General features: G+C 33.0%; 17 protein-coding genes and 4 long non-coding RNA genes across 55 annotated transcripts; 11 read left to right on the top strand and 10 right to left on the bottom strand.

The window, feature by feature from the left end:
- The first annotated feature begins 7,753 nt into the window (after window positions 1–7,753).
- Window positions 7,754–9,652, top strand: LOC145321683 (uncharacterized). Its single transcript, XM_080163204.1, has 4 exons — window positions 7,754–7,814; window positions 8,149–8,212; window positions 8,788–8,976; window positions 9,399–9,652. Exons 2-4 carry the CDS (start codon window positions 8,150–8,152, stop codon window positions 9,555–9,557), a joined length of 411 nt encoding a protein of 136 aa, XP_080019330.1. The 5' UTR covers window positions 7,754–7,814; window position 8,149; the 3' UTR covers window positions 9,558–9,652.
- Window positions 9,653–9,982: 330 nt separating this feature from the next.
- On the bottom strand, window positions 9,983–11,933 carry LOC145321682 (uncharacterized). Its single transcript, XM_080163203.1, has 4 exons — window positions 11,856–11,933; window positions 11,428–11,506; window positions 10,709–10,777; window positions 9,983–10,301 (listed from the first exon to the last, which is right to left on the bottom strand). The coding sequence occupies exons 1-4, from the start codon at window positions 11,907–11,909 to the stop codon at window positions 10,027–10,029; spliced, it is 477 nt and encodes a 158-aa protein (XP_080019329.1). The 5' UTR covers window positions 11,910–11,933; the 3' UTR covers window positions 9,983–10,026.
- A 5,121-nt stretch (window positions 11,934–17,054) lies between these two features.
- Window positions 17,055–24,606, top strand: LOC145321681 (uncharacterized). The gene is made up of 3 exons (XR_013880377.1): window positions 17,055–17,169; window positions 23,414–23,600; window positions 24,110–24,606. It is a non-coding gene; the product is annotated as an uncharacterized LOC145321681 (long non-coding RNA).
- An 802-nt stretch (window positions 24,607–25,408) lies between these two features.
- Window positions 25,409–26,744, bottom strand: LOC145321680 (uncharacterized). The gene is made up of 4 exons (XM_080163201.1): window positions 26,609–26,744; window positions 26,133–26,211; window positions 25,834–25,902; window positions 25,409–25,689 (listed from the first exon to the last, which is right to left on the bottom strand). Exons 1-4 carry the CDS (start codon window positions 26,660–26,662, stop codon window positions 25,418–25,420), a joined length of 474 nt encoding a protein of 157 aa, XP_080019327.1. The 5' UTR covers window positions 26,663–26,744; the 3' UTR covers window positions 25,409–25,417.
- Window positions 26,745–35,350: 8,606 nt separating this feature from the next.
- On the top strand, window positions 35,351–39,619 carry LOC145321679 (uncharacterized). Its single transcript, XM_080163200.1, has 5 exons — window positions 35,351–35,438; window positions 36,367–36,449; window positions 38,078–38,190; window positions 38,676–38,883; window positions 39,318–39,619. The coding sequence occupies exons 1-5, from the start codon at window positions 35,364–35,366 to the stop codon at window positions 39,484–39,486; spliced, it is 648 nt and encodes a 215-aa protein (XP_080019326.1). The 5' UTR covers window positions 35,351–35,363; the 3' UTR covers window positions 39,487–39,619.
- A 1,617-nt stretch (window positions 39,620–41,236) lies between these two features.
- LOC145323241 (uncharacterized) lies at window positions 41,237–43,847 on the top strand. The gene is made up of 4 exons (XM_080165683.1): window positions 41,237–41,306; window positions 42,088–42,168; window positions 42,652–42,718; window positions 43,267–43,847. Exons 1-4 carry the CDS (start codon window positions 41,247–41,249, stop codon window positions 43,437–43,439), a joined length of 381 nt encoding a protein of 126 aa, XP_080021809.1. The 5' UTR covers window positions 41,237–41,246; the 3' UTR covers window positions 43,440–43,847.
- Window positions 43,848–63,704: 19,857 nt separating this feature from the next.
- LOC145321677 (uncharacterized) lies at window positions 63,705–66,755 on the bottom strand. The gene is made up of 6 exons (XM_080163198.1): window positions 66,623–66,755; window positions 66,279–66,351; window positions 65,969–66,008; window positions 64,936–64,962; window positions 64,480–64,534; window positions 63,705–64,313 (listed from the first exon to the last, which is right to left on the bottom strand). Exons 2-6 carry the CDS (start codon window positions 66,343–66,345, stop codon window positions 63,783–63,785), a joined length of 720 nt encoding a protein of 239 aa, XP_080019324.1. The 5' UTR covers window positions 66,346–66,351; window positions 66,623–66,755; the 3' UTR covers window positions 63,705–63,782.
- A 42,836-nt stretch (window positions 66,756–109,591) lies between these two features.
- On the bottom strand, window positions 109,592–111,152 carry LOC145323240 (uncharacterized). The gene is made up of 2 exons (XM_080165682.1): window positions 111,023–111,152; window positions 109,592–110,703 (listed from the first exon to the last, which is right to left on the bottom strand). Exon 2 carries the CDS (start codon window positions 110,700–110,702, stop codon window positions 109,716–109,718), a length of 987 nt encoding a protein of 328 aa, XP_080021808.1. The 5' UTR covers window position 110,703; window positions 111,023–111,152; the 3' UTR covers window positions 109,592–109,715.
- Window positions 111,153–121,001: 9,849 nt separating this feature from the next.
- Window positions 121,002–122,831, top strand: LOC145321645 (uncharacterized). The gene is made up of 2 exons (XM_080163135.1): window positions 121,002–122,068; window positions 122,745–122,831. The coding sequence occupies exons 1-2, from the start codon at window positions 121,331–121,333 to the stop codon at window positions 122,829–122,831; spliced, it is 825 nt and encodes a 274-aa protein (XP_080019261.1). The 5' UTR covers window positions 121,002–121,330.
- A 2,017-nt stretch (window positions 122,832–124,848) lies between these two features.
- Window positions 124,849–131,484, top strand: LOC145321676 (uncharacterized). 2 transcript variants are annotated; one of them, XM_080163197.1, is made up of 4 exons: window positions 124,849–124,887; window positions 127,423–127,514; window positions 128,458–128,951; window positions 129,600–131,484. In XM_080163197.1, exons 3-4 carry the CDS (start codon window positions 128,944–128,946, stop codon window positions 131,482–131,484), a joined length of 1,893 nt encoding a protein of 630 aa, XP_080019323.1. In that variant the 5' UTR covers window positions 124,849–124,887; window positions 127,423–127,514; window positions 128,458–128,943. The 2 variants fall into 2 exon arrangements, with proteins under 2 accessions (XP_080019323.1, XP_080019322.1); XM_080163196.1 differs by lacking the exons at window positions 124,849–124,887; window positions 127,423–127,514 and having other exon boundaries at window positions 128,299–128,522; window positions 128,884–128,951.
- A 6,252-nt stretch (window positions 131,485–137,736) lies between these two features.
- Window positions 137,737–143,143, top strand: LOC145321675 (uncharacterized). The gene is made up of 2 exons (XR_013880376.1): window positions 137,737–142,766; window positions 142,974–143,143. It is a non-coding gene; the product is annotated as an uncharacterized LOC145321675 (long non-coding RNA).
- A 2,215-nt stretch (window positions 143,144–145,358) lies between these two features.
- On the top strand, window positions 145,359–155,607 carry LOC145321674 (uncharacterized). The gene is made up of 16 exons (XM_080163194.1): window positions 145,359–145,441; window positions 146,277–146,312; window positions 146,984–147,057; window positions 148,196–148,278; window positions 149,278–149,341; window positions 149,965–150,081; window positions 151,043–151,083; window positions 151,455–151,561; window positions 152,525–152,616; window positions 152,908–153,097; window positions 153,605–153,709; window positions 153,922–154,001; window positions 154,175–154,321; window positions 154,577–154,656; window positions 154,982–155,056; window positions 155,433–155,607. Exons 1-16 carry the CDS (start codon window positions 145,400–145,402, stop codon window positions 155,540–155,542), a joined length of 1,443 nt encoding a protein of 480 aa, XP_080019320.1. The 5' UTR covers window positions 145,359–145,399; the 3' UTR covers window positions 155,543–155,607.
- Window positions 155,608–163,905: 8,298 nt separating this feature from the next.
- On the bottom strand, window positions 163,906–178,822 carry LOC145321673 (uncharacterized). 8 transcript variants are annotated; one of them, XR_013880374.1, is made up of 5 exons: window positions 178,768–178,822; window positions 165,096–165,187; window positions 164,738–164,899; window positions 164,164–164,368; window positions 163,906–164,006 (listed from the first exon to the last, which is right to left on the bottom strand). It is a non-coding gene; the product is annotated as an uncharacterized LOC145321673 (long non-coding RNA). The 8 variants fall into 8 exon arrangements; XR_013880371.1 differs by having other exon boundaries at window positions 163,906–164,522; XR_013880372.1 differs by having other exon boundaries at window positions 163,906–164,493.
- Window positions 178,823–179,498: 676 nt separating this feature from the next.
- On the bottom strand, window positions 179,499–200,318 carry LOC145321672 (uncharacterized). 4 transcript variants are annotated; one of them, XM_080163189.1, is made up of 9 exons: window positions 200,174–200,318; window positions 199,723–199,784; window positions 199,345–199,395; window positions 197,985–198,039; window positions 196,443–196,534; window positions 193,539–193,618; window positions 180,989–181,103; window positions 180,314–180,384; window positions 179,499–179,623 (listed from the first exon to the last, which is right to left on the bottom strand). In XM_080163189.1, the coding sequence occupies exons 1-9, from the start codon at window positions 200,270–200,272 to the stop codon at window positions 179,514–179,516; spliced, it is 735 nt and encodes a 244-aa protein (XP_080019315.1). In that variant the 5' UTR covers window positions 200,273–200,318; the 3' UTR covers window positions 179,499–179,513. The 4 variants fall into 4 exon arrangements, with proteins under 4 accessions (XP_080019315.1, XP_080019318.1, XP_080019317.1 ...); XM_080163191.1 differs by lacking the exon at window positions 179,499–179,623 and adding an exon at window positions 179,940–179,988 and having other exon boundaries at window positions 180,271–180,384; XM_080163192.1 differs by lacking the exons at window positions 196,443–196,534; window positions 197,985–198,039.
- Window positions 187,838–191,640, top strand: LOC145323239 (uncharacterized). The gene is made up of 2 exons (XM_080165681.1): window positions 187,838–191,299; window positions 191,480–191,640. The coding sequence occupies exons 1-2, from the start codon at window positions 190,757–190,759 to the stop codon at window positions 191,591–191,593; spliced, it is 657 nt and encodes a 218-aa protein (XP_080021807.1). The 5' UTR covers window positions 187,838–190,756; the 3' UTR covers window positions 191,594–191,640.
- A 133-nt stretch (window positions 200,319–200,451) lies between the features above and the next one.
- Window positions 200,452–210,800, bottom strand: LOC145321671 (uncharacterized). The gene is made up of 10 exons (XM_080163188.1): window positions 210,698–210,800; window positions 210,191–210,249; window positions 209,686–209,736; window positions 209,029–209,074; window positions 208,274–208,371; window positions 203,031–203,119; window positions 202,296–202,419; window positions 201,710–201,797; window positions 201,310–201,378; window positions 200,452–200,879 (listed from the first exon to the last, which is right to left on the bottom strand). Exons 1-10 carry the CDS (start codon window positions 210,776–210,778, stop codon window positions 200,751–200,753), a joined length of 834 nt encoding a protein of 277 aa, XP_080019314.1. The 5' UTR covers window positions 210,779–210,800; the 3' UTR covers window positions 200,452–200,750.
- A 993-nt stretch (window positions 210,801–211,793) lies between these two features.
- On the bottom strand, window positions 211,794–216,015 carry LOC145321670 (uncharacterized). Of its 2 annotated transcripts, none has more exons than XR_013880366.1 (3): window positions 215,650–215,981; window positions 213,977–214,021; window positions 211,794–212,953 (listed from the first exon to the last, which is right to left on the bottom strand). It is a non-coding gene; the product is annotated as an uncharacterized LOC145321670 (long non-coding RNA). The 2 variants fall into 2 exon arrangements; XR_013880367.1 differs by lacking the exon at window positions 211,794–212,953 and adding an exon at window positions 214,440–214,773 and having other exon boundaries at window positions 213,975–214,021; window positions 215,650–216,015.
- Window positions 216,016–216,208: 193 nt separating this feature from the next.
- On the bottom strand, window positions 216,209–242,889 carry LOC145321668 (uncharacterized). 20 transcript variants are annotated; one of them, XM_080163174.1, is made up of 6 exons: window positions 242,513–242,826; window positions 241,373–241,604; window positions 238,989–239,386; window positions 238,421–238,535; window positions 220,703–220,962; window positions 218,482–219,590 (listed from the first exon to the last, which is right to left on the bottom strand). In XM_080163174.1, the coding sequence occupies exons 1-5, from the start codon at window positions 242,660–242,662 to the stop codon at window positions 220,706–220,708; spliced, it is 1,152 nt and encodes a 383-aa protein (XP_080019300.1). In that variant the 5' UTR covers window positions 242,663–242,826; the 3' UTR covers window positions 218,482–219,590; window positions 220,703–220,705. The 20 variants fall into 20 exon arrangements, 19 of the variants coding, with proteins under 19 accessions (XP_080019312.1, XP_080019299.1, XP_080019300.1 ...); XM_080163178.1 differs by lacking the exons at window positions 218,482–219,590; window positions 220,703–220,962 and adding exons at window positions 226,282–227,585; window positions 228,570–228,807; XM_080163185.1 differs by lacking the exons at window positions 218,482–219,590; window positions 220,703–220,962 and adding exons at window positions 229,995–230,098; window positions 230,936–231,070.
- A 612-nt stretch (window positions 242,890–243,501) lies between these two features.
- LOC145321667 (serine protease HTRA2, mitochondrial-like) lies at window positions 243,502–246,141 on the top strand. Of its 4 annotated transcripts, none has more exons than XM_080163164.1 (3): window positions 243,518–243,611; window positions 244,024–245,517; window positions 245,753–246,141. In XM_080163164.1, the coding sequence occupies exon 2, from the start codon at window positions 244,039–244,041 to the stop codon at window positions 245,485–245,487; it is 1,449 nt and encodes a 482-aa protein (XP_080019290.1). In that variant the 5' UTR covers window positions 243,518–243,611; window positions 244,024–244,038; the 3' UTR covers window positions 245,488–245,517; window positions 245,753–246,141. The 4 variants fall into 4 exon arrangements, with proteins under 4 accessions (XP_080019288.1, XP_080019290.1, XP_080019291.1 ...); XM_080163165.1 differs by having other exon boundaries at window positions 245,707–246,141; XM_080163162.1 differs by lacking the exon at window positions 245,753–246,141 and having other exon boundaries at window positions 243,502–243,611; window positions 244,024–245,672.
- Window positions 246,142–246,147: 6 nt separating this feature from the next.
- Window positions 246,148–280,607, top strand: Acf (ATP-dependent chromatin assembly factor large subunit). The gene is made up of 31 exons (XM_080163161.1): window positions 246,148–246,636; window positions 247,574–247,690; window positions 248,433–248,537; window positions 248,992–249,132; window positions 249,853–250,008; window positions 250,614–250,726; window positions 254,881–255,019; window positions 255,473–255,630; window positions 256,056–256,083; window positions 256,678–256,770; window positions 257,195–257,290; window positions 261,800–262,014; window positions 262,438–262,575; window positions 263,320–263,638; window positions 263,932–264,120; window positions 266,110–266,184; window positions 266,538–266,651; window positions 270,284–270,410; window positions 270,737–271,047; window positions 271,301–271,395; window positions 272,310–272,460; window positions 273,326–273,475; window positions 273,983–274,128; window positions 275,657–275,753; window positions 276,050–276,145; window positions 276,480–276,599; window positions 276,849–277,071; window positions 278,019–278,102; window positions 278,406–278,514; window positions 278,956–279,037; window positions 279,323–280,607. The coding sequence occupies exons 1-31, from the start codon at window positions 246,283–246,285 to the stop codon at window positions 279,470–279,472; spliced, it is 4,491 nt and encodes a 1,496-aa protein (XP_080019287.1). The 5' UTR covers window positions 246,148–246,282; the 3' UTR covers window positions 279,473–280,607.
- A 3,097-nt stretch (window positions 280,608–283,704) lies between these two features.
- LOC145323238 (uncharacterized) lies at window positions 283,705–287,859 on the bottom strand. The gene is made up of 4 exons (XM_080165680.1): window positions 287,731–287,859; window positions 287,196–287,410; window positions 286,544–286,632; window positions 283,705–284,220 (listed from the first exon to the last, which is right to left on the bottom strand). Exons 1-4 carry the CDS (start codon window positions 287,804–287,806, stop codon window positions 284,142–284,144), a joined length of 459 nt encoding a protein of 152 aa, XP_080021806.1. The 5' UTR covers window positions 287,807–287,859; the 3' UTR covers window positions 283,705–284,141.
- Between the last annotated feature and the right edge of the window lie 499 nt (window positions 287,860–288,358).

Raw genomic sequence — 288,358 nt, 5'->3', positions numbered from 1 at the left:
TATTTTAGTTAAAGAATATGTAATTAACCTTACATGATTCAACGCATACAAATAGCTATCGCTAAGCTATCCAAACATAAAACTTTGTTTTATTAGATTCAATTAAGTTAAAGAATATGTAATTAATTTTACATGATTCAACGCTTAAAAATAGCTATCGCTGAGCTATCAAAAACATCTTCATTATGATGTATCAAGCAATTAAAAACTTATGTACTAGCTAAATCTGAATATTTTCAATGACGTTTTAAAAAGCACTTTCGATAAAGCTAGCTAAAATATAATTTTTGTAAGCGACCATTTTGAAATAAATATGGTTGAGTTACTCGTAACGTAAATAACCTATCAATTAGCGTCATTATAATTGAATTAAGTAAACAGAAAATCTTATTTTAAAACCTATAGTAAAATTGTTTTAAAAAGATTTCAGTCAAGATTTAATAAATTTTGATTATAAAAAGGGACGCTGTAATCAAATGTTACAACGAATAAAATGATGGAACATATCTGTATCAATATAAGTTTTGCTTACGATGAACGAATTTAACTTTTGCAGACGGAAAACGTAAACAAAGCAAGGTACATCAATTTACCCGATGATTCAGATATGTCCTATCAAAACTACCAATATTATATAAAACAAAATTGTCATATATTGAAGATGTACCCATATTGCTTCTAACCCACTTTCGATTAAGAATACAGTGATAAAGGCCTTATCGACAAAGAAAATAAGATTCTTGAGTCTTAAATAGAGGCTAACGAATGCAATAATGGGCATATCAACAATCTATAACATAAAAACATTCATATAAAACAAACGGGTTACTATATTTTATCACTTTTATATAAATTCTCTTGGAATTTAGCGGTAAAATTAAACACTCGAACGCAAGCTCCGCTCGCAAAGACAATTATTAATAAAATGAGCATAATTACTGGGCCGCCAGCTTTTTATAACCTCGCTCAAATCCAACCCCTATCACTTTTGACCGCCCAAACATAAACAAAGGGTTGACAACTTATTGTTACGCAAAATTTAATTACGGACGACGAACGATATATTTTGTAGATATTAAATCTAAAAGGTACACTTGACAGCGACGTAATGTAAGATATTAGTCTTTAAAATGATTAAAATTTATTCATGTTAAAAATAACATAAATACAGCTAATGCCAACAATGGTATAAACCATATGTACATATACAAAATATACAACCAAGGGTTACCAACTATTGTTAGTAAAATCTTATATTTTTACATACATACGAGTAATGTAACCAAAGAAATTAATACGATATGTAAATACTAATTGTACTTATACATTTTTATATAAAATATTGTTTAAATTCAGGAAACAGTTATATTTAACAGAAATAGAGATAACTAACCAATCCATTATAGGTCTATCTGTAACGAAAAGAATTTCTAGAATATCCCAGGGATAAAATGATTAATAAAAGATTATTAAAATTTCTTTTGTTTAGATTACCATAGCCAGGATACCCCAAGGAACCGGTTGGAGCACGCGCACTAACTCTTTTTAGGATCTACCATGGACCAGCCTGGAGATAACCTAGATGATCATGGAGTATTGGAGCCCTACCACCACCCTACCTTGGACGGATTGCGGTTGTGTTCCTGTCAACACCTTGACACTATAGACGAGAACAACAACATTATCACCACACCAGAGTACGATGGATTCTCAGAGAACCTGTCCATCACCATCAGGAATTTCTTGTTAAATACAGCCCTGAATACCACAGAAGATAGTAGAGTGGAGACCGATAGTGACATCAGCTCCAGCAGCACACTATCCCTCTCTACAAATGACCTCAACCAACTCTACTATGACCTGGAAAATCACTCAATCACCTTGGACGAGAATGGAAACGAGGTAGCACAAGTGGACGCCCTTGGCTACACATCTACCTCACCCCCAACCTCAACCTACACTTCGAAAGAGAGCACTTCACCACCTAGTTCATCATCAGAGGAAGCTGAACTATCCAGAACAACCAACGCAAAAACATTTATTGATGTGACAATGTTAGATAAAACTAAACCCCTCAAGAAAAGAATGTATTCTATTTGGGAGGTTTATCATCTTGTATACCCAGCTATGAAAATACGCAAAGCATACTTTCTTAATGGAAAGCGTATTTAACTTAGCTTGGAATACATTTATAGTTTATTATATATGCCTATATACTGGGACTACTAAACTTTTTCTTTTTCTCTTTTTTCTTTTTTAACAACTTACCCCCATTGGAGATGCGATCCTCAATTTTCAAATTCTTTGAACGTACATATGAGACTTTTACAGAAATGCTTCGCATCCACAACTATCTATCTATGCTTGATATAAAGTCAACACTTTATAGATCATATTATGAACCTTTGATTGACACGTGCCCTGCAATTATCTAGTAGCACTCAGGGGCAAGACACAATTACTTTAGCTAGGCCCAAGGCATTATTTGTATCAATTTATGCATTCATAGGCCTATCTTTACCTATATGACACCATATATGGGTAACGCTAGCCTATTCATGGTAATCTGTATGTGATTTGCTAATAGTATATGTTTATTAAAGATATTATGTTTATAGTTAATGTAATCATATAAACAACCAGTTCAAATATGTATGCCTACAACCATGCCTGATTTACGTCACATATTAACACACAGATATTTAATTGCACAGACAAACACTAAAATCCTGGTCCAGAGCTAATGTTATAGCATGTACCTCTTGAATTTATTCAGTTATTTATTAACTCTCCTACCATCAACTTCTCTTTCTGGCTTTAAAAGGTAATGACTTAGTTGTTTGGCATGCATTGTAGTTTAAATTTAGGCCCCTTAGTACTTAGCATGAATTGAGCTCAGGCCTTATGTTAGAACTCTAACACTTAGCACAATTCACTGCTTGGGACTTAGGGCACATTTCTGTCCTACTCTACTTATAATTTTAACACTTATCCTGTAAATATTTTCATACTTAACTTATGCACTTGTAATATAAATACACTTTATAAAAACATTTTCCTTCCTTAATACTTAATATACTTATATAATTCTGATCGAATATCAAAACCAACCATTTATTCTTAGGTTAAAGCAACATAATACTTCGCGTGGGTCTTTTGTTGAGCTTCCACCAGCTCAACCAAATTCGTATTATACTTGTGGGAATAGAGGGTTAAGCATTCTAAACAAACGAACCGACGATGAGAATGTCTATGTGTATTGCATTAAAATTAGGTTTTAGTAGTACTCATAGAAGAGCGGTCTCCATACCTAACTATGGACAAACGCCCCATTCGCACACACAAGGAACTGATATATCTGTCTTCAACATTGAACTGTATGAAACACCCTGTATTAGTACATCCATAAAGAAACAGAGCACCCTGTATATATATGTATATATATATATATATATATGTGTGTGTGTGTGTGTGTGTATGTGTGTGTGTGTGTGTGTGTGTGTGTGTGTGTGTAAAGGAACTGATATATCTGTCTTCAATATTGAACTGTATGAAACACCCTGTAATAGTACATTCATAAAGAAACAAAGCACCCTGTATTTATGTGTATGTGTGTGTGTGTGTGTGTGTGTGTGTGTGTGTATGTTTAAAGGAACTGATAAATCTGTCTTCAACATTGAACTGTATGAAACACCCTGTATTAGTATATTCATTAAGAAACAGAGCACACTGTATATGTGTGTGTGTGTGTGTGTGTGTGTGTGTGTGTTTAAAGGAACTGATATATCTGTCTTCAATATTGAACTGGGTGAAACCACCAAGAGACGATATGACGGGCGGAATTATTGAAAATAGCGCTACGACTCTATGAATGGGGTTGCAAACCTAAAGATCTTAAATCATGACACCTTATAATGAAAGGTTTTTTGGGTGTAGTCCCTTTCGTTGCAACGCCTCTTAAGGGGCGTTTTTTCTAATTTTCACAGTAGCTTTTTTTCCTATGTCAAGCCCCTGCGGGGTGCTCTAACCCTGCGGGGCAATCACCTAACCTAAAATAACCTTTAAAAGGCTACTGTTAAAATACCACAAAACGCCCCATAAGAGGCGTTGCCACGAAAGGGACTATACCCTTTTTTTTATAAAATCCATAAAATTGCTTTGAAAATTTTTTTTATCCATATTCAATATAGTTGGGGGGAAAATATATGAATACAAATCATAAACAGGTTAAAATTTTGATTACCAAAATGCTTAGCACATTTTAGCAAAACTTACTATTTAAATTGAAATGTCGCCCGTCATGGTATTGGTAACCGAAATATCGCTACACCACATACACACAAACGAACATATTAATATGTAAGATACACAAATAGAATCATAGAGGGATCATATAACATTAGCGAGCCTTGGGTAAAAAAAAATTATTATTTGACTATGTTTAAACGAAATATATCTATAATTGAAAGTAAATGAATCGTTTTGAACATTTACATTTTATCTGCGTTGCCTCACTTGATTGTTAGTACCCAATATAACAATCTATAATACAAAGTAGTACGATGTCTGTCTGTCTGTCCGTCCGTCTGTCCGTCCCTTAAGATCTCGGTAACCACTGTACCGATCGGATTCTACTCTTCAGGGTATCTACCTATTGGTCCTGTTGTGGTTTAAAGCTATTTTCTTGGGTGGGTGGGACACCCCCAACCCCCCCCAAAAAACCAAAAAATCCCCCCCCTCATTTTTTTTTGTTTTGTTTTTTGTTTTTTTGCTGAAAATTTCCTTGGTCCTTTATTTTTTTTTGTAGAAGATTTCTCTGGTCCTTTTTTTTGAAGGAGATATCCATGGTCCTTTACGATTTTCGCCTTAATTTTTTTTTATCACCTCTTGGGGCAAAGCCCCTAGAGGCTAGGGGCGAAGCCGCTAGTATGACATATATAAAAAAAACTTCTACCCCCCCCCCCACACACCCCCTCAATTTAATTCTAAAATATTTCAACAAGGCACTTTTGGTGAAAAAACGGTTTCTAACCCTATAAAATGTAACATAGAAGATAAAAATTATCTTGCGTTTTAAGAAGAATTCAATCAACCAAGGCGAATATCTTTAAAAACGCTAAAGAAGTGGATATTTAAAACAAAAGTTTTCCTTATTCTAATATACATATATGTTTGTGAAATGAAAGATATCTGTCTGAAAGAAGCAAAGCTCTGATCTTTATATCATTCCAATAATATGGTATGCACATACTTCCGCATATGTATTATATTAGCAATTTTGAAGCAGCTTATAGTGCTTACTTTTAACATCCAACTAAACGCAAGACTGAAGAGGGTGCAATGTCCACCGAAATATATTTCAATAAATAGCTGGGAAGTATCAAAGACTTTTTCACTCAGTGAATTTATCAGCTAATAAAAAGATTTCCTTACTCTAATATACATATTTTTAAAATACTGACATACAGGCATACTGATATGAATTATATCATCAGAATTGAATTCATTTATATATTGCCTTTTCAAAGCGAAGTTTTTCTACAATATGGGTTAGTCAGATGTCTTATTAAGTAATCCGTCCGCTAGCCCGTCCGTACGTCCGTAACATTTTTCTGTTATGGTTACTTCAGGCATGTTGATCTATCGATTTCTAACCTACAACATACATATAAAAAAGATGCCATGTAAAGTCCGTAAGTCTATTCAAATCAAATTGCCCTTTCTTCTTACATTTGAAAAAAAAGTTTTCCAAGCGAAGCATCTCTATAAGCAAGTCTTCAAAATTTATGCCATATGTCTATATTTATGCAGTTTACAAAATATTTACGTACATTTTTTAGACTTTACTTATATGGATGATATGATGAAACAACCGTCATAATGCGGATGTAATTGTAAGCAGATATGAAGGAACAGTCAATAATAAATATGGTTTCAACAGCCGTTTCTACTCACAGAGATATCATCACAAAAACGCGATATTTTTGAAAGCGAAGCTTCTCCACAATAATGGTTGGTCCGTTAGTCCGTAGCAGGTGGTTCTTGTTGTTAGTTTAGGCAAATTAGAATCATTGCTAATATTTTAATCTTGGCAAGGGGATTCCTATAACAGGTAGGTACAATTTAGTACCTGTAGAGAAAGCCCATTCTTTCAATTTTGACATGTTTATTTTTAGATTTTTATAATCATTTTTTAATATCAATATAATTCTACAAGTCGACTTGTATTTATATACCTATGATATAATCACAATTTCAAAGAAAATTTACTAAAAAATAAAAATATATGAATAAAATTGAATGTCATGAACAAAAGTCTGGGGTATATACCATGGATAAAGGGGTGGACATTAAACTAATCTTCCCCCAAATTTTGTCTTTGATATATAACTTAAATCAATAGGGGTCACATTCCAAGGAAATTTGATTTATCTGCCACTGTCCCTTCCCTAACCTGGTTGAATGCAGGGAGGGAGAGGACATGGATATGTTTATTACACTAGTCCCCAAAGTTTTATAGTAACATTTGTTTATTCATTGGCTTGATAACTTTAGGGAATTTGCATTTTGATGTGTTAGTTTATTATGTTAAGTGTCATAACGTTTCAACCACTAACCGCAATTTGTGTTTCATCATTGTTGATGTGCAACAATTTATCGTCCATTGTCTTATCCCTTTAGATCCCTGGTCTGTATGTATTGATGTATTATAAAACAAAATTGAGTCATAGGACAAACGCTGGAGTGACAAACGTCTGAGTGCACAAACGAAGTAGACACTTAACCTAACCTAAATAAACCATCTCATATGCAATGTTGGTTTTTTAAGTGCCAAACCTCTGTGGGAGAATTTTTTATATATTTATATCGTAACCTAACCTAACCTATATAGAAATACTTACTTAACTTAAAATTTAAGACACTCCTGTGTTTGTCAACTCCGACGTTTGTCACTCCTGCGTTTGTCCTGGAGCCCAAAATTGATCATATTTGGTTGCCCATCATTTTGGATTTGACATATTAATTTTACTCGGAAACAAAAACAATTTTGTCAATTTCCTTATTGGCCATTTCATATTTTAATATTTTATGTTGTCAGAGAGAGGACAATGGGCAATACACTAGTCCCCAAAGTTTTATAATAACGTTTTCTTATTCGTTGGCCTAACAATTTTGGGGACTTTAGTGTAAATTTTGATTGGTTGATTCATAAATTAAGTTGAGTGTTCAAACGTTTAAGCCACTAATTTCAATCAACAGAATGTATAATTTAACGGTCATTGTCTTATCCCTTTGAATCACTGGTTGTCGTGCCTTCGTCTGTAGACTCTATATGTGCGTGTTAAAATCGTTCTATAATTTTAGACAAACGATTCGTTTTATCCATTTGAAGTCATAACAGTTCAACATTAGGAGAATATAATGTATTGTGTTAATCTTTAATTTGAAATTTTGTAAGATTTTTTAAAAATATTTAGAATATCTTTAAAAGTCACATTTGACATTAGATCTTTGTAAAATATCTCATAAATCAATATAGAACATTAGGTGTTAAATATAATAAATTTACATTATGATTTGATAAAGGCTTGGTTTTTAACATATATTTTTTTATTTTTTATTTTATTTTGTATTTGCAATGTTGTGTGAGCTTTTATTTCTATAGAGAAGTCTCATAAATAGAACACTTATAAGTGACCTCTTAAGAGCTTTAAACAATACTGAATAAAAAAAATGTTTAAAGACCAAGCCTAAATTTCTACATATATTTGAAAATATTTTAGTCATTACAGTTTTAGAATCGCACAAGAAAGGTAATATTTGAATGATTTTTATTAGGAATAATAAATATTTATTAAAGACAAAAAAATTCTCATTGTGTAATTATTGTACTTAAATTATACAAGTCCAGAGTTCAATAACCATATTCGTTGCCTTAAAATCTTTGATTGGTTGGTTTTAAAATTAAAGCTGTCTAAATAAATAACAAATAAATTAGTAAGGGGTAATTTTGTTTGTCATCATGGGAAGTGAGTTCATTTATTTATCATTTTTTGTTTATCTTTTGCAATATCTGAAAAATATTTAAAAATATAATAAAGTAAAAATCTTCTAATTTTAAAAAATTTATTAATTAAAATTATTAAGGATGTTGAAATTATCAGTAATATGTGTAACAATTTGCTTTGTTGGAACTTTAGCTGCCCCCAAGGTAAATTTTCTTACATCAAAAATTCATCTTTTTAGACAAGTTATGCTTTTGGTGAGTTTTAAAAAAGTTTCTTTACATTTATAAGAGAAGTAATGCCGAGACAATAAACAGTTTCACGGCATTCTCGCATTTGAAGTGGCCAAGTGAAAGAAACTATTTTAAAATTCATCTCTGTTTTTGACCAAACGTCTCTAGAATTACGCAGCATGCCAGAAAACTCATCAGAATTCTCCCTGAAAGCAAGCCAATAGATTTATAAAAAAGAAGATAGGCTGTCAGACACAGTAGTTTTATACAACTTCAAATAGAATTTCCAACAGACGAACTAAATTATTATCATTGAGTCAAATACGATTTAATCCAATAATGTGAGCAACGAAATTTTTAGATTATAAGATTTCTTAAAAACTAGCTTTACATATGAAATTCAATTATTTATCAATTATATTTTGATGAAATAAAAATGTAATTGCGGTTTGATTCTTTCTTCATTGTGTTCTTTTTGGTCCAATTTATTGAGTAGGAATCTAGAATTCTGATGCATAAGAAATAATAATACTGAGATTTTTTTCTAGGATGATGTTGAAGCTACTACTGATTATCCTCCTTTGGATTATCCTGAAATAGATCTCGGAGACAATGCATTGGATATGAACAGACCAGTATTTCAAATTGTCACAAGTCCTCGCCCTTCATCCAACAGAGCAGGAAGATCCTGGTGGGAAGATTTATATTGTGGAGCACTGGCAACATGGCAATGTCAGGTAATTTTTCATAAATTTTGATTTTAACTATGGCCAGCTTCTGTAGATTCTTGATGCTTAAGGATCTATTGACTTTTGCAGAAGAATAGCTCTTTTATTTCTGTTGAAGTACATTAAAGATATTTTGAAGCAATTTTTCAAAATCTATTTTTAATCATCTTAAAACAAAGACAATATTTGTAAAGATTTATCTCTAATTGTCATATATCCATCGATATAATAAAACGTTTTCTGCAAATTCATGAGCACTTTAACAGCTGTTTAATAAAAATTTTAATAAAATATGATGCATTCTCACACACAAAATAAGACTTGCTTTTGACTATTATTAAACTTCTCTTAAAACTTTGTATCAATCGGTTTGGCCAATTACGCAACAGACATCTTATTACATAGGTAATATTATGATGATTTTGTTATAGAATGGATGTACAGGAATACCATGTGATGAGATCTGCACAGCTGCCTGTATATTTGGTTCCTGTCCACCTGTTCTATGTGGAACTATTGCTGAGGGATATTGTATTCCACCAAACACAACTACTCCAACGACCATAAAGAGGATAACTCCACAAAAATAAATTTATGAAATTGTCCTTGTAATTCAACTAATAATTTGTGAATTTACTTTTTCAATAAAGAATAAAGATAAAATATATTTGATCTTTTTATGGTGTTTTGTAGTTTTTTTTGTGTAGGGCTTAATATTGCAACCCTCAACATTTTTTTAAGTCTTATATAAGTAAAGTAGATTATCCACTCAAACTCCAAAATGACCATCTGGCAGACCAAAAAGTCGTAGAATGAATGCTCTTTGATAAGGGGAATACTGACAAAAAAAAACATGATTATATCTTGAATGTCAGCCTGGGATATAATTTCTCACTGGTGGGCAAAGTAAATATAAAGAGGTTGAGGTACTATATAGTGAGCTATAAATAATAAAAATTGTTGAAAATCTTTAAAAATACCTTGCATCAACGAATAAAGTAATACAAAGAATAAATAAGGAGATGTGATAAATTTATTTACTCAATCAAATAAAATAAATCAAATGCTTGGAGCTTCTGTAACAGGATAACACATAGTTATAATTCCTGTTTGATGATCAATAGCACAAACTTTACCATCTGGAGGCAGTGATATATCAGGCAAGGCAGGCGAGGTTATGATGGGGGCATATGAAGTAGTTCTTACTGTGGTGGGTCTTTGTGTTGTTATTCTTTTTGTGGTTGTAGTAGTTGTGGTGGTAGTTGTTGTTGTTGTAGTTGTGGTGGTGGTTGTTGTCAAACATCCATCAGGTGCAACAGTCCCACAAGTCATACCTCAAAATGCAAAGATGAGTAAGATAAAAGGTACTTGGAGGGAGGGGACATTGGTTTGTCACATTAGTACCCAAAGTTTCATAATAAAATTTTCCTAGTTTCCTAGGCTGAGCAACTTTGGGAACTTAAGTTGCATTTTGATTTGTTGGTTTATTGATTTGTGTGTTCAAACATTTCAACCAATAATCATAATCTACTGAATGGGTAGTTTTGTATATCATCCTTGGAGACAGATAACAATTTATCCTTTATTGTATTATCACTCTAGAGACATGTATATTATCCCTCATTTCTAAAAGACAAATATTATAGTTATACAGCTAAATTGGGGGTTGACCTTTTTCCCCAACACCATATAGAAATAGCCTTAAACCTGTCATAAAAAATGCATAAAGTTCTTTTTTTACCTGGACAATGCCCAAATGGACATCTACCATTACACTTTGTTTCACAGGGCTGTCCTATACATCCTTTCTGTTATTTGGCAAAATAAACAATGTTCAATTAAGCATAATATAAAGCTAGTTGTTTCAATTCCTATAAAAATAGCCTAAAACATGTAACAATTAAAGCTTCTCTTAGAATATTATTAATGACTATACATTGGTATCTTATTATGAGCTAAATATCATTGTTTAATTTTTTTCTTATTTTTACAAAATGGTTCATGATCACTTTAAACCTTTTAATTGAGTACAAAAAGGTTTTATTGTTTATTTTCTTGCAGGCCATATAAGCTGTAACACAACACAATGATCTTTTTTTTAAAATGGTTCATAGACACTTTATGTCTTTATTAAATACAAAAAAAGGTTCATATACACCTTACGTCTTAATGAATAAAAAAAGGTTCATAGACACTTTATGTCTTAATTAATTACAAAAAAGGTTCCTAGTCACTTTAAGTCTTAATCAATCAAAAAGAAAGGTTCATAGACACTTTATGTCTTAATTATTGTTTATTATCCTTGCAGGCCGTGTAAGCTGTAACACAACACAAAGATCTTTTTAGAAAATGTTTCATAGACACTCTATGTCTTAATTAATAACAAAAAAGGTTCATTCACACTTTATGCCTTAATTAAATACAAAAAAGATTCATATGTCTTAATTATTGTTTATTCCTTGCAGGCCATGTAAACTGTGACACAACACAATGATCTTGGCACAGAAGGACCAATATCAACATTGCTTAAGAACAAATCCTAAATTCAATCAAAAAATTTAATTTTGATCATTGTAAAATATTTCCAAAGACATTAAATAGTTGTAAGTCTCTCAAGTATGGCCAATTAAAATTTTTATTTTACTATCCGCAGAAACTTTATATATATAAATGCTGGTCCCTGCATATAGGGGCTCTGTACTCAAGGGGAAAAGTGGCATAAAAAAGCCCAAATCCTTCCCAGCACTTATATTAAAATTTTCTAATTTGGAGAACAGCCCAGTTCTTAGGTTAGCATTCAACCGAAAAAGCCAACTGCACTATAAGATAATTTTATTAGATTAGAAGCCCAATTGTTTTTGTTACAATAAAATGATCAAAAAATATACCTTTTGATAAGTTAAACAAATTATTTGACTGAGTATGAATATTACAGCTCTCATTATTTCTAACTGAGACAATTTTTTTTATCTGATAAAACATATGGTCCGTTTTAAATCAAAATGTTTTTTTGTGCTTTACAAAAAGTATCTGTGATCACTGATAACCCTCTCCCACTGATGCTTTTTTCTTATGCTTTAACCCTGGCTCATAATGGCCATCTTCTATTTTTTGGAGCATAGGATAGCTAAAAAAGGAGCCCCAAAGGTCAACTATGTATTTCTTAAGATTTATCCAAAAGAGAAAACTTGCAGTTCTATATTGTATTTAAAAGATACTCTAAATTGATCAGGAAGGGTGGAAAATTTGGGCTGTTTATTACACAAGTCCCTAAAGTCTTATATTAACGTTTTCTTATTTGTTGATCTAACAACCTTAGGGACTTTTATTGAATTGTGATTGGTTGTTTCATTTAGTTGAGTGTTCAAATGGTTCAATAACCTATCGTAATCTACAGAAGGGTTGATTTTGTGTATCATCATTTGGGATATAAATCAATTAATCAGCCATTGTCCTATTTCTTTAGACAACTGTAAAATGATTCTATATTCATAATATAATTAAAAACTAAGTCTTGTTACATAAGATTACGAAGAATATAAAAGTTTTTATTGTCATCAAATATAAAAAGTAAGAAATACATCATAAAAATTGAAAAGAAGACATTTATTACCCAACTTTTTTATATAAAAGTCATCATTTTTTCTCTTCAATGTACTTTAGTTATGTCATATTTTGCCATTTTTGTCGTGTTTGTAAGAATAAAATTTTTAAACTTATGTAAGGGTTCAAATACCTCAATGATGATACACAAACTTACCCATTCTGTACATTACATTTAGTGGTTGACACGTTTGGAAACTCAACAAAATAAATCAACCAATCAAAATGAGAAAAGAAGTACCCAAAGTTGTTAAGCCAGCGTGTAATTAATAGCCCAATGCCCCCCTCTCTTCCTGGGGTAAATATCAAAAACAAATCATTATGATAAAAATTGCCAAAAAGAGTCGTCTGTACTATTCACCATTTTTTTCTTTAAAAATTCTGTTAATAAAAGCTTTAACACTGTGCATTAAAATATATTTTTTATATGTAATAAAGAATTAAAATTACAATAATAATTCAAATTTTTAATTGCCATAATGCCAGGTAGTTGCCCTCATATCCTTAATACAAACAGTGGAGGCAATTGCCCCACATTTTACGGATGGACAGCTGCCGAAAACACATATAGGTTTACAGTCTTCAGTACATGCCGCTCCTTTGCATATTGTCTGTAATAATAGATAACAAGGATATTTATGTTAATATAAGCAAGTTTTCATATAATTTGTAAAATAGAGTTTATGGTAAGTATATTATAGTACCTAGTCGTGCACAGACCTTCGCCAACCACTTATTTTGAAATAAAAAAGGATGACAACATCCATAAAAGCGAAGCACTGAAACGGTAGGACAAACGGACATTTACACTTAGTGTCAAAACTGAATAATCAAGATATAAAGTATAAGAGTCGAAGCAAAATTGTAAGTAAATTTGTTGAAAAACTAATTGATACAGGATAATGTTTATGGACATACTTACATTTTTAGGACTTGATTATAGAGTTGCTTCGCTTAAAATGTTGTACTGTGTTATCCTAGGTATCAGTATACCAAAAATCAGATCATTTGGATAATCATATCACATAAAAAATGTGTTGTTAAAAAAGTAAAAAAATCAACATATTGAAAATAAATGTAAGTACATTCTGTTAATAGTTATAAACCATACATATCTACTACAAAAATCACCATGCAAAGTTTGAAATCGATAGGACAATTCTAACATGCCTAAATTAACGAAAAAAGCTATCCGTCTCGGACGGACGGACGGACCGACCCTAATTATAGAAAAGCTTCTCTTTTAATAATTATAGAAAAGCTTCGCTTTTAAAAATTATAAAGAGGTTATAGATTCATTTTACTTTAGGTCAGGTTAGGTAGGGTTATATATTGGGTAAAGAGTAGTTCCGTAGTGTTAGGCCTTGCAGGGTTTTGGATCTCTGGAGTGGTTAGATAAAATAACTTACCCACCCCCTCCACTTATTTCCAATTTATATTTATGACCTGTGCTCGCTACTTTTAGGGAAAGTACTCCAAAATTTGCTAATTGAAATATTTGGCAGATATTGACTTTAAGTTCCAAACAAATAAAAACTTACAGACAGAAATATTAGGAATAAAACTTGCCTGACACTGCAGATAAGATAAAATACTACAATATGCTTTCGATAACTCATATTTTCTATTTTCTGATTGTTCATAAAAAATAACATCTAGAATATTCAAAGAGAATTTATTGAAACATTCGACAAAGTTGGAAGGGATCTATAAGACAATGGCTGACAAATTTATGTACATCCCCAATAGTTATACTCATAATTACCTATTCTGTAGATAAAGTTAGTTGTTGAAACGGTTAAACAATCATTTTAATGAATCAGCCAATTAAGATTAATTTAAGTCCCCAAAGTTGTTAAGCAAACCAATTTGAAAATGTTATCATAAAACTTTGGGGACTAGCGTAATAAACAACCCATTGTTCACTCTCTTCCTCTACAAAGCCGATCTTATAAAAAAGGTGACCATGGATTTCCCGGATTTTTACCTGTCCATATATAGCACAAAAGAGTATACTCAAAACCCAAATCTTCAAACATTTCAACATTTTTTACGAATCTAATAAAATACTCTGTAAAAATCAGAAAAAAAGAAAATCATAAATCATAAAATAAATAAAGTTATTTTATATTATACAATTTTCATAATGAGGGCTGCTCATGCAAAAATAAGTTAGGTAGTGACGAAGCCTTATTTTAATACCTATATTTGCAACATCATGTACTGAATACATTGGGTTGCAGTTTTAGATTTGTAAAATTGATGGATAAGGAAAAAGGAGGAAATAAAGGGTTGCACTAACATCAAACTTGTAAACTGATAAAAGAAATGGAAGCAACAATTTTTAAAAAACTACTGAAATAAGAGCATTTTAGGCTAAAAGAAGTCAAAATCAAATTTGACAAATGGGAGTAAGTGTTAGGTTTCAAGTCTACCTTAATGGAAATCATTTCATAGTGTCAATAAAGAATTGATTTATAATGAACATAAATTAATGTAAAAATAAGCTTAAAGATTTTAAAGATGTACTTTTAATATTTTGATGTAAAAATGTCATAAGCTTTATAATCAAGTATTACTTTAAAGGTTTGTGATTTAGAGATGTTCAGTGTTAAATTTTCATCTTAATATTTAGTTTTTATAAAAATTTTATTAAAATGACAGCACATTACAATTTCTAAAGAAACTAGCGGCTACGACCAAAAAGGCGTGTAGGGGTTGTCAACCACCCACTTCCAATTTAAATTTTATAAATAAAAAGTAAAAAATTGGAGGGAACGTAATTTGTTTGTTTTTTTGGGGGGGGGGCCCTTTCTCTTTTACATATATGGGTACTGGCACCTTCCCCCAAAAAAGTTTTTAACATTCCACCTATGAGAAGCGTGATTGTAAAGGAGAACCTTATTGGTTCCGCAGCTGGTAATCAAGATCTTTTGCTATACATATACGCACAGAGATACACACAAACATCCTGTTATAAAAGGATAAAAAGTTATAGAAGTTATCATCAGTTTTCTAAGAATCACAATGAAGGCTACAGCAACATTCTTAGTAGTTTTTATTTCCAATCTTTTTGTAAATGAATTAAAAGCAGATATAAAGGTAATATAATTATTTTCATTTATTTATCAAAATATTAAAATGCTCAATTTTTGGAGAAAATCGTTAATCACTTTTCCAGTATTGATTCGAAATTGTTAAATATCCGCTGGATTAGAACCGGTTCTCAGCCACACTGAAAAATATGTATAGCATCATATCAATGACAATTTTCTACAAATAATAAAATAAAAATGATAAATTAATACCTGTTTTGTTATCACAGGCCTTTGGTCACTCGGGGCTATCAATACTGGTTTTAATCCTATAATATTCAATTTTAATAACAGCGGAAAGCTGTTTACAATACGTTGCGATAATAACTATTATGGTGATTCTCTTTTAAATATACATAGATGGACACAAACATCCCATTACTTATTTAGGTTGATTTATTGAATCCTGTAACTGGAGGATCTTTGTTATCAAGATCACTGTGTAACTGTGTAACTGCTAATATGGTCTGCAAGGAAATATTTGTATTTTAGAAACTTAACTTTAATTATCCCTAACAGTTGCGCCCCTAGAGGCCTGTAGGATCTTTGTTATCCAGATCACTATGCTGTGTAAATGCTTGCATGGCCTGCAAGGAAATATTTGTATTTTATAAACTTTACTAAAAGCTGCGCCCCTAGAGGCCTGTAGGATCTTTGTTATCCATGTCTCTATGCTGTGGCCTGCATGGAAATATTTTGATTTTATAATCCTTACTTTGTTATCATATATAGAATTATGTCTCTACCTTTATATGGAGGAAGGGGACATTGGGGTATTTATTACAATAGTCCTCAAAGTCTTATAAAAACGTTTTCTTATTTGTTGACTTTAAAACCTTGGGGCCTTGATTGGTTGGTTCAATTAGTTATGTGTCTAAAGGTTTCAATCACTAATTTTAATCTACAAAAGTGGTTATTTTCTGTACCATCATTGGGGATATACATCAATAAATGGCCATTTAGATGTCTGCTATTTTTAGCTACAGTAAAGGATTTAAAAGTGCTAGAATATTTGGGTTTTACTTTGTAGAGAAACTTTCTATTGTCTTAAGCTGTTTTCAAGTTATAAGCATTAAAATAAAGTTTAGCCCCCAGCATGAAATGACTGTCCCCTAATAAAAAAGTATTTAGCCTTAAAGAATAAGAAAAGTTGTAACCAGTAATAAGGTATAGCCTACAAGCGAAATAAAACTATAGTAATATTTGGAAGGCAGGTAAAAAGGTCGTCTATTCTAATAAGTGTAGCCCCCCAACGACAGCTGAAAATCATGTATAGGCTTTATGATGTTTTTTTAAAATAATTTCGTTCTTGTTATAGGCTGAAATGTAACTTTAAGCTTTACTAAATTAGGAGTTCTAGTGATAATTCCCTATACAAATGTTTGTGAAAAGGATGCATGTGTGGGACGATCCTGTCAAACTAGATGCAATGGCAGGTGTCCTTTTGGATCCTGTCCAGCTATGAGCTGCTGGTCTATAAACCCAGAGAAATGTATACTCTACGGTATAATCATGTGGTAGGCGGCATACAGACAAGCCTTTACCAGAGTATGCGATGCTCCGTGTTCACCAAATAACACCCAGACGCTAATCCCCAGCTTATCACAATTCTACCCAGCCCATTTTTGGCCATTGTCTGCACTTCAGAGACGGCGGTCAACTTATACACCGCTGATAATGGGAGGGGCACTGCCCCTCTCCACTTCGTGCCCCCAGCAACCTACCCTTTTCCGGGAGACGTCTACCTTACCCCCTACGGGAGCCTACCACTCTACTGCTCACCTGGATGGGGCTTCCCCCCATCTCCCCCACACCCTTCTCTACCTAACCCATTTATAATCTGTTTTGTATATAAGCTATTAACTTTGTTGTATGTGCATTCAGTTCAAATATATCTTTTAAACAGTAACTACTTGTAGTACTTTATTGATAGAATCCTTAAGGCTAGGGGCTCTTTTGAATCGAACTCGCTCAGTAGGGTTGAACTGCTTCACCCCTACCACAATTTGGTGTCAGCGTGTTTCAATCGAGCCCCGTTAAAATAGCCGATTCTATCTCTGGCCGAGATATTGGACCCTTTTGCAAGTAAGGGGACAGTCAACTGACAACCTTAGAAGCACTCCTGGCAGAGAGATTGGACCCTTTGGCAAGTAAGGGGACAGTCAACTGACACCCAACAAGACTTCAAGAAGCCAACTGACAAGAGAGACGGCCTTTTTAGGCAACTTTTCCATCATTTTGCACGCACCACGCAGGTATTTTTACCTGCTGCGAGTAAATTTTTGCCTGCTGAACGCACCACAGACAACCTGATTCTAGGGCTCAAAGGACCAAAGGTCTAGACACAACTGTAGCTGAAAGCCTTGTTCCCGAGCAGTTACACTAGCTGACACTCCTAAAAGCTTGGAGAATGCTAGCATAGTTGTAGTCGCCTCCTGCGAGTATCAAAGGACTAAAGGTCCAGACGCAGCTGTATTTTTACCTGCTGCGAGTAAATTTTTGCCTGCTGAACGCACCACAGACAACCTGATTCTAGGGCTCAAAGGACCAAAGGTCTAGACACAACTGTAGCTGAAAGCCTTGTTCCCGAGCAGTTACACTAGCTGACACTCCTAAAAGCTTGGAGAATGCTAGCATAGTTGTAGTCGCCTCCTGCGAGTATCAAAGGACTAAAGGTCCAGACGCAGCTGTAGCTGAAAGCCTCGTTCCCGAGCAGTTACACTAGCCAACACTCCTAAAAGCAGGGAGAATGCTAGCATAGTTGCAGTCTCCTCCTGCGAGAAACAACCTAGAGGGGGAGTCTTAAATAGAAACGACCACATTTGCCGCAATGTTTTGCGATTACACTTAGGAAGGAGCATATGAACGCATTGTCGGAAGTGTGGGGCACCCTCTGCGGGGTGTAACAACTGCTGATTCCAACACGTACGCGTATCATGACTGCAAATGAAAGGGGGCAGCCCCTCCAGGTAATTGGCAAACTAAGCGAGCTCTATATGGCGGTGAGCTATACGCTCATCCTCCATTTGCACCACGTGACTGTGGTCAGAAAACTCTCGCACCCACTGAGCTTAGGGGGGGTCTTTCTGTGTGAGTTTGGAACTAGGCTTTGTTTCGACATGCAGACCCCCTGTCTGTGGGTGCGTGGGGAGTTTATCCCCCTCCACGGTGTCCAAGTGGACCGCGAGACCGCCAAGAGAGAGTTAAGCTACGAGGGGCCCCCAGAGGCCGAACCTGTCGAGTCGCCGTCAGCTAAGTCCGGGACCAGGCCCGTCAAGTCGCGGCCTGATGACCCCAGTACAGTGGAGTCCAGCCACCCCTGGAACCAAGCCCATCAGGTCGTGACCGGCTAACTCCAAGACCAAGCCCGTCAAGCCGCGGCCAGTCCCCGCAAAGTCCGAGCCCGTCAAGTCGCGGCCGGACGCCCCTGGTGCCGGACCCGTCAAGTCGCGGCCGGCCACCACCGAGCCTGTCAAGTCACGGCCAGACGTTCCCGGTGCCAAGCCCGTCAAATTACGGTCGGCCACCCGTGACGACACTGAACATGGACCAAGCCACAAGGAGCCGCTGCCATGCCTGCACCCAGAATCATCCCATGTTGATGAGAGCAGAACCCACTGGGTGGACACGGCCCTCACCGCTAGCAAGGGAACCAACCTGCTGGCTGTGACCCTTCCACCTGTACCAGACACGCCCATGGTAGAATCGCCAACAGCCTTCCCGGAGACCTATTGTCTCCCGGGAGCCTTCCTAACTGCGGATACTTTCATCAACGGCCAACCTTGTCCTCCCGGATCCATCCCCGAGTGCTCCTACCAAGCCGAGCCCGTCAAGTCGCGGCCGGCTACGCACACCTTGAACGCCGTGTTCCCCTTGAACGGGCACGTGGCCCAGCTGATCACAGCCAAGCAAGTCACCCTACCGACCTGCAGCCTCACGATTATCGCCGTCCAGCTACTTGGCCAACCCGTTCAGGCCGCAATCCGCTTGCCTGCCCCAGCGCAGCAGTTTGGGGAGTACCTCATTGTACCTAAAAGATCATACGACCGTCGGCCAGGATCAGCAAGCGTCTTCCAAGTCCTGGTGGTAAACTCAGGGGAGCACTACCTCCTACTGGATGATGGCCTCCCTGTGGCTGGGAAGCTAGTTAAGCCTGATGTGCTGGAGGTTTCCACAAATCCACCCCAACGTCTACATGCCAGGGGAGAACCTGTAGGACCCCAGGCGGACCTGGAGCTGGACAAGACTGAATTTTGGGAGACAGACCCCATGCTCAAGATGGAGGTACCAAGCGCTCCAGGACAGTGCCAGGACGTCAATTACCCTTTTAACCCAGGAGGATGGAAGCTCCAGCCCGATACAGCCCAGGGCCGTAGGAAGAGGCCATCACCCGGCACCAGGAGTAAGGGAGAGCCAGCCCCCCTGAGGAGAGTCCAGGCCCCCACAGGATCAAGGCCTGGGGAGGACCCCAACCTCAAGCCTCAGGACTGCCCGCCGGGGGAGCTACCTGTGACATCAACCCCGTACAATAGGGTTGCCCCTGGATGCCCCATTGCAACCGTGTCCTTTCACTCGGACCCGCAACTACCTGGTCACCTGGCCCAGCTTATCGCCTGCCTTGGACAAACGAGACGTCCCACGGTGCAGCAAGAAGTCAGGGATGGCCAGCTTGTGACCCTCAACCACCTGGCATCAATGACCACTGCCTGGCTGCCGGTCATCGTATTGTTAATGTTGAGTGGTTGTACCTGGCTCTTACCCCTACATCTCTCGATGTTCTTACAAATGTTCACCTGGATTGGAAAGTCAGCAACTGAGTACCGCAGCGGTGGTATATGGCAGCGTGGGAGAGACCAGGCATCCAGGCATCCAGAAACCCAGAAGATCCCCTGACCAAGGCTCAGGGGGTTCGAACCCATGCCAGAGAATTGGTTGCCTACGAGAGAGGTACCAGACCCCCAGGACGGGCCAGAGGCCACCAGAGGTTGATCACCAGGCCAGCCCCGAGCAGCTGCCAGCCACTGCAGCATCTCAACCTGCCCTGACCCAGTGCCACCAAGGGACAAGCCCCCCAATGGGAGATGTGATGAGAGGAGAGGTGACCCCTGTCACCACCCAGGAGAGGAGAGGGGCAACAACCGTTGCCGCCACGGAGAGACCAGACCTACCGTACGAGCCAAGAGGAGGAGGGACCACCATCGCCTCCAGGAAACCAGCCAACGAGGATCTACAAGAAGTTGGAGACCCTGCTTGGAAGCTAGGGCCCCAGCCAGATGAACAGAAGGAGACTTTAGCTGAGGCCACCACCCCTAGCTGTGGACTGGGTCAGAGGTGCAAGGGGATAGCAGAACACCACTCCCCAAGAAGCCTAGAGGCCCCTGTGAGACAATCGGCAGCCTGCCTCTGCACAGACCCAGTAGCAACCAACCTGCCTGTTCCTGGGAAGGGTTCACCAACTCTACCCTCAACTGCCAATGAGTGGTCATCTCTAGCCAGACACCCCTGTCCAAGGCCAGCCAAGAAGAACTTGCCAGCCAGGGGAGACCTTCCAAAACCTACGCCTCCAGCTGATGATGTGTGGGACCCAGGAATACCGACATCAGCCACCTCCAGCAAACTTGAAGAAGCCGCCGCCATCGCCTGGAGAGAGAGAGGAGATGCACCCAGTAACGAGCCCAATGGTCAAAGACCTTGTCCTAGCCCAGATGGAAACAGAGTGCCAGGTCACCTCCCGGCTAGGGGAGAGATCTCAGGATGTAGTACCTTTAGTCCCCTCGCAGCAGGGACTGGGGAGCTGCCTGCCCAGAGGCCAGCTAGACCCCTGCCGGACCTTCAGACCGGCCCCAACCCCTACATTGAAGATCTGACTGCCAGTCTCCTACCTGCCCCCGTCCAAGACAACCCTAGGGGAGACAAGGTGGCAGCCAAATTGCCACCACCACCTGCCAGCGTTGTCCGAGACCCTAGAAGCCGGATACTCCTGGACCAGTCCAATGGTGGAACGGTTGCAGCAACCGTACCAGCTAGCAGTCAACCTGGAACCATTGGCCAACTGCCCCTGTACCAACCAGCCAAAGTCACTGTCCTGCCACCGCCAGCTGTGGACAGGAGTCTGACCAGCAACCCTACAGAAGGAGGAGAGCAGTCTGGACCTGCGCCTGTGCCGCCAGCTGGCGCCATATGTAATCCAACGGACAAACTAGAGTTGGAGATACCTGAGAACCGGACCAACCACCCTGGAGGAGAAGAAGAGAACCTGACCAGCCAACCTGCAGAACTGGGAACAGCCCCTCCGGCGCTACCTACCGACCCGATATGGGACCCAGATGCCGACATGGAGCCTCTGCCAGCCAGCAGCAAGCCCCCAGGACGAGAAGCAGCCACTGAGATGGAAGTTGCGGCCCCCGAGGACAACGCCGAAGCGATGTGCCCCCTCCAGATGACAGCCATACCCATCAGAGTTGGAGCCAAGGCCCCCAGTAACCTGGACAAGGCGGGCGCACCCATGGAACTCTATGCGCCTACTTCCATCGCCGTCCCCCCGCTAGGGGCCTCCAGAGTGAGCTTGGGCCTCCATGTCAGATTGCCAGCTGAGACAGAGATAGTTCTCCAGACCAGACAGAATTTCCAGCACCGAGGCCTGACCATCACCAACCCTCAGCTGCGAGCCGACAGGGAGCTGACCATGCTGATTACCAACCACAGCCAGACCGAGCAACGAGTATCCCGAGGGGCCTGTGTGGCCCGAGCTGTCCTACACCGTGCCGTGCCCCAGGGAGAGTATGCCGCCCACCATGGTTCAAGGCCTGATGTCCCGATGGTCCCGCAGCCCTTGAAGGGGAGGTTGTGGTAGGCGGCATACGGACAAGCCTTTTCCAGAGTATGCGATGCTCCGTGTTCACCAAATAACACCCAGACGCTAATCCCCAGCTTATCACAATTCTTCCCAGCCCATTTTTGGCCATTGTCTGCACATCAGAAACGGCGGTCAACTTATACACCACTGATAATGGGAGGGGCGCTGCCCCTCTCCACTTCGTGCCCCCAGCAACCTACCCTTTTCCGGGAGACGTCTACCTTACCCCCTATGGGAGCCTACCACTCTACTGCTCACCTGGATGGGGCTTCCCCCCATCTCCCCCACACCCTTCTCTACCTAACCCATTTATAATCTGTTTTGTATATAAGCTATTAACTTTGTTGTATGTGCATTCAGTTCAAATATATCTTTTAAACAGTAACTACTTGTAGTACTTTATTGATAGAATCCTTAAGGCTAGGGGCTCTTTTGAATCGAACTCGCTCAGTAGGGTTGAACTGCTTCACCCCTACCACAATCACACAAAGCTTTTTATTGAGCCTATATAAAATAACATCATACTGGCCTATAAACTGGTCAATTAAAATATAAACTGGCCCGCCATTGATTTGTGCATTGGCCTATGATTGAACATTTGTATTTTATACCGTAATATTTTATAGGCCATTTTTAAAGCTTCATAATTATTCATCTATGAAAATGTCTTTGACTTTCTGTTTCTGTTGCTGGACTTACGATGGCTGATTTTTTAAGGAAAGCAGATAGTTTAACACTTGGTTATAGGAAATGGTTATACCTTACTTGCAATAACCTACCAATTATTAAAACCAATTACACCCTAAAAGAAATCTCAGTTAATTTCATTGTTGTGTACTTTTAAGATTATGAAAGGGCCAAATTATCAGTTCTGAAATTATCTATGTTTTAGGTCCACACTCATTAGGAACACCACCAACAACCAGTACCCAAGTGCCTCCATCATCCGGCACAACCTGTGCACCAACTGTCACCTGTCCAACTTGTCCAACATGTCCAACACTACCATCTACAACCTTTACACCAGCTACATCTACAACTACTACAAAAACTACATCTTCAACTTCAACTACACCTAGGTCATCCAGAAAATAATAGTTTTTTTATGGCATCGTATTATAGACAGCTTTCTGCAGATATTTTTTTAAAAATTATCAGATAAAATTATTATTAATTGTATGATTTTTTTTTATGAAACAAGTGTCTGCAAAACAATGTACGTCATGATTTTCTGAGAACTATTCTAGCTTATACTAATCAGCTTGGAAGCCATATTGGAAAGATATCTTTAAAATGCAGAGCAATTCTATACTATAAGCTTAATTTTAAAATTGTGTACCTAGGTGTCAATGGATGTAGGAAGACAGGAGTTTCTTGTTTAACATGCAGTACCTAATGCTTTGTTTGGTTGGGGTTTAGTCAAATGCTCTTTTTGAGTAAAGCTGTTCTTAATTATTACCATTTTATTTATACATTTGGTTCTGGTTAGGAAAAGTTTGGCTTAATAAGTGCATTTGACTAAACCCCAACACCAAGCTATACAGAAAATGCGCAAAAAACTATATATTTATTCTGGATCAACCTGTAGGATAACTACAACAATTGCTTCAACAACTGCAGCAAGTTCTACGACAACTACTAGTTCCTCAACAACTACTTCAACTGTTCCAACAACAAAATCAACGGATCCAACAATTCTATTTTAGATTGTTTTTTTTTTAACTGTTCCAACAACAACATTAACAGTTCCAACAAATAAATCAACTGTCCCAACAACATCAAGTGATCCAACAACAAAATCAACTGTTCCAACAACAAAATCTACTGTTCGAGCAACCAAAACCAACTGTTCCAACAACAAAATCTGCTGTTCCAACAACAAAGTCAACTGTTCCAACAACAAAATCAACTCTTCTGACAAAAAAAGTCAACTGTTCAAACAACAAAAATCAACTGTTCCAACAACAAAATTAACTGTTTCAACAACAAAATCTACTGTTCCAGCAACAAAATCAACTGTTCTAACAACAAAATCAACTGTTCCAACAACAAAATCTACTGTTCCAGCAACAAAATTAACTGTTCTAACAACAAAATCGATTCTTCCAATTGCAACATAAACTGTTCAAACAACGAAATAAACTGTTCCAACAATTCCATTTTAAATTGATTGATTGATTAGCTATAGTCTCTTAAGGTTTTGACCTAAGTTGTCATGGAGTTGGCTGAAACACTTTTGTATAGCCACTAGGGCTATCAAGCTCCACGTTCAAGCACATTATGATTTGAACTGCTATCTCATGAGAGCTACTCATTACTACCTCACCCTTGCCGAGTATGGCAGGTGTCCCAAATTAAGTCACCGTAATGAATGACGCTCTCCGCAGAGGAGCTTGTGACAAGGGTAGTACTGATATTATGTACTTAACTATTAAGTATCCAAACTTACTCAATAATCGCTAGTATTACAATAAAATGCTCATTATTTTAAAGAAAATAATACCTTTGGGTAAGCTGTGTAAAATATTTGACTGAATAATAATATGAATATCACAGCTCTCATTTTTCAACTGATACAATTGTTTAATCTGTAAAAACTATGGTCTGGTTTTAAATCTAAAAAAATGGTATTTTCTCAACACTCTAAAACGTAATACAAAGAATAAAAAAGGAGATCTGATAAATATATTTCCTTGATTAAAAAATATAATTCAAATGTTTGAACTTCTGTAGCAGGAAAACATAAAGTTAGAATTATTTTTCATGATCTACAGCACAAACTGTACCTCTTGGAGGCAGTGGGGGAGGTTATGGATGTAGAGAAAATAATAATTGAAAATAAATAGTTGGTGGTGGGGGGGGGGGGGGTGATTAATATATAGGCAAATTGTATAGGTTATTGGATATAGCCTATGATAGAATTTGGTGGCATTGGGGGCAGGGGGCATCCAGGGCAGGCAGGATATTTGAAAATGGAAGGATTTGTAGTAGTTCTTTGTGTGGTGATAGCTGTGGTAGATTTTTGTGTTGTACTAGCTGTAGTAGGTCTTGTTGTTGTGCTAGCTATGGTAGTTCTTCTTGTTCTTATACTTCTTCTTGTGGTTGTACTAGTAGATGTGGTTGTTGTTGTCAAACATCCATCAGGTGCAACAGTCCCACAAGTCATACCTAAAAATGCCAGATGAAAGTCACATTGAATCCCCCATTTCTAAAAAACAATTCTTATATAACTAAAGGGGGTGTTAATATTTTCCCCCATATAGAAATAGCCTTAAACCTGTCTTAAAAAATGCATAAAGTTTTATTTTGTACCTGGACAATAACCAAATGGACATCTACCATTACACTTTGTTTCACAGGGCTGTCCTATACATCCTTTCTGTTTTCCATCAAAATAAACAATAGTCAAGTATGCAAAAAAATTACACATTGGAAAATAATACAACGTTTCTGTCTATACATTGTTAATATACATTTACAAATTCAATTGCTGTCTATACAATCTTATTTTGTTATACAAGATAAATATTAAAGTTTTTTTTTAATAAAGGTTCATGATCACTTTATGCTTTTTAATTAAGTACAAAGAAGTTTTATTGTTTATCATTCCTTGCAGGCCATGTAAGCTGTAACACAACACAATGATCTTGGAACAGAAGAACCAATATCATCATTGCTTAAGAACAAATCCTAAATTCAATCAAAATCAAAATATGATTATAGTATATTTTTTTCATATGTATTAAATATTTTTAAGATCTTCCATGTATGACTCAAAAAAAGATTAATTTCCTCTATTGAAAATCATATATTGTATCGAATTATAGGTAATTTTCCAGAAAAAGGATATATTAATTATAGGATGAATCTTGTAGGCTCATTAAATTTTCATTTTACTATCCGCAGAAATGTGAACATATAAAATATATGCTGGTCGCTATTCAAGGTAAAAGGCAAGAAATAGCCCAAAACCATTCTAGTACCAAAAAAGCCAACTGCAGTATAAGATAATTGAATTGTATAAGCTTAGAAGCCAAATTGTTTTTGTTTCAATAAAATGTTCATTATTTTCAAAAAAAATATATACCTTCTGATAAGTTATACAAAGTATTTGACTGAGTATGAATATTACTGCTCTCATTATTTCTAACTGAGACAATTGTTTTATCTGCTAAAACATATGGTCCGGTTTTAAAACAAACTGTTTTTGATGCTTTTACAAAAAGTATCTGTGATCACTGATAACCCTCTCCTACTGATGCTTTTTTCTTATGCTTTACCCCTGGCTCATAATGGCCATCTTCTATTTTTTGGAGTATAGGATTGCTAACAAAAAGAGCCCCAAAGGTCAACTATGAATATAAGATTTATCCAAAAGAGAAAACTTGCAGTTCTATATTGTATTTAAGGTGAATCCTAAAATGGTGGGTCCGGCTCTCTGGCATATCTCAATTTTGGCGAACTTAAAATTTTGCAACGCCTTAGTAGAAACAAAATTAATTTATATTTAGAATATATACATTCTGTATTAAAAAGCAATTAAAGTTATCAAGAAATTTAATTTTGTATAACAAAAATATCAATTTGATTTTAAAAATTAGCGATGACATCGCAGACAACTTCGTATGAAACTAATGTAAAAATTCGAGTTACTTCTAGGATGTCATGACACTTTTTTTTAGTAGCGAAGCTACTCTATTTCCAAAATGTCCATCTATACTTAACTTTGTCATAAATGGAGTAGGGGAAAGGTGATTTTCTCAGCTACTATTCAAGATAGACACCTGAAACTTCTTGACACCATTCATATAATCATTTTTGAAAACAATGGCAGTTGTAGGTAGCTTTACCCCTTCCGTTTTTGAGTGGGGAGGAGGGGGACGAGCATTGAACGCTTCCTTTAACCTTTTATATCATCCTCTATTACAGCAAGAAGGTTGTGTGCATATTCCCTGGTTGTTAAAAAATTTCCGACCGTAAGTCGTTACCTTGATAAAACAAACAAATAAACTATTAGGAAACCATTGTTCTAGAGTTCCTCAGATGTTTTCTATCAAATTTTATGTGTGAGAGTCCACATCTCCATCCTTGGGGTTACAGGATGCGAACAAACAAGGCAGGATCATGCAGGTGAAGAACAAAAATATTTTTTTTTACTTAAACAAAGCTTTTTACATTACCAATATATTAAAAGATCCTATAGTAGTCCATATCAATTTAAAATATAGGGTTTAAAGTCATTTTCAGGTTTTGGGTATGACCTGCATAAAACTTTAAATGGCTCCTATGAAAGCACTTTTAGACTAAGATAATTTTATTTTTAAACTCCAAGCTTAAACTAACATGTTAACATGACATATTAAAATGTCATAAAAATCTGCCGCTATTTTCCCACCAACCGCTAACTGCAGTGGCAGACAGCTTCCAAGTACACCACTGAAGTTTATATTTTGAGAATTCTAATACAAAATAAACTTTCTTTTTGGAAAAATTGCTCTTCTACCATCAAAAATAAAGAAAACTACAGCAGCTTAAAATCTTTAAAAAGGGCCTAACAAGGATGACAACATCCATAAGTAGCGTGGCACAAAAATCGTGGATGGGAATACATACAAATAGAATGAAAGAGTAATCTTTAAAATCAAGAAAAGATTCACTGGAAAAATAAACACAAAACCTTATTTTATTTTCTATAATGATTGACATACCAACGGCCAAAGTAAATTATATGCTGGATTTAATTTAGATATCAATAACTAAAAAAGATTTGAAAATCGGACCATAAACACCAAAGTTATGGTGAAAAATTTGAAAAATACAAATATAGCCTAAAACCTGCTAAAAAGCAGTCCGACCGCTATGAATGTGTTAAAGTTAATTATGCTCGTTAGTGTTGGGAATGTTGACAAAAAGTTTCAGCCTTCTATCTGTCATAGGAGCCGAGAAAATCACGTTCCCCCCACTTTGTCTCCAACCGAAATACGGACATTTTGAATTATAGAGTAGCTTCGATACTAAAGTAAAAGGGTAGGAAATACAGAAATTCTTTATAAAACAAACACTCTTTTAGACGGACTAAAAGACATTTTAAATTATAGAGTAAATTGCAAACAAATAAAAGATTCATTTTTCAGCTCAATTTGTTCCTGCAAACATTTTAAAAAAAGCCTTTCTATAATTTTGATCGGTCCCCCCGCCCGTACGTCCGTCCATACGAATTAGAAAGTGTAGCAACTCTACCAAGAAAGTCTGTACGTTCATTTAACCCTTAACGGTCGGAGAGGGGGGGGGCGTTGAACGCCCCCTCATCCAGTTTTTTCTATCTCATTTTCTGTGTGTGAAAGATAAAGAGCCCATACTGCTTGACTTTTTAAGTGTGGGTATGACACATAACTGAGAGTTGGAATTTTTTGAATATCTCCATCCTGGCGGGCACAGGATGCCAGCAAACCTGGCAGAGTCATCCAGGTAAAGAACAAAAATATTTTTTTAATTAAACAAAGCATTTTATCTTACCAAAATACTAAAATATCCTTTAGTAGTACATCCTCATATTAAATACAGGTGTTCAAGTCAATTTCAGGTTCCAGGTATGATCCTGCAGGTCCTGATCCTCCAGGTCTCCAGAAATCTTTAAAAGGCTCCTGTGGCCGCAATTTTTGACTTAGAGACTTCAAACTTTAAACTTAAGCTTTTCTTACATGTCTACATAATGTATTAAAATTTCATAAAGATCCGCCGCCGTTTTCCCGCCGACCGCCGACTGTGGCGGCTGGCAGCTGCCAAATATAGCTGCTGCCGCTGAAATTTATGTTTTGATATTTCAAATATAAAATTTACATAAAAATAAACATTTTCTGCAAAAAAAATTTCTTCTAGCTTCAAAAATAAAAAAATTACAGCCGTTTAAAATTTTTAAGTAAAAAAGGACCTAAAAACAAAGGTTGTTAAATAAAAGGGTGAAGGAAGCAAAAATTGACTTTGACTTACTTAAGGTCGGAAATTCATCATAACACAGGGGACTTGCACAAAAAAAATTAGCCCTCTAGCTCTAATAGGAACTGAGATAATAAGGTGCGGCAAGGGGCCCGACTGTTAAGGGTTAAAACATGCTGATTTGTAACTTTTTTGACAACATTTTTTGTATAAAATAATAATTAAAATCGACATTTTAGAATTGTCATATCAATTTCGAATTTTTCATAATGATTCCTATGACAGTTAGGCACAATTTAGAACAGTTTTGTACGAATAAGAAAGCGTAGCAACTCTATATTATCTATCAGAAAGTCAGTAACTCCATTAAAAGATGCTGTTTATCCTTTTTATCTGGTTTTTGGAATAATGATTCCTAGGAAAATAAGTTAAAGTATTATAAGCAAGGCATCTCTATAATCAAATCCTAAATATGAAAGTATGTCCTTTTACTGATTCCTATATTTATGCAATTTTACAAAAAATGTATGTACAATTTTGTTTAGACTTGGAAATTAATGTTCGTAATTTATTGTTTGACTGTTCTTCCTTCTGATTTTAGAGCTTTGATTTTATGGATGTTGTCATCCTCGTTTTACTTTAAAGTGAACACATTTTATATTCTGCGAATAAATTGACGCCTAAGCTAAAGTCACCCGTTACTGTTGAAATGAAAGATAATCAGAAATAAAATATGATACATGTATAAAAAATCAATATTTTTTATATTTTTATTCTCAAAACTGTTTAATTAATGGTGGTGAATTAACCACTTTTTGGTACGCCCCCCTTGAAACGCCTCTATTATTCTACATTCAAATTGATAATAGTACACAATGTTATTAGGTACATTGTTGTATTGATTTTTTAAAAGAAAAAAGAAATTTAATTTTAAAAGATAATTTAATAACAACCGTTCGAGATTATATTAATCAATAATAATTTTTAGATTTTTTCGTTTAATTAAATTCTTTGAAATTTTGGCGATAGTTCTCAGTGAGTAAACATACAAAATGAATGTTGTTATATATTTTTGACTTTAAACAAATGCTTTAGTTAAGACAAATTAGTTGTACCAAATGATTTTTTTAGTAGAAGAACTACTCTATAACTCAAAATTTTAATGTGTTCGTCTGTAAGAATTGGTATTTGAAAAAGCTAAAGATTTTAACTGCTATATAATAAAGATGGCTAAATTTTTATGGAAAAATTATGGTTTCCTCAAAGGGACTAGTTGAGCAAAGAACACCGCAAACACTCTAAATTACAAATAAATTGAAAATAATGAATTCGGAAATTTTTAAAGTGAAGCTTCTCTATAATTATGGTCGATCGGTCAGTCTGTCTGTCCGGCCGTGACGGTTAGCTCTTTTTGTTAATTTAGACATTTTTTCTTATCAATTAAATAATTTTGTATGTTGATTCCTATATAAGTCAAATACGATTTAGGAAGCATAGCATCTGTTAAGTAAATGTTACTAGAATTTCTGTATGTCCATTTCAAACATGTTGATTTTAAATTTTTTTTTGCGATAGTTGGCGATAATTGAAATAATGATTCCTAAGACAACATTGTACAGTGTTTTAGCCGAAGCTTCTCTATAATTAAGTCCTAAAAATGTAAGTATGTCCTTAAACAGTATCCTATATTTAAGCAGTTTTACACTCTACAAATGTTGATGTGCGTTTGACCTACCACTTCAGATCTTTGCATTTATAGATGTTGTTTATGAATGTTTTCATAAAATCATAATGTTATTATAATTTACTGTATATGCACAAATTTATATCCAATAATATTAACCGTTCCTAACCTCTCTGGAGGGCCTTAACCCTGTCAGGATTATTTAATATTTCCTAAACTAATCTAACTCAATCTAACCTAACCTAACCCCTGGGAAGGGGGGTAAATCCTGGAGGGTTTCTGTTATAACTAACATAACTAAACCTAACCTAACCTAATTTTACTGAGCCAAAGTGAATCTAACCCCTACGGAGGTTTCAAACCCATTAGGCTACTCAATATTATCTGACCTTACCTAACCTTACCTAAACCCTGCAGGGAGCCCTAATCCTGCGAAGCTACTCTATATTATCTATTCCTATCTAAATAAACCTAACTTAACCTAAACTAACCAATGCAGGGGACCCTAACCCTTTTGGGATACTCAATATTAATTAAACTAGCCTAACCTTACCTAATTGAATCTAAAATAGCCTGACTCCTGGAGGCAGCTCTAACCCTGCAGGGTTACCCAAGATTATCTTACTAAACCTACCCTACCTAACTCTATCCTAACCCCTAACATAACGGGTCTACTCAATATTACCTAACATAACCTAGCCTAGCTTAGCCTAACCTAATCTGACTTAATCTATCATAACCTAACCCCTATGGATGTGCTAACCCTTCAAGGGTACTTAACATTACCTAAACTAACTTAACATAGCCTAACCTAACCTAACCCAACCCATGTGGAGGGCCCTATTTCAGCGGGACAACTCAATATAACCTAACCTAATTTAATTTAACCTTGTTTAACCTAATCTAAACCCTGTGGGAGGACCTGACCCTATGGGGCTACTCAATTTCATCTAAACTAACCTAACTAAACGTAACTCAATCTCTGGAGGAGGCCCTAACCCTGTGGAGCTACTTAATTTTACCTAAACTAATCCCTGTGGAGGAGAGCCCTTACCTTGTTTAACCTAACCTTACCCGTGCAGGGGGCCCTAACTCAGCGGGGCTACTAAACTTTACCTCACCACTGCACTGTGGAGGGCCTCCAGGGCTTTAATCTGATAATTTTTCATTTTTAATATCCGAGGAAAGCTGTCTATAATACGATGCGTTAAATAATTATTACTCAGCTTTAAAAGAAATCAGATTTCAAGTCTTTAACTTCCCTCATGTCCAATTGTTGAAATTTTGAAAGTTTTTTTAAATCTGCCGTTTGAATCATATTGTTTGTTACATCTATATTTAAACCTTTAAAGATTTTACTTTTCTATAAACCATTTCAAAATTAATTTATGATATACATTATTTAATATACAACATTCAAATATAATTTTTTTATTTCATAAATAACATTTTCTACTTTTCATCCCTATTGTCCTTAAAGTGTTAACTCAGTATAAACTTTGTACTTTCCCCCCAACTAATTTGTCTAACTACGCCTCCCACAATACAAAACTGTATAAAAGTCGTAAGAAATTAAGACGGAAAAAACTCGAGATATTTGTCATGCACGTAATACGTGGACCCACCATTTTAGGGGTCACCGTATTTAAAAGATAATCTAAATTGATCAGGAAGGGTGGAAAAATTGGGCTGTTTATTACACTAGTCCCTAAAGTCTTATATTAACGTTTTCTTATTTGTTGATCTAACAACCTTAGGGACTTTTATTGAATTGTGATTGGTTGTTTCATTTAGTTGAGTGTTCAAATGGTTCAATAACCTATCGTAATCTACAGAAGGGTTGATTTTGTGTATCATCATTATGCATATAAATCAATTAATCGGCCATTGTCTTTTCCCTTAGATCCCTGTAAAATGATCTTATATTCTAAATATAATTAAAAACTAAGTTTGATTTCATAAGATTACGAAGAATATAAAAGTTTTTATTGTTATCAAATAAAAAAGTAAGGAATACATCATAAAAATTGAAAAGCAGACATTTATTGCCTAACTTTTTGATATAAAAGTCATCATTTTATCATCATGTCATATTTTGCCCTTTTTGTCGTGTTTTTAAGAAGAAAATTTTTAAACTTATGTAAGGGTTCAAATACCTCAATGATGATTCACAAACTCACTCATTCTGTACATTACATTGACACGTTTGGACACTCAACAAAATGAATCAACAAATCAAAATGCAAAAGAAGTACCCAAAGTTGTTAAGCCAGCGTGTAATTAATAGCCCAATGCCCCCCCCCCCTCTGCCTGGGGTAAATATCAAAAACAAATCATTATGATAAAAATTGCCAAAATGAGTCGTCTGTACTATTCCACCATTTTTTTATTAAAAAATTCTGGTAATAAAAGCTTCAACACTGTGCATTAAAATTTATTTTTTAAATATAATAAAGAATTAAAATAACAATAATAAATAGCATTTAAGTTCTTCAAGTTTTTAATTGCCATAATGCCAGGTAGTTGCCCTTTTGTCCTTATTACAAACACTGGAGGCAATTGCCCCACATTTGACGGAAGGACAGCTGCCAAAAATACATATAGGTTTACAGTCTTCAGTACATGCCGCTCCTTTGCATACTGTCTGTAATAATATTAGAGTAAAACACTTGAGGGAGAAAGGGTTAAATAACTGCATCTCCCCATCGCATCAACCTTGTGCAACCTTTCTATTGGGTCATTGAGAACCAACCAATGGTGTCGCTTATATTAATACAGCCAATTAGCAGAAAATAATTTAGAAGCAGACGAAAAAGGTCATTGAAAAAAAAAGGGAGCTAGTTGTCTGTATATAAATCTATATTCTATACTATTGATCTGTTATATCAATAATTAGTTAGCACAGAACTTTCCCCACCCCTAATTTTGAAATAAATTGAAAGTTTAGTGATAGGTAGGGTTAATTGTGGTAAAGGGTAGCCCCGCAGTGTTGGGACATCGCAAGTTTAGGCCTTGAAGGTTTTTTTGATTTCTTGGGGGGCTAGACATAGGGGAAAAAACACTTATCCCCTCCCTAACTTATTTTCAATTTAGTTTTAGGACCTAGAGGTACTTTGAGAAAGTACAGAGTGTATTTAAAAATGCTGATTGAAATATTTGGTAGACATGGACAATAATTATAGATCCAAACAAACAAAAAATTACAGACAGAAATACAGATATCCTACTTCTTTGTGAAAAACACTTGCCTGACACTGAACATAAGATAATATACTACAATATGCCTTTGATAACTCATACTTTCTATTTTCTGATTGTTCCTAAAAAAAATCATGTAAAACATTTCAAGAATATTTATAATCATACAATAAAACTGCTTATTATAGACCATGGATTTTTACCTGTCCATATATAGCACAAAAGAGAATACTCAAATACAAAATCCTAGATACTCTTAACATTTTTTATAATCTAATAAAATTCTCTGTAAAAATTAGAAGAAAAAAAAGAAAATCATAAATCATAAAATGAATAAAGTTATTTTATATTATACAATTTTTATAATAAGGGCCGCTTATACGAAAATAAGTTAGGTAGTGACGAAGCCTTATTTTAATGCCTATATTTTCAACAACTTCTATTGAATATATTGGGTTGCAGTTTTAGATTTGTAAAATTGATGGATAAGGAAAATGGAGGAAATAAAGGGTTGCACTAACAATCAAACTTGTAAACTGATAAAAGAAATTGAAGCAAAAATTTTTTTTACTGAAATAAAAGCATTTTAGGCTAAAAGAAGTCAAAATAAAATTTTACAAATGGGAGTAAGTGTTAGGTTTCAAGTTTGCCTCGATGGAAATCACTGCTTAATGTCAAAACTGAATTGATTTATAATGAACATAAATTAATATAAAAAGAAACTTAGAGATTTAAAAAGATGTACTTCAAAATAAAATAAAATTGTCATTTATTCTAAAATTGATTTTAAAGTATTATGGATATGAGATGTTCAGCGCTAAATTTTAGTCTTAAAAATTAAAACCAAAATATTGTAATTTTACAGCAAATTTAATTATTCTATTAGAATATAATACCAAATGCTACTAATATAAAATTGATTTTATAGAAATAAAAATTTGTACATCCCTTCTTTCTGCTACTTTTGTACATCTTAATTCATAAAACAATTAAGAAATTTCTCATCAGTTTTCTCAGAATCACAATGAAGGCTACAGCAACATTCTTAGCAGTTTTCATTTCAAGTCTTTTTGTAAATGAACTTAATGCAGATATAAAGGTAATATAATTATTTTCAAAAATTGCTACACAATTAGGCTTTAATGAACAAGTTTAAGGAAATATTGCTAATCCCTTTTCTAGTATGGCATCAAAACTGATTAATATCCGCTGGATTAAAACCGGTTCTCAGTCACACTGAAAAATTATGTATCGTATCACAGACAACTTCCCACAAATATTAAAATAAAAACAATAAATATGTTGCATTAAATAACTATCACTGTTTTCCAACTGGCTTACAGATCACACATCCTATTACCGTCCGACGAAGAAATTGACAACGCAGTAGTTTCTGAATCTTTTATTTAAAGTTGAAAACTGTTCAACTGAAAAAATATAAAAACTCATTAGATAAAGAATACAAACAAATACAATAATTAAAATAGGTAAATTATAATAAGATCATTAATAGCAAAGATAAATACAACGAGATATAAAAGTGTAATACAAGATATTAACATGTTACATAGGTACATTTGGTCTTTTCATCAAACAGAAAAGGAAAGGAGATCTGCTATTATTTTTTATTTGAAACATTTTGCAGTTAAGGCCCTATGCACATCATGCATGAGCTGAATCGTTACCTGGTTTTTTTTCCGTGCAAGCAGGACAGTCCAGAGGATGGATTCTTTATGCAATTGCGGTTTCAATGACAAACAACACACATCTTATGTCCCGCACATTTTCTCAACAACAGAAGAAAGCGCACTTGTCGGAGCCAACGCCTGTCTCACTAGGAATGCTGCACTTTAGGAAATCTCTGACTCTGAGGAAATGTCGTCGTCGTTGTATTGGTGTAAGGATAAATGGCCAAAGGACTTTTCAGGATAGTGCACATTACAAAGGACACAAATGCAGCTTCCCTGCCGAGACAATCACGGTGATCCTTTTTTTAAATGCACACAGACATACCATTACTCTTTCAGGTTGATTTGTTGAACCCAGTTACTGGAGGATCCTTGTTATCCAGGTCTCTATGTTGTGTCACTGCTTACATGGCCTGCAAGGAAATATTTATATTATATAAACTTTAATCTAAATATCATATAAAGGCTAACGCAGGGATCTAAAGGGATAATACAATGGCCGATAAACTCATGTACAGGGTGCGCCACATAAATCCGGACTTTTTTCAAACGGCCATAGCACCAAAACTACTTGACCAATCATGACGTTTGACCACACTATAAAAAGCTTGGGTAATTACCTTTTTGCCCATAAAAATTTTTAGACGATGGAGGACGTGTTCTCCGAGCTGGCAGCGCTTATGTTCAACATGGCAGAATCGAAACGCGCAGATAGTTTACCCTGGATTCTTGACTAGGGCCCACTAAATGTGACCTCAGCCCATCTGTAGGTGAGGTAGAGTTATGCAACTTGCTGGGGATACTGTTAGATACACAAGTAAGACACTAGAAAAGACTAGAGCTCTCTATCTGAAATGGCTTGGCCGTAGTACTCCATCAAAGTGAAACGTGGCAGATTTTGAGATGTCAAAAACGTCAAAAATCGTGAAAATTCGTGAAAATTTCTCGGTTCTCGACTACATGGGCCCATTTGTAACCTTAAAACTTTTAGACTATGTGTTGCGATGATAACCCTAGCTTAATCTTCATGCCATTTCCAAAAAAGTATTGAACGTTGTTCTAGCTTAATTGTGGCCCAAATGAGAGCCGCCGTGTCGAAGAGTAGCTTGAAAGATGGGTGAATTTGGATCTTGCAGTTACTCACGTCCCTAAGGAGATATGGCCTCCCAGCAGCCCCGATCTTCATCCAATTGACTTTTGGGCCTGGAGCGCCATTAAAGCATGAACTAATAGACGCGCCCATACCACAAAGACCTCCCTCATCGCCACTATGAAGGAGAACTTCGCCAGCTTGGACAGGGACATGGTGACCAGGGTCTGAGGGCGGTTCAGGGGGCGGGTAGAGGCGGTGATTGAGGCTGGCGGCGATTTTATTGAATAATCTAATAGTCATATAGCTAGTTTGCTTCCCAGTTTTTAAAATTCAATAAAATCTTTAAAATTGACGATTTTATGTTCATTTTTTTAAAAATAAGAAAAAGTCCGGATTTATGTGGCGCACCCTGTACATCCCTAACAATGATAAAAAATTACCTCTTTTGTTGATTAAAATTAGTGGTTAAAACGTATGAACACTGAACTTAATGAATAAACTTTCAAATTTACTAAAGTCCCCAAAGTTGTTAAGCCAACGAATAAGAAAATGTTATTAAAAACTTTGTGGATTATTGTAATAAAGAGCCCATTGTCCCCTTCTCTCTCTGAAATAATGTCTCTACTTCTAGCAAAAGTAAAAAATTCATAAATTACTAAAATGTCTGTGTTTGCTTTAAAGAGAAGCTTTAAGCTGGTTTTAAGATATTAATGCTGGAATAAAGTTTTGCCCCCATTTTGGTGATTGTCCTCTATTAAAATTTTGAATTAACTTTTTATATCATTCTTATAAAATTCTGATATTTATTTGTATATAGCCTTTCAGGTAATTATGGCTAGGATTTTTGAGTTTTTTCAAACAATTTGAGAGAAAGAATATCTTAGAGAGGGTTTTATTAAAGCTTATATGGAGGCTTAAGGTATTGATTATTCAAAATACAAATGTTTGTGGATAGGATGCATGTGTAGGGAAATCCTGCCGTACTAAATGCAATGGCAGGTGTCCTTTTGGATCTTGTCCAGCAATGACCTGCAAGTCTGTAGCCCCGAGGAAATGTATAAGAAATCCAGGTATAATGATGCGAAGCTTTTTATTGTGCCTATAAAAATGACGTAATACTGGCCTTCCATTGGTCAATTAGCATTTATACTGGCTTTTTATTGGTAATTCAGTCTGTGCATTTGCCTATCATTGGTCTTTTGTAATTCATGACGTCATTATTTTATAGGCACTATAAAGAGCTACATAATCATTCATTAAAGAAAATGTCTCTGACTTTCTGTTGGTGGACTTACAATTCCTGATTTTCAAAGGAAAGCAGAAATCATCCTATTCTTTTAGAAAGATCTTAAAACTTTTAAGGAGGAGCTGATGTAAATTAATATTTACCAAAATAAAAATTATTCCTGACCTGCAAAAGTCTAATTATATACAACCAAATACACCCTAAACAAAGTGACTCAGTCACTTTCTATTTTAGATTATTTTCAAGTTTCTTTATGGGCTAAATTTAGATGTCTGAAATAAAATATAAAACACAATATTTATGTTTTAGGTCCAGCAAACCCTTCAGGAACACGAAAACCTCTGCCACCACCAACAACCAGTACCCCAGTGCCTCCATCAGGCACTACCTGTGCACCAACTGTCACCTGTCCAACTTTACCATCTACAACCTCTACACCAACTTTACCATCTACAACCACTACAGCAACAACATCTACAACTACTACACAAACTACAACAACTTCAACTACATCTAGGTCATCCAGAAAATATAGATATTTTCAGTATCGCATCGAAAACGATTAATAGTCGCTGGAAGAGAACCGGTTCTAAGCCATACTGAAACTCATGTATAATATCGTATTGTATCCAGTTTTCTACGAATATAAAAATCACAACATTTTGGCATAACAAAAACTGGTTTTAATCTTATTTGTACATTTTATATCCGTGGAAAGCTGTTTATAATACGATCTAATAAATAACTATTAAAAAATGCATAGCAACTGTATAAAATTAGCTTGATTTCGAAATTGTGTACCTTAATGTCGAGGGATATAGGAAATAGGAGTTTTTTATTTTCTTTTTGAATTTACAATTGCATTGATTCCTGTGTAAAAGTTTTATTATAGGTATCTCTTAAAATTTAAAAAAATATTAAGAAAAAAAATTATTCTGGATCAAATTGCAGGATAACTACAACAAGTGCTAAGACAACTACAGCCAGTTCTACAACAACGACTGCAACCAGTTCTACAACAACAACTAAAACAAGTTCCTCAACAACTACTTCAACTGTGCCAACAACAAAATCTACTGTTCCAACAACAAAATCAACTGATGCAACAATACCATTTTAAATTGGGTTTTTTGTTGCTGTAATACTAGCGCATTTTTTAATATGCAATAAATGTTTTTTTACTGCATTTTAAATTGATTTTTGTAATGCTTGTGCTTAATTATTTTTATAATAAAACTTATATTTGCATCTTATTGGATCTTATTGGACACTTTTTTTTATAAGAGAATATCTTGGATTAGTTTTAATTTGATATTGTTATAATAACTCTTATAATTCAGATGTAAACTTTTTATTTAAATAGTTAAGTCAAATAAAGAAGTAAATAATAATAATGATTTGCTTCAGTTATAGGAAAATTAGTTTGGTTAACTTTAATGAGTGTTAAAAATGAAATAAACGGACTGCTCTTGGAAAGATCTTAAAAACCATATGAAATAGAAATACAGAAACTAATAAACAATTCTTTCAAATTGAAAGAATAGAGTGGGGGATTCGAAAAGTGTAATATACACTAGTAATATAGTAAGGCATAAATGTCATCTAATTTATGTCTGCTTAAAAAAGAAGTTTGTCTATAATTAGGGTCGTTCCGTCCATCCTTATGTCCATAACGGTTAACTCTTTTCATTAGTTTAGACATCTTACAATTCTTATGTCTATTTTATACTGTGCACGGTGATTCCTATAACAGTTAAGTACGTTTTAGAAAGCGTAGCAACTCTTAAATCGTTACCATTTAAAACTTGCTGACGTTTAAGTTTTTGACTATAAATTTTGTATGGTATGATTATTTCATAGATATGATTTTTAAAATACTGAATGTTAGGAACCAACAACGTATAATATTATTAGCAAAGCATCTCTTTTATCAAATCCTAAAAATTTAAGTATGTCCTTTTACTGCAATTTGCAACAAATCTATGTATAATTTTAGAGTTACAAATTTATGAATAGCTTAACAAGCTCTGACACTCTACAAGAGTTAATATATGATTATCCTTTCTTCTGACTTTACAGCTTCGCTTTTAGCGATGTTGTTATCCTTGTTTATTCTATGACACAAGAGATTTTAACGAGCAGGGAGTGAGGGGATATTGAAAAGTAAATTATATATATAAACACAGACTTTCTTTCTCAACATGTTCTTTAATTCGTTGGCTTAAAAAATTTCCTTAAATCTGAAATGGTTGGTTCGAACCTTTCTACAAATAATCATAATCTGCAGAAGGGATAATTTGGTTTATAATAATTGAGGGTGTACACTCTACATCCATTTATTGTTTTTGTCTTATCCCTCAAGATCTGTGTTCACTAGTAATAATCATACTACGTTTTAATTTTTGATTTATTAACGTTTTATTATCTTTTATGAAATTTGTCTAACTATTACATAACTTTATGAAGTAAGAAAGTGTGGAATGAACAAGGATGACAACATTCATAATAGCGAAATATACTGTTTAAATACATTTTTAAGATTGATTGCAGATTTTCTTAGCTTAATATTGTTTTTTGTTGTCCTAGGAATCAGTGTTCAAAAAATCATGTTTTATGCTTTCAAAATCGTACCAAACTACTACAGGAATCGCCATACAAAGTTTGAAATCGATAGGACAATACTAATATGCCTATATTAACGAAAAAAGCCGGAAGCACGGACTGACTGACTTACCAATTAAAGAAAAGCATCACTTCTAAAATTATACTACGTCATTATAAAGATAAACAGACGCACAGAACCCAAGTGTCAAAAAGATTCATTTTTAAAAACTTAACCATATGTATTGAAAGATGAAACATTTGTCTCAGTTGAAAAGGATGAGAGGCGTTGTAATCATATTTATACTCACTCAATTATTTTATACAACTAATCAAAAGGTACTGTTCAATATAAGTTCACTAGCGGCTTCGCCCTTAGCCTCTAGGGGCTTTGCCCCAAGAGGTAATTTTTAAAAAATTTAACAAATTAAAATTAAGTACTACTGGAGCTGCCAGTAGTTTTATGTGAACTGACTTCCCCATAAACAAAAAAATGGGAGGGAATTTTTTTGTTTTTGGCTTAAAACCACCACAGGACCAATTGGTATATACCCTGAAGAGTAGAATCCGATCGATTCAGTGGTTTCAGAGATCTCAAGGGACGGACGGACAGACGGACGGAAGGACGGACGGAAGGACGGACAGACATCATTCTACTTTGTATTAAAGATTGATAATAGCAACATATCAATGTAGAAAAATCTACATTTTTTTAGTTTAATTGTCGTCAATTTAGGTTGCTAACATTAACATCATTTATTGCTCAGTTCGTTTATACCATAAGAGGGGAGGGGATTGGGTAAAGGGGGTGGATTAGGGGGTTCGTTATTTTGGCCAGCTATAAGTTACACTTTGTTAGAGTACATGATAATCTGGTGTAAGATGCAAGTAATATATTATTATGTTATCCTATGTAATAAGGTTTTTTCTGAAGTTTAAGATTTTGATAATTATTAAACTGATTGAGTTTCATTTCAAGGAAGCTTTATGTAGGTCTTGGGAAGGTTTTTGGTTATTTTTCAAATCACTTCTCGCCCACTCTAATACAGAGCCCCTAATTGAAAGGGACGCAGACTCTATTTCTTTTAAAAGATTTCTATACTGTCTTACTTAATTTAAGGATTTGTTCTCAATTAATGATGAAATTGGTTCTGCTGTTCCAAGATCATTGTGTTGTGTTACAGCTTACATGGCCTGCAAGGATAATAAACATAAAAATTTAAACTTAAAGTGTTCGTGAACGTTTTTAATGAAATACTTATGTTTTAGAACTTTAAGACTTTGCATACAGCCCCTAGTGGGGTCGCCCCAAACAGTGATTTGTTGGTCACATTTTTAACTCCGCAAGAAAATAGCTCAAAACTATGGTAAACCAAATTCAGCATTTTACAAGATTATAAAGTTCAAGCAATCATTGTTCTTCTTGTATTATTTTTTTTTTTAATTATGGGACGTGTTATAAAGGCTCTAGAACATTTGTAACAACAGCTTTTTAGTTCCTAGTCATTCTATAAAGTTTTTTTTTCAAAAGGTTTTTTACCAATCAATCAATAAGATTTAGAGATGGCAAAAGCTACCTTGCAAAAGCTCATACATAGAGGCATATGACAAAAAACTAGAATGGAACAATATGATTAAAATGAGAAAGAAGATAAAAACAATGTTTATAATGTCTAAATTATAGAAAGGGTGCATAGGACAGCCATGTGAAACAAAGTGTAATGGTAGATGTCCATTTGGTTATTGTCCAGGTACACTTTCTTATTAGAAAGGACTTCCAAAGGGGGGCAGGGGGTATATTAGGGCAAGAACCCAAAAATATAAGTAGGTTTGAAATTATTTCACCATAAAAGACTTCAATATTATTCAATAGTACCCATTGTATGTAATGATCATGAAATATAGCATATAACAACAAACCATGTAAATGAATGTACAATTTAAACGAAAAAATAAGGGTAAAAAAGAGAGAAACGGAGGTTATTTAGATGGCAATAAAAAACAAAAATAGATACTTGAATTGTTGCACTGTTTGCAAAAACAAACTATACTTCAAACCTAATCTTTACTTTTTCTGACGCTTTACAAAGTGTCTAAAAAAATTAGCCATGTTACATCATAAAAATGAGGGATTATCCATCTCTTTTATAGGGGTTTTTGTTCCCACACTCCTCTCATCCTTCATTTTTATGACGTCACATGGCTAATTTTATTAGAAACTTTGTTAAGCTTCCTTTTTCTGGAAAGGGAGGTGATTAAGATGGCATAAAAACAGAAATAATATAGATTCTTAACTTAGGTATGACTTGCAGGACAGTTGCACCACAAGGGTGTTTGACAACAACAACCACCACCACAACTACAACTACTACAACAACCACAACAACTACTACAACTACAATTACAATTACAAATGCTCAACACATGGTTCCAGCCCCAGCCCCCTCTTCTCCAGTACACCCTTACCATTAATAAAGCTAAATCAAGAAGAGACAGCTTTCCGTGGATATCAAAACAAAAAATTATAAGATTAAAACTGGTTTTGTTATCCCTAAAGTTCGAAACAAAGGCCCGGGCTAGCAAAACTTGTTTTAATTCTATGACTTTCATTTTGATATTTTTGGGAGATTGTTTGAAATATGATGCTATACATGATTTTTCAGTATGGCTGAGAACAGGTTCTAATCCAGCGGATATTAATCAGTTTCTAAGCCATACTGGAAATAATATTTTGGTTAATTATTTTAAATATTCATGGGGAAAAACCAATTATACAAAAAAAAATTGCCTTTTTAAATAAAATAAAATTTGTATTACACCAAGAATTATTATATAATTCAAAAATTAATTTTATTTTAAATGCCGTTTTTAGGTTTAATGTACAAAAAAAGCAGTTTGAGTGCTATAAAACAAAATTATCAAATTATTAGATAATAAAAATTATGATGTAAAATTTAAATTGCTTTATTCATGACAAAAAAATGTTGTTGTTATTGTTTCAACATTTGTATGGAGATATTACTGTTACTTTCTGGTAACAATTATAGAGTTGCTACATTTATAAATCTTAACTAACTGTTACAAGAATCATCCTGCAAAGTTACCAAGTCAAAATTAACATTTCAAATGTACATTCTAAACCTAAATTTAGAAAAGCTTTGCTTTTATCAGTCAAATTTTTATACAATAAATCTTGATTTTATTATTTTTTTCTAAGATAAACTTCTGTATGCATTGTTTATATTTTGTTGCATAGATAAATTCATTTCTATAGTAGCGCAGCTACTCTATATTTACGACATTACCATGTCTTATTTCTATGACTGATGTTAGGATTTAGGAAGCATAAAAATTTATAAAATGAGCTATCCATTAAAGTATTAAAATCTGTAAAATAAAAACAATACCTAGATCCTATACGTTTTTGGGTTTAATTTCAAGTATTCAGAAATCAGATCATCATTTTCTAACGCGCCATTGTAGGATATTAGGTTAAGTAACATTTTACAGACAACCGACTCTTTGATTGAATTACTTTTGTCTGTAAGTCCTGTACTGTGCTGTACATGGTAATTAATTGCGCCTGTTTCTTGAAATACATTGCCTTTAATCTCATTATTAGCAGCATGTGCCAGACATAGCAGCAGTAAGTACTTGTTTTAACGTCTCTAATATGTTGCGGTGTGGACCAGACTCGAACCCAACACGTAGCCAACAGCAAGCCAGGTCGCTATCATTTACGAATGCCAAGGATTCAATTCTAAAATATTGTTTTAGTTAGTTGCGCCAATTGTGGCTATAAATATCCTTGTTTATAATAAAAATAGCCTTTTTGTTGCATTTGTATATTGAAAATATGAAGATAAATAAGACGGATGGTTATAATAAATGTGTATATAAAGAGTTGATATAAGATATATTCTCTATATACAGGGTGTCTAAAATAAATAAGATGGATGGTCATAATAAATGTGAATATAAAGAGTTGATATAAGATATATTCTCTATATACAGGGTGTCTAAAATAAATAAGATGGATGGTCATAATAAATGTAAATATAAAGAGTTGATATAAGATCTATTCTCATTATACAGGGTGTCTAAAATAAATTAGATGGATGGTCATAATAAATGAGATTATAAAGAGTTGATTAAGATCTATTCTCATTATACAGGGTGTCTAAAATAAATAAGATGGAAGGTCATAATAAATGTGAATATAAAGAGTTGATATAAGATCTATTCTCATTATACAGGGTGTCTAAAATAAATAAGATGGATGGTCATAATAAATGTGAATATAAAGAGTTGATATAAGATCTATTCTCATTATGCAGGGTGTCTAAAATAAATTAGATGGATGGTCATAATAAATGAGATTATAAAGAGTTGATTAAGATCTATTCTCATTATACAGGGTGTCTAAAATAAAAAAGATGGATGGTCATAATAAATGTGAATATAAAGAGTTGATATAAGATATATTCTCAATATACAGGGTGTCTAGAAATAAATAAGATTGGTGGCCATAATAAATGTGTATATAAAGAGTTGATTTTAGATAAATTTTAAATATACAGGGTGTCTAAATAAATATAAAGATAATAAGACGGATGGTCATAATAAATGTGAATATAAAGAGTAGATATAAGATTTATTTTCAATATATAGGGTGTCTAAAGATAAATAAAGACGAATGGTTATAATAAATGTGTTTATAAATAGTTGATATGAGATATATTCTCAATATACAGGGTGTCTAAAAAACTGAAAGAGAAAAAGACCAAATTCGCCATTATTTCTAGTTTTAGAATTAAAAGAAAAAACTTTGTTGAAATTAGATAAAAAAAAACATGAATTTCAGAGAACTTTTGATAAAAATGACTAAAGGTCTGTCTTTGTGTCTGGTATCTAACGATCTAGCTACTAACCGCTGGACCAATATGTCTCTCTTTCATTGTATAGCTTTTAAAGTTTTCATATTTTGGGGGGAGAGGGGTAACTTCACCTTCCCGGAAGAAATTTTCCCTTAGAAACCAACCTGCCTATCATAAAAAAAGTATGGTAAAGAGTTTACATACCGCCCTACTATATTACACATGAATGACAAAATATTCTATTAGCAATTGATGAAAAATCATTATATCCGAGTATTAATATTGCAATTTAAAAAAAAAATATACATTAATGTAAACTATTTCTTTTTATCTTTTTCACCCTGTAAATAAATGTAAATATATGCAGAAAGTGCGAGACAATGTATATTATGAAAGTGTTCAAGTACTTTAGCAAAGAATCAGATTTGTAATAAATCGTATATCAAACAAGGATGACAACATTTATAAAAGCGAAGCTCTGAAACGGATGATAGACGAACATAGAGTGTTAGAACTGAATATACAAAATATGAATATATAAGTTTTGACAAAATTAAACGTAAATTTGTTATAAAACTTCTTAAATACTGAATTCTTTTTAAGGACATACTGACATTTTCAGGACTTGCTTATAGTATAAATATTAATATCGTACCTTAATGTAATAGGAATCAGTAATCCAAAAATCAGATGTTTAAAATGGACGTACGGACATTCTAGTAACGATTATAGAGTTGCTACGCTTTCTAAATCGTACCTAACTACTACAGAAATCACCATACAAAGTTTGAAATCGATAGGACAATTCTAACCTGTTTAAATTAACAAAAAGAGCTAACTGTTTGTGAATAAAAAACAGCTAAGAGTCTCGTTTGAGTTTGTGATTTCTTATTGATTACGAATCGATTCAAAGTTTCAACAAAGTTGAGCAATGGATTGTGAGAATAGATGCAGGTAGAATATATGTGAATATTAGGACAGGAGAAATTTAGCTTGCTATTTCAGCTGTTGTTTATTGATCAGTACGTTCATTCAGTAGGAGGGAGAGAATGTGACAAAGCGGAGGATGGGGGAGATCGTTATATTAGCCTGCTACAAGTTTTAATCTATTGGAGTACATGAAAATCTGGTGTAAAATCTATGTAATAATAAAACCATTATTGTGAATTAAATAGAAACAGATTAGATTAGTATCACAAAAAAAAACAAGGATAGAAAGAGATAAAACAATGGCCGATAAATTGATGTACATCCCCAATGATAAAATACAAAATTTTCTGTAGATTAATATTAGTGGTTGAAACGTTTGAACACTCAACTTCATGAACCACCTATTCAAAATACACTAAAGTCTCAAAAGTTATAAAGCCAACAAATAAGAAAACGTTATTATAAAACTTTGGGGACTAGTTTAATAAATTGCCCCCTTTCTCTCTCTCTGATTTTTTTGCGACAATAAAAGCACATCTATTATGAATGCATGCATCTTAAATATAAATAAAGAAATCTTTTTTTGCTCTGAATCCGCTTATTTTACTCTGGATTGAAACCAGTTTTGAGCTAGACTGTGAAATAAAAAGAAAATCAGTATCGTATTATAGACAATTTTCATCAGTGCCAACAAAACAGTAATTAGATTACAAATTCTCATTTTCCTATCCGCGGACAACTGTCTATGAAACGATACCACAATCATAAATTTATACATGCATATGCATAAAAAGAAAACGAAGAAATTATCATATCAAGATTGGGTTCTACACAGGGATAAGACAATGAACGGTAAATTAATGTTCATCCCCAATCATAATCAACAAAATTATCCCTTATATTAATCAAATTCATTGATTGAAAAGTGTGAGAAAAACAAATTGAAATTAAATTTAAGTACCCAAAGTTTTTAAGCAAAAATGTGTTTATACAACTTTGGGTAAAAGGTTCCTTAAAGGCTATGGACAGATATAAATATGGAAAAAGTGTAATATAGAGCAGTGTCATACAAAAATAATTAAACTTGATGAAATAGAGATATCATGAAACTTTTAAAATCACGCAAACTTTAAATCATAAAGGCTTAAAATCTAGGAATCGATCTAGCACCGCAATTAATAGACAAATGAAACTTGATGGAAATATGTAGAATCTGAGCATATTTAATTCCTGAAAATTTCAGCTGCCAATCCTGAATAGGAATAGATAAAATCACAAAAACCTAAAAATCTAGGAATCGATCTAGCCCCCCAATTAATACACTAATATGAATGAAACTCGGTGAAAATATAAAGAATGTAAAATTAATGAACCCGTAAAGCTCTCTATCTTGAAAAACTTGAAAATCTAGGAATCGATCTAGCACCCTAAATAACAGACAGATGGACAAAACAATGTATAGATTAGATGGGCATATGGCATAGGAACCTTCACTAAAAATTTCAGCTGTCTATCTTGAATAGGAGCCGAGAAAATCACGTTTCCAACAATTCATTAATTACGGACAGACGGACGGACGGGCGGGCGGACGGATAGACGGACGGACATTTGGAATTATAGAGTAGCTTCGCTACTAAAAAATGATATTCGACTGGTATATGCTGAAAGTAGTCATATCTGACATATAATCGACATCCCGTCTTTGAAAGAGATAATTTGCCTTGCACCGAGGATATTAGGTTAAGCAACTCATCTTAACTGTGCAAGTTGATGAGTTGCGCCTGTTTTGGTCCAGGACATTCCGTCTGCTACAACTATTATAGTCACGCACAAAACATAGCAGCAGTAGAAACCATTTTTAACGTCTTTAGTTATGGCACAGTATTGAGCCACGGTCTCGGGTTGTTAAGATAATTTGCCCAATTTGTTTGTTACCATTAACTTAAACCAAAAGCTTTAATTCTTAATATAAATCTGACACTTAATGTAAATGAATTTAAAAATAATGAATAATTTACAGCATTATGTTGATATAATAACAGCAGAAAGTTTTATCTGGGTTAACCTCCCATAAATAGAAAACTCAGCGCAAAAATCAATTTCCTGAGTCTCGAGGAAATGGATAAAGTTTTGCAATCTATTCTTGACCAGTAGAGGAACAAGTTATAGAGAAACAGTTTAGTAATATTTTATTTTACAAATCAATCTTTCCTAGAAGACCCAGCCAGAAAAATCGTATTTCTATCAAACTAAAATTGCAAGCGAAATCACAGAGCAATCACATGAGATTTCTTGCAATATCGCTAGGTAATCGCACAATTCACATGCGAATGATATCGTAGTGTTTCCCTAGTTATATCCTAGGTTTCGCCGATATATAGAGAAACATGTATAGTAATCTCTTCTTGACCAGTAGAGATACAAGATATAGAGAATCAATTATAGCAATATATTCTTGACCAGTATACAGATACAAGATATAGAGAATCAAGTATAGTAATCTATTCTTGACCAGTAGAGATACAAGATATAGAGAATCAAGTATAGTAATATATTCTTGACCAGTAGAGATAAAAGATATATATAGAGGTAATATTTTCACGATTGATGCACTACACCCCTAGAGTCTATGGGCTCTGTATATGAAGGGGCCTAAAACAATCATGGGACATATGAGAAGATTGCCTAAAATAGAGAACCCAATCGGTGTAGCTGTTATTGAGATCTTAAGCTTCAGACAAAAATACATTACTACTTTGAAGCTTTTTTTGTTGATAGCTAAGGATCTCACTAACTGCTGAAGCAATATGGTTCTCCTTTATAGTAAAGCTTCTTATATGTCCTGAGATGGTTTTAGACTATTCTATTTCATAAATAAGTTTGGTTTTGGTTTTTGGCTATCTTTCTTCCTTCCATATCCCTTTGAATATAGAGCCCCTAGATGCTAAGGCCTTAGCCACTAGTAAGATTATAAAGGGTTTTGGGAAACATCTATTTTTTGCCCAATAGAGAAGCAAGATATAGAGAAAGAAAGATATGGAGGAACTGCAAATTACCTTAAAAATAGTCTCTTTATTTTGTAATGATTATTCTAAAAGTAGAGCTACAAACATATGTAGTAAGGAGAACAGTCTATAGAGAAACTTTGCTCCACCCATAGTATGGATGACTTTCCTTGTATTTAGGTTGACCGTTAACTGTGGCTTGGGACAATAGACACAATAGAACACAGTTATTTATGTTATTTATAGAACAAGCATAAGACCAAGGGTGGTTAAATTTACCACCTCACTAGCTACCATCTGCAGCCTGTCAAAGAACATCCCCCTTCGTGCCTTCAGCCTAAGAGAAATCTTAACCACCTATTTGAAATCATCTATTGTAATAAGCTTGTATTTATCTATTTGTTGTATATTTTTCAGTTGAAAAAGATCTATAACCTGCAAACAACTGTTTTTTACTTTAGGCGCAAAGCTAATCTATAACTAACGCATACACCTCAATCCGTAACGGACAGCCGTAGCATGGATTTGATTCCCCGTGCTACACATACACAATTATTGGAAATTTGAATTGTCTATTACTAGTAGCTGTATTGTATAATCTTTATTTCTAGATTTCTGTCTAAGATTCTAAATAACATCCAGATGAAATATCCTGTTTAGATACTTAAATATGCACCAACACATATACAACAATTCATTCTATACATCGGCGTATACGAGGGGGGGGGGGGGTGTAAGGTGATTCCTCTGGTTGTTGATGTTGATGATGATACAAGTTGGATGGTTGGGAGATTGTACTCGTTTGCTCTTGGCTTCCCCGCAGCTGCTGATGTTGTTGCTGTTGCAGTAGAAGGTGGATCCGCGACGTAGACACGGCAAACATAGGAAGAAGAAGAAGAAGTAAGGTGCTTCCTATTAGAAGGATATAATAGGGTTTTGATTAGAGACGTTAAATTGTTGTACATCCCCAATGATTTTAAACAAAAATACCCCTCATGTCGATTACAATTAGTGGTTGAAACTTTGAACACTCAACTAAATAAACCAACCAATCAAAATTCAATAAAAGTTCACAAGTTTGTTTAACTAACAAATAAGAAACATTATTATAGAACTGTGGGAACTTGTGTAATAAACAGCCCAATATCCCCTACATTCCTGAGTTTTGATATTTAATTTTAACATTTTTTATCAGTTGTTATTAACCTTTATAAGTAATGCTGTTAATTAAAATAATTAATTGTTTATAAATTAATTTTAATTAAAAGTTTTCATTTGTACTTTTCATGTAGATGTTGCAAGCAATTCCTGAAGGGGTCGACCTGCTTTAACCTAATCAAAACATTCTTTAAAATTCTCACGAAGTGTTCGAGTACTTACTTTTGTAAATGGAAGTTCCATATTAATTCTTTTTTTCAGTCAAAATTTATTTATTTATTATCTTATATATACTTTAGGATGACTTTGATTTTATAAGAAACATTCAACAAACGGTTTATTTTTTATTTAAACTCTAGATGGGTATAGCTACTTGATATGAATTACTGCATGATTCAGCCGTTTAAATATGTTAAATAAATATAAATATATATGAATTTAATTGTAATCCTTTATATTTAGTATAGGATTAAATCATTGTGCCTAAAAAAAGCTACAAAAGAAAATGAAAGTTTGAATTTGAAAACTAATTTCCTCACTAAATGTGAATACGAAGCAGCATATATTACCTAATAATAAATGACGTCATAAAATACAAATGACTAATGTTAGGCCAGTATACATTGTAATTGACCAATGGTAAAATGTATACTTGCCTATCTTTGGTTATTTTATTGTATGACGTCATTTTATTTTTTTCTATTTCTTCTTCTGTGAATACAAAATAAATATAAAATCAAAAAAAATAATAGCAAGTTGTTGACTTTAAAAAAAAACCATAAATAGAATGTTCATTATAGACCTATTTTCCAAAACCGTTAGATTTATGAATGTCGATATATAATCCGTAGGAACCATTTTTAACATCTTTAGTTATGACGCAGTGTCAGGCCAAGAATCGAACCACTAACCTATTCTACAACGAGCTGATGCAATGCGTATAATGTTAAATTTATAATTTGCTAAATTTGAATATAACAAAGCGTTACAATGAATAAACACTTTTTAAGTAGAACTTTCTACTTATCAAGATTGTATTTGAATTTCTTCACACCAAAAGTAAAGCAACTTTCTGTCATTTTAATTTAATTTTTACAAGACAAAGCTTTATCCTATTATATAAAGTATTATATTTTTTGGTCTGTAGCTTAAGATATAAAAACTACTGAACTTCTCTATTTTTGGGAGCTGTATATAGGTTCTGGGTTGGTTTTAGGCTATCTTATTTTTAAAATAAAGTCTTACGACGGTTTTATTTTATTTTTCTCTCCTTTCCTTTGACGAATTAAGAGCCCTTAGATGCTAGGAGCGCAAACGCTAGTTCTTTTGTTTAAAGTAGTAAGATTTTTTGTATGTAGATTCAGATTTCGATAACAATTGAATCGATTGAGTTCTACATTTTTGGAAGCTACGTATTGGACCCTGAATGGTTTTATTTTCATATCTAAGTTTGGTTTTATGCTATTATCCTAATTTTCTTCCTCCTTTAAAAACAAAGCTTCTAGGTGATAGGAGCGCATCCGCAAGTATGGGTAAGAATTATCAAAACTAAAATGGTACATGTGCTGCAATGTCAGATTCGTGACATCGACAATAAGAGTTAGCAAAATTAGTTTAAGACTTTCAAACAAACGTTTTTCAATAAAAAGAGTTGTTTTTTTTTTAAAGCGAAGCTTTTCTATAATTAGGGTCGGTCCGTCCGTACGTCCGTCCGTCCGAGATAGTTAGCTTTTATTCGTTAATTTAGGCATGTTAGAATTGTCCTATCGATTTCAAACATTGCATGGTGACTCCTGTAGTAGTTAGGTACGACTTAAAAAGCGTAGCAACTCTATAATCGTTACCAGAATGTCCGTACGTCCATTTTAAACATGTTGATTTTTTTTTACTTTTTTAATAACAAATTTTTATGTGATAAAATCATCCGATCGATCTGATTTTTTGATTACTGATTCCTATTACAATAAGGTACAATATTATGAGCGAAGCATCTCTATAATAAAGTATTAAAAATGTCAGTATGTCCTTAAACAGAATTCTGTACTTAAGGAGTTTTGCATTTTTGCATTTTGTATATTCAGTTCTGACACTCAACAAAAGTTAATGTTCGTCTGTCATATCGTTTCAGAGCTTCGCTTTTATGGATGTTGTCATCCTTGTTTATTCAAAATCTTGGTAATATGCCCTTAAAATCAAACACAATGTTATAGAAAATTATATTTCTCAAATGTAATGATAATATCAAACGTTATTTTAAAGTCAAATTGTATAAAATACACAATATTTTGTGTTTCATCTTTATGAAATCTAAGAGAGCGGAGACAATGGGCTGTTAATTACATTAGTTCCCAAAGTTTTATAATAACGCTTTCTTTTTCGTTGAGTTGATCTTATAAGGATATCTGGTCTGTGTCGGCCGTGGCGTCCGGTCAAAGTCGGTTAGGTGGCACCAAATTTAGAAAAAATTCTAAATAAATCTTAATTTCTATATTATTTCTTCTGTGTATAAGGTAGAAACCTAATTTTTTTTTGTTGTGAATACTTAGATATCAATGACCTTCTGAGAAAATTTTGTTATGACCGTTTGACCGCTCCCTGACCGACTTTATGACCGATTTTTGTCCGGCTTTTACTACAGACATATATCATGAATATCGTGGTTTCTATTACAGCTAGAGACCTATAATTTTTTTTGGTAAATCCTTGAGCAACAATAAACAGATAAAAATATAATTGGCGCCGCCAACCGCCGTTTTACCGCCGCAACCGCCGAAAATGGCGGTTTCCGTTATTTGCCGTTTTTCGGCGATGATCAGAAAAAGTAATTTTTTTATTATGAAAAATAAAACTTCGTCCTAAAGTTTTATCATCCTAGCTGCAAAATTGGCCGCTCTACAGCTGTTTTAATATTTAGCGGCTGGCCGCTAAAAAGCGGCTAAGGAGCGGTCTGACCGCTATGACTAGAAAAAGTAATTTTCTCTAAAAATACACATGAACCACCAGAAAAAAAATTTATGTCTCTAACTGTAACAGGAGCCGAGATAGAGGGGGGGGTCAATATGACCCCCCCCCCCCCCCCCCATCTATTAAGGTGGGAATTGGGGCCCGATCTGTAAGGGTTAACAACTTTTGAGCATTCGGTTAATTTTGATTGGTTGTTTCATAAAGTTGAGTGTACAAACGGTTCAACCACTAATATTAATCTACAGAAGGGGTAATTTTGTATTTTATCATTGGGGATGTACAACAATTTATCAGATATTGTCTTATCATTTTATATCCCTATCATGAAATATATTAACACTGCGGTATTTTTAAGAAGCGGAGTTTTTCTATAATTAGGGTCGGTCAGTACGTCCGTCCAAACGTCCGTCCGTTCGTAACGGATAGCTTTTTTCGTTATTTTAGGCATGTTAGAATTGTCCTATCGATTTTAAACTTTTCATTGTGATTCCTGTAGTAATTAGGTACGATTTAAAAAATGTAGCAACTCTATGATCGTTACAAGAATGTCCGTACTTCCATTTTAAACATGTTTTTTTTTTTTACTTTTTAGCAACTAATTTTTATGTGATATAATTATCCGATTTATAAAATTTTTAAAACACTGATTCCTAGAACAACAAAGTACAATGTTATAACGAAGTATCTTTATAGTTAATTCCTAAAAATGTAAGTATGTCCTTAAACATTACCTTGTATTTAATTAGTTATCTACAAATATAATTACTTTTGTTTCTACTATTAAACATTTATACTATTCACTATTCAATTCTGACACTCTACAAGTGTTAATGTTCGTTAGTCCTACCCTTTTAGAGCTTCATTTTATGGATATTGTCATCTTTGTTTCTTTTTGTTTTTATTGGAAAGCACTCTAAAATTTTGAGATTTTATATTATTAAAATATATTTTATATTTTGTTTAGTTTTCCCCTACAGGAAAATATTAAACATGGAATTAACAAGGTTACACGTGTCATTCCTCATGGATCTTAAGGGATAAGACAATGGCCGATAAATTGATGTACATCCCCAATAATGATACACAAAATTACTCCCTCTGTAGATTATAATTAGTGGCTGAAACGTGTGAACACTCAACCAATCAAATTTTAATGAAAATCCCAAAGTTGTTAAAGGCAGCAAATAAAAAAAAAAATTATTATAAAATTTTGGAACTAGTGTAATAAACAGCCCAATGCCCCCTTCCTCCCTGCCATTTTTCACAGTTTCAAATCAAATAAAAAGTTCGGGGAAAGTTTGGTCTATCAAGAGAAATCTTTTTCTGCCTAGATTTTCATATTTTCATTTTAATTGAGAAAGACCTCTCGTTGTTAGAAGATATTGTAAATTGTAACAAAATTACTGAGCTTTTAGATATGTCAGACATCAAACTTACAATAAAACAGAGAAAATGGAGATGGTTGGGGCACACTCTAAGGAAAGAGCATGATGATTTAATCAATCAAGCCTTGACTTGGAACCCCTTAACGAAAAAGAGGAAACCAGGTAGACCAAAAACAACCTGGAGGAGGGAATTCCTGGATGAACTAAAAGAAAAGAATCTATCATTTTTCAATGATGCCGCTACTGAGGCCCAATTCAAGAAAAATGGAGAACCATAGTACGTGGCCTATGCTCTGAAAAGAAGAGATAAATGGCGATGATGATGAACAAATGAATTATAGTAACTAGGGACTAGGGGGGCTGCCAATTTTACAATAACATCCATCAAAAGAAGATTGAATGTTTTATTGCCTGTACAATTTTTTAAAAGTATAGATGCATTAATGGCAAATTTGATTTTGATTACAATGTAATTGAAAAAAAAAATGGAGTAGTAACGCTAGTGATTGATGTATTTTTTAATTTATTATTAGTATTTTATGTACTTTTACCAGTGTTGGATGTAGTTTTGAAATGAGAAAGAAGAACATTTAAAATACTATTCTGTACTTTACTAAAGCAAGTTGCGTGCGTTAGGGGGATGTTAGGGGTGTTAACACTGGTTCAGTTAACTACCTCCCTAATATTATATTAGGGGAGCCTGCCCTCCCCCCCTTTTCCCCTTTTAATGATGAATCGCTGTGCACACCATTGGCTTAAGTTCTATAACTTTTCGGACAAAAGGACGTTAGACGTACATACCTTACATACAGCCACGCTTCTGTTTTTTTTACAAAAATGTTCTCATTTAGTTCTATATTTGACTACTAGCGGCTTCGCCCCTAGCCTCTAGGGGCTTTGCCCCAAGAGATGGTAAAAAAAGTGTAAGGTGAAATTTGTAAAAAAAAAATAATAAGGACCAAGGTAATCTTCCACAAAGGAAATCTTCCACAAAGGAAATATTCTACAAAGGACCAAGGATATTTCATACAAAAAAAAAATGGGGGGGATTTTTTTTGTTTTTGGGGGGGTTAGGGGGGGCCCCCCCCCCCCCTCCCAAGAAAATAGCTTAAAATCACCACAGGACCAATAGGTAGATACCCTGAAGAGTAGAATCCGATCGGTTCAGTGGTTACCGAGATCTTAAGGGACAGACAGACGGACAGACATCAAGCTACTTTGTATTATAGATATTGGGAAGGGTCAATTAAATCTGTTTAGAAATTGTTTACCGTTAAATGTTAGAATTTTAACTTGGTTAAAAATTTGATTAATTAATCTAATTAAATCCTTAATAAAATTGAAGATATAAAGAGGATGATAATATCAGGAAAGTGAAGCTCAAGCAAATCAACAATCATTATTATCCTATAATATAAAGTATAGTAAGCGTTTTTTGTCTGTCTCGAAGGATCTCGCTAACCGCTGAACCGATATTGTTCTCCTTTACAGTGAAGCTTTTTATAGGTCCTGGGAAGGTTTTGAACTATTTTTTGAGAGGGTGTCTTCACCCCCCTCCCCCCCCCAAAAAAAATTTTTTTTTTTACTCTTGAAACTCAAATTTTAAATGGGATGGGGTCGACTTTTTCCCCTCTTACCTTAAGTGCCCCTAGAGGCTTCTAGGGGTGTAGCCACTAGTATTACATAAAGTAGTAAGGTTTTTTCATGGTCTGTTTACATCTCGCTAACCACTGAACTGATTGAATTTCCAGGAAATCTTTACATATGTCATCAGAAAGGTTTTTAAATGTTTTATGTTAGAATTGAACCCCTAGATGCTAGGCTCTTAGCCGTTAGTCTATTACAAAGAACCAAAAAATACCACGAAAATATATTTGTATGTCTTAATGTAAATAGTCAATAATCAATCACAGAATTTACTATCATATCTATCAGTTACTCCATACAATCAGACATATTAACAGACACGTCCTAAATATAAAAATTTTACTATAAAAACTTACAGCAAGTAGATCATCCCCTAGACCAATATTGTAAACGGTTCAATTGGCATACCATTTTCTTATCAGAATATTCACCAGTCAACAGAATTTGCTTTATTTCTATCGCTGTAACGGCAGCACTCCTAGCATTTAGGTGATTAAGAGCAATAAAATAGCCTAAAACCATACAAAGACCGTAATTTAAAAACAAAACAGCATAAACCCTCCTAGGGCAAACAAAAACTTACTACTTTCTATAATATGCATAAGGTATAGGCAACAAGCGAAATAAATCTAAAATAATTTTTGGCAGATAAAAAATGTCGCCAATTCTATTAAGTATTGCCCCCAACGACAACTGAAAATCATGGTAGGTTTCGTGTTTGTTTTCGAATTAATTTCGTTGTTGGAATAAACTGTTTCTATGGTAGTATTGCATTAGAAAAATCTGCAATTAAAATAAAATCGTCACATTAACAAACACTGAAGGCAAATTTTTTTTCTTTCATATGAAATATTCATCTCAAAATGTGTGTATATATATACATACATATGTGTGTGTGTGTGTGTGTGTATATGGTTTATGTAAATGATACATGTCCAACTTAATTAAATCTTAGGTTCTTAGAAGGTAGGGAGGGGACATTGGGCTGTTTATTACACTAGTCACCAAATTTTTATAATAAAGTTTTCTTATTCGTTGGTTTAACAACTTTAGTAACTTTTATTTGATATTGATTAGTTGAGTTTCCAAACGTTTCAACCACTAATTGTAATCTAAGGGGTAATTTTTGTATCATCATTAGGATTTAGTTCTACATCAATTTATCAGACATTGTCTTATCCCTTTAGATCGCTGGTTCTAGCGTAGTAAACACGTATGCATTATGTATACAAATATTATTAATCTTACAAAAATAATATTCAACACATACTACTTACTTTTATACACAAAATACTTGATATAGACAAACTAACGTTATAGAGATGCTTTGCATGTGAAATTATACCTAATGGTCAAAGGAATCCATATTGCTAATATCAATAATAATATCATGTTTTTTTTAAAGCATAAAATTTTAAGATTTTTTTTTCTAAACTATACCTAACTTCATGCACACTTCAATATGTTTTTTTTTATAAATCAACAATAAAATTGTATATCATTCTAAAACATGATAAAAATGATATAAAATTTAGAAATTCATTTCAAATGAAAAGTAATTCTTTGATGAACATGAATTGAACATCAAACAGTTCAACATAAATTCATTTTACTTTACAATTAGAATAGACTAGCTAACTTATTATTAACCATAGACAAATATTTAAAGAGAACAATTATATTTTACTTTACAATTAGAATAGACTAGCTAACTTATTATTAACCATAGACAAATATTTAAAGAGAACAATTATATTTTACTTTACAATTAGAATAGACTATTTAACTTATTATTAACCATAGACAAATATTTAAAGAGAAGAATTATATTTTACTTGACAATTAGAATAGACTAGCTAACTTATTATCAACCATAGACAAATATTTAAAGAGAAGAATTATATTTTACTTGACAATTAGAATAGACTAGCTAACTTATTATTAACCATAGACAAATATTTAAAGAGAACAATTATATTTTACTTTACAATTAGAATAGACTAGCTAACTTATTATTAACCATAGACAAATATTTAAAGAGAACAATTATATTTTACTTTACAAGTTAGAATAGACTAGCTAACTTATTATTAACCATTTACAAATCTTTAAAGAGAAAAAATATATTTTACTTTACAAATTAGAATAGACTAGCTAACTTATTATTAACCATAGACAAATATTTAAAGAGAATAATTATATTTTACTTTACAATTAGAATAGACTAGCTAACTTATTATTTATCATAGACAAATATTTAAAGAGAAAAATTATATTTTACTTTACAATTAGAATAGACTAGCTAACTTATTATTTATCATAGACAAATATTTAAAGAGAAAAATTATATTTTACTTTACAATTAGAATAGACTAGCTAACTTATTATTAACCATAGACAAATATTTAAAGAGAAGAATTATATTTTACTTTACAATTAGAATAGACTAGCTAACTTATTATAAACCATAGACAAATATTTAAAGAGAAGAATTATATTTTACTTTACAAATTAGAATAGACTAGCTAAATTTCATTCCTTACTTGTCATGAGGTAATGGCCCAATGGGTAGGGTGTTGGCCTGGTAATCTAAGTGTTCCCGGTTCAAGCCCCGCCACGTGCAAAATTAACTCTGATGAATTCAGCCATACTGATGAACCCTAAAAGGGCGAAACACTGTGTCTATGGATATTATGTAAAGTAGTAAATTTTTTCTGTAGCTTAAGATTTCAATAAATACTCATTCGATTGAGTTCTCCATTTTATGAAAGATTAACACCAGTCCTGTAATGGTTTTAGGCTATTTTTCTGCTTTCCATACTCCTTTCAGTACATAGCTTTTATACTAAGGGCAATTGAGGTTGGAAAGGAGCATGTCACCCCCCCCCATATTTTTTTTTAATGTGGGTCTTCTTTTCCAGGATATATTTTTCTGAGACGTTGATAGTACCCTCCCCAAAAAAGACCGTGTGAAGCTACACTGTAAAGGAGAAACATAACGTTTCAGCAGTTAACGAGATCCTTCGGTACAGACAGCGAGATAGACACAAATCCTTTTTAAATACTCTTAAATACTTGCTCATTTGTGAATTTGATTGAAATTTTATTCTTCAGAAGAAAATGTAGAAAGAATATATTTCTTTTAAAAAATTAGCAAGAAAGCTCTTTGTAAATAAAGATGCAAAATAATTATCTAAAATTTCTTTAAGGATTTTTTGTAATATGTAGTAGCGAAACAAGGATGACAACATCCATAATATTGAAGTTAAACAAATGAAACAGTTGGAAAAACGAACTGTACCAAATAAAGCGTTCTTATCATTACAAACCCAGTGTGAAGCTTGCCTTAAATTAAAATTCAAATCGGTTTAGTAGTTATTGAGATCTAAAGCTTCAAACAAAAACTCTTACTACTTTCTATTATAGGATAGAAAAGTAAATCTGGAAAAAAAAATAATTGAACTTTATAAAAACTAAACAAGACTTGATTACAATAATGATTCACTTATAGCATTATGCCTAATTCTTCTAGGTATCGTCAATCCAATAATCTCAAAAGTTAATAGTTTTTTTGTTTGCTTAGGTTTTTAAGCCATTTGTTCCACCGCAGATAACTGTCTGAAATACCATGCGGTCTATTTAATTTTCGTTGACCATACTGCTTCAATTTCTGTGAATATGATAGCATATAATTTAATGAATATAGTCAGGAATATAAATGTTAAAAATTGGCTTCCTTTCAAATTGACGTTCGGTAGGATGTTCTAATAATGATAATTGATTGAGTGTTGCGATGTGATTAAGAGTACCTGGCTGTTACAGGAATCATAATGCAGTTCAAGGATGTTTTTAAACTAGTTCTACAGTGTGTTTTTTTTTATGAGAACTTTTTTGAAAGCAATTTTACCCCACTTATAGTTATCAGAATTTAATGATTAATGGCTTATTTTCTTCGTTTTTTAAGGGAAATTATGAAACAACCAAAAAAAATTACAGTTTTTGTTGAAAAAGTACAGTAAAGTTGAAAATTAAAAACTTAGGTGACAACATCTAAAAATGGTTTTAGCGCATTTTTCTTATGCTCAAAATTGGATTTTCAGTAGTCGCCAGTACTTTCTCCCTGATTGAGATATGGCCTTCAAACTTTGACCTATTCTAGTACATGTCCCCAATAGTATCTGTATAAATTTATAGCTCTATATCTCAACTTTGAGATTACTTTTTAATTTCGAAACTAAAATTAAAAGTGTAGTGTGAAGACTTTTCTTACCTTCCTTCAAGTGCCACTAGAGGTCTCTAGGGGCATAGTTGCTAGTTATGCTTTACCCCTGAGATAGTATTATGCATATCAGAGATTTAAAGGGATAAGACAAAGGCCGATAGACAGTCCCAATGATGTTACACAAAATTACCCCTTCTTTAGATTAGAATTAATGGTTGAAACGTTTCAACACTCAACTTAATAAACCAATCAATCAGGATTCACTAAAATCCCCAAAATTGTTATGTCGCTAATAAGAAAATGTTATTACAAAACTTTGGGGTCTAGTGTAATTAACAGCCCATTGTCCCCTCTCTCTCATTCTCAGTATGCATATAGTGTTGAATTATAAATCAAAGTAAGGTATACACGTGAGGACAATTTCAATACACAAATGTCATATTAATGCTAATTTTTACCAACCAGTTTAACATAATTTGTTGGAATTTTATGTATTTTTTTATGCCGCATCTACTTTTAAATATATCTCTTTTATTGTGAATAAAATTTCAATATTTTTGCAATTTTCAATACCTTTTGATTGTGGACTTAACAAAAAAAACAGGTTCTGTATTTTTCTGTCTGTACCGAAGGATCTCGCTAACCGCTTAACCAAACATATTGACCTCTTTTACAGTTAAGTTGGGAAGGGTTATAACAATTTTAGGAGTGGGCAGGTACCACCACCCTCCAAAAGAAATCGCCCGAAGAAAATTACCCCCAAAACTTTTGTTACGTTTTCTTTTTAATACCGCGTCTATCGTTTTTTCATAGATTGGGTTTTAAAGAATAATTTTGATATTTCAGGGGTAATTTTGTTTGTAATTAATTTATCCTCCATTGTCTCATCCTCTAAGATCCCTGAATATTTCCCTTTCATTTAATACGAAAAACTGTCCTTCGTTCTTATATGCATTATACAGATGGGCAGATAGAAATATTTCAGAACACCAAACTTCTAACCGACAAATATTTTGTACAATTTTAAACATCAAAAGGAGAGGGATTCTGCTGTTTTGCAAAGACGCTATGAATTACACTAGTCCCCAAAGTTTAACATTTCCTTATTTGCTGGCTTAAAAACTTTGGGGACTTTAGTGAATTTTGATTGGTTGGTAAATTTAATTGAGTATTAAGACGTTTCAACCACAAATTTTAATCTACAAGAGGGGTAATTTTGTTAATTATCATTGGGTATGCATTAATTTATTGGTTATTGTCTTATCCCTTTAGATCCCTGATAAAAAGCTTTAAAGGAAATTTTGATCTGCCTGTCTGTAATATTAAGAAGAAAAGCATTACATTTGCATATAACATTGCTTTCATTAATAAGAATTTACCCACAGAGATAGGGGGACAATGTGCTGTTTACTACACTTGTCCCCAAAGTTTTATAATAACATTTTCTTATTAGTTGGCTTAACAACTTTGGTAAGTTTAGTGAATTTTGATTGGTTGATTTATTAAGTTGAGTGTTTAAAAGTTTCAACCACTATTTTTAATCTACAGAAGAGGTAATTTTGATTATCATCATTAGGAATATACATCAATTTATCAGCCATTGTCCTATCCCTTTAAATCCCTGATATATACGCAAATATACATTATTCTGTCAGTAGACCAACTATCCCCTTGGGGGCTTTTTTTAAAAACAATTAAGAAATATGAACATGCGAGCATCCTGACCTAACCTATTCTAAAAAATATGAGAACCAATAATTTAAATATAATTCAAAAAGGGGATTATTAATCATAATTGGTGGTGCATATAAATTTATCATCCATTGTCTTAACCGTAAAGATACCTGGCTTTAAAAGACCTTCATAGATAAACATTTTGAAAATAATTCAAATTCCCTTGTGTTGGGAAATTAAAGCAGTAGGGAAATCAAATGTGGTTAGGGGGTAAGGAGTGACCCACCTATTAAGATTCTTAACTTTTCTCTCAAAAAAAAATTTGGACGTCCTTGCAAAGAAGGTTTAGGTAGATTAAGGGTTATTCTGCTGGGTATACTAACTAGGATTACTATGCCAGATTCACTTACACTATAATGGACGTACAATATACGTGGATATTATTGTCGTCCATCTATGTTGCTATTTATCTTTGTCATTTATTGGTTAGTTTATTCATCCAGGAGGAGAGGAGGGGTTAAGGGGGAGTTGGGGGTATCGTTATGTTAGCCAGGTACAAGTTTCATTTTATTAGAGTACACGATAATCTGGTGTAAAATCCAAGTAATAATAAATCCATTTGCACAAAACGTACACAACTACTTTTATTTTCTATTTAGTATTATTACCCAGAGATCTAAAGGGATAGACACCAGCCGATAAAATCATGTACATCCCAAATTGTGACACACAAAATTCCCTTATATAAATTACAATTAGGGGTTAAAACATTTGGACACTCAACTATATGAAACAATCCATCAAAATGTAATAAAAGTTGCCAAGGTTGTTAACCCAATTGATAACAGAAAGTTATTATTTAAGACTTAGGGGACTACTGTAAAAAAAGGATTTATTTTCTTAAAATTACTTTACATCTTTTATAAAATTTAAATATGTTTGTATTTTTATATTTAATTAGGAATTATTAAAGGTCGTATGGCCTCATATATTGTAGAATTCACTATTTTCAGATATTCTAACGCTTTTTCTATAGTTGTATTTCTTTGTTTCGATTTGGAGAATAATGTTGCATTTTTGGTTGTTGGTGGTGTAGTAAGGGTTGCGTTTGCTGTGGTTGTTGGAGTGATTGTTGATGATTCAACAGCCTCTGTAGGACCAGGTGGATCAATACCATCATCATCAGTTGTATCTGTAGGTGGATCAACTGTTGTTGTAGTCATATTTTTATTTGGTGTATCAGTTGTAGTCATATTAACAGAAGGAAAAGGTGTGCTTTTATTTGTTATAATTGGAGTTGTTGTTTCAATTTTATTAGTTGAATTATCAGGTGCTGTCGTTTTAGATGCATCTGTTGAATTAGTTGTTGATAGTGTTGTGGTTGTTGTTGGTAAAGTAGTTGTAGTTGTTGTGGTAGGAGGTGCTACAATACACAGTGGTTGTACCATAGAACAATTGCGAACGTGTTCTCCATAGATCCATCCCTTTACACGTAGGGGGACAAAGTGTCTCAAAAAATCAGCCATGTGACGTCATAAAAATGAGTTAATATTCATCTTTTTTTATGGGTTTTCTTTCCCACTTCTCCTCTCTTCTCCCTCATTTTTATGACATCGCATGGATGATTTTTGAGACACTTTGTCCCCCAACCTTTACACGGCACTCTGTGGGACATTGTTGCTCTATACATTGATCAGCACATTTTCTAAATATACAAATTTATAATTATAAATATATAAAATCAGATAATCAGTTTTTCTATGAACAATATGCTTGTCTGTCTGTGTGTAGCATAGGATCTCGCTAACCACTGAACTTTCGGATCTTTTCTCAGTTATGCTAGGTTCATGAAAATCAGCCATAAAAATGAGGAATTAGAGGAGAAGTGGGAAAGAAAACCCCTATAACACTTGGAAAACTTCATAAAGCTTCCATGAAAAGTGTATAACTAATTTAGGGAAGGGTAATATCTAGTCGAATTGTTTAATTGATTTTTAATTAAGATTTAATAAAATTAAACAAACTGTTCCATCCTCATAAAAAAGGATTTTTAATCATATAAAACTTTCACACATTTTAAATAAATTATAAAATAAAAAATATAACCTGTAGAAATCTCTAGCACCAAGAAACCTATATATAAGTAAGTTAAATCTTAACTTAATAATCTTTAATCTTTCTTCAAACAGTTCTGTCTTTTTTGAAGGCTTTTGCCAATTATAAAGCAATTAAGCATTAAAATGATAACTTACCCTAATTTTTTCCTCAAAATCGATTGCTATGCTATGTATAGTTTAGGAGATACGTGTAAAAATTGCCCAACTGTCTTAAAACTTACTTATTAACTAATCAAAATTCTAACATGCATAAATTAACGAAAAAAGCTATCCATCTCTGCCGGTCAGATGTACGGACGGACCAATCCTAATTATATGCAAATTTTATACCTAAATGGTTTTATTTATTTAATATCCTATTATATAAAGTACTAAGCTTTTTTTGTTTGTAGCGAAGGATCTCGCTAGCCACTGAATCGATATGGTTCTCCTTAGCCTTAGCATGGTTTTAGGCTATTTTGTTTTTACAAATAAGTCTAATTATGGTTTTAAGCTATTTTTACCCTTCCATTTCCCTTCGAATGAAATGCCCCTAGATGCTAGGGGCGCAGCCGCTAGTTTACTAAAAAGCTCAACGGTTAGCAAGATCCCGAACAGACAAAAAACTCTTACTACTTTATATAAATAAACGCCAATTATTATTTGCTAAATCAAATTCCAGAAAACTGAAAAAGAAAAAAAGGTTGTGTGAATATTTTAAACAATATTTATGAAAACGTTCCCAATTAAATTTTCAAAATTTTATTATTTTTCTACGGCCAGTGAACGTTGAGTTATATTCCCTTTTTCAATTATATTAAACGTCCGAATATAACTGAACGGCTAGATATCGGTCAGAAATAACATATTAGGCTTAAATTTCAACTTCCTGTGCGAAGGGTTATATTAACCCTTTCATTTTTGAATTTTACGGATTTTCTCAAGACGATTCTGGGGTGCGTAGGGGAATATTAATCTTGAATATATATTTATTCAACTAGCGATGTCTCTGATAAAAACTTATTTTTTTGTAAAAATTATACCTGTTTTGTTCAATGTTCGATGGTGCAATATCGTGCATGTCTAAACAATAAAAGATATTTAGCATAATGGATTCATTATTACTTGGATCTTAAACCAAATTTTCATGTTCTCTAAAAAAGTGAAACTTGTAGCAGGCTAAAATATTCCCCTTTACCTCATCTTCCCTAAAACTGAATGAACGAATTGACTAATAAATGACAAATGCTTTTTAATTGACGACAATTTTTCCCTTGTAATAATATCTATGTATATTCTACATCCATTATAGCATTTGAATTTGAATTTAATATTTTTACTTCTTTTAAATACCTGACTTTAAAGCTGAAGCATAATTGAAACAAACATTGAAAATTAATATGATTGAGGTTACAATCATTTTAATCTAAAAAAAAGAGATGAAAGTAAAACTCAGGGATCTAAAGGGATAAGACAATGACCTATAAATTGAGGTACATCCCCAATGATGATACACAAAATTGATGATATACAAAATTAGTGGTTGAAACGTTTAAACTTAACTAATCAAAATACAATTAAAGTCCCCAAAGTTGATGAGACAATGAATAAAAAAACATTATTGTAAAACTTTGGGATCTAGTGTAACAAACAGCCCATTGCCCCCTCCCTCCCTGCCAAATACTCCTAATAGTAACCTTTTTTATATATGTTAGTTTCTCTGGCGTAGTACAGCCTGGATCAAAAACACTTCATGACAACTTCAGTGAAAAGCTAACATTTATACATTTGATTATTTGAGATATGCTTCACATATAATATTATACCTTTTTGTACCAGTAATCTTTAACCTAAAAATCGGATGGGTAGGATTAAATCTCATACAAAAAATTATTATTAAAATGATTAAACATCATAGTGTTTTAAATGAAGGTACATACTTTTTTGTAACGTTTATATCGTAGCTATGCTTTCTAAATTGTACCTAAATGTTACAGGAATAAACATGCAAACTTTGAAATCGATAGGATATCTATATACCTGCCTAAATTAACGATAAAAGCTAGCTGTTACGTACGTACGAGAAACGACCGTAATTAGGGAAAAGCTTCGTTTTAAAGATTTAAATTAGTACTGAAGATAATACTCATTTCTTGCGTACAAGAATAAAACTAAACTGATCTTACAGTAATTTTAACATTTGGTTAATCTGTCATTGTAAATCATAATAAATCATTCAAACTAACATTTATAGAATATATACTGTTTAATCTTTTTTTTAAATATATGATTATCAAGAAATATAGTTAAAAGAACAAAAGAATAAGAAATGGGAAGCGATTTTTCTTCGAAATACTATCAAACGTTTTGTTAAGTTCTAGGTGTATATAAATCACTGCAAAAAAATTATTCAATGCTATAAAAGACAGAAGTACCTTACTCACACTGTTATATTATTACAAACTAGCGGCTTCGCCCCTAGCCTCTGGGAGCTTTGCCCCAAGAGGTAATTTAAAAAAAAATTACTTCTAGAGATGCCCCCACAAATTTAAATAATAATCAGAAGAATAAAAAATAAGGTACCTGATGAGAAGCCCCCACTCCACCACTAATTTTAAATAATTCAACAAAAAAGGGGGGATTTTTTTCATTTTTGCGGGGGGGTTGGTGGTGTCCTACCCCCCAAGAAAATAGCCTAAAACCACCACAGGACCAGTAGGTATATTCCCTGAAGAGTAGAATCCGATCGGTTCATTGGTTACCTAGATCTTAAGGGACGGACAGACGGACAGACAGACGGACGGACAGACAGACATCATTCTACTTTGTATTATAGATTAACAATATTCCTGTTTCTAAAATCCAATGTAGAACTGAATCTTTTTTCGTTTACCTTACTACAGTGTGTTTTTTATGAGAATTTTTTTTAAGCAATTTTACCCCTTTTATAGTTATCAGAATTTAATGATTAATAGCTTATTTTCTTCGTTTTTTAAGGCAATTAATACAACAACAAAAAATATTTTGGTTTTTATTTAAAAAGTAGAGTAAAATCTAAAATTCAAAAGTTAGGTGTCAACATCTAAAAATGGTTTTGGAGCATTTTAGTTATGCTCAAATCTTCTACCTTTTGTAAGAATGGCTGCAAAACGTTTCAAAGTTTGGATATAGAGCTAAAAACGTATACAGATTCTATTGGGGACATGTACTAGAACATTTAAAAGTTTAAAGGCCATATCTCTACCAGTGAGGGAGTACTGGCCCCCCAAAGTCGACTACTAAAAATCCATTTTTTTTCTTGCAAAGGTAGAAGATTTGAGCATAAGAAAAATGCGCTAAAACCATTTTTAAATGTTGACAAATAAGTTTTGAATTTTAGATTTTACTGTACTTGTTAAATTAAAACTGAAATATTTAAATATTATTAAGGGGGGGGGGGGGAAGTTTTGACACATTTGCGTAAACAGGGAGCATAGGCTTTATCTTTGGACTTAGAGGATAGGTTATTAGAGATAAAATCATCCTTATATAATGAATTTTCCCAAGTTTTAAGATTTTTTGGATAGGCCTCCAGGTTCCGGAGCTCCAGGCCTCCAGGTGGTTTCTGGACAGGTAAAAAAAATAAAAATTTCTTATTTGAAGAGTTAGAGGTGAGTTTATAAAACAAAATAAGCTTCTTTTAATATATTATTTACATATTTAAAGAAAAAATTACAATCGGCCTCCAGGTTCAGGTGCTGCAGGCCTCCAGGTGGCCTCTGGACAGGTAAAAATTAAAATTTCTTATTTGAAGAGTTAGAGGTGAGTTTATAAAACAAAATAAGCTTCTTTTAATATATTATTTACATATTTAAAGAAAAAATTACAATCGGCCTCCAGGTTCAGGTGCTGCAGGCCTCCAGGTGGCCTCTGGACAGGTAAAAAATTAAAATTTCTTATTTGAAGAGTTAGAGGTGAGTTTATAAAACAAAATAAGCTTCTTTTAATATATTATTTACATATTTAAAGAAAAAATTACAATCGGCCTCCAGGTTCAGGTGCTGCAGGCCTCCAGGTGGCCTCTGGACAGGTAAAAAATTAAAATTTCTTATTTGAAGAGTTAGAGGTGAGTTTATAAAACAAAATAAGCTTCTTTTAATATATTATTTACATATTTAAAGAAAAAATTACAATCGGCCTCCAGGTTCAGGTGCTGCAGGCCTCCAGGTGGCCTCTGGACAGGTAAAAATTAAAATTTCTTATTTGAAGAGTTAGAGGTGAGTTTATAAAACAAAATAAGCTTCTTTTAATATATTATTTACATATTTAAAGAAACAATTACAATCGGCCTCCAGGTTCAGGTGCTGCAGGCCTCCAGGTGGCCTCTGGACAGGTAAAAATTAAAATTTCTTATTTGAAGAGTTAGAGGTGAGTTTATAAAACAAAATAAGCTTCTTTTAATATATTATTTACATATTTTAAGAAAAAATTACAATCGGCCTCCAAGTTCAGGTGCTGCAGGCCTCCAGGTGGACTCTGGACAGGTAAAAAATTAAAATTTCTTATTTGAAGAGCTAGAGTTAAGTTATAAAACAACATAAGCGTATTTTTAGATGTTATTTACACATTTGAAGAAAAAAATACAATCGGTCTCCAGGTTCAGGTGCTGCAGGCCTCCAGGTGGCCTCTCGACAGGTAAAAAATTAAAATTTCTTATTTGAAGAGCTAGAGGTAAGTTTTAAACAATATATGCGTATTTTTAAATGTTATTTGCATATTAAAAGAAAAAATTACCATCAGCCTCCAGGTTCAGGTGCTGCAGGCCTCCAGGTGGCCTCTGGACAGGTAGAAAATTAAAATTTCTTATTTGAAGAGCTAGAGGTAAATTTATAAAACAATATAAGCTTCTTTTAATATATTATTTACATATTTAAAGAAAAAATTACAATCGGCCTCCAGGTTCAGGTGCTGCAGGCCTCCAGGTGGCCTCTGGACAGGTAAAAAATCAAAATTTCTTATTTAAAGAGCTAGAGGTATGTTTATAAAACAATATAAGCGTATTTTTAAATGTTATTTACACATTTGAAGAAGTAATTACAATCGGCCTTCAGGTTCAGGTGCTGCAGGCCTCCAGGTGGCCTCTGGACAGGTAAAAATTCTAAATTTCTTGTTTGAAGATCTAGAGTTAAGTTTTTAAAACAATATAAGCGTATTTTTAGATGTTATTTGTATATTAAAAGAAAAAATTACCATCAGCTTTCTGGTTCAGGTGCTGCAGGCCTCTAGGTGGCCTCTGGACAGGTAACAAAAATAAAAATTTCTTATTTTAACAGTCAGAGGTAAGTTTATAAAACAACATAAGCTTCTTTCAATATATTATTTACATATTTAAAGAAAAAATTACAATCGGCCTCCAGGTTAAGGTGCTGCAGGCCTCCAGGTGGCCTCTGGACAGGTAAAAATTAAAATTTCTTATTTGAAGAGTCAGAGGTAAGTTTATAAAACAAAATATGCTTCTTTCACTATATTATTTACATATTTAAAGAAAAAATTACAATCGGCCTCCAGGTGGCCTCTGGACAGGTAAAAAATAAAATTTCTTATTTGAAGAGCTAGAGGTAAGTTTATAAAACAACATAAGCATCTTTTTAGAGGTTATTTGCATATTAAAAGAAAAAATTACCATCGGCCTCCAGGTTCAGGTGCTGCAGTCCTCCAGGTGGTCTCAGTTTGTACCTTGAAGAGTTAGAAGTAAACTAATGATAAAAATAGGCTTAGTTTTAAATGTTATTAACATATTCACAATAAAACATTTATCTATAAAGGATGTGTCCATTATTTCAAATCTTGTGAATTATTCAAATCTGCCAGTTAATGCTTTTATGAAAATTATGCAAAAATTAGTCCCCCATCCTAGATAATCTGAAATTAAACATTATATATTATTAGATCATAGACATTAATTGAGTTTGTAAAAGTTAACCCTAAGTATTTTTAAAATATTATCTATAAAAGTAATAAAACTAACTATTGATAAAACTATGTAAATAATTTTTATAATTATGCTTAGTTTTGTTAAACTCACCTCTAACTCTTCAAATAAGAAATTTTTACTTTTTTACCTGTCCAGAAACCACCTGGAGGCCTGGAGCTCCGGAACCTGGAGGCCTATCCAAAAAATCTTAAAACTTGGGAAAATTCATTATATAAGGATGATTTTATCTCTAATAACCTATCCTCTAAGTCCAAAGATAAAGCCTATGCTCCCTGTTTACGCAAATGTGTCAAAACTTCCCCCCCCCCCCTTGTTATAAAAACGAAGAAAATAAGCCATTAATCATTAAATTCTGATAACTATAAGTGGTGCAAAATTGCTTTCAAAAAAGTTCTCATAAAAAAAACACTGTATATTTGATAGAAATCTAGTGTATCAAATGAAAAAAAATATTTGATGCTTCAGTAACTCCATTTTTGAAAAGCTATCTCGGAAAGGACGTCTAAGCTTTTTTGAGGGGTAAAATGAGGGTATCAAAGGTTTTAAGGTGGTAAGGTGAGGGGTTAAATGTTTGCGAGGGGTAAATGACCTCTTTAAACCCCTCCCGTCTATAAATAATGTCTATTAATATCAATTGAAAGTGGCAGATGTCATTTGTAGATTTATTATTAATTGCTATTTAATTGCAGCAATTAATTGTTGTTACCTTTTAAAAGGAAAACATTATGTTGTATGTGACTTGTAGAATACTTTAATAACAAATATGATTATCAGGGAGGGAGAGAACATTGGTATGTAATAAATACTGGTCCCCAAAAATTTCGTTGATTTTTTTTATAAATTTTAATTTGTTGGTACTACAAACTAGTGTCCAAACGCTTCAACTAATAATTTTACAGAAAGAGTTATTTTGTGAATCATATTTGGAGGTGTACATCCTATCATTATCCATGGTCTTATCCCTTAAAATCCCTGCTATTTTTAAATAGTTTTTTTTGAACAACATATTCCTTTATGCATGTTAAAGGCTTGCAATTATACCTAATCAGAAAGTTGGATTTAGTTCCATCAATCTTAATACATCCTGGTTCACTCATACAGTATACATATATCAGAGTAGTAGGGATATACAATGGGCTGTTTATCACACGAGTCCCCAAAGTTTATATTAACGTTTTCTTATATGTTGGGGACTTTTAATGAATTTTGATTTGTTGGTTCTTATAAAATTGAGTGTCAATACGTTTCAACCACTTATTGTGATCTACATAATTTTGTGTATTAGCATTGGGGGATGTACTTAAACTATTCGGCCATTGTCTTATCCTTTTAGATCCTTGCATTCTGAATATACAGAGAAACGAGGATAGTCATTGGGCAATTAATTCAGTTTTAATTAATGTTATTGATCAAAGGTCTTAAAACCCTGTAATCAGAAAATTGATTTTTAGAACCATTCAAAATGGAATTATTTCGATTTTTGTTCATTTTGAACTTCATTTTTGCTAATATAATGGATTTATTATTACTTGGATCCTACCTCAGATTATCATGTACTGCAATTAAGTGAAACTTGCAGCTGTTTATAACAACTATCACCTCCATACCCTTCCTCCGTCTGGATGAACAAAATAACCAATTAGAGAAGTCCATATTCACAACCTAAATTTTTCTCTATAGATAGATTAAAATATTAAATTTGGCTGAGTCACATAATCATATTACCCTTGTCCATAATCCCCCTCCCCCATAAACATAAGGTAGAACATGAAATTTCAGACATTTATAACTTGAAGAAACACTTTAAGGGGCCTATGGATTAAATTGGTATAAATAGGCGGAGTCACACAACCATAATCCCCTTGTCCACAATCCTTCTAGTGGACATGAAATACATGACATTTATAAATTTAAGAAACTATATAATGGGCATATGAATTAAATTGGTATAAATTGGCGGAGTCTAACAACAATAATCCCTAATCCCCCCCCCCCCTTAAACATAAGGTAGTATATGAAATTCCAGACATTTATAAATTTAAGAAATGATATAAGGGGCCTATGGATTAAATTGGTATAAATAGGCGGAGTCACATAACCATAATTCCCTTGTCCACAATCCTTCCCCCACTAAACATATGGTAGGACATGAAATACATGACATTTATAAATTCAAGAAACGATTTAAGGGGCATATTTCCTACCATATGTTTAGTGGGGGGGGGGGGGATTAATGACAAAGGGATTATGATTGTGTGACTCTGCCCATTTTTATCCCATCCCCTTCAACTTAATAAACTAACTAATAAATGAGGCCCATATTATGATAAAAGTCTAAAGTCTAAACTTGCACCTAAAATCTAGCAGAAAGCAACTTAAAGAATATTTGTCCCAGTTTTCCATTCCTACCTCCGCTATATATATCGAGGTGGGCATCCGTTCTATAATCATCGCAAATGCTACAATAGCAAATATAAACTTGGGTGATTAGAGTAAAACCCTAAGTATTTAAGTATTTAAATGACTGTATCTCCCCATCACAATGTTCTTGTGCCGACTCTCATTTGGGCCATTGAAATTAAAACCAATGTTGTCGGAGATATTAACACAGCCAAGTAGCAGAAAACAATTTTTTAGCAGACGAAAAAGGTCATTGAAAACAGAAGGGAGATAGTTATCTGTATATACTTTTATACTATAGATCTGTTATTGGGTGTTTAATGGCGAGAGAAAAGAAAAGAAAAAGAAGGCTTTTGTTATTGATACATTCGCGGAAATGAATGCACACTAATTTCCAAAACACTTCAGGCACACATAAACAAACCAGAGATATATAGGGATAAGACAATGGTCAATAAATTGATGTACATCCCAATGATAAACAAAATAGCTCCTTCTTTAGATTACAATTAGAAGTGGAAACATTTGAATACACTCAAGGTCCCCAAAGTTGTTAAGCAAACAAATAAGAAAACATTATCATAAAAAAACTTTGGGGACTAGTATATTACAAAATACATGTTCTCTCCCTCCTTGTAAAAAAAGCTTATCACTAGAGATCTTAATGGATAAGACAATAAACAACAAATTATGTACACGTCAAATTAATATAAACAAAACTGTCAATTCTTTTGATTAAGATTATTAGTGAAAAAAGTTTAATCACCTCTAGTTTAATAAATCCTTATACTAAAGTAACAGGATGTCTGTTTGTGTGTTTGTTTGTACCGAATGATCTCGCTAACCGCTGAACCGATCAGGTTCTCCTTAACAGGGTAGATTCTCATAGGTCCCGGGAAGGTTTATAACTATTTTGGGGGAGGGTACCACCACCCTACCAAGAGAAATCACAAAAAATCAAATTTTTCTCGATTTAACGAGTTCAGCGAAATATAACGTCAAACGCAACATAGAAATATTTAAATATAAAAAAATTTAAAGTGCCACTAGAGGCCTCTAGGGGCGTAGCCGCTGGTATTTAATAATAATCCTTAATGGTTTAAGCTAACAAATAAGAAAAAAAGCTTTTTATACAAAATAATTTTACACTCGAAGAACCCCTCCTTTCTGAATATTATAGTAAACTAAAGCAGAATTATTTTCTTTAAAACAAGGATACAACATCCATAAGTAGCGAAGCTCAAAAGTTATGGATGGATATCTGGAAAAAATAAACTTTATTGCAGTTTCATAAAGAAAACATTAAACTAAAAAATCACGAAACCTTGACTGACTTATTACGTGAAAATCTAGGAATCGATCTAGCATCTCAGCAAAATAGTAAATCTTAATGAAACTTTGTGGGGATAAGTAAATTGTGAACTTATTTAATCCCTACAAATAACAGCCGTCTATCTCAGATAGGAGTAAAGAAAATCATGAAAACCTAAAAATCTAGGAATCAAACTAGCACCCCAACCAATAAGCAAATCTCGATAAAACTTAATAAAGGTATGCAGAATATGAAAGTATTCAATTCCTGAAAATTTCAGCCGTCTATGTGGAACTGGAGTTGAGAAAACCATGAAAACTTAAAAATGTAGGAATCAATCAAGCACCCCAACCAACTGACGAATCTTAATGAAACTTGGTGAAAATATGAAGGCTATTAGCATATTTAATCCCTAAAAGCTCTCTATCTTTTATAGGAGCCGAGAAAATCACGTTTCCCCCTTTCTGTCTCAGACGGATGGATGGACGGACAGATGGACGGACGGACAGACGGACATTTCGAATTATAGCGTAGCTTCGCTACTAAAAATGTATAAATTTAATTTACTTTTTGTATGCAAAGCTACTTTATAAATCAAATTTCCACATGAATGTCTTCTTGTCTGTAATTGAGCATAGTTATTTTGTTATTGTTACACTACTTATTTTTACTCTATGTTACTCATTTAATTAATAATAATAATAATTATAGAATAGTTATCTTGTTATTGTTACACTACTTATGTTTTATCTATGTTGCTCATATAATTATCAATAATAATAATCATAGAATAGTTATCTTGTTATTGTTACACTACTTATGTTTAATCTATGTTGCTGATATAATTATTAATAATAATAATTATAGAATAGTTATCTTGTTATTGTTACACTACTTATGTTTAATCTATGTTGCTCATATAATTATTAATAATAATAATTATAGAATAGTTATCTTGTTATTGTTACACTACTTATGTTTAATCTATGTTGCTCATATAATTATTAATAATTAAAATTATAGAATAGTTATCTTGTTATTGTTACACTACTTATGTTTAATCTATGTTGCTCATATAATTATTAATAATTAAAATTATAGAATAGTTATCTTGTTATTGTTACACTACTTATGTTTAATCTATGTTGCTCATATAATTATTAATAATAATAATTATAGAATAGTTATCTTGTTATTGTTACACTACTTATGTTTAATCTATGTTGCTCATATAATTGTTAGAAATGAGAATTACAGAATAGTTGAGCAAACTTTTATCTTTCCTAAAAAGTTTTTTTTTTAATGTTTTAGCATTCTAGTAAAAATATTCAGGCAATTAGAAATTTAGAAAAAAAAACAGGGCTCGGTAGCCGCTCGTCAGCCGCCTATAAGCTTCTAGGAAATCAAAATTTTACAATTTAAAAATTAGCTAGAAGTCTAAACCTTACCCAAATATGGCAATCCATTTTTCAAAAAAATTAAGATAATCCAAAAGGGGTTGAGGCAAAAGATAATGAATGATGATTATGATTTTTAAAATAATGATGAAAGAATAAATAGAATATTTTCAAAAATAAATTCCATTGACAATTCAAGTTAATGTATCTTTTGTCAGAAATTAGACCCTTTGATTGTATGACTTTTGATTGGAATCAAAGTTAGTTATGTATTAACCAATTTGAAATTTTATAAATTTGATTGTCTTTGGTTATAAAAATGACGACCCCTAGATTTGAACCAAACACCTGTTTGCTAAGTCAGAAATCTAAAGGTATAAGACAATTTTAATGAATTGATGTACATCCCCAATGATTATACACATAATTACTCCTACATTAGATTAAAAATAGTGGTTGAAACGATTGAACACTCAACGTCATGAACCAACCAATCAAAATACAATGAAAGTCCCGAAAGTTGCTACGCAAACGAATGGGAAAACGTTATCATACAAATTTGGGGACTAGTTTAACAAACAGCCTATTGTCTTCTCCCTCTCTGGTGCTAAGTATAGGTCAGTTGAACAAAAAAATTTGTTGTTTTAAATGTACACTAAAGTTTCTAGAATATAACTACTTTCAGATACACAAAACGTATACCATATATAATTGGGTATTCAAATATTTTTTTCAAAAAGACTTTTCTCGTAACATAGTAAAAATATTCACACAGAGAGGGGGCAATGGGCTGTTTTTTACACTAGTCCTCCAAATTTTAAAATAACGTTTTCTTATTCGTTGGCTGACAACATTTAGGATTTTAGTAAATTTTGATGGTTGATTTATTAAGTTGAGTCTTCAATCGTTGCAACTATTAATTCTAATCTAGGAGAGGTAATTTTCGGTATCATCATTGGGGATGTACATTGTACATCAATCTAACGGTCATTGTCTTATCCCTTACATCCCTGAAAAATATTAGTGGATTATCAAAACATATAAAATTGGAACTTTAAGATTATTTTTTCTCCCCTCCTTCAAGATTCAATATCATCTTATTTGAACATAAACTTAAAACTTTTGCTATCGTGATTTTTAATGGGTTTATATGGACACTTTATAATTAGTACCAGCCAAGAGGGGGGAGCAAAATAAATGGTAATATCCTTTTTCTTTTTCGAATCCGGTGGATAGGAACCGGTTCTCATCCATACGAAAAAACTATGTCTAGCATCGTATTATATCCAGCTTTCTACGAATAAAAAAATGTACAATCATAAGATTAAAACCAAATTTTTTAGCCGGTGCCTTCGGAACCTCGGGGCTAAAAAAACTGGTTTTAATCTTATAATTGTACATTCTATATCCGCGGATAGCCTTTTATAATACGATGCGAGAAATAACTATTCTACCTTTTTACCCACCTGTCCTAATCTAAAAAAAGACATAAATTAGCATTTTAAAACCTTCATAAACAAAGATATAAATGAAATCAGGAATACATAGTACCAGCCAACAAGCGAAATAATATTTGGGGGCAAATAAAAAGTGTTGCCTCCCTAACGACAGCTTAAAATCATGTACAGGTTTAGTGTTTTTTTTCAAATTTATTTCGTTGTTAGTATAAGCTAAAATAAAATTGATGCAAAATTGCGTAATACAGGACATACAAATTTTCTAGTAACGATTATATAGTTGCTACGCGTTCTAAATCTACCTAACTGCTACAATAATCATCATTTAAAGTTTGAAATCTATTGAACAATTCTAAAATGCCTAAAAAAAATAAGAGCTAAACAGAACGAAAGTAGGCCGTGTATTACAGATTTAAGAACTAGCAAATAAAGGCAAAAATGGGAGGGCTAAAACCGGTTCAACTAAACAATGATAGATATTATAAAAACTAGTTGTAATTGGTCCCTCAAAAGTATAATTTCATTACTGTAATTAGTCCTACAGATACTCGTGTAATTGTTTCGTCCGTAAATGTTTTTGATTGTTTTCTTTCTGTTTTATTTAGAAGTTGACTTAGATATTGTTCTGAAGATATCCTCTCGGGAGGGAGGGAAATCGGACTGTTTATTATACTAGTTTCCAAAGTTTTATAATAACATTTTCTTAAACTTTGAGGACTTGTATTGAATTTTGTTTGGTTGGTTTATTAAGTTGTGTGTCCAAACGTTTTAACCACTAGTTATAATCTACATAAAGAGTAAGTTTGTGTATCATCATTTGGGATGTACACCAATTTATTGCTATTGTCTTATCCCTTTAAATCCCTGTATATAAACTCTATGATTCCATTTATAATAATGATATTGCAATAATATAATCTTGAGCTTAATCAAAATAAATAATCATGATTTTAAAAAGTGTATGTGCTTTTTCTAACAAATGATATGAAAAAATACACATGATAATTGTACACTTTATATTTTTTTGCTTAAACTAAATACTTTTTTTCCCTTTTTTGTATTTTATGAATTCAGTGTAGGTATTCTTTTTTGTTGTTAAAAAAGATATTCCACCTTTTTCAGTAAAAGTGTTTTTACATTATAGCGGCAACAAATGTTTTCTTAATCGAACACAAAGCGCAACACCATGAAAAAACAAGGATGACAACATCCATAAGTAGCGAAGCATAAAAATCGTGGATGGGAATACGTACAAGTAGATTTAAAGTGTATTTATTAAAATCAAGAATAGATTTATTGGAGAAAATAAACAAAAAACATTGTTTTAATTTGTTTGATGACGACAGTCAAAGTAAATTACATAAAAGATGCTCATAACAATGGAAAAATTATTTTGATACTTATATCCCAACAAAGTTTGAAAATTGGACCAAAAACACCAAAGATATGGGGAAATATGTAAAACATATAAAAATAGCCAAAAACCTGACAAATGGCAGTCTGATAGCAATGATTGTTTTCTTAGAACGACAGGAAATTTGATTTTTATATCCTTAATGATGGAAATGTTGTCAAAAAGTTTCAGCCTTTTATCTTTAACAGGAGCCGAGAAAATCACGTTTCCCCCAAAACGTTTCAGACGGACAAACAGACGGATATTTCAAATTATAGAGTAGCTTTGCTACTTAAAAGAAGTTTAAAACTTATTCCAGTCTGGCTTTAAAACCAATTGATATCCGCAGGTTTAGAACCGATTCTCAGCCATACTGAAAATTCGTGTATAGCATCATATTAAAAATAATTTTCCTTGAATATTAAAATAATAATCATAAAATTTCATTTTCCATCCATTGCAGTAAAAAAGACATACGGGTGGACAAAGTAAGCAATATAATAGTAGAAAATTTAACAAGGAAGTCATCTTTAAAAGTTCGGTGTCGTTTTGTTGCTTACGATTTTCTTAGGTAAATAAAAATGGTAATATCTTTAGGCTTTACCGGTATAAAAATTAAATATTCTACTTACATACAAAATTATGCATATTAGGGATAATAGAATGAATATTTAAAAAAAAAAAGCTTTTCTATATTTAGGATCCGTCCGTTTAGAATTGTCCAATCGATTTCAAACTTTGCATGATGTTTACTACATCAGCAATGAGTGACTATTTAGAAAGCATAGCAGCTCTATAATCTTCATGAGAACGTCCATTACTTTTTTGACAAAACTTTTTCGCGTGATAAAATTATCCTATTCCTATTCATATGATTTTTGGAATACTAATTCCTAGAAAAACATGGTACAATGTTATTACAGAAGCTTCCTAATAAACGTATATAATTAATATTCTGAGCTGGATCTTTAAATCATTTCAATGGTGCGCTAAATCACAAATGCAGCGCATTTTACGAAATGGGACGCTGTGATTGGCTGAAATTCTGCGCGGGGTGATTTAGCGCACCTTTGAAATGATTTAAAGATCCAGCTCTGCTTATTTAGTTATTACACTCTACAAGTGTTATTGTTTGTTTGTTCTACCATTTCAGAGCTTCGCTTTTATGAATGTTGACATTCTTGTTATATTATTTTTTTATTCATTGTTTTAATATAAGCAAAAATGTTATTCCTATGAGAAAATTTTTATTTTCTTTTAATTATTAATTACCATAATATTATAACTGGCAGATTTATATAATTACACAATAAATAGTTTTCTGCATTATATATCTTTTATCATACTATTATATAAAGTAGTAAGCTTTTTTGTCTGTAGTGAAGGATCTTGCTAACCACTGAAACAATATGGTTCTCCTTTACAGTGAAGCTTCTTGTATTGTATGTAAAGTATTCTGAAGCTTAAGATTTCCATAACTACTGAACCGATTGAGTTCTCCATTTCAGAAAAGCTTCACTCATGTTAAGGGGGTGTTTTAGGCTTATTTATTTTTAGATTTCATTCTTGAGATGGTTTTAGGCTATATTTATGCCAACTTCCTCCCTATCCAAATACAGATCCCCTGGATGCCAAGGGCAAAGACGCTAGTTTTTAAAATAATATATGAATTAAGAATTATGTGTTTATGTCCTTGTTTATTAAAAATCAGAATCTAAAGAACCGTTGTTTATATCTTTGTATATTTCTATTAATGATTCTTCTTTTTATATTTTTTTAGGTTAATGGACATCCTAACACAGTTATATACATAAATGGATTGCTATGTAGTGGGAAAATACAGGGATCTAAAGGGATAAGACAATGGCTGATACGTTGATGAACATATCCATACGCAAAACTACACCTTCTGTATATTACATTTAAAAGTTTGGACACTCAACCTAATAAACCGACCAACCAAACTTCAATATAAGTCCCCAAAGTTATTAAGCCAACGAATAAGCAAACGCAATCATAAATCTTTGGGGACTAGTGTAATAAACAGCCCAATGTCCACTCCCTCCCTGATTAGACCTCTTAGACCACAGTATTAGGTTAATGTACCTAACTGTAATATATGTAAAGAAATAAACATTTAGCTCTTCTAAACCACAGTGATGTGTTTATGTACTCAACTGTAATATATGTAAAGAAATAAACATTTAGCTCTCCTAAACCACAGTGATATGTTTATGTACCTAACTGTAATATATGTAAAGAAATAAACATTTAGCTCTCCTAAACCACAGAATACTGTTTATGTACCTAAGTATAATATATTTAAAGAAATAAACATTTAGCTCTCCTAAACCACAGTGATATGTTTATTGTTTATGTACCTCACTGTAATATATGTAAAGAAATAAACATTTAGCTCTTCTAAGCCATAGAATACTGTTTATGTACCTAGCTGTAATATATGAAAATAAATGAACAGTTAGCTCTCCTAAACCACAGTGATACGTTTATGTACCTAACTGTAATATATGTAAATAAATAAACATTTAGCTTTCCTAAACCACAGTGATATGTTTATGTACCTAACTATAGTATATGTAAAGAAATAAAAATTTAGCTAAACGACAGTGATATGTTTATGTACCTCACTGTAATATATGTAAAGAAAAAAAAATTTAGCTCTCTAAACCACAGTATACTGTTTATGTACCTAGCTGTAATATATGTAAATAAATGAACATTTAGCTCTCCTAAACCACATTATACTGTTAATGTACCTCACTGTAATATATGTAAACAAATAAACATTTAGCTTTCCTAAACCACAGTGATATGTTTATGTACCTAACTGTAATATATGTAAATAAATGAACATTTAGCTCTCCTAAACCACAGTGATATGTTTATGTACCTAACTGTAATATATGTAAAGAAATAAACATTTAGCTCTCCTAAACCAAAGAATACTGTTTATGTACCTCACTGTAATATATGTAAAAAAATAATTGTTTGGCTTTCCTAAACCACAGTGATATGTTTATGTACCTAACTGTAATATATGTAAAGAAATAAACATTTAGCTCTCCTAAACCACAGTGATATGTTTATGTACCTAACTGTAATATATGTAAAGAAATAAACATTTAGCCCTCCAAACCACATTTTATACTGTTAATGTACCTAACTGTAATATATGTAAGGAAATAAACATTTAGCTCTCCTAAACCACAGTATACTGTTTATGTACCTAGCTGTAATATATGAAAATAAATAAACAGTTAGCTCTCCTAAACCACAGTGATATGTTTATGTACCTAACTGTAATATATGTAAAGAAATAAACAATTAGCTCTCCTAGACCACAGTACCTAGTTAATGTACCTAACTATAATATATGTAAAGAAATAAACATTCTTTATCTAGAGTTATTTATCCTGGGTAACAATAGAAAAGATTCTTCATTATGTGTGTGTGTATGTGTGTGTGTGTGTATGTGTGTGTGTGTGTGTGTGTGTATGTGTTTGTGTTTTTGTGTATAAAATGACGGATGGAAAATGAATTCCTAAGTAAAACATGATAATATCTATTTCTTGCATAGTATTATAAACAGCTCAGGGCAGGAGGTACTTCTTGAAGTACTGGGGGATATTGACGTCCCTCCCCTTACCAGTCACCCTTCCTTCCAGGGATATGGAAGGTTTGCGTAGGACTAACTATCCTACCTGTAAAAATCCCCACAGTTAGCGAAAACACCCACAGAACCTCAAACACTAATGGCTTTCACACAGCCAGAGGTGTGCATGAAACAAGAACCGTTGGAACTGATGCTCAGTTTACTGAGAATATGAAAGATGATGGTGAAATCCGAAAGGAAGCTATCAACTTGATGACAGGACCAATAAGTTCTAAGCAAAGCTGTAAGATAGGAACCTGGAATGTTAGAACAATGTATGAGTCAACTAAAACAGCCCAAGTAGTTAAAGAAATGACAAGTTACAATATTGGAATACTTGGGATTGCAGAATGTAGATGGACAGGACAAGGACAAACTACAACCAAAGATGGCCACCTTATACTTTATTCTGGTCATGAAAGCCAACATATGTATGGTGTTGCTATAATTATTCAAAAACGACATGTCAATTCACTAATAGACTGGAAACCTATATCAGACAGAATAATTAAGGCTAGATTCCAATCAAGGCACTGCAAGTTGACCATTATCCAATGCTATGCCCCAACAAATGACAAAGATGGAGAAGTAAAACAAGAGTTTTATGATCAACTGCAATCAATCAGAAACTCAGTACCCAAACATGACATGTGCCTAGTTCTTGGAGATATGAATGCTAAAGTAGGAACTGACAGGACTGGAGTGGAGAATGCAATGGGACATTTTGGCATAGGTACAAGAAATGAAAATGGAGAACTTTTACTTGAATTCTGTTTAAATAATGATATGGTTGTAGGAGGTACATTATTCCAACACAAAAACATTCACAAATATACCTGGACAACACCTGATGGACAAACAAGAAACATGATTGACCACATTATGATCAATAGAAAATGGGTCAAATCAATGCAAGACTGTAGGAGCTATAGAGGAGCCGACATATTTAGTGACCATGAACTAGTTGTCAGTAAGATTAAATTAAAGCTGAAGCGTACTGGCCATGATAAAAAGAGTGAGATTGGTAGACAATATGATTCTTCAAGATTAAAGGACCCTGTGATAAAGAATGAATTTGTCTTAAAACTCAGAAATAGATTTCAAGTCTTAGAGGACCTAAATGACGAGACTGAGATCACATGGACTTCAATTAAAGAAAACTTTCAATCTACTGCTAAGGAAATCCTAGGACACAAGAAACCAGAGAAAAAGGACTGGATCTCTGAAGAAACATGGATCAAAATAGAAGAGAGAAAGAAGCTCAAAAACAAAATCCATAATGCTCAACATTTGGCTGACATGAGCAATTTAAAAGCTGAATATACTGCTAAAGACAAAGAAGTCAAAAAGTGCACAAGGAAAGACAAGAGAGATTACATTGACAATCTGGCTGAAAAGGCCCAGAGAGCAGCTGACTTTGGTAACATGAAAACAGTATACAACATAACCAAGCAATTAAGTGGCAAATATAGCAAAAAGAGTGGTGAAACTATCAAGGCTAAAGATGGTAAATTACTCACTACAGAAAAAGAAATTGCTGAAAGGTGGAAATCACATTTTGAAGAAGTGTTGAACAGACCTGAACCAGAAATTACTGCTGAACCAGAACCAGGACATGAAATAGACATAGATATAAGACCACCAACTATTCAAGAAGTTAAAGCTGCTATACATAGCCTAAAGAATGACAAAGCACCAGGACCTGACTTGATAACTGCCGAAATGCTTAAGGCAGACATAGATCTTTCTGCTAGGACTCTAACTGATCTTTTTGATAAAATTTGGAGGCAAGAAAAGATACCAACGGACTGGTCTAAAGGTATAATCATAAAACTACCTAAGAAGGGAGATTTGAACAATTGTGATAATTGGAGAGGAATTATGCTGCTTTCTATCCCAAGCAAGGTCCTATGTAAAGTTATTTTAAACAGAATTGATGAGAAAATTGACAATAAACTGAGAGAAGAACAAGCTGGATTCCGTGCTGGAAGGGGCTGTGTTGACCAAATTTTCACCCTTGGGACAGTTATTGAACAATGTGTTGAATTTAACAAGCCACTTCACGTAAATTTTGTTGATTTCTCTAAGGCCTTTGACTCCATACACAGACAAACACTCTGGAAAATACTAAGAAGTTATGGTATACCAGAAAAGATGATAATTATGATAACTAAATTTTATGACAACTTCCAAGCCTGTGTTTCAGTTGGAAACAATAAGACATCTGATTTCTTTAAAATAAGCACTGGAGTTAGACAGGGATGCATTCTATCACCTATTCTATTTATATTGGTCATTGACTGGGTGATGAAGAAAACCACAGAGGACAAAAAACGTGGTCTCCAGCTGGGCATACTAGGACACCTAGAAGATCTGGACTTTGCTGATGACCTGGCACTGATTTCAGAAACAATTAAACATCTACAAGCTAAGACAGATAGACTAGTCAAATATGCAGGACAAGTCGGGCTCTTTGTTAATGTCAAGAAGACTGAAATTATGAATATACCTACAAACCCTGATCAAACTATAACAATAAATGGTGAAAAATTGAAACAAAGCAACAAATTCACCTATCTGGGGAGTGTTATCAGCAGTGAAAATGGCTCAAAAGCTGATATTAAAACCAGGATTGATAAGGCTAGGGTTGCTTTTAACAGTCTACACAATGTTTGGAATTCAAAGAAACTTGCTCTGAAAACAAAAATCAGACTTTACAACAGTAATGTGAAATCAGTTCTTCTCTATGGAGCGGAATGCTGGAGAACTGTGAAAACTGAAACAAATCAACTTAATGCATTTCACAATAGCTGCCTAAGAAGAATTTGCAAAATATTCTGGCCAAACAAAATATCAAACCTTGAGCTGTATGCTAAGACCAAGTGCAATAGTATTGAAGCAGAAGTGAAATATAAAAGACTAAGGTGGCTAGGACATGTGCTCAGAATGGAACAAAATAGGTTTCCAAAAAAGTGCTTAAAATGGAACCCCACCACTGGTAAACGTAATCGGGGACAACCAAAAATGACCTGGAGGCGGAGCACTGAAAAGGACCTCTTTGATTTGGAATTAACATGGGGAGAAGCTGAGAAACTTGCCAAAGACAGCAGGAATTCATGGAGGAACAAGGTGTCCGTATTCTCTGGCCTTCACAGTCAAAAAGAGAGATGCGTCTGATGATGATGATTATAAACAGCTTTCCACGGATATAAAATGTACAATTATTAGATTAAAACTAGTTTTGTTATACCCGAGATTCCGAAGACACGGGCTAACAAATCTGGTTTTTATATCCGAGGAAAGATGTTTATAATACGATGCGATAAATAACTTTTAACTGATGTTTTGAGACTTATGTGTTTAAAAAATTATATTTTTTCCTGGGCTAATTTATATGGTTTAACCCTTAACCCTTAACGGTCGGGGGGGGGGGCGTTGAACGCCCCCCATCCGGTTTTTTCTATCTCATTTTCTGTGTGTGAAAGATGAAGAGCCCAAACTGCTTGACTTTTTAAGTATGGGTATGACACATAACTGAGAGTTGGAATTTTTTGAATATCTCCATCCTGGCGGGCACAGGATGCCAGCAAACCTGGCAGGGTCATCCAGGTAAAGAGCAAAAATATTTTTTTGACTAAAACAAAGCATTTTATAATACCAAAATACTAAAAAATCCTCTAGTAGTACATCCTTATATAAAATACAGGTGTTCAAGTCACTTTCAGGTTCCAGGTATGATCCTGCAGGTCCTGATCCTCCAGGTCTCCAGAAATCTTTAAAAGGCTCCTGTGGCCGCAATTTTTGACTTAGAGACTTCAAATTTTAAACTTAAGCTTTTCTTACATGTCTACATAACGTATTAAAATTTCATGAAGATCCGCCGCCGTTTTCCCGCCGACCGCCGACTGCGGCGGCTGGCAGCTGCCAAGTACAGCTGCGGCCGCTGAAATTTATATTTTGATATTTCTAATGTAAAATTTACATAAAGATAAACATTTTCTGGAAAAAAAATTTTCTTCTAGCTTCAAAAATAAGAAAATTACAGCCGTTTGAAATTTTTAAGTAAAAAAGGACCTAAAAACAAAGGTTGTTAAATAAAAGGGTGAAGGAAGCGAAAATTGACTTAGACTTATAAAAGGTCGGAAATTCATTATCAAACAGGGGACTTGCACAAAAAAATTTAGCCCTCTAGCTCTAATAGGAACTGAGATAATAGGGGGGGGGGGCGTGGAACGCCCCCCCCCCCCCCGACTGATTAAGGTGCGGCAAGGGGCCCGACTGTAAAGGGTTAAGAAATATGGGGTATAGTCCCTTTCGTAACATCGCACCTTATGGGGCGATTCTTCGTGTTTTTCACAGTAGTTTTTCTCCTATTTCTAGCCCCTGCGGGGGGCTCTAACCCTGCGGGGCCAATTACCTAACCCTGTGGGGCAATCACCTAACCCAATATAACCTAACCTTACCTTATATAACCTATAAAAAGCCATTTTAAAAATACGACGAATCGCCCCTTATGGGGCGATGTTACGAAAGGGACTATTCCCGAAATATGTTAACGCGCGATAGAAGTGCATCATTGGAGAATTGATGTGTTCGAATCTCGACCCAAACCGCGTCATAACTAAAGACTTTAATAGTTGTTCCTTCTGCTGTTTAGTCAGATGTGCAACTCGTTACCATAAAATTCGTGCAATCAAAGGATTGTTTAGCAGCTAAAGCTAATTCAACTACTGTAAAGGGTCATACTACGATATCTATAGTACAAAGTATTAATATATAGAATTGGCTAAAAAATCAATTAGCTGGAAGCTATCAAAACTTTATTTTTATAAGTATCCTTTTAGAATTGAACCTGAACCAAGTATATTCTTAACATCAGTTACTCCATCCAACCCCAATATATCCTTTGTTAATCTAGCTGGACATTGTATTCGAAGAGGGATGATGTATTTTTAAGTTGAATGTACAAGGAAATTGTTCATAAAGTAAGAAAGCAGGGATCTAAAGGGATAGGACAATGGCCGATAAATTGATGTACATCCCCAGTAACGATAACAAAATTATCCCTTCTCTAATTATAGTAGTGGTTGAAACGTTTGGACACACAACCCATCAAAATTCAATAAAATTTCACAAAGTTGTTAAGCTAACGAACAAGAAAACAAAACTTTGGGGACTAGTGTGATAAACAGCCCAATGTCTCCTCCCTCCCCGGTAAGAAAGTCAATTGTATTGATATGTTTTATCCTTTCTTTTGATACAGAGAGAGACAGACAGACAAATGATATATTATTATCCTTTCCAGGGAGGCAAAGGACATTGGACTGTTTATTACACTAGTCCCCTTAGTTTATAATAATATTTTCTTGTTCGTTGGCTTATCAACTGTGGGGACTTTTGTTGAATTTTAATTGGTTTGTTCATTGAGTTAAGTGACCGAAAGTTTCAACACTGTAATCTACAGAAGGGGTAATTATGTGTACTATAATTGGGGAAATGCATCAATTGTCTTATCCCTTTAGATCCCTGCTAATTATATATATTATTATCCTTATCAAGGAGGGAGAGGACATTGGACTGTTTATTACACTAGTCCCCAAAGTTTTATAATAATGTTTTCTTGGCTTAACAACTGTGGTGACTTTTGTTGAATTTTGATTGGATTGTTCATTGAGTTAAATGACCGAAAGTTTCAACTATTAACTGTAATCTACAGAAGGGGTAACTCTGTGTACTATCATTGGGGAAATACATCAATTTATCGGCTATTGTCTTATCCTTTTAGATCCCTGCAAATTATATATTATTATCCTTCCCAGACCTTTAGCCTAGGATATACACCTTTCCTTAATTAATAAAATATTTTTTAAATATGTTATAAGCAAGGCATCTCTATAATCAAACCCTACAAAGAAAAGTTTGACATTTTACTGTATCCTATATTTAAGCAATTTTGCAACAATTTTGTTTAGACTTGCAAATTAAGTTTTTACACGCTACAAGAATCTTTGTTTGTTAATTTTAGAGCTCAACTTTTATGGATGTTGTCATCATTAGTCAAAGTAATCACCTTTTTATCAAACCAACATTAGCATATGATAGCCTGCCTGCTTGCGTCGGGGAGGTATCAGGTTCTAGTCCATTGATATGTTAAAAATGATACCTACTACTGCTGCTATGTCCGGCGTGAGATACTAAGAGGCAGAGTAGAAGTAATGCATGAGCACTCAAACAGGCACACTTTAGTACCAAGCACAGCAAGGTTTTACAGACACAGGTCATGTAATCATAAGGTTAGCTCTTGGTGAAAGAGCAACACATAAAATTTAAATTAACCTTGCAATAAGGTCCTTGGACGAACGCTTAAAGCAAAAGATGACTTCGTCCTCATGTGGCCCTCAATAAGTTTGACACAAATTGACCGTAAATGTCAGAATAATACCAAGTCGAGTAACAGTTATATTAGTTTCAGATATAATTTCGAAATTCTATTTCTTTTTAACACCAACAAATTCGCTCCAGAAGCATAAGGATCATTATAGTTAGAGTGGAGGTTAAGAAAAAGAATTAGCAAAAATTGTCGGTAAAAGCACACAGATTGACTCATGGACTCATGGATAATAAAGGTATCCTGTTACTTTTTTATAATGAGAAGATTAAAGAAAATAGATTTCAATACAAGCGACCAAACCAATCAAATTTATGTCCATCGCTTATTTTAAAGAGTGAACATGTAAGATATTAAGATTTTATGGTTAAGGAAGGGTGTGTTTTTTATACACAGATATACTAATTATACTTTTTTTCCTTCTGAAAAGAAAAAGTATGGTTTTCCTATTATGGTATATGTGCATTAGTAACTTATATTCAATATTATTTAATTATCTTTCCAGAAGCGCAGCATCTTAGCTTGTGAGTAGAATTTTAAATCATAAAAGTATTTTGTCAACATATTCAACCGAATTTTTTGATGATTTTTTATGATGAAGGTATTCTTTTTCTAGGGGTCATATCTCCCTGGTTGGTTGGTGTTCACCCCTTTTAAATAGCTTAAAAATGGATCAATATAGAACTTCCATGAAATGAGTTTTTAGCTTTTATATACAAAGAGAAAAAGGCATCATGTTACTGTTACTTTAGTAAATTTGGATTAAGCTATTTCAATTAATGTTTTGTATAATAGTTGCTTCAACTGAATTTAGTTGGTGTAACCCCCCTCCCCCCCCCCCTCTTCTTTAATAGCCTAAAACCTTCTTTGGCTCAATGTAAATTTCTAAGAAACATAAAAAAAAGCGTTCTGTTACTTTAGTAATTTGGATTAAGCTATTGCAAAAAATAGTTTTTTTTTTAATTAGAATAAACCTACTTTTAACCAACCACCTCCCCCCTCCACAAAATTGGCGCTTTTAACTCCATTTAAATTTTTCCCCTGGTATAATTTTACCACTCCCCAAATCAAATGTAAACATACCTCTCCTCCTATTGAGATTTTTATCCCAATAAAAAACAAAGCTTGAACGTCTATTCTTGATTTTAATAAATACACTTTAAATCTACTGTTACGTAGTCCCATCCACGATTCTTTGTACTTCGCTACTTATGGATGTTGTCATCCTTGTTTTACATTATAGTAATATAAAAATATACTATACATATGCTTTACTACATTGTAAAAGTAAATTGATTTTATTACTTGTTAGGATGAAAGTTATAGTACTGAGAAGAGAGAATCATTAAATATACATCAACCACAGTGAAAAATTAACAGAACTGAACTTACCAGGGATCTAAAGGGATAAGACAATAGACGATAAATTAATGTACATCCCCAATAATGAACAAAAAATTACACATTATGTAGATTTAAATTGGGGATCTTGGACAAAGTAGCCTTAGAACGAAGTATCCTCCTAGGGAAAGTAGTCTCAGCTGTTAATAAAGGATATTGCTGTAGCACTCGGGCCCCTGGCCTGCCTAGCCGCGGGCGCACTGTCTCCTAGCCTTTAACCTAACCTAACGTATGTTAGCCTCAGGACATTTATTTAAGAAAAATATCTTCAACTTTTAATACAAAGGTGGTTTAGAATTTTGTTGATTTTACAAAAAGTGGTTGGTAGATTTTTTTAAAAAGTTTTAATATTGTTTTTATAATGTTTAATATTTTTTTTACAATTTTTAGGTTAGGTTATAGGCTAGGGGGCCGAGCTCGCGGCTAGGCAGGCCAGGGGGCCGAGCACTGTGGCCATGACCTTTTATTAACAGTGGAGGCTACTTTCCTTAGGAGGCTGCTTTGTCTGGAGGCTACTTTGTCCGAGGCTACTTTGTCCTAAAAGCTACTTTGTCAGGAAGCTCCTTTGTCGGAGGCTACTTTGTCCAAGATTCTTAAATTAGTGGTTAAGACGTTTAAACATTTAACTCTGTAAACCAACCAATAAAATTGCATGAAAGTTCCCAAAGTTGTTAAGTCAACCAATAAGAAAACATTGATAGATAACTTTGGGGACTAGTAAAAAAACAGCCTAAAGCGCTTAACTACAATTGCCAATTTTTGTCCATTTTAGCTTTGAGGTTGATTTTTGAGTAGTGTTAGATGTAAATTTATAAAGATTTCCTTCCATTATTTTTATTTGCATTCTATTATGTATTTTTATAAAATAAACTTTTTAGGATTTTTTTCCTGCTTCCATTTGAAATCTACTGTGGAGTATGTTTTTTTCAGGTCTCTACTTCATACTATTGTACCTGTTTGTTTTTTCTGTTTTAAGAGGTTTTACATTAGATACTTACTTACAGATGATAGTTATATATCACACCGTGTTATAGACAGATTTTAGAGGATATTTAAAGGAAAAATTATAAGATTAAAACCAGTTTGTTTTCTCCGAAAAGCCTCCAGGCCAAGGCTAGAAAAAACTTATGCTTATTATATAATTATTATTTTATTAATCGGTATGGCTGAGAACCGGTTCTAATCAAGAGGATATTCCCTTTTTTATAAGCCATTTAGGGCGCAAATGTCTATCTAAATATCTCTATTCCTTGGTTAATGTCTATTTGAATGAACATATGTTTGTTTAGGTTCATTAAGCATCCATATGCATTATGCGGCCATAGGAAATGATTCTTACTTTTTTCTGCTTATTATGGGTAAGGAAACAGATAGCCTGTCTCAGATAGCCAGTAATAAACTTTTTTAAGGGGGGCAAGAATATGTCTATCTAAGTATCTCTATTCCTTGTTTAATGTGTATTTGAATGAACATATGTTTGTTTAGGTCCATTAAGCATCCATATGCATGATGCGGCCATAGGAAATGATTCTTATCATGCAAGCTTTACTCTTGTCTAGCAGAGAGAGAGAGGGGACAATGGGCTGTTTATTACACTAGTCCCCAAAGTTTTATAATAACAACTTAACAACTTTGGGGACTTCAGTGAATTTTAATTGGCTGTTTTATTAAGTTGAGTGTTCAAACATTAATCTACAGAAGGAGTAATTTTGTGTATCATCATTGTGGTTGTACTTTCTGATTTTATTTACTGATTTGCTGATTTAATGAAAAACTAAAAAACGCATAACTTTTGTTGAGGGGCGGAGGGGATAAGTTTGTTTTATTGCCTTAGATCCAGCTTCTACCAATAACGAAATTAATTCGGGGAAAAATCACAAAACCTATACATGTTTTTCAGCTGTCGTTGGGGGGCAACACATTGTAAAATTGACGACCTCTCCATTTGCCCCCCAAATATTATTTCATATTTATTTTCCTTGTTGGTTATACCTATTCCTGCCTTAGACCTACTGATAGCCAAAAAATAACTATTCATACTCAAGCTCATAGTGATTTCTTATTTCTGAAATAAATTGAAATAATGGGTGTTATTTTTTTGTCCTTATGCGGGGCTACTAAGTATCCAATATAACCTTACCTAACCTAACCTAAATAAATAAACAAACAAAAAAGTGTATATCAATTGTTGTAAAGAGGTACCAAGTAGTCAGAAAATGTACAAAAGCTTTACAAGTACAATTTTAAATAACCAACGTTGAATTATCATAACGTATAAATAAACTTTTTGTATTCCACATTTAAGTAAATAACCCATTCTTGAAAAAAAATTAAATCTCAAGAAAAAAACTATATGTACAAAATATGTAATGTACAGAATTGTACCCTGACTTTGCCGATCATCCAATTGTAAACATAGTCAGTTTTGTTAAACAGGATAATTGATTAAATAATAATATGATATTCCAGTATGGCTTTGAAACCGAATGATATCCGCTGGATTAGAACCGGGTCTCAGCCATACTAAAAGATCATGTATAGCATCGCATAACAAATAACTTTCCTTGAATCACAAAATAAATACCAGTTTTTGTTCGCCCGTACTTTCGTCCCCTAGGTAAGAAAGATGTCTATAATACGATGCTTTATATAACTGTTAACATACAATACTTTTATGCAATAGAATCTTATATTCTAATATTTATAATTCTGCAAGAGTATATGACTGCATACATACTAATTGTGAAACTCACGTGAAATTGCACAAAATTTAGTGTGCAATCAATGTCACAAAATACCTAGTTTAAAAAACAGAAGTGAACTCTTAAAAAAAACTTTGACTTCACTAAAATTTTAGTGAGGCAAAATTAAATTATCCCCTGTAAATTTTTGGCGAGCCTTACTAATTTTAGTGAGGCAATTTTTTTTAATAATTCACCTCAAGTTAGAAATATGAATATACTTCAATTTAAATTGCTCCAACTTTCAGTGTTTCAATAATTAATTTAAGTTTTACTAATAACAGTAGCTGTGCCCCTAGCATCTAGGGAGCTCAATATTCAAATGGTTAGAAAGGGGACATAAAAATAGCCTAAAACCACCGCGTTATGTGAAGTTTCCTTAAAAAGAAGAACTCAATCAGTCTAGTAGTTATTAAAATCTTAAGCTTCTGACAAATAAAACCTAAATACTTTGTATAATGGATTATTTATTTCAAATTTAACAAGTTTAAGCTACTATTTCAATGCGATAAAGTATTTTTTTTAAACAGACACGATCTTCAGATTGGCAGAAACGTTGATCAAAACATTCATAGGTTTTAAGTTTGACAAAATCAGTTTTAGAACTTAGGATAAAAATTTGGGCTTTCCCAATATAAAAGTTCGGATCAACTGCAGTTGACGGTAAAATATTCCTGGTAACGAATATTTCATGATTTTTGAAAATATTCGTTACCAGGAATATTTTACCGTGAACTGCAGTTGATCCAAAAGTTCTAACATTGAGAATGGGTTATAAGTAGACTGAAGAAAATAAAAAAATAATCAAAGTAACAAGCACATTTTTAAACTTGATGCCTTTGCTGTCTGTTACATTCCATTACGAGCGGATGTCAATTGGTTCACTATTAGATAAAGTATTGGAGGAGAAAGTAATTGAACACCCAAAATTTGAATATTACAAACATACAGGAATCTGGGATATGAAAATAAAATAATAATACCCCCATGAATGATTTAGAAGCCCGCCTTTGCAGGGGTCTAAAGCAGGGAGTAAGGGAGGGGCCAATGGGCAATTAATTCAATTTAAGAGTTATCAAAGAAGGGCCATGAAATCCAGATTAATTCAATAAATTATGAGGAATTTTAAAGGAATTGTTAAATGAATAATAGATTTCCATAGCATCATGTAAAGTGAAATCACAACTTGTTTTTGATGAAATATATTGAGGTTTTATGGTGTGATTTTTATAATACAAGATTATTGGACCCGGCCAGCTGCTAGCTGGCTGGGCAAGAATATGACTGCCCCTTTTTATTCTGTTTATTTCCCTTGCCCCCACCTCCCTTCTCCCCGTCTGCTACATTCAAAACTAACACAACAAGTAGTTATTTTCCTTGCCTCCACCTCCCTTCTCCCTTCTCCTCGTCTGCTACATTCTAAACTAACACAATGAGTAGTTATTTCCTTTGCTCCCACCTCCCTTCTCCCCGTCTGCTACATTCAAAACAAACACAACGAGTAGCGGCATTTCATGCGCTAGTACCAAAACTCAGTCAGAAACTGCTAAATTCCTGTACATTCCCTTTAAGCCAGTACCCAAAGTCTGAGACTTCTAAAAATTGAATATTCGATCTATTGTCCCCTTCCTTACTCCCTGGATCTAAAGTGATAAGACAATGACGGATAAATTGATGTACATTCCCTTTAATGATACACAAAGTTACCTCTTTTGTTGATAACAATTAATGACCAAAAAGTTTGGACACTCAACTTTATGAACCAACCAATCAAAATTCACTAAAAGTCTCCAAATTTGAGAATCCAACAAAAAATTAAACATTATTATAAAACATTGGAGACAAGTGTAATAAACACTAAACAGCCTAATGTCCCCTCCATTTCTGTTACCTTTGATAGTTTAAAACATGAATAAAAAAACGTTTTTTAAAATTCTTTTTCCGAACAACTTAAACCAAAGGTGGTTTTTTTGTAAAGATCAAATGGGGTATTCCTGTCCAGTTGTGAATTAATGATGACCTATCGGTCCATCATTTATTCCCTCGGGTAAGAAATATTCATTCCTAAACAAAAAACTGGACAGGAATATCATTCTCATTTAAACAAAAACTCATTTTTATGCCAGTAAAATGTAGTTTAATTTTGGTTTTTAAATTTCATTTATTTCCCTAGTAAAATTTTTCTTTCTTTTAGTAATTAATAAAAATTCAAAAATCTTCCAAAAAAAATTAAAAATCTTCTAAAATCATACCAGGGATATAAATGAGATACCAGGGAAATAAATGAATATTTACATCCACTATTTAAGGGGTTGTTTTTATGGGAATGTGAATTTATTTTTCATTGCACTATCCCTGTACTCGTGAAATAAAGACTACATATTCTGTGCACAAATATTTGTAGATGGAATTTTTAAATAGGTTACCTACCATACATATAATTATTATATTAATAATAACAAAATTAAATAGAAAAACAAAACTATAGTCATAGTAAATATTTTCAATACTATTAAACATTACTACTAGCGACTACACACTTGCCTCTAAGGGCTCTGTATTCATAGAGGCAGAGAGGGGCTAGAAAATAGTTTTAAATCATCCGGATATTGAGATCTTAAGCTTCAGACAGACAGACATCGTTCTATATTGTATTATAATTACAGTGTACATCATATGATTCTCGATATTTTGCCTGATTACATAAAACTGTTAGTTGGTAATAGCTGTGTTACTTATGGAAATAATTGCTCTTGTTTTGCAAATACTTTACATGATTCAACAATCGATGTGTTATTACTTGGATGTTGCGCCATACATATTTTCATGTGCTATAATAAAGTGATGCACGAAGTTGGCTAAGATAACGATACCCTCTACCCCCCCCCCCCCCTCCCACATTAACCTATCCCTTCTCCTTCTACTGAATGAACGAACGAACTGACCAATAAATTAGATCCATGTTATACACCAAGATTGACTACAAATTTTCACCTGTTAATATATCCACGTATATTAGACTATATTAGATGGAAATAATTTTAATGTTAGAGGTAGATTTGAAATCTGCATCAAATTTTAAGGATTTTGTATAAAATTCGTTTTTTGTATAATTCTTTATTTAATAATGCAAATGTAGTTTTAGGTATTTCACCTTGACATCTGTGATTGGAGAGCTTAAGTGTCATACATCATTCAATCAATCAGAGCGCAGGTAGTTTTCAAACCATCAGATCTGCAAATGAATTACCTCAGAATAAAATACATTTTTCGTCCACTCTTTTGGAATTGTTAATAACGACGTACAGACTTTATTGTAGTATCAAGCCACTTAAAACGACGAAGCCCAATCTCTACCACTTTTGATTCCTGTGACGTCAAAAAATGAGGAAGATGAAAGGAGAAGTGGGAAAGAAACCCCCTAAAAAAGAGATGGAAAATCCCCTCATCAAAAGTGGTACAAAAGTGGTACAGAGCTGAATCTTTAAATCATTTTGATGGTACGCCAAATCAGGGTGCGCCGAATTGGCGCACCACCAAAATGATTTTAAGATTCAGCTCAGATTGGGCTTCGTCACTTAAAACTATTACATACAACCAACCCAGTAATCGATTGTATCTGTTTTGAGACAGAGCATTCCCCCATACTATTATTATCAATACAATGCACATAAATAGCAGAAATAGGAAACAATTTAACGTCTTTACAGGTTTAGAGCCATTTTCGGTCCCACCCCCTCCCCTACAAGACTTTGCTCATATGCGGAATCTATTATTTGCAGTTATGAAACTTTCGCAAAAGTGTAATAGTACCTTCAAAAATAATATTTCCTCGATTTTTCCAGGGATGAAAAGAGCAATTTTGGTTCAATTAATTTACAACCCTTAGTCGCCCCTTCTCTAAACTAGGCTTCGAAGCCAATTATTATATCCACAGGATTAGAACCGGTTATCAACCATACTTAAAAATCAACATAGCATTGTGTTGAAGACAATTTTTCTGGTTAAAATCTCAAAATTTCTCATTTTGATATTTAAGCTGTCTATAATAACATGCGATAAATATGTTACCTATAACTGCGAAAATTAAGATTTAAATATTGTTTTTAGAGAGATAATGATTTGTTTGTCTTTGTCCTAGCCCTGTATCTCTGATATTTGCCAGGGATCTAAAGGGATAAGGCAATGACTGATAAATCAATGTACACCCCCAATAATAATACACAAAATATCTGTAGATTACAAGAAGTGGTTGAAACATTTGGACACTCAACTTAATGAACAAACCAATCAAAATTTACTAAAAGTCCCCAAAGATGTTAAGCAAACTTTGGTATAATCCCTTTCGTGGCAACGCCTCTTAAGGGGCGTTTCTTCGTATTTTCACAGTAGCTTTCCTGCAGGAATAAATGCCTAGCCCTACGGTGCAATCACCTATCCTAATATAACCTAACCTAACCTAAAATAATCTATCAAAAGCCATTGTGAAAATACGACGAAACGCCCTTTAAGAGGCGTTGCCACTAAAGGGACTATACCCAAAAACATTATTATAAAACTTTGGGGACTAGTATAATAAACAGCCCAATGTCCCCTCCCTCCCTGGATATTTGCAGAAACGTTTTTACTTTGTCTATTTCCTCTAGCAGTGGAACTCAATTAGAAACTATTATAACTAAAAGCTTAATTATAATGGAAACAAGGATGACAACATCCATAAAACCCTTATAATCAGACGTTAAAACAAACTAATTACTCTTAATAAGCAGTGTATATTAGTCTTAACAAAATTATATATGTATTTGTTGCAAAATTAAAAGAACACAAGATACTTATATTTTTAGAGGTTTTTTAAAGAGTTGCTTCACTTAAAATATTTGACTGTGTTGTCTTAGAAATCATTGTTACAATAATCAGATGAATGGGAAAATTTTATACAAAAAATTGTCAGAAAAGTAAAAAAAAAACGGATGTTATAAATAGACGGATGGAAATTATAGAGCTGTTATGCGTTTAGATCCTAATCACTGTTTGGGGAATCATCATGAAAGGTTTTAAAAAGAAAGAACAATTCTTATATACCTAAATATTATAAAGTGGGTCTTTTAAAAGTAATTTACTTTAATGATCTAACTACATGACATGTTGATGTTTAATTTCAATTTTCGAGTAGATATTAAAACAAACAAAAAACTATGAAAAACAAAAATCCTTATATTTTCTTTCTTTTTCTTATCCCAATATCCCTGGTTATTTCTGCTTCCTGATCTTATTACACTATATATCAACTAAATTCTAATATATACCAGGAATAAACACATTTGTAATAATGTAGTTTCTTGATCTTATTACACTATATATCAACTAAATTCTAATATATACCAGGAATAAACACATTTGTAATAATGTAGTTTCTTGATCTTATTACACTATATATCAACTAAATTCTAATATATACCAGGAATAAATACATTTGTAATAATGTAGTTTCTTGATCTTATTACACTATATATCTACTAAATTCTAATGTATACCAGGAATAAATACATTTGTAATAATGTAGTTTCTTGATCTTATTACACTATGTATCAACTAAATTCTAATATATACCAAGAATAAACACATTTGTAATAATGTAGTTTCTTGATCTTATTACAATATGTATCAACTAAATTTTGATATTTGTTAGGGATAAACACATTTGTAATAATATAGTTTCTTGATCTTATTACACTATGTATCAACTAAATTCTAATATATACCAGGAATAAACACATTTGTAATAATGTAGTTTTATTGATCTTATTACACTATATATCAACTAAATTCTAATATTTATCAGGGATAAATACATTTGTAATAATGTAGTTTCTTGATCTTATTACACTATATATCAACTAAATTCTAATATATACCAGGAATAAATACATTTGTAATAATGTAGTTTCTTGATCTTATTACACTATATATCAACTAAATTTTGATATTTGTCAGGGATAAACACATTTGTAATAATGTAGTTTCTTGATCTTATTACACTATGTATCAACTAAATTTTGATATTTGTTAGGGATATATACAGTAAAAAGCTTTTTTGTCTTTAGCAACCGCTAACCGATATGATTCTCATTTACAATGAAGCTTCTTATTGGTCCTGAGATGGTTTTAAGCTATTTTATTTTTGTATCGTATGATTTTTAGGCTATTTTTCTGCCCTTTAATGTCCTTCGAATTTAGAGCCCCTAGATGCTAGAGGCACAACCACTAGATTATGATAATAAACACAAATAAAATCTTTATTTATTTAGAGATACAGAGTTAAGAGAAGGAATATAAATCAACCTTCCTAATATAAATGTATGAAATTTTGCCTATATACGGTGGAAGAATGGGTTGTAGAACAGATCTATATTATAGATGTATATACAGACAACTACCTCCCATCCTTTTTCAAACACCTCTTTCGTCTGCTTCTAAATTATTTTCTGGTACTATACCATTGGTTGACTTTCAATGACCCAATAGAAAGGTTGCACAAGACGTTTGCGAAGGGGAGATTAACCCTTTCTCCATCTAGTGTTTTCCTCTAATAGTTGTAGATAACTGTAATTCTCTTATTCTTAATTGCCTTATAGAACAATCAGCGACATTAGCGGACATGATAACGTGCCTGTTTGCTGTCAGTTTGCTGTCAGTGAGGTTTGAGTCATACAAGAGACGTTTAAAACGGTACCTACTGGTTCAATGTCTAGCAAGTGACAGGGACATGATTTTGGTTATCTGTTACTTACCCTAATAACCTAGTATGATTTGGAGTATCGGCTCCAACTAAAAGTCTAGATAATGTCTTGAAATTGGAGGAATTCCCCGCACCAACAAGGTAATTCAAAAATCAACCTTAATTAACTACAGTTTGACTTTAGCAAAACCTTTGACTGCCATAAAATATAATTTTATTGTATATCTGGTTTCAAATATAAAAAAAAATATTTTTGTCGTTCCCTTTCTTTTGTAAATGAAATAAAGATTTAATGTGAAGACTATTAACATTTTTAGCACGTGTACTCAATAGCTTTATATTATTGCAAGTAGCGCAACTTATATAAAAAAAATATATCAGCGGTTGTGTCCATAGCATCTAGGGGCTCCGTATTTCAAGTATGGACAGAAAATAGCCTAAAAACATCCCATGACTTAAATCTAAACGTAATATAGATTTATATTATTGCAAGTAGAGCAAGTCATAAAAAATGTTAAATAGTACATGTCCCCCTGGCATCTAGAGATTCAGTATTAGAAGGAGAAAGGATGAACAAATAAATAGCCAAAAACTATCCCGTAACTTAAATCTAAAAGTAAAATGGCCTACAGGAACTTATGTAATGATTTCCTTAAATTGAAGACTCGATCGCTTCAATATATATCAAAATCTTACGCTATATATTTTTTAAAAAACTTACTACTTCAAATCAACTAGCGGATTTTCTTGCGTAGATGGCGGCATCCTCCCCCAAAATAGTTATAAACCTTTTACTTTACTTTTATATAAGGATAATAAAAAAACTTTAATTTTCGAAATAACCCTACTTCACAAAATCTATATTTATATATTCGATTATAAATAAGTTAATCAAAATTGACAAATATGAGTCAAAATATTTGTATCAATTCATCTATAATAATAAAATATTAATATATATAATGTATGACAGGGAGGGGAGGGGGGGGGGGACAGTGGGCTGTTTACTGCACTAGTCCCCAAAAGGTATATATTAACCTTTCCTTATTTGTTTGCTTAAGAACTTTGGGAACTTTGATTGAATTTTGATAGGTTGGTTCATTAAGTTGAGTCCAAACATTTCAACCACATTTACGTCAATGTACATCAATTTATCGGCAATTGTCTTATCCCTTTAGATCCCTGATAATATATGTGGAGAAAATGGATATAAATTTTCTATACATCAGCTAAAAATTATTTGTTAATTAAGATCTCATAAACAACAATTATGGTAACTTTTACTACATACTAAAGACGTTAAAAATTGAATGGCTAAAATACAAATATAAGTTTGTTATTGCTAAATCACTTACAGAAAGTCTCATTATCCATTTATCTAAATAATAGATCACTTACCCCCCCCCCCCCCCCCCAAATTTAAATAAATTTATCATAAGGAAAACGTAGTTTTTCATTTGTTTGTTTTTTACTTTAGGTTATATTATTTTATACACTAGCAGCTACACCCCTAGAGGCCACTAGAAAAAAAAGTAAATTGGGGGGGGATTTTTTTGGACGTGGGTATTTTTTTTATAGGGGCGATTTATCTTGGGAGGTTGAAGGTAACTTCCCCCCCAAAAAAAGTTATAAACCTTCGCCGGACCTATGAGAAGCTATAACCCTGAAAATGAGAACCATATCGGTTCAGCGGTTAGTGAGATCCTTCGGTACAGACAAGCAGACAGACGAACAAACAAATAGACATCCTGTTACTTTATTATGAGGATGCTGGGTAGTAGGTAATAATAAATTAACTACCCCCCCCCCCCCTGTATTTTCAATCTATTTAAAAAACAAGGGGAGGGGATTCATGTACTATACAATGTCCTATCTCAATATTCCTGGAATAACCTATTTGTAAATAGGAAAACAAGATATCATAATATGAACCCAGGGAGGGAGGGAGGGGATATTGATCTGTTTATTACACTAGTCCCCAAAGTTTTATAACAACGTTTTCTTATTCATTAGCCTACCAACTTTGGAAACTATTATTGAAGTTTGATTGGTTGGTCCATTAAGTTGAGTGTCCAAACGTTCCAACCAAAAATTTTAATTTAAAGAAGGGGGTAATTTTGTGTATATTATTGGGGATGTATATTGTATATGTTTTTTCCTTTAGATCCCTGATATAAACATGTTTATATATTTTGATTAACATAAATATTAATATTATTATTTACATTCACATAAACTTATCTTATGTAGCTAGTACATAGTATTTTTTGAAAATATTTGCTGTAAAAATAATTGCGTATAGGACATACTTACATTTTTACATAGTACTTTATAGTAGAGATGCGTCGCTTAAAATAATAAATTGGTTGTCCTTGGAATCAAATTCCAAAAATCAGATAAATAGGATAATTATATCATACAAAAAGTTGTCATAAAAGTAAAAAATCAGCATTATAAATTGACGTTCGGAATTTCTGATTATGAAGTTGCTACGATTTAAAAATTGCTTCCACCTGAAACAGAAATCATCATCCACAGATTTAGATCTATAGGACAATTCCAACATTCCTAAATAAACTAATAAAGCTAACCGTTTCGTACAAATGTATCGGACGGAGGTACAGACCATAATTATTGAAAGCTTCGCTTTTAAAAGTGTTAAAACATAAAAGAATATTGATCAATGTGTGTTAGTGTGTGTTTATGTGTTTGTTTGTGTGTATGTGTGTTTGTGTGTGTGTGTGTATGTGTGTTTGTGTGTGTGTGTGTTTATGTGTTTGTTTGTGGGTATGTGTGTTTGTGTGTGTGTGTGTGTGTGTGTGTGTATTTGTGTGTATACTTTATATTAAAAACCTAATTCCAGCTAGTTTGAGGGTGAGATTACAAGCAAAGTTTTGTAAACTAATTAGTTTCTAAAAAGTTTTTACATCCATGCCTTCAATCATAATAATTTTGCCAGAATGGGGACAATGGGCTCTTACACAAGTCCCCAAAGTTTTATAATAACGATTTCTTATTCGTTTGATTAACAACTTTGGGGACTTTAGTGAATTTCGATTTCATGAATTTTTGAGTTGTGTGTTCAAACGTTTTAACCACTAATTTTAAGCTGTAGAATGGGTATTTGTGTTTATTATCATTGTGGATGTACATTAATTTATCGGCCAAATTGTCTTATCCCTTTAGATCTCTGTAATTTTGCAAAGGCCAGACCAACAAACAAACTACCCATTATTTACATTATTTTATACTTTAAATTTAGCGGATTTCGTTGAAAATTTTGGGGAAATAGTGTAATTTATCCTATTACATGTTTGTTAATTAGGATTCAATTAGTTGAAACCACTGAACAGATAAAGTTCTTAATTTTAAAAAAGTATGATTTTAGAATACATTAGAATGCATTAACCAGCAAAGAAGTTGTATCAACTTTTTTGCTTTTTGTTTAAGATAGCTAGCCGGTTCTTTCAGTAAGTAGTAGATGTAAAATTTTTCATAGAATTCAGATATGCAATCGGTTTTTTTGTAGACCTCTTATTTTTGAAGTAATTTAAGTTTTTTAAAAAAATAATTAAGTCGGTTTTAAGGTACTAAAACGCAACAAAATAAAAGAAGAAAATAGCCAGTATGAACAAAAATAGTAAGATCTTTAATTTGACACCTTACTTTTAAAATTCTGTTGAGTAATTGTTGAAAAAATCTATTTTTTTAACCTCGGTTTAATCAAAACATTAAACCTAAATATTTTCTCATACAGACATAAAAAATATGGGTTGATATATACCATTAGAATGAGAAAAATAATATGAATCCATTCTAAGCAAAATTGAAAAAGTTTAAAAAAATTGTAATAAAAAATAGAAAAAATAAAAAGTTTATTTTAAGAATTGTAACTACTAAACTAGCCAATCACAAATCGCAAAAATTGACGAATCAGGAAGCTTAACCTATAAAATTAACCTATAGAATTGCCAGAAAAAAAGGAGAACGTTCATACAATATATACAATAGATACTACAATAAATATAGTGATATTAAAGAACATGTAAAGAATGAACGAATATGCATCAGTCTGTTTATAAACTTCAAAACAATGCAGTTAAAAATACATTATTGTTTCTTGTGTTTAAAAAATATCTGCTACATTGCATTGTCTTTTGTTTAGGTTTTGTTCAGGTTTGGTTCAAGCTAACCCTTTAAAGCCGAAAATTATGATTCTTAAAATAAACTTATTTTTTTTTATTATAGTTTTATAAAACTTTTTCAATTTTGCTTAGAATAGATTCGTAATATTTTTCTGATTCTAAAGGTATATATGAACCCATTTTTTTTATGTCTGTTTGAGAAAATATTTAGGTCTAAAGTTTTTATTAAACCGAGGTTAAAAAAATAGATTTTTTCAATAATTACTCAACAGAATTTTAAAAGTAAGGTGTCAAATTAAAGATCTTACTATTTTTGTTCATACTGGCCATTTTCTTCTTTTATTTTGTTGCGTTTTAGTACCTTAAAACCGACTTAATTATTTTTTTAAAAAACTTAAATTACTTAAAAAATAAGAGGTCTACAAAAAAACCGATTGCATATCTGAATTCTATGAAAAAGAGTTATCAAAGAAAGGGCATGAAATCCAGTTTAATCCAATAAATTTGTAGGAAATTATAAAGGGATTGTTAGTTGAATAATAGATTTCCATAGCGTCATGTAAAGTGAAATCACAACTTGTTTTTGATGAAATATATTGAGGTTTTATGGTGTGATTTTTATATTACAAGATTATTGGACCCGGCCAGCTGCTAGCAAGAATATGACTGCCCCTTTTTATTCTGTTTATTTCCCTTGCCCCTTGCCCCCACCTCCCTTCTCCCTTCTCCCCGTCTGCTACATTCCAAACTAACACAACGAGTAGTTATTTCCCTTGCCCCCACTTCCCTTATCCCTTCTCCCAGTCTGCAATATTCAAAACATACACAACGAGTAGCGGCATTTCATGCGCAAGTCCCCAAACTCAGTCAGAAACTGCTAAATTCTTGCACATTCCCTTTAAGCCAGTCCCCAAAGTCTGAGACTCCTAAAAATTGAATATTCGATCCATTGTCCCCTCCCTTACTCCCTGATAGAAAAACACATCTTCATTTGTAGGATATTTTTTTTAACATAAATTCAACATGCATAATAACGTCCATTATAAGAAGCGAAGTTCTTAGATATAAAAGAAAGATTAGCTAAGGAAAAAATCTGATTTTAAATCTTTGCACAAAAAGTTTTTACCAATGTATAACTCATGTTTTCCAGTGCAATACCGACAAAAAATCTTAAGAGTATATGTGCATTGACCAGCAATTTTACCGTGAATTTAACCTTAATTTCAAATAGGAGAGGAGCAAAACACATTGAACCTCAAATGTATAGAGGTGAATTCTTTAAAAAAAACTTTTGTCCCACCTAAATCAATTTGCCCTACTAAAATTTTAGTGAGGCAAAATTATCCCCTCTAAATTTTTAGTTTGCCTCACTGATTTTAGTGGGGCAAAAGTTTTTTAAGAATTCACCTTAGAACTTTTAAGTTCTCTTTAGCATTACAAACAAACCGATGGAGTTATGGGGTTTATACAAAAGGGTCAAAAGAATCTTAACACAAAAAATCAGCCGGGAAAATCACTTTTCTTTTTAATGCATATGACAGACGAACATACTTTTGTAATTCTAGAGCAGCTTTTCTATTAAAAATATAAATTGTATAATAATGTGTGGAATTGTTCCCAGGGATCCAAAGGGATAAGCCAATGGCCGGTAAATCGATGTACATCCCCAATGATTATACACAAAATTACCTAATCTGTAGATTACAATTAGTGGTCGAAACGTTTGGACACTTAACTTAATGCACCAAACAATCAAGTCCTCAAAGTTGTTAGGCCAACGAATAATAAAAATATAATAAAACTTTGGGGACTAGTGTAATAAACCATCCAATGTGCCCTCCATCCCTGGAAAATATTCCCCTTTTACACAGCAATAAAATTGTAATGTGTACTGAATATCTAACAATGCAACAAAATTACCCTTTTTATATGCAAATAAGTATATACCTTAGCGGGGAACTTGTGTTAACTTCTGTGTACAGTACATGAAGGACAATATGAAGTTTATCACACCAATCGCCAAAGTTTTATAATAACGTTTTCATATTCGTTGGCTTAATAATTTTGGGGACAATTGGTTGATTTATTCAGTTGGGTGTCCAAACGTTTCAACCACTAGTTGTTATCTATCAAAGGGGTAATTTTGTAATCACCATTGGGGATGTACTGTGCATCAATTTATCGGCCATTGTCTTATCCCTTTAGATCCCTGACATGAAGGAAGAAATAGGAAAACAAGGTTGACAACATCCATAAGTATAGTGGAATAAAAAATGGATGGAAATAAAGAAAAAGCAGATGTTCAGTGGTCAATAGAAAAAAATCATGAAACTTTTCATATTTATTCTATTTATGGTTTAAAATCTTCATTTTTACAGCATGACAGATTGGTATAGGGTATCTTCACATAAATTAGAGCTGTCTGTCACAAAAAGACTGAGGGATAAACTGATGAAGTATATTATAGGGTAGTTTTGCTGCTGTATAGCAAATTTAATCAATTTTGTAAGCTTTTAAACTAATTGTCTTTTCTAATGAAATGAACTACATCTATTTTGACAATTATATCAAGAAGATAATTTTAATTATCATAGCATAAATTTTACCGACACAGAATTTTATTGAAACTTCTACACCTTGGGGCAATGTATGATAGAATTTGTAAAAGATGAAGCTCTAGTGTCTATAAAAAAAAAGACGTCATACAATACAAATGACCAATGAAAGGCCAGTATGACGTAATTTTTTATAGTCACTATAAATGGCCTCGTAAATGATACACAATTACAACACCTAAAAATATATATTTTATTAGCCACTAAAAATAAAAAATTTTACTCAAATTCCACACTGTACCTTTTCTTTACCTTTTCGACATTTAAGGACATGTATTCTAAAAAGAATTTAAAGATCCTCAAACATTACAGTCATATTTTTAAAAAGTTCAGCAGATAAAAAAGTAGTTTTATTTCCAGTATGGCTTCAAAACCGATTAATATCCGGTGGATTAGAACCGATTCTCAGCCATACTTAAAATAATGTATAGCATCGTATTATATCCAGTTTTCTAGGAATATAAAATGTACAATCATAAGATTAAATTTTTTTAGCTATTGCCTTCAGCATCTCGGTTTTAACGTTATAATTGTACATTTTAATATCCGCTGTTTATAATGCGATAATCAACTATTCCAGTATGGCTTCGAAACCTGTTAATATCCACTGCTAACCGCTGAACCGACCGGGAAGGTTTATAACTATTTTGGGGGAGGGTAACACCACTCTCAACAGAGAAATCAGCAAAAATAAAAAAACGCCGCCCTGCGGACATATTTTCAATCATAACTAACTCCATCTATCGGCGAAAAAATATTTCAATAAATAGCTGATTTTAAAATAGATTAAAAAAAACAATTTTACATGTCCTCAGAGGCCTCTAGAGGCGGTGCCGCTAGTAACTACTATTGAGTGATGCCGGTAAAAAAAATGTTTAGTGGGGAAGTTCTTTTATAATTAGGGTCAGCTGTCCTTTCGAAACGGATCTTTTCATAAATTTAGGCATGTTAGAAATATCCTATTGCTTTTAAACTTGGTATGATATTTCATGCAACAGTTATTATTTTAATTATTCTATTCATCTTATTATTATAATAACAAGGATGACAACATCCATAAAAGCGAAGCACTGAAACGTTAGGACAAACGAAAATTAACTCTTTATAGTGTGAGAACTGAATAATCAGAATATAAATGTTTAAAAGTTTAAAAGAAGGTGTATCAACTTTTTTTTTATAGCTAGCCGGTTCTTTTTGAAAGTAGTAGATGTAAAATTTCTCATAGAATTCAGATATGCAATCGGTTTTTTTGTAGACCTCTTATTTTTTAAGTAATTTAAGTTTAAAAAAAAAATTAAGTCGATTTTAAGGTACTAAAATGCAACAAAAAAAAGAAAAAAATGGCCATTATGAACAAAAATAGTAAGATCTTTAATTTGACACCTTACTTTTTCAATTCTGTCAGGTAATTATTGAAAAAATCGATTTTTTTAAACCCACGAGAATAAAAACTTTGACATTAATTTTATTATTTCACAGGTAAAAAAATATGGGTTCATATATACCTTTAGAATCAGAAAAATATTACGAATTCATTGTAAGCAAAATTGAAAAAAAAAGTTTACAATATAGTATATAAACTACAATAAAAGGAATTATATGAATATATCATATTATATTGTACAGGCAACGTCTTAATTCTTCAATTGAGCATAAAAATGGGAAGGGGGTAAAGAGGGGGTATAGAGGGGGTAAAAAAGGGAAGATGATAGTGTTGCCTGAACAAAAAATACAATTGGCCATTTGTTTAATTTTTAATTTTTTTACTTTTTTTCAATTTTGCTTACAATGGATTCGTAATATTTTTCTGATTCTAAAGGTATATATGAACCCATGTTTTTTATGTCTGTTTGAGAAAATATTTAGGTCTAAAGTTTTTATTAAACCGAGGTTAAAAAAATAGATTTTTTCAATAATTACTCAACAGAATTTTAAAAGTAAGGTGTCAAATTAAAGATCTTACTATTTTTGTTCTTACTGGCCATTTTTTTCTTTTATTTTGTTGCGTTTTAGTACCTTAAAACCGACTTAATTATTTTTTTTTAAAACTTAAATTACTTTAAAAATAAGAGGTCTAAAAAAAACCGATTTCATATCTGAATTCTATGAAAAATTTTACATCTACTACTTACTAAAAGAACCGGCTAGCTATAAAAAAAAAGTTGATACACCTTCTTTTAAGTAAATCTGATGAAAAACTGCTTAAATACAGGATATTGTTTAAGGACATACTTACATTTTTAGAACTTAATTATAGAGTTGCTTTGCTTATAATATTATTCTTTGTTGTCACATGAATCAATATACCAAAAATCAGATCAAACGGTTAATTAGATCACATAAAAATTAGTTGTTAAAAAAGTAGAAAAATCAACATGTTTAAAATGGAAGTACAGACATTCTGGTAATGATTATAGAGTTGCTACATTTTCTAAATCGTACCTAACTACTACAGGAATCACTGTGCAAAGTTTGAAATCGATAGGACAATTCTAACATGCCTAAATTAACTAATAAAAGCTATCTATCTCTGACGGACGGACCGATCTTAATTATAGAAAAGCCTCGCTTTTAAAAATTACTCGGACAACTAGGCACAATATTATTAGCGAGACATCCCAGTAATCAAGTAATTTATTTAACCAATTTTACAAGTATTTATGTTTCTCATATCTGAATTTGTTTAGATTTAGCTAATAGTTGACTTATATTAAAGTAAAAGGATGTTCGTTTGTTTTGCTGTTTGTACCAAAGGATCCCACTAACCGCTGAACCAATCGGGTTTTCCTTAAAACAATAGCTTTTAAAGGTCCCAGGAAGGTTTATAACAAGAAAAATCGCACCTAGAAAAAAATCCCCCCAAAATTTTTTTCTTACTTATTTTAAAATCTAAATAAAAAATGGGTTTTCGGTTCAACTTGTAAAGTGCCCCTAGAGGCCTCTAGGTGCGCATCATTAAAGTATCTTCTTGTAAATTTGACAGTTTGTCAAGGAAAAAATCAACAAAATTATCATTTTTTTCAAATTTATTAAATTTCTATAAGACAAAATATGGAAAACATAATATAATTATTATATACATTTTATAGATTTATATTATTTTATATAATATATAATTTTATAGATATATTGGTCTATATATATTTCTCTAACCTCTAACCAACAATAGTTCCGACACCTTTCGCAATGTTTCCAAAAACTCCCTTAACAAGGCCACCTAAAAGTCCACCACCCGCACCTCCGCCACCAGCACCTCCTCCGAAGCCACCGCCGGCACCACCGCCAATTCCTCCACCTGCTCCACCTCCAAAGCCGCCTCCAGCTCCACCTCCAGCGCCACCGCCAAAGCCGCCTCCAGCTCCACCTCCAGCGCCACCGCCAAAGCCGCCTCCAGCTCCACCTCCAGCGCCACCGCCAAATCCGCCTCCAGCACCGCCACCTATTCCACCTCCAGCGCCACCGCCGAAGCCTCCTCCAGCTCCACCACCAATTCCGCCGCCAGCACCTCCACCAAAGCCGCCTCCTTTACCCCCACCAAAGCCGCCTCCAGCTCCACCTCCAGCGCCACCGCCAAAGCCGCCTCCAGCTCCACCTCCAGCTCCACCTCCAGCGCCACCGCCAAAGCCGCCTCCAGCTCCGCCACCAATACCACCACCAGCACCTCCACCAAATCCGCCTCCAGCACCGCCACCTATTCCACCTCCAGCGCCACCGCCGAAGCCTCCTCCAGCTCCTCCACCAAAGCCGCCTCCTTTACCTCCACCAAAGCCGCCGCCAGCACCACCACCAATTCCTCCTCCAGCGCCACCACCGCCTCCAAAACCGCCGCCAGCACCTCCACCAAAGCCGCCTCCTGCACCTCCACCAAAGCCGCCTCCTGCACCACCACCAAAGCCGCCTCCTCCACCTCCACCTCCACCAAAGCCGCCTCCTTTACCTCCACCAAAGCCGCCTCCAGCTCCACCACCAAAGCCGCCTCCTGCGCCACCGCCAAAACCGCCTCCGGCACCTCCACCAAAACCACCTCCAGCGCCTCCGCCAAAGCCGCCTCCAGCGCCGCCACCAAAACCACCACGTCCCTGCGGGGCGGGTAGGACGCATGATATCATCAGACACAAAGATATGCACGTTATAGACCTCATCCTAAAATAGTTAAATGATATAAATAAACCAAAAAGTTTATCGTAACATGGGGCAAAACAATTTGGTATTTACTTTGAAATATAATCATTTATATATTTAATCTGGGTGTTAGTAGAGAATGCCTGTTATAGTAATAGACAGCTTTCCGCGGCTATTAAAATGAAAAATTAAAACAATTTCCAGGGACCGAAGTTGTAGAAAAGTTAAGAGCAGTTTAATTTTCAATCTTCAATATTTCTATAGATGGATGGACATGGCTATATGGGAAAAATTAAGATTAGCATTGAAATACAAAACAGTATTTAAAAATAAAACATACCTGGATTTATTTTTTCTGAGAGACTTGTAGTCCAATTGAAGGACCAAGAAAGACTGATTAGAAAACCCAGAAAAGCATCTTTTTATACAAGTTTTACAAATGAAGCGCTTATGGGATTAAGCTTAGTAAGGGGGCGGAGATTTTACAAAGGGGCAAAGTTATATGATACCAGTCATAATTATAGCATTTTAAAGGGCGGAGTTAAAATTTTTAACGTCTCGAAAATTTAATCCTACCACCCCCCCCCCCCCCTCCCTTTTGAAACATATCTTTTAATTAATATATAATTTGAGCATAATGATGAAGCAAGCAGTTGAAATTTTTAGAAAATATTTAAAATTGAGTACCAGCTCGTTGAAGTTGGCTACCTAAACGAGAAATTATCTAGATTCAAGGAATTTGAAGAATTCGACCTTATGTCAATTGAGCAATGTTTTAACATATACATAAATCAATTTTCTAGTCGCATTTTATTGTTAAAATCAGTAATGACAATGTTAATACTAAATTAAAAATCTAAAGAAGATATATTTTTTATATCATTATTTTGAATTAAAGGCATTTTTTCTAAAATGATTGTTTTTTCATATGTTTCATTTTTACGTTTATTTTATGTTCTTTAGGTTATTTCTCAAACCTTCCCACATACATTTACAATTGAGCAAGCTTATAATAATGATAAAAAAGTGGGTCCAATGTTTACCCAAGAGGCTTTTTTTCGTATATTCACATTTTTATACAGTCCCTACTTAGTGAGAAAGTGTGTAATATTTGACTTTATCAAAGCATTCTTTAATTTATCTTAGCAGTCATATTTAGCGTAGCAAAGGAAAACCAACATAAATAACCCTACTCCTTTATACAAGAACAATGAAAATACCAAAGGAAATATTTTAGGCCCATTTATTGAAGAGGAAGGGTGATTAATATTATCCCCGCAATGATTTGAAAAAGAAATTTTCATTATAATAAACTTATTTGAACACAGTAATAGTGTCTGACTGATTATGACGTAACAAAAACAAATTAGCCAATGAGAGGCCGTTATTGACCAATGGTAAAATTTATAGTGGCCTCTCATTGGCTAATATTTTTTGTTACGTCATAATCAGTCAGACACTATTACTGTGTTCACTTATTTGCAATCTTAGAAGCGAAGATACTCTTATGATTTCAAATTTCAAATATTTTTCTTAGGTGCTATTTAAGATAGAAAATTGATCTTTATTTTAACATCATTTATATAACTCAATTAGTCTGTCAAGAATGCTAAAAAAGTCATGGAAATTTTCTGTACAAAATACTATTTCCTTTCTTCTTTAGATTTAATGTTATATCATGGACATAAGGGTGAAATTGATCTCTTTAGTTGTGTATGTGTATAGATTGGAGAATTTTTTTACGATAAAAACCTCTGACTCAAACCTTTATGGCGCATCTACATTGTAAATCATTTGTTCGTCTGTTTGTACAATTTTTTAATATTTTTATTGCTTTCTACATATGGATATTTTCAATTTTTTTTTTATTCCAGTCACCTAGAAAAGAGGGAGTGGCACGACTTTTCCTGAATTTTTGTTTTGCATTTAAAACTTGGGTAAAGGGTGCGGTTTATCTTGGTAGGGTGAAGCAGTATACACATCATATTTTTATACATATTTTAATGTATTGCATATTAAATAGCAAGAATAATAAAGTTTATAAGTACCAGATCGATAGAAGAAAGTTATTCCTTGGGAAGTTTATTAATAAATCAACAAGTTTGACACTTTTATAAAGAGATTCCTAAGATAATTTTAAGTTATTAAGCATTTAAAGTTTTAAAATCTTTCATTAAACAACGAAGTATAATTGTTTTACTGCTAATCTTTTAGGGACAGATAGACCTACTGACTACCCCCAGTGGATGAATAGTTGTGGTACAAACCACTTGACTAGAGTAGAATGTTTTTTATTAAACAATTTTGTTTTATCTATATCTAGTATAGCGACTATGCCGCCCCCTGGAGGCCTTTAGTTGCACTTGAGATATTGGGGGGGGGGGGGGTGAATTTGACCCATCCAATTATTTGTTTTAGTTTTTAAAAATAAAAAATCTTTTAAAAATTTGTTGTAGGGGATGAACTTTTTTTTCTAAGGGCGATTTCTCTTGTGAGGGTGTTGTCCCCCCCCCCCCCCAAATAGTTATGAACCTTCCCAGAATCTATGTGAAGCTACATTGTAAAGGATAATAATATCAGTTCAGCGATTAGCGAGATCCTACAGTACACACTGACGCACAAAGATCCTGTTACTTTATTAAAAAACAAAAGTTTATGATTTATTTGAGGCTATCTTTTGACGTTGAAAAAAAAATTAATAATCAGAGCTACGCCAAAAAAAAGGATCTACTGTTTTCTCAATGCATTGGCGATTCTAAATTGTTATTATGCATTGATTTATCCCAAGAATTGATCGATTTATGAAGCTTTTAGTAAACATAGTTAAAAATTAAAATGTCAAAAAAAAACGTGCCCCCCCCCCCATTTTCCCCTTTCTTGCTGGGGATTAAGCTTACCGCTAATCTTAGTAAGGGGGCGGAGATTTTACAAAGGGGATTAAAGTTATATGTTACCAGTCATATTTATAGCATTTTAATGGGCGGAGTTAAAAGTTTTAACGTCTCGGAAATTTAATCCTACCCCCCCCCTTCCTAAACCCATTTTCCCCTTTTTTGCTGGGGATTAAGCTTACCGCTAATCTTAGTAAGGGGGCGGAGATTTTACAAAGGGGCTTAAAGTTATATGTTACCAGTCATATTTATAGCATTTTAATGGGCGGAGTTAAATGTTTTTACGTCTCGGAAATTTAATCCTAACCCCCCCCTTCCTCTACCCATTTTCCCCTGTCTTGTCTATAAAATGTAAATCACATATAGTTTTTAAATATCATCTTTAATCACTTGTTACCTGTCTTTTACTTTCCTTCAAGTATGGCTTAGAAACCGATTAATATCCACTGGATAAGAACCGATTATCCACCTTACTAAAAAATCATGTATAGCATCGTATTACAGACAATTTTCCGCGGTAAATAGAATAAAAATCATATAATTAGATTAAAACCATTTTTACACATATATAAAAAGCATACCAGAAACGCACAATCAATTCGGACCAACAATTTCCCTAGATATTACTATCAATATCCACTGGATTAGAACCGGTTTCGAAACATTATCTTTTATCGTATAGTATTATAGACAATTCTACATGAATAATAGAATAAAAATCCTAAAATTATTCTTACAATTTTTTATTTCGTTTTCCGCGAAAAATAACATATATTATGTCGAAGCTATTGAATTAAAACAATTATTGTTTCAAGAATCAGAATAAAAAGCTAATGGTAATTGACTTATGTATTTAATATAAGAAATAAGAAAAGCTATTTCTCTAAAGTGCTAAGTTAACATGGGTGACAACATCCATAAAAGCGAAGCTCTGAAAAGGTAGGATAAACGAACATAAACCCTTGTAGAGTGACATAACTTAATAATCAGATAATTGATTTGTAAGTCTAAATTAAATTGTACCTAAATTTAATGTAAAATCGGTTATAACTTTGTACCTTGTTGTAATAGTAATCAATATTCCAAAAGTCAGATAACTAAATCATATTAAAAATCGTTAAAAAGGTTAAAAAGCAACATGTTTTAAATGAACGCTTTCTAAAGTGTACCTAACTGTTATTGGAATCAGCTTACAAAGTTTGAAATCGATAGGACAATTCTAACATGTCTAAATTAACGAAAAGAGCTAAGTGTAACGGACGGACAGACAGACCTACAATAATTATAGAAAAGCTTCACTTTTAAAAAGACCTCGTGAGTTTTTTCAGGAATAAAGTGATAATTATTTGGAAATAGAAAATTGTAGAAAAGTGAAGATACTGAAAAGCCAAATAAACCAGACAAATAAACGAGCATTAACAAGGAATGGCATTGCTTTTAATATTTTGGATCATAGGAAGGAAATGAAGTCATTCCTAAAAAAGGACAGAAATTTCCTTCCAAAAAGGACAGAAATCATCTTCCTTTTTCTCAGATATGATCCAACTTTTTGATGAAACATTTAAATATATCTCCAAGAAGATTCAAAGTACAATGTCTCCTAAACCGTATATAGACTTAATCAATCTTATAAAGATGCTTTGCTTATTTAATAGTGCCTTCATATGAATCAACCCTTCAAAAAAAATTAATTATAAGTTATTTAATTATAAAATATTTAAACTTAACATACGATCGCCTTGGTAAAAGAATTGGTAGTAGAATTGCTATATTTTCTAATTTATGCCTAATTATAGCAGGAATAATCTTGCAAAGTTTGACATCGATAGGGCAATTCTAACAGGCCTAAATCAACGATTAAAGCTGTCCTTTAAGGACCTAGTATAATTGAAGAAAATATTATTTTTTTAGAAACAACTGCTGCTTTGTCAGACGCTAGATATTTTTAGTCAGAAAAAGAGCTAGACATTGTTGACTTTTAAGCAAAAGCATTAGCATGTACAGCTAGGACATCAAAAAAAGTTTAAGCAATTTAAAGGTTTACTGGGATGAAACAAGTGTTTGTTTCATTTAAATCAATGAAATAAAAGTTGCAATTGCTTGTATATTAACGACATTCTGTAATAAAAACTGGTTATAGTCTTATAACAGTTTGAAATCAGTAGGATAATTTTAACATGACCATATCAGAAATTTAAGCTCTCCATAACAGGGATCTTAAGGGATAAGACAATATACAATGACTTGATTTGTACCCCCAGTGATGATTAAAAAATTAGCCATACCTTTTTCTCTGTAAGGCAATTTTGCATCAATGGAGGGGACAAAAACAAGCCATTTATTTTACCAACAATTGTTGCCATACAAACAAGCAAATATAAAAAGTATCTTGATTCCAAAATTAGTCAAAAATAAGGGCTCGGCAGCCGCGACTAAGCCTAAAATTAAAGACCTTTGAATGCTTTCAATTTTTTAAAGCGAATCTTTTCTTTACTTATGGTAACGGTTAGCTCTTTTTGTATCGATTTTAAACTTTGCATGGTGATTCCTGTAGTAGTTAGGTAAAATTTAGAAAGCGTAGCAACTCTATAATCGTTAACAGATTCTCTGTATGTCCATTTAAAACTTTTTCTAACTTTTTTAACAACTGATTTTTATGGGATAAAATTATCCGATTGATTTGTTTTTTGGAATACTGATTCCTAAAACAACAAAGTACAACACATTTTATACATTTATATTATGATTACACTCTACAAGTGTTAATGTTAGTTTGTCCTACCGTTTCAGAGCTTCACTTTTATGAATGTTATTCTTGTTATTTTACTATTTGTGTAAAATTGTCTATAATAGGATATGATACATGATTTTTCATTATGGCTTAGAACTGGCTGTAATCCAGCGGATATTAATTGGTTTTCAATCCTTATTTGAAAGACTTTTTTAATATATATAATGGAGAATTGAAAAATGATTATTTTAAAACAGCTTATACCAATAACGAAATTAATTTGGGAAAAAAATCACGAAACCTATACGTAGTTTTCAGCTGTCGTGGGAGGGGGGGGGGACAACACATCGTAAAATTGACGACCTCTACATTTGTCCCCCAAATATTATTTTGGATTTATTTCACTTGTTGGTTATACCTTATACCTGATTTTAAAAACATTCTGTAAACACTCCTCAAGATTTACAACTACCCACCCCCCCTCTTTTTCCTTCCCCAATCCATACAACCCAAAATGAATTCTTAACATTAAAAGTATGGAAAATTGTAATATATTATAATGAAACTAGCGGTTACGCCCCTAATAGCCTCAAGGGGTACTGGTAGGAGGGGAAAAAATAAAGGGGTTATCTTGGGTATAATTATTGGGGATATACATCAATTTATCGTCTTTGGTCTTATCCCTTTTGATCACTGGTTTTAAAATAGAAAAAAATTCTTGTTTTTTTTACCGTAATATTTCCACCTTATATAAATATCATAATGTAAAACCTAAATGAGCAGAAATCTAAATACTAAATTTTATGGCGAGGGAGGTAGGGGTAGGGGTAGGCGGTCAAATGTCCCAGTAAAATTAATGACCGCTTCTTTGATTGTATTTAACATTGAGCATTAGTTAAAAAAGCATCATTCGATTAAATCTTATTGATAAACAGTCATCACATTAAATATTCAAGGTAAATATATTTTTAAATCAATTAATATCCACTGGATTAGAACCGGTTCTCCGTCATACTGTATATGCATTTAAAGCATCGTAATACAGACTAATAATGAAAATCAGTGTTATCTAATAATTTTTCATTTTAATATTCACGGAAAGATGTATAATGTATATAATACGATGCGATAATAGTTATTTCTCGCATCGTATTATAAACGGCTTTCCGAAGGCACCGGCTAAAAAACTGGTTTTAATCTTATGATTGTACATTTTTATATTCGTAGAAAGCTGGATATAATACGATGCTAGACATAGTTTTTTCGTATGGATGAGAACCGGTTCCTATCCACCGGATTCGAATGAATACGAGAAATAACTATTAGATTGAATTCATTAAAAGTTTTGATTATGTTTACTGTTTAGTAATCATATGATACAAAGTAGAAAGGTAACCCGATTGTTTTCTCCATCTCATTGGGCTTGGTATGGTATTATGCAATGTCATTTAATCTAGGAATAGTATTTTTCCTGTTGAAATAAAAACAAAGTCATTTATGCTCTAGTTTCATATGATTTATTATAGCAGCTACTCTAACTTAAATGATATTATTTTATGCTTTTCAGATGCGCCTTACAGCTATATACTCCATCCTCGCTTTTTTATGTCTTATGATAACGATGTCTAGCAGTTTGGTACATTTTAATGGAAAACTTCTGAAAGCTACACACAATAGTAAGAGACATAAATATGGAAAATTTAACCACAGACGTCGTGGTTAAAAAAATCATCTCAATTTACAGATTATAGTATGTTCTTCTTTGTTAAAATTTCTGTAATATATGATAACTTGTATATATAAAGCTAGAACTTTTGTAATGATTATTTTATAAAGATTTTTTAACGATCTGTTAAAATATTGTTGTTTAAAATAAATTTTGTACATTAAAATTTCTTTTTTCATATGTTTTTTGTAATAAACGCTCGTAAACCTCACATGTGTATAGGGTAAAGTTTTTATGATAGGCTTATGGAGGTAAAAAATAAGTAGTATTTATTATGGATTTACTATTACTTTGATCTTGTAAGCAAACTAAATTGACGACAATTTTTCCCCTATCATAATATCCACATATATTCTATATCCGTTACTAGTTTCAGAGAAGCTACTCCAGCAAAAGTTCAATTTTATATTCGTAACTAAATGATGTGTAAATTGTGTGAAAAAGATCTACCTATAAAGTTTTGAATAAAATATGCTTTCAGCATAGATTAATATGAATAGAACGTTGTTAGTGTTCAGTACTGAAGCCCAGAGAGAGAGAGAGAGAGGGGACAATGGGCTGTTTATTACACTAGTCCCCAAAGTTTTCTTATTCGTTGGCTTAACAACTTTAGGGACTTTTATGGAATTTTAATTGGTTGGTTTTATTAAGTTGAGTGTTTAAACGTTTTAACGACTAATTTTAATCTACAGAAGGGGTATTTTTGTGTATCATCATTGGGGATGTATATCAATTTATCAGCCATTATCTTATCCCTTTAGTTCCCTGGTTAATATATCGACACTGGTAGTGGTACCCAAAGTATTATCAACACGTTATCTTATTGGTTGGCTCAAAACCATTAAATACTTTGTATGAATTTTGATTGGTTGATTCCAAACTGAAAATTCAATCTTATCAATCGATGATATTAATCTACAAAAGGGGTAATTTTGTTTATCGTCATTGCGGCTGTACATCCATTTATCGTGTATTCTTGCATTTTTTAAGCTACGATTTCTTAGCTTCTATCCTTATATTTTTCCATGACTAAAGAAATAACAAATGACTATAGGATGATAGCCTGATATCTAGTTGCCGAAAGTGTACGCAGTTTCCTGGGTGTTTCCTCATCCTAGCTCAATATTTACTACTAGCTACAAATCTTCAAACTTCCCTTAAAAAAATCAAAATTAGATGAACTGAAAGTAGTTGCCGAATGTGTACGCAGTTTCCTGGGTGTTAAAATTTTGATTTTTTTAAGGGAAGTTTGAAGATTTGTAGCTAGTAGTAAATATTGAGCTAGGATGAGGAAACACCCAGGAAACTGCGTACACTTTCGGCAACTAGATATCAGGCTATCTATAGGATGTTTTATAAAGCCTATGTACTATAGAATAGACGCTCTACTTAAACTCAATTAAGACAGCTTTCCGCGGATATAAAAATGAAAAATTATAAGATTTTAAAAACACTTTTGTTAGCCCTGAGTGGCCGAAGGACCGGGATAACAAAACTGGTATTAATTTCATGATTTTTAATTAAATATTTAGAAAATTGTCTGTAATACGATATGTAATTAGTTTAAATTTACATTTATCTAAATAACAAAATTTATTCATTTTTAAAAGGATGGCAATAAAATTACTAATTGGTCTTTTGTTACTTTTCTAAAAGTCTTGATTTTATTAAAGGACTATGTGTTTCCATAAAGGGATAGGACAATGGCCAATAAATTGATGTACATCTCTAACGACACAAAATTATCCCAGCTGTAGATTAATATACTGAGCCTATCAAAATTCAAAAAAAGTCCCCACAGCTTAAGAAAACGATATAATAAAACTTTGGGGACTAGAGTAATAAACAGTCAAATGTCCCCTTCCTCCCTGAATATATATGTAATATTTTGATAAATGATAGCGGAATAGTTGTGGAATATGCCATTCTATTTGATTTATTCACCACAATATACTGAGAATATTGTCTCGCCTATGTATATTAGGTATTTATCGCAGAGTATTATAAACAGTTTACGGCCATATTAAAATGAAAATTATAAGATTAAAACAAGTAACGCGCATTTGGTAATTTTTGACCGCCAAACCTAGCGCGTCTTAAGGAGTTTGACCGCCAAACCAGGTGTGTCTTAAGGAATTTGACCGCCAAACGAAGTGCGTATTAAGGAATTTGACCTCCAAACCAAGCACGCCTAAATGTACTTGACCGCTTCAGCTAGCGCGGATGCATCGTTCATTCTAAGATTTGGGTATATAAACCAATACATTGCCACTTAATTGCATTAAAACCATTTATTATTTGTAAAATATTATAAAATTTATTAGTAAATATTTTCTGTACGGTTATTTGGTAGTGATTTATGTTTAAAAATTCTATATCACAGTCAAATGACCTTTATGGATTATTTTATTTTTCAGTTAGATTTTTGTCAAATTAGTTTTCATCAATTAATAATTTGCTTTTGTATCGAAGATCATGGGCTAGTGGTTGTTTCATGATTTAATCACTGGTTAATGTTCTTTGATATACGGCAAATAAAATCTCGTAGATTTACTTTTTCATTAGTCGCGGGTTTTGTTGAAAAAAAAATACTTTTCTTCAACTTTTATATATCTATAGATAAGGTAGTGTTTCTATAGCCAAGCCATGGCTATTTAATATTCATGACACTGCTTTATTATCAACCATCTACACTATAGTTATTCTATATAGCTATAAATAAGATAGTGTTTCTTGGTCATGACTAGAGTAGACACTGCTTTATTATCAACCATCTATACTATATATTCTGTATAACTACTATAGATAAGGTAGTGTCTCTATAGTCATGGTTATATAATATACATGACTAGAGTAGACACTGCTTTTTTATCAACCATCTACACTATAAACTACAGAAAAATAGCTTAAAACCATACCCAGACTTATTTATAAAAAAAATAGCCTAAAACCATCTCAGGAACTATGTGATGTATAGTCCCTTTCTTCCTGACTTAAGAGCAATGCATGTATTATATAGTTTAGCTTTTAGTTCTGGTATCCACGGTTTCGGAGCAAGTCATTGCTCTGCAACAGGATACGAACATAAAGTGAACAGTTGTCTTAATATTAATGTTATTATTGTATATTAACCTTGTATTGAATTAATACACTTTATAAGAATATTTAGCTGTTTGTTCTTGCTATTACTATACGTCATTTTGGCGCAGTAGTGTAGTACGAATCTATAGCTCAGATTTTCTTTTAATTGTATTATTTCTTTGCTTTTGGTTTTTGTTCAGGATATTTGTAGTGACCAGGATGGACATTTCTGAATGGAGGAAGATGTCTCAGGTGGAGAAGGATGAGTACATGATTACTTTTTGGGGTACGGTCAAGAATGAGATTCATGCTATTGGGACTAAACTTGATAATGTGGCGGCGGAGCTGGGTGGGCGTATAGCGCCACTGGAGACGAAAATTCAAGAGTTGACGGATAATGTTGTTACTAATGTTGCTGCGGTTACTGGACTGGCTACTCGGATGGACGATTTGGAAGATCGTCTTAATAAGGTGGTGGAGCCTAGTGTTGATAATGATATCAAGACTGAGGATGTGACCGTTGAGAATGAGTTTATGACTGGCCAGCAGCGAATTCTTGAAAAGATTGCCCAGCAGAATAGTTTGAATGACCAGCAGAATGGTTCGAATACCCAGCAGAATGGGTCGAATAACCAGCAGAATACCCAGCAGAATGGGTCGAATAACCAGCAGAATGGTTTAAATAACTCTATGCCGTGGCAGAGGACGGCTGGTGGATCTGGAGGATTTGGAGGATCAGAAGAGAAGCCTAAATTGTTTGCTGGTGGTTCTCGACCTATTTTTGGTGGTATGCAGGGAAATGAAGATAAGATCATAAAACTTTGGGAATTGTCTAGAGTTGATGCTGTGGATAATATCTATAATGGAGTTCTTATGTGGTGGCCAGCCCTTTCTGAGGTTGATGCGGAAGATTTTAATACGCTCAATTTTTTTGAAGCTGGACTGAGTGATTCGCAGGTTAGTTGGTGTAAATCTCTTGTTTATGTACCAGATAGATCTCTGTATGTTTCGCAGGGGGAGGAGAATGTGCATAGGTACAATGAAACGTGTGCTAAACTTGATGATCAGTTCAGAAAAAATGCGCCTGAATTTGCAGTTGACGATGATGTGATTTTCTTTGATGATTATTTGGAGAGATTTTGGATGACTACTAGACGTTATCATATGACTAATCATCAAGTGTGTAAGGAAATTTTGTTTGATAAATGTGTGGGTGTAAGAACCGCTTGTGGTTATACACTAAAACCTGCTGATATGGAGAATAGACAATTAACATTAAAGGGGTACTTGTGTAAGATGCGGGAGACATTTTTACCACCCGACATGAAAAATGTGTGTAAAGATGCGTATTTGAGTGTTAAACAACATGAGAATGATAAGATTGATGCATTTTTTGATAAGATACTATCTTTCTGGAAACGTGCGTATCCGAAACCAACTGATGATATGTTTATGGATTTCTATTCTCAAGTGTGTAATGTGGTTTTATCTCCACTTTTGGCTAATCAGATGCGTCAATTTGCATTGGATTTGGAACGTGACGGACAAGTGCGAATGATAACGAAGTTTCGGACAGAGTTAATAGTTAAAGCACAATTGATTGTTAAAGGGTTACAATTTAATCAAATTTCAGGGTCAATGGCTAGAGGATGTACAACAAACCAGATGGCTTTGGCTAAGACGATGGTTGGTGGCGTTGGTTCCAAGTCAAATCCTGTAACTATTGATGAAGATAATTTGTCATTTGAAATAAATCAATGTGAAATTGATTTAGCAGATGAATTTGGTGGACCAGCTGAACTTATTCCTTTAATTGGCGCAATTCAAGGTGGATTTATTTGTTATTATTGCAACAAAAAGGGTCACATGATGAGGGATTGTTTTGATATTAGAGATAAAAAGTTGCCTAATCCTAAAGGAAAATACTTTTTGCGATGGGGAAACAAGCCTTTTGTTCCTTATAAAACGGGGCAAAAGAGTTTTAAAAAGAATGAAAATAGTTTGGATAAAAAGAAATTGGTTGGTGAAATTGAAGGAGAGGTGAAAGAAGGGGAGGATACGAAGGAAGTGGCGCATGTCGATGGTTTAGGGGCAAACGATTATGAAGAAGACCTTGTAGCGGAAGTCGAGGCATGGAATAATGCTATTATAGATGACATTTTATGGTTTTAATGTTTTGAATGTATTATAATCATAAAACCTTATTCCATTTTTACTTGTTACGCGGCATTGTTTTGATTTATGCGCATTGTAAATAAACAACAACAAAGCAAAATTAATGATAAAGAGTGAACGAAGCGACTCTAATTTTGTGATAATTTATTTTGATGGTTTATTTTGAATTATGATAAGATAACATATTGTTTATAAGCCTATATGAAATTACGAGATTATGTTATAATGGAAATCAAAATAATTTATTTAGTTTTTGATTATGTTTTGTTGAAATTAGGAAAATTCATTTTTGTTTCAGACTGTTGTGGAGTCTAACAGAGATAAGAATAATAAAAAAGTGAAAATGAAAAACGAATTAGGAATACAATTTTGTAAAATTGCTATTGAAAAATATTAAATTGAATTTTAAATTGAATTAAATTTGATAAAAATATGAAATTAGATATTTGAAAAGTATTAAATTTTGATGAAATGTGGAAAATTGTTTTTAAAGATGAGTCAGTTATTGTGATTTAAAGTATTCGATTTTAAAACAATTATATTGCGATTTAGTGATGTTGATTCAGCAAAATTTTTAATGAAGTTTAAAATTTCATGAAGTAAAATTGTTATAATGCATTAGATATAATCATGGAGAAGTCTCTTTCTATGAAGGAAGGGAGGGCTGTCTCTCGGAGCTGGTATGCACAAATATGGTGGAGCTGTCTCTTTTGTTGGAAGAGAAAGGGGGAGTGAACATATTTGCAACGAATATTGCACTACCTCTCGGAGTTGGTATGCGCAGATATGGGGGAGCTGTCTCTTTTGTTTGAGAGAAAGGGGGAGTGACCATATTTGCAAAGAAATTTGCACTGTCTCTCAGAGCTGGTATGCGCAATATGGGGCGGTGTATAGAGGTAGCTGAAATGAGTGGAGCGCGCCATGCGCAGAAATTGGGCTGCGCAGAGAAGCAAAGCTGCGCAAGAAAGTGCTCTCAGGTATTGAGATATATAGTTAGTTGAATTTCGACTTTTAAACCTTTTATACATCTCAGTTTAATCTGACAATAATAGTTTTGTTAGGTAATATTTTATTGAATTTCAATGAATTGAACTTATGGTATTTGGAAAGATTAATCTGCTTGGTGATTGATAATGTTTGATCATGTCATATTTCTTAATACAATTTCTTTCATTTTGTTACAAGTTATTGGTTCAGTGAAACATTTATTTATTTATTTTATGGCATCTAAAATCATTGTATTAATTTTAGATTGGCTGAGAAGAGTGTTTTGTTTTGGTGATTGGGAGATACTGTCATCATTATTTATTTGATGGTGAGTTGTTATGATTTCATGTTGTTACCGTTTGATTACCGTTATATATATTGCTATTCGAAAAATAGTCTTGTAAATTGTTATGTATATATTGATATTAATATTAATTCTTATGTACAGTGATTTTCCGTCAATTGGCATCTAAAATTTTGTAATATTTTAGATTGGTCGGAGAGAAGTTTACTGATTGTGGATTAACAGTTTGGGGAGTTTCTGTTGGCCGGAGAATTTCTGTTGTTGATTGTGGATTAGGAGATATTTTCTGTTGGTGGATGAAATATTGTCGGTGAGTGAATTGTTTTATTCAGTTTTTTTGTTATTTGTTGTAGACAGATAGATAGTTCTTTGATAGACAATTGGATAGTTACAACCTCATAACTGTTGGTGTGAGTTAAATAGCTGTTTTATAAGTTTCATGAAGATTCTGAGATGGCGGCTGGAGCGGCTGAAGTCTATGTTCCAACAAAGATTGGTGGCATGGAAATCCTGACTTTAATTGATAGCGGCAATGCAAGAGGCTGCCTGATATCTCAAGTGTTGGCTAGAAAGCTTGATTGTGTGATTGAAGAAACGGAATCGAAAGCAACAGGCGTGCAGGGTTCCAGCATCAAGATTGATGGTGTTGTTCGGAATGTTGAATTTCAGATTGGAGGTCACAGTTTTCAAGAAGATTGTTTTGTTATTTCCGGTATGACTGTACCTATGAACCTAGGCAGTTATTGGTTGAACAAAAATAACGTGAAGACGATATTTGCCAAAGACGGCAACAGGATTGAGATGCATGGAATCAGTGTGAATTTAGTAGCTAAACGGAAAATTGTAGTGAAGAATTTGGTTCATACAGTTTTGGAGAAAATGGAGAAAGCAAGAACTAAGAAACCTGAGATTAATGTAGCTGAGTTACAAGACCAAAAATGGATTTGTTCATTGAAAAATCGAATAGAAATTCCTGCATTGAGTACAGTGGTGGTAGAAGTTTCAACTAAAGGAAATATGCCTGAAGGACAGTTGTGTTATATAGCTCCTAGACAAGGTTACTGTAGCCGAAACAACTTGTTGATAAACGAAGGAATTACTGAGGTGGGAAAGAACGGTAAAATTATGACTAAAATCACGAATTTTGAAACTGTTAAGAAATCTGTTCCTGCTGGTACTTTGGTTGGAAATTTGTTTGTGGCGGAGAAGATAGCAATGCTGCAAGAGAACAGGGTTAAAGAAGATGTGTCAACAACATTAAAGAAGATTCGTTTTATTAAAGATAAATTGAAGTTGGATAAAGTTCCGTTTTTAAAGGATAATGTTTCTTTGAAAGGAAGGATAGTTGGGTTGTTTTTAAAGAATTTCAAGGCATTATCGATTGATCCTACGGATATTGGATCTTGTACTTTGGAGGAGTATGATATTCAGTTGGTTCCTGGAGCTCAACCTTTCAAGAATAGGATGATTAGGCTCAATCCTCATCATGCAGAGAAACTAAAAGAACAGATTGATTTATGGTTGGAAACAGATGTGATAGAAGAATGTAATTCACCGTTTAATTCTGGAATTTTTGCTGTTAAGAAGAAAGTTGGAAATACTAACGAGGTGAAAGTCCGTTTTGTTCTGGACTACCGCTCATTAAATGAGATAACTGAGAAGATCTGTTACCCTTTGCCTAACATTGGTGAGCTGTTTGACAAACTTGGAGGAAAGAAGATTTTTACGTCTATTGACCTAACTTCAGCATACAATTCAATGCATTTGAAGGAATCTGTCAGGAAATATACAGCATTTTGTTCTAATGGACGGCAATATTGCTTCAAGAGGCTTCCGTTTGGATTGACCAATGCTCCAAGTGCATTTGTAAAGTTGATGGATAGAGTAATGGATTTGAGTCCTGAATTAAGGGCATTTTGCCTAGTTTACCTGGACGATGTTCTTATATATAGTATGAATGTGGAGGAACATCTGGAACATTTGAATATTCTACTACGAACATTCTGTGAAGCAGGCCTCAAGATTAATCTTGGAAAATGTACATTGTTTGCAGAGGAAGTGAAATTTCTGGGCCATATTATAAATGAAGAAGGCATATTTATGGACCAAGCATATATTGAAAAGATTAAGAATTGGCCAGTACCTGAAACAGGTAAAGATATTCAAAGATTTACTGGTTTCATAAATTATTATGGTTCATATTTCAAGAATTTTTCTGATATTACAGCACCATTGAACAAATTTAGAAACAGTAGTAAAATAGAATGGGATGAAAAAAGTATGGATGCTTTTACAAAGACTAGAGAATTGTTCTGTGAAGAAATAAGCAAATCGTTCCCGGATTGGAGAATGGAGGCTGAACCATTTGTGTTGGATACAGATTGGTCATCTACAGCTATGTCAGCGGTGTTAAGTCAAAAACAAAATGGACAAGAGAAGATGATATCGTGTTGGTCACGTGTTTGTTCAACTCATGAAGCCAATTATGCAGCACATAAAGGAGAATTATGTGCATTAGTAAATGCTGTTGAAAGATTTGAATGTTATTTGAGACACAAGAAGTTTATCGTGAGAACTGATTCAGCTGCACTGAAACATCTATCTACTTGGAGGCAGAACGGATATTTTGTTGGTCTCACCATAAGGTGGATAAATTTTTTATCCACCTTCAGTTATGAGGTTGTACATAGGCAGGGCAAGATGCATACTAATGTTGATATATTGTCACGTACTGCATTAAAGGATAGTAAAGATAGGATATCTAAATTATCGACAGACGAACAAGGAGAGTTAATATTGGATACTGTATATCAATTGGAAGATCCTAAATTATGTCTTATTGCAGGAATTGGAGCAGAGACGGCCAGTCAAATATCATCCAGATTGAAGGCGAGAGAGTTTAGTCGTAGCCTGGAGAAGGATCCTGTTTTAGTTGAGGTGAGGAAATTTATTGTAAATAATGTCAAACCTACGTCCAGAGAATTGTCTCAAATGCCTTATCGTGGTAAACAAATATTAAGATTTTTTGAACATCTGAGTTATAAGGATGGTTTAATTATCCTGACTTCACCTATGCGGCTTCAGAAAGAATTTCAATTTATTGAACGGGTAGTGGTACCTATTGGAATGTACAATAAAGTTTTCTTGTTAGCTCATGCAGATGTTACAGCGGGGCATAGGGGTTATTTGGAAACTTTGAGCAGGATTAATCGTCACTTCATTTTGCCCTATGTATCTAAATATGTAGCGGCGGCAGTTGCAAATTGTGTCATTTGTTTGAATAGACGTAAAAAACCTAAACATAATCATAATATAGAATTTTCTCCTTTGGCTGGGGAAGCTATGGCAGAGTTGGCCATAGATGCTTTAGGTCCTTTGAATGAGTGTGAATATAATGGAGTCATTTGTAAGCACATTTTAATAGTAGTTGATAGTTGTACTAGATATGTGTGGTTGTTTGCTATTGAGGATGTTAAAGCTGAAACAATTATTGAATGTCTGAAATTTAATTTATTTTCTGTTTGGGGACTATGCGAGCGAATTAGGACTGACAATGCACAAAGCTTCAAATCAAAAGTTTTTAGGGAAGTTTGTTTAAGGTTGGGAATTGAACAAATTTTTATCCCTCCAAGATCAGCAAATTCGAATTACAGTGAAAGATACAACCAATCGGTGTATTCGTTTCTTAAGACTGATTTACATTTTCAAGATGGAGATTGGGCTTATAAACTTAAAGCTACACAATTTTGTATGAACACTTCTTTCAATCGGAGGTTAGGATGTTCCCCATATTTTAAGATGTTCCTAAGAAACCCTAAGCTTCCACTTGACTCATTTGACCCGTTAACACGCTCGAAAATTAAACATATGAATTTTTCAGAGTTATTGGAGTGCCTTGACAAGAATTGGAGGACTGGACAAGAAAGAACTGAGAAGTATTTGCAGGTAGAAAATACAGAAAGGATAGGTAGGCCGGTAGCTATAAATTCCTATTGTTACATTTTTTATGACGTCACGACGATTGGTGTAGCTCGTAAACTCTGCTCGTTATGGGTGGGTCCGTGTTTAGTGACAAAAGCAATTTCTGATAGTTTATTCGAGGTTCAACCCCTTGAAAAGTGTAGATTGAAAGATAAAGGGGTGAGAATTGTACCAAGAGATAAAATATATGTTATTGAGAGTACTTTAGACTTGACTCCAGATGAAAAGATTGACTTAGTGATTACAGATGAATGTTTCTCTGTGGATAATACCTTGAAAGTAAACTATGACTTTCCCAATACTTTGAGAAATTTAACTTGTTCAGGCGTTTCTGAAGAGGAGAATAGTTGTGGCGCTAGTCCAGAGGTGGTTGGAAGGCGGAAGGATGGACAGGTAACACCAGAATTTTTGGAGAAATCTTTTTTGGGTGTTGGGTTGTCACAGCAAAGGTCAAATGTATCTCAGAATAATGAAAATTTAGATGATTTAGTTGAGGATCTTAGTGATACTTTGGAAAGTACTCATATTTCTGATAGTGTAGATTCAAATGATATGACTGACAAAACTAAGTTAGACTCTACATATTCTACTATTAGTAAGGATAGTGTTTTTCATGGGGATTATGCCTCTGATAATAGTTTAGTAGACAACAGTTTGGGTGTAGAGGATGTTAACATGGAATCTGCTAGAGAGTTAGAGTCTCGGATGAGTATTTTAGAGGACACTTTTCCAAAATTGCAAAGTAAAATTGTAAACTTGGAACAACGAAGGGGAAGTGTTAAACGAGGTAGAGATGTTGAGGAGGATGAATTAGATAGATCGTTAGATAATGCAAAATCGCAAAAAATGTCTGAGACTATTCCTGTTAAGGGTCGTCCTAAAGGTTCTACAAATGAAGTACAATTACAAAAATTAGAAGAGGATAGACAAAACAGAGAAAAGGACAGATTAGAACGTTATTCAGTAGCCGATGTAGTAACTAGGAATCTCGCAAAATTGATTAAAAAATAATATTTGTAATAATTTGTATAATATTTGCAGGAGAAGAGATTACCACGAGAACCGTAGAGAGCGTGATGACAAGAGAGGAAGCGGCGGTGGTGATAGACATCGTGGAGATCGTGGAGATCGTGGAGATCGTGGAGATCGTGGTATGCGCAAGAGATCACCGGACGCTTGTAGTTCAAAGAGTGGACGTGCTGGACCAGTACCTGTGAAAAAATCCAAGGATGAAAGAGGAGTCAGGTACTTGGATATTTTGTTATTTGTTGTTGTGATGCAGGTTTATTGTTTGATTGTTGTTGGTGGTATGTATACGTCACAGGATCCACGGTTAGCAGCTTATGATTGTTCTCAAATAAGTAATGTTGAACTTAGATCAGCTGCATGTTTGCATGATAGGATGGAACCGGTCAGATCTGTGGAATTGTTGGGGTTAGCAGAAACCGATTTTATATTGTCAGAAGCCATTAGTTGTGAGGTTAGACTAAAATTGGAACGCTGGTTTTGCGGTACCGCGAGTCATGTGCACGTATTAGACGTGCCACATGAAAAACAGGTAGAGTTGAGTATGGACGAATGTAGGAGGGTTTTTCATTCTGGCAAGTATCAGCATGATGGAATTAGTTTTAAAGTAAATATAGATTTGCCAACAGTTCACAGTTTCACAGTTAATGGAACATTGTCACCTTTCTGGGATGTTGGTGGTGAAAATATTCAATGCAAGACACTGGGAATATACGCGCACAATATGTGGTTCAATTTAGGTTTTGCTGTTGGGACTTTGCATATTTTAGTAAAAAATACACCCGTTTTGATCAAGGGAAATGTTGTTATGGATTATGATAAAAAGACGATTGTGGCGAATTTTGAAGATAATCATTTGTGGGCAACATCAACTTCTCCATATTTTCCGTATGTAGTACGAAAACCGGCCAGTAATTTTAAGGTAGTTTTTCAAGATACATTCAATTTAACTACTTGGAATGAACAACTTTTTGTTTCTAATTTGGAAAGGAATATTTTAGTTAAAATTATGGGAACAGAGAAACTTACTTTGCAGCATTTGGATTTCAACATTTTTGTGACAGAATTAGAGGGTATCAAGTTTTTAGAGGAACCGAAGGCGGCTGTTAGAAGTTATTTTGGGGATTTGTTAAAACAGGAAGCTAGATTTGATTTGAATGCTATGTTTTTGGCTAGTAGAGAAAGAAACGAGAGGATGATGGAACTTTTTAGTATTTCTAGATGTGCTCAAACAGAAGTTAGGTCAAATGTACAGATGCATCATGGGTTCAGAATTATATATCTGGGAGAAATTGCTAAGTATGAAAAGTGTACAGCGGTTGAAATTCCAGTAAAGTTAGGTGTGGATTATGGATGTGCAGTAGGACACTTAATGGTGGATTATAAAGGTGAAACAGTTGGAATACAAGAATATAGTAGAATGATTGTAGCAGTAGAGGATATAAAATTGTTAAATTGTTCGCAAAGTCCGGTATTTTTGAAGTTGACAGCTAATTTGTTCCTTGGGAATCAGGGGCAGGGACTCGAACTTCTGCATATTGCCAATGAAAAATCAGAACACGTGGGACAAAAGATTTTTCTGAACGATGAAAAGGTGTTTATTGCTGACTTTAATAAGACTATTAAATATCAGGGATTAGAGGATTTTGAGGATTTTAATGGACAAGCTTCTAAATTGGATTTTGTTGATCATAAGTTGTCATTTTTCGAACAGGTTACAGGTCCTTGGTTTGGTCTAGAACATTTGTTCAAGGATATATTACCATTGTTTGCCAAGTTTGTTTTGATTGTGTTAATGTTGTTGTTAGGTATAATTCCTATGTTGGCATTGTTGTATTGTTGTTGTTCATGGTGTCATAAAAAAAGATTTACTGAGGCAGAATTTAATGCTAGATCTTAAATTTTTTATGCTGAAATTTAATTATATTGTATTTTTGCAGTTTGGTTACGGCGGCAACAATGAATCAAAAGTTATTGAGCAATGAAGAAGATGGTCGCCACAAACAATCTGCCAATGAAGGAAATCAAGTCAAACCTGGTCTACCAGTATCTGCATTGATCAGCAACTCTGCATCCCGGCTGGTGTTGGTAATGTCGCGCGTTGAGCTGCCCACGTTGAGTGTGGGCAGGGCGACAAAGAACATATTTTTGAGCAGTGAGGACATGCCACTGGCAGATTTAGCTCGTCTTATTGATAATGAACCAAGGTTTAAGTTGAATTTGATAAACATGTTATCAGTGCAGTTGGAGATGGGGAGATGCATCCACTCCATAGACTGGCCTGTGGACAGGATCCCTATCTTTACCAGCCAGAATTCAAGATACCTCAACCTGATGGCGGCTGGTGAGCATTCTAAAGCTATAAATAAAAAGTTGTCATGGAACGAGACAACTAGTTTGAATAAGTTGAGTGCGACCATATTTCTCTCTAAGCTTGTTTGCGAAAATTTACCAAGTTTGGTATTGCTTGCTAAGATTGAATACCTGGATGGAGATGAGAGAAAAAGCTGTCAAACGTTGGGCGAATTGTTACCCATAATCAAACATATGGGGGAACTTGAGGATTGGTTTCAACTTTCAAAAATTGACGTCATACCTGCAGATGGTAAAATGAGCCTTCAGACGGTGTTGAGAACGGTGGTGGGTAATAGCGTTGATCCGAGGTTGAAGACGCAGGTTGTGTCAGCTGTCCGGCTCCTGGCACATTGGAAAGATGTCGTGAATAAAGTAAGCTTTATTCTGAAGCAAATGCCATCCACAACTTTGTTAGAGTTACAGAAAGATTGGCTTGATGGAAAGTCTGAACAGGATTTGAGTGCTAAAGTGTTTATTGACTCCATTCAGGTGAATGAATACATGAACTTATCAATCTACATTCCACGTATTATAAACGTGAATTCGGTGAGTCTAATCACCAGTGGAGAGATGCCTGCTGAGATACGTTATGTTAGATTGGATGGTCAAAGAGACATAATTGATAACCTGGTGAGTGCCACATATGCAGGTAGTCTGATGAATGATAAAGTAGACTCCAGAGTTTTGACCTGGCAAATGCAGATGCGCTGCAAGCGTCTTCGTCCGACTCTAGCCAAGCAGATATTGTTATGTGATCCAAATACCACTTTAGAGAATGTAGTGAAGGAAATCAAACTGGAGTTGGATGGAAACGTTTATACAAGTTTGTTGACAACCAATATTGAGTGGAAGTTTAATCCTGAACACAAAGTAAATGAGTGGTTCGAGGGTGATTTCAAATTGGTTACTCGGTTTGGGGATCCTGTTTGTGTTCAGATGGATCAGCCCTTAAATCCGAACATTCCTGTTTGTCTGGACCTTGAATTGTCAAATCAGCAATGGCGTGTTGATGAACAAGTGAGGGAGGAAATGAGGTTGGAACACACGCCTGGAATATTGATGATGCTTGATAAATTTGGAGAAGAGGTTAGTCGTAAGCATCAAAAGATTTTGGATAATCAGGAGGAGGTTGATAACGTTGCAACCTCGATTTCGGTTGCGGTTAATAACGGATTTGAAAGATGTCTTCATATGCTTGGTGATACTGAGGCAGGGATGTCTCAAGACGGCTTGTGTGATGAGACCGCAAAACTTGGAGTGAATGATGAGGAAGCTATCATGCCCATGGATATTGAAGAATCTGGCAAGAGGAGCAGATCATCTGGAAAAAGAAAGTAATAATTATAGTTTATGTGTATTAATTCATATTTTATTTTATTTTATGTATGTAATATTTGTTGAGGCAGTAGTAGTCTCAGAAAAAGTTTAAAATTCATGTTTCATATTAATGCTCTATAATACTATGCTTAAATCTGATGGTTATATGTTAACCAATGTTATTTTTATATCATGTATTTATGATAACTATGTAATTAATGCATTAGGTGTTAATCAATGCATTTTTCAATGATTATATGTTAATCAATGTTTTTTTCTTAAAAAAATATTAAAAAGAAAAAAAACACATAAAGAAAAAAGGAAAATAAAAAAAAAACACAAAAAGAGTTCTAAGGAACCAAAATAAATTAAAAAAAATGTGTATATGAAGTGTTTAAAGATCTGGAATAAAAATATATAAAAAACAAAAAGAAAAAAAATATGACAGGTGTCATACCAGATCAACTATTATCTATTTAATAAGCGTTCAACGCTACCTATAATATCTATGATAAATAACATGTAAAACCTATTGTATATTTAATCTGAAATATTACAGTTTGAAATCCAGGTTCATGTTAAAGCCAGGGAGAAATGTGATGTATAGTCCCTTTCTTCCTGACTTAAGAGCAATGCATGTATTATATAGTTTAGCTTTTAGTTCTGGTATCCACGGTTTCGGAGCAAGTCATTGCTCTGCAACAGGATACGAACATAAAGTGAACAGTTGTCTTAATATTAATGTTATTATTGTATATTAACCTTGTATTGAATTAATACACTTTATAAGAATATTTAGCTGTTTGTTCTTGCTATTACTATACGTCAACTATAAGAAGCTTCACTGTAAAGGAGAATCATATTAGTCCAGCGGTTAACGAGATCCTTCGCTACAGACCAAAAAACGCTTACTGCTTTATATAATAGGTATAATGTTGTAATATAATTAAGACAAAAAAATTAAATGCATTTATTTATGAACAGATTAACCTTTACTATCTCTGAAAAAAAAAATATCTATACACTTTTTGAACCCATTTACAACACGCCAAATGTGTTCCAAAAAAGCTTTCCTTGACTCTGTAACAATGTATGTTACTAATGCAGGTAACTATGTATGTAATTTTTTCTGTTGAATAGCTATTGTTTATTTGAAATTAGAACGATTTTATTATACTCTTATTATCAGCCATCATACTTTTCTTCCATATCCTATGATATAAAGTAGTAAGGTATTCTTTGTCTATAGCAAAAGATCTCGTAAAATACAGCTTCACCCTGGAGTCTAGGGGTGAAGGACTTGTCTTCCATTTTATGTGTTACCATCTGGCCTCTGTCCTTTGGTATAATTTAAGATTTTATTATTTTTTAATGTGAATTGTGTAATAAATAAACTGTAATTTCATGTATTTATGCGTGACGTGTTATGACCCTGCACGTTCTAGTTTACATTATAAGCTATAACACATAAGAAACAAAGATGATAGCATCCATAAAAGTGAAGCTCTGAAACGGTAGGAGAAACAAAATTTTAAAAATTTGTTGAAGTGCTTAAATACTGGATAATGTTTTAGGAAAAGCTTAGTACTGTTTTAGGACTTCATTATAGAGATGCTTCGCCTTTAACATTGTACTTTGTTGTCCTATGAATGAGTACCTAACTACTACAGGAATCACTTTGCAAAGTTGAAATTGATATGACAATTCTAACAGGCCTAAGCGAAAAAAATATCAGTTTCGGACGTACGGACAGACCGACCCTAGTTATATAAAAGCTTGCTTTTCAAAAGATAAATATACCAGGGAGGTCTTCTAACTCTTGCTTAACTTAACCTAACATAATTTTTTTACTTATGAATATCCATGTCAGAACAAAAGTTTATCGGAATAAAGTCAGAAATCTATAGGGATAAGACAATGGCCGATTAATTGATGAACATTCCCAACACAAAATCACATCTACTGTAGATACAATTGGATGAAACTTTTAGACACTCGACTTAATGAACCAACCAATCAAAAGTCATTAAATGTGCCTAAAGTTAGTAAGCTAACGAATAAGAAATCATTATAAATTTTAGGGACTAGTGTAAAAAACAGTCCAATGTCCCCTCCCTCCCTGGAATAAAGTACTTGTCTTAATATTATATAATTAAGATAAACAAAATTGTAATCATTCTATAAACATGAAAATACTCAGGGATCTAAAGGGATAAGACAATGGCCGTTAAATTGATATACATCCCCATTGATCACACTCAAACTTACCCCTTGTGTAGATTACAACTAGTGGTTAAAACGTTGGAATACTCAACTTAATGAACCGACCAATCAAAATATGATAAAAGTCCCCAACAGAAAACACTATCATAAAAGTTTGGGAACTAGTGTTGTAAACAGCCCAATGTCCCCTTCCTCCCTGAAAAATACTGCAACTTATGTTCTTTTAAGACAAGGATGTGTTAGTATATACACATACTAGCGGCTTCGCCCCTAGCCTCTAGGGGCTTTGCCCGAAGAGCTTTAATCAAACCAATTTTTCGTATTTTAGATTTAAAAGAAAATTGTTTTTTAAAACTTTTTTTTTTTTGGGGGGGGGGGTAATTTTTTTTTTTTTTTTGGGAGGGGGTAGTCGACCCCACTATTTTAATTTTAGTTTTAAAAAGAAAAAAAAATTTGGGGGGGTTGGGGGTGTCCCACCTCCCAAGAAAATAGCCTGAAACCACCACAGGACCAGTAGGTATATTCCCTGAAGAGTAGAATCCAATCGGTTCAGTGGTTACCGAGATCTTAAGGGACGGACAGACATCATTCTACTTTGTATTATAGATAAGTCAATTAGTGCTTTTACTTAAAATGTCTATTGAGCAACGAACCTCATTTTTTTGTTATAAATTTTTTTGACAAAGTAGGGATATTTTTACCTATACCAAACTTCTGCGAGGGGCCCTAACCATGCGGAACTGCTTTACCTAAAGAAATAAACTAACAAAGAATAAACTACATGTCAATTATTCTTCATTTGATTTTAAAAATATGAAGGGGGTTTCAGTGCTCAACTAGGCACTTTACGGGAATACTTTGTCAAATAAAAGCTATATTACATCTCTCCGACAATACATACATACAAAATAAATAAAAAGAAAATCCACACTTTAAAAAAATTGAATCTACTGCAGTTCATGGTAAAATATTACTGGTAACGAATGCTTCCTGGTTACTGGCAATATTACAAGATTCCTGGATCCAGCAGCACGCATATTCCCCTAAATCCTAGGTTCCTGTTAGCTGGCAATCTGCAAATTTTCCAAGTTACAAGCAATGACAGAAGAATACTGGTTTACAGGAGTTTTTACCCCTTACCCTTTTTCACAATTTTCACAATTTCTTTGGAGGTGTGGGGGAGTATTTAGGAGATTGGGATCTTTACCTATAAATTTAACTGTTTCTATCTTAATATCAATTTTCGCGCCAAAATTTGGGCGCACTTATTTATCTTTATAATACATTGAAAAGTGGGAGAGATATATTTGTAGTAATTATAACCGTATTGGTAAACTGATTTTTTTCAAAGTGAGGCTCTGAATTTAAACAGTAAAACCAACAAACTTGAACACTTGTAGAATTTCAAAACTTAAAAACTATTAATTAAAAAAAAACAGTATGAAAAAAATTGTGTAAGTATAAACTTGTTGAAAATTACGTAAATTAATATAGGATTCAGTTAAAGGGCGTTTTTGTACTGTTTGGTAACGGTTTTTTAGTTTCTACACTTTTCAATCAAAGAAAGTTTGAAAATGATAGAACAATTCTAAAAGAAAAGAAAGACATACAGACCATGATTATAGAAAAGTTTCACTCTTATAAATTCATTAATTAGTAATTAGCTTATGGCGGGAGATTTTTATTTCAAATTATCTTATTCTCTCCCCTTTTTTAGACTTTCAAATTTAAATCAATAGACCTTTATACACATTTGATTAAATTCGCGCCAAAATTTCGTTACCATACCTTAATGTGCCTAGTGACCTTACAACCCATCCCAATCAATACTAAACAGATTAGCTTATGGCGGGAGATTTTTATTTCAAATTATTTTATTCCCTCCCCTTAATTTAGACTATCAAATTTAAATCAATATACCTTAATACACATATGATTAAATTCGCGTCAAAATTTCGTTACCAATATAATACCTTAATGTGCCTAGTGACCTTACAACCCATCCCACTCAATACTAAACAGAACGCCACCCCCTTCTCTTTTGAGGCTGTATAAACTTTAAGGGAAAGTTTAACACTTTCGCGCCAAAATTTGAATCGCATCCCAAAGACTTCACAACCAATCCCGTCTCTTTATTTTTATAATGATTGAAAAAAGTGGGAGAGAGATTACATAGATTACCCATTTTTAAATTTAAAAAAATCAGAAATAAGGAATATTTGTCTCAACCTCCCCCCCCCCCCCCTCCCTCCTTCCCAAACTTCGCCGCCGCGCAGCGGCGCATGCGAAGTTTAGATTTCATTCTTAAGCAAAAGTTTATATAAAGGGTTGTTGTATTATATTCTGTCTCAGTTCGTTCTCCGAGACAGCGTAGACAGGTTCATTTTATTTAAAAAGGCTTTGCTAACGAAGAGTCCTTCAATGTTTAAATAACAAGCCTTGACGAAATGAGAGGCGAAGGTCAATCTTCTTTTACTAAGGTGTTTAAAATAGTCCTTAGTGTTATTTTACAGGTTATTATTAGTGGATGCAGTTTACAGTTGAGATTTATTTTTGTTTCTTAAAGATTATTATTTATTTTTAGTGCAGTGAAAAATTTTTTTTTTTTTTTTTTTTTTTTTTTTTTTTTTTTTTAGGAGTTGTTTTTGCTATGTTGGCATCCATGTTGATGTAAAATGCCGAGATAAATTTTTTAGCATAAAATAATTTTATCATTTAGCATTTGGAGTTATGTACGAGTGAAGTTGTTTGTTTGATTTAAAGAATTTTTTTTTTATTTATGTTTTGTTTCTTTTATTTATGATTTAATTTTCTATGGATGGAGAAATAAGTTTTTATTTAATTTTTTAGAATTTTTAAGATGTCTTATGTACTTTCTGTGGATCCCAAAGTTAATGCTGGAACATCAAAGGATGGTGTTCAACCGCCGAATAGTGAAACACCTAAGGGTGTTGCGGCGGGTTTAGTAGGTGGCAGTCAATCTGTAGAGAATGCAGATGTTGCTGCAATGAACAATAAATTTAATGAGTTAAATAAAAAATATGAAGAGTTAAAGTCTCTGGCTAGAGATGGAAAAAAGAAAGGGGAAGTAGCAAAGCATAGAAAACCCCAAATTAAACGTAGTATTGGATTTTTATGGGATATGAAGCATGGTATTGATGACGTGAAGGAAGGAGTTCAGACGGTTATTGATTGGATTTTTAATGAAAAACCACTAAATACTGATGATGTTTTAAAGTTAAAAGATAGAATTGGGGAAATTGAGGAATTGATTGACAATGAAATGGAAGCCAATGAAATTGCTTCGGCGTCTAAATTTGGTTGGGGTACACTCAAGTATTATGAAAATTATAGTGTTTTCAAAGGTAGAGAGGATTGTGAAAAGAAGACTCAACGATTCCATGCTGCTGAAGGGAAAGCTAGAGGAGCCTACAATAATAGGAGTTGGAGTGGAAAAAATTGAGGAAGGAGTAATTTTTATGGTGGTTCTAGTCCTAGTCGTCAAAGTAATGTTCATAATTATAGTAATTTTAATGATCGTAAGAGAAAGTTCAATGATTTTAATCCTATTAATGTATCTGAAATGATTTGTTTTAAATGTAATGCTAAAGGTCACATGAGAAAAGATTGTCCTAAAAATTGAATTTTAAAAATATTTTTAAAAGATGAGTTTTATTTATTTATTTAGATTTCTTTCAAATTTTAAATAACATTTATTGTTCATGCATTTTTATTGCAATTTTATTTGAAATTTTTAATTTAATATTTTATTATTTTGGTTTTATATATTGGTTTTATAGATCGTTTTATTCATAGGTATTTATTTTATTGATAATTTTCATGTTTATGTGTTATTTTAGACTAAAGATGGAAGAGGATTTGGATTGTAGATCACATGTTTTTGATTTGCCTGAGGAGGAGTCTGGTGTAGCAGAAATTTTAGTCAATAATGCTAATTATTTTGGTAAGAGGTTGTCCACAGACAAGCGTGTGCCAGGGCGCATTGGTAATCCTGAATATTTTGGTTTCTGGAGAGATACATTGAAGGCTTCGGATTTTGTACTCAACACCATTAAGGATGGATATAAATTTCCTTTTAAGTCAATGCCTCCTTCGGATATTTGTAAAAATAATAAAAGCATGTTGAATAATCGTGATTTTGCATATCAAGAACTTTTAAGACTTGAATCTTTAGGCTGTGTTAGTAGAGTAACTGAACAGCCTTATTTGGTTTTACCATTATCTGTTGTTTACAGTAAAAAATTACGTTTAGTAGTTGATGCTAGTAGGCATTTAAATCCTTACTTAGAAGATAGAAAATGCAAATTGGAAGATTTGGCGGTTAGTGAGCAAATGTTAAAACAAGGTGATTATCAAACCTGTCAAGACCTTGACAGCGGATATTGGCACGTACCTTTGAATGAGAATATGAAAAAATTTGTAGGAGTTCATTTTATTAAAGATAATGGTGAAGTGATATTTTGGGTCTGGAATGTACTTTTCTTAGGTATTAAAGATGCTGTTTATATTTTCACTAAATTATTAATTCCTCATAAGCAATATTTAAGAAGTCTAGGAATTAGATGTTCTATTTTTATTGATGACCAGCGTATTTTAGCTGAAAATAAAGAGTTATGTCAGAAAAATACAGATTTCGCTATTGAAACTTTTGATAAAGCTGGTTGGACAATTAATGTTAAAAAATCTTCTGGTGAACCAAGTCAACGTCTTAAATTTCTTGGACTTATTAATGATTCTAATTTAATGAAATATTTTGTACCTGAGGATAAAGTAAATGATATTTGTGATTTATTGCATTTTATGTTGAAGAAGAAAAAAGTTCATATAAAGGTTTTAGCTAAAGCTCTTGGTAAAGTGCAGTTTTGTGTAAGAGCAATGGGACCTTGTGTGAGACTTTTAACTAGATCTTCTTATTATATTATTTCTAAAGCCAAGCATTGGAATGCCATGATTGAACTAAATGATTTAGCATGTAAAGAGTTGAGATTTTTAAAAGAAAATTTTGTAAATTTGAATGGTAATTTGATTAGACCTTCTTTGTCTCAAGTTAAAATTGATTGTAAAATAAGTAGTGATGCTAGCGATAAAGGTTATTGTGTCTATGAAGTATGTGATGATAATGAAATTTTATGTAAAAGAGTTTTTTCTTTAGAAGAATCTAGAAGATCTTCTACAGAACGAGAACTTTTAGCTTTTTATGATTTTTATAATAGTGATAAAGTTTTAAATTTTAAAGGCTGTAATATTGTACATTATACAGACAATCATAATTGTTCTATTATTTTATCAGTTGGTTCAAGAAATATTAGATTACAGCCAATTGTTTTAGATACATTTTTAGCATGGAAAAAATATGATTTAAACGTTTCAGTTATTTATTTACCGAGATCAGATCCTATTATTGAATTTGCAGATTTTGAATCTAAAAACTTTGATTTGCATGATTTTTCTATTGATTTTGACAATTTTTGTATTTTATATAGTAAATTTGGTCCTTTTGAAATTGATTGTTTTGCTTCTAAATTTAATAAAAAATGTATTAGATATTATTCAAAATTTTTTGAAAATGAAGCTGAAGGCTTAAATTTTTTCTCTCAAAGACTTCCTTTTTGTAATTTGTTAGTTTTTCCTCCAATTCATTTAGTTATTCCTGCTTTATATCATTTGCAAAAATTTAAAAGTTATGGATGTTTTATTGTACCTAAATGGGTTTCTGCTCATTTTTGGACTTTTTTATGTGCTGATGGAAGACATTTTAATAAGTTTGTTTTATCTGTATATGTTTTTAGTCCTTTTTATTCTTGCGGTGAACATGTTGTTAATTCAATGTTCAAAGGTGTTAAGAAATTTGATACTCTTGCGATCAAGTTTGATTTTAATGTTAGTAATGCTTTTGTTAGTCAAATTGATGAAAGATTTTGTATTTTAAATGGATGTAATGTTTGTAGATTTTAATTTTATTGTTTTATTTTTGAATGTTTTAATTTTTATATATTTCAGATGCCTTTTCTGCGACCTAAAAAAGATGAAAAAAGGCATGAGAAGTTGGTAAGAGCAATAAGAGTTGGTGATATTCGATATGGTTCTTTAAATTTAGCTGGAGTAACTGAAGATTTTATGAAGTATAATAGTAAAATAGATGAAATCATTGCTAATGATATAGCAGATAGCACTTCTAATCAATATTTTTTAGCTTTTAATCGTTTTTCAAAGTTTTGTGTGGATAATAATGTAACATCTTTACCTTCTCATCCAGAAGTAATTATGACATATTTTAATAAAATTGCTCATGAATCTCAAAGTATTTCTCCTGTTTTTATGGCAAGAAGTGCGATAAATTATTATAATGAATTACATAATCCTAGTATTAAATCTCCTACTGATAATAAAGATGTTTCTAAATGTGTAGATGGATTGAAAAGAAAATTTTCTAAGCCTGTTAAAAAAGCAGAACCTATGACAAAAAAGATTTTAAATGAAATGGTTGATAAAGTTTTGAAAGGAGATCATTTGAAAAATTGTAATTTTGATGTTAATATTGATAGATGGCAAGTAGTAGTAAAATCTATTGTTAAATTTCATTGTTTTAGCCGTTTTGAAGAAGTTTCTGATTTAAAAAAATCGCAATTTCAATTTTTGGAAAATGGTGATATTTTAGTGGATTTTATGAAAGGAAAAATGAATCAATTTCATGAAAAGAATACAAATGTTATTGCAGCTAGTGGTGATTTTTATTGTCCTGTTCGTATTATTAAAGCTTATTTTAATGTTATTAATGTTGATTATGTTGATTATTATTTTCTTCCAAAGATTCAAGATGGACAAGTTTATTTATTGGAAAAAGCTAATTATCAATATTGTTTAAATCAATTAAGGGGTGTTTTGAAAGAAATTGGGGTTGTAAATTGGAGGGATTTTGGGGAACACAGTGATCGTCATGGGGGTTTATCTTCAGCTGCAGAAGCTGGTTGTTCAATTTTACAACTTCAAACTCAAGGTAGAATGAAATCTGATAAGACTCCTAAAATGTATTATAAAAAATCTTTGACTACTAGAAGGCAGGTATCTGCTATTCTTAATAGATTATAAAATTTTATTATATTTTTATGCATTTGACTATATTTATTACAGGAAAATGTTTAATGTTGCTACCCATTCTAACTCTTAGAAGCCTCCGAAGTTATCATATCTGTGTTTCTTGGGAAGAAGTGGTTGTTTCTATTGTTTTTTGGGGATTTCTGGAAGCAAATTACAGAGTAATTTGAGGTAAGATTTTGTTTATTTAATGAAATTCCCAAACTTCGCCGCCGCGCAGCGGCGCATGCGAAGTTTAGATTTCATTCTTAAGCAAAAGTTTATATAAAGGGTTGTTGTATTATATTCTGTCTCAGTTCGTTCTCCGAGACAGCGTAGACAGGTTCATTTTATTTAAAAATTTTAAGTTTTATTATAATTTTTGTTTTGGCTGTTTAGTTTTGTATAGTAAGAACGTGTAGCAGTGTTTTTTGGGGATTTCTGGAGAGAACGAGCTAGGACGAGAGCCCATCTTGTCCGAAGTTATCATATCTGTGTTTCTTGGGAAGAAGTGGTTGTTTCTATTGTTTTTTGGGGATTTCTGGAAGCAAATTACAGAGTAATTTGAGGTAAGATTTTGTTTATTTAATGAAATCTCTAATTCATTATTTACATTTGATCAGTTTAAGGTTTTTAATTTACTGTAAATTGTTGTAGAACAGAGCAGTATTCATAGCTTTTTTAACCCATTCAATAAGTACAGAGAAACAACACTATCCCCACCACATCAGACAATCATGCCAAAATAGCCCCTTCGAGTAGTATGAATCTTATCAAAAAACTCTAATTGTGGGGTAAGTGTAATAAAAGGGAAATGGAAATTAAAAAGGAAAAATTGCTTTTTAACAGGAATATTTCAAACATGGCAGTGGCCAGGAATATGCATAAATTGCCGGCAACCAGGAAAGTGAAACATTGGTAGCTCCAGAAATATTTCTTTTTATGGTAGATCCAGGACTCTTCCAATATTGCCAGGAAACAGGAAGCATTCGTTACCAGCAATATTTTACCATGAACTGCAGTAGATCCAAAAAATTTCCTTACCTATATATATTGAAAGATAATTTCTAGAATGTCAAAGTACGCCCTAATATTAATTTGGATTTTAGTAGAATCCTATATTAAATCAATAGACTACGAATAACACAGAGATCCCCCCACCCCTTTCAGACGTATTTTTTTTTAAAATTGAGTGAAAGATTTTTTTTCTAGTGGCGATTTCTCTTGGGAGGGTAGTGGTAACGTCCCAAAATAGTTAAAAACCTTCCCAAGACCTATAAGAAGCTACCCTGTAAAGGAGAACGATATCGGCTCAGCGGTTACAGACACAGATCCTGTGACTTTTATCAAAAGTTTAAGTAAGGTTTTAAACTAATGGATATTTATGCTGTTTTAAATTAATTAACATTACATTGTAGATATTGCATTCTAGTAGCAATAAAACAAGGATGAAAACATCCATAAGTAGCGAAGCTCAAAAATTATGAATGGATATCGGAAAAAATTACATTAAAGCAGTGTCATACAATAAACATTAATCTTGGTAAACTGGGAAACCTTTAAAATCACGCAACCTTACAATCATGAAAACTTGAAAATCTAGGAATCGATATAGCACACTAAATAACAGACAGATGGACAAAACTATGTATAGATTAGATGGGCATATGTAATGATAATATTCAGTAAAAATTTCAGCTGTACCTTTTGAATAGGAGCCGAGAAAATCACGTTTCCCCCCATAGCGTTACAGACTGACTGACCGACGGACAGACAAAGTGAATTATAGAGTAGCTTCGCTACTAAAAATGTTTACATATAAATAATTAACTCTGTTAATAGCAAGTGGAATATATACAGGGATTTAAGGGATAAGATAATTAACGATAGAATTAACGATTTAAATTGTTGGTTGAAAAGTTGGGACACTGATTGAGAGAAAAACTTTAACTTTTTGAGTCCAATGTCACCTCTCTCTTAAATAAACCATTTGAACTATATTTTCAAAGGTTTGCAGTCGCTACTTTTTATAAATAGATAAAAAAAAAGTGGGGAGGGTAAGAGTGGCCCACTAACTAAATAAAAGACTTTGCTGGATTTTCTAGTTATTAATTTTCTGCGAAAGTATTTATTAAAAAAATGAGAAGATAAGATATTTATTAAATAAGAAATTGTCTTATATAAGTAGACATTGTTAAGTAATATAAGGAGGACAAAAATTTCCATAAATAGCGCAGCAATTATAGATAAACATAGTACTTGATGAAATAGAATATTAAAATAGAAATGTCTTTCTAGTAAATTTTTTTAATCAACCAATAAACAGCAAAGTATCTTAGAATTGATTAATTTGGTTGTTTTTAAATATTTGTAATAGAAAGTGGAATAATTGTTTAGGTTTGATTTTTAAAAATACGAAAATAAATGGTCTTATTGAGTCATGATTTTCATAGAAGTCTTTTATAGGTCTAGAAGAAGTTTTATGCCAATATATAAGCACTTGTTCTTTCCTTATATAAAAGTAACAGTCTGTCCCTCTGTGTGTCTGTCTATCCCTAAGGATCTCGCTAACCACTGAACCGATTTGATTCTTCTTTACAGTGTAGCTTCTAAGGACCTAGGAAGGTTTAAAGCTATTTAGGGGGAGGGTAACATCAACCCCCCAAGAGAAATCGCGCATGAAAATATATAAAAACTTTTTTTTATAAAGTAAATACTGACAGATCCTATTTATAAGGTTGCTAAGCTTCGCTTCTTATAATTCAAAAAGAAGATAACAAAATATTTGTTAACATTTAGTTTTTAGTCAGAGATTTTCCTCCAAAATGAAACCTATAATATTAATTTTATCCTTCTTAGCATATAAGGTTACATAATTAAGTTTATTTTTAAAAGCGAAGCTTTTCTATAATTAAGGTCGGTCCGTACTTCCGAGACAGATAGCTTTTTTCGTAAATTTAGGCATGTTAGAATTGTCCTATCTATTTCAAACTTTGCAGGATGATTCCAGTAATAGTTAGGTACGATTTAGAAAGCGTATAATCACTACCAGAATGTCCATACGTCCATTTTAAACATGTTATTTTTCTACTTTTTTAACAACAAATTTTTATGTGATCCAATTATTTGATTAATCTGATTTTTGGTATATTGATTCCTGTGACAACAAAGTACAATATTATAAGCGAAGCAGCTCTATAATCAAGTCCTAAAAATGTTATTAAAAGATCGACAGCCGCGACTAATCGTCAAATTAAAACATCTTTGGGTGCTTTGAATTTTTTGGGAAAAGAGGAATCGCCATAGTTGTGTCTTAGACTTGAAGCTCATTTTTAAAATTGTAAAAGGTGGATTTCCCTGAGGCGTAAGTAACCCTACCCTACCTAACATGACTTTTTCAGCTTCTATTTAAGATAGACAGATGAAATTTGTTGTAAAATTCCCTTTACCATTGAGAATCGTATACATAGTTTACTTTGTCCGTCTGTCTATCATTCATACTAAATACATCACAAATATAATCATTGTATTTCAATTTATCATCTTACTAAACTTTGCACTGTTACTCACTTTGTTCGTTTTGTTCATCCATAATTTTGTTAGTGCTTTGCTACTTATGGATGTTGTCATCTTTGTTTTCTAAAAAAACTTAAACAAAGTTTGGCCAATTTTTTTTTAAATGATGATTCTTATATTTTTTAGGCAAATGGAAGCTGTGACTTGGAAGGTCCAAATCAGGTAAAGTAACATCTTAGCACTTTCACTCAAGCCTATTTTTGAAAAACATAGCTATATTTTTAAAGTATTGGTTTTTAATCCACGAGGTCCTATCCCAACGAGTTACATTACCAGCGGGGTTCTAATAGTCTTTAATCAACCTCACCTTACCCAATAAAGGCATGAAAAATTCAATTTTTCAAAAAAGTTTGTTTGTGGTTTATAAGCTTTATGTAGCAAACGCCGATTTTTACTGGACATAACAAAAAATACCTTTTTTTATATAAAAACCAACTTATGAAACATCATTACAGTTTGTAGAATTATGTTAAGAATAATACATTTTTTGTACTGAGCCTTGATCGAGTAGACTACAAAAGAGAATAATCAAAAGACTAAGGCGCCACCTTGTATACAGTCGAATCACTATTAATAATCATGGGCCTAAAAGGATAAGACAATTGCCGATAAATTGATGTACATTCCAATGTTGATCCACAAAATTACCCCTTCTGTAGATTATAATAATTAGCAGTTCAAACGTTTGGACACTCATCTAAATGAATCAACCAATCAAATTCAACAAAAGTCCACAAAGTAGTTATCGAATAAGAAACCGTTATCATAAAACTTTGAGGACGAGTGAAATATAAAGCCCAGTGTCCTCTACCTTCCTCATTGATAATGTTTAGGGAGAGGCTGGAATTGGAATAATTTTAGTTCCTGGAGCAAAAATTTCTGGTGATGCTTATTTACCAATTCTGAGGTAAATATTTTTAACGTTATATACGTTACGAATATCTCAAAATGACACCTGGGTGCAAAATTGAACTGAAGCCGCATTGCTTATCCAAGATCAGATTTTTCATTGGTCTAATTAAGCCTTAGCGAGTTCTAGCAATTTTTTTCCCATCGCCTTAAGTTTTAATGTAGTCGCTGAAAGTTTAACAACTCATCGAATAATTTTAAAAACAAGGATGACAACATCCATAAAAGCGAAGCACTGAAACATTAGGACAAACGGACATTAATACTTGTATAGTGTCTGAACTGAATAATCAGAATATAAAAGTATAAGATTCGAAGCAAAGCTGTAAGTAAATTTGTTGAAAAACTGCTTGATACAGGATAATGTTTATGGACATACTTACATATTTAGGGCTTGATTATAGAGTTGCTTCGCTTAAAATATTGTTCTTTGTTGTCCCAGGAACCAGTTACCAATATACCAAATATCAGATCAAACGGATAATTAGATCATATAAAAATTTGTTGTTAAAAAAGTAGAAAAATCAACATCCATAAAAGCGAAGCACTGAAACGGTAGGACAAACAGACATAAACACTTATATAGTGTCAGAACTGAATAATCCGAATATAAATGTACAAGAGGCGAAGCAAAATTGTAAGTAAATTTGTTTTAAAATAGGATATGTTTTTGGACATACTTACATTTTTAGGACTTGATTATAGAGTTGCGTCGCTTATAGCATTATACTGTGTTGTCCCAGGAATCAATATACCAAAAATTAGATCAATCGAATGGTTAGATCACATAAAAAATTGTTGTTAAAAAAAGTAAAAAAATCAACATGTTTAAAATGGACGTACGGACATTTTGGTAATGATTATAGAGTTGCTACGCTTTCTAAATCGTACCTAACTACTACAAAAATCACCATGCAAAGTTTGAAATCGATAGGACAATTCTAACATGCTTAAATTAACGAATAAAAGCTAACTATCTCGGACGGACGTACGGACGGACCGACCCTAATTATAGAAAAGCTTCGCTTTTAACAAAAGGCTTCTTTCTTTTGAAAATAGCCAACATTCAGTAATAAGCTTTCCTGAAAATTTTTGTTAAAGATCTTGAGTTGCTTCAATAACTATTTCAATTTTAGAAAAATCCAGGAAGAGTATTCAAGTGAGCCTATGTGGATTGCTTCTACTGCTGCTTGGTTCGGGGATATGCCTAACCCAATAGGTAAAAGATTTTTAATATTCTTCGGTAAACATGGAAGAATTGATTTGCAGTTTATGCTAATTACTAGCGGCTACGCCCCTAGAGGCCTCTAGGGGCACTTGAGGAGGAGAGAGTCGAATTTAGTAATTCAATTTCTTATTTTAGATTTTAAAAGAAAAAGTAACAAAAATTTTGGGGGGGCGAAATTTTTTTTTGGAGGGGGGGGTGCCCCCCCCCCCCTTATTTTTAATGTTAGTTAAAAAAAATATTTCGGGGGGGGGATTTTTCATTTTTTAGGGGGGTTGGGGGTGTCCCACCCCCCAAGAAAATAGTTATAAACCTTCCCGGGACCTATGAGAAGCTACCCTGTTAAGGAGAACCCGATCGGTTCAGCGGTTAGCGAGATCCTTCGGTACAAACATACAAACACACAGACACACAAACATCCTGTTACTTTATTATAAGGATTATAAAATAGTATTAAATACTGGAATAATGCCCAACCTAAAACATTAAGGCTAGAAACCTATAGCTGCAATTCAATATATTTTTTAAAATTATAACAAAAGTCTAATCAATGACAATCCTAAAAAGGACCTTAATGATAGCTGTTAAAAATTCATGTTTTTTTTTATTTTAATCATACTGATATACTACTCTATAATTCATTTTGTCTGTCCGGCAGTCCGTAATGCTATTGGGGAAATGTGATTTTCTTGGCTGCTATTAAAGATATACAGCTAAAATATTTTGTGAAGATTCCTATGACACCTGAGGACCTAATCTGTATATTGTTTTGTCCGTATGTAAGTCGGTCATGCTTTAAGGATGTAAACGTTATTCTTTTAAGGTTTCGTGATTTTCTTGTTTTTTCTATATTTTGTCTCTTTTTTTATATATAAGAACTTAACATCTTCTCTACATCTCACTTTGTCTGTTTGTCTATCTCATAATAGATTCTGTGCTTCGCTACTTATGGATGTTGTCATCCTTGTTAAAATATATTTAAACATGATTTAGAGGTAGGAGGACAAATTAATACCTGTCTGCAATTGGCCAGAGATAAAGGTTACGACACTTCAAGGTAAACATTTAAATGATGAAAAACTCAGGGCTCTAAAGGGATAAACGAATTACAATTATTGGTTCAAAAGTTTGAACACTCAATTAAATAAACTAACAAAAATTCATTAAAAGTCCCCATAGTTGTTAAGAAAACGTTATTATAAAACTCAAAAAATGATAGAAGGCTTTTTAACAAATCAGAAAACTAAAAAACAAAATAACAAAAATAGCATTATAAGGCAAGATAAGCCGTTAAATATATTTCTGTAATTGGTAATTGTTCTTAAGATACGAAAAGCATTCTTTGTCGTAAAATAGATTTAGGGGCGAAAATGTTCTAATCTCAGCAGTTACCTAGTCAAAATCAATAAAAAATCAAAAAGTCAACCCATTACTTTTACACAAGTAAAAATAAACTTTTTTTGAGGGGGGGGGCGTGGGTACAACAATGGGCGATTTTTAATCGAAGGGTGGAGGTACCCTCCCCAAAATTAGTTATATATCTTCACTGAACATATTAGAAACTTTATTGTAAAGGAGAACAATATCGGTTCAGCAAGATCCTACGCCAAAGAGACAGACATCCTATCACTCATTTAGGAGGATGCATGAATAGGCATTAACTTTAAAAAATTATTTTAGAGTCTTTTTTGCTGGTCACAGTCTTGGAGGCATAGTGATGGAGAGTTATATTTCTGGTAATCCTGATATTGCCCAGGGAATTATTATGCTGGGTACTTGGCTTCCTGATTTATTAAGGTAATCATTAGTAATAAGTAGTAATCCAGATATAGCCCAGGCAATTATTATGCTGGGTACTTGGCTTCCTGATTTATTAAGGTAATCATTAGTAATAATTAGTAATCCAGATATAGCCCAGGCAATTATTATGCTGGGTACTTGGCTTCCTGATTTATTAAGGTAATCATTAGTAATAATTAGTAATCCTGATATAGCACAGGGAATTATTATGCTGGGTACTTGGCTTCCTGATTTAGTAAGGTAATGATTATTAAAAATTAGTAATCCTGATATATCCTAGGCAATTATTATGCTGGGTACGTGGCTTCCTGATTTATTAAGGTAATCATTAGTAATAATTAGTAATCCTGATATAGCCCAGGCAATTATTATGCTAGGTACTTGGCTTCCTGATTTATTAAGGTAATCATTAGTAATAATTAGTAATCCTGATATAGCACAGGGAATTATTATGCTGGGTACTTGGCTTCCTGATTTATTAAGGTAATCATTAGTAATAATTAGTAATCCAGATATAGCCCAGGCAATTATTATGCTGGGTACTTGGCTTCCTGATTTATTAAGGTAATCATTAGTAATAATTAGTAATCCAGATATAGCCCATGAAATTTTTATGCTAGGTACTTAGCTTAAGTCATTAAAATGCGTTAAGAGGAAGGACGAGAGGAGAAGTGGGAAAGGAAACACCTATATTTATGATGTCACACATGACACTTTCCGTATGTCCTAGTAATAATATATAGTTGTGCTAAATGTCATCTTTGTTGGTTGATTATAGATTTTTATCTACCAAAGGTTTAATATATATTAGCCTTCTTAAAATTAAACTTTTCTTTTAAAATATTTTAAATAGCTAATTCGATTTCCTACATTTTCACATCACTTTATTTACCCTTTGTATCCCCTCCCCATCACTTTCTTAGTTACATACATATGTACTTATAACTCTTCATTTCAGGGCAAACAATGAATTCCCAGTTCCTGTTCTCACTGCCATTGGTAAGTCAAATTAGTATCATCAAGATCCATTTTCAACTGGATGTTAATATCATATTGCTGTTAAATATATGTACAAATATACATCTATTTAGATAATAATGACATTAAACATATCGTTGATATTAACTTCAGCAGTTTCAGGCAGAATTATTTACCTTTAGATAGTGATACTGTAAATTAATATTTTAAAACCTTTTTAAAAATATGTCTAATGTTTTTCTAAAGTCATACTGTTCCATAATTAAAACTCAAAAGGGATCAAAATTATCTATGCTTAAACTTTTTATTAAGTTTTATGTTTTTTAGGTAGCAACCAACCTTTATCAGTTCAGCAATTTTCCAATTTGTGATGTATTTTAATGTTTGATTAGGTGAGCTTGATGGAGGAGGAATAAGTTATCTGCGAAGAGAATGGGAAGAAACTCATGATCTTTCTCCTGAAAAACAACAGCTTTCCAAAACAATTATGGTACCACAGGTAAAAGTCTTCAATATCTGGGAATTGAAATAAGAGATAACTAATCGAACCAAACCCCATCCTATGAAGTGACTGTGCAGTTTGACATTTTGAGTGTGAATGTTGAGCAAGATTTTTTTAAAATGAAGCTTCAGCAATGTGGCACCAAAAAATGATGCTCCAATCAAATAAAAAAAACAATAAGAAAAATTGGGGGGGGCCTATGTAACTCAAAATTTTAAAATATCATGAAATTTAAATAGCGGGGAATAGTCCCTTAAGGGGCGATTCGACGTATTTTTAAAATGGCTTTTATAGGTTATTTTAGGTTAGGGTAGGTGATTGCCCACAGGGTTAGACAATTGGCCCCGCTGGATTAGAGCCCCCCGCAGTGGCTAAAAATAGGAGAAAAGCTACTGTGAAAAATACTAAGAATCGCCCCTTAAGGTGCGTTGCCACGAAAGAGATAATACCCAAATATTGTTCAACTATTATAAAACCATAATACATCAATCAAATCAACCCCTAGTATCCAAATAACATTATGTTTAGGTTAATCATGGACAGGTAGCTGCTGGGGAGGTACCTGAATTATATTATGTTTAGGTTAATCATGGACAGGTAACTGCTGGAGAGGTACCTGAATTATATCATGTTTAGGTTAATCATGGACAGGTAGCTGCTGGGGAGGTACCTGAATTATATTATGTTTAGGGTAATCATGGACAGGTAGCTGCTGGGGAGGTACCTGAATTATATTATGTTTAGGTTAATCATGGACAGGTAGCTGCTGGGGAGGTACCTGAATTATATTATGTTTAGGTTAATCATGGACAGGTAGCTGCTGGAGAGGTACCTGAATTATATTATCTTTAGGTTAATCATGGACAGGTAGCTGCTGGGGAGGTACCTGAATTATATTATGTTTAGGTTAATCATGGACAGGTAGCTGCTGGGGAGGTACCTGAATTATATTATGTTTAGGTTAATCATGGACAGGTAGCTGCTGGGGAGGTACCTGAATCTGTTGTGGAAAATGATATAGATGCTGAACTTTCTGAATCTGATGCACACAGGTAATCTTTACTTAATTTAACAAATTACTAAATTAAAAAGACTGACTCAAGGCCATATCTTTGTAAATAAAAACAAGCAGCGATTACCAATGTTATTTCTATCTAATCTTAGTAGGAAAGTACCACTTATTTTGAGCAAAAATATTTTGCATTCCATTTATATCAAAGTAACTCACATAACATAGAAGAATACATTATTATACAGACAATTATGTGGACTGGTAGAATGTTAAAGGCTAAATAGTTATAATTTGATGAAATATCCTATTTAATAAGCATCCATAAATTTAGTAACTATGCTGTCCGTGTTGCTGACTGGTTGGGTCTCTTCTTACAAAACAAAGATTCCACTCAATATGAGAAGTCTGTGAAAAATTTCTTGGTTTATGAAGCTGAGACAATGGAATTCCTTGAGCCATTCTTTGCTATGAGAGATGCAGAAGAGACTGCCAATTATTCTCCTATTGTTAAGGATGCTCAGGTTAGACAATACTCTGAAACCCAAGGATATTAGGTTAAGTAACAGACAACCAACCTTTTGATTGCTCAACCCTTATCTGAGAAGTTCAAACTGTGCACGGTAATGAGTTGCACCTGTTTATTGACCATTTCATTTCCCATACTCATACCTATTTTTGTTGCACATCTGACATAGCAACAGTATGGACTGTTTTTAATATCTATAGTTATGACATGGTGTTGGGCCAAGATTCGAAACTATCACGTCCCTGACGATGATCGGATGCACTATATATTGAGCCATGGTCACAGGTTAGGTAGGACTCTTACCATGTAAGCATTCAGGTCTGTCTGGACTCTGTAATGACCATTTCTTTCAAGTTTGTAGTTCAACTCTTACTCTCTATGTACTAAAAAAAGCCACAAGTTAGCTTGCAATTTTTATGAAAATGTGTCAATTGCACGAGTCCAAGGAGATATCCCTCCAATTCACCAATGTTGGACCGAAAAAACATTTACATTTTTGTAGATTGAGATCATTAATGGTGAAGTTGATCATCCTGTAACAGTGACAAATCAAGTGCTGGATGCTGTCACTTTTGAAATCTATTCACCTGAAGCAAAGAAAACTCAGGTAAAAAAGAAAATAGGCAATTTTTTTTAAAATTGTATTTCTGGTGCTTAGGGTAGTAAAAGTTTAAGCCACAGAAGCAATTAGTTTCTGGAGGAAATAGAACTGCAAGACAATACCTGGAATCCGAAAAATTTATTTTTTGAAGATGTTTTGTATTATATAATCTCTGTCTCTAACTGTATAACTTTTCTATTTAACAATATTATTTATAGGATGAAGTTCATATAAAAACTTACACCCACATGATGTATGATTTTGATGCCTTGGACTTCAACAATCACTTATCAGCCAGGTTTAATATGTTTTTTAGTTTACTTTAATGTTCTCAAATTATAAACATATGATCTTAAGTCTTATTTACCATTATAGTTTTAATAGTAGCTTTATCACTGAATACTTCCATGATCATTTTATGCAAGTCAGACTTGTTAAGCTTAATTGTTAATTCTTAATCAAATTTTTTAGTACCGTTAAAGCCAAATTGAAATCAGCTGATAGTATCTATGACCTGGTAAACAAACCCACTACTGGCAAGTTCATGGAGTGTTCAGTTCTGAATCAGAAGTCCTATGAACTGGCCTTGTCAGTAGCCAGTAGACAAGCCATTGAAAGGTTAGTATTAACTTGCAATTCTTACATTTGCAAGTAGGATTTCAACCTAACCTTAAGTATTTCTATACCAAATAAAGGTTCCAGGACAAACTCAGAAGTGACAAATTTCAGAGTGGACAACCACAGGAATGTCTAAAATATTTAGTTAATTAAGTATTTCTCTACAGGTAAGGTTTGGATGGATTAAAATAGGTAAGGTTATTTGCCCACTCTCACACTTTTCACTCCTGCATTTGTCCTAATTCTCAAATTTAGAATGAATGAGAAAGGTAGAAGCTTGATATTTGGGACAGATGAAAATATTGGATGGTTTGGAGTACCTTGGGAAGTTTCAGGTAATTGACCTCTAAACCAAGAATTTTAAAAGAAATAAATCCATGAAAGTCTGATAACACTTGATTTGCTAATCTTTACAATTTACAATATGAAGAAAAATAACCAATAAAATCACTTTTTTACAATTAAATCACCTATACCATTCCTTTTAGTTTTCAAAATCTTTTCGCCAGTCCTTCCAGTTATGGCCAAACCCAAAGAAAAACCATTTTATATTCAGCTCTTACTTTAAAACTAAAGGCTGTATATGTTATGAGTTGTCTATTAACGCAATAAGAGGTTATTAGCAATGTTTTACATAAGCACTCAATTTGACTATTTCAGGATCTTTGAAATGGGAGGAACAGATGATTGGACCTAATGGACAGGTCACACTTACATCTACACATCTACATTCAGGTATAATCTTATAATCTTAGTTTCAAAGATTTGTTTTGATATTTATTTAGAAATTTTCTTGAATATTTTTCAAGTATGACTGAAATGAACAGATAAAAATGGGATCAAATCTAAAACAATATATAAAGGCTATAGTTAAAATATCAGTTTTAAATGCAGTAAAAGATCATGGAGGAGACAATTTTTGATAGAATAATCTACACCCCAAATGATGATACATAAAATTACCCCTTTTGTAGATTATTTAATAGCTGAAACGTTTGGACCTAATGAACCTACCAATCAAAATTTAATAAAAGTCTCCAAAGTTGGTATGCCAACAAAAAAGAGAACGTTATTATAAAACTTTGGGGACTTAAAATAACACTTTTTTCAGACACTGGATTCTTTGGGTACCCCGGGATGCATTACTGTGATATTCTCTCCCCATACAGAGCTCTAGAGTGGATATATATTGAGTCTGTCAGAAATAAGATGCAATTTTAATAAATTTTGTTTGTACTAAAGATCTTTTTTATGCTTGAATAAAAATAAATTGGTTGAAAATTTAATCCTTTATGTATCAAATGGAGTAGTTTTATGCAGGGATCTAAAAGGATAAGACAATGGACGATAAATTGATGTACATATTCAATAGTTTGAAGCCTATAAGACACAATTTAATAAAATGTACTCAAAGTTTTCACTGAGTGCTTTGGGTACCCAAGGATGCATTACTGTGATATTCTCTCCCCCTATACTACAAGGCTCTATATATTGAGTCAGTCAGAAATAAAATGCAGTTTTAATAAATTTTCTTTGAATTAAAGATCTTTATTAAGCTTGAATAAAAATAAATTGGTTGAAAATTTAATCCTTTTTTTATGTATCAAATGGAGTAGTTTTATGCAGGGATCTAAAAGGATAAGACAATGGACGATAAGTTAATGTGCATATTCAATAGTTTGAAGCCTATAGGACACAATTTAATAAAATGTACCAAAATTCTTCACTCAGTGCTTTGGGTACCCCGGGATGCATTACTGTGACATTCTCTCCCCATACAGGGCTCTAGAGTGGATATATATTGAGTCAGTCAGAAATAAAATGCAATTTTAACTTATTTTCTTTGTACTAAAGATCTTTATTATGCTTGAACAAAAATAAATTGGTTGAAAATTTAATCCTTTTCTATGTATCAAATGAAGTAGTTTTATGCAGGGATCTAAAAGGATAAGACAATAGGCGATAAATTGATGTACTTATTCAGTAGTTTGAAGCCTATAAGACACAATTTAATAAAATGTACCCAAAATTTTCACTCAGTGCTTTGGTTACCCCGGGGATGCATTACTGTGATATTCTCTCCCCATACAGAGCTCTAGAGTGGATATATATTGAGTCTGTCAGAAATAAAATACAGTTTTAATAAATTCTGTTCGTAGAAAAGATCTTTATTATGCTTGAAAAAAAATAAAATTGGTTGAAAATTTAATATTTTTTTATGTATCAAATGGAGTAGTTTTATCTAAAAGGATAAGACAATGGACGATGAATTGATGTTGTACATATACAGTAGTTTGAAGCCTATAAGACACAATTCAATAAAATGTACCCAAAGTTTTCACTCAGTGCTTTGGTTACCCGGGGATGCATTACTGTGATATTTTCTCCCCCTACAGAGCTCTAGAGTGGATATATATTGAGTCTGTCAGAAATAAGATGCAGTTTTAATAAATTCTGTTTGTAGGAAAGATCTTTATTATGCTTAAACAAAAATAAATTGGTTGAATATTTAATCCTTTTTTTTGATGTATCAAATGGAGTAGTTTTATGCAGGGATCTAAAAGGATAAGACAATGGGCGATAAATTGATAAACAGTAGTTTGAAGCTAAAAACTCATATTTCAATAAAATGTACCCAAAGTTTTCACTCAGTGCTTTGGTTACCCAAGGATGCATTATTGTTATTATTCTCTCCCCATACAGAGCTCTAGAGTGGATATATATTGAGTCTGTCAGAAATAAAATGCAGTTTTAACTTATTTTTTTTGAATTAAAGATCTTTATTATGCTTGAACAAAAATAAATTGGTTGAAAATTTAATACTTTTTTATGTATCAAATGGAGTAGTTTTATGCAGGGATCTAAAAGGATAAGAAAATGGACGATAAATTGATGTACATATTCAATAGTTTGAAGCCTATAAGACACAATTTAATAAAATGTACCCAAAGTTTTCACTCAGTGCTTTGGTTACCCGGGGATGCATTACTGTGATATTTTCTCCCCCTACAGAGCTCTAGAGTAAATTTATATTGAGTCTGTCAGAAATAAAATGCAGTTTTAACTTATTTTCTTTGTACTAAAGATCTTTATTAAGCTTAAACAAAAATGAATTGGTTGAAAATTTAATACTTTTTTATGTATCAAATGGAGTAGTTTTATTCAGGGATCTAAAAGGATAAGACAATGGACGATAAATTGATGTACATATTCAATAGTTTGAAGCCTATAAGACACAATTTAATAAAATGTACCCAAAGTTTTCACTGAGTGCTTTGGGTACCCAAGAATGCAATACTGTGATATTCTCTCCCCATACAGAGCTCTAGAGTGGATATATATTGAGTCAGTCAGAAATAAAATGCAATTTTAACTTATTTTCTTTGTACTAAAGATCTTTATTAAGCTTAAACAAAAATAAATTGGTTGAAAATTTAATTCTTTTTTTATGTATCAAATGGAGTAGTTTTATGCAAGGATAAGACAATGGGCGATAAATTGATGTACATATTCAATAGTTTGAAGCCTATAAGACACAATTTAATAAAATGTACCCAAAGTTTTCACTCAGTGCTTTGGTTACCCAGGGATGCATTACTGTGACATTCTCTCCCCATACAGGGCTCTAGAGTGGATATATATTGAGTCTGTCAGAAATAAAATGCAATTTTAATCTATTTTCTTTGTATGCATTAAAGATCTTTATTATGCTTGAACAAAAATAAAATTAATTAAAATTTAATTCATTTTTGTATTAGCAGCTAGATGCCTCTAGGGGCACTCGTGTGTGTGTGTTGGGGGTGAAGTTGACCCCCCCCCCCCTCAATTCAAATTCAGTTTTATAATGGAAAACTAAATTTAGGGGGAGTTAATTTTTTTCTAACGGTGATTTCTCTTGGGAGGTTGGTATCCTCCCTCAAAAAAAAGTTATAAACCTTCCTAGAACCTATTAAAATTTTGATTGGAAAGGAGAACCATATCGGTTAGGTTCAGTACAAACTCATAAACATCATGTTATTTTTATATATAGCCTAAATTAACAGTTATCCCAAGGGATAACACAATAGCTGATAAATTAATGAAACTTCAATTATGATACACAAAATTACCCCTTCCGCAGATTAAAATTCTTGGTTGTAACGTTTAAAAACTGAACTTGATTAACCAACTAACCAAAAGTCCCCAAAGTTGTTTACACAATGTATACTAAAACATTATTATAAAACTTTGGGGACTAGTGAAATAAACAGTCCATTATCCCTCCTCTCTCTTCCTCTACTAAATTAAGCAGTTTTATTTGTGTGTCTTAAGATCTTCAAAGTTGTTTCAACTTCAATAATCAAAATCATTATATTATTCCTTCAAAGAACTTTAAATTATTTGGTTGGTTGGAAGCAAAGATGCAAATTTAGAACAATAGTCTGGTGTGAAAATATAAAATGGCTGGATGCGTTTTTATTGGAGACGTGGGAATTATAAATTTTGGTGTCAGCAATTAGAAAAGCTCACACATACACACATAGAGAGAGAGGGGACAATGGGCTGTTTATTACACTAGTCCTTACTTATAATGAGGTTTTCTTATTTGTTGGCTAACAACTTTGGGAACTTTTATTACATTTTGATTGGTTGGTTCATTAAATTGAGTGTCCAAACGTTTCAACAACTAATTGTAATCTACAGAAGGGGTAATTTTGTGTAGAATATTGGGGATGTACATTAGGTTGGGTCGATTTTGGACATTTTTATCTTTAGACCAAAGCGGGAATCTGCAAATAATTTTTATGAGTATAATACACCTATGGATGATTTAAAATTTATCTTAAGTCTTAAAACCTCTGACAACCAGACATACAATGCAATGTTTAGGTATTTGTAAATGAGAGTCAAAAATTTATTGTATCAGAACGATGGCTTATGGTGCTCCTTATAGGAAATGTCTTTAGGAGTAGAATCAGGAACTTTTGTCCGTTTCAAAATATCTCGTTCCTAGACTTAGAAATGACTAAAAAAAACACCATTTTTTAAGGTTTATTGAGAATTGTCCAATTTGTAGAGGTTTTTTGAGATTTTCTCAGGCTAGGAACGAGATATTTTGAAACGTACAAAAGTTCCAGATTCTACTCCTCAATGCCTTTCCTAAGAGAACCATGAAGCCATAGTTCTGATTCAATAAATTTTTTACTCATATTTACAAATAGCTAGGTATACAATTGTATGTCTGGTCGTCAGCGTTTTTAAGACTAAAAATAAATTTTAAATCATCTAGAGGTTAATTTTACTCATAAAAATCATTTGCATATCCCCGCTTTGGTCTTATCCCTTTAGATCCCTGGGAAAAATAAAAAACAATAATTATAGCTGTTGTTCCATTTTTTTACCAATTTAAAATTTTGTCACCTCTGGTGTTAATTAGTATTTGGCTGCTTCCGAAATAAAAGTTAAAAGCAAGTTCCCGCGTTTTTCTCTTACATTATAATTACAACACCGTTTATGGTATAAAATAATAATATTTCAAGTTGAAATAATCAGAAAAAATATCCCTGGAACTCGCTTTAAGATTGCTGACAAATTTTAATTTTCTTCCTCCCCGCATTCATTCTTTCAGCCACTGTCAATATTACATTTAATTTAATTTAACAATGACAAACTTTTTCAAGTATGGCTTCGAAACCAATTAATAATCGCTGCAGCGTTGCGGAGCCGTTTGAATTTGGTGCGGCTCTGGCTCCGCGGAGCCGCCAGTGAAAGCAGTGGCTACGGCTCCGACATAAAATCAAGAAAAACCCAACCATGTCTATTTATTACTTTTAAAGCTTTTAAAAGTTTAATTTTTGATAAAAAATGGACTTGAAAAACTTAAAAGGGGCATTTGCACATTACAAAACAGAGTTACCAAATTATAATTAATAAAAAATCTCTTTATTTAGCTAACCTGAAGCCGGAGCAGTTTTATAACGAAAATTACGGCTCCAGCTCCGGCAAAATATGGCGGCTCCACAACGCTGAACCGCTGGATTAGAACCGGTTCTCAGCAATACTAAAAAACCATACAGAATAATATTACAGTTAATTTTTCACGAATATTGTTATAAAAATCATAAAATTAATACCAGTTTTGTTAGCCCTTGCTTTTGGTTCCTCGGGGCCGGTTAACAAAACTAGTTTGAATCTTATAATTTAGATTTTAATATCCACGGAAAACTGTCTATTGTAAAATTGTTTCCATAAGAAACACAGCAACAGTAAGCAATAGAGATAATCTAGAGACATATATTCTCTAAATCAGTCAATAGGATGATAATGGAGGAACAGTCCAGACATGTCATTGATTGAAACTTTGTACAGATTTTGGTAAGAAAGGGCATATTTTTATTTTATTTTTAAAGTTGACTATAAATAGCGTAATTCCTCAGGACAAAGTTAGTTTTCAAAAAATAATATCATCCAAACTTTTCGTAGCTTGCATGACTTGAATACAAAAAAAACCTAAGGCGTTTGTCTGCTGAGTAATCCATTTTTAAGCTTGACGAATTTTCGGGTCATATGGACCATCTAGATATATATCTATTCAGTGAGCTAACAATAATAAACTGTAAGAGTTTAGAAACTAATTATAATATTGATTTTTATCAAAAGCATTATAAAATAAAAATATCTTTGAAAAAGTGATCGTGAACACTAACGATAAAAGAAAACTCATCCTATTAGCTAAAATAGTCGCATATAATCTAGTTAAAGAGTAGATGCGCTTATAAAATTTTAACAGATTTAATTATTAGCAAATACACAATGCAAGTTACATGTTTCAAATTAAATCTCAATAAACATTTGTAACCGGGTACAAAAAAAAACATAGTACCAAGGTTTAGAACAAAATGAAGCTTAACTTCTAAACAAATTTAAATTTTCATGAAAATAAAATTGGGGATAAGAAAATGGCCGATAAATTGATGTTCATCCCCAATGATTTACCCCTTCTGTAGATTACAATCAGTGGTTGAAAGTTTGGACACTTAATGAGCCAACCAATCAAAATTTAATAAAAGTCCCCAAAGTTATTCATACAAGAAATAATAAAACGTTGTTAAAAAAACTTTGGGGACTAGTGCAATAAACAGCCAGATGTCCCCAATCTCCCTGGAATGGAATGATATTTACTTTAAACAGGAAGTGGAGTGCAATTTCAAGAGTCATTTTTTTTACAATTAATCACAACTTTTTTTATGCCAAAATTACCCTGTAATGCTATGTTAATGTGTGCTACTTGTGTCTCAGGAACCAGTCAATGGTAGTAGTGAGATAGAGTATAGAGATGCCAAATTGTAAAAGTTTGCAAATGCAAACCAGAAAATTTGGCAAAGATGAATAGCAAATGATTCGCTCACTATGGCACTTTAGCCAGGGATCTAAAGGGACAAGACACAATAGACTATAAATAGTTTTCTCGTATTCATTCGAATCCGGTGGATAGGAACCGGTTCTTATCCATACGAAAAAAACTATGTCTAGCATCGTATTATATCCAGCTTTCTACGAATATAAAAATGTACAATCAAAAGATTAAAACCAGTTTTTTAGCCGGTGCCTTCGGCACTTCGGGGCTAAAAAACTAGTTTGAATCTTATAATTGTACTTTCTATATCCGCGGAAAGCCGTTTATAATACGATGCAAATAAGAAAACGTTATTATAATACTTTGGAGACTAGTGTAATAAACAGACCTATGTCCCCTAGACTGGCCCAAAAAAAACATGAATTTTTAAATCTTTACAATATCAATTTGCGGATACCTTGAAGTTATTACCGGCTCAGATGTAGACCTTTTAGTGAAAACTAGACCTCTCTACAATGAAAATTGATCTCGAAATTTCAATCTTAAGCTTTTTATCAAAAAACTTCATATTTTCATGATTTTAACAAGAAATAATTGAAGAACTGCCAACGTAAAATAATGTAACAAGAGTTCAAATATGAAGCAATTATAAAAAGTAGGCAGAACCGCCATTCCTGCCGAATAATTCCGAAAAACGTCTAAAAACATTGTTTTATTCAAATTGATAATTTGTGAAAGAAATTGAACTAAAACAGTAGCTATTAGTCTTATGAGAAGAGAAATGATGAAAAACTCTACAAAATATACATTTTAAAGACATAAAATAGGAAAAAGTGTTTTTAATAAATTTCATGGCTCAACAGACATTGTCGCCAATAAAGAGACAATTTACTTAAATAAAAAATTAAATGTAGGTAAAAAAATATGTAATATACTTATTCTCATATTCAACTTAAAAAAAAAGCATACTAATAAAAAAATTAATATTGCAAAAAATAATTTGATTGTTTTTTTTAAACCAGGAATAAAGAGTAAGGCTTATCTTTAATTATTTTTCTTCAATGATTTTGCAGTATGAATTAGCTTTCCCAAATTATTGTAATTGTACAAAAATAGATTTTTAAACTTTCTTTCTTCATATGTTTATTCCTGGTGATTTTAATATTTTATTTCAATGTTTGTAAACAAACAGACAGAAAATTTGATGGTTTGCTTTATATCTGGTGTAAGGCATTCTTAATTTGGGGAAGTAAAAGTGAAAATAAATATGCATTTGACGAAATAGCGATAGATTTTTTTAAAAAATCAATTATAGGGCTAAAATCTACAAACAATACATAGCCTATTTTTACATTCCGCACATTGAAAAGCGATTTAGACCTTCATTTGGGCCATACTAATGTCCCCTTCCTCCCAGCACTTTAGCTGCTAGCTAAAATTGATCATTAAAGGTAGTAAAAGAGTAACTGAGCTGTATTATACTTTGTTTTTCTATGTTATTAAACAACTTTAAAAGTTCATCCAATTTTAACAAACTCCTGTTCAGGGTTTTTTCATTTTTGTGCTTTTGATCCAGGCATCAAATAAGTGGGGGGGGGGGGGAGTTCTGACAAATTTGCGTAAACCTGGTATATAGGCTTTATCTTTGGACTGAGAGGATAGGTTATTAAAGATAAAATCATTCTTATAGATGAATTACCTGTCCAGACCACCTGGAGGCCTGGAGCTCCGGAACCTGGAGGCATATCCAAAAAAAATCTTAAAACTTGGGAAAATTCATCATATAAGAATGATTTTATCTTTAATAAAATATCCTCTTAGTCCAAAGATAAAGCGTATATACCAGGTTTACGCAAATTTGTCAGAACTCCCCCCCCCCCCTTATATTTCAGGGTAAAATTCCTTTGGGGGGATGAGTGGCCCCTAATGAGAGGAGTTTTCTCATTCGTCGGCTTAACAACTTTGGGAACTTTGATAATTTGAAATTTGATTGGTTGGTTCATTAAGTTAAGCGTTCAAACGTTTCAACAACTAATTTTACGCTGCAGAAGGAGTAATTTTGGGTCTTATCATTAGGTATGTATATCAATTTATCCGGCATTGTCTTATCCCTTTAGATCCCTGTGTTCAACTAAAGGTGAAAGTAGCCACGTGTTACCTACGATTTTATATGGATAAAAGTGAGGATAAAAAGCAGCAAATGCAAAAAAATGCATTTTAACACAAAATGATACAAAATTGTGAACAGTTTTAATAAAAACATTTATATTAGAAAAAGGCATAGGTATTAAAATCAACAATAAAATTTATGAACACAATCAAGAATCTTTTAATTATACACTAAAAATTCTAGAATAGTTATATCGCATCGTATTATATACAGCTTTCCACAGAAATTAAAATGAAAAATTTCAACAAAAAAATGTGTTAGCCTGGGCCTTCAGTATTAATTCTATGATTTTTAATTTATAATTCGTGGAAAATTGTCTGAAATACAATGCTATACATGATTTTTAATATGGCTGAGAACTGGATCTAAGCAATTGGATATTAAAAGCCATACTGGAAAAAGGATTATTATCACATTCTTGTATATCACAGTTTGTTTGAAAGTGAAACTAAAAAACACAATAAAACAATGAAATAAAAAGCAAACAGATAAAAGAAAAGGTTAAAACAACAAGGATAACAAAATCCATAAAAGCGGAGCTCTAAAATCAGAAAGAAGAAAAAAACGAATAATAACTCCTTTTGAGTGTTTGAACTTAATAAGCAGAACATTAATTAAGTCCAAAAAAATTGTACATAATTTTGTTGCAAAATTGTTCTTTAGGAACTTTCATACTTTTCATTTCAATATTGTACCTTGTTGTCATATGATTCAATATCACAAAAATCATATGAATAGGAAATTTATATAATACCTACCAAAAATTTGTTATCAAAAAAGTTAAAAAATCTGCAGTTTTTAAATGGACTTTCTGGTAAAGATAATAGAGTTGCTACAGGAATCATCATGCATAGTTTGAAAAGATGGGAAAATTTTAACATGTCTACATTATTGAAAAGAAAGAGCTTACCGTTACAGACATACAGCCCAATATAATTATATAAACAAATAAAAGAAAAAGTTAAGATAAAAAATATAAATATTATGATATTGATATCCCAATGAAAGGTATTATTTCTAATTTTCTTGGGTAGCAGGAGAGATAACAGGTGCAATCATGGCTCCCATCAACCTGTTATTGGATATATCATTACCAGATTTTCATATTCTCTAATAAAGTGAAACTTGCAGTGAGCTAAAATAACGAAAACAACCCTCCACCCCCATTACCCCATTCCCCCCGTCCTACTGAATGAACCAATAAAATATTTCCATGTTAGCAACCTAAATTGACAATTTTTTCCCTCTCATATTCTATATCCATTAACCTGGCACAGCTGGAGCTTCTGGTTGGATCCTGTTCAGAACATCCTGCAGACAAACCTCGGCGCCCTGAGGGTTTAAGGTTGCAGCTAAATATCTGAAACAATTGAGTTTTAGAAGACTTAAATATCAGGGATCTAAATGGATAAGAAAATGGCAAATAAAGTGATGTACATCCCCATTAATGATACACAAAATTATCCCTTCTGTAGATTAAAATTATTAGTTTTAATGGATGAATATTAGGGTGGGTTCATATCGGAATTAGACAAAGAGGGGATATGCAACAGATAAAATTAACCTTTAAAACATTTCTGACCGAAAAAGAATTTTAAAAAAATGAGTTTTAGAACGCGACCACTAAAAAATATATTTGATTACTTATTAATATGCAAAGACGACATTCAAAAAATTTTTTGAATCAGAACTATGGTTTTATGGTGCTCCCTAGAAAGGCCTTGAGGAGCTGAATCAGGAACTTTTGTCCGTTTTGAAATATCTCGTTCCTAGCCTTAGAAATCACTAAAAAACCACATTTTTTAAAGGTTTATTGAGAATTGTCCAATATGTAGAGTTTTTTTAGATTTTCTCAGGCTAGGAACGAGATTTTTTGAAACGGTTAAAAGTTCCTGATTCTACTCCTCAATGCCTTTCCTGGGAGCACCATGAAGCCATAGTTCTGATTCAATAAATTTTTGACTCCCATTTACAAATAGCTATACAATTGAATGTCTGGTTGTCAGCGGTTTTAAGACTTAGGATAAATTTTAAATCATCCAAAGGTGTATTATACTCATACAAATCATTTGCAGATCCCCGCTTTGGCCTCAGAAAAAAAATGTCCAAAATCGACCCACCCTAATGAATATTCAACTCACTCACACAAACCTCGGGGCCCTTAGGGTTTCAGGTTTCAGATAAATATCTGAAATAAGACCAATATAAATATTAATATGTTCTTGTTCATACCAGGGAGGGAGGGGACATAGGGCTGTTTGTTACACTAGTCCCCAGCCTTACGTTTTCTTAATCGTTGGATGAACAACTTTGAAACATTTATTGAATTGATTTATTTAGTTGAGTGTCCAAACAGTTAAACAAATTTGTAATTTTGTGTATCATTATTGGGGATGTCGGCCATTGTCTTATCCCTTTAGATTCCTGTGATTTTATCCAGTTTATCTCAATCCATATAACTCACCTGTTCTCGAATAGCTTTAATAATGCATTTTTAGCTAGATAACAGTATTGAAACTTTTTAAAAGCGAAGCTTTTCTATAATTAGGGCCGGTCGTTAATTTTTTAAACATGACGATTTTTCACTTTTTTAACAACAAATTTTTATGTCATAAAATTATTCGATTGATCCGATTTTTGTAAACTGATTCCTAGGACAACTAAGTACAATGCTATAAGCGATGCATCTCTATAATCAAGTCCTAATAATGTAAGTATGTCCTTCACAATTTTTCTGTATTTCAGCAGTTTTTCAACAAAGAAGGTGTATCAACTTTTTTGCTTTTTATTTAAGATAGCTAGCCGGTTCTTTTAGTAAGTAGCAGATGTAAAAATTTTCATAGAATTCAGATATGCAATCGGTTTTTTTTGTAGACCTCTTATTTTTTAAGTAATTTAAGTTTAAAAAAAAAATAATTAAGTCGGTTTTAAGGTACTAAAACGCAACAAAATAAAAGAAGAAAATGGCCAGTATGAACAAAAATAGTAAGATCTTTAATTTGACACCTTACTTTTAAAATTCTGTTGAGTAATTATTGAAAAAATCTTTTTAACCTCGGTTTAATAGTTGATAGTTGACCGCCAGACTGAACGGACGTGTAATAAACATATCCCGTATGACCTATAAATAGAAATTATTGGTGACAGGGTGTCCAACAATTTTCTATTTTAACAATGGCTACAAATCAAGTTGAACAACAACAAAGTGATAGTAATATTGGGGATTTAACTAAAATTCTCATTGACAATAAAGTGACGCCTGAAAAACTAAAAGAACTGTTATGCAATGCTAACAAAAGTGATTCAAAAATATCTCTGGATAAGTCAAACCTCAAAAAATGTTGCAGTGATTTAAAGTTATACTGCAACAGTAATGAGCAGTATAATCGCAATTGGACCATTAGAATTCATGGGCTATCTGTCTCTTCTGAGCTAGTTAAGAAAGTGGGAGCTGATGAGGCATGCATAACTACTGCATACAATGCTATCATTGAGCCTGTGCTGAGGAAGCTTACCCCAAAGCCTGAAGACACTGATGTGAACACAGAATGGGGCCCTACAAAGATTGACTCTGTTCCTAAAGTTTTTGATCTCCTTTCAAATGGTCATTTTGTTGGTAAAAAACGAGATAATCTTCCAAGAACTATCATCATAAGATTCATGTCAAGGTATATGAGAAATCTGTTTCTCAAATATAAGAGAAAATTTATGCCAAATCCAACGGCAGCAGAGACAACAATGGGTGTTAAATTTTATTCTGCATTTCCTGATCTTACAGCAATGAACCATAAATATCTGATGGCCCTGAAACAAGACCCTAGGGTTAAGGCTGCTTGGGCATTTGATGGGAACCTGAGATTCTCTCTGGCTGACAGCAAAGGTGAGGAGTCTAATGAAACTGGAGCTGGGTTCTCAGAGGTATTCTTTGTTGAGGATATAAGGACAGATCCCACAGCAGAGGTTGACAAAGCTGTTGCCTCCCACAATGACTCATCACCCTCCAGAAAAAGTAGAGCAGATCTTCCTACAAATAATCGCCAACTGAGATCTAAGGGCCCAGTTAGAGGCAATGGAGGGCCTTGGAGCCAATCATCTGGACATGGTGGACGTAGTGGAGTGCCAGCTGGACGTGGAGGTGTTCCTGGTGGACGTGGAGGTGTTCCTGGAGGACGTGGTAGAGGGCGTGGTGGACAGTTTTCTGGTCGGGATGGACAGCATGCTGGTGGAGCCCAAGGAGAACATAAGGATTCAGGGGAAAGCAGCTGGCAGGAGGTAAAGAATGGAGCTACAAAAGGTGAAATTGAAAAAGGTGAAGGTCTATTGCCAAATGATAATGATCTTGCCTGCTCTACCTTTAATGTAAATTCATTTAAAGATTAGATATATCAACATATTCCTACAAGAATCTTCTTTTAAATAAAAAAAACCCTATTTTTTTCTCTCCTAAATTTAGCATTAATTCTTATCTGATTCCTCTGTTTTTTTCTCAATATACAATAATTTTAGCTCTAGATAAAACAATATTTTATTATAATAATTAGGATTATATTCAGTACCATACAAACTATCTTTTATACCTCTTCTAAAAAACATTTGTTTTTCTTTAATGATTTTAATATTTTAAAATTTGTTGGACACCCCAAATATAGGATATGAAAAATAGTAAAAATTGTCCGTATTACCGGAAGTGTAAGATCTATACCTACCCCCTCCCATTCTCCTACCCTTCTTACAACCCCTACACCCCTTGTACACCTGTATGTATTTATGACTTTCACCCCCCCCCCCTTTTTCCCACCCTTATCCAGTCCCTCATTTCCCTGCACCCCCTCTCTATCCTTTCTTACTTTTGGTTTGTGTGTTTGTATATTGTTTCTTCATACATTGGATTTATTATAAATGAATGAATCATTTCATAGATTTGGGACAGACAATCTAAGTAACAACAATTTTCACAGATTGCTTTTTGAAGAAAATGAAGAGGTTGATATTTATCGAGAATTAGACATACAGAGCTCATACTATTCTCCTGATAAATTTTGTGAAAAATTTAAAAATTCAAAAAACATTTCTATCCTCAGTTTAAATATTCAATCTATTAATTCTAAATTTTCTAGCCTTTCTGATCTAATTCATTTTTGGAAAGAGAAAGGGGTTATTTTTGACATCATTTGTTTACAAGAATGTTATTCCATTGTTATTCCATCCATTTTTGAAATATCTTTATATCATCCTATTCTATTTAAAACAAGAACAACTTTTGTGGGTGGAGGCGTAGCTTTCTATATTAACAAATCTTTAAATTTTTCTGTTCTAAATGAGTATTCTATTTTTCATGAAAAAATTATTGAAAGTTTGTTCATAGAATTGGAGTTTAGCAACAGGAAAAAACTTGTTATTGGTAATTTCTACAGACCCCCAAGCACTGGGTTAAACAATCTTACACCTAATATGCAAATAGAGTTATTTTTGGAACATTTTCAAGGCATTTTAGACTCTATCACGGAGCAAAAATGTAAAGCAATTCTTTGTGGAGACTTTAATTTAGATTTGTTTGCTTACAATGTACATAATTATACAGCTGATTTTGTCAGCATGCTTTTTAGCGCTGGCTTCCTGCAGCTGATCTCTAACCCTACAAGAGTCTCAGCCCATAACAATACAGCTACGCTTATTGACCACATCTGGACAAATGATATTAAGGATCAAATGGTTTCTGGAGTAATAACTACTTATTTGAGCGACCATTTCTCAACTTTTCATTTTATTAGCACTAATAAACATAAGACAAACCCAAAAGTAATATCCACTAGAGATTTTTCTGACGTTAATATTGAAAGCTTTAAAGATGACTTAAGTAATTTGTCTTTTAATGAAGTCTATGCCAAAAATAACCCCACAGAAAGCTATGCTATCTTCCAAAACTTATTTCAAGCTTCTTTTGAGAGAAATATTCCTGTTAAGGAAATTCGATTTAATAAAAACTACCACATGATCCAAAATTGGATGACCAAAGGCATATTAAGGTCTAGGAATAAGAAATTTGAATTACAATCTAGATTAGCAAAAGTTCCAACAACTGAAAATAAGGAATTGTATACTAAATATAAAAACGTGTATAACAAAGTTCTGAAAACTGCAAAAAAGTTATATTATAGTAATCTACTTGTCTCCAACCAAAACAATCTTAAAAAGAGTTGGCAAATTATTAAAGATGTCGCTGGTTTGAATTCAAAAAGAAAATTTTCAACTAATAAGATTATTGTTGATGGTAATGAGATCATTGGTGATAAGAACATAGGAGAGGCATTTAATAGGCATTTTTCTAGCATTGCTTTTAACATTCGACAGGCTATACCCCCTACTGAGAGATCCCCTAACTCTTATCTTGAAGAATCTGGCAACCTATTTAACATTCCCCCAATCACACCTGCAATTATAACTGAAATTGTTAATAATTTTGACCTAAAAAAATCCTGTGACTACCTTGGAATATCATCTTTTTTATTGAAAAAAGTCGTTTCACAAATTCTAGATCCTTTATGTCATATTTTCAATAAATCAATTGAACTTGGCTCTGTACCTGAACAATTCAAAATGGCTAAAGTAACAGCTGTCTTCAAAAAAGGCGGAGATCCTTTCAATCTTAATGATTACAGGCCAATTTCTCTTCTTCTTATTTTTTCAAAAATTCTAGAAAAGTTCATTGCCATTAATTTGCAAGCTTATCTTTCTGATAATAATCTTATTGATGAACTTCAATTTGGATTCCAGGCAAATAATTCAACATATCATCCTATGATTCATTTACTCAATCATGTAAGTAAAGCTATGAATAATAAGGAGTATACTATTGGAATTTTTTGTGATATTCGCAAAGCATTTGATTGTGTGCCTAAAAATACTCTTCTTATGAAGCTACAGAAATTTGGTATTAATGGGAACTTGCTTAATTGGTTTGAATCATATTTAACAGATAGAAATCAATTTGTTAAATTTGGCCTTTTTGACTCTGATCCATTAGAGATAGATAGTGGAGTGCCTCAAGGTAGCATATTAGGTCCTATTTTGTTTCTTATATTTTTTAATGACTTGCCTAAGTCAACACTTTTAAAAGTCCTACTTTTCTGTGATGACACTACTATATTAGCCTCTGGTAAAAACCTAAATGAGCTTGTTGAATTTGTTAATGCAGAACTCAAAAATATTTCCCAGTGGTTTAGGGCTAATCAAATGTCTTTACATCCCAACAAAACAAAATTCACTATATTTTATCCTACTCCCTCCCTTATTCCATGGAATGAAATCAATCTATATTTTGATGATAATGATCCAAATACCCTTAACCCTAACCCTTTACTTAGACATAGAATTGACTTTGTCAACCATGAAAGTGATATTCCAGCTATAAAATTCTTGGGTATTTATTTGGATCCAGCCTTGAATTTTAAGGTTCATATAAATGAATTAAACAAAAAGCTCTCTAAATCATTATTTTGTCTCCGAAAATGTCAAGGTCTACTCACTGAAAAAGCTCTCAAAGCTCTATATTACTCTATTTTTCATTGTCATTTAGTTTATGGAATCCTTATCTACTCATGTGCATCACCCACAAATCTTACTGGCATAATCACTAAACAAAAAATGGCTGTGAGATGTATTAAGCAAGCAACCTACTATAGCCATTCTAGTCCTTTATTTAAAAATCTCAATATTTTACCCTTTGAATCTCTAGCTCATTACTTCAAACTAAAATTTATGTATGAGTACAAAAATAATTTGTTGCCAAGGTCTTTTAATAATATGTGGCCTAGACGAGGTGAATTAAATGGTAACTTCGTTTTGAGAAACAATAATAATTTAACTGTCCCCTTTTCTCGAATTAACTTAGTAGAGAGGCTTCCTATTTGTTCATTTCCAAAGATATGGAACAGTTTTGACGACCGTGATAATATAAAAAATGCCTTAAACCTAAATCAATTTAAGAGTAAGCTAAAAAAATGCCTTCTAGCAAAAATAGACATAACATGTTATAGACTTCTTTGCCGTTCTTGCCACCTAAGAATGTAAAACATTTATTCTGTCTGTTCTACAAGTCTTCACTGATTTACCCCTCATATTAATTATAAATGTTTATAGTCAATATTACAAACACACATCATGTTACTTTCCCCTCCAATTCCCTTCCTTACAATTCCACATTATAATCCCTATCATATATGATGCGTAAGTTCTTATTTTAAATAATTAAGCTTCATGTTATCTATTATATTTTTTTATCATTTTTTTCTTATCTGCAAAGGCTACTTAATATTACCTCGAGAGAGATTAATTAGTCCTTTGACACGAATTTTGAATGTGAATACTATTATCTTTATTATTAAACTATAAGTAATCATGATCAATTTTATTGTTTGTTTGTGATTATACCATGTAATGTATATATATTTTTTTGTATGTGTCATAAAATAAATATTTCATTTCATTTCATTTCATTTCAACTGTAGACCTAAATATTTTCTCAAACAGACATAAAAAACATGGGTTCATATATACTTTTAGAATGAGAAAAATAATACGAATCCATTGTAAGCAAAATTGAAAAACTTTTATAAAACTAAAATAAAAAATATAAGTTTATTTTAAGAATCATAATTTTCGGCTTTAAAGGGTTAGCTTGAATAAAACCTGAATAAAACCTAAACAAAAGACAATGCAATGTAGCAGATATTTTTTAAACACAAGAAACAATAATGTATTTTTAACTGCATTGTTTTGAAGTTTATAAACAGACTGATGCATATTTGTTCATAATTTTTCATTCTTTACATGTTCTGTAATATCACTATATTTATTGTAGTATCTATTGTATATATTGTATGAACGTTCTCCTTTTTTTTTGGCAATTCTATTGGTTAACTTTATAGGTTAAGCTTCGCGATTCGTCAATTTTCGCGATTTGTGATTGGCTAGTTTAGTAGTTACAATTCTTAAAATAAACTTTTTATTTTTTTTATTTTTTATTACAATTTTTTTAAACTTTTTCAATTTCGCTTAGAATGGATTCGTAATATTTTTCTGATTTTAAAGGTATATATGAACCCATATTTTTTATGTCTGTTTGATAAAATATTCAGGTTTAAAGTTTTTATTAAACCGAGGTTAAAAAAATAGATTTTTTCAATAATTACTCAACAGAATTTTAAAAGTAAGGTGTCAAATTAAAGATCTTACTATTTTTGTTCATAATGGCCATTTTCTTCTTTTATTTTGTTGCGTTTTAGTACCTTAAAACCGACTTAATTATTTTTTTTTTAAACTTAAATTACTTAAAAAATAAGAGGTCTACAAAAAAACCGATTGCATATCTGAATTCTATGAAAAATTTTACATCTGCTACTTTCTAAAAGAACCGGCTAGCTATCTTAAATAAAAAGCAAAAAAGTTGATACACCTTCTTTACTTACAATTTTGTATCGACTTTTATTTACATTCTGACAATTCAGTTCTGACAAGTGTTAATGTTCGTTTATCCTACCGTTTAGAAGCTTCGCTTTTTTGGATGTTGTCATCTTTGTTTTTGTAATAAAAAAAAAATAAGTTTCCTAGTATAAAATTAAAAGAACAGATAGAACAAATTAAAAGAAAAATAAGAACATAAAAAAGTCTAGAAAAAAAGTTTGTAATCAAATTTCTTTGGAAATTCTAATTTATGTGAAATAAATAGTTTTTGTTGTTATTTAAAAATGCAGAAGGTTTTGACTGCAATGAAAAGTTAGATGAAAGAAAAATATAGGTGCAAAGATTCAGAGATAAGAAAATGGCCGATAAATTGATGTACATCCATAAAGATGTTACACAGAATTTCCTCTTAGTAGATTATTGGTTAAAGTGTTTGGATACTCAACTTAATGAATCAACCAATCAAACTTAAGTAAAAGTCCCAAAATTTGTTAACCCAACGAAATACTTTGGGGACCAGTCTAATCGATTAGAATACTTTAAGCTGCAGAATAATTCTGTAATTTAATTTTACATATTTGTCGAAAGATCAGCACTAGGAAGGATGTGTGTCTGTCTGTTTAGTGTTTATGTGTACTGAAAGGTCTCTCTAAATAGTTTTAAAAACTTAGGCTATTAGGGTAAGACTTCCTTTACCCTTCTAAAAGGCCTTGCCCAATTAAATACTCATTTTTGAACCCATAACAGTTATATCAGGTTTTCAACTCCTATTAGCCCCATAGTGAAATGTTTAATATTAGGTTTATAATATTTACCCCTATTATTTGTAAAGCATTGTTGTGTTATTAAAAGCGAAGCTTTTTTATAATTAGGGTCGGTCAGTCCGTCCGAGACAGATAGCTTTTTTTCATTAATTTAGGCATGTTAAAATTGTCCTATCGTTTTCAAACTTTGCATGGTGATCCCTGAAGTAGTTAGATAAAATTTAGAAAGCGTAGAAAGGCATTTTTGGACCCCTAGCAGTTATTTCAGGTTTTCAACTCCTATTAGCCCCATAGTGCAATGTATAATATTTGGTTTATAATATTTACCCCCTTTATTTGTAGAACTATGTCATGTAATTTTTACATATTTGTTTACATGTGTTAATAAAGGCATTCTCAAAAAATACAATTTCTTTTTTTACCACAGAAGTTTAACATAATTTTTTTTATTTAAAATCTGGTGTCTGTTGAAAGTGAAAAAAACTAGATATTTTTCGATTATCAAGAGATGAATCTCATATAGCACATAAAATCGTGTTCTAAAAAACTTAGGTTGTTTTATGTCTGTTCTTGATTTTAACTTTTTTTTAAAAATCTGAACCTACTTAACAATTTATGTTTTCTTAAACATATAAATCTATATTTGAGTGTTATAGTTGTAAGCTTCCTTTTTCTCCAAATTCTTAAGAGTTAAGAATTTTACTATTTGAAGTTTGCAATGATATATAAATTCATCACCAATTGTTCTATCCCTATAAGCATGAGAACAAATATGGTTAATTTACTGCTTTACAATGTTTGCTCATATTGTTCTGTGACCTGCAACTCGCAGGGGTATAAGGTTAAGTTTTTGAGGAAAAAATTAAATTTGGTTAGAGGGGGGAAAGAGTTTTGACACAGTTGCGTTCAATTAAAGTATTTGCTTTCTTAAAGACTAAGCTCACACCTAGAGGCCTCTAGGAGCACTTAAGGAGGAGGAGGTTAATGATAACCTCCCATAAAATAGTTATAAACCTTCCCAGGACCTTTAAGAAGCTCCACTTTCCACTTTAAAGGAGAATCTATCGGTTCAGTGGTTAAAGATCCTTCACTACAAACAAAAAAAGCTTGATTTTTTAAAAATATATAATAGGATTTGAAATATTTTTCCTTTTAATGAAATAACTTTTATGGCCCTCTATGTGTCAATTCTAAATTTTGTTCTAAATTATGTGGAAGTTAAAATCATCTTCCATTGATACAGTGTGTTTTTTTTATGAGAACTTTTTTGAAAGCAATTTTACCCCACTTATAGTTATCAGAATTTAATGATTAATGGCTTATTTTCTTCGTTTTTAAGGCAATTAATAGAACAACAAAAAAATATTTCAGTTTTTATTTAAAAGGTACAGTAAAATCTAAAGAAGGTGTATTAACTTTTTTGCTTTTTATTTAAGATAGCTAGCCGGTTCTTTTAGTAAGTAGTAGATGTAAAATTTTTCATAGAATTCAGATATGCAATCGGTTTTTTTTGTAGACCTCTTATTTTTAAAGTAATTTAAGTTTTTTTTAAAAATAATTAAGTCGGTTTTAAGGTACTAAAACGCAACAAAATAAAAGAGGAAAATTGCCAGTATGAACAAAAATAGTAAGATCTTTAATTTGACACCTTACTTTTAAAATTCTTTTGAGTAATTATTGAAAAAATCTATTTTTTTAACCTCGGTTTAATAAAAACTTTAATCCTAAATATTTTCTCAAACAGACAAAAACAATATGGGTTCATATATACCTTTAGAATCAGAAAAATAATACGAATCCATTCTAAGCAAAATTTTAAAAAAGTAAAAACTTAAAAAAATAAAAATGGCCTAAAATATTATATTTTTACAGGCAACACTTAATTCTAACTATTAAACTAGCCAATCAAAAATCTCAAAAATTGACGAATCATGAAGCTTCACCTCAAAACTTAACCAATAGAATTGACAAAAAAAAAGGATAATGTTCATACAATATATACAATAGATACTACAATAAAAATAGTGATACTTACATAACATGTAAAGAATGAAAAAGTATGAACAAATTTGCTTCAGTCTGTTTATAAACTTCAAAACAATGCAGTTAAAAATGCATTATTGTTTCTTGTGTTTAAAAAATATCTGTTACAGTGTAGGTACATTTGTTTAGGTTTTGTTCAGGTTTTGTTCAAGTCAACCCTTTAAAGCCGAAAATTATGATTCTTAAAATAAACTTATATTTTTTATTATAGTTTTATAAAACTTTTTCAATTTTGCTTAGAATGGATTCGTAATATTTTTCTGATTCTAAAGGTATATATGAACCCATATTTTTTATGTCTGTTTGAGAAAATATTTAGGTTTAAAGTTTTTATTAAACCGAAGTTAAAAAAAATAGATTTTTTCAATAATTACTCAACAGAATTTTAAAAGTAAGGTGTCAAATTAAAGATCTTACTATTTTTGTTCATACTGGCAATTTTCTTCTTTTATTTTGTTGCGTTTTAGTACCTTAAAACCGACTTAATTATTTTTTTTAAAAACTTAAATTACTTCAAAAATAAGAGGTCTACAAAAAAACCGATTGCATATCTGAATTCTATGAAAAATTTTACATCTACTACTTACTAAAAGAACCGGCTAGCTATCTTAAATAAAAAGCAAAAAAGTTAATACACCTTCTTTCAAAACTTTGGTGTCAACATATAAAAATGGTTTTAGCGCAATTTTCTTAAAAAAATGGATTTTCTGTAGTAGACTTTGGGGGGCCAGTACTCCCTCCCTGGTTGAGATATGACCTTCAAACTTTGATATGTTCTAGTACATGTCCCTAATAGTATCTGTATACATTTAGCTCTATATCTCAACTTTGAAGTGTTTAGCAGCCATTCTTGCAAAAGGTTGATTATTTGAGCATAAGAAAAATGCGCTAAAACCATTTTTAGATGTTGACACCTAAGTTTTGAATTTTAGATTTTACTGTACTTTTTAAATAAAAACTGAAATATTTTTTTGTTGTTCTATTAATTGCCTTAAAAAACGAAGAAAATAAGCCATTAATCATTAAATTCTGATAACTATAAGTGGGGTAAAATTCTCATAAAAAAACACACTGTATATCCCTGCACCCCTGACAAATCTAGACACATTGTTTACCCTTCTCTTACATTGCATTGCTTATTACACTAGTACCCAAAGTTTTATAATAACGTCTTCTTATTCGTTGGCATAATAAGTTTGGGGACTTTTCTTGAATTTTGATTTTGTTGGTTCATTAAGTTGAGTGTCCAAACGTATCAACCACTGATTTTAATCTACAGAAGGGTAATTTTGTGAATCATCATTGGGGATGTACAATGTACATCAATTTATCTGCCATTGTCTTATCCCTTTAGATCGCTAAATACTAATCTTGTATTATATGGATTCGGAAGATAAAATTATCTTTTATTGACATATCAATGTATCCTTAGCAAATCTAGACTTTTTCTTACCCTGCTCTTACATATTTTTTATCTATTTTTCATTCTAGTGGCGGAGTCACTAATCTCTGGGACCAACACAACTGGAAAATCATAGATCTAAAGAGATAGACAATAGCCGATAAATGATGTACATAATCCAGTGATGATACACAAAATTATCCCTTCTGAAGATTCAAATTAGTAGTTGAAAAGTTTGGATATTTAACTTTATGAACCAACCAATGAAAATTCAAGAGAAATACCCAAAACTGTTTAACTAACGAATAAGAAACACTTCTATAAAACTTAGGAGACTAGTGTAGTAAATATCCCAATGTCCCCTCCCTTCCTCCCTGTGTTGTTTACCCTTCTCTTTCATTGCAGAGCAATATTTTTTATCTATTTTTCATTCTAGTGGCTGAGTCACTAACCTAAAAGGCCATCTCTTTGGGTCTATGAAAATCAACTGTATAGGATTATAGAGAGAGCTGGGACGATGAGCTGCTTATTACAATGGTCCCCCAAGTTTTATAATAACGTTTTCTTATCCGTTGGCTCAATAACTTTGGGGACTTCAGTGAATTTTGATTGATTAGCTCATTAAGTTAATTTTTTCAATGTTTCAACCACTATTTTTAATCTACAGAAAGGGGTAATTTTGTGTATTATCGCTATCTATGTATATCAATATATCTGCCATTGTCTTCTCCCCTTAGATCCCTGATAGGATTATAAGTTTCTTCTTATGTATGTAGCCTTGATTCTCTAAAGTTAGGATTCAGAAACACGAGGAGATTGGAGGTGAGAATCCTTTGACCAATCCTAGATTGGTAAGCTTCGCGCACAGCTGAGTGTATTCTATGTTACATTACAAGCTGACCCGCAATTCTTGTGGAAGCTACTCAATTATTACATCACCCTGGCCTAGAGTTTTGGCAGGTGTTCCATATTAAACCACCCTAATTAATGGCACTCTCATATGAATGAGGAGCATGGATGAGGGAAAGCACGATTACAGTTGCTTGATAGGTAGGTTCCTAACTTCCTACAAATCTCCCTCCTTATTTTCTTCTTATGAACAATTTGAAAGAAAACGAATTTCAAAAAAAAATTAATTAAAGACAAACCTAGAAAATTGCAGAAAAGGTGTATGTATTCAAAGTTAAAAACTTATCTTTCTCCTATAAAAAAAAGCCTTATTTACGGAAAGACAGGCACAGAATTGTTTTGCTATAAAAGTATACTTACTTGTTCTACACACTAAAAGCAAGAAAAAATATGTTACTGATCTGAAATATCTAAAAATAAATAATTTTAACAGTGACATTTTTTACAAATAAATATCTTATCAGCCAATTAACATGTATACAAAAGATCTGAACCATAATTATAAATCTATAAATTATGGGTTAGTTTTTCTCAATTGATAATGTCAATAAAATTATAGGCTAGGCAGTCACCGTCAATTTATTTGCTGCTTGTTTGCCTAACCTTGATAGCAATGAAATGAAAGTAGCAGACATTTTTGATCATGGACAGAAAATGAAGAAGCCGGTTTCGTCGTATTTTCCCAGTAGCTTTTGATAGGTTATTTTAGGTTAGATAAATATTAATGATTGCCCCGCTTGGTTGTGAAATAGGACCCGCAGGGTTAGGCTAGAAATAGAAGAAAAGCTACTGTGAAAATACGATTGATTGATTGATTAGCCATAGTCTCTTAGGGTTTGGACCTAACTAGTCATGGAGAAGGCCGAGACACTTTTGTATAGCCACTAGGGCTATCAAGCTCCACGTTCAAGCACATTATGACTTGACCCGCTATCTCATGAGAGCTACTCATTATTACCTCACCCTCGCCGAGTATTACAGGTGTCCCAAATTAAGTCACCGTAATGAATGACGTTCTCCGCAGAGGAGCTTGGGATAAGGGTAGTACTGATATTATGTACTTGAAAATACGATGAAACCCGTTACTATGTTTTATTTTAATGATCCTATTTAAAAAAAAAGTTCAAGTAACATATTTTTTCCTTCTGTATTTGTGAAGTTAGTTGTCCCCACGCATCAAACCAGGTTTTTACTTCTCCGCTTAGATCTATTGCCTTAACAAGGGAATCATTTCAAATATCTTTAAAAAAATAGTCAAACAAGTATATTTACTTCTTTTTGATTTTACTTTAAAAATAGTGTATTTTAGAACATCTATCCAACATAAAATCAATTAAAACTTGTTAAGAATACACTAAAAAAAGACTTCAATAAAAAACTACCCATACTCCCATGTTTTCAGTATTTAAAGGGGGGGGGGGGAGGGGTCAGTTCTCGACAAGCACTTTGAGGGAAATCGCACAATTTTCTAAAATTTACTACAAAACAGTTTACTGTAATTCTTACTTGTATTTCTTAGGATTCTTAACATCATATGTCTATTGTTTATTGTTGAATGTTATCCATAAAAAGAAAAGACTACTATATTACAGGGAGTAAGGGAGGGGACAATGGGCAATTAATTCAATTTAAGAGTTTTTGAAGAAAGGCCATGAAATCCAGAATAATCCAGAAAATTTGGTGGAAATTGTAAAGTGATTGTTAATTAAATCTAGAAAACCATAAACTAAGAAAAAAGTTCCAAGAAAAAAGTACCCAAACTCAGTCAGAAACTGCTAAATTCTTGCACATTCCCTTTAAGTCAGTACCCAAAGTCTGAGACTCCTAAAGATTGAATATTCGATCCATTGTCCCCTCCCTTACTCCCTGACTATATTAACAGATTGGAATGAAATGTCGTCTTCCTGTTGAATGTTCGCTTTAGCAGATGATTCTGTATAATTAGAAAATAATTGAGATCTTCGAGGAGCTGCTAATCTGTAATAAAATATAATTTTTGTTTGTCATCGATTACTGTCAAAGTATTTCTAAATGGGAAAAAACTGTAAACAAATTCTAATAATGTAAAAGTTAAAATACTTTTCTGGTGGTATCTAATTTAATAGGGGGTTGGGCGTCCAAGCTTTTTTTTTTTTTTTTGGGAGGGGGGGTACAAATCTTAATAGGAGGTAATTGAAAATGGTTTGCCTCATCCCAATTTTTTTTATGGAGTGAGTTTATTTTACTTACACCTCCCCCCCCCCCCTCCCGTAAATGATTCCAATCACGGTTTTATTATATTTGTAGTCTATACTCTTAAAACTGACATGTCCACAATCTCTTGTACATGACCCCCTCCTCTTGATCCATAGCTACCATAGTCATAAAATCAATAGATTTCACAGCTTTGGACAGTGATATAATAACGTTTTCTTATTCGTTGGCTTAAAAACTTTGGGGACTATATTGAACTTTGTTTAATTATTAATTTGAGTGTTCAAAAGTTTCAACCACTAGTTTTTAACTCCAGAGGGGGTAACTTTGTGAATCATTATTGGGGATGTACATCAATTTATCGGCCATTGTCTGATCCCTAGTGTACCTGAAACCCTCCTCTTTATCCATAGCTACCATAGTCATAAACTCAATAGATTCAACAGCTTTGGACAGTGAGACACAAATCTCAGTTAATCTACTCGGCAGTTCTGTTAACATTCCTACAGTATAAGAGAAAAATAGATATAGTATATATGTGGATATTATGACAGGGGAAAAATTGTCGTCATTTTAGGTTACTAACATGGACATCATTTATAGGTCAGATCGTTCATCCAGTTAGAGGGGAGGGGATGGGTTAAATGAGGTGGATCTAATAGATTCGACAGCTTTGAACAGTGAAGCACAGATCTCAGTTAATCTACTCGGTAGTTCTGTTAATATTCCTTAAGTATATGTAGGTAAAAAATTATTAAAGAATATGCATGGTTATTAGATTTAGGTTGCTAACATGGACATTACTTATTGGTCAGTTCGTTCATCCAGTAAAAGGGGATTGGATGGGGAGGAGACATTAGGCTGTTTATTACACTAGTCCCCAGAGTTTTATAAAAATGTTTACTTATTCATTAGCTTAACAACTTTGGGGACATAACATTGAACTTCGATTGCTGAGTGTCCAACGTTTTAACCACTAATTGTAATCTATTGATAGGTAATTTTGTGTATCATCATCGAGGATGTATATTAATTTATCGGCCATTGTCTTATCCCTTTAGATCCCTGGGAACGCTACCAAATAAATTTTTAGTATGCGAGATTTTTTTTTATAAATACAAGTTTGTTTAAATAGGTATAAAAGTAGTTGAAATAAAGTTTTATAAACTTAAATTATGATTTCAACTGAAATACATACAAAATATAGATGTGAGGGATACAAAAATAAAAAAAATGAAGCTTTTATGATGCCTATAAAAAATTAATCTTACTGGCCCACCATTGCATTGGTTTATTAAAATGTTTACTTTGTAATGTAAATGTAATTTAGTCTGTGTATTGGCCTATCATTGGTCAGTTGTATTGTATGACGTCATTTTTTGTAGACACTATAAACAGCTTCATGAAAATCATGAAAGCTAAACTCGAAATGATACCGTAGTTTGTAATCATGGGGAAGACATTTTGTTGATTTTAAACCTTCAACGTCATGAGGAACAAAGGGGGAGGTAGGTTGTGCTAAAATTCCGTAAAGGTGCGAGTTTTAAGGCTTAAAAACAGTAGTAGAACGATAATATTAACTAAAAAAATTACCTATAGATAAAAAAAATGTTTTAAAGTTAACGTAAATTTTATCGTTCTATTACTGTTTTAAGCTTTAAAACTCACACCTTTACGGAATTTTAGCACAACCTACCTCCCCCTTTTCCACGATAAATGTATGAAAAATTAAAGCATCTCAAATGAAAATTCAAAGATTGAAACATGAGTAAAAGCCCTAGAAATTATCTTTAACTTGAACCGTGGCATAATTTAGGATATCAAAAGTTGTACCTTCTGCTACTGTGTTATATGTGCGACATTAAAAGTAAGAGTGAGGTGAAATGCCCTGGCCCAAAACAGATACAACTTATTAAAATGCACAGTTAGGACAAAGAGACAAAGGTGGTGCAATCAAATGATTGGTTGTCTGAAATAGTCTTGTAGACCTCCAACAAAAGGTTGTTGTTTAACGTCCCCAGAGGTATTCATCAGAGGTAGAGGTAAAAAGTATTCTGCTAATTTATGATCCCTGTTATTACTGATTAAACTCGGGGAGGGAGGAGACATTGGGCTGTTTATTACACTAGATCCCAAAGTCTATAATAATGCTTTCTTATTCGTTGGCTTTACAACTTTGGTGACTTATAAATTTTGATTGGTTGATTCTTAAAGTTAAGTGTCAAAAGTTTTCAACCACTAATCGTAATCTACAGCAGAGGTAATTTAGTGAATAATGATTGGGAATGTTGTACATCAATTTATCATTCATTGTCTTATCCCTTTAGCTCCCTGGCCAAAGTGCCATAGTGAGTGAATCATTTGCTATTCATCTTTGCCAAATTTTCTGGTTTGCATTTGCTACCTTTTACAATTTGGCATCTCCTGCTGTTCGGCAATTTTCTAATCCCTTTAGATTCCTGATTAAACTGCATTATGCAGTAGTAATATTTATTTATCCCAAGTTTACAAGGTTCAGATTAAAATAACAAGAATTGCAAAGCTAACTTATAACAAGTTCCTAGCATTTAAAACCCAGGATTTACAACGATAAGTAAATGGATCTAAATATAGGGCAATGTGGTTAACAAATTAAAATTAATTGAATAGGTAGTTTGTGCATAAGGGTGCACCAAAATAATGTAACAGCAAGCTTTTAAATCATTGGTGAAAAATATTTTATCTTTATAATCTAGTAACAGGATATCTGTCTGTCTGTTTTACCGAAGGATCTCGATAAAAGATGGACCGATATGGTTCTCATTTACAGTGTAGCTTCTCATAGGTCAGGTTTTAAGCTATTTTGGTGGAGGGTACCACAACCCTCCCAAGAGAAATAGCCTCTGGAAAAATATATTCAAACATTTATTAAACTTTTACGTTAAAAGCTAAAATAGAAGGTTGTTTTTCTTATCCAAGTACCCCTAGAAGCCTCTAGAGGGCGCAGCCACTAGTAACAAAAAATACACTTATCCAAATACCCCTGGTAAAACTTAGTAATTTCTATTTTATGTGGAAAAGTTTTTTTGACATGACCTTGCATAATAATCACAAATTTTCAATATGTTTCATAATCTTTAAACTTTTCAGGGAGGGATAGATAATATCTTATTAAACTACATCCCTTTCTTCCTCCCATTTATAATACAAAGTAGCTTGATGTCTGTCCGTCTGTCTGTCCGTTTATCTGTCCATCCGTCCGTCCGTCCCTTAAAATCTCGGTAACCACTGAACCGATTGGATTCTAATCTTCAGGGTATATACCTACTGGTCCTGTGGTGGTTTTTAGCTATTTTTTTTTTTTTTTTGGGGGGGGGGTGGGACACCCCCAACCCCCCCAAAAATAAAATCCACCCCCAATTTTTTTTAGTTATCTAGGTACCTATTTCCCCCCCATTATTTTGTTTATGGGGAAGTTAGTTCACATTAAACTACTGGCAGCAGCACCAGTAGTACTTAATTTTTTTTTAAAATTACCATTTGGGGGGGGGGGGGGGCAAAACCTAGAGGCTAGGGGCGAAGCCGCTAGTATAATCAGATGCTACCAAAGGTAAAATTGTACACTAAAATGTTAGGGGGGGGGGGGTTCTAGGAGAGATTTTTATTGGTTGCGTGGTGGTACCATACCCCAAATAAGTTATAATCCTTCCCCAGGAACTTTAAGAAGCTACCCTGTAAGGGAGAACCTTATTGGTTTCAGAGGTTAGCGTGATTCTTTAGTACACACACGCACACAGACAGATAGACAGACACAATGACAGAGATTTTTACTTTTTCTTGTAGACTTTCTACGAATATAAAAATGTACAATCATAAGATTAAAACCAGTTTTTTTAGCCCGTGCCTTTGGCACCTCGGGGCTAAAAAATCTGGTTTTAATCTTATAATTGTACATTCTATATCCGCGGAAAGCGGTTTATAATACGATGAAAGTAATAACTATTCTAACTATTGGAAAAATACAAATATTTGAATAACTCTATTACGGATTTAAAGGGATAAACTAATGGGAATCATTATTCACTTATATTATAACGATGACATCTAAACTAGTACAATGCAGTGTCTGTACTCTCGATCTCGTAAATAGCTGTTTGTTTCACAACTTTAAGAGCAGGTTTTATGCCATTTTGAGTGGGGCTGTGACATCGACCGCAAAAATAACCCTAAATATTCAAACACCACACTTAAGAGGCTAAACCGCTATAGGCTAGGGGCGAAACTATTATTTAGATAAACAAACACAATAATTTAAAGATTGTACGAATAAGTAGATTGATATATGTGTTGACCTATGTAAATTGGCCATTTTTTGTTGAATTAAGAGAAAGTTGATATTATTTTATTGATCGATTGCAATAAATTACGGAGCATTCTCGAAAATTGCGCTTCATACACGTTTCTATAACCTGCTGTTACACGAGTTGAAATCTCCTAAAACTTACTTTAAATCAAAACGTTTTTCATATTCTCATTCGTTTCAATTCACCGATAGAGTTAGTACTCTCTCTTTACATCGCTTTTTAAATACGTTTTCACCCTCCCTCCCTAGCCCCTTTTTTCATATTATTTTCATTTATTATTGAAAAGTTTTTTGCTTCTAATTTTTTGTATTTTACATTAATATTTATTTCTTTATTTTTTCAATTTTTGAAATATTAAGTTATTTATGTATCTACATTTTTCTTTCAGATCATCGTTTTTCAATTCTTTGTGATCATGACTCCTTTTGAGTATTACAAACTACGGAATGTCAGGACACTATATTTCCGTAAACTTCGTGAACTTAAGGAGAGGCTAACTTTTTGTGTTGATTTTTATGTAACGTTTCATAGTGCCACAGACAAACATCTAACAGTCCGAGGAATGATTAATCGTGTGTACATTCTTCGTGATCAATTAGATCATCTTAACCATGATTTTGACGACTGTTTTTTCACTGCTAAATCTGTTTATGATGAATTTGGCCAAACATTTAAAGAATTTGAAGCCGAAATTCGCAATAATATATGTCTTCTTGATAAATAATTTTCCAAAATTTTCTTTTTCTTTCTGATAACAAAATTTCTTATTTTTCAGAATTTCAATACACAATTTCTAAATTACTTTTCATTTTCTTCCATTTAAATTTTTTCTTTTTTAAAAATTGTTAAATTTACAGCATGTATTTTTGATTTTTGAATGATTTTCATAAATGTTTACTTTATATTGTTTCAAATCTTTTCACTTTTGTTTTTCATCTTCAGAAATAAAATGCCTGTTCCTACAGGACATTCGCACATTTCCTCAGATGAGGATAATCCCCCCCCCCCCCCGCACCTTCTACAGTGACTTCTACCATAAATTTATCGAGAACCTATTCGGTTCCGTTAACTGCCTCAGCTCCCTCTACGGTTGTAGCTCCAGGCCCTTCATCGGCTTCGCAAACTATTATCCCAAAAGATCCTAAAGATCCTTTAGGGCTCAATAACCTCCCTCAAGCCGGTTCGTTTTTGCCGGGGATAGGTTTTGTGCCTCAAATGCATCAGCCGCCAAAAATGTCAGCGCGACTTCAAGAGTCTGCAGCTTTAGCGCGACCATCGGTGTCTGCAGCTCCAATTATTGAATCTGAAAGAGTCAAGATGCCTGTTAGACATGATTCAGTGTCTTCAGGTAAACTTAATACTTTAGAAAATCATGATTTGATTCAAATTTTGATTTTTTGTTGAGTTCAATAATTTTTTCTTCTTCTTGACAGTTTTTTACCCCTATAAATTTCCTTTTAGAAACTCTAATTTTTTCCTTTCTTTATTTTTTTTTTTCTCTTTTTCACACTTATAAGCCTTTTTTCTACTTTATTACACTTAAAAACAAATTTTTATTTTTTCTTTAGATGATTTTTCCCCCAAACGCAAGAAGTCTAAAAAGAAGAAACGCTACCCAAGTAGTTCCTCTTCATCTAGTTCATTTTCCTCATTTTCAAGTTCTACGGAATCAGATGAACCGAAGAGAAAGAGAAAAGGTATTTTTATTAGATAAAATCCTTTGTCTTATACAATTATTTTCATGAACTCTTTAAATCTTGAAGATATTATCACAGAAATTTATCTTAAATACTGTTTAATTTAAATTATAAATTTCTTAACACCTTATTTCTATAAGCATTGACTAGTTTTTTGACAATTATCCTTCAAATAAATATTTCTTCATATATTTTCTTTCTGTAGGAAAGAAGAAGAAAAAGAAGAAAGGAAAGCGGCACTCGTCTGATTCAGACAGCAGCAGCCAATTAGTAGGAGGTCGGAAAGCTCGACGTCGCCTCCGACGAGCAGCAGAAATCCTATCAGACCCACCAGCGTGGATAGGAATGACCTCTGCAGACATTCACGCCGAGCGAGAACGCTTATTCGAACATCTCAACGTAAGAAAAATTTTAAATTTTTATCAATCATATATTTTTTAATATATGTAGGGGTTAATTAGTCCATTTTTCAACAAAAAAGGGTAGTTACATTGGGTTAAGGGTATTTTTTTCTAAATTTTATTATAAATTTTTCTCTATTCAACGTTTTTTCAAATTTTTTTTGAAATATTAGATTTTTGTTATTTTATCCACGTTATCTTTCTTACAATTATATCTTTTTCTTGGGAATCTCACATAGTTTTTTCTATTCAGTCTTTGGATGAAATGAACGATGTCTCTCTCACATTTTTAAAATGTGTTATAAGGGACACCTGTCGTTCTAAGAATTACGTCGAGGACGCTGCGAAGCGCCTCGTAGCGTTGAAGGCCCCCAAGAACCTCTTATACGACTTACAGCAGTCGTTACAGGCTTGTTATCAAGCAATCAAGGCAAGAATTTCAAAATTTCTTTTCTTTTTTCGTCTTACATAATCAAAACTGTGTCAATCATTTTCTTGTTTTTTATTCGAATCCGGTAGATAGAAACCAGTTCTCATCCTACGAAAAAACTATGTTTAGTATTGAATTATATCTAAGGATGCGCAAGTATAAATTAGAACCAGTTTTATTGGCTCGTGCACCCACGAAAAGACATTTATAATAAAATGCAAGAAATAACTATTCTTTCGTTCCAATTGAATTTAGTTTTTTCAATTTCATTTTTAAAAATCTTTTATTATTTCTATGGAAACTTCTTTTTAATACGGCAGTTATATATTATATTTTATAATAATTTTATTGAATATCAATATTTTCTTTTTATTTAGGTAGCCGAGAGTTCAATAGGCTACATTGAACTGGCTTTTTCTAAAAACATTAGCCACGCCAACAGAGTAGCTTTAGCAGGTAACAGGCGCTATCTCACCTCGCAACAGCAGCGCATCTCTGATTCGTTACCTGACTTTCGAGACTTGGGCCGAGGAGCCCGTGGTGGCTTCTCTAACGGCCGGTTTAACCACAATGGAGGCTCAAACCCTCAGAGGGGCAGAGGATCCAGAGGACGAGGTCGAGGAGTTCTTCGCTGCCACGGTTGTAACGGCGAAGGACATAAAATCGACGACTGTCCTTCCGCTAACTCTAAATCATAAGTCTAATCCACTCTACACTATTCAAGATCTAAATTTACCAATACCTACCTCAGATATTCCTAATTTTCATATTTCTTCTTTAACAAATTTCTGTTTTACAGAAGATTATGATCATTATAAACGTTTATATGATATTCAAGCAGAATTTTTATCCAGTTATTCTCCAGCCTATTCTATTCATTCGCTTACAGCAATCAATTTTTATAAAAATGTTCTTAAAGCACCACCTTTTGTTTTACAGACTCTTACTTTTGGATATCAACCAGGTAGATTATCGAGAATATTTCTTTTTATGTTTACTTTTTTCTACTTTTGTTAAACAAATTTTTTACAATTATTCTCCATAATCTATCTTTTAATTTTTAAGTTTTTACATCTCCTGTGTTACCGTATTTCGAGAAAAACAACAATAGCGCTGTTCGCAATCCCGAATTTGTTTATCAAGAAATTCAATCCTTGTTAGACAAAGGTATTATTGCTCAAATTGATCATCAGCCTTATTGTTGTTCGCCTCTTACGGTAGCTAGTAGAACATGTAGTTTAACTAACACAACTAAACTCAGGAAAATTCTTCGAAACATAAAATTATATTTTCATTTTCTTTCTTCTTTGTTTTTTCATCCCTTTTTTGATTCCCCTAAAGTTTCTATGTTCTTTTTTAAAAAAATCCTTTTTCTTTTCATTTTTTTTTTCGTTGCCCCTTGAAATATTTTTCATTAAGTTTTTTCAGTTTTTAATAAATATCCCTTTTCCATTTTTTCGAAGAATTTTCCTGCTTTTAGATTGTGCATTGACTTATCGCGTCATATTAATCTACTTCTCCAGCCTGAAAACGTCTCCTTAAACGACATTAAGACAGTACTACCTCGCATTTCTCAGGATGTATTTTTTACATCTTGGGACTTGCGAGGTATGTACCACCAAGTACATCTAGATCCCGCTGTTACCGAATTTTTTGGTTTTTGTTACAAGAATGCTGACAGTTCCTATTCTTTTTATAAATATCTCAGGCTACCCTTCGGGGTAGCCTCAGCTGTTTATTTAGTAGATGCCTTGATTCGTCCAGTCAAACATTTTTGTCACCGTCACAATATAGACATTTCTGTCTATATTGATGACGGTTTGACTGTCGAATTAAATTACTTTAAATGTCTTCTCAGTACATATTTTGTATTATCAGTTTTATTATGTGCAGGTTGGCATTTCCAACTTTCTAAATGTCAATTAGAACCTGTCAGACGCATTCAATATTTAGGATTTATTCTAGATAGTAGTAAAATGATAATTTCTCTTCCTATCATAAAAATTCAAAAAGTCTTATTTCTTCTTGATAAAATTTTACTTGCTTTTGACTCCAATGACCCTGTAGATGTTAAAATTTTAGCCTCCTTTTTAGGCAAATTATGTCACGCATATTTTAGTCACGGAGACTTTATCCGTGTAATAGCTAGAAATTCTAATCATGCTTTAGGTGTTTACACCTCACAGTACGGTTGGAAAGGATCTTTGTTTGTTAATGCAGACATGTTTCAAGAACTGTCCCTCTGTAAAGAACATTTTGTTTCTTTAAACGGACAGCCCATTCGCACTGAATCAAAAACAATAGAAGTTTTGTCCCCCCATCAAATTTCTTTTTTAATTGACAACATTGATCCTAATGATTTAAACAAACATTGTAATATCTTCGTGTCGGACGCTTCCGACCATTCAGCCTTTTCTTTCAAAGCTGGAGATTGTAAAATTGTTTCTGATTATTTATTTACTCCACAAGAATCTGAATTATCTTCAGGACATAGAGAACTTTTAAGCATTATAAAAGCTTTTGAACATTACAGCAATTATTTTGCTACCCTTAAAGGACAATTGGTTATTTGGATAACAGATAGTATGTGTCTATATTCTTTTTTGCGTATTGGAAGTTGTAATTTAGTAATTCAAAAATTGTTAATTCAATTAAAACTTTTGGAATTTCAATACGCAATTCGTATCTTACCTAAGTGGATGCCCCGAGACAGCTCACTCATTACTTTAGCAGATTTAGGCTCTAAACTTTTTAAATCTTCTAATGAATTTGGAATTAGTTTAGATGATTTTCAATTTCTTCAAAATTATTTTTCTATCAAATTTTCAATTGACTGTTTCGCAACATCCAGAAATTGCAAAGTAGAGAAATTTATTTCCCCTTTCCCTCAACTAAATTGTGTCGATATTGACTTTTTTACAGTTTCCCTGACTAGTTCAGAATGTTACTACATCCACCCCCCAATTTCTTTACTTTCTCGTGTTTTTAATAAATTAAAATTGTATGATGATATAACAGCAGTAGTAGTTTTGCCCGCATGGCCAACGTACCCCTTTTGGAATTGTATTGTTAAAGGATCTTATTTTAATTCTTTTGTCAAAAATTTTCTTCTTTGGGATCCTTACTATATTGCTTCTACGCCAAATAATTTTTTCAATGGCCACAAGACGTTTAAAACTCTCGCCTTATTGATTCACACCAGTAAAGAATATGCAATTCCTTTACCTCAATTTTAATTAATATATTTTTTAATGAACTGTACAAAATTTTTTTCAGCATCTTAAAATGAGAACGTCTTTCAAACACTCTACCGTTAATTATCATAAGTTTAACGCTTCTTTACAAACCATTAAAGACAATAGACCTCTAGAGAAGAGAGGCCCCCTCTATTTTCCTTCAGTTTTCGAGAAATATAACTTTACGGAAAGAAGAAAACGTCACATAAAACTGACCGCGTCATCAAGAACTAAGTCCACACAATTACTTCACAACCGTACTTTACGACGTTTTGAAATTTTTTGCGGAAATAGACATAAGACTCTACTAAATTTCTCAAAGAAAGATTTAGCCGCTTACATCGAATTTCTAGAGGACTCCGCAGCTAAAAAATCCGCCGTAGTCGGACTGGCAGGTGCCATCGACTTCCTCGCCTCCGCATTGGATATTAAATCACCCTGGACCCCCCAAATAGAGAGGATGTACCAAGGTATCACAAGACGAGCCTCAACAGAACAGCCTCTAACCAAGAAAGCGCCCAAACTACCCATTCAATATCTGACCATGGCTATTGATAAACATGTGACACCTTTTTTAAAGGATCCAGACCAGGTAATCAGTTTTACACAGCTCATAAATCTTTTTTCGAATAAAATTTTTCTTCAAATTTTTTACTATAAGATCTTAGAAAATTTCGGACCAAACTAATTTCAATATACGGGGTTTACACTTTTCTATTCTTTCATCCCACATTGATATTGTTTTCTAATAGAAATCTTATTTGTTCTTAAGATTCCAATTGTAACCCTCCGAGCGATCGTGGCACAACACTTACAATACAGCCTGTGCGCCCGCATCTCCGACCTGCTGCGTCTGAAGGCCTGTGATTTAGCAGTTACTGGGTGATACTCCCGCGATGTCAATAACCTTCAGATCTTCTAAAACTGACCCTAGGTATTTATTTTTAATATTGCCAAGAAGTTTTTTCTTTAAAATTTTTTATGCCTTTCCCAGATAATTATGATTTTAATTTCAAATTTTTTGAAGATTTCTTTTCTACCTTATTAGTTTTAATTTCTTCGTTAAAATCCAAATTACTGTTACTAAAAATTTTTTCTAGTTATCGTTTAATTACCTATCTTATACTTTAGAAATCTTGAAAGTTTTTACCAAGGAAACTTTTTCCTAATTACAGTTTTATTCTACTTATTTCCACGAAGTCTAAAGAATTTTAAAAATTATCTTTTTCAACTTTTTTACCTCATCTAGAGCATCATTTGGTTTAAATCTTTTTACAAAGATATTAACATTATTTTATTTTTTTAGATTCGAGGGTTCAACAAGTTACGTTATTTTTAATGGATCAGAGTACTGTCTTTATTCACTACTGGTCCTCTATTATAACAGGCTTCGGCTATATTCATCAGATTCATCCTGCTTAGATACCAGCTACCTTCTGCCACGCACTGGCAACGGCACCACTTCGAAATCTTCTAGGCGAGTTTTTTAAGCATAATAAATTCACACATTTCTTTTACCTTTTTTATTTTTTCACATTTTTATTAGTAATTATTTTTAGAATCCTAGTTGCAGTTACACCATTTCAGCTTCTACCTTAATGAAGGATGTCAATTTAATTTATAGTAATCTAGGACTTAAGCATAAAATTACATCTAAATCCGCAAAAAGCTTAAGAGTGTCATCGGCCTTTAGATTAGGTATGAGCGATGATCATATCCGAGTCTTAGGCCGATGGCGCTCCATTGCTACAGCTCAACATTATCGAGCTATTGACGACACAACGCTCCTTGAAATATTTTCAAAAATTATGCTAAAATCCTCGAGCACAGCAGTCCCCAGGTCCCTAGCAGCTCTCACAGACCAAGCCTCCAATTCCATCACTTCACGATCGACACCTTCTTGGTCCTCCGCCCATTCAGCCTCTCTGAACCGCGCCCTTATTTTCCAAATTTTGTTAGCTTCGGGCTATCTAGACCCCCAAGGATGCCCTCTCAACAACGAAGGTTACCCGCTCCCACAAGAAGTTCCGGAGGTTAGAGCCAATGGCGAGGAATTCTTAGCCATCGAATCTTCTCAGACTTTCATCGTGACTCTGCCTAACTAAGTCATTATATAACTTGTATTATTTTTTACATTTATGTCTTTTCATTAAGATTCTTCAATAAAACAAGATTTTTTAATTTCATATTAGTTATTTCTTTCAGTATTTTTTCAGATTATTTAAAAATGATTCTTTTTAAAAAAAAAAGATTTTTTTTTTTTTTTATAATAGCTACCTACCATCGAATTTATTAATTTTTCGATTTCGAATTGGTCTGTTCATATCCGAACACTCTCACGAATTTCTTCGTTTCATTTCGATTGGTTCCTAAATACTTCTCGAATTCTTCGAATTTTCCCAATATTCTAACTCTTTTAGCTTACTTTTCGAGGATTCTTTAGTGATTTATGGAATATCGATCGATAAAAAATATTAATTGTAGCATAAGGAAACGAAATAAGACGTTTTTAATGGAATTAAATGAAGTTACAAAATGAAACCATATTTTATAGACGTTCAATCAAGTTAACAAAAAAGTCAAATATAGCAAAAATAAATATCATTTACTATTTTTCTGGTACCCAAAGTTTTATAGCACGTTCTCTCATTCTTGTCTTATTGGGTCAATTGGTTGGTTTAAGCTAGCAGTGTCCAAACTTTTCAACTGATAATTGCAAACAAAAAAACGGGTTCTTTGGTTTATCATCATTGGATACGCAATCAATTTATCATTCAATGTAAAATGACGAGTTTATGTTGTTGAGGGAGGGGGGGATAAAATCCTTTTACCTGCAGCCCTAAGATCTCGTTTTCTCCTGCCAGTCCAACCAGACCCCTGCACTAATAGCTGTCCCAGCAGCTGAGAAAATCTAGGAAAAAATATTCATTTTTAATCCAATGGATATATTATTACTTGGATCTTACACCAGATATTCATGTCTCTAATAAAGTGAAACACGCAGCGGGCTAAAATAACGATTCCTCCCATCCACCCCATTTACCCCCGCCCCTCCTACTGGATGAACAAATTGACCAATAAATAAGTTCTATGTTCTCGAGCTAAATTAACGACAATTTTTCCACTGTCTTAATATCCACTTATATTCTACATATATTTTTTTATTCCAGGTATTTTAGTATGATAAGGATAAATATTAGCATGGATATTAAGGGATAAGGCACTAGACGATAGAATGATATATGTACAATGTACATCCTTTAATGATGGTAATCAAAATTACCCGTTTCTGTAGATTATCGGTTAAAAATTCATAACACAATTAGTTTGGAACAAAAATTTGGATCCAACGAATAAGAAAACTTGGTTTATTAAGCTTTGGGTCTTATCGTACAATTCTAAATATTTCAATGCAGAAATAGGATGATTTTAAAATAAAACTTTATAAAAGTTCTAGTGGACAGGTTTAGAAGAATAAGACCAACATTATTATAAAACTTTGGGGACTAGTGTAATAAACAGCCCAATGTCCCCTCCTTCTCTAATAAATAAAGTTCCCACTTATCATGAATATTTTAAATATTTCAATGCAGATATAGGATGATTTCAAAATAAAACTTTATAAAAATTCTAGTAGACAGGTTTAGAAGAATAAGATAACATTATTAGAAAACTTTGGGGACTAGTGTAATAAACAGCCCAATGTCCCCTCCTTCTCTAATAAATAAAGTTCCCACTTATCATGAATATTTTAAATATTTCAATGCAGATATAGGATGATTTCAAAATAAAACTTTATAAAAATTCTAGTAGACAGGTTTAGAAGAATAAGATAACATTATTAGAAAACTTTGGGGACTAGTGTAATATACAGCCCAATGTTCCCTCCCTCTCCGGTATTTTAAGTTCCTAAAAAGCAATTCACTTATCATGAAAATTCTAAATATTTCAATGCAGATAATAGGATGATTTTAAAATAAAACTTTATAAAAATTCTAGTGGACAGGTTTAGAAGAATAAGATAACATTATCATAAAACTTTGGGGACTAGTGTAATATACAGCCCAATGTTCCCTCCCTCTCCGGTATTTTAAGTTCCTAAAAAGCAATTCACTTAGGAGAATAAGAAAACATCATTATAAAACTTTGGGGACTACTGTAATAAACATCCAAATGTACCAAAAAAAAAGCAATTCACTTATCATGAAAATTCTAAATATTTTAATGCAGATATAGGATGATTTTAAAATAAAACTTTATAAAATTTCTAGTGGACAGGTTTAGAAGAATAAGAAATGCCCTCCCATAATTCTTGGAGCCTTAGTAAAACAGTTTTATTAATGTTGTTCAATATCTTAGACTTTTTAGTATATCAAATTTTTATCCTTTTTTACTTTGTCTGAAACTAAAGATCTTAAATTTCTTGTCCAAATGGGTTGTACTTTTCAGAGAAGCCTTGTAAATGTTTTCAGTATTCTTTTGCTAAGGGCCAAAGCAACTAGCTGAAGTATATCAACTAGAAATGTATTTTGTCTGTAGCTTAAATTTTCGATAACTACTGAACCGATTAAGTTCTCTATATTAGGAAGCTTTACAAAAGGTTCGTGAATGGTTTTAAGCTATTCAAATTGTAGATTTAGGTTTTTGGATGGTTTTAGACTAAATTTCTGTTTTCCTACCCCCTCGAATACAAGCTCATAGAAGCTACAGGCGCAGCTGCAAGTATTTTATAGTACAGCTTCTCTGTGTGTCCGGATTTTATAAAATCTCAATAAAGATTCTCCATTTATAAATAAAAAACATTCCAATAACCAAACAAGAGCACGTGAAAAGTGATACAGCATTGCTTTTAATTGGCTAAAAGTCGTTTAAATCATTTGCTTAGTATGCCATAAGATTTCTAAAAAAACATCATTTTTCAATGTATTATTCAATGTTTTTGTAGAAGTATTTTGTTTATTTGTAAAAAAATATTGTGCTATTTTACAAAGGATCCCGAATATTTTCTCTTTCTCTGTGGACCATAAAAGTGGTGCATATTATAAAATATGACCCTTTATATACCATTCACCAGATTTTCTTACCCGGCATGCCTTGCCTACCTTTTTATTTTACAATATTTCTTTATAATAATGTTCTATTTTATAGTGTCAAGCTATAGTTTTTAATGAAACAAAGATGAAAACATCAATAAACCGAAGCTCTGTAACGGTAGGACAAACGAACATTAGATCTTTAATCTTTATATACCATTCACCAGATTTTCTTACCTGGCAACCACTTTTTAAAACTGACACAAAAAAACTCAACCTTAAAAAGTGTTACAGCGTTGCATGTGGCAGTTGCTTTGATGTCTTTTTCCAAAAAAATTATTTCGCCTTACTTAAAGATAAAGGTGTAAAATAACGCTAGAAAATAAATTAGATCAAGGGATATTTACTTGAAGGGAATTTGGTTAAATCCATGCATTTGACTCTTCTATGAAATTAATCAGAGAGAGAGAGAGGGGACAATGGGCTGTTTAATTTTTATTGCATTAGTCTCTAAAGTTTTATAATAACACTTTATAATTAATTGGCTTAACAACTTTTGGGACTTAATAATAAGTTGAGTGTTCAAACGTTTTAACCTTTACTTCTAATCTACAGAAGGGGTAATTTTGTGTATAACCATTGGGGATGTACATTAATTTATCTCTTTAGATCCCTGGGATTAGATAAAGTTTAATACATTACCTACGAATAAAGGGTAGAGATAACTTGAGAAGCGATGCTAAAAAAACAGCCAGACCAAAAACCACCGGCATAGCAACCATATACGGCCATCTACATTGTGTTTATACAATAATCATAAAAAAACAAGGATGACATCATCAAAAAGTAGCTAAGCACAGATAAATAATAGAATGTACAACAAACATACAAAGTTACTTATAGAGCAGATGTTTAATTGTCATTACAAAAGAAAAGAAGATTGAATATGCAAAAACTCCAAGAAAATCGCAAATATTTTTTTTTTAAATAAGGTTCTGGCTTTTTAATGATGACCGATCGACAGACGAAGAAAACAATGTATAGACTAGATGCGCATATGTCATAGGAATCTTAAATGAAAATTTCAGCATCTTTAATAACAGCCGAGAAAATTACATTTCTCCTATAGCATTTCATACAGGCGGACTGACTAACAGAAAAAGTGAATTATAGAGTACCTTCGTTAATAAGAAACATAGACAGGCATAGTAACCTGTAAAAAGTAATATAGTGTAGGTAATAAGCAGGGAGTAAGGGAGGGGACAATGGATCGAATATTCAATTTTTAGGAGTCTCAGACTTTGGGGACTGGATTAAAGGGAATGTGCAAGAATTTAGCAGTTTCTGACTGAGTTTGGGGACTTGCGCATGAAATGCCGCTACTCGTTATGTATGTTTTGAATTTTGCAGACGGGGAGAAATGATAAGGGAAGTGGGGGGAAGGGAAATAAACACTCGTTGTGTTAGTTTGGAATGTAGCAGACGGGGAGAAGGGAGAAGGGAGGTGGGGGCAAGGGAAATAAACAGAATAAAAAGGGGCAGTCATATTCTTGCTAGCAGCTGGCCGGGTCCAATAATCTTTTAATATAAAAATCACACCAAAAAACCTCAATATATTTCATCAAAAACAAGTTGTGATTTCACTTTACATGACTCTATGGAAATCTATTATTCAATTAACAATCCCTTTATAATTTCCTACAAATTAATTAAATCAAACTGGATTTCATGCCCTTTCTTTGATAACTCTTATATTGAATTAATTGCCCATTGTCCCCTCCCTTACTCCCTGGGTAATAAGTATTAACAATGAAAAAATTCCTCCACCCCCGTACCCCATCCCCTTCCCTTCTACTGGATAAACGAACTGACCAATAATGAATAAATTATAGGGGAAATAGCAACCTAAATTGACGAAATTCTTCCCCTGTCCTAATATACAAGTATATTCTACATCCATTGACACACTATAACATAAAAATCTGCCAGCTAACCAGGGATCTAGAGGGATAAGACAATTGCCGATAAATTGATGTAGATCTCCAATGATGATATAAAAATTAACCCTTCTGTAAATTACAATTAGAGATTGAAACGTTTGGGCACTCAACTCAGTAAACCTATCAATCAAAATTCAATAAAGTCCCCAAAGTTAAATAAGAAAGCGGTATTACTTTGTAGACTAGTGTAATAAACAGACCACTGTCCCCTCCCTCCCTGGGTTAACAAGGTAAAAACACTCCTGCGGAAAGCTTGGACAAACATGGCGCGCTTCACAGGATCTCCAAAATACTTTTCTCTGAAAATTAAAACATATTATATTTTATGAAAGACCAGCGACAACGCCCCTAGCTTTAGTGGCTCTGTATTCGAAGGGGCTAAACAAATAGATTGAAACCAGCAAAAGACTTAAATCTGAAAATGAAATAGCCTAAAACCATCACGGGACCGATGTGAAGCTCACTTACAATAGTGAACCCCATCGGTTTGGTAGAAATTGATATCTTAACTTCATACAAAAAAAAACTTTTAATGGGATAATGATTCAATGAATATTCCCCCCCCCCCTCCCACCCCCCCCTCTCCTTAGATAATTTCTTTCTACTAATAAACTTTTACTCTATAAACATTTTAGATAAATTGATTTATCATAATTTTTAGAAATTCCAATTAGGTGGCATTTTTGCCCCTGTTTATTCAACACACCTCTATTTTGTTTTATGAACTTGTTTACATCCAAGAAAAAAGTTAAATTGAATTTTTCTGGTTTTGACATTTATGTGTTTTGCAAAGGAGGGGAAAAACTATTTACCAGTATGGCTTAGAAACCGAGTAATATCCGATAGATTCGAACCGTTTCTTAGCCGTACTGAAACAAATCATGTATAACATTATATTACAAACAATTTTAGAAAATTACTAGATATCTTCCTAGACCTGTTCTCCTTTGTTTTAATTTTTCTACCTCGCAATTATGGATGTTGTTATCCTCGATTTATTGCAATATATTTCTTATCACAAGTTTGTTCCTCTAAAATTTTATTTTCATAAAACGAATAATTTCTCGAATCGTAATTTAGACAGCTTTTATCGGATATTAAAATGCAAAACTGGTATTGATATAATGATTTTTATTTTAATATTCGTGGAATAAACATGATTTCTAGTATGGCTGAAAACCGATCTAATTCAGCGGATATCGATCTGTCTCGAAGCCATAGTGGAAAAAAATTTCAATATACTTTCAGGGGTGTATATTCTGCACGAGATTTTTTTTCCCCGGCTACAAAATTTTTTATTTCCCCCCCCCTGGTTTATTTCTCACCAAGTAGGGGGGAAAATGGAAAAATATTTAAAGAACACTATATTTTATTTATTTTATCCCTCCTACCACACATTTTTTAGTTTTTTTCACCAAGGAGGGGGGGGGGGGGGGGAATGGAAAAAATGTTTTCAGTTTTCTTAATTTTTACATTTTTTTCCCTCCAACCACTTATTTTTTATTTCCCCCCCCCCCCTCCCCTGAGCCGGGGATCCCATGTAGAATATACACCCCTGTATACTTTTCATAAAAATAAATTACTACCTATTAAATGAATGTTACCTTAGCCGATCATCATGTTGAAATTCTTCTTCCAAAAACTCTACAGGCGAACTAAATAATTTAAAAGTCTTAAAAGTTATAATTATGATCTTAAATGGGTAATCATTGAGGGAGGGAATATTTTTATAAACACAACAATCAAACTTTTATTAAAAAAATCTTAATTGAATGTAAAAACTAGCGAGCAGTGTCCAAATATTTCTACCACCTATTCAACCTACAGAAGGGGGATAATTTTGTTTCTCACAATTGGGGAGTACATCAATTTACTATTCAATTAAAGATCCCTGAAAATCATTCATATAATTTAAGTTCTGAAATATTTCTGTCTAAATGTTTCGCTTGTGTTTAAATGTAATAACATCTTCCTTGTCTTACCTCGTAGCAGCAAAGAATGGAGAATTTTTCATGAGAGCGTACACATCACCCAGGAAAAATATCTAAATATCAGAAAAATATGCAAAATTAGTGAAGTTTGAGAATAACAATGACAAAATGTATTTTTTTTAGACTTCTATTTGAGATAGTACGCTGAAATGTAGTGTGCAAATTAAATCAATGTGCATCTTCAAGCTTTAAAACTCATGTTTTTTATCTTTCATTTGTATATTTTCAAACTAAAATTCAAATTACTCAGGAAGGGAAGGGACATTGGTCAGATTATTACACCGATCCCCAGAACTTTATAATAACATTTTCTTATTCGTTAGATTGGCAATTTTGGGGCTTTCATTGAATGTTGACTGGTGTAATTTTGAGTATTATCATTGGGGATGTATATCAATTCATTGACCATTGTCTTATCCATTTAGAAACCCTGAAATTTTACCTTGATAAAATCATCGAATTTAAGAACTTGATCTACCCTGGGTAGAGTCTTCATAAATATACCAAAATCATTTCGCACCTCCGGTATTGTTGACACCATTTTATACTTTTTTATTTATTTGAAATTCAAGTTATTTGTCATTATAAATAAAATCTTTTTTTTACATTGCATTGGTATTCACAAAATGTAAAGTTTAGAGGTGAAGTCATTTTCTATATCAAGTTCTAAATCACTTTTCATGGGGTAGGTAGGTAAGTCGTTTTGGTTTAATTTCTAAATATTTTTTTTTAAGTAGAGCACACAAAGATATTTCTGAGTCCCTTTACTTCTTAATATTCTCTACAGCAAATCTTTTGTTACTTATAAAAAGTTGTTTTGATTTAGGTAGATAGTCAACACAATGAAAATCTTTTTTAAATTTTGAATAAAGTAGACCAAGATTAGATAAAAATATTAAGGCACATTTACTAGTATGGATATCAATGCAACATTGGCTAGTGACTCTAGACTGAATCCACATACTGAGACACGGTACGCTACAGGTACAATGGTTTTACATAAATACATAGGTTTACTACTAGTATGGATATGCCACATTGGCTAGTGACTCTAGACTGAATCCAAATACAGAGACACAGGATGCCACAGGTACAATAGGTTTACACAAAGAATCCCAGTAGCTCCACTGAACATGGCATCCAATCAACTGAAAATAGTCAAAAGTTATCAAGTGATCGTATATAAAATGTTAAAAAAGACAAAAAATTATGTAAAAAAATTAATTTTTTTGTTTTCAAAAAATCGCAGATTTTTGTAAGTTTTGTATTCTAGGGACTATATTTAAAGAAGTTTAAGATCTTGGAAACGGCTATTCTGACTGAGTTAAGCTTTTCAAAGAAGCCTCATATATATATTTTAGGTTGGTTTTAGATTATTTCATTTCCCATTTTAGGGCCCCTAGAGTGTAGGGGCGAATCAACTAGTTCCTAATAAATTAGGGTCAAATTTTTCTATTGGCTAGGGATTAAGCTACTAGTTTGTTTACAATGCAAAATCTAAAAGTTCTAATTGTAGAATGAAGGATATTTTAACAAAACTTGATCAATAAGACGCAATATGCTTAAATATTGTAATACCTGTCCCATACAGTTAGCAATATTAGGCAGAATATTAATCCAAGCCCTGAGCCAATCCCGCAGGATCCTAATAAAGGTGTTCAATAACGTCCGCGAAAGTTTAATCAATTTAAACGGATGATTTTGCAAATTGTATTACAATTTCTTATTGTTAACTATCAATGGATTTATTATTACTTGTATCTATCACCAAATTCTAATAAAGTCAGACCGCCATGGATGTTTATAGTTAATTATGCTCCCGAATGATGGGGTTAACAAGAAGTTTTAGCCTTCTATCTTAAATAGCAGCTGAGAAAATTATTTTCATCCATAGTGTTACGGACATAGTGTTACGAAGGGAATTATAGAGTAGCTTCGCTGTTAATAAGTCTGAATGCGGAAATTATTAAACAGTCCTGCTAATTTCAGTGACCCCGTCAATCTGCATCCTTGCCTTCCTCTCATTGTAACCAGCAAACTTGGTTGACCGCTTAGCCACTGTGTATCTGAAAAATTTTGACCAGGTTAGTCTGTTGATTAAATGTTGCATAAGTATACTTCTGCTTTAAAAGATCCACTAGCGGTTACGCCCCTAGAGGCACTTGAGGTGATCGGGGCTAAAAATCGAACCATCCCCATTTTTTATATAAAAAAAGCAGAAGTAAACAAATAAGGAGGGAGGAGAAATTTTTTTTGTTGGGGAATGAAAAAAATTTTGTTAGGTGGGGGAGGTACTCTCCAGAAATTGTACCTATAAGAAGTTCCACTGTAAAGGAGAACCATATAGGTTCAGTGGTTAACAAGATTCTTCGTTACAGACAAAAAAGGTTACTATTTTAGATAATAGAATAGTATAAATTTTGCTTCAGAAAAATCGTTTTCTTTTCATGATCCAAAGTTTTCTAACCATCAACGGTTCAGACGTTTCAACCACTAATTTTACTTTACGGAAGGGGTAATTTGGTGTATCATAATTAGGGATGTACATCCGTGCTAGCAACTACCTGAAAACCTGATCCTGCTGGCCACTATCAGGGAAATCTTGTGCCAGGTATTCGATACCATCCACGGCTTTCTGCAGAATCAACCCAACCATTTCCAAATTTGTAGAGACCATCGTATTATTTGCTAGAAATTATTTAAGCATTAGTATTCATATATTTAACCAAATAAACAATGTAAAAAAAACTTTGGGAATAGTCCCTTTCGTGGCAACGCCACTTAAGGATCGATTCGTCGTATTTTTAAAATGGCATTTTATAGGTTATATTGGGTGATGTGATTGCCCCACAGGGTTAGGTAATTGGCCCCGAAGGGTTAGATCCCCCCGCAGGGGCTAGGAATAGGAGAAAAGCTACTGTGAAAAATACGAAGAATCGCCCCTTAAGGTTCGTTGCCACGAAAAGGAATACACCCAAAACTTTTTAAAAATTGATAAACATTATTGTTACCTATCCAAACCATCTATTAAATATTACTGTTAAATAGTTATTCATCGCATCATATTATAACTTCAGCTTTCCGCGGATATAAATATAAAAAATTATAAGTATACCCATTTTTTAGCTGAAGTCCCGGGCTAAGAAAACTGATTTAAATTTTTTAATTTGTTATTTAAATATTCGTAGAAAAATTGGTTGTAATGCTATGCCATGCATAATTTTTTCAGTATGGCTGAGAACAGGTTCTAATCCAGAGGATATTAATCGGTTTCGAAGCCATACTGGAAATGTTTTCACCTAAAGGAATTTCTCTTTTTCTTCTAGGAAGCCACTTTCCAAATTCCTGTGGACTACCCATAACGTTTTGAAACAGTAGCGGCCACCGTCTAGATTTAAAAATTATTATTTTTCACAGATAACATAGAGACAATTTTTACATACGCAGAAAATAAAATAGCAGATTTGATTAAATAAAATATGGAGAGTTTAAGTAAGTTTGACTAAAACAAAGCATTTGCCTATTCATGCATGTTTTAAACTTACACTTTTATATCAACAAGGATGACAACATCCATAAAAGCGAAGCTATGAAATGGAAGGACAAACGAACATTAACACTTGTAGATTGTCAGAACTGAATTAGCAGAATATTAATGCATCAGTACTAACAATATTGTAAGTAAATTTGTTGCAAAACTGCATAAATAGATGATACTGTTTAAGGACATACTTAGTAGGGTTGAGCCGGATATCCGGTGTGGCCGGATATCCGGCCATTTTCAATATCCGGCGGGATACCGGATATTGAAACTATCCGGCCGGATATCCGGCTCTATAATTTTTTATACTTTACACCAAAAATCTCTGCTTTTTAAAATCTTAAATGGCTATAATTTTCTTATTATTGAAGCTAGAAGAACATTTTTTCTAAATAAGTTTAACTTTATGTAAATTTATATAAGATTTCTGAAGAAATTTTTTTTTACAACTTTAATATCTGGTAATTTGGCCGGTTATCCGGCCGGATATCCGGTAATTTGGCCGGATAACCGGATATTTGCCGGATATCCGGCGTTGGCCGGATATCCGGCTGGTTACCGGATATCCGGAGTTTGAAATCAGCCGGATATCCGGTATCCGGTATCCGGCCAAAAAAGTATCCGGCCCAACCCTAATACTTACATTATTGCGACTTGTTTATAGAGATGCCTCGCTTACAACATTGTACCTTGTTGTAATAGGAATCAGTTTTCTAAAATTCAGAAGAATTGGATAATTTTAACATACAAAAATTTGTTGTCAAAAAAGTTAAAAAACGACATGTTTAAAATGGACATACAGACATTCTGGTATTGATTATAGAGTTGCTATGCTTTATAAATTGTACCTAACTACTTCAGGAATCATCATGCAAAGTTTGAAATCGATAGGACAATTCTAACCTATTCAAATTAACGAAATGAGCTAACTGTGACGGACGGACGGACCGACCCTAATTATAGAAAAGCTTCGCTTTTAAAAAGCAAAATATCCGACATTAAACAAACATTTATTTTCTATCAACTCTGGTTGTGTAACAATTGACTCTTGAAAGATTTAAATTTTGGTGAATAGAGGGCGTAAACATTTCAATTGTTATTGATCTACACCCTACCTTAAAAAACATTCTTATATGTATGTACACCTAAATATTGCTTTTTTAAATTACAACATCATAGTATTATCTTTATTAATTTGCATTTTACAATTAATATTTATTGTTTTTTTTTTGTTGAAATTAAAAAATTCTTAAGTTGAAAAATTAATTAACTTAAATTTTTTCCTGGAAATATCCCTTTAATATTTATGTATGTAAAAAGACTTAAGTGAATAAACCAAAAATTGCACATCAGCGAAAATAAACTGCAAGCCTTCAAAAGTGCAAACTAAACTTTCCCTGCTTGCTAAAATTCAAAAACAAAACTTTTTTTCATAAACTTAAATATTCATCAAATTTTGTTGAGAGGAGAAAAAAGTTTTGATATCTCACAAAAAGACAAAACTGCAAAAGTTTCCAGGGCTCGGCAGCCGCACATACAACCCAAATTATGATTCACTAAACTACCCCTTCTACACATTACAATTAGTGTTTGAAACTTTAGTACACTCAACCGATAAAAATTCAATAAAAGTCTCCAAAGTTGTTGAGACAACGAATAAGAAAACATTATTATATAACTTTGGGGACTAGTGTGTCCCCTCCCTCCCTGCATCGATATGCAGGGAGGGAGGGAGGGGAAAATGGATCGAATATTCAATTTTTAGGAGTTTCAGACTTTGGGGACTGGCTTAAAGGGAATGTGCAAGAATTTAGCAGTTTCTGACTGAGCTTGGGGACTTGCGCATGAAATGCCGCTACTCGTTATGTATGTTTTGAATATTGCAGACGGGGAGAAGGGATAAGGGAAGTGGGGGCGAGGGAAATAAACACTCGTTGTGTTAGTTTGGAATGTAGCAGACGGGGAGAAGGGAGGTTGGGGCAAGGGGCAAGGGAAATAAACAGAATAAAAAGGGGCAGTCATATTCTTGCTAGCAGCTGGCCGGGTCTAATAATCTTTAAATATAAAAATCACACCAAAAAACCTCAATATATTTCATCAAAAACAAGTTGTGATTTCACTTTACATGACGCTATGGAAATCTATTATTCAATTAACAATCCCTTTATAATTTCCTACAAATTTATTGGATTAAACTGGATTTCATGCCCTTTCTTTGATAACTCTTATATTGAATTAATTGCCCATTGTCCCCTCCCTTACTCCCTGATCGATATGGCTGCAGATCAGGATTCATGTGCAGCCCGCTAACTGGAGCATACAGATTTAACCAAATAATTTCGGATAGTCCAAAATTGGTGGGTGCGAAATTTTGGCTAATAATTTTCGGCTGAAAAAAGTAGGTAAAAGACTGCAAAGAGGGAACAATGGGCTATTTATTACACTAGCCCCCAAAGTTTTATAATAACATTTTCTTATTCATTATTTTCACAACTTTGGGAACTTTAGCTACAGAATTTTGAATGGTTGGCTCATTTTAATTGAGCGTTTTAACTTTTTAAACACAAATTTTAATCTACAGAAAGGGTAATTTTGTGTATTATCATTAAAGGTTTTACGTCAATTTGTCGGCGATTGTTTTATCCCTTAAGAACATGTGTTCGGCTGTCGATCCCTAAAAGTTTGAATATAAAAAAGTAAATAATTCTTTTACATATGGATACAGAATATTAAATGCAAAGCTTTTCTACTATCATCTGTACGTACACGGTACAACACAGGGATCTAAAGGGATAAGGCAATGAATAATAAATAGATGTACATCCCCAATGATGTGCACAAATTTACCCCTTCTGTAGATTACAATTAGTGGCAGAAACGTTTGAACATTCAATTGAATAAATCAACCAATCAAAATTCAATAAAAGTCCCCATGATGGTTGTTAAGCCAACGACTAAGAAAACGTTATTAAAAGACTTTGGGGACTAGCGTAATAAACAGCCCAATGTCCCCCCTCCTCTCTGATCAAAACTTCATTTAAGTATAAAAAAAATAAATGAATTGATTATGTGGTTTGGATTGTCAACTTCATATAAAAGTAACAGGATGTGTATCTGTCTGTATGTACCGAAGGATCTTGCTAACCGCTGAACACTTATTGTTCTCCTATACAATGTAGCTTCTTATAGGTCCTTTTGGGGGAAGGTACAAATATCTTCCCAAGAGATATCACCCCAAGAAAAAAAATTACTCTATCACCACAGTCTTTTTTACCTTTTTTTTAAAACTACATTTGAAAATTTGAAAGGGAGTGGATCGACTTGCCCCGTCCCCTTTAAGCGTCCCTAGAGGCCTTTCTCTAGGCCTAAACACTAATTTTAAATAATGGATATAGCTAAATTGCTCAAAAACTTTGAAGGTAACTAAAGATTGGTTTATGAGCTACGCTTTTATGAATGTTGTCATCTTTGTTCTTGTATTGTAAAGTTTAGAATGAAACATAATTGCTAGACAAACTTTTTTTTAGTATGGCTTCGAAACCGATTATTATCCGCTGGATTAGAACGGGTTCTCAGCCACATTGAAAAATCATGTATCGTATCGTATTGTATCCAGTTTTCTACGAATTTAAAAAATACAATCAGAAGAATAAAACTAGTTTTTTTAGTTCGTGCATTCTGCATCTCGGGGCTAAAAAATACTAGTTTTAATCTTTTAATTAATATCCGCGGAAAACTGTTTATAATACGCTGCAATAAATAACTTTTTCTCGTTTCTTGTTGAGAGCCTAATATTTAATATTTTGCTGATTAAACAAAATTTTTGGAGCTTCTTTGTTTCTCTCAAGTGTTTATTGTTCATTGTTCAAAGTAAGGCTGTTCAGAGCCAGGGATTTACAGGGATAAGACAATGGCCAATAAATTAATATCATTCCCAATGATGCTACACAAAGTTAGCCCTTATGTAGATTACAATTAGTGGTTGAAACGTTTGATCAAGCAACTTTATTAAACAAATAATCAAAATTCAATAAAAGTTTACAAAGTTGTTAAGCCAACGAATAAGAAAACGTTATAATAAAACTTTTGGGACTAGTATAATTAACAGCTCAATGTCCCCAAACCTCCCTGGTTCAAAGCAGACAGTTCAATAAGTACTTTTAATAGAAAAAATTATTTTTAAAAACCTATTTCAATTGGTCTGTATAATCTGCATTCCGTAACATAAGGGGAAAATATTAGAAACAGAACTATGAACTCTGGCCGCGGCGCCCGGCACCCTTGCCTGCCTAGCCGCAGCGCTTGGCCTTCTTGCCTGCCTAGCCGCAGCGCTTGGCTCCCTAGCCTAAAATCTAACCTAACCTAAAATAGTTGTTCTGTCAGGGGGGAGGGGGGGGGGGGGGTATAAAAATTTTCAAAATTGAAAAAAATATTTCTAAGAGGAAAACGCCCTCATTATTTAAGATTCCAATGACCAATTAGAGTGCATTTACTCTTTAACTCGTATTGTCCGTTCGCCTGTCTTTACATACGCTTTAATGGAAGCTAAAGTTCCAGGTTGAAAATGTGATCTATTCCACTGTCGAGATTTCTATTGTTTTGTAATTTTTTTCAGTATTGCTTCGAATCCTATTAATATCCACTGGATTAGAACCGATTATCAGCCTTACTAAAAAAATATGTATAGCACTGAATTAAAGACAATTTTCACGAATATAAAAATAAAAATCATAAACTTAATATGAATTTTTTTGGCCCGGGTCTTCGGCCCTTATCCATGGAAAGCTGTTTATAATACGATGTGATAAATAACTATTCTTTGTCTATGAGCAAAAACCATCAACCAATAGTGTCGGGAATATTAACACAGTCAAGAAGCAGAAAAAAATTTGCTTGCAGACGAAGAAGGTCCTTGAAAAAGGGCGGCAGGTAGATATCTGTATATACATCTATACTACAAATCTGTTTTAAAAAGCATGGACGTCCTTGCTAATATAATACCTTATAAATGGTAGTGTTAGTTTAACAAGACTAGCTATAGCCAGAGAAAATATGACAACAGGCACCACAGCTGAAATGGCGGGCAGATTTCTTAACACCTAAAAATATATCTCATGGGTTTGCGCATTTACATTCTACCAACCCCCCCCCCCCCTCACTGAATTTTGAAATAATTGAAAATAATGGTTGGGGACAGTTTTTTTTCCATTTTGGTAAGGTTAGGTTAGGTTACATTTGGTACTGGATGGCAAAGGCGAAAACTATTTTCAATTTATTTTAATATCTAGGGGAATATCAGCGCTCAATTGGCACTTTGTGTAATTGCACCGATGGGATGATACCATAAATAGTATTTAATAACTTAAAATATCTTCAAAGATTTGTAAAATTTTAAATCTATTTTTAAAGAAATAAAATATCAACATAAGACATCCTCATTTTAGTCAAGGATTGGCATAGTTATGACAAGATCTTTCTCACAAAGTACAGATCGACCACAGAACACCCTCCAAGCCCATAAAAAAAAAAGATGCATGACCCCTACGGTGGGCCAAACCTTTACCCACTATATCATAACCTAAAGTAAAACATAAACACACGAGAAACTCACCAACCCCCGCCCCCCTTCAATTTTGATTTATTTAAAGGTTATGGAGGTAGTAGAGGGGGCCTATGTGTACTTAGACTAAACTATTTGAAGGGAAAAGGCAATCTACTTATTTATCACTGTCTACAAATGTAACCATCATACAAACCTGAGTAGACATGGCAAACTTTACAGGATCTCCAAAGTATCGAAGCCTAAAAAGTCGAAGTTAGAAAAAGTTGAAGCAGTTTCTTCCGCAGAAACCAGCTGTAACATAGAACTTAATTAATCCTTTTGTTCGCTAGGCTTTCTTGATTTCAGCTAATTTTGGAGGTTTAGCTTAATAACTAGGTTTATAACAATTCTAACAGTATGCGTAACATTATTCTACTATTAACACAAGCCGCGCAATTTGATTTTTAAAAATGCACGCATTTTAGCACACCCTTTAAAATAGTCATGATCCAAAAATCTTCCAAAAATAGGTACTTTTTAAACCGGTTTTTAAAGAATAATTTGTTGTAAATCGCCAAGTATTATTTTCTTATACAAAACTCCCCAACCCAATGAAAAAATTAAGATATAGATTATTAATTTCTGCCAATGGCAAGTGGGTTATATTAAGCAATACTTATGTCTTATTAAAAAAAAAACACCCTGTAGTAATGATCTTTTTTTTTATAAATAACCTTAAAGTATTTACGCCCAAATATTGTGATGGTAAAAATAAATCTTATGAGCATTTTCTGAATATTAATCCTATGACCTATAATCTTAATTTAAATTTCCATATCTAAAAAATCTATTATATCAATTGCTTAATTACCTTCTTTTATCGTCTGAAACTAGTTCTTCGTCTAAGCCAGCAACAACATTACTAAAAATCAAGTTACTGAGTATAATTTTTATTTCTTTGTTGGAACAATGATTTTCTTTATTTGTGTATATCCAAATTTGTACTTTATAAAGAGCTTGTGTATTTCAGATCATTGAAACCTTTGCCTCTTATAAAAGTTATTGTAAGTAAATTATTCATTATATCAAAAGTTTACAGTAAATACAAAAAAGAAAACTTAAACATGCCACGGAAAAAAGATATTGTAGGTACACAAAAATCTTTATATGTAAAGTAGAAAATATGAAAAATCATGATAAAAAAAAACCACGAAACCTTATTTCCACGACGACCATTTTCTTAGGTTTAATTTTTGTCTTCATATTCATGCTAGTGATAGCGCCCCTAACATCTAGGAGCTCCGTGTTTAGCTACAGACAACAAAACTTACTACTTTACATAAAATGATGTGCTTTTTAAGCTTTGAAAGGATTACCTAGACATAGCTTTTCTAGATCGTGATAATAGAAGCTCCACATCTCCCAAAAATACCAACTGAAAACAGAAAAATGAAAACGTGGGATTTCACAGCTTAATTTACAATATATTTATTTCGAAATAATTCAGTTGTTGGTTATACATTTACCTGCATTTGATTCCCAAGACCTATGTGAACCCTCCCGTTAATGGAGAGCCTAATCGGTTCAGTAGTTATCGAAATCTTAAGTTACAGACAAAAAAAACGTAGGTATTACTTTATAATATAGGATGTAAAAATTTTAATGTACTAAATAATGAACTAGCAGCTTCGCCCCTAACAACTATAGGCTCTGTCAAAGACGTCCAAGGGGGGGGGGTAAAGTGGGGATTACCCCCATTTAAAATTTACCCCTACCATTTAGAAGGGGGTTTTTACCCCCCCCCCTCCAAAAAAAAAAATCCTTAACAAAAATAATTTTTATTTTTAATACTAAATATTTAAACAAATATGGAAACACTGTACCTTAAGAAAATCTTTAAAATGCCAATCTTCTTCAGCTACTGGATTAAACCGCCACAGTACAGCATGATTTAATTCTGTCATTTTTAATTCATTTATCTGAAATTCTAACAACTTAACACATATTTCAATATTCTATTTCATACAAGGGTGACAGCATCCATAAAAGCAAAGCTTAACATTTCAAAAATTCATACAAACGAGCCTTTAAAACATAAAGAGTAATAAAAACGCATTTAATTTTCAACATATTAAGAAGCTTCATTTTATCTCAGTTATACCTAAAAGCCCAAGGAATCCATATTCCAAAAATCAAGTAAATGGGATGGATGTAATATAGAAATATATGAATCTTCATAAAATCCCAAATAAAAAATCTTTAAAATGGACATACACTTTTGGCAATGATTATAGAGATAATACGCTTTCTAAATTGTACCTAACTGTTACAGGAATCATCATGTCAAGTTTAAGATTAATATTACAATTCAATTATTCCTAAATTAGCGATAATGACTATTCTTTTCGGACGTACCGACTTTAAATATGGAAAAGCTTCGGAAAAAGTCTCTTTCGTGGCAACGCCCCTTCAGGGGCGAGTCGTCGTATTTTTAAAATGGCTTTTTATAGGTTTTTTTAGGTTAGGTTACATTGGGTTAGGTAATTATCCCACGGGGTTAGGCGATTAGGCTAGAAATAGGAGAAAAACTACTGTGAAAAATAAGAAGAATCGCCCCTTAAGGTGCGTTGCCACGGAAGGGACTATACCCAAAACTTCACTTAGAGGTCTGAAAGGTTTTGAGGTGGTGGTGGGTTGAATTTTTAGGTTGGGGAAATTTTTTTTGGAGGGTGGTGGTACCCTCCCCAAAAATATCTATTAACCTTCTCAGGAACTCTGAGAAGGTACACTGTAAAGAGGAGACCCGTATTGGTTCACCGTTTATCGAGATCCTTTGGTACAGACAGACGGAGATCCCTTTACTTTATTATAAGGATTAAAAGGGGACTATCCATGAACAAGATGTGAACAGTTAGCATTTTAATTATAATCAGTTTAGTCTTATGTTGCCTGGTAGCTTAAAATCAAAGAAAGGTCCACTTTATGGCAAGGATTTTCTAAGTATTATTAATTTTAATAAACTGCTTAAAACATGTCTTTTTAACCCTTTTCATATAATATTTATTGTTCAAAATTCGACAGACATTCAAAATTGAAAATTAAAGTGTAGTCCAAATAAACACACAAAAACAATTAGAAATAAATATTTAGTTACATGTATTTATTAAACATATGGAATTATAGGTTAATTTAATCAAAAACAATAATTACAAAATAAATCTTCGACGCATATGGGTTCAAATTATATATTAGAAATTAAACACGAAACCTTAATAACCTGGAAAACTAGAAAAAATGGAACATCATTTGAATACTAGGAAAACTTTTTTAAAACGTGAAGTTACAAAAATCAAAAATTTTTACCCATTGTTTATTTTAAACGAAATAAAAGTTATATAGTATTGTATTATAGACAGCTTTCCGAGGATATTATAACGAAAAATATAAAGACTAATACCAGTTTTGTTAGACCCAAAGGGCCCAGGCTAGAAAAACTGATATAAAATACTTTTAAAATCGTGGAAAATTTCAGCTATACGTTATTTTTCAGCATTTCTGAGAACTCCTTCAAATCCAACGGATATAAATGAGTTTGGAAGCCACTCTGGAAAACAGATTACGACACAGGAACATAGTGTTTATCTCTCTTATGCAGGGTGGACATATGATTGTACATACTATTCCTGTTGGGAAAAGTTTTGTCACAATAAGTACAAGTGTACAATTACATGGGAAATTGGACACTTTCTAAGAACATTTATTACTGTATGAAATGTTATATTAAGTATCAATAATAATGTTGGAATGTTTATTACAAAATGCCGCCATCAATAACCAATGAGACACCAGTAAAATCATATTGTAAGGCATATTCCAGTATTAAAAACTGATACGGTAATTCATACATTCTCGTATATAATACGATAAGACAGATTACGACACAGGAACATAGTGTTTATCTCTCTTATGCAGGGTGGACACATGATTGTACATACTATTCCTATTAGGAAATGTTTTGTCACAGTAAGTACAAGTGTACACAAAATAATTAGGGAAGTGGACACTCTCAATGTGCTTGATCAGGTTGGTCTTGTGTCTGCTAGTCTTCTGGCATATGGTACATTCAAACATATTGATCTATTGAGAATTAATCCATAAAAAAGCATTACTATATGTTATACTAGAGACTGCGCTAGTGGGAAGTTGACCCACTCACTTTCAATTGTAGTTTTAAAAAGAAAAGTATTTTTTTTGGTGGGGGGGGGGGGGGATGCTGCAGGGCATTTCTTCTAAGGGGCAATTTCTCTTAGGGGGGGGGGGGTTACCCTATGTTGATTTATTAAGTTCTAATCCAGAAATGTCAAAATTCATAAGAAGTGTAGCTCAATAAATATGAAATGTACAACGTTATAGAGCAAATGTTTAGTTGTTATAACAAAGAGAATATGCAGAAAAGAGTATCATGAAAACTTTAAAATAAGATTTATATCAAATTTATCCCATAACTTTACGAACTGACTGACTAACGGACTAACTTACTTACAAGCAAATTGATTTTTAGAGTAGCTGAAACTGAAAAGGAAATGATAAAATAAGCTTATTAATGATTGTTTTAGAAACACAGCGTAATCTGTAACTTATTTTTTTCAATTGTACTAAATGGAAAAACAATATCAGTACCTAGTGAATCTGCTTTATTTCACAAATGTCCGTCTGTCTATTATTAAAACTTTATTTTTCTATTTCCTCTTTCCAGTCTGATTCTAGAGTCTCCCTTGGAAAATTACAAAATGAAAGGGGTAGTTTCAGGAAATGCATTTGAACTTAATTTAGTGAACCGCTTATTTTTTGGCTAGTTAATGGGTTAAACAATATTTATATGGCATATAATTGAAAGAATTTCAATTTTCACCCACGTAGTTTTGAAAATATCAAGACTTGAAAATCATCTTTCTGTGATATATATGCATTTTAAAAAGACGATTTCAAGTCTTGATATTTTAAAAACTACGTGGTAGAAAATTTAAATTCTTTCAAATATATGCCATGTAAATGTAGTTTAACCAATTAACCAAGAAAAAATATGCGGTTCACTAAATTAAGTTTAAATGCATTTAGTGAAACTACCCCTTTAAAAAAAATAACTTTAAGGATTAATTCCTGTGTATTATAGGCAGCATACTTCTTCATTACTTCGTTGGGAGATCCTTAATAAAAGCAAATATTGAACATTGAGATGATTTCATGATAGTGTAGGGGTGTATATTCTGCAGGGGATCCCCTGCTAAAGGTGGAAGGGATAATAAAATATATGTAAGAGGGGTAAAAAAGAATACTGAACACATTTTTTTTCATTTCCCACCCCTCCTTGGGAAAAGAACTAAAAAATATGATGGAGAGGTAAAATAAAGAGTACTAATATTATTTTCTATTTTTCTCTCACTTTAGGGTTAAAACTATGGGGGGGGGGGGGTAAATAAATGAAAAAATTTGCAGCCAGGGAAAAAATAAATCTTGTGCAGAATATACATCACTGTTTTTTTATATTACAGTTAAATAGATACATTGAGTTTAATAGGGGCATAATATTTCTTATTCTTACAAACTGTAGAAATATGTGTGTACATGTGAAATTTGGAAAAGTCTTGCTGGGTATCTGTGGCCAGGGCATCTGTATCCTCACCCGTACATTGATATATTAGTTTATATTATAAAACTGGAGCTTAACATTTCTTATTCTTATGAAATGTAGAAATGTGTGTGTACATGTTATTCCTATTTGGAAAAGTCTTATCACAATAGTTACAGTTGTACACAAAATAGTTTGGAAAGTGTACACTCTCGATATGCTTGATAAGGTTGGCTTTCTGTAGGGCGGTTTTCTGGCATATGGTACATTCATACTGACGGGTTTCCTGGTTGTAGGCTGCATACTTTTTCATTACTTCATTCGGGTTACCTAAAAAAATAAATAGAAACTGAATAAATCCATAATAGCTTGCAATAGCATAATGATTGATATTACTAAAATATATTATGGACATTTCAAAATTAGGAGCTTTCCCTTAAAAATGCCTTGTGAACACATTACAGTGTCTAAACCTGCTTTGGGCTAACCCTACAGGGCTAAACTGTACCAAATATTACCTAACCTGGCCGAAAGTAAAGCAAAAACTACCCACCCATATTTTTATTTGATTTTAAAATAAGTAATGTGGTTCTGTGCTCACCTAGGAACTTTGAGGGAAAGCACCTAAAATTCTATGAAAAATATATTAATCTGATAACAATTACAGCATATATAATATTGTACTACAAGAAGGTAAAAATCAATGGTGTAAATTATAGGCTGTTTTTGGATACTCATGCAAATCATATCATAATAAACTATAAATTGATAAATACATCTCCAATGAATGTTAAACAAAATTAACTCTTCTGTAGTCTAAAACTTTAAATAAAAATTAATTTAAGTACCCAACGTTTTTGAGCCATAAGATGACGTGCTTACAAAAACTTTGGGTACCAGTTTAATTTATAGTCCCATGGCTCCTCCCTCCAGCTGAGAGTGAAAATAAGATTTTCACTTGTTTGTCTCCATCCAAATCACTATGAAACGAGTAAATAAATCCATTTTATCAATTTAGGCATAGTCTTTTTTGTTTTTATGTTGTGTAGAAATATGATTGTATAATCTGTTTCTGTTATTAAACTTTTTGGTACTAGTATTATAAAAAATTTGGGTACCAGTGTCTCCAACCTCCAGCTGAGAGTCGTCGCTTGTTTGTTTACATCCAAATCACTATGAAACGAGTAAATAAATTTATATTATCACCTTCAAGCATAGTCTTTTCTACTTTTATGTTGTGTAGAAATATGATTGTATAATCTGTTTCTGTTTTTAAACTGCCTGGTGCAGTACTTGCACGTGTAGACAAAACTAATCAGTTTATCAAATTGGAAATACAAAGGGAGGCATTTTATCCAGGGATCTAAAGGGATAAGACAATGGTCGATATGTTGATGTGTACATCCCCGTAATGATTTACAAAAATATCTTTTCTATAGTTTACAATTAGCAATTGAAACGTTTGGACACCAACCAATCAAAATTCATAAAATGTTCTAAGTTGTTGAGTCCACGAACAAGAAAACGTTATTATAGGAGGTCTTTTATCTAGGGATCTAAAGGGATGAGACAAAGGTCGATATATTGATGTATATCCCCAATAATGACTCACAAAAATGACTTTGAGAACTTTTATTTAAATTTTAATTTTGATTGGTTGCTTGAGTAGGTAACGTGAGAGTTTAAAAATTTCAATCACTAATTTTATTCTACAGAAGGGGTAATTTTGTGTATTATCATTGAGGATGTACATCAATTTATCGGCCATTGTCTTATCCCTTTAGATCCCTGACTTCCCATTGTATTTCCAACATGGATCCCTGTCAGGAAAGTGAATGCTTTCAATGTGCTTGTGGAGAGTGGATTTGTACGTGCTTGACTGTTGACAGATGGTACATTCATATTGGCTGGTTCTCTTGTTGAATGCGGTGTACTGCTTCATCAGGTCGTCGGCCCCGACTGAAAAATACAATTTGATATTAGTCCAAAAAAATAAGTCTTTTTATTATTGTTTATAAAGACATATAGACAACTTTTTCAAAGTCTGTTTTGTTATTCCATATTTAGTTATTTCACAGCAAATGGAATATCAAAACTAAAAGAAAGGAGAGGAAGGGGGGGGCGGGTTGGCATTAAAAAACCACTTGGTTTAAACCCCCCAAAAAAAACAAGTTTAAAAAACCCAAAAAAACAAGGTGGGGATGGTTTTTAAAAAAATATTTATACAAAGGCCTATCTTTCCAGTTATATCTTTTTATATAATGTAAATAATACAGTAAATAAGTGTCAAAAACCTAAATACCTGATATAAAATTCTTTTAATAGTTTAAATCTTGTACTTTCGTGATTATATCTAATAGCATACAACAGTAGACACAGTGAAATAGAGACATACAGATATATAAAATATACAGATAATTAACTTACAAAAAATGTAGTTACAATGATTTAGCATTGCAGTCGCTTTCATGGGCAGCAATGTGTAACCGTTAAAAAACGGCGGTAAAACCGCTACTACCACAGATTTTTTTTGCTTCTTTTCATCAAATTAGGCAATTTGAATCATTTATTACAGCAAATTTTGACAGGAAATGGTCATTTCTGGCAGGATTTCATGAGTATGAAACACAAAAACATTTAAATAAGAGAGGGGTAGGTTTCTGGTAAAATCCGTAAAGGTTATGTGTTTTAAGTAAAAAACAGTAGTAGAACGATAAAAATTTATGTTTACTTTAAAAAAAAAAATTGTTCACAGTTCTTTTCAATAAGAAATACACATATTTAGTGAATATTATCGTTCTACTACTATTTTTAATCCTTAATTTGTAGATTACAATTAGTAGTTTGAACAGTAAAACACACACCTTTACGGATTTTACCAGAAACCTACCCCTCTCTTTGTTAAAAAACACCATGAACAAAATTCTGATTGTATATAAGTAAGTGGTTTTAACAAACACATAAAAACCAAAAGCTTTGATAAAAAAAAAACGTTTCACATTTAAATATTTCACTTAATTTTACCAGTTCAATTCACAATATTTTATGTCTTTAAACTTTAGCAGAGTTTATCTAGAAATGTGCATAAGAGACACATGTTTGTACATATTAGTCTTGTTGTTAAACTCTTTCTGGCAATATTTGCATGAGTAGACGAACGCGTTGGGGAAATGTATCTCTACGTGGCGGAGGATGTTGGACTTCTGCATGTTGGCAGGGGTGTATATTCTACATAAGATTCCCTGCTAAAGTGGGGGGGGGGGGGCAAGGATAAGACAATGGTAAATAAATTAATGTTAACATTCCCAATGATGTTACACAAAATTACCCCTTCTGTAGATTACAATTTTTTGTTGAAACGTTTGATCACTCAACTTAAAACCCAACCAATCAAAATTCACTCAAGTCCCCTAAGTTATTAAATCAACAAATACAAATACGTTATAATAAAACTTTGGGGACTAGTGTAATAAACAGCCCATTGTCCCCTCTCTCTCTGATAGAGTACTTAAAATATTTTTCCATGGGGGTACTTGGCGGCGAAAAAAAATAGGGGGGAATGAAATATTTTGCATCCGTTGGGAAAAAATGAATGTAGAATATACACCCCTGCATGTTGGCCTTGTTGCAGATGGTGCAGAGGTAGCAGCGCTCACTAGAGTTGTAGTCCACGTACTGCTGAAGCATTTGTACAGGATCCCCTGAAATTAGTTGGATTTGATAATAACAATTAGAAAAATTATTGCGAAAAATCTATTCAATATCAATTGTTACTAGCAGAAAAGTTTAGAAAAAGATGGATTTTCTTTATTTACCTACCTAAAGAAAGTTCAAAATTGCAAGCCTTTTACAGAAAGGTCAATTTCTACGGGTCATATTAGAATCTAGTTAAATATATATATCATGTATTTCCAACTGAATAATTTTTTGGGGGGTGGGATGATGGGGTTAAACTAAAACATATTTTTTCGCATTTTATTATTATTATATTACTAATTAAATAGATCTAAATGTAAAATATGTTTAATATTTTAATTGCAAGCTTTTAATTTTTATTTGAAAACGATAATGATACAAATATAATATTTCTAGAAAAGATAATCATTTACAGGCATATTTATACTATGGACATGATAAAAGATATATATCTATTTGTGTCAATTTTGGAATCCGAATCTGGAATCCGTTTTTTAATAGCGGATTCCGGATTCTTATTTGGTAGGCTAAAATTAGCGTCTTGAGTTTTTTCTTTCAACTCCTCCTCTTTAAAGGCAAAGATTTTCATCATTATATATAATATCTTTTAAAATCTGGTTCGATTCTCGGAAGTGAATTATAGAGGACACCAAGAACATTGATTTTTAGGACATATGTAGCACCTAATTTAAAAAAAAATTAAAAATCCTTTTAAAATATTGCTAGAATCCGGAATTCGCCAAAAATAAGAATCCAGAATCCGCCACTTTTTTTGACGGATTCTTTAAGAATCCGGAATCCAAATCCGGCCCAAAAATTCGACGGATTGCCATCACTAGTTCACACATATATCAAATAGTTTAATGGCAAAGTTTAAATCATTATATATATTGTTTAATAATTACGATAGAGATTTGAAAGGAACAAAACAAAGAATAGGTATTATCTCTACCAAGTTGAATCTCAAAAATATAACAACAAAATCACTTTGTCAAAATTTAAAAATTAATAGCTATCTCTTATGGAATAGAACGACAGTTAAAATAAAGAATTTAAAAAAAAATCAGGATTAAGATTAATTATCATATCGTTATGCTGTGTGTTTGTTATTGATAAAGAAAAAAATATTCTTAATAAGAACTATTTTTAAGCTAGTTAGGTAGTTACAATAATAAAATAAATTAATATTTAAATCTTAAATATCCTATGCAACGTAGAGTCTTTCCTTCCCGGGTGGGCAGCATTCGCATGTTTGTACATATTATTCTTACTATTAAATGTTTTTAGGCAATATTTACACGTATACACAAAAGCATTTGGAAAATGAATATTTTCAATATGGCGCATGATGTTGGCTTTCTGCGGGTTGGACTTTTGACAGAGGGTGCACAGATAGCAGCCCTCGCTGCTGTTGAAGTGGACATATTGCTTTAAAACACTGCCGGGGTCCTCTGAAAATATAATAGTTTTTATAGCATCGTATTATAAACAGCTTTCCGCAGATTTTAAAATGAAAAATTATAACATTAAAACCAGTTTTGTTATCCACGGGCAATTAAACTGGTATTAATATGATATTTATTTTAATATTCATGGAAAATTGTCAGTAATAAGAAACTATACATGATTTTTCAGTATGGCTGAGAACCGGTTCTAATCCAGCGGATAATAATCGGTTTAGAAGCCATTCTGGAAAGTTAATTAGTTTTCAAGTATTTGTAGAAGGACTTTCCATGAAGGAGAAGTTATTAGTTACTGTTAGGCAACATAGAACTATGAGTAATGCAGATACCAAGGGGACTATACACGAATGAAAGCAAGTAATCCTAGCATCTTGCATTTGTGGTGTTAAGATTTTTGAGATACATGTATTGTATATTTCAATTTAATTATCTAGATTTGACAAAAACCTAGTATATAGAATAGGCAGGGGTGTATATTCTGCACAAGATTTTTTTTTTCCCCAGCTACAAATTTCTTTATTTCCCCCCCCCCCCTAGTTTTTTCTCACCAAGTAGGGGGGAAAATGGAAAAATATTTAAAGAACTCTATATTTTATTTATTTTATCCCTCCTACCACACATTCTTTTAGTTTTTTTACCAAGGAGGAAGGGGGGGGGGGGGAATGGAAAAAATGTTTTCAGTTTTCTTAATTTTTATATTTTTTTCCCCTCCAACCACTAATTTTTTATTCCCCCCCCCCCCTGAGCCGGGGATCCCATGTAGAATATTCACCCCTGAGAATAGGTACATTCATTGTTCTCGTTTGTGCAATTTTCTTTTATAAATAAATATATATTCAAATAGTTCCTAACTATCTTGGTATATGTATTATATATAATTAAGATTTTTAATTATCTTTTGCAAATACAACATTAAACCACATATAGGTAACATATTTAGTATTGGTAACAGTCATTAATCAATAAAATATTACATTGTAAAGAGCACTTCTGAAGAAATATAAGGGAAAAACAATGATAAATCTCTATATGACATAAAAAATAAAGAATACAGTATGTACATAAGTGAAAGTTTTACAAAAAACCTAATGTAAACCTACCAATCATTGCATAATATTCATCTTATTATCACGTCTGCCAGTATGCATACTAGAAACATGCATATACATCTTATTCTTATTTGAAAACTGCTTCAAACAATATTTGCACGTATACACAAAGGCATTTGGGAAGTGGATGTTTTCTATATGACGCATGATATTGGGCTTCTGGGCGTTTGATTTCTGGCAAATTGTACAGAGGTAGCATTTTTCACTGGTGTTGTAGTGGACATATTGTTTCAAGATTTCCGCGGGATCACCTAAAACAAAAAAGAATTTGTTAGAAAGTTTTAGGATTTCATCAGGGACATTTATCACCAAATAAGTCCTTATAAAAAAATTACTAGGTAATATTAGTGAAAAATGCCCCTCTCTCCTCTTGAATGCAAGATTTAAAAAAACATAAAACAACTTGTATCAAAGTTGTTCTTTTATTAATAAATTTTACCACAAATTTTTAAATTATAAATGAAAAATCTAAAACAAATGTTTTATTTATATTTAGATTACTCTTATTTACAGTTGAAAACTTTAAACCATTTATTTATGAACTGTACCTAATGTTTTGCTACCAACATTTTTTAGCTGTAATATGTGAAAGATTTTAGATGTTTTTTAAAATTCTAAACATGTAACAGCTAAAATTATCGGAAAATAATCATTAAATTGTAAGATTTTTGTGTGCAATAAATAGATTATATACTTAAATTGAATAATAACTTTTCTCGTATTCATTTGAATCCGGTGGATAGAAACCGGTTCTCATCCATAAGAAAAAACTATGTCTAGCATCGTATTATATACAGCTTTCTACAAATATAAAAATGTACAATCATAAGATTAAAACCAGTTTTTTTAGCCGTTGCCTTTGGCACCTCGGGGCTAAAAAAACTAGTTTTAATCTTATAATTGTACATTCTATATCCGCGGAAAGCCGTTTATAATACGATGCGAGAAATAACTATTATCACTATCATTAACTTTTATCACTATCATACAGGATAACTACAGCTTATTGTCAATTTAAATTTTTGGAACAGAGTCTCTTCTTCCACGATGTACATTGGAAACATGTTTGTACATAATATTCTTATTGGAAAATTGTTTCAGGCAATATTGACAGGTGTAAACAAAAGCATTTGGAAAATGAATGCTTTCAATATGACGCATGATATTAGGCTTCTGAGCATTTGATTTCTGGCAGATTGTGCAGAGGTAGCATTTTTCACTAGTGTTGTAGTGGACATATTGCTTCAAGATTTCAGCGGGATCACCTAAAAGAGAAATAATTTGTTAAAAAGTTTTCGGATTTCATTAGGGACATTTATCAACAAAAGTGCAAAAAAACATTCGGTGAAAAAAGCCCTCCTCTCCTCTAAAATGCAAGAATTTATAGAGATATTAACAGAATAATAACATAAAAACAGCTGTAAATCAAAGTTTTTATTTTATCAACAAGTTCTATCTAGCATAGATTTAAAAAAACGTATTATTGAAATATTGGAACATATGTTAACATAGTTATTTTTTGAACCTAATGTTTTGCTCTATGTAAAAAATTACCAAGTGCTACTAACATTTTTGAGGAGTTGTATGTGAAAGATTTTTGATATTAATTGTAAGTCTAACCATGTAAAGCTTAAGTTATTGGAAAAAAATAATCTTTACATTGAAATATTTTTGTGTACCATAAATGGATTGAACAATAATAACTTTAATCACTATCTTACAGGATAACTATCGCTTATTGTCAATTTTGAATTTTGGAACAGAATCTCTTCTTCCACGATGTACGTTAGCAACATGTGTATACATATTACTCTTATTGGAAAATTGTTTCAGGCAATATTTACAGGTGTAAACAAAAGCATTTGGAAAATGAATGCTTTCGATATGACGCATGATATTAGGCTTCTGGGCATTTGATTTCTGGCAAATTGTACAGAGGAAGCACTGTTCACTTGAATTGTAGTGGACATATTGCTTCAAGATTTCAGATGGATCACCTAAAACAGAAAGAATTTGTTAAAATTTTTAGAAACTTGACATAGTCAAAATAAGCAGGCGACTATATTTGGCCAAAAAGCTCACGGATTGCTTCTATTTAAATTTTAAGTTTTCCTTTGTTAACTTTGGCTCACTTTTTGAGCAAGATTTGAAACAATATTAGTATAATTATTAGTGATGGGAATCCAGATCCGGAATCCGAATCCGGAATCCGCCCAATTTTTGCCCAATTTTGGAATCCGAATCTGGAATCCGTTTTTTATAGCGGATTCCGGATTCTAAATTGGTAGGCTAAAATTACCGTCTTTTTTCCTACAACTCCCTCTGTTTGAAGGCAAAGATCAAAAAAAAATTTCTACATAACAAATTTTAATAATTACTAATGTGATGTAGATGTTTTAGTTATGCTGGAAGTCAACACTTTCAACAAATCAAGGCTTCAACCAAGTAACATAGTGATAAATTAACGAAAAAAGCTATCCCTCTGTGATGGACGGCCTTTTAAAATACTGCTAGAATCCGGAATCCGAATCCGGCCCAAAAATTCGACTAAAAAAATCCCTAATAATTATGACTTTAATGAAAAGGTAATCAAAACAAACTATTTATGTAATATTATTATTATAAATAAGATATTATTAAATTATAATATACGCAAAAAATAAGGAAAGTATATTGCTTTAATTATCACAAATATTAAAATACAAAAAAATACAGCAACTATAATTTTACTAATTTTAAAATGGCAACACAACTTCTAAACTTCAAAATGATTCACTTTCAAATTATTTACTAATGTCCCGTATATGTCTCTCATTTTGTTGAAATATTATGCATATTAGAAATATGCATGTACATTTTATTCTTATTTGAAAACTGTTTGAGACAATACTTGCAAGTGTACACAAACGCATCCGGGAAATGAATATTCTCAATATGTCGCATGATGTTGAATTTCTGAGCATTTGTCTTGTGACAGATTGTGCAAAGATAAACTTTGTCTTTGGAATTGTGATGGACGTACTGCTTCAATACTTCAGCTGGATCACCTAAAACAAAGACATTATTATTAGAATCTTAAAATCATGGCTCCTTTCCCTTTAAGCACCTGTAGAGCAAGAAAAACTTCCATTTACCTTAAAATAAATTGAATAACAGGGGAAGGAGTAATATTTTTTTTACAATGTCTTATCATCATGAGGATGATTTAACTCTATGGGGCACTACCAAGTACCTTTCATAACCTAACCTAAGCAAACAATAAACAAAATACCTACACCATATATTCAATTTATCTAAAAAAAGGGAAAGGGTGGTTTCTGTGCTCAACAGGGTACTTTGAGGAAAATGCAATATAATGTACAAATCTATCATGTAATGCACAAATCTATCATGTAATGCACAAATCTATCATGTAATGCACAAATCTATCATGTAATGCACAAATCTGTTTTAAATTCTATTATCTCAAAGCTTTGATTTGATTAGATTGTATGATAGAACTTAACATTAATTTTAAAACTTAAAAAATAGAATTAATTCAAAGATTTTTTAAGTTTATAAAATAGTATGATTACCTACCTAGTTTATATATAATTAGTGTTAATGATCAATATTTTATCACCCTTATGAGAAAATTTTTAAGGTGTAACAATAAAAATTACAGAATACAATTGTTTATTTGAAATGTACATACCTACATCAGTTGTATAGAAATCAATAACTATAAAAGTACACTAAAAACTTGCAAAATATTAATGACTGTTTAAATTACATTTTTTAGCAGTATATAAGTGACAAAACTGGCTCTATTCTTATCAAAACTGTCTGTAATACAATGCTAAACATGATTTTTCAATGTAACTGAAAACTGGTTTTTATCCAGCCGATATTCCTCGGTTTCGAAGCCATACTGGAAATAAAATCTCTATTTTTTTGTTAAATTATTATCAATATTAATCTTTGGTGACATCAAATCTCGTCTTCCATGATGAACATTTGAAACATGTGTGTACATATTGCTCTTGTTGGAAAATTGTTTCAGGCAATATTTACATGAGTATACAAATGCATTTGGAAAGTGAATACTTTCAACATGACGCATTATGTTGGACTTCTGAACATTGGATTTCTGACAAATTGTGCACAGGTACAGGCGTTCTGAGGAATTATAATGGACATACTCCTTTAATACCTTCACTGGGTCACCTAAAAAAAATTTTATTGTTAGAAAAATGCTAAGGAACCCCAGCAAATGATGTTGTTGTTAATATCTGCACATTTAGTCAAACTTACAACTTTTGGTGAAACAAAAACAATATTATTTAATTAAATAACCTAAGAAGTTGAATATCTTTATTTTTATGAAAGAGGAAATTTTCATAGAAAGTTTTTTTATATGTACAAAAAAAATTCTGCTTCAAGTGAATTACAGTTGACAAAATTCTTATCAAAGATCTTATAACACTGATTTTTTTTATGTATTTTTCAATATAATAAGTAACTCACAAGAAAAAAAGCAATCTTTTTCACTATCTACATTCTACATATTATGCAGTTAGCTCCTTGTAAAAATTATCATTTAATAATGATGTTTGGTAGCATCTCTATGAGTTGTAGACACATGTACATTCAGACTATTATAATTATTCTTCTCTATCCCGCAGTATGGACACTTGTACACAAACATATCTGGAAAGTGTACACTCTCCAAATGATTCAGGGCATTTGTCCGCTTGGCCAGCTGCTTCCCACAGATTGTACACTCTAAAGAGTGGCCATTTTTCTTCAGATATTGAAGAAGGACATTTCTATCTTGGGGCGCTTCTAGTCCTAAAATATATTATCAAATAAGTTAGGAATCATGTTTCTCGTATTCATTCGAATCCGGTGGATAGGAACCGGTTCTCGTCCATACGAAAAAACTATGTCTAGCATCATATGATATTATCTCCAGCTTTCTGCGAATATAAAAATGTACAATCATAAGATTAAAACCAGTTTTTTAGCAGGTGCCTTCGGCACCTCGGGGCTAAAAAAAACTAGTTTTAATCTTATAATTGTACATTCTATATCCGCGGAAAGCCGTTTATAATACGATGCGAGAAATAACTATTACAGTATGGCCTCTAAACAGATTAATTACCCCATGGTCAGAAGCAGTTCTAGCCATGCTGCAAAATCATGTATAACATCGTATTACAGACAATTTTTGACGAAAATTAAAATCATATTACTACCAGTTGTGCAGGGGTTAACAAATCTTATAATTTTTCATTTTATTATCCGAGGAAAAGCTGTCTATTATACGATACGATAAATAACTATTCTACAAATCAAATCATTAATAGCCTGATTAAATTGTTGATAAAGATTGTCAAAAAATATATACACAAAATTAGAAAGAAACCAAATATTTCATTTCATTAGGCAAGTATTATTTAGAACTTGCAAAGTTAAATGCAAAATTGTTTGTCTTGATAAAAAAAAACCCTTCCCAAATGGAACAGTGTAAAACAAAACTACAGGAAATACATTTTTAAAAAAAAGTTATTGATGGAAGAACAATATGATTTTAGCTGCTCTTAATCTTATTATTTATCTTTAAAATTTACAATATTACATAGGGTTATTAAAATCACCAAAGCTTTAGTTTTTTAATCATTGAAAAAAATTGCTAATAAAAATCAACTTAAAAATAACATTTTTGGTTTATATATGAAATATGTTTAGTAATAGTTTTAATTTTAGTGACGAAGCTACTCTATAGTTAACTTTTTTTTCACATTAGTCAATCCGTAACGCTATGGATAAATTAAATGTGATTTTCTCAGCTGCTATTTCATATAGAAGACTGCTTCGCTACTTATGAATGTCGGCATCCATGTTTTAAATAACACTGGTAGTTGAAAAAATAACTTTAAATACTACATACATGTAAAATTACTATGACTCAATAAAAAGTTAAGACAAAAACTAATTTCATATACAATATCATGACAGTATTAAGCTTACTATTGTACTAAAAGGCATTATAAATTTAACAATAAAAGTAACAAATTATTTACACTGGCAATCTCATGATTATAGATTTAGGAGTATCAACAAGGCAATTATGTCCAGAAGTAGCGCAACAATAATAAACAGCACTTTTGACGATATTATTACATTAGTAACCAACTATTTTAGCTAATGTCAGTTCATTGATCAAAAGGTCACTTTCGTTGGTATGCTTTTCTAATATAAAGCACGTGGGGGGGAGGGGGGGGGGGTGAGTTCTCACACTTTTGTGTAAACAGGGAGCATAGTCCTGCAACACATGAAGGCCAAATCCAAAAGTATTTGAATATTAAGGAAACTACATCAAAAAAAGAAAAAAATTGCCATATAACCTACCCTCTGACTCCTAAGACAAAGCAAAACATATGCTTTCTGTTTAAGCAAGTGTCAGAACTCCCCCCTGCCCCACATGATTGCACAAACAATGAAAAGAATAGATGCGCTACTAAGAATAGTATATGAAATTATGACATTATTTATAGTATGGCAGAAACTAGTAAATGTTTTTTTGCCCTATCTCTGTGAGCTGTTGATATGTGTACATTTAAACTATTATAATTATTCTTCTTAATGCCACAATGAGCACATTTATACTCAAACAATGTTGGGAAGTGTACACTTTCCACGTGATTGAGCGCATTGCCGCGCTGGGAAAAAGATTTTGCGCACAATGAGCACACAAAGGCATGGCATTCATCTCTTTTGAGATATTTCAGCAGAACCAATCTGTCTTTCAACTCCATACAAGGGTAGAACTCAGATAGGCCTGGTTGTGGTCCATCATCAGTTTTTCCTTCAAGTTGTCCATCAGTTGTCCCTGAATCAAGTATATTATTAAAAGATTAAATTAAAACCCTGGGCCAAAAGGACAAAGATAGATGAATTCCACCCCCACCAGTTATAATGTAAAGAATTACTGGATCATTGAAAGAAAACGAAGTAGCGGGTTTCGTCGTATATTCATAGTAGTTTTTGATAGGTTATTTTAGGTTAAGTAAATGTTAATGATTGAGCAAACCCCCCCCCCCCTCAGTGGCCAAAAAAAGGAGAAAAGCTACTGTGAAAATACGACGAAACCCGCTACTTCGTTTTCTTTCCATGATACGAATTTCCTTCATCAGCCATTGTCCTATCCCTGCCAAAGAGTTTTTTCTTTAAAGGGAGATTATGTCAAAGGGTAAAATAAAGAATAATGTAAAATAAATTTTTCTTATACGCTAAAATTTAAAATACCTAACCTACCCAACTGCAATGTTTTGCATGCATATGGGGATTTTGTATGTTTTCACTAAAGTATTTTAAACTTACCATGCAAAGCTGTAATTCTATCAATCTAAGTTTTATAGTTAAAGGTATATAAATTTTATTTTCAAAAAGTTAAATAAATAGATATGTATGTACAGCATAAAAATTAAAATATATCAGTTATCTAACTTAGGTTTAATGTCAATTTGTCATTTGTTATTAATATATTACTTGTAAGTAAAATAGTTTCATGCAAATAGTTCAATCAATATAAAAAAAAAATTCATATAATTTCAATTCTTCTCTTATTGGTTTAAAAATTGTTAGATGCAAGGATCTTAAGGGATAAGTCAATGGGATATAAATTGTTGTATGTAATAACGATAAACAAAACTACCCTTTCTAAATAGTAAATTATTTGTTGAAAAGTGAACATTGTTTGTGCATATTAAAATTAAATAGAAGTACCCAAAGCTGTTGAGGCGAAGACTAAGATAACAAGGTTTAAAACTTTGGGTACTATAGAAATTTAAAGTCCAGAATCTTTAATCCTTACTTGTCACTGTTCTTTTTGTGTTTTCTATAAAAATGTTTCTTCAGGGCAGCACTTGTTTTACTTTGTGCCCCACATATCTCACAAGAATGATTAAAGAATCCAGGAAAATGCGCAATCTCAATATGATTGATGAGGCTGGAATAGCCGCGCGGGTCAACCCGCGTACAAATTGCGCAGCTGGCTGGCCCCCCACCCTCAGGACGGGTGATGTACCTCTCAATGGCCTGCAGAAAAGCGTCTGAAAATATGAAAAGAATTAAAAAGCAATTTAAATTTAACCTTTTCGATTTAATGAATTTTTACATATTCAAATATTTTTTTGAATGAAGAAAATGATTGATTTAAAAGCATGTAAGTAAGAAATAATTTTTTTTAACAAAAAAAAAGAATTAGAACAAGTGGACAAAGGCCAAACTTTTTCCTTATTTTACATCTTTTACAATACAAAGATATCACAGTAATTACTATCATTATAAAACATCGAACTTTTCTTGTTATTTTTAAGCACTTTTCACCATTTCTTTTTGTTCCTATACTTTAAATAAGATACTTTTTAAAAAATATGTACCTATCTGATTTTTTTTACAAATATATAAAATCAATATGGTTAATTTTGTGAAGGTTGACAAGGATTAGATGTAAATAATCGAAACAGTATATTCCTACTTTTGAGCTGTGTTTTTTTGTGGATAGTCTCTTTTCTACGCTAGTGCCATGTATTGTTCTATCATACAAGTTCAGCCGCCTGCAGCTTTGCAGCCTGAAGCTTGTGCCTGCTCATGTGCTTCAGCAGGGAAGATCTACTCCTCGCCTCTTTCCCACAGAGGGCACATGTGTGCTGAAATGTGTTTGGAAAGTGTGCAGACTCTACGTGACGTAACATATTACTCTTGTAGTTGCCAGTTTTACCACATAAATTGCACACAAATGCCTAATTTTTGAAAACGTTTATGTAAGCAAGAAATATTTTTAATAAAAAGAAATAAATATAAAAGAGGGTTAGGCATTTCTTACAATATTTACCAATACAGAAAATCATGATGCCATGATCAATCAGGATTATGGAAAGCAAATTTTCGATATAAAGTTGTGATAGTTGTACTTTCCCATTCAATGCCTGTCGTGCACTGAACCCCTCCCCTCCCCCCCCCCCTTCCTTAAAATCAACTGAAAATAGAAGTAATTTAATGCTATGCCTAACCCCTACGGGGCTACACAATACCCAATGTGACCTAGCCTAACCCGACCTAAAATAATTTCAAGTAGCCGAAGGGGGGGGGGGGGGAGTAGATACCTATAGGAAGAAACAATCTATAAAAATACTTCTCCGAATTAATTTTCAAAAAGGGAAGGAGGCTTAGTGCCAAAAAGGGGAATTGGAGGGAAATGGTTTTTAGGCCTATCTGGTGAGAAAAAACACTCTAAAAATAAATTTCATCCTTAAAGCAAAGAAAAAAATGAACTTAAATGCCTACATTCCTGATCTAAAGTTTGGTTGATATACTCTTGCAGGCTTGATAACTCACGTCCTGAAAGTATTTCAATTAGGCATAATTATCTAATCACAAACTATTTTATGTACCTGTATTTGTTTTCTTGAAAAAAATCATATTTCAGAAAAATTAAGGTGGCTAGATACGTGTCCAGCAAGATCTCAAACAAAAATAAATGTTAAAGTAACTGAACTCCCTCTTGGTGTTGAAGCCTAGGGAGAATCCACTAGTATCAAAATAATCAGAGATCTTAAGGGATAAGATAATGGCCGATAAATTGATAAACATCCCAAATGATGTTACACAAAATTACCCATTATGTAAATTACAAGTAATGGTTATAACGTCTTGACATTCAACTTTATGAACTAAGGGGGGCAGCGGTTCTGACACTTTTACATAAACAGTGATTATACCTTGGCTTTGTCTTTCGAGTGAGAGGATAGATTATTTCACCAAAAAGTTTCCACTTGGGATCCTCTCACTCCAAAGACAAAGCCTATAATCACTTTTTACACAAAAGTGTCAGAACAGCTGCCCCCCCCCCCCTTAACAAAAATTTAATGAAAGTCCCCACAGTTTTGAAGATAACGAATAAGAAAAGGTTATTATAAAAATATATAAAACTGTAGGGGACAATGTCCCCTCTCTCTCTGGGTATCAATATATAGCGCATTAAAATAACGCAAGAGGAATATAAAAATAAATGGAAATATATTTGATATAAGTATAGTACAGAAGTTCACTTGATAAATTGCACTTGTCCTTTATCTTTATGAGCATTTCTTATGTGCATATTCAAAGCATTTTTGCTATGCAATTGCAGATCGCATAAATTACACTGATAAATAAAAGAATTCGGGAAATGTTTACTTTCAACATGGTCCAACAGATTTGATTTTCTTAGCATTGATTTGCCACATATTGCACATAAATATTCTTTGATGGCTTGTGTGTTGTCATATACAGGTTGAATATAAACCTCCAATGATTTTCTGTCCATATACTCTGAAAAACATTAAAATCAAAAACATAACTCCATAGGTAGTAAAAAGGGGGGGGGGGGTTCTGACAACTTTTGCTTAAACAGGGAGTATAGGCTTTGTCTTAGCAGTGAGAGGATAGGTTATTGGGTAAAAAAATATACTTTTGGGATTAAGTTTCCCTAAATTAGAAAAAAAAGATTTGGCCTCTAGGTTCAGGTGCAGCAGACCTACTGGCCGTCTCTGGACAGGTAAAAATTTACAAAGCCTAGGCTACCTGATTATGCAGAAGTGTATGAACTCCCCCCCCCCCCTTTTTTTATTTTTGCCTCCACCTTTTTACTACCTTACTTCTAGAACATGTTAAGATCAACGGGAATCCAAATAGAAGCAACGTTTTGATGATTATAAATATTTATGGAACAATAAAAATGCGTCCCCCTGTTTTTGTTCTTGTTTTTTTAGCGACAATTTTAAATTGCCTTTAAAAAACACTTAACAAAGTATACCTAACAAGTATTTATTGTATATTTCAACAAAAATAAGCAAGTTCATGAGTCTCTGCGCTATTTATGGAACTAAAATGCTAGTAAAATTGATCATAATATATCTGTTAAAAAAAATCTTTGTTATATTTTTATATTTTAATATCAATGTTGAACTACTTTAACATACCTACATAGTTTAGTTAGAAAAACTATAATAAAATTGAAATCTTTCAGTTTATATATTGAGTTTTTGAGGGGAGCAATAATGGAAAACATTAACACTAATTTTGATCTGTTAATGCAATCTGTAATAAAACGTCTTAAGGCTAACACTAAAAAGTTTAAATACAAAGATAAGATTGGGTCATATATGTTCTATAATTCTAGTTGGAAAATATACACCCCTGAAATAAACACTATTACAACAATACTTGTCACACTAGTCAAGAGTCACCTAAACTAATCACAGTTTCATTCTACGATGATTCAACACATGTTGATCCAAAGCTTTTTTTGTTCCATAAGATCTTTCACAAAGAGAACATTGATGGAGAAATGTATTGGGAAAATGAATACTCTCCACATGACTCAGTAGATTATATTTATGAGCCATTGTTTTGCCACAAAGCTTGCAATTATAAATTCTCCTGCTTTGGTTTGTTTCGGATTGATGTATTACAGTTTCCTCTACATATGCAAACAGTTGGGTGCGATCCATCTCTAAAAGAAGAAAATAAAATATTTTTTTTAATAATAAAAATGAGATTAAAAACTTATTCTTTAGTTGTACTAAATTGTAATCCTCTCAATATAAAATTACTAACAGAAGAGAAAATGTAAAAATCTTTCAATAATATGAACTTGATCATAAAATATATCAATGAGGTTAATTGCAGTATCTACATACATAAATCTTCATTTTAATATTGATAATTTAAGCATAATTTTATTTTTTGACATCAAATCTACATTAAAAATAAAGCAATTTATTGTTTATGATATCTATTTCTGTGTATCCTATCCTGAAGGCATTCAGTGTCCTGCTGATATTAGGACACTGCTGGCAACTGTATTGGAAAGTTGTGGGGAAATGAACATTCTCCACGTGGTCCCACACCTTCCCCTTCTCCTGTTTTGTTAGCCCACATATGGTGCACCGATGAGTTGAATAACCCTGTTCAGTGTTTAGTTTCTCTATATATTGAAGAAGGATGCTTCTGTCAGCTGCACCTGATAATAGTTATTTCTTGCATTTTATTATAAACAGTTTTCCGCAGACATGAAAATTTACAATTATAAGATTAAAACTAGTTTTGTTAAGCCCTGAGAAGCCGAAGGCACAGGCTAACAAAACTGGTTTTATTATTATAATCATACATTTTAATATTTGTTTTTAATATTCGTAGAAAACTGGATATAATTATGCTAAACATAATTTTTCAGTGTGGCTAAGAACCAGATATCAATTGGTTTCAAAGCCATACTGGAATAAAAAATTTATATTCTTAGAACTAAGAATATTTTTTCTAAGGAAATTCCTCTTTCTTTTAATGAATACTAGTAGCCACCCTCTAAGAAAATAGTTAAAAGCCAACACAGGACCACTATCTATAATTCCCGAAGAGTAGAGCCCAATTGGTTCAGTGGTTACCAAGATCTTAAGCTTAAGACAGACAGACAGACAGACATCGTTCTACCAAGTAGTATGGATGACTTTATTTCTTTAAATAAAATTCCTATCAAATAAGATTCTTTTTTTAAAACTTTAATCAAAGTAATATCCTTAGTTTTTTTTCTAAAAAGATAAAAACACATTAAACCATGTGTACGAACATAAAAATATAATAAATCAAATAAAACTGGAAAATTATTTATTGATAACTTAAATTTGAGGTTTAAAATCTACAACAACAAAGAAATAAAAGGTTTAGCTTCACAAGTTGAGTAAAACAGTTAAAATGAATACACTTCGTGGAACTACCCCTTTCAATGATCACAACATAGAAATTAAGATTGGATACCTATTAAATTTACATGAAACTCTTTTTATGTCTCGAAGTATGGACATTATAGGCATTCAATGATTTCAGCTTTTTAGGACAATAAGGGCATTGGTAGGAGTTAAATGGAAAATGAACACTTTCAATGTGATTTAACATATTTGAGGATTTCAAAGAAGGTGTTTGATTACATAGAGAACACTTGTAGCAACGTCTGCCCGACTCATCTTGGTCCTGCAACATGTATTGCCACAAATTGCTGCGCACATCACCTGAATAATGACTATTTTCAAACAAGGATGACAGCAAACTAATAAATACAACTTCAAACTTATCACAATACTGTTGTTGCAACAACACAATTTTTTCAGGGATCTGAAGGGATAAGACAATAGACGATAAATTAATGTACATCCCCAATGATACATAAATTACCTCTTCTGTAGATTACATAAGTGGTTGAAACTCTGGATGGACACTCAACTTCATGAACCAACGATTTGAAATTCAATATAAGTCTCACGAGTATATAAGTTAACGATTAACAAAACGTTATTATAAAACTTTGGAGACTAGTGTAATAAAAATCCCAACGTTCCCTCCCTCCCTGCATTCATACACACACGCTCTAGTTACTGAGAAGCTATTATAATAAAATTTTAAAATATTACATGTATATCTATATTCACATAGCAAAGTAACATGATACACAAAAACTTTAATTCACTAATATTGTTCATAATTTCTAATATCCTTTTTCCTGTGCCTTGACAGATGAATCCTGTAAGCATTCATAGTCTTGAGCTTTTTAGGACATTGGGTACACTGATATTCATTATAGGGTAGATGCGTGCTTTCTATGTGATTTAGAATGCTATGCTTATGCTGTGATGGTTTGTGATCACACAAAAAGCATCCAAATAATCTTCCATATTTGGGATCTGTAAATTGGCGAAGATATTGAAGTAGCTCGTTTTTGTTCATCAATCCTAAAAATAGCAACAATATGAAACATTACCTAATAGGTAAACATGCCTATTATATAAGATATTACACCTGCTATTGACTAAAATCAGAAAAATTTGAAGTAGTCTTCATCATTTAGAGATAATACATAATATTTCAACAAAAAGTGATTGAATTTTTCACATTGAATATAATAATAATTTTGAAAATCTTCCAAATGAAATTCAAAATAAAAAACGTACAAGCAGAAAAATTTTGAAAATATGAATCTATGTAAAATGTCTATTTCAACCTCATATCTTCAAAAAAAATCAAAATACACACAAAGATATTAAGGACGAAGTTTATAAATATTTCATTCCTGTGTTATATAATAAATTTCTATAAATGTATATTTCAACAAAAGTTATTAAAAGCAATGATATAGTAATAATAAAAATATTTGATTTATATGGTATAGCATTTTTATTATCATGAAAAACATTATCATTATTAATTATAATTATTGTCTATGCATCCTACTCATATGAGAATTAAATGCATTCTTGGAGCTGAACTTCTTTGGACAATAACAACATTCATATTGATTATAGGGGAAATGTACACTTTCTATATGGTTCAAAATATTAGTCTTAAGTAGAGCTGGTGTTTGGGTACATAGAGTACAAATGTACTTTTTCCTGTTGTCCACCTCGTCTATGTACTCATTTATGTACTGCAGCAGGTTATTCCTGTCCAGACCTAAAGGAAAACATGTTTTATTATAACTAAACTATCCTACAGTAATTATTGGACGAGAACTGGTGTGCTTATAACAGTTTTAATTTTGAATAATTAATGAATAATTTTTAATTTTTATTATTAATACAACATATGAAAATAATAAATAGAACTATTCGGTGCTTGCTTACATGTGAAGACCGGAGCACCGAAAACCCCCCCCCCCCCCGCTTAGTTTTGACAAAAATCAAAAATAAGGGGGGGGTAGTTTTTTAATGTCTGGAAAACGGCAAGGAGGAAAAAAGCACGGCAAGGCAAAAAATTAACCCCCCCTTAATTTTGAAGAAAATCAAAAATAAGGGGGGGGTAGTTTTTTCACTGTACAACACGCCAGAAAGTTGAGTGAGGTAAATCAAGTAAATCCAGTATACCAGAGGGGAAACCTTATTACAGGGATATTCATGTTTTGGGGCATAATTTCCTTATTTATTGACTTTGGCCAGTAAAAGGTTTTAATTTTGCGCAAAATTGAAACCTTTTACTGGCCAAAGTCAATAAATAAGGAAATTATGCCCCAAAACATGAATATCTCGTAATAAGGTTTCCCCTCTGGCATACTGGATTTACTTGTTTTACCTCACTCAACTTTCTGGCGTGTTGTACAGTGAAAAAACTACCCCCCCCCCCCTTATTTTTGATTTTCTTCAAAATTAAGGGGGGGGTTAATTCTTTGCCTTGCCGTGCTTTTTTCCTCCTTGCCGTTTTCCAGACATTAAAAAACTACCCCCCCCCTTATTTTTGATTTTTGTTAAAACTAAGCGGGGGGGGGGGGGGTTTCGGTGCTCCAGTCTACCACATGTAAGCAAGTACCAACTATTCAAATATCACAAAGATTAATTTTCATGGAAAATAAGTTTTTCCTTGTTAGACAATTCAGCTTTTCTTAATCATAAAAAAACAAAAAATCCCTATTTTACTTTTTATTATGATATCGACTATTGTGCACATTAAATGAATTCTTATTTTGAAAGCTACGACAGCACAATTCACAATAATAACTATTGGTAGGAAAGTGCAAGCTCTCAATGTGATTGATTAAGTTACGCTTGTTATTACTTTCCTTTCCACATACAGTACATGTAAACATTACAACATTGTTTGAGTCTCTAGGATGTTCTAGAACATATTCCAATAAATATGATCGATCACTGCTGGTAGAACCTGGAAATCAAAAAGTATTATGAAGTTCAAGATCAAGGTTTAGTATATTCTATAATATATAGGTCAGAATATGTAATAAATCAACAAATATGATAATAATATAAACATGTTTAGATATAAATTGAATATTTCATCATGTGGTTTACAACAAATTAAACTGAGATAAATACATTAAAAATGTTTTAAAAACAATATTTTTTATCACATTAATTATAAATATTTCATTACTACATATAACTTTGATAGATATATATTACCTACCAAACTGATAAAAAGATATTATGTTTTTTTCATGGATAACACTAGAATTCAACAATAAATTACAGTTTAAAATATTTTACATAATCAATGAGTTTTTATATACAGTATGACCCTCGAAAAAGTATTTTTAAGCATCTGTAGCCCTTATTTCTCAATGAATTATTAAAAAATGCATATGTCCTTGTTCTCCATAGTATTCCACGTAAGTAGATATAAAAATATTTTTTTTACCTCCATTAACACCGGAGATTTTTAGAGCTAAAGTTTTGAAAAAGTGACTGAGAAAAAGAATTTTTTTTTGTTTCTCTTATTTTTTGGATAGTTATATTATGTTTTTCTGGCAACTGAATAATGAGACACAAAGAAAAACAAGTTAACTAAATATTTCTTTTTTATTCCACCAAAAAATATAAATTTTTAATGGCAAAAAATACTACTGAATGAATTGATTATTTGCAAATTTTAGATTATTTATTAACCTTTATTTATAGAAAAGGATTAATTATGACAGTTGCTCCGCCTACTTTTCTGACATCTCAATTATTTAATAGGGGGTAAATTAAGCTTTTTAGACTAAAAACTCATTATGTTTTATTTTTATTTTCTTTATAATTTTTTTGTTATTAAAGTTAGAATTGTGAAACAAAAACAATTTTCCTGCTATATTCATAGAGATTTATTTGGTTTTTTAATCTTAAACAATTTTGCCTAATAAGTAAGTTTTTCAAAATATCATTAAACTAAAAAGACTCAAAAAATATGTGTAAAAAAATGCTTTTTACTCAAAAACTAAATTTTTTATTTCATTTTTGTATAAAGTTTCTGCTAGTAACAAAAATAAAAGGATTTCTAGCTTAATTTTGCTAAAAAAGTTGTTTCATGTTAAAAGTTACTTTTTCCTCAGTCACTTTTTCAAAACTTTAGCACTAAAAATCTCCGGTGTTAATGGAGGTAAAAAAAATATTTTTATATCTACTTACGTGGAATACTATGGAGAACAAGGACATATGCATTTTTTAATAATTCATTGAGAAATAAGGGCTGCAGATGCTTAAAAATACTTTTTCGAGGGTCATACTGTACAATTTAAAAGGGAATATATATAGAGAAAATCACTGATTATGAGAAGTTAACGAATGTCCCTTTGTATATAACAAAACAATAGAATGCATTTTTTGTTTAAAATTACAATATTAGGCAGGTACCTATACTTTACACAAATAAAAAAAAACTATAAACTAGGACAAATGTATGATAATTTAAGTTAGACTCAATTTGAAAAAGAAAACATTATTGAGTGAATTAGAACTTCAAGAAAATTTTATTATTGAGTCTAACTTTTATTTCTTTCCTCCAAAGGTGCATTTTGAAAAAAAAGTAAGTTCAATTTTGAAACATAAATAATGAGTTTTCTCGTATTCATTCGAAACCGATTAATATCCGGTGGTAGAACCAGTTCTCATCCATACGAAAAAAAATATGTCTTGCATCGTAATATATCCAGTTTTGTACGAATATAAAATTGTTATTGTACAATCATAAGATTAAAACCATTTTTAAGCCCGTTCCTTCGGCATCTCGGGGCTAAAAAACTGGTTTTAACTCTATAATTGTACATTTTATATCCGCGGAAAGTTGTTTATAAAACGATGAGAGAAATAACATTTCTTTAGGACATGCACTGTTGGAGAAAAGTAAGAGAGGTTAATTGTCGCCTACCTTTGTCTGCGTCTCCCGGATTTATCTGCTGTCCTGCTGTGCCGCTCGCGTCCGCCATGTACTGGTCAGGGTACTGCCCGTAAGAATCATCATAATTTTCGTCCAAATATTCATCCTAAAAATAATAAATTAAAATCAGGACAATGATAAAAGGACATTGTATAAGATTAGATCTAAGAAGACCATTAATTTTGTCAATGCATTTACTTAATGCATTCACCATTCTTATTGCCTATTAATCTCCTATTTGACGCCTAGAAATAGTGCCTAGGTATACAGGTTCATTTATTATCCTGTTGCATAAAGTAGTAAGCTTTTTTTATCTCACTGTAGCGAAGGATCATTAAGCGTTTAAGCGTTAGGATTCTCCTTTACAGTAAGGCTTCTCAAAGGTCCTAAGATGATTTTAGGCTATTTTTGTTGAATAAGTCTGGGTATGGTTTTAGGCTATTTTTATGTCATTTTATATCCATTCGAATATAGAGCCCCTAGATGTTAGGGGAGCAACCACTTATATTTAAATAAACAATGAATGTTAAAAGAGACTATAATCTGTCATAAATAATACCTGTTGACTATCATCATACTCCCCATCACCAGAATTCTGTGCATCATGACCAACTCCCGCAGGGTGGAGGGGAGCACTAACTCCCCCAGTATCACGTGCGTGTGTCACAGCCGATGTTGTCACATCTTTGGGTTCGGATTTCACCGGGATAACTTCCTGAATATCATCATCCTCTTCTAGAGCATGGCTAGAGCTGCTTCCAGCTGCTGAATGGCTGGTGCGGCCGCCAGTGGCGGCGGCTATTTGGCTGGGTGCAATAGGTGACGGGCGGCGTGGTTTTTTGGCAGGTGTCAGAGTTTCTGAAGCAGATGGTCTGATGGGACTTCTGGAACGTTTTATGTCTCCTGATCCCCGAACGTCGGGAGGTTTTTTGTCTTGGTTTTTGTTTTGAGTTAAGCCTGAAGTAATATAAAAGCAACTTTAATTTACTTAAAGCAACTAAATTAGTAATATATGAAATACTATTAAAAAACGTAGCTTTTTCTTTGAGGTTTGATCCTAAATCAGGTGAAGTTAGGGGTTAGAAAATAAAACAAAACATCATCAAAATTGAGAATAGTTTTCTCTATTAATATTAATTTACCAAAATCTATGTAGGAAAACGACATCAAAATAAAAAGCAATCTATTTAAAATAGAGTACATATATTTGCGTCTTAATGAATGCCACCTTTTTTTATGTAGGCTACATGATGTTACAACAAGGATGTATTATTCTGCATTGGATCACCTGCTAAAGAAGGGGTTGGGGGGAAATAAAAATATGTCGAATAAGAAGGAAAAGAGGGGTAACAAGGATGACAACATCCATAAGTAGCGAAGCAGAAAATTTTGTGAATGGGACTGACGGTCATTGTTGTTTTTTTCAAACGACGGGAAATTTAATTTTGATATCTTTAACTGAAAAAATTTTGAAAATCGATTAATAAACACCAAAGATATGGGGAAAATGTAAAAAATATAAAAATAGCCAAAAACCTGCAAAAAGGCAGTCTGACCGTCATTGTTGATTTCTTCAATTGACCGGAAATTTAATTTTTATATCTTTAACTGAAAAAATTTTGAAAATCGGTCCAAAAACACCAAAGATATGGGGGAAAATTTAAAAAATATAAAAATAGCTATAAACCTGCAAAAAGGCAGTCTGACCGTCATTGTTGTTTTCTTCAAACGATGGGAAATTTAATTTTGATATCTTTAACTTAAAAAAGTTTGAAAATCGGACCATAAACACCAAAGATACAGGGGAAAATGTAAAAAATATAAAAATAGCCAAAAACCTGCAAAAAGGCAGTCTGACCGTCATTGTTGGGTCTCTAAACGACGGAAAATTTAATTTTGATATCTATGACTGAAAAAATTTTGAAAATCGGACCATAAACACTAGGGTGGGTTCATATCGGAATTAGACAAAGCGGGGATATGCAACAGATAAAATTAACCGTAAAAACATTTCTGACCGAAAAAGAATTTTAAAAAATTGAGTTTTAGAACACGACCACTTAAAAACATAATTCATTACTTATTAGTATGCAAAGACGACATTCAAAATTTTTTTGAATCAGAACTTCTATGGCTTCATGGTGCTCCCTGGAAAGGCCTTGAGGAGCTGAATCAGGAACTTTTGTCCTTTTCAAAATATCTCGTTCCTAGCCTTAGAAATCACTAAAAAACCAAAAATTTTTAAGGTTTATTGAGAATTGTCCAATTTGTAGAGGTTTTATAGATTTTCTCAGGCTAGGAACGAGATTTTTTTGAAACGGACAAAAGTGCCTGACTCAGCTCCTCAAGGCATTTCCAGGGAGCACCATGAAGCCATAGTTCTGATTCAATAAATTTTTGACTCCCATTTACAAATAGCTATACAATTGAATGTCTGGTCGTCAGCGGTTTTAAGACTTAGGATAAATTTTAAATCACCCAGAGGTGTATTATATCTATATAAATTGAGTGCAGATCCCCGCTTTGGCCTCAGAAAAAAAATGTCCAAAATCGACCCACCCTAATAAACACCAAAGATATGAGGAAAAATGTGGAAAATAAAAAAATAGCCTAAAACCTGCTAAAAAGCCGTCCGACCGCCATTGATGTTTTATAGTTAATTGTGCTCCTTAATGATGGGAATGTTTTTAAAAAATTTCAGCTTTCTATCTTTTATAGGGGCTAAGTAAATCCCATTTCCCCCATAGCGTTACGGACTGACGGACGGACAAAGTGAATTATAGAGTAGCTTCGCTACTAAAAAAGAATACAACAAAGAGTAATGAAAACTTTTTCTGTGAAGAGGAGGGGGGGGGATAAAATATTTTGCATCCGGCGAAAAAAAACAAATGAATCATATGCAGAATATACATTATACAACCCTGTTTTACAACTAGCAATTACCTTTAACTTTGAGATCTTCAGCAACGGCGAGAAATGAGTTGAGTTGATCCTGCGCCACATTTACCTCTCCATGGTACATGAAGCTCAGCACCGACTCCATGTCCGTGTAGCTGATGCCGCGCAGGTAGATGACCGGGTTCCCGCCGCCCCCAGCCCCGCCGCCGTTTGGCAGCTGGCGGCGCAAAAGATTGCGGAAGAATGGTGAACATGCGCTGAGAATCACCTTGTGCGCCTAAATAATAATTGAAATATGTTATTTATTTTGCCTTATATTTAAACTAGCGGCTACGCCTCTAACATCTCTATATTCGATTTGGAATATAAAGGGGCAGGAATGATGGTTTAAAACCATAACCAAACTTTTCTCTAAATAAAATAGGCCTATAGAAGCTTCGCTAGACAAAAAAAAAATTTACTACTTTATATAGTACTGACGACTTCGTCCATTGCTTTTAGAGGCTTTGCCCAAAGAGGTATTAAAAAAAAATTCTGGTGCTGCTAAGTTTATGTGAAGTAGTTTCTCCAGAAAATTTTTTTTTTTGAGGGGGGGTAATTTTCATTTGGGGGGGTGGTTAGGTGTGTCCCACCCCCCCAAAAAAATTGCTTAAAATCACCACATGACCAATAGGTATATACCCTGAAGAGTAGAATCCGATCGGTTCAGTGGTTACTGATATCACAAGCTTCAGACGGACAGACATCAATCTACTTTGTATATATTATAGAGGATTGTTGTGCCAAGTACCAATTAAGTACAGATTTGCAAGAACAACATACATGAAAAGTATTTAAAAATATTACTTCTTAAGAAAAGTGCCTTATGTTTGTTTTATTAGTTGGTATTAGTAAGATAATAGACCTGTACAAAATCTGTGAATTAATCCCTTCCATAAAGTTAATTGAGGCCGGCCGGCAGCTGTATATATTATATATATAATTATATTAAATCAAATTAGTAGAAAAGTAGCCTGAAACCATCACAAGACCCCTGTGAAGAATCCCTTAAAGGATAATTCAATCAGTGCAGTGCAGTAGTTACCAAGATATTAAGCAATAAACAAACAAAAAACAACTTTACAGACTAGGATAGGAGATGATAAACCTACTTTTCATATAAATCCTACCCTGTGATTCTTTTACCTGAATGAATTTTTGAGCCTCGCCAGTGGACTCATCACAGCATGCTAACGTCACATCCAACAGTTCCCCGTCATCTCGCAGGTCACGAAAAGCTACGCTGATATTGCTTTCAAAGTCGTTCCATTTCAAACAAAACTTTTCACTCGACATTTTAATTTTTTTTCAAATTTAACTCACAAATATTAATATATTATCATGGCTTTTTAATCAAAAATATTTTTTATATGTCATAAAAGTCTTTTTTTCACTCTAAAAAAGCTTTTATTATTTAACCGGCACTATTCTATTATTCTTCTTATTATTGGTAAAGGGGTAATCTAACGTTAACATGTAAAAGGGAAGGGTTTATTATTATTTTGTTAGAACCGGTTTTAAATCAAGGACGAAATTTTTTACTAATAAAAACTCTATAAACTATCTTATATTTATCTAAAACGGGAACATTCTTTTTTTGAAAATAACAATCTACAGTTTTATGAAAAAAAAAGAATATTGTATTTCAAAATAAAGCTGACTTTTTAGATATAATTGAAAAAATTAACATTTAGAGGTTGCGTGAATTTTATTAATCAATAACATAAAATATCATAATGAAAAATTACTAGGTATATTATAAAAATATGACAAATTAAGGCTTTTTGATATGAATAGCATGTTATTAATGCATGGTTTATCTTTTAAAATTATTGTTATTTAATATATTTGCATGCCAAAATCCTTTATAAATAACCCATTTCCTTTCCATTAATTTATGGCGCGTACTTTTATATAAAGAATCTTGGACTAAATATAAACTTATATCGGAAATTCCAATTCTTACGATAATTATAAAATATAATTTAATTTCAAAACAATTATATTTGAATTTTGATAATTTTGGTAATTTATTTTTTTAAATTAGACGTGAAATAATTATTTTCATCAAAATGTTGATTTATATTTAGTCTATGTTCAAAAACGCTCACAAATAATTTTCTTTGGTGGTTTCGTAATGAATTTGAGCGCGCAGTGCACAGTACATACAACACACACACACGCACACCCGGCAAAATCATGCACAAATGCACATTCAAACAAACAATTGATGTACTTTTAGGCAGTAATTAGTGAATTTTAGGCCTTTAATCGTACAGTAGACATTTTTATACTATTAAAATCATAAATATGAATTTTTAAACTTTTTTGAGTAATGTTTACATAACTTTTTTTGTATTGTAAAACGAAGTGTCAAACTTTTTGCCGGCCATTTTTTCAAATAAGTTTTAAAAGTGAAATAATATAATAAGAAAGTGACTCATTTTATATGTGTGGGGGTAATTTCATTTTATTATATTGTCGTTTTAATTATTTGTAATTTGATTGCCCAGTTTTTTTGCTTATTTATGTTTAAATTTGAAATGTCAAATGTTTTTCTAGTAAAAACTGGTTATGCCCTTTGAGATAGGTCAATGTACTAAAAGATAATATCATCTTACCAAGCTATATTAACTTGATTCACTTAATTCACTAAGAGATTTAATGAAATAATGTTATCAAAATGTGTTGGAGGAGCATTATCTGGACACAGAGTCAAGCTGGCAGGTGGCCGCATAGCCGCCGTCAGATCTGCAGCCACAGCTAGCAGGACGGATCGGGGACTGGCGGTCAGTTGGAGAAAAGGAGAGGCAAATGTTACGACTGTGCCATATGTTAGTGAAGCTGAATTGAAAAGCTCTCCTGTTATAATTTCCACACAAAATAGCAGTAATAATGAAGGAAATAAAGAAGAAAGTAAACAACGACATTTCTATCCTGAGTTACTGCTCGGTTTCACTCTGCTATCTGTAGCAAGTATATTCAATAACAAGGATCAAACAGAACAGAGTAAACAGCAGAAAGATGCAGATGATTCGAGTGGTAAAGAAAATAGAAGTAACAGTTTGTTAAATAAATTTCGCGTGAATGCTGCTGAGAAATTTAGCGGAGAAGGCGGGGAGGGAGGGGGCGGCAATGATGGAAATAAAAAATCCAGGAGATTTCAATATAATTTTGTTGCTGACGTGGTCCAGGAAACCCTTCCTTCCATAGTTCACATTGAAATCAGAGATCCTAGTCGGAGAAATTTTTATACAGGTGAACCCATATCTGTATCCAACGGATCTGGTTTCATAGTTGATTCTAACGGCCTGATATTGACAAATGCTCATGTTGTAATCAAGAAACCCTTGTCTTCTATTCAGGTTCGTTTACATAACGGTGAGACGTACGTTGGTTCTGTAGAGGACGTGGATGACAGATCTGACCTTGCAACTGTCAGGATCAAGTGCAACAATTTGCCAGTTATGAAACTTGGAACATCAAGCGATGTTAGGCCAGGCGAGTTTGTTGTGGCGGTTGGTTCTCCTCTATCTTTAAATAAAACAATCACTTTCGGAGTTGTATCGAATGTATCCCGCTCACCAGCAGAATTTTCTTATGCGGCACGAGATGTAGCCGAGTACATCCAGACGGATGCGGCCATTAATAGCGGAAATTCTGGCGGTCCCCTCATCAACCTGGACGGAGAGGCCGTGGGCCTCAATAGTTTAAAGGTGACTCATGGTATTTCTTTTGCCATTCCAATTGATCACGCGAAGGAATTTTTAAAGAAATCAGCAGAAAGAAACAAGGGTGCGACCTATGCTGGAAGAAAAAGGTATATTGGAATCACTATGTACAGCCTCAATCCACAAATCATAGCGGAACTGAGATATCGTGAAAATCTTCATCCATCCGTGGAACATGGAATTCTCGTATACAGGCTAGTGGCTGAGTCCCCAGCAGACAAGGCTGGCCTACAGTCTGGAGATGTCATCACACATATCAATAACAGACCCATCTATGGAAGCGGGGATGTATACAAGATCTTGGAAGGACGAGAATCTCCATTGAAGCTTACAGTTTGCAGGGCAAGCAAAAATAATATTATTTTAACTGTTATACCGGAAAATTTATAGTTGTTCCTGGTTAGGATAACAAAGGGAGGGGTACGTTGCGCTAAAATCCGTAAAGGTTGTGAGTCTTAAGTTACAAACAGTAATAAAACAATAAAAATTTAAGTTAACTTGTAAAAAAATTGTCTAGTTTTTTTTCGAAAGAAATACACATATTTAGTGAATATTACCGTTCTACTACTATTTTTAAGCCTTTAAACTGTGACACCTTTAAGGAATCAGCGCAACCTACTCCTCCCTTTTATAATTTATTTTTTTGTGTACCTAGGTATCTACAAAGAACTTTTTTTAATGTCAAAAAAATTTTTTATCTTAAACCTGAATTGATCTTAAATAAAGGTAATATGTAATCTTACATTTTATTGACAAAATGATAGTTATTGATATTATATTTTTGTATCTTACACATATAAAATCTTTTTTTATACCATATTTACCTTAACGTATTATTATACGATAGTGAAATAACTGTGATCAAACTAAAAGATAAAGGTTGAGTGGCTAAACATTTCAACCAATAATTGCAAGCTAGAGGTTAGGGAATTTTGGAGATTTTCATCAATTTATCGGCCATGTCTTATACCTTATGATCCCTGTTCTATAGCCATGTTAAATTTTAAAACGGTGCACTTGTATATCATAAATATCTTTTATTTTCAGATATAATCAAGCAAATAAAGTGATCATTGATTTCTTCATGTATTTTCTTTTATATAGTGAGAATTCTTAAACATAAAAACCAGTGATAAAGTAAAGCTAAATATATTTGGCTTTTTAAGCTAAATAATCCAAAACAATATGCCTTTGTTAAGAAAGCAGGCCTTTGTGCGGGCGACGCCCCCCGACAATTTAAAGCCTGAAACCAAAGTGTTCTATTGTGAAGCTACAAAAGAAATATTTGTTGATTACGATGATTTCTTTCAGCGCACAATTTTGTGCAATTCTTTAGTATGGTCCTGTTCTATAACAGGCAAATCAAATCTCACTTTTGAGGAGGCGGTGGAAAGTGAAGAAAAGGCGAGAAAGAGGATAGGTAACTTGCCCAAGGCGCTTAAGCGCGGAATTTTGTGGCTGGCGCGTCACACGAAGCGCGGTAGGCTTGTTGAAGTTTCAGATGATGTTTATGAATTCTCAAAACAAAGATATTTCAAGGTAGGTAGTATTAAGTAGATAAGTATTTCTCTTCAACGACCCTTAAAGTTTAAATACCCAGGTAAAAATGTCTGTAATTTATAATACAAAGTAAAATGATGTCTGTCTGTCCGTCTGTCTGTCTGTCTGTCCGTCTGTCTGTCTGTGTCCGTCCGTCCGTCCCTGAAGATCTCGGTAACCACTGAACCGATCGGATTATACTCTTTAGGGAATATACCTACTGTTCCTGTGGTGGTTTTAGGCTATTTTCTTGGGGGGGTGGGACACTCTCAACCCCCCCAAAAACAAAAAAATCCCCCCCCCCCATTTTTTCTTCTTTTCTTTATTTGTAGGGGATTTCATTGGTCCTTTTACGTATTTCGCCAAAAAAAAAATTATCACCTCTTGGGGCAAAGCCCCTAGAGGCTAGGGGCGAAGCCGCTAGTGTATAAATTAAAGCATGTACGTTATTGTGTTCTATTTCAATTTACTTTTAATTGAGCAATTCTAAATTTTTATGGATTTATTATTACTTGGATCTCACACTATATTTTTATCATTTCGGATAAAGTGAAACACGCAGCGGGCTAAAATAACGATTCCCCACTTTCACCCCATCATACCCTCCCCTCTTCCTGTGTGAAAAACTGCCCAATAAGTGATATTATTCATGTAAGCAAGCCATTTTGACACCTGTCATAATATCCACGTATATTTAACACCCTCCATTCCAGTCTTATGAATGGGTTTGTATAGAAAAGTTGTGTCGATGAACTGTACTGTCTTAAGAATTGAATGGTATGAAAAACAACATTTTTTCAACATTTATTTTCATAACATTCCATACCTTCTGTTTGTTCCAAAAATAGCTATCTATGAATTGTATAAAATAACGCCTATTTTAGTTTCTTTGGATCCTTAAAGTTGGTAAATTAGATAAGATATTTGTACTATTTAGGGAGAAATCATAGAAGCCGTGATCAACGACCAATGGTGTGACGCAAAAATAACTAAAATAATTCCTCCTACTCAAGAAGAAATAGATAAAGATAAAGAAGAACAAGAGGACGATGATGTAAGTAATATAATTCAGGGATCTAAGGGATAAGACAATGGCCGATAAATTGATGTATATCCAAAATTATGACACACCAAGTTACCCTTTCTGTACATTACTGGTGGAAACGTTGGGACAGTCCCCAATTTTTTTAAGCCAGCGAATAAGAAAAGGCATTAAAATTATAATATTTTGGGGACTAGTGTAGTAAATAGCCCTTTGTCCCCCTTCCTTCCTCATTATATTGACATGTGGTGTTACAATAAATGTATAATGCGGAAAAATACCTGCCCCCAGTGGTTGGGACCCTCTCGTCTGCTATACTAGCTAAATGCTTTCTTTTCTTTTGTAGTGACTTGGCTATGATTATATTTCCGACGCTATTGGCTAATATTCTAAGACCCAATTGAAAGTCGGCACAGGGTTCCAACCCGAAGGTTGAGTTACATATATTTCGTGTCCTCTGTATACTGTTACTTTAATAGTGTAACACGTCTACTAGAAATCAGACAGGAGGTGTCTGGTTATAATCTATCCTAATACCGCATCATACTTAAATGCTAACTTTTAGTATCAGCTTTAATGTTTTAATCATTAATTCTGCTTTCATTTAGTAGGGGCTTTTTTATACATAGATATGTTTCAGTTAAAGGAAATTCATTAAAACTAATTTTTATTACGGTTTCTTTAACAATATTTTTTTTTACTAAGTCTTGGTATCCAATAATGCTATTATGTAATATAACTTAACAATTTTCAGATTGTCGAGGTTGAAGAGGATGGTACAAAGAAGGCGCCAGCTCCGAAACCCAATGCCTCACAAATTGGAGTTCCTGATCATTTATTCAAATATGAAGTAGAAGAGGTAATATACAATTTGCAGAATTCATTAAATAAAATGTTCTATAAAAACAACCTATTTGCAATGTTATAAACCCTTAATGCTAGAGAAAGTATAGCCTACCTATTATGTAAAGTAGCAAAGTTTTATTTGTCTGAAGATTAAGATTTAAAGAACTAATGCACTGATTGAGTTCTACTTTCAAAGGAAGCTTTATATAGGACCTGTGAAAGACAATTTTGTTTTTTATGTAAGCCTTTGGATGGCTTTAGGCCGTTTTTGGCCCCTCCCCCCCTTAAATAAAGAGCCCCTAGTTGTAAGGGGCGCAACCGCTAGTATTATATATAAAATATCAAGACCTCTCCACAGCCCTTATAAAAAGTATACAAATACTGCCAAGTTAATAATTTTTACTTTGTTCTTTGATTTTATATTTTTGTCAAAAATCTTGCAAATAAAACATTTCCCAATGTCTCAGGTTGACCCTGATGACGAGGACATGGTGATGCTGCACATCATACCCGCCGAGGACTGTAAGAGAGAGAAGGGTGTCTTCACCAAGGACAAGCTCAACCTTTACCTTAAGAATGTTGTCGAACTTGATGGTCCTCACTTTAAGGTTAGTTCATATAGTCAGGGATCTAAAGGGATAAGACAATGGCCAATAAATTGATGTAAGAGGGTGAAGGGTGTGTTTACCAAGGACAAGCTTAACCTTTATCTTAAGAATGTTGTCGAACTTGATGGTCCTCACTTTAAGGTTAGTATCCTGTAATTAAGTAATTTTGCAACAAATATACTTACAATTTTGTTTCGACTTTATATTCTGCTTATTCAGTTCTGATACTCTACAAGTGTTAATGTTTGTTTGTTCTACCGTTTCAGCGCTTCGTTTTTATGGATGTTGTCATCCTTGTTTTAGTGAAAATCATGTTGATGAGTTTATGAAACCTCATCGTTGCAGGAATCTTCATACAAACTTGCCTAGAATTACTTACTATCAGAGCTTTATGTATGAATATCCAGTAAAGTATGAATAATATAAATAAATAATATTTGCCGTAAGAAATAAATAAATTATCAGTACTATGACTTCCAAATCATTGAATATCCGATAGATTAAAACCGGAAAATAAAATTGTGTAGGTATGGTATTGTATTACAGTTTTCCACAAATATTAAAAATAGGAAAAAACATTAAAACTATACTAGTTTTGCTAGCCCGGGCCTTCGACCGCTCGTTGAACAAAACTATCTTAATTTTACAATTTGTCATTTTGATATCCGTGGAAAGCTGTCTACAATACGACACGATAAATAACCATTATCAAAATTTCAGGTTAAAGATAAAGTGTCGAAGATGTACGACCTAGAGAAGATAAGATTCGAGGATATCTACTCTGGTCCAGCGCCCACCTTTGCTGAGACTGCCAGCAAAAAAGCTGTCCTCAACAAGAACAAGAAAGGACAGTTCACTTTGGATGGCTGGATTAAGGTAGAAACTTAACATGATTTGATCACCCCTTTGTTTTTTTTTTCTCTTTTAATATTAACAATGGGGGGGGGGGGGTAATGCAACCATCTCGTTATCAATGTATAAAACGTTTTGGAGCGGCAAAGAGTATTATGAGGAGATAGGTTTCGTGATGGATTTGCCTCGAAAAAAGCCATAAAATGGCCAAACGGCTGAGCGGCTAGCCGTTACTTTCCCAACATTTTGTTCAATTTAGGGAAAATTGACCTACCTAGGATTACTCATGCAAAATTTCAGATCGAAATTCGAATTTTAAGTGCCATTTATACATTGATTACGAGATGGTTGCATTACCCCTCCCCCCCCCCCCCCCCGCTTTATTAGATTAGGATATTGCCCTAAAAACAAACTATTTTCAGGAAAAAATCTACCTTCATTATATATTAAACCTTTCGATGTTGTTTCTACATATTAGATTTTAAATATTCTCATCACTAAAATAATAATACCTATATGACTGCTATTTTATTGGCTGAAAAGGTAGATTAAAAATATGAATTTACATCTTGTTAATGAATATAGTGTTTTTTAATAGCATTCATAAATAACAAGAAATATTTTTTAAGGATGAAAAAGCCCAGGCCAAATCTGGAAAGCCTATTGCTAAACCTGCGCCCAAACCTGCCCCACCCCCAGTCAAAAAACAAACTCCTGAGGAAGTTGAAGCAGACATGAAAAGGTGATTCATTTCAATTTATTTACTAGCAGCTGCGCCCCTAGAATCTAGGATTTCTGTACATAGTTTTATGGAAAGAAATTAAAAAGCCTAAAACCGCAATTAAAAGAAAATAAATCTAAAATTGAATAGAGCCAAACCATCCTATGTGAAGCTTTCTTAAAAAGGAGAGCTCAATCGATTCAGTAGTTATCAAAATCTTAAGCAGAAGCTACAGACAAAAAAAAACTTTCTACTTTATTCACAACTAGCGGCTACGCTCCTAGAAGCCTCTAGGAGCACTAATAGGAGGGGGAAAAGTCGACCGCATCCCATTTTAAATTTGGGTTTCAAAAGAGTTTTAAAAATGTTTTTTTTTTTTGGGGGGGGGAGGGGGGTAAAGACACCCTCTCCAAAAATAGTCTTAAAACCTTCCCAGGACCTATAAGAAGTTTCACTGTAAGTGAGAACAATATCGGTTAAGCGGTTAGCGAAATCCTTTGAGACATACAAAAAACGCTTAATACTTTATACATTAGGATTATAATAGGCGATTTCCTAAACATGCTTAGCACAGAGAACCCCCAAAATTGTCCAAAAGGGCTGAACTCTGTAGGTATTTTTTATTCCTCCAAGAACGCAGGGATCTGAAAGGGTGAGACACTGGTTGATAAATTGATGTAAATTCCCAATAATGACACACAAAATTATCCCTTCAATAGATTACAATTTACCAATCAAAATCAATATAGTCCCCAAAGTTGTTGTGTGAACGAATAAGAAAGTATTATTATAAAACTTTGGGGACCAGTGTAATAAACAGCCCAATGTCACCTTTCTCCCTGCCAGAAATACCTTTGTTATACTAATTACCTGTACCTGTACCAGCTCTTCATTCCACCTGGGAACATAAGGCTGCAACAAGGGCTCTCCATCCATTTCTATTCTGTGCCTCTGTCTCTACTTCATCCAAGGTTAGGTTAGCTTTTTGAAGATCAGCTTCTATAGTCCTTCTCCACGTTCCTTTTGGCTTTCCCCTTTTCCTCTGTCCTTCTGGTACCCATTTAAAGGTTTGTTTAGTAAGCCTTCTATTGCTCATGCGTAATACATGTCCAAGCCAAGAAAGACGTTTTTTCTTTATTTGTAATGACATTGCTTCACTATTTGTTCTTTTGTGTAAATTTTTATTAGATATTCTCTCAGGCCAATATATTCTACATATTCTTCGTAGACATGTATTATGAAATGCATCTAGTTTCTTGAAATTTTGTACATTTTCTCTCCAACATTCAGAACCATACATTAGTATTGATTTAACATTACTATTGTATATTCTAATTTTGGTTCTCTCACTGTATTTATTGGATTTCCAAACTGGTTTTAAGATAGCAAAAGTTGCACTTGCTTTATTAATTCTTGATTTAATATCTGCTGCTGCGCCCTCCTTTGGGTTTATAATACTACCCAGGTATGTAAATTCTTCAACTACTTCAATTGTATTATTGTCAACAATAATAGGTGCTACAGCATTGTCATTTGATATGTACATGGCTTTAGTTTTGTCAGCATTAATAATCAAACCTGTCTGTTCAGCAAAATTTGATAGTCTGCTGGTTTTGTTTTGTAAATTAGTTATGCAATCTGCAAGAATTGCAAGATCATCAGCAAAATCAAGGTCATCAACATTTGCTGCATGCCATCTAAGACCGTTGCTTCCTTCATTGGTTTGTCTCATTACCCAGTCAATAACAATAAGAAAGAGTATGGGTGAGATAATACACCCTTGTCGAACTCCTGTTTGCACCTCAAACCAATCAGATAATTGTGTATTGAGATCCACACAACACTCAAATTTGTTGTAGAACAATTTTATCAAATTTACAATTTTTGCAGGAATTCCATAGTTTCTGAGAATTCTCCATATGGCTACTCTACATATAGAGTCAAAAGCCTTTTTGAAATCTACAAAATTGATGAATAAAGGTTTTTGCCATTCTGAAGCTTGTTCTATAATATCTCTTAGAGCAAAAATTTGGTCAATACAACCTCTTGACTTTCTAAATCCAGCTTGTTCTTCTCTTAGTAATAAGTCAATTTCATCTTCAATTCGAAATAAAAGTATTTTACAGAAAACTTTGCTTGCAATGGACAAAAGAGTTATACCTCTCCAGTTGTCACAATTGCTTAAATCACCTTTTTTAGGAAGCTTTGTTATAACACCTTTGCACCAATCTTCAGGTATAGTTTCTTCCATCCAAATAGCGCGAAATAGATCAGATAAGTATTTGGTGGAAGTATCCAAGTCTGCTTTTAAAATTTCAGCTTGAATAAGATCGATTCCTGGTGATTTATTAGATTTTAAAGATTCAATAGCTCTTCTGACTTCTGCATCTGTTGGAGCATCAACATTTATATCTAAGTCATTGTCTGCACTTTCAGGATCAGCTATGGTTAGTGGTTCAGGTCTATTCAGAACTTCTTTGAAATGCTCTACCCATCTATCAGCTTTTTCACGTTCTGTGGTGAGTATTTGACCTTGTTTATTTTTAAGTGTATTAGAAGATGCTGGTTTCTTTCCAGCTAGGAGCTTGGTAATTCTATAAAGTTCTCTTGAATCACCATGAATGGCAGCTGTTTCTGCCTTACCAGCAAGATCTTCAATGTAATCACGCTTATCTTTTCTGGCACTCCTTTTGACTTTTCTATCCTGTTCACTATATTCTGCTTTTAGTTCTTCTTTTGTCTCAGGTGAATTTGTTCCCAACATCTTAGTTTTAATTTTCTTTCTTTCATCAATCTTTGACCATGTCTCATTGGAAATCCATGGCTTAGATTTGTTCTTTTTGAAACCAAGAACATTTTCAGATGTTTTTTGAAAAGCTAATTTGAAATTGTTCCACTTTCCTTCAACAGAATTATCTTCTTCTGTTTGAGATTCTTCTTCATTCTCAAGAATTTGAAAGCGGTTTCTCAGCTCTAATTTGAATTGCTGTTTAATGTCATTATTCTTTAGTTTATTTGTATCGTACTTTCTCCTTGTTGGATTAGCAGGATTTTCCGACTTTCTCAATTTAAGTTTGAGAGTTCCTACAAGGAGGTAGTGGTCACTGTGGACATCAGCACCTCTGTAGACACGTACATCTTGAAGAGAGTTTCTCCATTTTTTGTTGATGGTAAAATGGTCAATCTGGTTTTTGGTAATTCCATCTGGAGATGTCCAGGTTTCTTTGTGAATCCTTTTGTGAGGGAAAATTGTACCACCAATAACAAGATTATTATTAGTGCACAGTTCACAAAACCTTTCTCCATTGTCATTTATGACTCCAAGACCATGTTTACCCATCACTTGCTCCCTTCCACTATTATTGCTTCCAACCTTGGCATTCATATCACCAAGTACAATAAGGACATCATGACTTGGAACAAGATCAATTTCTCTTTGGAGAATTTCATAGAAATTGTCTTTATCATCATCTGTTGCTTGGTTGGTTGGAGCATAACATTGAATTATAGTGGTTTTGGCATATTTGGAATTAAACCTGGCTTTGATTAGCCGGTCATTGATGGGTTTCCATTCTAGAAGGCATTTTGAAAATTGCTTTCTAATTGCAATTCCTACACCTCTAATGCATTGATCTGCATTTCCAGAGAAAAGTAGTGTAGTTCCATCTTCTAGCAGCATTTTACCACTATCTTTTAGTCTACATTCACTGAGACATAGTATATCAAGTTTGTAAACTTTCATTTCTCGTAGAATTTGGTTTGACTTTGAGCAGTCACACATGGTTCTAACGTTCCATGTTCCAATTTGTAAATTTTGTTTGGGACCTAGAAGACTCCTCCTCTCGCACCTAACTTCCTCCCAGAGGCTTTCATTAGGCACGGTCATATTGTCACCATGATGACCATGGGGACCAATAGAGCCAGCCTGTGTACCCGCGTGGTTATCATTAGCTCTTGTTACAGTTCCGTAAACTTGTGGTGTTTTTAAAGTGTTGGGTAGTTAGCCCAACGACCAACCCCCAACCTGGGGGACCAGGAGGTGTGTTCTGTCTGATATCTCCCTGGCAGTCTGTCTGTTGTCGTTGAACGTTTACAGCATAGCCTTCCAGCTCCTTGATACACTGTGCAGGTGGACCAACTTGCAGGGACACCTATAACAAAATTACTTATTTTAGAATACGAGAAGCCCAAGAGAAGAGAAAAGAAGAACTTAGAATAAAGTTTGAAGAGGAGAAAAAGAAAAGGGCGGAAGAAAGATTGAAAGAAAAGGAGAGAAAGAAAGAGGAAACTAGAATTATGAAGGAACTAATCCAGGTTTGTTACATATATTTTAAGTTCTGAAACCCTCTGGTTGTAAAAATTAGGGTTGGCAATCCGAAGTCCGCAATATGCTCAATTTCGCCCTAATTTTTGGACCCAGAATCCGATTTAGCTACTCCAATTTCGGATTCGGATCGTTAATTTTTACGACTTTTGTAGCACTAAAGAAAATTTATCTAATTAATTTGCGGTCGACAAAAATCAAAAAGTTTTTTCGTATGTTATTTTCACAGTAGCTTTTTATGATTTTAGGTTAGGTTAGAATACACAATCCGCCAAAAAATAAACAAAAACCCGCAATCCGCGGATTAATCCGCTTTTTATTGGGCGGATTTTTGTAAGAATCCGAATCCGACCCAAAAATTCGGCGGATTGCCGACCCTAGTTAGTATACTGTCTTTTTAAACCATTGGACGTCTTTTTCTTTACACCTAATATTTTTTTAAGGATTGGAACAAGAGACGAGAAGATTTGGAGTGCGAGGACTTGAAAGAGTTGCCCAAGCCGGAGCCAATCCACTGCCATATTCCAAACCAATATTTTGGAGAATTTATTTCCCTACTCGAGTTTCTCAACTCTTTCTCAGAAATTCTACGCGTCGAGGAAAGTTTAAACAAAAATTCATAAATGTTGAATAGTTATTTATCACATCGTATTATAGACAGCTTTCTGCGGATATAGAATTGTACAGTTATAACATTAAACCCAGTGTTTTTTTTCTAGCTCCGAGATGCCGAAGGCACCGGCTAATCTTATGATAGTACATTTTTATATTATAGAAAACTATATTTAATTCGATGCTCTATACAATTTTTCAGTATGTCTGAGAATCCACCGGACATTAATTGGTTTCGAAGCCATACTGGAAAGAATTGTCCGTCACAAAAATTCATTGTTGAAAAGATTTTCTTTTAATTTGTTCATTATACAATACATAATAATACACAAATATCTATAAGTAGAAAAAAATATATTAAATATTATAGCTTATGGCTACATTTTAATAAATTTGTTTTAACTGTTTACAGGACAGTTATCCTGGAGGCATGACATTCAAGGTAACCTTATTTTCATGATTACTATTGGTACAGGGAAAAGATAATGGGAGAAAAAAAGGGGAGGGGGGAAGTTTTGACTTATTTGCGTAAACCTGGTGAATAGGCTTTATCTTTGGACTGAGAGGATAGGTTATTAAAAATAAAATCATTCTTATATGATGATTTTTTGTCCAAAGATAAAGCCTATACACCAGGTTTAAACAATTGTCAAAACTTCCCCCGCCCACCTTAATTTTTTTTAAACAGCTTGTGAACGAAGGAGAAAGAAAGATGAGTAATTTATAATGCAGAAATTTTCTTAATAATCATAATGGCCAATATATTGATGTATATTGTACATATATCCCTAATGTTAATTTTAATACACAAAATATACTACTGTAGATTACAATTAGTGGTTGAAACTTTTTGACACTTAACCAATCAAAAATAAAATCCATTAATAGTTCCTAAAGTTGTTCAGCCAAAATAAGAAAACGCTGTTTTAAAACTTTGGGTAATAAACAGCCCATTGTCCCCTCACTCAGCATATAGACATTATCATACCTTAGATTTATATTAGCTGCGCTAACAACGAATATATCTTTTTTTCAGGAGTTTGAGAGAGCTCTTGTTGAGAAGGAAATACCAGATGGCGCATTCTTTGATATTCTCAGCTTCATGCTCATCTCAGTTTTTGATCTTCAGGTATGTAAAACATTTTCCAATGCGGCTTCGAAACCGATTAATATCCGCTGGATTAGATCTGGTTCTCAGCCATACTGAAAAATCATTGATAGCATCGTATTACACACATTGGTAGCTTGAGCCTTTATAATCTTGTAATTTTTCGTTTTAATATCCGCGGAATGCTGGCTATAATACAGTGCAATAAATAAATTAAACATCTAAAAAATACTGTTAATCCTCAAACTTTTCCGAAAGTTGCTTTAAAATTTTAATATTTACTAGGTATGTTCTTCATTCATTCACTATTATACAAAAAAGCATACCTACTATTTTCAAATAAGATATCCCTTCGTTTTATTCATAGGTACCTACATAAAAAGAAACCTAATTTTCCTTCTGAATGGCCAATTTACCGAAAATCTCTCAATTAATAATATTTTAGACTGAAGAAATGGATGAGGCTAAGGCCGCAAAAGATGAATCAGTTCTTGATGAAACTGACAGAAATGTTCTTGGCAAGGATGAAGAAACTGCACAGGTAAATATTAACAGGATTTAAATATCAGACTGGCCAGAGTGTACGTTTTGTACGTTACGCATCGAATCTGTGTACGTTCTGGACGTTATTTTGATATGTGTACGTAACGTATTTTGAAATTTGTATTTTTGTACGTTTTACGTTTTTTTAAAAAATAATAAGAATCAAATATTAGCAGAAAAGTAATTTGTATGTTTTGTACGAAAATTTTTGCAAAAACAATAGGTGTATTATTTAAATAAATTCAATAATATCTTCAATTTTCATAGAACAAAAATATGTATGTAAATTATGCATATATGTTATTAGAACTTACAGTTTAAATTTATGGATTTGAAATATATGTCTTATAGATATAGTTTAAACTATTGAACAGAAAGAGATATGCAGTTGACTAAATTCAAGTTTAAATGCATTTCATGCTACTACCCCTTTAATAGATTTTACGATAATTTTTTTCAAATTCTTTATATACTAGGTTAAATTTTCCGAGATATCATATGGTGCACAGTGTAGGATTAAGAAGTCTTATTTTTTGGTATCTTCAGTTTTTAAAGAATAAGAATCAAATATAAGTATAAAAGTATTTGTATATTTATTTGTATTTGTACAAAAAGTATTACAAAAATAGTATATTATCTATAATGCAAAGTAGAATGATGTCTGTCCGTCTGCTTGTCCGTCTGTATATCAGAAGCTTAATATCTCAGTAACCACTGAACCTATTGTGCTCTACTCTTCATGGAATATACCTAATAGTCCTGTGATGGTTTTTGCTATTTTCTTTGGGGGAGGGACACTTAAAGCTTTTTACTTTCTACTAGGATTAGAGGCTTCGCCCCTAGCTTCTAGAGGCTTCGTCCCCCTCTTTTATAGAATCGTTTGTTGGAAATTTGTCCCCAAAAAAATATAAAAAAAGATTGTGATTATTTTTTTCATTTAGGCTTCGCCCCAGGGTGCGGTGGGGGTTCCCCCACCCCGCTGATTTGCATTAGTTTACAAAAATAAATTGAGGGGTGGTTGATTTTTTTTTTGGGGGGGGGGGTGGGTTTCCCACACTCTAAGAAAATAGCCTAAAACTACCACAGGACTAGTAGATATATTCCCTGAAGATTAGAATTTAGAACCCAATCTGTTCAGCGGTTACCAAGATCTTAAGCTTTAGACAGACAGGCATTGATTTACTTTGTATTAAAGACTAGTATTTTCTGAGATCTTTAGCAATAGACAAAATAACCCTATATCCTATTATATGTTTATCCTATAAATCCTTTTTTTTCTGTAACAAAGAATCTCGCTAACTGCTGAACCGACATGATCTTTGTGAGGTTGTAGGCTATTTTCTCTGTCATTCCATATCCCTTCAAGAACCTGTATTCAAATGGTAGAAAAATAGCCTAAAACCATCTCGGTAACTGTGTGAAGTAATTATGAAAATCTTAAGCATCAGACAAAAAACTTACTACTTTATTTAATAGAATATACTTAGTACGTAATAACAGGATGTATGTCTTTCTGTCAGTCTATTTGTACCGAAGGTTCTCGCTAACCGCTAAACCGATATGGTTCTCTTTTACAGGGTAGCTTCTCATAGGTCCTGGGAGAGGGTACAACCCTCCCAAGAGAAACTACTCTTAGAAAAAAATCACAACCCTTCCCCTATTTTTTCTTTCTTTTTAAAATTGAAATCAGAAATGGGGGTGGTCTACTCCCCCTTCCCTCACTAAAAAAATTATTAGCGAAGCTACTATATAATCCAGGGTGGGGAAAAACCCAGGGTTTTTTTAAAAAGCCCAACCCAACCCATAAAAACCCTTAAAACCCTGGGTTTTTATGGTTTTTTTTAGGGTTTTATTGGTTTTTTTCATTTAGGAGTCGAATACATTTGATATATTGATGAAATATTAAAGTTTATGTTGTTGTAGGTAAAAGGTAAGCAAGATTTCACAATAAACTAGATAGATAATGAAGAAAGCTGGCATTCCGATCAAATATAAACCCTTATTAGCAATAGTGCACAAAATATTCTATTAAGGGGGAGGGGAGGTAAAAGCTTCAAAACATGGAACCTACTCCTCTATTCTTAAGCTGTCAACACCCCTTCCCCCCTCCCAGAAATTATTAAGGTCTTTTCCTTTTTACAAACACTTAATAAAACCATCTGCACGCCACTGTAACTATTTCCTTTCATACATTGTTATGTTTTAGTTTAAAAAATCAATTATGATTATGTAATTTACACAATTTATATATCATCAATTTGGTAGCAAAGCGTTTTCTGAAATTAAGCTTTGAGAGAAAGTAATTTCATACATTTGAACAATAAGTAGAGCATCATTTATACAATTACTTCATATTTTTTTTATGTTTTTTAGGTAAAATTTGCTTTAAAATGTTATTAACTTATTAGGTCCTAGTTTTTGAGTAAATAGAGGTTTAATTTGTAAATTTTAACGTGAAATTTCAATGTTTTTTCAAAAACCCAAAAAACCTTGGGTTTTTTTTCAATGGGTTTTTAAAAAAACCCTGGGTGGGTTTTTTTGGGTGGGTTTTTTGTATGGCCACCCTGATATAATCACTTTGTCAGTCCGTTATGCTATCGGAGAAACGTGATTTTCTCGGCTCCTGTTTTTTGATTGAATAAGTTCACATTCTACATATTTTCATTGAGATTTGCCTTTTGGTTGGGTGCTAGATCTATTCCTAGATTTTCTTTTTTTCATGGTTTTCTCGACTTCTATTCAAGATAGACGGCTGAAATTTTCAGGGAATAAATAAATTCACATTCTACATATTTTCAAAAAGTTTCTTTAAGGTTTGTCTATTTGTTGCAGTGCTAGATCGATTCCTAGATGTATAGGTTTTTGTGATTTTCACAACTCATATTCCTGATAGACGGTTGTAATTTTCAGGGATTGTATTAGTTTTCATTCTTAATACTTCCACTAAATTTCATTAAGATTTGCTTATTGGTTGGGGGGCTGAATTTATTCCTAGATTTTCACGTTATTATATATTTTTAAAAGGTTTTGTGATTTATTTAAATAAGTTAAATGCTTATTTTTTACGACACTACTCTATAGTTTATATAGTTCCCAGATTTCCATCCATAACTTTTGAGCTTCGCTACTTAAAGATGTTGTCATCCTTGTTTTTTACTTTTTATTTTTAAACAAAAAAATGGGTTTTTGAATTCAACTCCCCCCCCCCCCCCTAATCAAGTTCCTCTAGAGGCCTCTAAGGGCGTAGTCGCTGGTCCTTATAATAGGATATACTTTGTACATAATAACAGAATGTCTGTTTGTTTGAACCAAAGAATCTTGCTAACCGATATGGTTCTCCTTAACAGGATAGCTTCTCATATGTTTTTTTTGAAGTTTTATAACTATTTTGGGGAAGAGTATCACCATCCACCCTCCCAAGAGAAATTGACTTTAGAAAAAAAACTACCTCCAAAAATGAATTTTAATTGCGAGTTTAAGTTAATTTTTTTCCAGATGTCTATCAATAACTTTTGAGCTTCGCTACTTATGTATGTTGTCATCTATGTTTTTTTTATTGAATTCAACTCTCCCCTCCTCAAGTGCTTCTAGAGGCCTTTAGGAGCGTAGACGCTAGTTCTTTTAAATAGAGTAATAGGATATCTTGTGTCTGTCAGTTCGCTATGGTTCTCCTTTACAGGTAGCTGCTAGTAGACTTAAATGTATTGATAATAGGTAACTAGGAAATTATTTAACTTATTTTTATTAGGAATGTACGTTTTTTTGTACGTTTTTTTACTTTTTTTATGTGCGTAACGTATTTTTTTTGTGTACGTTATGTACGTTTTTTATTTTCAAAATTGGCTGGCCAGTCTGAATATGGAATTTATTACATGGCCAGGGTCTAAAGGGATAAGACAATGGCTAATAAATGAATGTACATGCCCAATGATTATACACAAATTTACCCCTTTTTTACATTACAATATTTGGTTGAATTGTTTCAACACTGAACTTTATGAACCAACCAATCAAAAGGTGTAGTTTCACGAAATGCATTTGAACTTAATTTAGTGAACCGCATATATTTTGCTAGTTAATGGGTTAAACTATATTTGTATGGTATATATTTGAAAGAATTTTAATTTTCTACCACGTAGTTTTGAAAATACCAAGACTTGAAAATCGTCTTTTTGTGATATATGCAATTTAAAAAAACGATTTTCAAGTCGTCTTGATGTTTAAGAAACTACGTGGTAGAAAAACAAAATTCTTTCAAATATATGCTATATAAATGTAGTTTAACCTATTAACCAGGAAAAAATATGCGGTTCATCAATTTAAGTTCAAATGTCTTTCGTGAAACTACCCCTTTAATCGAAGTTCCCAAAGTTGTAAGTCCAACGAATAAAAAACCGTGATTATAAAACCTTGGGGACCAGTGTAATTAACGGCCAAATGTCGGTGCCCTCCCTAGATTTTACCACTATTAATTTTTACAAATAACCTTTCCTTCTCTTATCACTAGGCTATTATTCGTGCTACCGAGACCTCTAAGTACACCTCCAAGAATCTGGGCCTTGCTCTGCGCGACTGCCATCTGGACGTGTGGTCACTGACAGAGGTGCTGCGCCTCCACCTGGAGAGCTCGGGTGGCCACAGGTCTAGCATCCTGAACAACTGGAGGTATCAACAGAGAGGTGGATACAGGCTGGCCGATGATCCAGGCCTACAGTTTGTCAGGTAATGATGTCTGTTAATATTTTTTGGCTTTGTAATATCTCTGTGAATATCCAAAGATTTTTTTGTCTGTAGCCAAGGATTTCGCTACTACTGTACTGAAATGAGCCAGGGAAGGTTTTTAAGTGTTTTAGGGAAGAAATTGTCCCTATAAAAAATTCTGTTCTTTTTTCAAAGGGCGGATGTGCCACATCTTGGTCTTTTTGGTTTCAAAAAGTGACACACCGCCCCTCCACCCTCTTGAAAATGGGAGCGGAGTCCACTTCCCCTCCTATTATTTTAAGTGCCTATAGAGGTCTCTATGTAATAGCCTCTATTTTTATTAGTAATGTCGCAACAAAATAGAAAATTATCATATTTTGAAATAAACATGATAATTATTTTTTATAAAACCATCTCTTAATAACTTATTTGTTATCATTTCAGGGATGAACCCCAAATTCTGAACTCCCTCCACACAACCCTGGCTACAGAACTGGAGGTACCGGAGAAGCTAAAGATTCTCACTGTTCTCATGGATCAGATTCTAAGCTTTGCAGACGTCAGAGATGAAATTGATGTCAGGTATGTCCAAACATTTTATTGATAGGAAAATTTTTATATAAAAGTAACATGATCCCTGTCTGTCTGTCTGTCTGTCTGTCTGTCTGTCTGTCTGTCTGTCTGTCTGTTTAAAGCCAAAGATCTGGACTGATATGGTCTCAGTAATTGATGAACGATTGGATTCTGCATTTCAAAAACTTAATTTTTTCAGTACAATGCAAGTAAATTGTACAAGCACATTTTGAATGTTTCTAAAGGGGGTGTATTTGAACTATTTAAACAGAGTGGAGTGTTAATGCAACCATCTAGAGATCAGTGCGCAAATGGGTTTAAGTGGTGGGATGGGTATCAATGTAACCATCTTCTAAACAATGATTAAATGGCACTTGGAATCCAAATTTTGTTATGAAACTTGGCATGAGTAATTCTTGGTATGTTTATTTTCCCTAAATTGAAAAATTTGCGCAATGTTTATGAGATGGTTGCATTAAAACTCCCACCCCCTAATTTTAAGCTAGACTTAAAAGTTGTCTTCATTTTAGTTTTAACGTCCATACATGATTCATGAAAGCTCTAGATTTTCAAATTAAAAAAAATCTCATACAGTTAGTATTGAGAAGGCTTGAAACTCTCAGCCAATTAGAATTGAGAAGGCTTGAATAAAGCGAAATATATTTTCTACTAAGAGGTGTGTTCTTATTGTGTAGTACAGCTCTAGCCGCGCGTTTTTTTTTAGACACATTAAAAGATAATCTTTAACTTTAGAATGGACAACATGATTGAAGCACAAAAAGAGTTGCGCGAAGCTGTATTTGCCGAAAACAAAAGAATTCGCGACCAGAAGGCCGAAGACTGGAAGGAAAAAAAAGAGGAATTGGAGAAGAAAAAAATGGCCAACACCACAGCAGCAACTGCCGAGGGGGCGGAAAAGAAAGAAGTCTTGACTGACCGACAGAAGGAAGCCATAAAAGCCGACGAGGAGAAAAAAGAGAGGGAGAAAAATCGTCGGGAAGAGTTAAAAAGAGCAGAATTTTTGGAGAAAGAAAAGGAACTTCAAAGAAGCATTATTGATTATCAGAATAAGGTAATATTATTATTATACTTTCTGAATATGTTTAGCGAGTCTGCTCATGGGTCTAAAGGGATAAGACAAGATAAATTACTGTACATCTCCAATGATAACACGCAAAATTACTGCTTCTGTAGATTACAATTAGTGGGGGATGAAACGTTTAAACACTCAACTTAATGAACCAACCAATCAATATATTCAATAAAAGACAATGAATAAGAGCGTTATTATAAAAACTAATGTCTCCTCCCTTCCTTATTATAAAATATTTGAAAATTTCTAATGATCAAAATTGATTTCTTAAGGCTTCTGTGCAATGTCTGGGACGTGATCGGGCCTTCCGCAGATACTGGATGTTTGAGAGCATCCCTGGCATTTTTGTGGAGCACGATGATGATCAGATAGGCTCCTGTCTGGACGAACCAACTCCGTGGAACCCCGAGGCCGGGCCTTTGACCGAGGCGGAAGCCCTTGAAAGGGCGAAGGACATTTTGGTAAGAACTTGCCCTCTCTGGCTTTAAATGATTTAACTAGTCTATTTTCCTCAGACTGGTCGTTCTAGTTGTGCTTCTTGCAGACATATGCAGGTATGTATAGGGATAAGACAATGGTCTATAAATTGATGTTCATCCCCAATGATAATACTCAAAATTATCCCTTCTGTAGATTACAATTAGAGGTTGAAACAGGACACTCAACTTTTGAACTAACCAATCAAAATTCTATAAGTCCCTAAAGTTGTTTGGCCAACAAATGAGATAACGTTGTTATAAAACTTTGGAGACTAGTGCAGTAAACAGCCCATTGTCCCCTTCCTCCCTTGGGACATATGTGAGATTTCAGGATTTGTCTGATGTAAGATTATCAGTTCAAGTAGTATAAATCTCATAGATTATTTAATTACAGGTCTAGCGAAAGTTTAGTTTCATTTTTAATTGATTCTGAATCTTATTATGGCCATACATAATACAAATACTCTATAATTAGAGTATAAATAAAGTTAACAGTCTGATACTTTGTGTTATTTTTGTTATATTGAGATTTCAGGATTTGTCTGATGCAAGATTATCAGTTCAAGTAGTATAAATCTCATAGATTATTTAATTACAGGTCTAGCGAAAGTTTAGTTTCATTTTTAATTGATTCTGAATCTTATTATGGCCATACATAACACAAATGCTCTATAATTAGAGTATAAATAAAGTTTATTTTTGTTATATTGAGATTTCAGGATTTGTCTGATGCAAGATTATCAGTTCAAGTAGTATAAATCTCATAGATTATTTAATTACAGGTCTAGCGAAAGTTTAGTTTCATTTTTAATTGATTCTGAATCTTATAATGGCCATACAAAACGTCGAGTTTTAGAAACACAACTGCTCTATAATTAGAGTATGTCTGTTTTTGTGAGATGAGTAGCATAAAATATATTGAATGTAAGTTCCTTAAGTTGTTATGCTAACGAATAAGAAAACGTATTTATGAAACTTTGGGTACCAGTATAGTTTACAGTCCGATATCCCCTCCCTCTATGGCTAAAGATTAGTTTTCTAGTCTGTTTTACTCCAACTGGTCGTTGTAGTTGCGCTGCTGACGGACATATTTTTGTTACATTGAGATTTCAGGATTTGTCTGATGTAAGATTATCAGTACAAGTAGTATAAATCTCATATATTAGGTATTCAACTTATCAAAACTCTATGATTAAAAGTTCATTCATTACTTTTAATTTTTTATTTTAAGTCACATATTTATTTATAACATATTGGGAAGTTCCATGAATGGTACTTAAACAAATTGATTTTGATTTTGAATTTTTTATTTTCTATTGAATTTGAAAGGTGTCTTTTCTAGAATGTTTCTAATCTACATAATATTACTAATAAAAAATATAATTTTCTAATTATTAATTAAAGGTGGGGGAGGGGGGGGGGGGTAAATGCAACCATCCCATAATACCAATAACCATTTTTCAATTTCTAGTATCAGCAATTTACCGACTGAAAACGGCTGGGAGCGGCCAAGAGTATGATGTGTAGATAGGGCTTTTGAAGTTTTATGGGAAATTAGCCCCCCTTCCCCCCCCCCAAAAAAAAAACGGATAAGCCGTTAGCCGTTACTCTTTCATTTTTTTCGATTTAGGAACTATAGTCCTACCTAGCATTTCACATGCCAAGTTTCATGGATTCTAAATGTCATTTATTCACTGATTACGAGATGGTTGCATTAAATTACCCCTCTTATTTGATTTGGATTCAAATACTTTTGAGATATCGGGACTTGTCAATGCAAACAGCTGATACCGTTGGCAAGTAATGCATATCTCGAAGATAAAGTTGTCATTAAAAATGCTGTTTTATTATCATTTCCATTCAATGCTTTGCTAATGGAAAATATATTTGTAGCATTTTGAACAGTTCAATACTTAAATATTTTTACAAATTCCAAATCCTTAAAAAAATATAATATTTGATATGTTTTAGAACCGAACAAGCACCAATGTAAATCCCGAAGAAATTGTGAAAACATACGCAAAGAAGCCAGCCTTGAAACAACAGGTAAATATTTCAGGGACCTAAAGGGATAGAACAATAATGTACATTGCCAATGCTGATACACAAAATTACCCCTTTTATAAATTATAGATTTAAATTAGTAGTTGAAACATTGAAACAACCAATCGAAATTCCCTCAAGTCCCCAAAGTTGTTAAGCCAACTAATAAAAAAACGTTATTACAAACTTTGAGGACTATTGTTATAAACAGCCCATTGTCCCCTATCTCCTTTAGTCACGCAAAGATGTTCTTGCGTCCTAAAGGCTAAATCTGGTTTTATCTTAAATTTTTTTACTTTAATATTGATAATACGATGCGATAAATAACGATTAACATCATTATCCCTGTATTTTAGACAATCACCGTTAATGGCAGCATAGAGAGTGGGAAGTCTGATGAAAATAAAGAGAATGAACAGGAAAACCAACAAAAGAATGGGGAAGAGGAAAATGGAGAAAAAGAAGAGAAGGTACCTATTTTATTCATTTATTAAGATCTAGCGGCTACGCCCCCCCCCCCCCCTCCAGATGCCTCTAGGGGCTCTTGAGGTGTGTTGTGGGTTTGAATTCAACCCCCCATTTTGTATTTCAGTAAAAAAATATAAGCAAAATATTAGGGTTGGGACTCTGGGAGGAATCGAACTTCACCCCTTTGATTTTTTAAAAAGAAAAGTTTGTATGGATTATAAAACATTTTTCTAGGGGCGATTTCTCATAGGAGTGTGATAGTACCCTCCACTAAAATAGTTATAAACCTTCATAGGACCAATGAGAAGCTTCATAGTAATGGAGAACCATATCCAGGGTGACCACTGTGTACTATATGTACTTTATGTACTATATAGTCAAAATTTTGTACTATATGGTACTATATGACAAACTAGGTACTATATGTACTATATGAGTTAAAATTTTGGTACTATATGAAATTTTTTTAATATTATTTTAAAACTTATTACCAACCAAAGTATTATAATATTGTTTGTAATATTACAATGTACTTTCAGCTCTAATACATACTAATATAGAGAGTAGTGATTTGGGTATATAAAGTAAAATTATAAGCTTTGAAATATGCAATGACTCTTAAAATCACCTTGATCATATATTTTTTTGCTTCAATGATTTTTATTATTTCTTATAAGATATAAAACTCTTTTTGTTCTTCATATTTTTATGATTGCTGAAGCGGCTGAATACATAGACTAAATTTTTAATTAGTGCTTTTCTTGTATATTGCTAGATGACCAAGTTAGGTTAAGTAAAGAATGCCCTGCTGGGTTAGGGTAGGACCTTGGAGGTGTATGTATAGTAGACCGACTCAAAATGCAAAAAAGATTGGCGCACTATTTTAACCCATTTCTTATATGATATAATGACAATTGACACCAAAACAAGTGTTCTGGTAGCTTTTTTCAGCAATATGTCAATTTGATTTTCAAAAAAAAAAAAAATTTTGTTATGGCTTTATACACCTTCCTGAATTTGCTTTGAAGAGTAGGATCTACTGCAGTTCACGGTAAAATATTGCTGGTAAGCAATATTTCCAAAAATCTATGAATTTTAAAAGCTGCTAGCTGCCAAACGGCTGAATGTTCAGATCATATCCGCACACCATTTTAAGCGGCCTACGAAGGCCTACAAATAATCTGGAATAGCCAAGATCCAATTATGCACAGGGAAAGCTTCACTGAAGAAAAAACGCGTAAAATAGGTCTTTTTCGCGAATTTCTCAGCACTGCGAGATAATTATGCATTATTGATTTATGGCTATTTCAGATTATTTGTAGGCCTTCTTATGCCGCTTAAAACAGTGTGCGGGCATGATCTGTACGTTCAGCCGTTTGGCAGCTAGCAGCCTTTAAAATTTATAGATTTTTGGAAATATTTCTTACCAGCAATATTTTACTGTGAACTGCAGTAGATCCGAAGAGTATATTAAAGAATTTAAAAAAACGATTTTTTAAGATTTTGATCGCTGAAAGGGCTATCCTCAAAAGACTGACAATTTTGGATGTTTTAGCAAAATCAGCAGATTTTGAGTTATTTAAGGATAACTTTTCAAGGGTCAATATTTTTATAAACCATTTTTTGATTCCTAATCTACTCTTCAGGAAGGCAAATAAAGCCATACTTTGAAAGAAGAAAAAATTTTCTCCTCCAGAGGGAACCCTTCCCTTTTTTTTATGAAAATCAAAACTGACATATTGCTGAACAAAAGCAACCAGAACACTTTTTTGAGTATCAATAGTCATTATATCATGAAAGGAACTGGTTGGAACAGCACGCCCATTGAATTATTAAAAAAATTGGTAATTCTGAGTCGGTGAAATGTATAGGTTTAGATCCTCACTGTAAATTTTAAGTAATACCTTTATGTGCGACATCTTTAAAGGGAGCGTTGACATAAAAATTTCTCATCTGATTATCAAATCTTAACATTTTCTAAGCACATTTCACTACACTGATCAACCAAAAACGTCCTATTAACACTCACTGTCTACAAAGGGTTGAAACTCAGAGGTTATTTAAAATAATAATATCCTTTTTTATTGTGTTGGACAATAAATAACCCACTTTGGAATAATATTAGTTTACACTTTTATCAGACTGTTTATTATAAATAAATAAATAAATATAGCACCTTTATTATTTACAAATTTTTAATTAAAGGTGGGCCATCTAAAGTTACTTGGATACTAATAAAAAAAACCTGTTTCTAGCTTTGTTATTGTATTTGGTATTCAATAAAAATTATTGCTTATTTTATCAATTTCTAAGTAACTGTACATTGGTTTAAAGCAAGGATTGTATTAAAAGTCAGCTTAACTGTTGTGAAAAATAGAGAACTATGTCAAAAGTTTAGTGTTAGCTGTAGAAGGGAAAAAAGACAAGTAACCGCACATTTATATAGTCCGGAAATTTTTCCCTAATCTTGGACATACTTTGATAATCTGATGAGAAATTTTCTCGTTCACAGTCCCTTTAATTACGCAATAAATGTCCATTTTTAGGACTTATATGAAAAAAAGTCTTCTAGTGTTCGGTTCTTCCACCAATTAAAAAAATTGTTTAATGCTCCCTCATCATTTCACAAAAACCTTATTATTTCATTTTAAAAAGTCCTCAGTTTTAAGGAAAACTATTTTTGTTTAAAATTACTAGGAATATCCCATTTTTTGGGTGAAATTTTTTTTTTTTTTTTTTTTTTGGGGGGGGGGGTGGTTGTTAAGGGTGATTTCCTATCCCCTTTATATGTTTTTTTTTCTCTGCGGCTTCGCCCCACACTGTGCTTAAAACCACCACATGAACAGTACAAATATTCTCTGAAGAGTAGAGCCCAATTGGTTCAGCAATTACTTTTTACTTACAAGAAAAAATTTAGTGGGGGATATAATTTTTTTTTTTTGAGGGGGTTAGGATTTACCAACCCCACAAAAATTGCTTAAAACCACTATATGACCAGTATGTATATTCCCTGGAGAGTAGTGCCCATTCAGTTCAGCAGTTACCAAATTCTTAATCTTTAGACGGACAGACATCAAGCTTCTTTGTATTATAGACTAGCAGCTAAGTACCTAGATTCTAGGACATAACTCTGAAAATTAAATAGCCCAAAACCTACATACGACCTCAGTGAAGCTTACCTAAAATTGCTAACCCAATTGTTCAGTAGTTAATGAGATCTTAAGCTTCAGACATAAAACCCTTACTACTTTATTTAATAAGATATATAGGAACTATTTTTTAATAATTGGTACTATATGGTATTACTACATAATTAGTTAAAATTTTGGTACTATATGGTACTATATTAGTTTAAATTTTGTGTACTATATGGTACTATATGAAAATTTTTATGTACTATAAATGTCCTATATATTTGTAAATTTTGAGTGGTCACTCTGCATATCGGTTCAGCGGTTATCAGGATTCTTCGGTACCGACACACAATTTCTGTTGCATTTATATACGGTTAAAAAATTATGACATCCATTGATTTATACCTTAAAATCTAAGAGATTGATTTACTAACGTAACACTAACTTATATGATGCTTACTCTATAAAGAGCTTCGCTTAACATAAAATATATTTTTCAGAAAGTCCTTTCACCACCTTGGGGAAGGTGTGATGGAAATCAAGATTCTTGTCCAGTTCACTCAACAATCCTTCCCAGAACTCATTGGGCTGTTCTTACTAGTGTTGAACAGCTAGATGAGTTAATAGGTAAGCTTTTATAGATGTAAACCGAATAATTTCCTTTGGATTAGAACTTGTTCTAAGCCATACTGAAATATAATGTCTAAAGGAATCGTACATTTTTTATATCCGCGGAAAGCTGTTATTAATGTGATGCAATAAATAACTATTATTCTCTAGAACCAGTTCTAATCCAGTGGATATCAATAAGTTTCGAAGCCATACTGAAAAATAGTTTCTAGATGTATAATGTTTGTATGTCTTAATACAAAAGGACAGTCGTTGTTTTAATTTTAAAAAGGCACCAGTTTTTATTAAAAAAATAACAACTAATCTTATCATATTATTTTTAGACAATTTGAATCCTCGTGGTTTCCGAGAGGGCGAACTTCGCGACCGCCTCATCTCCGACAGAGAAAACATTGAGAACCACTTCAAGAAGGCCAGATTCGACATCATGACCAGGACCCAGGAGGACTTGTCGGCCGACGAGAAGAAAATGCGCGAAAATCTGACCAAAATCCGCGAGAAGAATGCCAAGTACGGCGGAGCACTGGCTCTCCCGGTGGGCACCAAAATGTCGGATGTTTTCGAGATCTCCCTGCGAGATCAGATTATGGAGTTGGAGGAAAAAATTCACATTGGTAACATTGGCGTATTAAAGGTAATCATTTCTCTTAACCATTGAAATAGTGGGGGGGGGGGGGTCTCAAATTCACTTTACATTTTATTTAGTTTTAGAAACCAAAAAAATTAAGGTTTATTTTTTTTTCATTGGCGATTTTTACCCTCTTCCGAAGTTTGACGATATCGTTACTTACAAGGAAATTCTGTCATTAAAAGGCTGTATTTGTACTTATGTAACGATATAACAGGCCTTTTATATCCTGTTGATTTCAATAACTCTGTTTCTTAAGGTATCAAGTCGAGAGGAATGGCAGACAACATTGACAACTCGTGGCTATCAGATGGGTTGCGATGAACTCAGCTGGGGCGCTGACAAAGAACACAAGTAAGTTAAAGTAGGGAGGGAGGGGACATTGGGATGTTTATTTACTTGTCCCAAAAGTTTATAATAACGTTTTCTTGTTCGTTGGCTTAATTTAGGGACTTTAGTTTAATTTTGATTGGTTGGTTCATTCAGTTGAGTGTCCAAAAGTTACAATCACTAATTGTTATCTACAGAAAGGTCAATTTTTTGTATCATCATTGGGGATGTACAATGTACATGAATGTATCTGCCATTGTCTTATCCCTTTAGATCCCTATAGTCAAAGTCTAGTGTAATTAGGCAGTTTCCTTCAAAGTGCCTAGTCGGGCACAGAATCCTTCCCTCCCCATCCCTATTAGTTCTTTGTGTGTGTTTTTCTTACTTTAGGTCAGAATAGGTTATAATAATATTAGGTACAAGAAAGGCATAAGCTCTGAAGGTTTATGGTCCTTAAAGGGGTTAGGCATTAAAATAAAATGTGGTGAGGTTTTTTGTTTTTTTTTTGTCAAGATTAGTAATGTGATAGATAATAGGAAAGTAAGATTTGGCTGTGTTATAAGATTCTCGTCTTAAGTGTTCCATGTCCAATAAATCGTAAAACTTGAGGGCCTTATTACTTCATAAATCGCTTGGTATATTGGTCCTACGACAAACCCAGGACTCCCAAACGCAGGAGTGGACACCAAACCTAACCTATTTTAGACAATCTTTTGGGTTTTTTTAAATGCCTAACCCCTGCGAGGGGCATATTTGTAGTACATTCATATCTTAACCTAAGTTAATCTAGATAGAAATACTTAAATAAATTAATATTTTAACACTCCTGCGTTTTTCCACTCCTACGTTTGGGACTCCTGCGTTTGTCCTGGAACCGGTATTTTATCTCAGCCAAAAATACAAGCAAACGCTAATACAATCATGACTAATTGTTGTAGGTTAACCCCTGAAATGTTGTTGCCCGAGACTCGTGCCAGCTCCCCTGTGGAGGACAAGAACAAGAGGACCAGCACCGGCTCCACAAACTCAACGGCCGCGGCCTCGGCCCATCAGCTGGTTGTCAAACAGCTGGCCGCTTCCATTCTTCAGGTACATATATGCATAGATAGATAGACTGATGGACAGACAGACAGATGGACAGAAAATAGATGTATTATAAGTAAGATAGAGACTATGAGATTTCAGGACTTAAATGTAGCAAAAATATCATTTCAAGTAGTATAAATCTCATAGATAAATAATTTAGTCATGATTATATAAAAAAAATACCCTTTCCTATACCTTTAGAATTGTGGACAGAAATATTATGATACAAATTAATTAAAAAATGGCGTATGTATGTCATATGGTCTATATGCTACAGATTTTTTGTTTACATCAGACCCTAGATTATTTTGTTTATTAAATGTTTTTTCTTTATTTTTTTTTCATCACTTAGACATATTATGCAGTGTCGCGCGTTTTCATCAACTTAATGTAAAACAGCCATGTTAAAACGAGTGGAACATGGCATGGTGTTAATTGTTAATATATTAATGGAAAGAGAATACGTGGATATAATGACAGGGGCAAATTTGTCGTCAATTTAAGTTTCTCTAGTGGTCATCATTTATTGGTTTTTCCATTAGGAGGGGAGGGAATGGACTGGGGGTATCGTTATTTTAGCCAGCTGGAATTATCGCTGTGAAAATCTAATGTAGTGAATTTTTCCGAGTGAGAGAGGACGATGGGCTGTTTATTACAAAATTTGTTGGTTTAACAACCTTGTGGACGTCTACTAAATTTTAATTATTAAGTTTATTAAGTTGAGTGTTCAAAAGTATCAACTACTATTTGTAATTTATAGAAGGGGTAATTTTAAGTGTCATCATTGGGGATGTACATCAATTTATCATCTTATCCCTTTATATCCCTGGAAAACAAAGCATGCTTTTATGATAGTTTTAATATCAAGGTTGGACAGATGATAAACGACACAGAGAAGTACCTGAAATACCCGCTAGGCGAGGAAGAAAAGGAGAAAAAGAAACGTCTCCGGGAGGAGGAGAAGAAACGGAAGGAGAGAGAGGCAGAGGAGGAGGAGGGAATTGTCTGCGAAGAAAAGGGAGGATTTTCAATATTAATTCATTTTTATGCACATTTTGAACGGTTTTCTTTAAGTAGGTATATAATAAACCTATTGAAATTGCAATGCTTTGGCCCATAAACAGGCACATGTTATATATTGTTACGTACAATAAGTCCTATACACAGGGGCTGTGATTCAGCCAATTAATTCTATTAGAAATTGCAGAAAGTTAAATATTTTGTTAGCGTGGAGTTGGCGTAAAACTTGTTATTTTTTATGTAGCTGAAGGGAAATGGATAAAAAGTGTGGGGGGGGGGGGTGGGGTAGAAGAAAAAAGGGAAGAGGGCTGTGGGGAAATTTTCACTTAGAATTGTTTGTCTGAATCACATTCCCTAGTCCCTGTCTAAAAAGAAATCCAAGGAATTGTTGTCTGTAGGATTACTTGATCTGGTACTCTCATTCAACTCGTCCTTTTATTTTTGAGATTTTATTTGCATTTTGTGTACAACAAACATTGAAATAAATATTGATGACCCATTATAGAACACACTGACCACCCCCTTCCAGCGGTGGGAGACCTCGCTGATGTCCTGCAAGAACCTGGGCCAACTCTTCCTTCACCTGACCACCCTGGACAACAGTATCATATGGTCCAAGTCCATCATGAATACCAAGTGTCGTGTCTGCAGGTATCTATCTATCTTATTATCCATCTATCTATCTTTACATGACCACTCTGGACAACAGTATCATATGGTCAAAGTCAATCATGAACACCAAGTGTCGTGTCTGCAGGTATCTATCTATCTATCTGTCTATCTTATCTGTCTATGTATCTGTCCCATGACCACTCTGGACAACAGTATCATATGGTCCAAGTCTATCATGAACACCAAGTGTCGTGTCTGCAGGTATCTATCTATCTATCTATCTGTCTATCTTATCTGTCACATGACCACTCTGGACAACAGTATCATATGGTCCAAGTCTATCATGAACACCAAGTGTCGTGTCTGCAGTTATATTATTATAAAGTTTTTTTTTGTCTGTAGCGAAGGAATTCGCTAACCTCTCAGCTGAAACGGTTCTCATTTACAGTGTGGCTTCTCATTGGCCCTGGGATGGTTTATGGCTATTTGGGTTTAAGTGCCTATCTATCTATCTATTTTAGATCTAAGAAAGACCCAGAGAAGATGTTGTTGTGTGATGGATGTGACAGAGGTCACCACATGTATTGTCTCAAACCATAACTATCTATCTATCTGTCTAACTATCTATCTATCTATTTTAGATCTAAGAAAGACCCTGAGAAGATGTTGTTGTGTGATGGATGTGACAGAGGTCACCACATGTATTGTCTCAAACCATAACTATCTATCTATCTGTCTAACTATCTATCTATCTATTTTAGATCTAAGAAAGACCCTGAGAAGATGTTGTTATGTGACGGATGTGACAGAGGTCACCACATGTTTTGTCTCAAACAAATCTGTCTAACTAACTATCTATCTATCTGTCTATCCACTATCTATCTATCTAACTGTCTATTTGTCTATCTATCTATCTATTGTAGATCTAAGAAAGACCCTGAGAAGATGTTGTTGTGTGATGGATGTGATAGAGGTCACCACATATATTGTCTCAAACCTGAACTATCTATCTATCTATTTTAGATCTAAGAAAGACCCAGAGAAGATGTTGTTGTGTGATGGATGTGACAGAGGTCACCACATGTATTGTCTCAAACCAAAACTATCTATCTATCTATCTTTCTAACTATCTATTTTAGATCTAAGAAAGACCCTGAGAAGATGTTGTTATGTGATGGATGTGACAGATGCCACCACATGTTATGTCTCAAGCCAAAACTATCTATCTATCTATCTATTTTAGATCTAAGAAAGACCCTGAGAAGATGTTGTTATGTGATGGATGTGACAGAGGTCACCACATGTATTGTCTCAAACCATAACTATCTATCTACCTATCTATCTAACTAACTATCTATCTATTTTAGATCTAAGAAAGACCCTGAGAAGATGTTGTTGTGTGATGGATGTGACAGAGGTCACCACATATATTGTCTCAAACCATAACTATCTATCTATCTATTTTAGATCTAAGAAAGACCCTGAGAAGATGTTGTTGTGTGATGGATGTGACAGAGGTCACCACATGTATTGTCTCAAACCATAACTATCTATCTATCTATTTTAGATCTAAGAAAGACCCTGAGAAGATGTTGTTATGTGATGGATGTGACAGAGGTCACCACATGTATTGTCTCAAACCTAAACTTAAGAATATTCCACAGGTGCGTGTTTTTCAAGGATCTTAAGGGATATTTAGGGACGTCCAAGCTTTTCATTTTGTAGGGTAAGGGGGGGAGGTAGATAGGTTTCAAAGGTATGGGCAATTTAATGTACTTTTTTAAAAATTTCGGTGGGGGGGGAGTCGAGATAAGACAATGGACGATAATTGGATGTATATCTCCAATTATAATCAACAATATTGCCCCTTCTATAGAGTTTCACTTTATTACAAAACATAAAAATATGGTGTAACATCATAGTAATAGTAAATCCATTGTTAAACTTAATTTTTATCTAGGGAGATTGGTACTGCTCAGATTGTAAACCAAAGGAGAGGATTCGTAGTCCCAAGAAGAAAGTCAGACGTGTATTTAGCTCCGTTGAGGAATCAGAGGTAAAATAGTTTTTCTTTTTCTGATCATTTATTATTTTCTGAGATGTACCCAGTACCTAAATTATGGGGCAAATGGAGGTATCGTTATTTTAGCCCACTGCGTGCATCACTTTGTTAAGAGTACTTGAATATCTGGTGCAACATCCAAGTAATAATATGCTGCAAGAGAGGAGACAAAGGGCTGTTTATTACACTAGTCCCAAAAGTTTTTTAATAACGTTTTCTTATTCGTTGACTTAGCAACTTTGGGGACTTTCGAGTGAGTTTCGATTAGTTGGTTTATTAGGTTGAGTGGTCAAACGTTTCAACCTCTAATTTTTTCGTTTTTAACAAGGACGAGAACGATGACTCAGCCACAGCCAACTCTGACGAAGAGAATTCCGAACAAGAAGAAGAAGAAACTAATCATAGAATTACAAAGAAAAAATCTAAGGCTAAGAAAAAACTTATTGAGGTAGGCTTTTCTTTAATAAAACACTAGTTACTTCGCACCTAGCCTCTATGGGGGGGTTAGGAAGGTCAGGAAAATGGGCTAAAACCAACTTATGACATTTTTAAAGCTTCTATAAAAATTACATGTATGGACAAGGACTTTTGAGAAGCTACCATGCAAAGGAGAAACAAATCGGTTTAGCGGTTAGCAAGATCCTTCGGTACAGACACACAGATCCTGTTACTTTATTATAAGAATTTTAATTGTTAGGAATCTCCCGAACCTGCGCCTAAAAAGAAAAAGAAGGGCGGCATCGCCAACCTTTTGGGCAAAAGACGGGCGGCGGACGCAGGGGAGCAAAAACGGCGGGGAAATAACGCCGCCTCCAGCGATGAAGAGGAAGAGGAGATGGATACAAGCACGTCTACAAGCACGAGGCGGAGCGGCAGGGCTCGCGCCGCACCCAAGCAAGAAACTTCACCGCCTGAGAAGAGTAAGTTTTTAATATTAATCTATATCAATAAATATATAATAAACGTGGATATATTGATTGACAGGGGAAAATTTGTCGTCATTATAGCTTGGTAATATGGACCTTATATAATATATATTGGTTAGTTCGTTCATCTAGTAGGAAGGGAGTGGATAGTATAAAGGGGGTGGAAGGAGTATCGTTATTTTAGCCAGCTGCGAACATCACTTTATCAGAGAAGTACATGACAATCTGGTGCAGTATCCAAGTAATAAGGGGGGGGGGGGTTTAATGCAACCATCTCGTAATCAGTTAGCAAATGGCACTTAGAATTCGAATTTCATCTATAATTTTGCATGAGTAATCCTTGGTAGGTCTATTTTCCCTAAATCGAACAAAAAGTTGGAAAAGTAACGGCTAACGGCTGGCGGCTCAGCTATTTTGCCATTTTTTTGATATTTATACTGCAAATTAGTCACGAAACCTCTCTCAACATAATACTCTTTTCTACTCCAAAACGCTATCAAACGGTTTCAGACGGTAGCTGTTGGTACTAGAAGTTTTAAAATTGGTTATTGCTATCATTTAACATGAATTAAACCAAAAATATGTTTTAAAAAGTCGATTCCTACGTAATTGATGATGGATTTACCCTGAAAATAGGCAAAAAACGGCTGAACGGCTGAGCCGCTAGCCGTTACTTTTCCAACTTTTTGTTCGATTTAGGGAAAATAGACCTACCAAGGATTACTCATGCAAAAGTTCAGATCGAAATTCGAATTCCAAGTGTCATTTGCTCACTGATTACGAGATGTTTGCATTAACCCCCCCCCCCCCCCCTTTATCATATATTAATTTAATTTGTCCGATCTTTCTGTTGCAATGAATAATACCTAGTGTATTATTATTTTTTTTTTATAAAAATTGTTGTTGCTCTGCTATTTATTACCATGATTGTTCTTGTTTAGGTAAGAGTAAGAGGCGACGAGGGGAGTTGGATGATGATATTGAATTACAGTTTTCTGTCGTTGGACTTAATGATCTCATTGACGGTAAGTTTTTTTTCTATAATGATAGATTCGTTGGAGGTTAGGCAGCTTTTCGCGGATATGAAAATAAAAATTACTAGATTAGAACTAATTTGTTAAGCCCGGGACTTAGGCTAACAAAACTGATATTAAATTTATGATTTTTATTTTAATAGTCGTAGAAAACTGGTTGTAAAATGAAACGATACATGAGTTTTTAATATGGCTCAGAACCGGATCTTATCCAGTGGATATTAATCGGTTTCAAAGCAATTTTGTTATTCACCCGCTGAAGTTTTTATCTCATAGTAAAATGATTATATTAAGGTATGTTAAACCACAAGGACGGATGGCCGTTTGACCGTCCCATCACAAAGTCAAGTGCTCCCGACTACCACAAGATCATCAAACACCCCATTGATTTGGGTACTATCAAGTAAGTTTTTATTTTAGTAGCGCAGCTGTATTAAAACCAGGGTATGTACCATAGCTGCGCTACTCGAACCATGAACAAATATCCATAGACCAGAGCTGGATCTTTAAATCATTTTAGTGGTGAGCCAGATCGGGGTGAGCCGAATTTCAGCCAATCACAGCGCGGCATTTCACAAAATGCTGTGCTCTCATTGGTGGAAAGTTGGCTCACCCCGATCTGGCCCACCACTAAAATGATTTAAAGATCCAGCTCTGGTCTATGGATATTTGTTTATAGTTCGAGTAGCGCAGCTATGGTATATCTTTGATTTGTCAGTCTCTACAAGCCAATAACAGAGAACAAACATAAAACATCCTAATGAAAGAATTAAAACAAAGTACAATTTTCCCCTGTTACTTATTTTTATTTTTTTGGTTCTTAACATATTTGTCTTTTTCTAAGGTCAAAGTTGAACAGTTTGAAGTACACCTGTAACCAGGAGGTCTTGGATGATATCAGGCTCATGTTCAACAACTGTTATGAGGTAAATTACTCTTTTTAATGGTAAAACTACAATTGAATTAATTCGAGAGATGAAAATATTCGTTAACTTGTGGGGGTTTATCGATACACAAAATTTTATCCTTCGGTAGGAGGGAGGGGATGGACGTTTTCGTTATTCTAGCCCACTGAGATTGCTACTTTATTAGAGAACTTAAAATCTTGCGTAATATCCAAGAAATAATAAATCAATTAGAAAATATAATAGTTAAATATCGCATCGTAATTCAAACAGCTTTCCGCGAATATAAAAATATTTTTATTTTAGTACAACCACAAGTCTGCAGAGGAGTATGGTTGCGGAGAACGGCTAGAGAAATATTTCAACAAGGAAGTGGCCAAGATGGGCCTGTCAGAAGAGGTAGCGGAGCCGGTAGCCCCAGCTAAACCTGCCAAACGCAGCCGTAGAACTTTTTAAAAGTAATTTGCCTGGCAATTTTCATTATTTCACGAAACTATTTATAGTGTCTATAAAAAATGACGTCATTTTGGCCTAACATTGGTCAATCAAAATGTTTACTTGCCGGCAATTGGTAATTTAGTCTATGTAATGGCCTATCATCGGTCATATGTATTGCATGACGTCATTGTTTTTATAGGCACTATAAACAGCTTCCTATTTCACTAGTGGACGTTCCCTCCACCCTTATTTCAGCATGTTTAAGTTCACTGTCAAAATATGTAATTTACCCTTTTAAAAAAAGATCTAGCAATTTTAACTCATGCTCTAGTTTTTAGTAAAGTTTGAAAACTGTAGATGAATTCTATCATAGTATATTTTAGTTAATGCAAATCAGATATTAAACAAGTGGTTTAAAAAGAGAAATGAAAATGAATCATGAAAAAAGTTTAATTGTATTATATTGTAAGTGTTTATTGAGAATATCATATTTGAGAAAAAATATTTTCTCTTATGTTAAAAAACGCTACGCCAAAGCCCTTATAAGTTTATTTTTTGTTCCATTTTTTTGGCATATTTATTTGAACTATTCATTATAAAAACAAGGGCTCAGCAGCCGCGCACCAGCAGCAGCCTGTAAGCCTCGCGGCTGACACGCATCTGCCAAGCCTTGATAAAAACGTATTTACCACTCTGTACCTTAGTATTCACTTAATCCGGTTCCATTGTGTATCAGTAATTTATCACATAGTATTATAGACAGCTTTCCGCGGATATTAAAATGAATCACTAATGTTTTGTTAGCCTCGAGAGGTGCCGAAGCCAGGGGTAGCAAAACTTGTTTATTTTATATTTTGATTTTCGTGGAAAATTGTCTGTAATATATTTCAGTATTGCTGAAAACCGGTTCTAATCCAGCGTATATTAATCGGTTTCGAAGCCATACTGAAAAAATCTGTTAATTTATATAAAAGAAAATCTTCAGTATTCTAAATCTAAATGATATTATTTTACCATTATCATAAAAAACCTTATGAATGGGATGAAATGTTTTAGGGAATTTCATTTATAAAATACCATTTATTATATTTGTCTCTTGATGAAAATATTGTAGTAATATTATATTTTTGTATTAAATAAAGTTAAAATAGAATCTTGTTTCGTTTTTTTTTTGTAAGTAACTGGAATCGATCATATTTTTGGATATTGTACCAGCGTTCATGCACTCTGATAATTAGGTACTCGCAGCTGGCTAAATTATTGTGACCCTCTTAACCCCACCCTTTCTAATGGATGAACGAACCTACCAATATTAATGAGCCCTATAACCATTCTAACTGGTTAGTTCCAGGGAAATATGGACGGGACAATCAATATAAATTTCATGGGCTATCTTGTAATTTTGTTACTAATATAGCTTTTTTTTAAGCGAAGCTTTTCTATAATTAGGGTCGGTCAGTCCGTAACGGATAGCTTTTTTCGTTATTTTAGGCATGTTAGAATTGTCCTGTGGGTTTTAAACTTTGCGTAATGATTCCTGTAGTAGTTAGGTACGATTTAGAAAGCGTAGCAACTCAATAATTATTACCAGAATGTCCGTACGTCCATTTTTAAAATGTTTATTTTTTTTAACAACAATTTTGTATGTGATAAAATCATCTGATTGATCTAATTCTTGGATTACTGATTCCTATTACAATAGGGTACAATATTTTGAGCGAAGCATCTCTATAATCAAGTCCTAAAAATGTCAGTATGTCCTTAAACATAACTCTGTATTTAGGAAGTTTTGCATCAAATTTATGTATAATTTTGTCAACACTTATATATTAATATTTTGTATGTTCAGTTCTGACACTTTACAAGAGTTAATGTTCGTTTGTCCTTCCATTTCAGAGCTTCGCTTTTATGGATGTTGTCATCCTTGTTAAAACTAGGTTTATGTATGTCCGTCCATACATCCGTAAAGGTTAGCTCTTTTAATGCGGCCTATACCAACATTGAAATTAATTCGGAAAAAATCACGAAACCTATACGTGTTTCTCAGCTGTCGTTGGGGAGCTACACTTCGTAAAATTGACGACCTCTCCATTTGCCCCCCAAATGTTATTTTATATTTATTTCGCTTGTTGGTTATACCTTATAACTGGTTATCATGTCATTTTAAAAGATTTTGAAATTTGCTACGATACAGGAACAGGAAGCATAGCAACTCTGTAATCGTTGTCAAATGTCTATTTAAAGCATGATTGCTCAATTTGACTTTAACTCCGATAAATAGGAATAATGATTCTTTGAATTTAGAGCTACGCTTTTATGGATGTTATCATCATTGTTATTTAAGAGACTGGGCACAAGCGTGTTACCCATTTTTCTATCTCAAATATCATCCGAGGAAATATTTAAAAAATATATCATTCAAAAACAATTTATTTAATATAATGCATTTTATACATTAGTTAATAACTTATTACAATATCATTATATTCAATTCACATATATGTAGAAAAAATTATTTTTATGAAAAAACAGTGCAAACTATTTACAATATGAGTATTATCTATAATACAAAGTAGAACAATGTCTGTCCGTCTGTCTGTCCGTCTGAAGCTTAAGTTCTCAGTAACCACTGAACCGATTGGGCTCTACTCTTCAGGGAATATACCTACTGGTCCTCTGATGGTTTTAAGCTATTTTCTTGGGGGGTGGGACACCCCCAACCCCCCCCAAAAAATGAAAATACCCCCCCCCCCAAAAAAAAAAAAATTTTTTTTTACTTTTTCTTTTTAAATCTAAAATACGAAAAATTAAGTTGTTCAAACCTCTTGGGGCAAAGCCCCTAGAGGCTAGGGGCGAAGCCGCTAGTTTAACAATAACATATCATAATTATTATAAAAATTAGAGAAAATTTACAATGAATTAGGTTAATAGTTGACTAGAAGATTTTTGCCTTATAAATATACATACATGAAGTATGTATTGTCAGGGATCTAAAGGGATAAGACAATGGCCGTTAAATTGATGTACATCCCCACTTTTGATACACAAAATTACTCCCCCTATAGATTAACATTAGTGGTTGAAACGTTAGGACACTCAACTTATTGAAACCACTGATCAAAATTCAATAAAAGTCCCCGAAGTTGTTAGGCAAACGAATAAGAAATCGTAGATATAAATTTGTCGTATTCATTCAAATCCGGTGGATAGGAACCGGTTCTCATCCATACGAAAAAACTATGTCTAGCATCGTATTATATCCAGTTTTCTACGAATATAGAAATGTACAATCATAAGATAATAACCAGTTTTTTAGCCCGTGCCCTCGGCATCTCGGGGCTAAAAACTGGTTCTAATCTTATAGTTGTACATTCTATATCCGCGGAAAGCCGTTTATAATACGATGAAAGAAATAACTATTAAAGTCTTGGGGTCTAGGCTCAAACCTGAAACCTTCTAGAAATATGTCGACATAAGGTTATAAAAAACCCAAACATGTGAAATATAGCTTAAAACCCAGACAAGGCATTACTAAAAGCACAGCCTACTCGTATAGTAGTATCTAAGATCTTAACACACAAAGAAACCAACTAATACTTACAATAAATATCAAAATAGGAAAAAAAGATGTTGGAAATAAAGTTAATATTATGCCCAAAGAATAGTTGAAATTATAAGCTCATGAAATGAAATGCAGCTTAAAGTATTAAAAATATTATAATGTTCAGTAGTTATTTATCGCATCGTATTATAGACAGCTTTCCGCGGATATTAAAATGAAAATTTATAATAAAATCATTATTGTTTGCTAACAAAACTGTTTTTTTATTTATGATATTCGTGGAAAATTGTCTGTATAATGATGCTAAACATTTTCAATTTGTCTAAAAACCGGTTCAAATCCAGCGGATATTAATCTGGTTTGAAGCCGTACAAGAAGACTATTTACATTTTTCAGCAATTTTTTAAACAATAATTTTATCACAAATAATGTATTAAAATAAGATAAATAATTAATCATTCTGCTTAAATAAGCTTTACTTAATGATTTTAATTATATCAATAAATTTAAAAACATAATTTCCTTGATTTAAAGACTTTTCTTTTAAACATAAAGTTATAAACAAAATTAGAGTTTATTCTAGAAACAATAAAATACAGTAATCATTCAATGTTTTAGCTTTAATAGATTCATTTATTTTATTATTTGTTATTTTTTCAGTTATCACTTAATTCAATTTTATGCATTTAAAACTTGAATTATTGTAAGTTTGACTTATATATAGCATTTGATCACGTATTTATTATTATAACTCATAATTACATCACATACATTTAGAATATTGTTACCTGGTGATATTGGTTTCTAGTAGTAAAGCTTAATGTTAAGACAAACTTCTGACTTAGAATATAATCTATGAGTAACCCAAAGATAATTATAGAATCCTCTTATATAAAGTAGTAAGTAATTTTCGTCTGAAGCTTAAGATCTCAACTACTACTAACTTGATTGTTTTCTCTATTTTAGGTAAGCTTCACATATGTCCCGTGATGGTTTTAGACTTTTTCATTTACAGATTTAAGTCTTGGGTTGGTTTTAAGCTATTTCCATAGCCCTTTCTGTCTCTTTGAATACAGAGCCACTAGATTCTACGGCAACAGCCGCTAGTTGATTAATATAATGGATCTAAACACCATAAATAGATTGTTTTGATTTGGAACTATTTGTCCTGGTGACCCCATTTAACCGTGGCAGCCGAGACTCACTGAAATTAAAAATATATATTAGGTACTTTAATTAAAGGCGAAGCTTTTTTCTAAGAGTTCTTCAAATCTTTGTCTTTTACCAATTTAATTAAACCAGTTTGGTTGAAGTAGTTATATGCAAGAATCTATTTACCAAATATATTTTTAAAAGCGAAGCTTTTCTATAATTATGGTCGGTCCGTCCGTCCGTCCGTAACGAATAGCTCTTTTCGTTAATTTAGGCATGTTAGAATTGTCCTATTGATTTTAAACTTTGCATGATGATTCCTATAGAAGTTAGGTACGAGTTAGAAAGGAACTCTATAATCATTACCAGAAAGTCCATTTACAAAACATGTTACTTTTTTAACAACAAATTTTTATGTGATAAAACTATATAATCCGATTGGTCTGATTTAAAAAAAAAATACTGATTCCTAGGACAATAAAGTACATTGTTATAAGCGAAGCATCTCTATAATCCTAAAATATAACTTTGTCCTTAAAAAATATCCTGTATTTCAGCAGTTTTTCAAAAGATCTACTTATAATTTTGTTTCGTTCGACTTTAATACATTTATATTCTGATTATTCAGTTCTAACACTCTACACAAGTGTTAATGTTCGTTTGTCCTACCGTTTCAGAGCCCCGCTTTTATGGATGTTGTCATCCTTGTTTTCAAGTTAATTATTTTCTAGACTTATAATAATAAGTAAGTTTTATTTTAAACTTTAAAAACTCAGCATTTTGGAGATTCGTACAATTTTCGTTTAAAATATGAAACAATCCAGAAAATGAAAATTGCGTCATTTTAAGTATAGAATATCTCTATAGATAATATAGAATGCTCATATAATAATATTAATGAAAGGAAAATGCAAACTGATTAAATTATCAAAAATCCTTGAATATGGGTGTTCGATGAATTCCGCAAAGTGTTATAACTCATGGAGGGAGGAAACATTGGGCGGTTTATTACACTAGTCCCCAAAGTTTTACAATAACGTTTTCTTAAACGATGGCTTGATAACTTTGGGGACTTTTATTGATTATGATTGGTTCGATTATTAAGTAAAGTGTCCAAACATTTCAACCACTAGTTGTAATCTACAGAAGGAGTTATTTTGTGTATCATCATTGGGGATGTACAATGTACATCAATTTATTGGCCATTGTCTTATCTCTATAGATCCCAGGTTACGTACAAAAACTTTCAATAAAGTAATGACAAAACTATTTTCTTTATAAGTAGCGCAGCTAAAAAAAATAGAAGGCTCGTTTATTGAAATAATTTTTGTTACTGTGGCTTTTTACATTGTGGATTTTTTCGGATATAATTGAAATCCTTTGGAAAATGCATTTCTAATCAAAAGAAATTATGAATTATATAAGATTTTATATGCAATCAATCATTAACTCAGGGATCTAAAGGGATAAAACAATGCCGATAACTTGATGTAATCCTCAATGACTAAATTACCCCTTCTGTGGATTAAAATTAGTTGCTGATACGTTTGAGCCAATCAAAATTCAATAAAGTTTCAAAAGTTGTTTAGCCAACGTAATTTTAAAACTTTGGGGACCAGAGTCATAAACAGCCAAATGTCCCCTACCTCCCTGAAATCAAAGCCTGTAAGATTTGTGTGAGTGACTAGGAAATAAATATACATGTAGAACTACTTTATGTGCAAAATGTTCACTTTTTGCGACGGTTTTACTAGGAAGCGAGGGGGCATTTGGGCTGCTAATTACACTAGCTGACTTAACAACTCTGGTACTTTTATTTTGATTGGTTTGTTTACTAAGAGGTTGTCCAAACATTTCAACAATAATGGTAATTACAAAAGGGGTAATTTTGTCTATAACCATTGGGGATGTAGAGTATTGCATCCCATTACAATAACGAGCGATTGATGTCCTTGGGTTCTCTAGATGATCAATTAAAATCGAAGGAGAATCCCGCGCCAATTAGGTAATAGCTGGTTTATAAAAACTGAGATCTAAAGGGATAAGACAATGATCGATAAATTGATATACACCCAATGATAATTCCCCCAAATTACTCCTTCTGTAGATTAAAATTAGTGGTTGAAACATTTGGACACTTAACCTAATAAACCAACCGAACAAAATTCATTCAAGTCCTCAATGTTGTTAAGACAACAATTAAGAAAATCTTTTTATGACATTTTGGGTACTAGTGTAATAAACAGCCCAATGTCCCCACCCTCCCTGCTATAAAACTTACCTTGGAGGTTCTGATGAAGGTGACTGAATGTCCCCTCCCTCCCTGCTATAAAACCTACCTTGGAGGTTTCGATGAAGCTGACCGTGTGACCTACCTTGGAGGTTCTGATGAAGCTGACCGTGTGACGGAATGTCTGCTGGAAGAATATAATTTGGGGATCAAACTTTTTTCGGCAAAACCCTTTGTTATTGACCAATATTAAAAATTTCAATATTATATAAAATGACATTTTTAATGAAAATTGAAATTTCTTTTTTGAAATATAAATAGATATCAAATAATAATTCCTTTAATAAAGCAGTAATAAAAAGTATTATTTAGTTGTTACGTTTAAAGTTATACTAGTTGCTTCGCCTCTATAGCTTCCTGAAACGTACAATTAATTCGTATCAATATTTTCAGAGATCTTAAGCTTCAGACATAAAAAACTTTTTAGATTTATATTATAGAATAATAATAAAATATCTAAAAAGTCTTTTCCAGATATGGCTTCGAAACCGATTAATATCCGCTGGATTATAACTAGTTCTAAGCTATACTGAAAAATCATGTATCGTATCGTATTATATCCAGTTTTCTACGAATATAAAAATGTACAAGCATAAGATTAAAACCAGTTTTTTTAGCCCGCCATCTTGGGGCCAACAAAACTGGTTTTAATCTTATAATTGTACATTTTTATGTTCGCGGAAAGCTGTTTATAATTCCATGCGATAAATAACTATTATAAATATTGGTCATTCCTTAATTAAACCGGAGGCCCCTCCCTTGCTGCTTGGGACGCTGCTATTCTTACTGCTAACACCCACAATACTCCCGCCACTGCCGACAGAAGACAGCTTATTACTGCCGTTAGATTTGACCGGCTGTGGAACGGCGGCTATTGACTGGCGCAACGGGTGGTGGCGGTCAAAAACGGACATCTGGGCCACTCCTACTGATTGTGACCGCTTCAGTGTACCTTAAATAAATGACTTATATGAGCTAAAAAATTTCGACATTTATTGATTTCGATAATTTTGACATTCTAAACTTTTCTCAGGTATCTAAATGGATAAGACAATAGCCAAAAAAATAATATAATATTCCCAATGATGATACACAAAATTAGTGGTGGAAACTTTTGGACATTCAACTTAATGAAATAACATATTAAATTCAATAAAATTCCCTAAAGTTGTTGAGCCAACGAAAAAGAAAATGTTATTATAAAACTTTGGAGACTAGTGTAACTAGCCTATGTTCCTCTCCCTCCCTGCATATTTACGTGGTAAATTTTACCTGTACTTGTTTCAGTACCGCTCAAATCCTCCCCTGAAGGTCCACTCCTGCCAGTACCATAGGAATCCCCTATCATTCCATTCCTGACAGCCCCGTAGGATGGTTCAATCCCATTTTTGCCAGCCCCCTGTAAAGAAGCAGCTTATAGTGCATAATAAAAATGACGCCATACAATACAAATTACCAATGTTAGGCCAGTATACGTTTTACCATTGGTCAATTTCAATGTATACTAGCCTTTCATTGGTCATTTATATTGTACTAGCGGCTTCGCCCCTAGCCTCTAAGGGCGTTGCCCCAAGAGGTTTAATCAAACCAATTTTTCTTATTTTAGATTTAAAAGAAAGATTTTAAAAAAAAATTGGGGGGGACTTTTTTTTTGGGGGGGGGGTAGTCAACCCCACTATTTTAATTTTAGTTTTTAAAAGAAAGAAAAAAAATTTTTTGGGGTGGTATTTTTCATTTTTTGGGGGGGTTGGGGGTGTCCCACTCTCCAAAAAAATAGTTATAAACCTTCCCGGGACCTATGAGAAGCTACCCTGTAAAGGAGAACCCGATCGGTTCAGCAATTAGCGAGATCTTTTGCTACAAACAAACAGACAGACAAACAAACAGACAAACAGACAAA

Source organism: Acartia tonsa, chromosome 6 (assembly GCF_053477335.1).
Source record: "Acartia tonsa isolate MP-2025a chromosome 6, ASM5347733v1, whole genome shotgun sequence".
Classification (NCBI taxonomy): domain Eukaryota; kingdom Metazoa; phylum Arthropoda; class Copepoda; order Calanoida; family Acartiidae; genus Acartia; species Acartia tonsa.
The sequence above is the reverse complement of the archived record's forward strand: the minus strand, read 5'-3'. Positions and strand labels throughout refer to the sequence as shown.

Coding starts and splice junctions, on each gene's coding strand:
- LOC145321683 (XM_080163204.1), top strand. CDS start 8,150: ATGTTGAAATTATCAGTAATATGTGTAACAATTTGCTTTGTTGGAACT. Junction 8,213..8,787: donor GAACTTTAGCTGCCCCCAAG/GTAAATTTTCTT, acceptor ATTTTTTTCTAG/GATGATGTTGAAGCTACTAC. Junction 8,977..9,398: donor TGGCAACATGGCAATGTCAG/GTAATTTTTCAT, acceptor ATTTTGTTATAG/AATGGATGTACAGGAATACC.
- LOC145321682 (XM_080163203.1), bottom strand. CDS start 11,909: ATGAGAGCTGTAATATTCATACTCAGTCAAATAATTTGTTTAACTTAT. Junction 11,507..11,855: donor TTTGTTTAACTTATCAAAAG/GTATATTTTTTG, acceptor GATTGAATTTAG/GATTTGTTCTTAAGCAATGT. Junction 10,778..11,427: donor CACAGTTTACATGGCCTGCA/AGGAATAAACAA, acceptor TTGCCAAATAAC/AGAAAGGATGTATAGGACAG.
- LOC145321680 (XM_080163201.1), bottom strand. CDS start 26,662: ATGAGAGCAGTAATATTCATACTCAGTCAAATACTTTGTATAACTTAT. Junction 25,903..26,132: donor TACAGCTTACATGGCCTGCA/AGGAATGATAAA, acceptor TTGATGGAAAAC/AGAAAGGATGTATAGGACAG. Junction 25,690..25,833: donor TCCATTTGGTTATTGTCCAG/GTACAAAATAAA, acceptor TGGCATTTTTAG/GTATGACTTGTGGGACTGTT.
- LOC145321679 (XM_080163200.1), top strand. CDS start 35,364: ATGAAGGCTACAGCAACATTCTTAGCAGTTTTCATTTCAAGTCTTTTT. Junction 38,191..38,675: donor GAAATGTATAAGAAATCCAG/GTATAATGATGC, acceptor TTTATGTTTTAG/GTCCAGCAAACCCTTCAGGA. Junction 38,884..39,317: donor ACAACTTCAACTACATCTAG/GTCATCCAGAAA, acceptor ATCAAATTGCAG/GATAACTACAACAAGTGCTA.
- LOC145323241 (XM_080165683.1), top strand. CDS start 41,247: ATGAGAGGCGTTGTAATCATATTTATACTCACTCAATTATTTTATACA. Junction 41,307..42,087: donor TTTATACAACTAATCAAAAG/GTACTGTTCAAT, acceptor ACTTAATTTAAG/GATTTGTTCTCAATTAATGA. Junction 42,169..42,651: donor CAGCTTACATGGCCTGCAAG/GATAATAAACAT, acceptor TCTAAATTATAG/AAAGGGTGCATAGGACAGCC.
- LOC145321677 (XM_080163198.1), bottom strand. CDS start 66,345: ATGATTGTAACCTCAATCATATTAATTTTCAATGTTTGTTTCAATTAT. Junction 64,535..64,935: donor GGTGCTAGAGATTTCTACAG/GTTATATTTTTT, acceptor TTGTATATTTAG/AAAATGTGCTGATCAATGTA. Junction 64,314..64,479: donor CCACAGAGTGCCGTGTAAAG/GTTGGGGGACAA, acceptor CTACGTGTAAAG/GGATGGATCTATGGAGAACA.
- LOC145323240 (XM_080165682.1), bottom strand. CDS start 110,702: ATGAGGTCTATAACGTGCATATCTTTGTGTCTGATGATATCATGCGTC.
- LOC145321645 (XM_080163135.1), top strand. CDS start 121,331: ATGGACATTTCTGAATGGAGGAAGATGTCTCAGGTGGAGAAGGATGAG. Junction 122,069..122,744: donor CTGGACTGAGTGATTCGCAG/GTTAGTTGGTGT, acceptor ATCAAATTTCAG/GGTCAATGGCTAGAGGATGT.
- LOC145321676 (XM_080163196.1), top strand. CDS start 128,328: ATGAACACTTCTTTCAATCGGAGGTTAGGATGTTCCCCATATTTTAAG. Junction 128,523..128,883: donor GAACTGAGAAGTATTTGCAG/GTAGAAAATACA, acceptor TAACTTGTTCAG/GCGTTTCTGAAGAGGAGAAT. Junction 128,952..129,599: donor GAAGGCGGAAGGATGGACAG/GTAACACCAGAA, acceptor TAATATTTGCAG/GAGAAGAGATTACCACGAGA.
- LOC145321674 (XM_080163194.1), top strand. CDS start 145,400: ATGAAACCTATAATATTAATTTTATCCTTCTTAGCATATAAG. Junction 147,058..148,195: donor GCTTATTTACCAATTCTGAG/GTAAATATTTTT, acceptor TTTCAATTTTAG/AAAAATCCAGGAAGAGTATT. Junction 150,082..151,042: donor TGGCTTCCTGATTTATTAAG/GTAATCATTAGT, acceptor TCTTCATTTCAG/GGCAAACAATGAATTCCCAG.
- LOC145323239 (XM_080165681.1), top strand. CDS start 190,757: ATGAGAACGTCTTTCAAACACTCTACCGTTAATTATCATAAGTTTAAC. Junction 191,300..191,479: donor TTTTAAAGGATCCAGACCAG/GTAATCAGTTTT, acceptor TTTGTTCTTAAG/ATTCCAATTGTAACCCTCCG.
- LOC145321672 (XM_080163189.1), bottom strand. CDS start 200,272: ATGGTGTCAACAATACCGGAGGTGCGAAATGATTTTGGTATATTTATG. Junction 196,535..197,984: donor TGTTTGTCCAAGCTTTCCGC/AGGAGTGTTTTT, acceptor TAAACACAATGT/AGATGGCCGTATATGGTTGC. Junction 180,385..180,988: donor GATAAAGAGGAGGGTTTCAG/GTACACTAGGGA, acceptor ATTTTATTACAG/ATTAGCAGCTCCTCGAAGAT.
- LOC145321671 (XM_080163188.1), bottom strand. CDS start 210,778: ATGACAGAATTAAATCATGCTGTACTGTGGCGGTTTAATCCAGTAGCT. Junction 203,120..208,273: donor CTAACACTACCATTTATAAG/GTATTATATTAG, acceptor TTTTAAATCTAG/ACGGTGGCCGCTACTGTTTC. Junction 200,880..201,309: donor TTGCTAACTGTATGGGACAG/GTATTACAATAT, acceptor GACTATTTTCAG/TTGATTGGATGCCATGTTCA.
- LOC145321668 (XM_080163167.1), bottom strand. CDS start 242,662: ATGTCGAGTGAAAAGTTTTGTTTGAAATGGAACGACTTTGAAAGCAAT. Junction 241,605..242,512: donor AGGCTCAAAAATTCATTCAG/GTAAAAGAATCA, acceptor ATTATTATTTAG/GCGCACAAGGTGATTCTCAG. Junction 238,536..238,988: donor AGTATGATGATAGTCAACAG/GTATTATTTATG, acceptor TATTATTTTTAG/GATGAATATTTGGACGAAAA.
- LOC145321667 (XM_080163164.1), top strand. CDS start 244,039: ATGTTATCAAAATGTGTTGGAGGAGCATTATCTGGACACAGAGTCAAG.
- Acf (XM_080163161.1), top strand. CDS start 246,283: ATGCCTTTGTTAAGAAAGCAGGCCTTTGTGCGGGCGACGCCCCCCGAC. Junction 276,600..276,848: donor CTAAGAAAAAACTTATTGAG/GTAGGCTTTTCT, acceptor TTTAATTGTTAG/GAATCTCCCGAACCTGCGCC. Junction 278,103..278,405: donor ACTTAATGATCTCATTGACG/GTAAGTTTTTTT, acceptor GATTATATTAAG/GTATGTTAAACCACAAGGAC.
- LOC145323238 (XM_080165680.1), bottom strand. CDS start 287,806: ATGATAGGGGATTCCTATGGTACTGGCAGGAGTGGACCTTCAGGGGAG. Junction 286,633..287,195: donor GAGGGGCCTCCGGTTTAATT/AAGGAATGACCA, acceptor TGGTCAATAACA/AAGGGTTTTGCCGAAAAAAG. Junction 284,221..286,543: donor GCTTCATCAGAACCTCCAAG/GTAGGTCACACG, acceptor TTTTAATTTCAG/TGAGTCTCGGCTGCCACGGT.